A 288,358-nucleotide genomic window follows, 5' to 3' on the forward strand; every position below is an offset into this window, starting at 1 on the left:
AAACATGTAGCCAGTTTTAACACTTACATTTTTAAAAGCAAAAGAAATGCCTACAAAAACATAAAGCTTTCCTGTGTTGGGAGTGGGCAACCTTGCTAGTTTTCGACCTTTTCAAAATACTCGTAGGAGTGCTCTCATTCATGAGTGATACAATGTGGAAAACTTGCTTTAAAAAAGTTCACATAATAGCACACATGTGTGGAAGGAATTAGCATCACATGATGCATGTTTTAGCACATGGATGAGTGCAGAAGTCATAAAGCCACATTCAATGCAGCATTCACAATAGCCGTGGAGAGAAGGGAAATAATAATGGAAATAATAATAATAATAATAATAATAATAATAATAATAATAATAAAATATATTATTTATACCCCGCCCATCTGGCTGGGTTTCCCCAGCCACTCTGGGCGGCTTCCAACAGAAATATTAAAATACAATAATTTATTAAACATTAAAAATAGCATTTCCCAAACCACAACTACAAAACATTGTGAAAACAGCAGCACAACCAGTCCTTTGAGGAAAGTTCTTTGGGGTCTTGGAAACAGATGAGCAACTGCTGTACATTTCATAGAATCAAAGAATTAAAGAGCTGGAGGGAACCCCGAGCATCATCTAGTCCAGGCATCCCCAAACTGCGGCCCTCCAGATGTTATGGCCTACAACTCCCATGATCCCTAGCTAACAGGACCAGTGGTCAGGGATGATGGGAATTGTAGTCCAAAACATCTGGAGGGCCAAAGTTTGGGGATGCCTGATCTAGTCCAACCCCTGCAATGCAGGAATCACATGGGTGGCGAAGAACAGTGTGGAAATCATTCTAAACTGCTGGATCCCTAGTCTGGGGATTCCTACCCCCTTATGATTGCATATGCTATTCACGGTCTCCAATACTTTGTACACTTCCTCCTTCATTAGCATCTTTCTTGGATTTGTACAGCCCCAACCTCCCAGGCCAGGTGGGAAAAGGCCTGCAAGGCACAGAGCAGGTATTCCAGGACTTGCAGCCAAGATGGCATAGGGGCATAGAAAATAAGACTGATAAATTTTCCAAGAATGAATATAAGGGCTGTTTTCCCCGCCCCCATTTTAAACTTTTTACCTGATTGGTGAAAGGTAGACAATCAGTGCTAATTTGTACATGATACTCCACAGCAAAAACTGCTGACATTATGACGATCATAATCTGCATAAATTCGTTATCTACATGTTTTAGTACAGTGCCATTGCTAAATGTAAAATTAATATGATATGCATGGAAATAAAAGCGTATGAAGGGAAACATTGTTAATTGTCTTTATGAAATGCTAAGAAATTGGGGGGGGGAATTACATAGCAATAAAACCGATAAAGGAAAGAAAAAATACAATTTTTAAAGGCATTTTTGACTGCAATCAAGCTAGGTGTAGGGAGCGCCACACGTACAGGGGGCTTCACATCTCTCACTGATGTGTAAAGAAAACTCTGCACTTGTAATGTGTGTGTGGGGATGTTACTTACTTACTTATTTATTTATTGCATGTATATCCCCGCTTTTTCTCCAAAGAGTTCAAAATGGTGCACATGGTTCTCTCCTACCTCATTTAATCCCTGCGACAACCATGCAAGGTAGGTTAGGCTGAGAGATAGTGACTGGCCTAAAGTCACCCAGTGATATTCATGGCTGAGTGCGGATTTGAACCCTAGTCTCCCAGCACCCTGTCTAACACTTAACACCAAACTGGTATGCAATGTCTTTGCTACATACTTTCAGCTACTTTACCACTAAATGCTGCCTTAGAATTCCTTTCACGATTCCTTTCTGGCATTTAAATAGCTACTGATTATTATTTTTAATTAAAAAAATGTACATTTATGAGGGACAACAGCACATGAAATCTGATATAAGGATAGGACTAGCCAAATGAAACAAATGGAAAAGATGCAGAGTTGGGAAGTGCAAGGCCCAGGTTCGAATCCCTGCCTAGCCTCTGGGTGACTCTGGGCCGTCAGTCTACTTCTTTCTCCCTTAGGATCAACTTGTTTTCTTCAAGTGACATTGTTTTTAACCAAAAGCAGCTGTGCAGAACTGCAATCGAGATCGGAAGTTGAGGAGTGTGGGGAGAGGAACTTATCTCTTCCTTTACAGGTCATTTTTCTCTCAGAATAGCCCTCTCTAAGTTTAGCCCTGCCACACTGGGTATTTCTTATCCAGACTGTCAAACCTTGTTTTGGTTAAAGCAAGCTTTGTTTTATTTTTAATTTTTATCCCTCATAAGAAATATTCACAGAGTATACACAACATTTTATTTTAAAATCATCAGGGACAGAATATTTTGTGTGTCCCACCCCCCATATAGTTCACGTACAATCTAGTTCTATTGCATATCCCCACCCCCACCCCCTGCGGAAAAGGACTTCTTGGGAACATTGCTGACTGATTCTGCATTCTGCATTACCCCATGGTGTGTCCATTTGAAAACAGAAGAAAAACAGAAGCCTGAGCAATGGGTGTGTTTGTATCCACACCTGCCCAAGGACATTGTAAGAGGGCGTAGCATCCTTGTAAATACCCTTAAAGTACTCCTGGTTTTGCATCTGTTGGTTATTGAACAAAGTGAGATTCAGAAATGAGATAAGAACTAGATAAGAGGCTCCTATGGAGAAACCGCCACTGTTACAGGGGATAAGGAGCAAAGGACGCTTTGTGTTTGTCCTGCCTTTATTTTTTTTAGTGTGAGTTGTCTGATAGGGAGTTTGTGCAGTTAGTTTACGCTTTGAAACTCTCCTGCAGATGAGAACTTTTTATTTTGGTCGTGCTCAGCAGCACCCGCCCCGTTTATGATTAAGATCCAGCCTCCTGGCGACGGTTGACAAATCTGAAAGCTTGCTCACTTCTTTGTGACCTTTCAGTTGATTCCAACAGCACCACACTACTGTTACTAATGATTCCCCATCCCCTCAATGGACCAACACAGCTACTTGCAATTTTTCTCCGCTTGAAGTGCAATGCAAAATCAACCATGATTTAGTCTTAAGTGTGAGAGAGAAATCGATCAGGCAGGCAGGAGGGGTTGGGGAGCAGCCTAAATGTGCAAGCCCGTTTAAAGAAAAAAAATCCTTAGAATTCCTTTAGATTTGGCCTGATTCCTACTGACTGAGGAGCTGGCTGCTGTCTCCTTTTCTCTTTGATTTAATGACGGAAGTATCCAGGAGGCTTCCAAAGCCAAAGACCCCATATGTTTGACATTCTTTTTCTTCTGGGAAACTGGAAATGACCTCGGACCTCAATGCTTATACTCAGCCAATTTGTGTGTTTACTGAACTGTTGTTACTATCCCTCCTACCCCAAGGGAATATAAAGGGAATATACTTTTGCCTGAGATGGAATTTTGAAACTCCAAAAATAACTTTTTTGGCTCCTTTGTAATACTTTCTGTGAGTGCTGTTGAGCTTCCCTTTTTTATTCTTTGACCTTTTCACTCTTGCAATCTCTTTCTTGACCTCTTGGCTTGTCTGCTGATTCTGGTGAGGCTATTGGCTCATTGGCTCTGATGTCATGGTGACCCTGTGTGAGAATGAGAGGCGACAGGGTCTCTTGTGCATCTTTTGCTTAGCTGAATGCTAATGGGAAGTGCAGAATCTGAATTCTAAGACTGGTCACATGAAACCTCTGGTACATTAAAGCACATGCATATTGCCTATAAGACTTGAGTATTTGAATGATTGAATTCCTCATGCAAATGGAGTTATTCTAGAGCCTTATAATGCCCTTACAAGTCATAGGCAATTGACACTTGGAATGCATCAGAACTGTGTGCAGTAAAATATGCACAGTATTATGAGAAGAAGAATTGCTTACTTGGAATTTTGTATCTTTATAACAGTACTTCTAAATTAGTATGTTTAGGATTACAAAGTAAGGCTATTATCATGTGTCACTTAAAAAGCACTCTGTGTCTGATACTGGACTAAACCTACCGTACCTACCGTATATTGACTAATGTGATTTTTAAAAGTAGACTTCTGCTGCTGCCTGCTGCCTGGTGTATGAACATCAACCACACATATGCACAAAATCCCCTTCATGGATCAATGCCTTGTCGTGGCGAAGGGGCTTGAATAACTCAGAGAAGCTATGAGCTATGCCATGCAGGGCCACCCAAGATGGACAGGTCATAGTGGAGAGTTTTGACTAAACGTGATCCACCTGGAGAAGGAACTGGCAAGCCACTCCAGTATCCCTGCCAAGAAAACTCCATGGACAAAGACAACAGGCATATAAAAGTTATGACGCTGGAAGATGAGCCCCTCAGGTCGGAAGGCGTCCAACATGCTACTGAGGAAGAGCGGAGGACAAGTACAAGTAGATTCAGAGCTGATGAAGCGGCTGGGCCAAAGCCGAAAGGACGCTCAGTTGCGGATATGCCTGGAAGCGAAAGGAAAGTCCGATGCTGTAAAGAAAAATATTGCATAGGAACCTGGAATGTAAGAACCATGAATAGAGGTAAGCTGGATGTGGTCAAAAATGAGATGACAAGAATAAATATCGACATCCTGGGCATCAGTGAACTAAAATGGAAGGGAATGGGTGAATTCAGTTCGGGTGACTATCATATCTACTACTGTGGGCAAGAATCCTGTAGAAGAAATGGAGTGGCCCTCATAGTCAACAAAAGAGTGGCAAAAGCTGTAATGGGATGCAATCTCAAAAATGACAGAATGATCTCGATACGAATCCAAGGCAGACCTTTTAACATCACAGTAATCCAAGTTTATGCACCAACTACCGGTGCTGAAGAAAGTGAAATTGACCAATTCTATGAAGACCTACAACACCTTCTAGAAATGACACCAAAGAAGGATGTTCTTCTCATTACAGGGGATTGGAATGCTAAAGTAGGGAATCAAGAGATAAAAGGAACAACTGGCAAGTTTGGCCTTGGAGTTCAAAACGAAGCAGGGCAAAGGCTAATAGAGTTCTGTCAAGAGAACAAGCTGGTCATCACAAACACTCTTTTCCAACAACACAAGAGACGACTCTACACATGGATATCACCAAATGGGCAGCATCGAAATCAGATTGATTATATTCTCTGCAGCCAAAGATGGAGAAGCTCTATACAGTCAGCAAAAACAAGACCTGGAGCTGACTGTAACTCAGATCATCAGCTTCTTATAGCAAAATTCCAGCTTAAACTGAAGAAAGTAGGAAAAACCACTGGGCCAGTAAGATACAATCTGAATCAAATCCCTTATGAATACACAGTGGAAGTGAGGAACAGGTTTAAGGATTTAGATTTGGTGGACAGAGTGCCTGAAGAACTATGGATGGAGGCTCGTAACATTATACAGGAGGCAGCAACGAAAACCATCCCAAGGAAAAGGAAATGCAAGAAGGCAAAATGGCTGTCCAACGAGGCCTTACGAATAGCGGAGGAGAGGAGGCAAGCAAAATGCAAGGGAGATAGGGAAAGATACAGGAAACTGAATGCAGATTTCCAAAAAACAGCAAGGAGAGATAAGAGGGTCTTCTTAAATGAGCAATGCAAAGAAATAGAGGAAAACAATAGAATGGGGAAAACCAGAGATCTGTTCAAGAAAATTGGAGATATGAAAGGAACATTTCGTACAAAGATTACCATAATCAAGGACAAAAGTGGTAAGGACCTAACAGAAGCAGAAGACATCAAGAAGAGGTGGCAAGAATACACAGAGGAATTATACCAGAAAGATATGGAGGTCTCGTACACCCCAGGTAGTGTGGTTGCTGACCTTGAGCCAGACATCTTGGAGAGTGAAGTCAAATGGGCCTTAGAAAGCACTGCTAATAACAAAGCCAGTGGAAGTGATGATATTCCAGCTGAACTATTTAAAATTTTAAAAGATGATGCTGTTAAGGTGCTACACCCAATATGCCAGCAAGTTTGGAAAACTCAGCAATGGCCAGAGGATTGGAGAAGATCAGTCTACATCCCAATTCCAAAGAAGGGCAGTGCCAAAGAATGCTCCAACTACCGTACAATTGCGCTCATTTCACACGCTAGCAAGGTTATGCTTAAAATTCTACAAGGCAGGCTTAGGCAGTATGTGGACCGAGAACTCCCAGAAGTGCAAGCTGGATTTCGAAAGGGCAGAGGAACCAGAGACCAAATAGCAAACATGCGCTGGATTATGGAGAAAGCTAGAGAGTTCCAGAAAAACGTCTACTTCTGCTTCATTGACTATGCAAAAGCCTTTGACTGTGTCGACCACAGCAAACTATGGCAAGTTCTTAAAGAAATGGGAGTGCCTGATCACCTCATCTGTCTCCTGAGAAATCTCTATGTGGGACAAGAAGCTACAGTTAGAACTGGATATGGAACAACTGATTGGTTCAAAATTGGGAAAGGAGTACGACAAGGTTGTATATTGTCTCCCTGCTTATTTAACTTATATGCAGAATTCATCATGCGAAAGGCTGGACTAGATGAATCCCAAGCAGGAATTAAGATTGCCGGAAGAAATATCAACAACCTCAGATATGCAGATGACACAACCTTGATGGCAGAAAGTGAGGAGGAATTAAAGAACCTTTTAATGAGGGTGAAAGAGGAGAGCGCAAAATATGAAGCTCAACATCAAAAAAGCTCAACATCAAAAAAACCAAGATCATGGCCACTGGTCCCATCACCTCCTGGCAAATAGAAGGGGAAGAAATGGAGGCAGTGAGAGATTTTACTTTCTTGGGCTCCTTGATCACTGCAGATGGTGACAGCAGTCACGAAATTAAAAGACGCCTGCTTCTTGGGAGAAAAGCAATGACAAACCTAGACAGCATCTTAAAAAGCAGAGACATCACCTTGCCGACAAAGGTCCGTATAGTTAAAGCTATGGTTTTCCCAGTAGTGATGTATGGAAGTGAGAGCTGGACCATAAAGAAGGCTGATCGCCGAAGAATTGATGCTTTTGAATTATGGTGCTGGAGGAGACTCTTGAGAGTCCCATGGACTGCTAGAAGATCAAACCTATCAATTCTTAAGGAAATCAGCCCTGAGTGCTCCCTGGAAGGACAGATCGTGAAGCTGAGGCTCCAATACTTTGGCCACCTCATGAGAAGAGAAGAATCCTTGGAAAAGACCCTGATGTTGGGAAAGATTGAGGGCACTAGGAGAAGGGGACGACAGAGGACAAGATGGTTGGACAGTGTTCTCGAAGCTACGAACATGAGTTTGACCAAACTACGGGAGGCAGTGCAAGACAGGAGTGCCTGGCGTGCTATGGTCCATGGGGTCACGAAGAGTCGGACACGACTAAACGACTAAACAACAACAACAACATGCACAAAATAGTACATGAAGAGCCAATTATAGTGTCATGAAAGAACAGCCAACTTTTGTAGTTCTCCAAGAGACAATTCTATATCCTGTCCAATTTATTACAGTGCCATATGTAATTTTATGCAGCCCTTTATCTGAGACACCACATTTACTGACATTAAATCTGATTAATGTTGCAAGGTTTAAATTCTGTAGCCTTTATCACAAATGCACTTCCTGAATCAAATTATTCTTCATTGAAGCTTTTGTACTGCTTTCTTCCACTATATTTGTAATATGACTTTTTTCATCTGACATGATTTGATTGTTAAGAAACCATTGTTTTTCTGTGAACCTCATGCTGGCAAAATCTCTTATGCACTCATTTGGTCCACTATAAATCATAATATTCACAAGTTATTTTTTAAACATTTGTCCTTTACTTATTTGCCTTCACTCACAGCATGCAGTTGGCTTGACTCACTTTCTTAAGCTATCTTTCTTCAGCCATTTGTTGTCCAGGTACCTTTTTGGGATGCAGCTGCTCTGAGTTTGCAGCGTTTTTACTGCCCGTGAGACCTTGTCTTAGATAAGGAGTTCAAGTCATGTACAAATGATGTGTTTATGGAGCAAGATTTTGAATTTTAACTCAGTAAATATGTCCTATTACCTCATATGTATAATTTACTTAAATATAAACCAGGCTGATCTGTCTGAGGAAGGAGTTCACTCCTGCTTCTGGGTTTCAGCTAAGGCCATCAGCAATTCTTGAGTGCAGATTCACAAGGAATTCAAGCAACTCTTCTGTCACTGTGATTTGAATGAGGTTAGGATCTAGCTCATTATCGTTGACACAAAGGACTGGAGGCAGAAAAATCTCAATCTCTTGGCGTGGGGGATGGTACCCATTGGTCAATGTGTCAGAAGATAGCTTTCCTGCTTTTAAAACAAGGATATTAATATACTTTTAACAGCAAAAGCCTAGGCAAAAGTCAAAGGTTACAATGTAAATGTATAAAAGATACGATTGAAGAAACTTGATTGACTCAATTATCTTCATCTTATTTTTAGAAGTTGCATTATGGCCAATTGTTAGAAATTGGTTTGAATGAAACTTAAACCTAGGAAAATAAATGACTGAGCTGGACTTAGTAATTATGCCACTTGAAAAGTCAGCTATGAGGTTTAATTTAGCCATTTTTAAAATCAATTATGCTGAATCCTGACCCCCCCATCACATTTGTTGCTCTGTTATATTTACACCCATCCTCACCCCACCCCGTTTTGCTTTATCTTGTGATGACCTATAGTTTTAGGCAGCGCTATTTTTCTAGAAAAAGAGGTGCCAAAACTCACCATGAACACCTCCCTCGCTCTCTTAGAATGGCAATGGCGCCCACTTGAGAGGGGCCAGAACTGATTTCCAGTGAGTTGTGGCTGCAAAACATCCCTGGTTTTAGGCAATAAATTTGAGCTGGTTGATTGCATATACTCAGATGCTTACATTAGCAGTGGAGAACCTCCAGCCCAAGTGCCTAATTTGGCTTGGCACCCCCAATTTGGCCCATAAGGCCAATTGCCGCAAGATAAAGCTGACATATTGCTCCAGGACAGCAAAATGAACCTCTGTGCCTTCAGGGCAAGAAGAAAGTGACAACAAAGTTAACAACAGAATACAAGCATGAAGAAAGTGGGTACGACACAAGGGCTGCAGTTTTACAATTAACTAAATATGAAATAGTTTTTTTTAAAAAATAAATAAAATATGCATGATTAAGATCTTTCCAGTATAGTTCATGTAACAATGCACAGAGAACAAAAAACACAAATCCTGTGCAACTTGCAAACTCAAACCTCAGTTTCTTCTCCTGCCAACCCCATCCCTTCATGCTTACTCAAGTTTAGACTTATCATTTTATTAACTGCATTAATTTGCAACTTTCTACTAAAAGGTCTCAAAGCAACTTAATAATAAACAAAAGGCTAAAAATACAATAAAAACCAGATACAAAGAAAACAGATGGCAAAAAACAGAATATTTAATGTGCATGTCCCAGAAACCCTATCCCATCCCGCTAAAAGATGAACACCACCAGAGAAGCCAGAATCAAAGCAGATGGTCCAAATTCACAACCAGAAGCTTGGACACACAGGAATGACTTAGCCTGGCACCTAAAAGCTGACAATGATGGTTGCTGTCCCGTTACTCATTTTTTACTTAGTTATAATTTAGTATGATCCAACAAAATAGCATTTGGGTGCATTTTTATTAATGCTATAAAAAGAACCACACTATCTCCAAGGTGTGAAGATTTAAGAATTTTATTGGCTTGCACTACGGTAGGATCATATCATATATCTAAAGGCTTTGATACATTGCCAAGGATAGTAAGTGATTCATATACCGCATGAGAGCAAATGCACTGTAGCTCTTCACTCAATACTGGGTTTGTATCTCCTTGAACGACTTAATGTTGTCTTGAAAGAGCTCTTTCATATACTCATTAGCTATTGTGCACGGAAGGGGTATTTATACCAGTGGGAGCATTTTTACACAATGCTCAGATTGTGCCAGACACGTTAGCATCATATTCAATTCAAAATCACTGCAGTATTGAGCCACTCAATGCTACTGTTCAGAGCAGCCGCTATTAAAAATACCAGACTCTTTGTCATTTTAATTGTTCAGTACTTTCAGTACTTTCACTGAGCACATTGTTTGAGCTAAATAAAAGGTTAAATATGAATATTAACAGTATAGTTTTTATAGAGCAGAGTCGTGAAATTGAGAGAAATTGAATGCATTTTTTATTTTATTTGAATTGTCTAGCTGTTGCATGTTTTCTCATTTCTGTGTGAATGCTGCCTAAAAGGTGTGCATTACTGGTGCACAACTCTAATTTTTGCCAAAGGTAAAATTAGTATCTGGTCTGTTGACCACAGGGCAGGAAGAGAAGAATGCAATCATTTGTGTTTCAAACAGATGAGTGTACAGGCAGATCGACTTGTGCACAACCGCATATATGCGCAGCACTGGGAAATAAATAATTCATACCCAGAAATGTTGGGAGAGAGGTGTACTGTATTTCAAAGCTGTATTTCTAAAGATGCCTGTTTTTCTAAAGGTACGAAAACATTAATGGCTGAGCATACCTGATGCAAATAACTTACACTGATAAAAAACCCCCAACAATCTTTAACTATACATTACATGCAAACATGTCACAAAAGCCAAGACAGTGCAGAACATGGTGACTAGGTTGCTTGGGAAGGCAAAATACCACCAGCATATAACACTTTGCTTGTGGGATTTCCACTAGCTACCAATCTGCTATTGGGCCAAGTTCAAGTTTTTGGTATTAACACATAAGGCTATACAGCTCAGGACCAGGTTACTTGAGAGTCTGCCTCATTCCTTATCCATCCAGTAGGCATATATACCTCCGCTGTAGGCTGCATGAGAGATTCTTCTGCAAGTAACAAGGATACTGACTGCTTCACATTAACTCAGAGCAGGGCTTTCACTGTAGCTGCCCCTGTTCTGTTGGACAGCATTCCTGTCAAAATGCCACAGGCATCCACTATCTGAATTTCCCCGAAACAATTTATTATAGCATTAAGTCTCCTAAATGTATTATGCTGTACAATACTGCAAATACCTTGCTGTTTTGTTGCAACACACTAAACGTGCAAACCTATGCACGTCTACTCAAAAGTGAATCCCACAGAATTCAACGACACCTTTCACTCTCATTCTCTGAGATCACCCATTTTTCTAGCAAATTACTTTGGCTAGTGAAGTGTAAGTGAACATGCTCAAAAACAAGAATTTCTGAAATCGATATAGCTTAAAACTTTCCCATAGACATCCTCACTAGGACTGGATATTTGTGACTTTCTGAGTCAAAGAGCTACCGTAGCTATTGTGTGCCATCTAGTGTTAAGCATGGGAAAGAGAGGGTGCCAAAATAATGTCTGATACAGTATAAAATATTGCAAACATTTATTAGGACCAACTAAAATGTATTAGGCTCATAAAGGCATTACCTTACTATTACTTTGAAGTTGTTTCCTCATGGACCAACACAAAGGCTTGCAAATTTGGTGTAAAGCCAACCAGTTACTTACTGTGCAATCCTACTGTATATATAGAAGTAAGTCCACTTGACAATTATTCCCAGTTAAGTTGGTATGTGTCTGCAGTCACAAAATAAATTTTTAAAACTAGCATGTCAGGAATTAAAATAAGCTAAATAAAAATAAAAGTTGCCAGGGTTCAAATAATTCTTTGATGGCCAAGGTAAGTTTTAGCCAACCATGTGAAACTCAGTAGGCTACTTCATTGTCCCTTCAGAGAGCTCTGAAGTGGCTATTTCCACAAGAAAAAAATGCTATTTGTAGAGGCAGCCAACTTGCAGACATGATGAAGGGGATCATTTCACAGAACTGTATAATGTAATGGAACACACACCGAGAGAAGAAAAGTTTGCTTTTAGAGTATATTTCTGCTGTTTTTAATAATTTTACACTGGCCCAGGTTTTTCTGTGAGTACTTTTCTGTATACATTTTTTACAGCTCTCAATAATATTTTTATTTGTTCTGCAAAGATTTTAATTTTCCCTTATCAGAACTGTTCCTTGTGATTATTACACAGAAGTGAGTTTTTCTTGAGCTTCGGTCTATGGGCAGTTTTGATAAGATTTAATATTTTATAGATTATTCTGTTCACAGAGGTTCAGACTTCACAATTTTATTTATAAACTTTTCTCCCATTTTTATCTGGACTAATTTCCTGTTTGAATTTTGCTATATTTTAGATCTGCCACAGTTGGTAGGGTGGGGCTGCTTACCTGATCTCCATCTCCCATTTCACATTTGTGCTGGGCTGACTTACTGCTGCCTCCCCATCCCTGTCTGATATGGTACAGTGAGTGAATGAATGAATAAAAGTGGTGGCACATGAAGCTGCACATGAAGCTTCTCCAATTGGAAGCATATAGATGTGAGAATGAGCTCCCTAAGTTTTACTGGTCTGGAACCAGTTTAGGAATTTAAAGATAAAAACTAGCTTATTACAAAGCAAAACACCTGCTTATTAACCGAGAATGAAGGTTATTAGTGCTGTCAGTTCCTGACAGAAGCCAAGATGCCATACTCTTAACCAGTTTTCAACGGTAACCCTACAGATAGTAAGATTGGGAGGTTACCAGGAAAATCTACTAAGCATATCCTATTTTGCAGGGTTGACTTTTTCCCATGTTTGGCCACTGTGTGGCCCCCTCCACCTACAAATGTGGATATGTTTATTCTCTGCTTTATTTACGTAGCTAGAAAATATTTGAGTGTTGGTTTTTTCAATTTAAAAAGGAAGAAAAAAGGAGAGAGAGCTGAATATGTAAAATACAATTTATAGAAATATATAGAGTATCATTCCCTTAAGGCATTGTGTGTGTGTGTGTGTGTGTGTGTGTGTGTGTGTGTGTGTGTGTGTAAAACACACTAAATACCCTTTAAGCTCTTTTAAAGCCATCCCATATGGGTGGCCATCATTGCCTCCACTGTGGGAGCAAGTTTTATAACTTAATTATGCACTGCGTGAAGAAGTACTTTCCATTAATTGTCCTGAATCCATGATCTACACTCTGCAGCCCTAAATTAACCCAATTTTTCTGCATAATTGGGAAGACAGACCCAGGATGAATCCAGCGGTGGCTAACCCATGGGCCTCCAGTTATTGCTGGAATTCAAGTCCCATTTATCCATTTACTTACTTACTTACTTACTTACTTACTTACGGTACTTACTTACTTACACACAGATGTTTAGCCTCTCCTTCATCAGATACAATATCAGAGGGATACAATAAAATGTTAAAAACATTCCCATCAACACAGGGAAAAGGAGAAAATAAAATCATAACCCATTTGCTACGCTGGCTGGGGCTGATGGGAGTTGTAGTCCAATATCATCTGTATGACCACAGGTAGGTAGGTTAATTAGTTATGCTTTTAATTATGTTTATGTATTTTTATTCCTGTATTCATTTTTTAAAAATAGCTTTGGAACTTTTTGTAGTGAGAAGTGATGCTTAGGTGAACTAATAGTTGTTGGGTTTACTGTATCCCTTTTTATTGCCATCTTAAGATAACTTAATAGTTGTTGGGTTTAATGAATTCCTTTTTATGGCCATCTTAAGATATCTGTGTTTGCTAACATTGATGCACAATATGTGAAATGCCCATACATATAGGGAAAAGACTGGACTTCCAGAAGTAAATTCTACAGGTTTCAGTGCATTTTACTTCACCTACTATTCAAATGGTGAAAAGCTTGTTGAGACCTGAATGGTGGTGATGGAACAGCCACATTTCTCATTTCCATATCTGTCCCATTCACGTTAAGGTAGACACCGAGGTCTACTTTTAATATCCAAAGAACCACATGAGTGAATGAGCCGAATCACACCTTACCTCCTTTCTTCATCTTCTTATCTCCATTCATTCTCCTCCCAGTTTCATCTTTTTCCAACAAGGCAAGCTGGGGAGAAAATCACCTGGAGGAGGAGGAGGAGGAGGGAGAATGTGAATACTAGGTTAAGTGACAGTTGTTCAGCTCCACTCACCTGTTTAGTCACCCTCACTCACCCTTCAAAATTAAAAATAATATATATATTTTTACTTAGAATATGAAATAGCTTACACAAGATGTTACCCTATATAGATATCTCTTGCCTTAAGATATTCTAAAAGAGACCAGATAGTAAAAAATGGTTGATAGTAAAAAATGTAGAATTGGGTTGGGATCATAGAGATGATCCCTGGAGAGCAGAATGAGGAAGCTGGTCCATTTTTCTTATTTTCGGTTTTGTCTTCTGACTTCACAGTATTGGCAAGATTATAAATGTCCCACAAAGATTGAAGGAGCAGCAAAATCACTTAGTGCTACTGCAAAGACATACAGTATACAAGACTTAGGGCCTAGTTACACTTACCTTTTGCCCCACTCTTTCCAGCTAGAGACCTGTGCTTTAATGCTCTGTTGTCAGAGTGGCCCTTCCCCCCCCCCCCCCACAAAAACCAGCTCTTTAAAGCTGAATCAGAGCAAACGTCAATTTGAGTTTTCTGCAGATTGACGTTTGGTCTGTTTGAGATTTAAAGAGCGGGTTTTCACTGGGAAAGCTCTGGAGCAATAACACCCCCCCCCAAAAAAACCCGGCGCTTGGACAGGAAGCTTTAAATCATGAACCATGCCTGGAAAGAGCAAAGAAAAGTGTGAATAAACCCCCAAACTAGTCAGATACCCATTCTTTTTCTTTCCCGGCCCAAAACTGATTCCCCCCAATGCAACCATTTCTAAAAACCTTTAGTTCCTACTCACATTACACGAGGAGCCTGACTGACTAAAGTTGCTTCAGCAGAAAATGTTGTTGTCATAACTGCTAATTCATTCAAATGCTATGTTAATGCTTGTCCTAGTATAGTGAACGTGGAATTATATGCTTTCAGAAGTGGGAGTAGTAGCAGCAAAGTTTTTGTCTCCAGAGGCCTACAGGAAATCTAGGTAGCAGAACCAATGCAAATATCATAAAATACAGTGTTTAAGATATGTTTATGTGGTTGCCACCTAGTGACCAAAGGGCAAAACTGCACACACTCAAGGCCTGCCCCCCCCCACCGGAATGGTTCCAAGATGGATGCCAGACTGATAGTGGTATAGTACCTCAGAAGCCAAGAAATAAAACCGGTTATTGTTCATTTTTAGTGTATTTGTTCATCTTCATGTATTTAGTGTAGCCTAAATACATTACAGTACAAATAGTCAAAAGAACCAAAAAGCACTAATACAGAACTTCAAATGCATTGGCATTTAAAGGAGCAGCAGTAAGGGTGTGGGAGAGAAATAAATATAAAGGCCACTGAAAGAATTGCCTTCAGTTTCTGGCGAGAGGCACTGAAGATGGTGACTGATGGATCTTGATCAGGAGGAAATGGAGGGGTTAAATCTTTCCCTTGACAAATACGAACACCCTGTACTTACAGGAATGCACACCCCATTCTTTAAATTCTGATAAAATTAAATCTCATTCCTCACACTTTACACACAGATACAGGTGCAAACAGGCACCAGGCCCAATACATTTTTATTCACTACGGCCTTCGGTAACTTAGCTGGCCTCTGTAAAATAATGCCCACCATTTTCTGGGGTAGGGACTTGCGATTATGGAACATTTTTGGGATTTTGTATCATTATTATTAAACTTCTCAGCTGTTGTATTTTGTCTTGTCATTTTGAGGCCTTTTCATTTTGTAAAAAGTGATGATGATGATCATCCCGTCACATTTAGTTTTTGATTGACAGAGTTGTGTCCTAGAACAGGTATCATCAATGTTTTTGGACCCAGGACCCACTTTTAACCCAAACCATACATTTGGGAACTGTTTCTTAATCTTTTGCCATATATTTGTGTGGTGGTAGTACTCCTGTTGCAACCTATCTTGGATCAGGCCACAACCCAGTAGTTGGTCTTGACTTACCAGTCGGTGACCTAAAAGCATATTTTCTAGCCTTTGACATGTGAGATGTATGGTTGCAGTGTTATACGGTGTTTCAAGACTCCACACACATAGACCAGATGACCACAAAAGTCCAGGCAGTAGTTTCAGAGTTCTAAGAACTATTTATTGGTTTTGTCGACAAAATCAATATGGCGTTGCAGGAGAATAAGGCTTCTCTATCTGCACACCCAAATGTGTATATTCAGAGTATAAATACAATATCATACAATAAAGATCTGCCCCTTAACCCACCCTATGCAGTACCTCCCCAGCCAATTAGAAATGGTGTCAAAACTCTTTGCCTACTCCACTAGGTGGTGCTGTAATAGCTAATCATTGCATCTATTCCTACTCAAATGCACCTGGGACATCACTTTGCATATCTCCCAAAGTTAGACCTTCTTGTGGTCAAGCCAGTTTCAAACCGGCCGAGGGAAATCCCCAAACATCAGCACAACAGGTGTCTAGCTGAGCAGCATATTCTAAAAATTGCATTTACAGACAAGATGAGAGATGCCTCAGACAAAATGGAGTTTTACAATTTAAGATGTAGCTTGACCAAAACTTTGGTCAAGCCTAGCACTTGGTCAGTGTGGCTCGATGCCACAGCAGGGCCCACCATATTCCCAACAATTGCACTCTGTTTTTAACTCTGTATTTTAAATTGTTGTGACCCACCCTGGGGCCTGCTGGTGAAGGGCAGGCCATATTTTTAAAACAGCAACAATAATCTCCAATACTTCCTTGGGTTGTTGCTATTACTGATGCTTTATTTGATGTACTCCCAATAGGTTTTTGAGAAACACAAGGGTTCTCCAGAATACAGTCAAATGTTACTCTACTAAGAGATTTCAGTGAGATGTCCAATTATAATCTCCCTGTGTTTCTCCATATCAGAAGACTAAGCGATGGGAACCTCAGACTTGTAGAATGTGGCCTCCGAATGAAGGACTTCATAAATCTGCCAACTGAAAGTGCTTAAAAGTTTTTTAATAACAATTGAACCATAATCCTAAGGAATAACATGCGATCTGGTATAGATTTTACCATAATTGCATGTATAATTCAGAACAGATGACATTCAAGATCAGGTTGCTTCTTGCATATGTGACATATAAAAAAATATTTCATGGGGATTTGAGCGGTTACAGAAGTCAGTTTTCCACTGTCCAGTTCTCACTCATTCCAAACGTGTGATATCAATTATGTATTTATTTGATTAAGATTATTCCTTCAACAAAATCTTCATAATTCCATTAAATATGAGTATATGGCATGAAAAGGCATGCAGGGTGTTTATTTTTGCTGCAATGCACGAGTGGAATATGTCAGCATGTGAACTTGGATTTGCAGTATAGCTCCCTGCCATAGTTCTCAGCCTTACTTTTAATGAAAAAGAAAGAAAGAAAAGGAAATAGTTTTGGTGTAGGGAGCTGCTGTGTGAGAAACTGAAGAGGCCAGATGTCGAAGTGGGTTTTCTGAGTGTTCACACTCGGCTCCTCTGTATTATTGCCCATTTCCCCCCATATATTACTAGTTCCATTTGGGAAGAATGATCCTCAGCCCCTGATTGGATATATAGGAATGGAGGAAGCTGTCTTTGCAAAACAAATACTCCATCACTGAGCTATGGCCCTTTCTCAAAATGTAATGTGATTCTCGCCACTCGGTATCTCTGCCTATTTTGGCCTTCCTAGCCCTTTCATCTGCCCTCTTCCATCAGCTTCTATGTGGCATACCTGGCGGCTTGCTTGCTGTAACAGGTGAGGGAAGAGAAGGGACAGATGACAGGGGCCAGGTCAGCAGCCATGGCGGCCACATCTCATGTTTCTTTGAGAACTTTAAATCAATTGCTCAGTGACAGAGCATATGTTTAGCAAGCACAAGCTCCAGGGTGTATTAATTTAAAAGATTTGTATAATACTGTTCATAAAATGTCACAGCAGTTTGAAGAATAAAAACGACATCCAATAAAAGAGCACAAATCGTTGTTGTTGTTGTTTTGCCAATCACAAGACAATTTCAATAAAACAGCAATGGTAGTAAAACAGCAGTAAAGGCAGTTCAGTCAATGGAACAAGAGCAAGAAGCAAACAGAACAAAAAAGAATGCTCCTCCACTCTGAAAAAAAACAGAATGAACCTCTCTTGAAAGGAAGTGCCAGAGTATTAAAGGCCACCACAGAGAAGGCCTTGCTCCTTATAGAGACTGCTCTGGTCTCTACATAAAATGAAACCTTGGGCAGGGCCACCTCAAGGGATTTAGGGCCAGGATCAAAACCCAAGATACTGAGCGGGTTTAAAGATCAAAACAGCAGTTTTGGACCAGTTGCTGGGAAGCATAGAGAGTGTGCTTTGTACTCATTTCCTGCTTGTGGACTTCTTGTAGGCACCTGGTTGGTTGCTATGGAAAGGCCAGGTGGGCATTCAGTCCTGTCCAGTAGGGCTCTTCTTATGGCCCAGAAGTGCAGCTGCTTCAAGAGAAGCAAGATATGAGAATGTAGAGTCTGCTGGATCAGGCCAATTGCTCTTCTAGTCCAGCATTCCGTTCTCACAGTGACCAACCAGATGCCTGTGGGAAATTGACAAGCAGGACCTGAGCACAAGAGCATTCTCCCCTCCTGTGGTTTCCAGCAACTGGCATTCAGAAGCATCTTGTCTCCAATCATGGCTGGTATACATTGATATGAATATGTCTGTTCATCCAACCTGGTTGCCACCACTGCCTCCTTCTTTGAGAGCCAATTCCATAGCTTTATGTGTGGAAAATCCATTTGGACAAATCAACACGTGGGTTACCGCCTTTGGCACTAGATAAAGCTTCTCAACCATTTTCAACAGCTGCCCAACACAGAGAGCTTGTGCACTGGTCTGGATGTCACCAAAGCATGAATAAGCCACCCCTGGATATCTAGTTAAAGGATCTGAGTAGAATTGGGGTGAGGGGAGTCCTCTGGCTGAGACACTGAAAGCTATAGACCAGGCATCCCCAAACTTCGGCCCTCCAGATGTTTTGGACTACAATTCCCATCATCCCTGACCACTGGTCCTGTTAGCTAGGGATCATGGGAGTTGTAGGCCAAAACATCTGGAGGGCCGCAGTTTGGGGATGCCTGCTATAGACCAATGCAGACAGTCCTAGGCTAGTTGGACGAGTAATTTGACTCAGTTAAGACAACGTTATACTGTATGTTAAGGCAGAACATGAAAATTGAGGTTGTGACTCTGTCCTACCTATCTTGCATCAAATTATTCCATTTAAGAGGCTGCCTCCAGCTTAAATTCAGGGTGACAGAGATGGTAGCTTGTTCAGTGAGGTGGATTGTTCATAGGAAAATGTTTTATACTGAGTCAGATCATTGGTCTATCTAGCCCAATATTGCCAACACTGACTGGCAGCAAATTTCCAGTATTTCAGAGCAATTTCGGACAGCAGACATTCTCAGCCCTATCGGGAGGCCCTGGGGATTGAACCCGGGACATTCTGCGTGCAAGACAGATGCACTATCACTGAGCTACAGTCTTCCTTATGGATTCCTCTAGCCCTGGCACCCCACATTCTTGTCTCTTTCCTGCCTTCCCATGGATATTTAATTGTGTGTGAATATTTTAGCAAGGAAGGTAGCATATGCTAAACTAGGTCAAAAGGAAGATTTATGATGCTGTCTTGTGTAGCTTACGGGGCGGGGGAGAAAAACCTTATGCTTCGGGCATCAGTTCACATTTTTCCTGCCACTGTTCTTGAAGTGTGTTTTCTGCTTTTGTTTTATTCAGCACATTTATGGAATATGTTTATTTATTAATGAAAAAAACAAAAACAAATTAAAAGCAAACATCACTGATATATTCGTCTCTCCCCCCCCTTTTCTTTTTAATAAACCCTTACAGAAAGTATGTCTCTTAAGCCTTTTGGGTGTTTGGGTTTATAAATTGGTATTTGAAGAGATTGGCTAGTTAGCAGAACACTGTCACACCTTCTGGGTTCTTATAAATAAATTAATTGAGGCTGAGATATTTCAAACCATTTCAGCTCCGAATGGAATCAGGTTTGCATACCTAACTCCCTTATTAAGCAGCATTTGAAAGTCTCACCCTAAAGCAATGTTCCGCAGAGGTGACAAAAAAGGGATGAGGACCGTGGAAGTGTTTATTCTTTTCATATTCATCTGGGCTTGCTTTCCCCTCTGTTCTGAGAAAAGCAGTGTGTCCTTGCACGGGCTTGCTTAGGGTGATATCAGCAGCACTTTACAATTCCAGGAAGACAGAGGCAAGGGAGCTCTAATGAATATGTTGGCATGAAATTTATACTTGCAGCCACCTGCTATCCAGTCAGCTGTGTTAATGCCTGGCACAACCTCAATCCCAGAGAGACTTCCTGTCTCTTCGCCCCCTGCAGAAGTCAAGTCACTTTCTCTAATGCATTTTGAGCCACCTGTAGACCTGTCCAGCTGTGTAAATTGCGTTGCAATAAACCTTCTAAGGCAGCCTGAAAAGAAGTCGCTTCCAAATATATTCCCCCCCTTCACCGAGATTAAAAAGACAGGTTTTTTTTTAGTTTGCCCCAAATTGTAAACAAGGGTGATTCAGTCGTCTAGCTTGTTGTTTAGTACCTTACAAAGGTTACAAGGAATACCAGACTGAATTAAAATAAACCACAGCCAGATTCTAAATTTATTCAGTAGTACATAGTTAAGGTCAGTGCGGAGCAATTCTGACCTTGTTCACACAAAACTCCCCAGTGAGTTACCCCATAGGTGGATTGAGGGCAGCGTGATTGGTTCCACTGCACTGGGTGCTGACCCTAGGGGGCGCCACAGGGCATTACAACTAGGAATTAGTGAATTGAGCAGAATAGAAGGCGGTGTGGGTGGGTGGGTGTATGCATAGCTGCCAAGTTTTCCCTTTTCTTGCGAGGAAGCCTATTCAGCATAAGGGAAAATCCCTTAAAAAAAGGGATAACTTGGCAGCTATGGGTGTATGCGCGCACAAAATTTCAGCCTTGCACAGGGTGCTGCTGAAATTTGAAAAACCAAAGTCCACCTCTTGCAATCCTAACTCAGAAGTAAGTCCTAGTAAATTCAGTGGTGCTTATTCCCAGGTAATTTAATTAATACCAGCCATAAAGGTAAAAGTAAAGGGACCCCTGAGCATTAGGTCCAGTCGCGGACAACTCTGGGGTTGCGGCGCTCATCTTGCTTTACTGGCCAAGGGAGCCAGCATACAGCTTCCGGGTCATGTGGCCAGCATAACTAAGCCACTTCTGGCGAACCAGAGCAGTGCACGGAAACGCCGTTTACCTTCCCTATTTATCTACTTGCATTTCGTGCTTTCAAACTGCTAGGTTGGCAGGAGGAGGGACTGAGAAACGGGAGCTCACTCCATCGCGGGGATTCAAACCACCGATCTTCTGATTGGCAAGCCCTAGGCTCTGTGGTTTAATTCACAGCACCCCCCATGTCCCTCCTAATACCAGCCATGGTGGAGCCCAATTGGATCAGGACTGCAGTGTTCCTCAGAGAGGGGGGTCTGACTCTTTCCTCTGCACAATTTCCCACTGAACATTACTCCACGCTCCCATTTGCCTTTGAAACAGCAGTGTGTGCCATGGTCCCAGTCCCAGGTTCCCCCTTCCACAACTTCTTTTACACACACATGCTAGGGGATAAGCAGGTTGTGACTGAATAGACTACTAATATTTATTAACTGAATTACTTCAGTTCAATAGATGCACAGTTAAACTATGAAATAGATGAAGGTATTGTTAAACAGATTTGAAGATGAGTATGATATTACGCTACATTAATCTATGTATAAAGCACTTGCAAGTCTCACAATCAGAATTCACTCCAAAAGATGTAGAACATCTAGCTGAGAATTTAAAAATTAATAATCAGACAAAATAAATAAAAGACTATATTTAACCACAGACTGGCTATTAGCATGAGATTAGTAAACCAAGTGAGATAAAATTTATAATTTAATCTATTATTGAAATATAGCAAAGCAGTCTGGATGACTTGAGCAACTCTTTTCTCTAAAGTTCACTGCCTTTTTTCCTTTCCCCTTTCAGCGCGAATTCAGTAAGTTGCAGAATGATGAATGGAAGCATCCCATGGAGAAATATTTAAATTGTCACATTAGAAAAGTCATAAAGTAAGTAGTAAAATGCAGATGAAAAACAGCCAAGTAAAAGGGAGTAAATTGAAAATGGCTTGCTTGATGGTGCAATTGAAAGACATTGCCAAATCACTGTTTATTTGTAACATGTTTTGTTCAGCAATTGGAACCACCTTTGGTTACAAACAAGAACGTTTTCAGTGATTTAATATTCCAGTCCTATTTAGTATGAATATTTCTCCACTTCGAACAAGAGTTATTAGTGCTTTTGCATCTGGTTAAGTCTTTAGTTGTGCGGCTTTCTACTGCATACAGTATATTTTGTTTTGCTCATCTATGTATCCAGTCCACAACTTCAGGATAGAACAGGCTGCACATTAAGTTAAATTCTAAGAAATGGGGGGGGGGGACGGGGGACCCTCTTATTTTTTTCCCCACAAGCTTGTGTTTCAGCGTATTTAACTACTTACTAACTATCCTTAGGCAATAACCATGCCCCCTGAAGAGTTTCTCATATGCAAGTTCTTTAGAAACGAAGGGGAGATGTTTAAAAGCACAGCTGTTCTCTCTGGTTTATTACAACAGAGCCCAGGCAGAAATTCCAGCTACAGTACATTGCATCTGGTACCTGTCAAGCAGGTACTGTGGCATGTGGAAGCAGGAGCTGAAAAGAGGCTGGCACTGGCAGGGGGGCAAGTATGTGTTGTGCAACCCACACATTGCTTTGGAATTTCCTTTGTTCTAGCAGACCCTCCAAGTGTCTCTATTTTCCAGGGACATCCCTGATTTAGAGAAGTCATCCTGGTTTCTGATTTGATCCCAGAATGTCCCACTTTTCCTTAGGCTGTCCCTATTTTAATTGGGAAAATGTTGGAGGGTATGGAGTTATCCAACCCCTGAACCATCTGAAGGCAATCCTGTATAGGGAAGTTTTTTTAAAAAAAATGTTTACTGTTTTTTTTATGTTTTATATATGTTAGAAGATGCCTAGAGTGGCTGGGGCAACCCAGTAATATGTGTGGGGTATAAATGGTAAAATTATCATTATGGAATGTGATGTTCCCATTTTCATCAGAGAAATGTTGGAAGGTATGTTCTAGTCCTTTCCCCATGGTAAGCAGGGCCAGCCCAATACATTTTGGCACCTGAGGTGGATCTCCAAATGGCAACCCTCCTCACCTTGCCACATGGGTGGGCCAGCCCTGCAGATAAGGCTTATACTGTATGATGGACTGTCAGTTAAAGGGACTTAGGAGGTCACAATTCATTCTGAGAGGGAAGTGGACAGGGGAGAAGGATAAGTCAAGTAAGGGACTGCCTTGCCCCTCACAATGTGCTGTTTTTCAATAGCTACCATAGAACATAGGGGACATGTGTGTGTATGTGAGAGTGAGCCACCTATATCTTTCGTTGCTTGTGACCTGCACACGATGGAAAATCATGGCTCATTATTGCTCAAGGATATGTCATTGGGGCAAGCTGGAGCACATGCTGCAAGCACATCTAGGGCTAAGCTTGCTTCATGTTTTGTACCAGCGGCATTGAATTGGACAAACGGACAAGAGTTTCGGAGGTAGTGTCATTTAAAGCACATACAATGCACCATATAGATAGAACCCATTGCAGCGGTGCAGTTTTATCAGTTTTATTGGTTGAAAGATCATGGCCACTGGTCCCATCACCTCCTGGCAAATAGAAGGGGAAGAAATGGAGGCAGTGAGAGATTTTACTTTCTTGGGCTCCATGATCACTGCAGATGGTGATAGCAGTCACAAAATTGAACGACACCTGTTTCTTGGGAGAAAAGCAATGACAAACCTAGACAGCATCTTAAAAAGCAGAGACATCACCTTGTCAACAAAGGTCCGTATAGTTAAAGCTATGGTTTTCCCAGTAGTGATGTATGGAAGTGAGAGCTGGACCATAAAGAAGGCTGATCGCCGAAGAATTAATGCTTTTGAATTATGGTGTTGGAGGAAACTCTTGAGAGTCCCATGGACTGCAAGAAGATCAAACCTATCAATTCTGAAGGAAATCAGCCGTGAGTGCTCACTGGAAGGACAGATCCTGAAGCTGAGGCTCCAATGCTTTGGCCACCTCATGAGAAGAGAAGACTCCCTGGAAAAGACCCTGATGTTGGGAAAGATGGAGGGTACAAGGAGAAGGGGATGATAGAGGATGAGATGGTTGGACAGTGTTCTCAAAGCTAGGAACATGAGTTTGACCAAACTACGGGAGGCAGTAGAGGACAGGAGTGCCTGGTGTGCTCTGGTCCATGGGGTCACGAAGAGTTGGACACGACTAAACAACAACAACAACATATTGGTTTAAGAGAGGCATGCACTTATAGGGAGCTTGTGGCCCTCCAGGCTGGCTTTCAAGGTTCAACAGCTAATACAATAATTCCCTAACTATCTTAGCTACTGCCCTTCCTGTGACCTTTGTGTGACCCACTTACGCTCTGCTGCAAAGTCTTTGGTTTCTTTTGCCAGTTGGTAGCCAGAAGCAGGAAACGGGTCACTGTATGAGTTAGGCCTTCCTGTAGAAATGCCTTTGATGCTCCTATGTAGGTTTGCTGATTGTTCCCTGATGACAAAACATGAAAAGGTGATGGCGTGCAAGTTGTAGTAAAAATACAACTGACAGTAAAGGATGGCCTCCTAGGCAGGAGAGTCGGGAAGGAAGGAAGACAAACAAATCTAAAATTAGTATCAAAGAGAGTGTGGTGTTTCTGCACCTTCCTGTGCTTATGCTCAAATTAGCGTAGATTTATATAGCCAATTGAGGCTCTCTCTCTAACTATGAAGCCCTGCAGATGTAAGCTTTGGGAGAGCATAAAAATGTCACACAAACATCCGTTTGTGAAACGATACATGTGAAACTTTTATCATTTAAATGTTCTGGCGAGCAAGGAAGATATGAGTTAAGGGAATATATTCCAGGCAAAAACAAAAATTAGGAGGATTGTGTTTTGCTGGAGGGAAAACTGCATTATTATTTTTTTTAAAGAAGCTGGATGGAAAAGAAGGATGTGCTCTTGCACTTTTAACAGTTGGGTAAAAGAGGGAGTTTAAGCAAGTGTCATGGAAGCTGCACCTGCTGAAATTCTTCTCTCCTATTAAAGACACAACAGGTTCTTGATATTTTCCATCTGGCCACCTCACCTCACTTGCATAGCATACTGTTTTAACATGAAATACTGTTACCTTACTTTCCATGTGGATGTATAGGAAGGACTGGGGATGGTATGAGCATTTTCTGACAAGAGGAGCTGGATTGATATGGGTTAGGCAAATGCCGGAGAGGAGTGGCCTTAGAAACATAGCCAAAAATGGAGGAAAATATGGCGGTATTACCAGCAAGAGCCCCTGACATGCCAGCAACTGTGATCCTGTTAGTGGCCCATGTATTTCAAAGCTGTGTTGAATCTCGCACATTAAGGTTAACTTGAAAGTAGCAGGGAGCTGTTGAGTAAAAGAAGCTAATCTTGATTCTTGAAATTCAGTTCTCATATCTGAGTCTTTCATTTGACCTTTCTTTAAAAAAATAAAAATAAAAATGTATCAGCCCAGGAGAGAAGTTGCTTTTTAAGAAGCCTAAGAAAGAATGGCCACAACTGGTGATTGGATGAACACAATGAGAATGAAGATAAAGAACTGGAAGTCTGATCTTTTCTTTTGCCCTCATAAAGAAGCTCAGAACACCACAGTGGTGCGTGAACTTATAAATAAAGCACAAAAGAGACTTGAACCTTGGTCTTCAACTGTGCAAGGTAAAATGTCATTTCATGAGATATTTTTACATGATTGGATATTGCAAATGTCTAACCAGCTCCCCCCCCCCTTTAAAGGTTTCACTCTTGGACACTTAGGGAATTTGGATTTTCCTTATGCAGAGTTTCTCCAGCTGCACCTTGAGTGACTCGTTTTTATATCACTTTTTCAAAAAAAGGAGATTATAATCCCGATAAATAGTTTTTGTCACAAGTGCAAGAGGGCTTCCTTTGTAAAGGAATACAAAGAAATACGTTTGCTCAAATCTGAGATCTAAGGAGCACAATAAAATATATCTAATTGTAGAAAGATGCCTGACAAGCATTAGAATGTGTTTGTATAACTGTATAAATAAGTGTTGTATAAAGACTAAACAGTATTTTCCAATCAGGCATAAATTACTTTTAATTACAAAGTTGTTTACATGCCTTGTTCACTCTTACAACACTGGTGTGTGTGTGTGTGTGTGTGTGAGAGAGAGAGAGAGAGAGATGAGATCAATTTTTGCATTTTGTAGGTCAAAACAGCCCATGAGTCCTGACTGAATTGGGATGTGAACTCTGCTTTGTGTGCTGCAGTTATAGTTGTATCAAACTGCTGCCGTGTGCTTTTGGGGGGAAAGAACATAATCACTGAATCGGAAAAATTGCAATTTAAAGATTTAATCAGGCAAAGAATTACACCTGAATAGAACAAATTTAACAGTAAACGTTTAGTAGGTATGGCTTTTAATTTAACAGATCTATTTGGAGGCTGCAGGTGGGTGGGCGATTTATCTCTTTGAATTCTACCGCCATGTAAAAACTCAGGCAACCACTCTGCATGTAGTAAGTAGCACACCAGGGAGAAGGTTTTAGCATAGTTTCCCTTGCTCCAATGTTTACTCCATGCAGTTTACCCTATGCAGGGAGCTTTAGTTTTAAGATGAAGAGCATTCGAAAGGACAACTTTGTGTTCCTGCAATCTGACATGGCATATTTCACAATGGGATCACTTCAGTCTACTGCTTCACTGGTGGACTTCTTCACATCCATCAGTCACCCACCATTCAAGAAACCAAGTGATGCTGTGCCTTAGGAGGGATCAACCCTAGAAGAGTTTGTCAAGGTTCCTCAAAGGCTTGCAAGCATGAGGGATGCTAAATCAATGAGCCCAAAGCTTGGGGGTGGGAAATAAAAACAAATTCTTAGAACAGTGATGTGGAGTCATTGACCTTCCAGGTGACCCATGGGCCATGCTGGCTGGGGTTGATGCAAGTGGAGTCCAACATCTGGAGATCCACAGGTTCCCCATCCCTGGAGATGCAACTCAAACAGTGGATTCTTTGCAGATCTCAGAAGAAACAAACAGAGGTTTGGAAATCTGTGTTGCACACAGATTTCTTACATCCATATTTTGGTTTAATGTGGCTTGTGAGCCCCTTGTGCCTCCTTTAATTTCCCCTTGTTCCTGCAGCATTGTCTGCCAACTACTGCTGTCCCATAAGTCTGCTCACCTTCCCTGGTGGGCGGTGTTGCGGCCGGGCATCCGGGACCTCTCAGTGATCCAGCTGGGAGGCGGAGGGATTTCACCCTCATTGGACTAACTCCCGGCCGAATCACATGCCCAGCTGTCCAATTGTCATGGCCGGGAGCATGGTCATGGACTGTTTAAACCATGCCATGCCCGGGGGGTGGCTTCCTCCTTTCGTCTCCTTGCCAGCCCACCTGCCCCCTTTTTATGCGTTGCTATAACAGCTATGGACAAATGCTGGCCGCCGTATTAGTGGCGCTGGGTAGGAGTTTTTCCACTTGGCAGATTGGCACCAGCCATTTGGTTTTTGCCTACCTTGTAGCAATCATCACAACTTTGTAAGGTTAGGCTTTGGGTAAGCCTTTGTTTAAGGGAGGGGAGGTTGTAGTCTCCACTGGTGGCTCCTCATTAAGGGTATCCTGTTAAAGGGATCTGGGGGTGTTGATCCTGTCCAAAGCCTGGACATAGGCTAGGGCCATGCCACGGCCCCAACAGAGACCCCCACAGGGTGCCCCATTTTGACATATGTCATAGGGCTCCCCCTACTGGTGGTTTACCTTTAGTGAGACTCCATGCAGACGGGCAGGAGTCAGGATATAGCCTGGTTCCTAAGCCAAACCGCTCACATCTATAACCAATCAAGTTGTGGCCTAATTTATCCCATAAACCTAAATATTCATACAAAATAGCCCTACAAAAGAGGCTCCTCATGACGCCCCAGGAACATCGCCCGCCATTGTTTTATTGATTTAATATGCTGTAAACCGCTTTGAGGTTTTTATTTAAAATATAAAGCGGTATAGAAATTTTTAAAAATTAAAAAATAACTTTTTTTTGTCTCTGTGTTTAGTATCTAAGGGAACTGTGGGGCTCAGGGCCTTGGGACACAATTTCTCTTCCCTAAATCTGGAGATTTCCTATGTAACCAATGTAATTTTCTTATTCAAACTGTCAAAACATGGGGAACCTATGGGGAATTAAAGGAGGTGCAAATGATTCACAATCCACATTAAGATGGGGTATGGACAGGCTCTTAGGGTTATGGCCAATGCTAGATCTACTCAGAGTAGACTCATTGAAATTAATGGGCATGACTAACTCAGGGTCATTGATATCCAGAGGTTTAGGACTTAGTTGCCTTAAAATCTGAAGGCTGAGTTAAAGATTTGATGTAAACTGTTCTTTAACAGCACTCTGATGCAGTTGCTTGCATTCATATGCATATTTTTCAGATCTGTGGCATGGCATGGGGTTAATTTTTTGCAGGTGAATCAATGGCTTAAAGCAGGGGTTCCCAACAAAATTTTCTCGAGGACCCCTCATCGAGCCGCTATTGTGACAAGGACCCCCATTAATTGACTTACTTGCTTGAACATCAAATGCATTATCTTCCTCTTCATCTGTAGGCCTTTGTCGTTTTAACAAACCACTTTTTAACCAACGGTCCATTTTTAACTACGCAAACTGTAGCTTCCGCGAAAAACAACGCTTTGTTTACAAACACGACTGTTTCACAAAGAGGCAGCGCGCGCCAGGGAGGAGGGAGGGGAATGGAGAAGACAGGGTACCTGCGCAGTAGCGCACAAATGAAGCCGACGCGCACAAAGCATCTTGGGGAGGTGAGCGTTTAGAATGCGCGCGCAGACAACCGCGGCTAGGACATTGTTAGCCCAAAAATGGAAATTACAGGAATTACCAACAATTGATGAGTGGCAGATAAAAATGATGGACTATGCTGAACTTGCTAGACTGACTTGCAAGATCCGTGACCAAGGTGAGACGAGGTTTCAAAAGGACTGGAGTAAATATGTGGACTACATGGAGAAAAACTGTAGATCTTTAAAAACACTTGCAGGATTGAAATAAATCCTACGAATTGACTAAAAAGTCAAAAAGGAACTGCAAAAAAACGGAGTTAACAAGAAACCCGCATGAAGGGAGGGGGGGAAGTCATAGCTCGGCAGAGCAAGATGTAAGAGGAAAATATAAGATGTTTTGTATAAAAGATTGTTTTTTTATTTTAATTTGATAAATTGGAAAATGGAATAAATTTATTTGGAAAAAAAATAGAATGCGCGCGCTGCCTCTTTGCAAAACAGTAGTGTTTGTAAAGCGCCACCTAACGGCATACAGCAGAACTACTGCCTCTATCTAATTCTAGTTTTGCGCTAGGCTCTGCTCATGTAGGAAGCGGCCAAAACAAAAAATCTGTTATCATACGAAATATATTTAATATATTTTTTATTCTAATAGCATCTTGCGGACCCCTCTGGCATAGCTCGCGGACCCCTGGGGGTCCGCGGACCACCTGTTGGGAACCACTGGCTTAAAGAGTCTTAGAAGCCCTTTCAGCATCTAACATCAGGAACAGAGCTGTATACTTTCAAATGACAACAGTGCTTGATTGCCTTTTTTCCTGGGAAAAAAGGGGGCAATTGTGTTCTTCTTGTTAATACAACTGCTTACAGCTTTCTTTTGGGCTGTCTGGCTGACGACAAAAAGAGACGGATTGTGCTGCCAGGTCTGATGCTTTTGTGCTGTTAAATAGATTTGTGAAGCTTTTTTTTTAGCATCAGGGGAGGTCAGGAAATTAAAATTAGCAGGGTTAAACTGGAAAATAGCTTCTTGGAGAAATGTAGAAGAGGAGAGGATGGCATAAGATTAGGAAGTTCCAGATAAGAGCTCGTTTTGATCTGTGGTAGCAAAAGAAAAGTACTGCAACAGCTTAGAGATTCACAGGCTGGACTTGGGAGTTCACACAATTATAATTGCTTGAAGAATCCCTGGTTGTGCCCCCTGTGCTGCATCCTCATCATCTGGTCTCAACACCTTTCATGTGTTGGAAGAAGAGGAGGAGGATGTGAAGCTGGGAACCTGCTGTATATGTGCAGCCTTCCTGCATGATTTAGACCTCCGTGTGATGTTGGAACCCTGTGTGGTCAGGGTTCAAAATCAAACAGTGTGCCTTTGTGAATGGAGTAGGCGTCCCTCTTTAGAAGAACTTCTGCCCCCGTGAGTGGATGAGTTAATGAGCTTGCAAAGGGAGAGGCTGACTCCACACTCCCATGATTCTTGTTGTATATGAATGCCTGAACAGAGCAGCTTGATGAATGCATGTTTGTTGCTCATTGATATTGTGACACCCAATAGTTACTCTTCAAATGTGAGTTAACCCCCACAGATTAATCACCATAGACTGAACACAATGACAAAGACCTTTCTATTTCACCCGGCATCTTAAGGAAGTTGTACTATGTATGGAACTTAGATTTTTTTTTTTTTTGAACACCATACCAATTTATGGTTTTATTGGTCTGGCCTATGGGCAAAATTTGATCTGTTTCAGACGCCAATTTGGCCTGCAAAACTATTTTCTCCACGTGACACACTCCTGTGCCACACCTGTTGTCATATGGAGAACTCAATCATGCAGCTGATCCCTGCAGAAAGTCTGGGAAGGAAGAAGGAAGGAAGGAAGGAAGGAAGGAAGGAGCGAGAAAACGAACAAGCAAGCAAGCAAGCAAACATTGATTAATCCCACCTCAGGCTCAGATTATTATTACATTTTAAAATCCTACTTCTCTTCTAAGTTGTGCAAGGTGGTGTGCATAACTTCACAATAACTCTGTGAGGTAAATTGGGCTAGCAGATGTCAAATTGGTTTCAAGGGCATCTAATGTGCTTCATGGTTGGGTGGGGATTTGAACCTGGCTCTGTTTGGTTTAGCTGTGGTATACCACAGTAGCCCAGAAAGAGACAATTTCATTCATGGCAGGATCTTTTGTAGGCAAAAATATGCTTTGTCACATACATGAGGTGATGGGTATATACACACATACACATTTGGATCATGACACACAGGAAGAGAGGCAAACTTAGCACGCTGAAACATAAAGATAACAACAAAGTCTACAATCTGAGGCGGGTGTGCTAAGCAGGATTGCAGTGTGCAACAAAAAAAGTCAGATGGTGCTCTCTGTCTCATTTCTAAAATCATCAGCAACCCTCAAGTTCCATCTGGAAGTATTACCCGAAGGCAGTCAGATAACCACGACAGAGGAACACTGCCCGCTTGACAACAGATAATGCGAACACTGACGATTATGCATTACTGTTATTGATCGGCCACTGAAAGGCAGGGGCTGCGCCTTGGGTTTGGATAATCAGCTCCACAGCGGCTTTTATCTCTGAAGACACCATGTGGTCTGTCGATCCTTGGAGCTTGTGTTCCTAACAGCTGTCTGGTGGCTTGAAGCAACAGGAGTTGACAAGGCAGGAGACGAGGGGCTCGTTCTTGCAACCAAGGTTCCCAGTTATTTCAGAGTTGTTATTCCCAGGGTTCTTATCTGGAGATAACCCGTAGGCACCCACTGAAAGTATTCCAGGATGTTTCCGTCACACTGCTGACTATCGTGGCTCCTATACTGGGCACTTGGAATGGATACAGATGGGCTATTGCATCACACATTGAATTTTTCATTTATTTCTGGAATGTGAGCTGCCTTCCTAATGCAAGTTGCTCAAAGCTGTTTACAGCAATACCCTCCATGAATAGCAACGTTTTTCTTACTACTTAGCACCCAAGTTAGGGAGCCTGTGTCCCTCCAGATGATGCCAGACTCCACCTCTGATTATTCATGACCATTGGCCATGGTTGCTGAGGCTTATGGGAGCTGGAACCCAACAAAAATCTGGAGGGGCACAGGTTCCCCACAACTGACTTAGCAGGATGTTACATAGAACCCGTATGGATGGCTAAATGTACCTGGCAGGTAGTTTCCTGACCCCAGGGTAGCTATGTGGCAAACCAGTAAACCTGCTGGGAACCATATTTACTGCACTTCTGCACCTGATATGTGTTGAAATTCTTGACTGTGCTGGACAGCATTAATTTTGTAAGTGGTTATCTGACTCCATCTTCTTTCTCTTTCTTTCTTTTTACAGAACAGATCCACTAATGATCAGAGATTAGAGAGAAATTCAATTCAGTTTGCATTTAACAATGAGTTTAGCTAATCTACATTTTATGAAACACAGCTATCCTTTGACATTCACACTTTTCTGAATTTTGCAATGCAATTCTACAGTCAAGTATTCTGTGCAGAAATGCCTATAACAGAGTAAAGTGTGCCTGTAGATGCGTATATTAGGGAGAAGAATATACAAAAATACATTGTGTTAGGAGAAATTGCTTTAAGAAATATGTGCATTAGCAGAATGTGTACCGTATATATCAGGATAAATTTGCACTGAATTGCTGATGACTTTTCATGAGGACTTTTTTAAAAAATGGAAATGTGGAAAAGTGAGAAACTGAAAGAAATAAAAACGGACATTTTCAACTATCCCTAAATATGAGAGAGAATATTTATGGTAATATTTACACAACTTCATATCCCAGGATGAAAAAGAGACAAACTGGAAGACTTTGGTGTTGCTGTGATTTTGCTGATATTCTTTTAACACTTTTGAACTTCTGATTCACTTCTTACTCTGTAAGTAAATAAAGGAGTTATCCCAACAGAGCCAATGGTATTAAGCTACTCCACTTAAGACTTCCACTTGGTGGTGGTGTTTCTTCTGCCTCATAGTATAGTGAAGCTGCTTTTTAGCTGCGTTCCACTTGCTATTTAATGACTATCCTATTTCCATAACAGCAGTTATCAGGGCATAGTAGCAAATAGGAACAAAACAATATTGATGTTTGGATTGTACTTTTCAAGAAAATTTTGTAGCAAATGCTCGCATTCCTTGAAGATGCTTGTCAAGTTCGAACGCATCTTGTCAAGCAGGTGTGAAAAGCACAAGATTTAACAACAAAAGAACATATGCCCAACTCTTCCTCCCGCCCACCTCACTCTTCCAGAGCTTAAAAATAAACTCATCTGCACAATGTTTCTCTTCTTACCTGTGAAAGAATGAAATAGGCTGCCACTTACAGGTGTTCTTGTTTGTATCTCTCAAATCACTGGACTGAAAGCCTAGGTTATTTGTTTGGAGCGTTCTTATGAGAGGGAAACATTTGCCTGATGCCGGGGTCGGCAAAGGGGTAGCTGGGTTGGGTTGTGGTGGGTGCTTGCTTGTGGTTGTGATACTCACGTCAGTTTCTCCAGTTTGCGAAAGTGCCCCCTTTTTTATTACCAAGCTAGCTGATGACCATTCGCAATGCAATACCTGGAGAAGGAACTGGCAAGCCACTCCAGTATCCCTGCCAAGAAAACTCCATGGACAAAGACAATAGGCAATACAAAAATAAGATAATATAAATCAGATAAAATACAGAATAAACCAAAGCAAGTCACGACAAAATACAAAGAAATTTAAAACACCAGAGAGCAACGTAATATTTTTGAAAAACGACAAAACCAAACCAGAGACAAATAAATGAATAAATGAATACGTTCCCTCCACCAATCTAAAAGCAGGCAGGAAAGGTGTGCTTTTCTTGGGAGGCTATTCCAAATCTTGGGAACTACAGCCCAAAACAGCCTCTCCTGGGTACCCATCTTATTCGGAATGGTGTAGTGGCGTGAAGGCTATGTTCTCCCTTCACTGTTTGGTGAAGTCTGCCTCTGAATAGTAGCCCTCAGGCGAAAAAACACACGTTTCTTACTACTTCTACCTACTGGGGAACTTGTGACCCTCCAGAGCTTGTACTCCATTTCCCATCATCCTTGACCTTTGTCCATGCTGGCTGAGGCTGATGGGAGTTGGAGTCCAGCAACCCCTGGAGGCACTCCATCCCTAAGGCCATGGGCAGAGCCTCTGGGACTGAACCTGGAAACCCTGCTCATTTGTGCTCTGCAGACTGCTTCTTGAAATGTCAAATGACAATAAGCTCTTCATACAGTGACCTTATCAATGTAATCCATTCAACACTTCTGACCTGCAGCTGATGTCTATCGCAGCGAGAACGACGCAGTCATTACTGTGCAGTGTCTTCCTCGGAGTGTGTCAGGGCTAATTCAAAACGAATGCTCAGATGAGATTCCTAATTCTCATGCATGGAAGGCAAGTGAGACAAAATAGAGGCGAAGGCCATTTGCGGGTAACACCTGCCTTTGGATTCATCACAGTGGAAGGTTTAGGATCTTAACTCTGACCATTCAATCTTAATTTTTGTGATGGTACAGAGGCAAGTTGCAATGCAGTTTTCACAAGGAATGCATTTCCCACGCCTATAAAATCTCCTTACTTTGGCAAACAGCTCTGTCCCACACATATCTAAGAAGTAAATCCTATGCAGTTCAGTGGGACTTATTCCCAGAGAAGTGATAGTTTTTTTTGGGGGGGGGGGCAGTTGAAAGTGTACAGTCAATGTGAAAATGATTCTTTTCCACTCACTATTTCTCATGAGGAACTGATGCAGCCCTTAGCATCAGATGGCATTCTTAGCATCTCTTGGTGGGGGGGGGGAGCCTAATATGACCCAGGTCCCAAACTGCAGACTACGTTATTGATCCATCGTAACCCTAGCAATTACACCTGAAAGCAGCAGTACTACACCCCAACACCTGCTCCACAGAACACTGCTTTTTCTGTAACTAAGCAATTGCAAACTTTGCAGTCTTAAAAGATTCCAGACTCCTTCAGTGGGCCTGTCTGGCATGGGTGGTACGCAGAACCATTAACACCTAAATATATGTGAATGTGAATACATACATTCTTTATTTCGGTCCCAAGACCCACAAAAGCATTCTCGAAAGCAAAATAAAACAGAAATGCAGGGAAAGGATTCCAAGGCAGTCACTATGTTTTATCCAGAGCATGTAGGTTTCTATTTCTTATTACTTCCGAGAGGAACTTAGCCACAGCCAGGATAGTATCATTTGACATATCTCCAAGGAGGTACTTAAAGTAGAAGGTTTCGGATTTTCCAGTAAAGTTTACCAATAGGGGTTTAATTAATTGATCCCGGGCTTGTTTGAACTGCTCACAGCGTAGTAGGATACGCTTCATAGAGTCGACACCCTGGGAACATAAGCAGAGCCTGTTCTGATAGGGTATGCCAGACAACCTGCCGTTTAGTACTTCTGATGGAAATACATTTAGTCTGGCTTTGGTGAATAATCGGCCATAGGTACAGGCAGATTCATAAAATATGACGGTAACTGAAAATCAAGGCCATAGTGGATTCCGGGTCCACATGTTACATAAGATCTAGAGTGAAGATCGCTGTATGAAATATCCCATAACCTCTGCCTCGGGGGATTTGAGGGTAATATTGCAGCCCACATGATGTAAAAATTTGCAGTGCAGGGACAGCAATCCTTTGCAGACATGATTTCCAGACAGGGCTGTCACCATTCTTGGAGAGGGCAGACATCCTGTCCTTTTAAGCTGCTGCATAGCAGACAGCACTCTGACATGTGTTTTTACAACCTTGGAGCAAAAGCGTCACCTGTTGATTGCCCACCTGCACTGTACCTGTCATCAGCAGAAGAGCCCAGCCAGGGCAAAGGTGGCAACCCTATTAATACAAGGGTTGAGGGTTTTTTTTGCCATCTCCCCCCCTCCTTTCAGTACATTGTCTTAGTTTGGATCCATTCAGCATCCCTCTGTTTCCTCTAATGCCCAGTGACATGTTTTATTATGTAATGCCCTGCGGTTGGCACTTCTGCTCAGTAGCCGAATGAGATTTCAGCCCTCACAAAGCAGGGCAGTAATGTATGCATGGACTGTGCCAGCGCAGAGACTATCTGTTGGAAAAATGGCTTTGATACCTTCTAAGCGGAGTTAGCTGCCAAAAAACCCTGTAACAATGAAATATCATTTCAAAGCTGCCAGGCCCTTCCATCCCCCCCCCCCGCGCACCCAGCTCTCCATTCCCCAAAGCTCTGTAAGTACAAGGAGCCCTTAATGAGGAACTGAAGATCATTATGTATGCAGGTGCAAAATGACAATGACAAGGATTTTAAATCAATCTCTCCCCATTATGCAGTCACCTGCCAGCAGTGAATGTTTCACCCCTTTTATTTCAAGCTGCCAAATGTCATGGGGGGTCAGACCTGTTAGCACAGCATTGGGGGGGGCATTTCCTAATCAACCTTTCACATAAATTATGACCTCTTTTGTTTCCCCCGCTGACTGAGGCACTTTAGCTGTCACACACTCTTTTGTAAAAGCTCTGTTCTTCCATTACACTCGTGTGTGTGTGTATATTTCTCTTATTAACATTAAAGGGAGCTGCTAGCAATGTGTGCTTTAAAAGAAGTCAGGCAAGCATCCAGAGATCCTGTCCTTAGGACAGCGATTTTCAAAATGCACCCGGGAGAACTCTGGGATTCCGTGGAAGAAGATCAGGAATGACAGGCTGGCACCAGGGCATTGCTGCAGACATATCGTGGCATCTCTTTCCCCTCTTCTCTGGCTGCCAGTGCATTTCCAGGCCCAGGTGTCTGGCCTAAAGGCTCCCTTTCCCAATTATTAAATGGGAATTCTGGAAGCTCTGTTATTTCTCCACTGTGCAGTAGGAAGAGCCTGCTTACCATCTGCCTTTGTGTGTAAGAGCAAGTGGATCCTGGAACGTTTGGGATGAAAAGTAGCTCTGAGAATTCCTCCTTCTAATCTTCGGCAAAGCCTTTCCCCATGAAGTTTTGCAGGGATGCATAAACTCTCGCCGAAGGATATTGTTACGCTCACCCTGCATCTTTCAGCTGCTGGATTCTGGCAAGTCCCAGAAGCATAAAAATTGATTACATTTTAAAATGGCCACAGGTGACATTCTTTTTTATTTGGGCTCATGCTTCATTTCACGTTGAGAATAACCGTCCTCGGAGTAATTGTGCATCTCCTGCCAGCCAGTGGGAAATGAGTTTCATAATGCTCTGGCATTATGCAGGCTGAGGCTTGAAAAACACATGGCGCAGTTCTGAAAAGATGAATCATTCCGGTGTGCCTTGGACCTTAAAGCGAGGACTCCGTCCGTGTCCATCCTCACCTAGTCAAACTGCTCTGGCAATAGCTGTAAACCTGTTGGAGGCCTAAATTGATGGGGGAGCTCTGGAATAGCTGGAAATATTGCCCTCCTCCCTTCCCAGAGCCCCCAAGGATGATGGATGCAAACCACATTCTCAAAGATATTAAATGATACCTTGAAATCGGCTACTCTCCAGAGTAGGGGAGAGAGTAGTGGCAGCGGAGGGAAAAAGGAGCTTAGAGCTGCACGTTGCTACATATCGACTTTTCCATTGCATACATACACACCACACATTTAAAACACATTATTCCACCCCAACAAAAAATCATGGAATCTGTAGAGTGTTGGGAATTGTATTGGGTAAACTGTAGTTCACAGAATTCTGGTTAGGGGGGATGTCATTTTTTAAATTATTCTACCTTTCTCCCAGTGTAGGACCCTAGGCAGCTCACAACACCAATTAAAAAGAGATGCAGCTAAAACAGCAGCAGCAGCAACAACAACCAGTTATTAGTATAAACCCCCCAAAATATTAAAAATAGCACTGAATCAAAACCAAACCATATAAAAGTACAACAAAGTAGCAAGGAAATATTCAACAGCCACCGTTAAAAGACTTGCTGCAACAGCCACTTAGTGGCCAAAGGCCTCTCTAAGCAAAGAAAAGAAGTATTTGCCTGCCAATGAAAGCAAAGGCAGAGAGGGGACCAGCCTAGTCTCCTGTGGAAGGGAGTTCCACAATCTGGGAGCCCTGCTCCTGAGACATGGTGCTCTTTAAGCGTGCTGAGGGCACGCAGCCTCAAGACTACATCTAAGTCAACTTTGCTAGGGCACAAGTCGGGGGCCCTGCCGCTGGGGGTGGAGCATAGTGGTAGTCACCGTGATGTCTTTTGTTTCCTTAAAAAAACTATTTACAGAAATTGGACTTGCTGTGTAGCAAAACTTCAGTTGCGTCTTCCGCCTTCACTTCCCCAGGGGGTGGTGGGTGGCTCCTTTCCAGCACAGGTGCTGCACCCCCAAAGATGAAGGGCAACATTTGCACAGGAAGGCACCATGTCATTGGTCCTGCTGATGTGGTTCTTCCTACACACGTTGCTGGATCAGTGATAGAAGCAGAGTTCCTAGACTCAGATGCCTCTCATGATTCTGAGAGATTCTCTCTCTCTTCCCTCCCTCCCTCCCTCTCATGCCTTTTCATTTAGTGTGTGGCTATCTTTCTTAAGTCACCCAGGGCTGTTATTCCTTTTTGCAATGCACTGCTATACTGTACAGTGGTACCTCTGGTTAAGAACTTAATTCGTTCCGGAGGTCCATTCTTAACCTGAAATTGTTCTCAACCTGAGGCACCACTTTAGCTAATAGGGCCTCCCACTGCCGCCGCGCTGCCGGAGCACAATTTCTGTTCTCATCCTGAAGCAAAGTTCTTAACCTGAGGTACTATTTCTGGGTTAGCGGAGTCTGTAACCTGAAGCGTTTGTAACCTGAAGTGTTTGTAACCTGAGGTACCACTCTGACTTACAAGGGGTGCATTTAGTGAATGAATGGCCCTAGCTCACTCAACAGGGTTAGACTAGACGGCCTTTGGTTCCCTTCTAAATGCAGAGTTTCACAATTTGTGATCTCCAGCCCCATCTGCCCTCTGCATCCCCGCTTTTTCCAATCTCCTCTGTGTTCAACAACCTTTGTTGCTGCCAGCCCTTTTATGTAGTCTCCATCTGTCTCACACAGGCATTAGTACCATGCGGAGTTAATTCTGCTCCAACTTCTAGGCATGTAACTTTGCTGTATCTTGACTGTGGATCTGGTCTGGATGTTTCTGTTATCTCTTTGCTGTGGAGCCCAGACAGCCCTCCTTTTATTTTCTCCGCAGAGCCTGTCATACCTGTATCATTGCTCGAGTCATTCCATTGTTCTCAGGCTCAGAAACTACCAGTAATATATCCTTTAGATTTCTGTGGTCAAGTCGTGGGGAGTCAGGAATGCTTGATCTACCCAGCTAGTCAAGATTTCCAATATTTCCCCAACAGCTATTATTAACTGCATGATTTTAAGAGTCTGGAGGTTAAAAAGAGAAAACAGATGAGGAAGAAAAGAGCCAGAAGATACAGACATGAGTTGGCAGAAAAGGGGAAATTAATAAAATTGAGGGCCGAGGCCCCTGGTAAAGCACTTTCTTTAAACGGCGCAGATTTCTTTGCAATATAAACTGAATGCGCATATGGCAAACCATTTGTGGGAATCTTCCTCCACAAGCTCAGTGCACACATGGATATACTCCAAGGATGTTCCCTTAAAGTTCAGGACATGCATCACACTAGGGATTGGGGCTCATTGTGGCCACCAGTTTTAGTGTGAATAAAAGGATGGCTGCTTGCAATTCTATGGTTATATGTACTCCAAAGCGCTTGTGCAACTCACAACTGAGGAAAATTCTCATATGGTAGGTTCAGACACATTGCCATGGCTTTTGTCGAATTGCAGGCCTTCTAGAGTTATTTTTCTGTCTAATGCAGCAAGCAGCAAATAGCACGCACACTTGCACGCACGCACGCACGCGTGCACCCCCCCCCCCGAGTCAAGCTGCATTGAGCTCAAGACTGACCATGTTGTTTTGCTACCTGAGAGGAAGAATGCCACGAGCATTTTCATGACACCTGAGATCAGGTGCCTGAGGCGACCGCCTCATTTTGTCTAATGATAGGGCTGGCTCTGCCTTCCAGGAACTGGACTGGAGCTCTCATCCATGCACCAGTGCATCTCTTGGGGGAAATCATGGGTCTCCTTAGGCCCTAGTTGTTTGATTGGCTCCATGCCCTTCCTCACTCCGTCTCAACTTTTATTGGCCACTCTCCTCTCCTTTCCCTCTCTAAATGTGTCTTCCCTACTTCTCACAAACACCAGATGAGATGCTCAACTTGTGTCTGGGCTGTCCATGATAAGACTGCATCATTGGGGTTAGCATGCCACGGGAAAGGCTAGGCTAGAATCCTCCTTAACATCTAACATTTCAGTGCAGGGATTGTGTGTGTGTGTGTGTGTGTGTGTGTGTGAGAGAGAGAGAGAAAGAGAGAGAGAGAGAGAGAGAGAGAGAGAGAGAGAGAGAGAGCGCATTCTATTACACAAGCCCCCACTGCAGTCTTAAAAGCACAGCCCAAACATAGCTTTGCCACCTTATTGGCTCTTTGTAAGAACCAGGTCTTTTTACAGTACAACAGCTCAGCACCTTTGCCCCTCATTCTGTACTTGCCTGTTCCTATAAGCCTTCCCCTGGTTCTTTTGCCTGCTTTGCTCTCTGCCTACCTGGCCTGCCTTTGGGGAGCTGATCTCATCTCACCTTTCCTACCTCTGACCTTCCTTCGCCTGTTCCTTAGGTTAACTCCACAGGCAGGCCAACTGACTGTAAAAGACTCAAGCTTACAACCCAGAGCCTTCTTCCCTCTTGCTGAGAGGCCCTGACTTGTCAGTTGTATGATGATCTCATTGTGACAAGCCAGCTCCTACCAACTCCAGATTAAAAGATTACTGCCACCTTTCATTTTTTGATGGCACGGGCCAGAGTATTTGAGCAAACTCTGCAGAAACATCAACAACAAAATGGATGCGTCTCTGACATCAAATCAAAAGTAATGAATTGCAAAGTTTAATTTGGATTTCTAGCAACTGCATAGAGTTTAATTAGTGTGTGACTGAAGGGGAATTTAAAGAGACAAGGGCTGTCAAAAGCTATTCCTGTCAAGCCAGGTCTACATCGTAACATAGCGTAATTTTGTTGTCTGTGCCATATTGACTTCACGCCAAGTCATACAGATGTGCTTCAAATTCTTGCCTTGTTTATGTTTCTGTATGTGGTGTGGAAGTTCTCTGGTTAGGACCTTTGGATGAAGTCCATGTGCACATTAACAAATTGCTGCTGGCCTCAGATCTTCCAGGAAAATTATAAGCTGGTGACCTTTTCTGAAGCTCTGTCAAGTTTTTCCAAGAATTATTTTCCAAAGTATCGTTGACCCAGAAGTCACTGCTCTGATCCTTCAGAGGCGTGCTCTGGACTGTCGTATCTTCCACTGAAACCGAGAGAATTAACTTTCAAGGAAATTGCTCAGGATGCTTGATGAGCCAGTAAAAATAATTTGCATAAATGTTGGATGGTGCCAGCTGTTGTCTCCAATTGGACCTCCAATTGGAATCCAGCTCATTCTTCTTTTAGATATTTTGTGAGTATCAGTAACTCATAGAAAGGACAGTTGTTCTCCAGAGATCCTGGTACATTGTTGACACAAAATGTTAAACACTAGTAGCACTAGCAAAAGCAGCAGCAATGCCTGGGGCTTTACACAATCCTAAACTTAGTGCCACAATCCTAAATTAGAGACCAGAAGTTGGGTTGCCATGACACATGGCCCCCAAAAGAGGAAATGCATCAGCACAAAATAAGATATAGATTAGCATTAAATTTGCACACACTGATTTATATGTATAGATTCATATTCAGAAATGATCTGCTTCTTCCATACAGACCTGCCCCACCCTCCCAGGTGTTAAGATCAGCAGAAGGGGCTCTCTTGATCATTCTACCTTCCTCTGAAGTTATGGGTGTATTTGTGGCCTGGGAGAGTGCCTTCTCTGTGGCAGCCCCTAAGTTGTGGATCTCCCTTCTCATAGAGGCTTCTTCTGTATAGTGGCTTCTTCACTGTATATACAGCTTTTGGTAACTTCTGAAGAACAGCTCAGGATGGCAATACCTCAAGGACCACCTCTTTCCATATAAACCTACCCTGACCCTGAGATCATCATCTGAGGCCCTTCTTTGTGTGCCACCTCGTCGAGCGGTCCAGAGGGTGGCAACATGAGAATGGGCCTTCTCTGCAGTGGCTCCCTGTCTGTGGTATGCTCTCCCCAGGGAAGTTTGCCTGGTGCCTTCATTGCACACCTTTAGGCACCAGGAAAAAATGTTCCTTTTTAACCAGGCCTTTGGTTGATCTGTTTGACATCCTATACCCTTTTAAAATGTGGCTCTTTTCTGGGGTGGGTGGGTGTTATTGGGTTGTTGTTTTTATTCTGATTATATATGTTGTGATCTTTTCTGTGAACCACCCTGGTCATGTTGTGCGGATGCCTGATGATCGTCTTCCAAAGCAACTACTCTATTCTGAACTTAAAAATGGAAAGCGTAATGCTGGTGGTCAACAAAAGAGGTTTAAAGACTGTCTCAAGGCCAATCTTAAAAAATGTAGTATAAACACTGACAACTGGGAAACACTGACCTGCGAGCACTCCAGTTGGAGAACAGCCTTTACCAAAGATGTCATCGGCTTTGAAGGAACTCGATCTCAGGACGCAACGGAGAAACGTGCTAAGAGGAAGGCACATTTGGCAAATCCACACCGTGATCAACTCCCGCCTGGAAACCAATGTCCCCACTGTAAAGGACATGTGGATTCAGAATTGGCCTCCACAGTCACTTACGGACCCATTGTTAAAATCGTGTTTATGGAAGACAATCTTACTCGGATACGAGTGATCGCCGAAGAAGAAAAAGAAGATTGCTGTGATTGCAATCTGCTTTTTACTGTCTTGAATTCTGAATTGTTGTAACCTGAGACTTACTGGTGAAGAACAGGTAATACATTTAGTGCTGGTGATGATGGTCATTGCTATGGGATCCAAGGAAAAGACATAAACCCATAAGAGAGAAGCACTGTTTTCATCACATCAGTTCACATATATTGTTAGGGAAAAAAATGCTAAAAAATGATCTAACAAACCATAGCTTAACTCTTTAACAATGGGAGCGAAGCCAGCAAAGCTTCAGTTGTGCCTCTGGTTCTTTCCCATCCACATTTCTGCTTTGGTTCCTCCTACTCCATTACCTCAAATATGACACCAAGGTTTATCTCATACCTAGTTTAATATAGCTTCAGTTTTGTCATAGTCTGGGAAAGAAGGTATGTATCTCTGTCGCTGCATGTGCTATTTTAAATCTGATCCTTGTCTGCCTTTCATTATTCATAATTGCTCCACTTGGCTTTTTTCTTTTTTCTTAAAAAAAAAACCACACACACACACCAAATGGTTATGCAGTTTTAGTTTCCCTGGAGTTACAATTTCTAAACTTGGTTTTGACTGTCAGATAAGTGTTAAATTTAGTAACATGAATGGTACTTGATCCCAGCAGTCCAGCTAATTCATATTACAGCTCATAATTACTGTATCCTGCTCTTTGTGCCTACTAGCGTGTCGACTCGCAGAGCAATGATTTGTTAAAGCATTAATTTCTTCCTCTCCGCTGTATCTCATGCCTCTGGTTACCCTCAACCACATTTTTTTTAAATAAAAAAGAATCTTTAGCATTAGTTATATTATAATGGAATATATCTTTTCAGTTATCTGCCTCTAGAGGATCGGACAGAAATCTCCATTTTTCTTAGTTGTCTTGCTGTAGCTGATCATTTCACAGTGGCCCTTTCTCACATACATAGGAACTCCTCAATGAGCAGCAGACATTTGCATCCCCTTCAGTGGCAAAAACTCTTGGTGGATATGAAACAGAAGGCACACATGTGTAGGGATTGTGGCTGCCATCTTTCTCTCATTCCTTGGACTATGTTGCCTAGATCAGCCAATGGCTGATCTAGCCCAGCATCTTGTTCTCAAGGTGGCCAGCCAGGTGCCAATGGGAAGCCTGCAAGCAGGCCAAATGCCTCTCCACCTGGCCCTCAGAACTCTCTCCAGGCAACTTCCTCATTGCCCCTGCTTTGCACCCTCCCCGAGTGCTTTTGCCTGTCTGGAATATGTCTGATAAGATCTCTTGGAAAGAAAAGAGAAAGGGGTGTGTGAGTGCAATTTTAAAAAGTAAAATTAACAGCTTGGGGTTTGCACCAGAACATGCCCTCCACCCCCTTGGTAGTGTTTGCATTTGTAGGCTCCACACTCCCAAGCCTAATGGACTAAATGTGTGTGAGTGACTTGACCATGATAGTCCCAAACCTCTTATTTCAATTTCCTGTGCTAGGGCAGGGCATGTGAGAGGCATGGAGCAGGTTTCTTATTGCAGTGGTAAAGTGCAGGCGGTCTTGAACTGGGGATTGAAGTTCTGTTTTTTTACGGGACAAAATTTAAGCAAACCGTATGACAGCTTGTCATGTGAAGGAGTTGCCATCGTGGGTTTCTGCTATACTTCAGCACTGCTGTTCTGAATGGCCAGGGAGTTCTGTTGGACTTAGCACCTTAGCAGTGACTCACAGGCCCAGAAAGGTCCCACCTGATCAAGTGGTGGATGGGCGACCATTGGAAATGATGAGGTGGAAGGCAAGGAGCCCGACAGCAGCTGGAACCAGAGCCAATGTCAGGCTTGGAGTAAACTCATTCTACTTGTGTGCTCATCCTTCTCCTTACAAAGTTCTACAAGGGCAACACAGAGACTATGGAGCAGGGAGATGACAGGCAGCGCCACCTCCCTGGGCTGGTTGTGAGAAATCAGGCAGTTGGGCACTACTTGAGGTTGATGGGGCAGTGCCTCAATTTTCCTAATGGACCAGCACCCACTGTCTGACCCTGTCTCTTATAAAGGAGGAGTCCGTTTTCTGTTTGGGCAAGTTCTCATAGCCACTTGCTTGCTTGCCTGCCTGCCCAGCATCCCTATGGGACTGATCAGCTAGGACCTCCATGGCACCAACCTTCCTTGGAGGTTTTTAAGCAGAGGTTGGATGGCCATCTGTCATGGATGCTTTAGCTAAGATTCCTACATTGGACTAGATGACCCTTGGGGTCCCTTCCAACTCTACGATTCTATGAAATGGGAAGTTCTGGCAGTGGTCTGCTTTTCTCCCATTCAGTTGGCTTTTGCAAATGGCTCATCCATGCACAGGAAAAAAAAAGTTTCAATGCAAAGATTGTGTTGTCTGGGGTATCTGTGGCAAGCTCACTCAGTGCGTGAGTTTCGGTGAGGAACTTTGAGCTGAAGAGTTGATAGCTAATGCCGGTCGTCATAATGTGATGTTGGACATTCCAGAGGTGGATTTTGAACATGGAATTGCCTTCAGTGCTGCCTTGTTTTAGTCTGTTTTCAGGCACGTTTTCAGACTAGCTGGTGAGAATCTTAACATCTGTGCTTGTTAAAAGATGCTTTTAAAAGGCAAGCTGTTTTTTTAAAAAACCAGTACAGCTGTAAGCATAATAAAAGTCATGAAGGTATGGGGTATTTTATGAAAATGTTTAATTCAACTGTTTCTTTGGAATGTAGTAGTCATTGTTTGGAAATTTTAAATTACAATTCAATCCTATGTGTTCCCCCCCCCAACCCTTTTTTAAATGCTACTCAGTGTCCGAGAATACAAACGTCATTTAAAGTTAAGGCTTTGCTGTTCATTTTGAAATAACAATTTAAAAGTGTCATATTGTCATAGAAAATAAAAAATTTCTGTAAAAAAATTCGCACAAAATTTTATGATGGTACAAAACATGAAGCAATAATATACCAGTAAAATGAATTCATTTTACTACAGAAGATTTTTATAAGTTTTTTTTTTGATAAAGAAAAAAATATGTTATTTTACACTTTCAAAATTATGAAACAATCTAAAACAATATAAACTGAACATTTCGTAACACTGCCTTTACAAATTAATAACTTTATAAACATATATTTTTTAAATATATTTATCAGTGCAAGATACTTTCTTTTCCATCTAAAGTTGCAGTATCGTTTTTCCTTTGCTTGAAAGGGCAGTTTTCATTCAATTCCTGTTTGAAGAAATCATATCCCTTGTTCTTCCGTTCTAGCATTAAACAGCCACAGCATTGGGGTTTCCTTATTCCGTTCATACAAATTTGCACTCTGGCTCACCAGCTCTCCAAAGGTCTGTGCTGACATATCTGCCCCATGCTGGAATAATATTCATGGAACTCCCCCTTCCCTATTATTCTGGGATGTGACAGTGGCGCAGCAGCCAATGCTCCCCATCACAGGCATTGAGTTGCTGGCACGGGAAGTTTTAGATGAAGCCATAGGAAAAAGGGTGCAATGCACCAAGCACTACTTTTGTAGACCTTGATCTGTTTCCGTGGAGTTGGCACACACTGAAACAAATGGAGGATGCACACTGGCAGTGCCTGGTGGATTGCAGCCAAAAGCTTTGCTGTTCCAACTAGAACAAAACAAATAGCTCACCCCGCATCCATTTAAACAAATTGAAATGTTTTTTTTTGGAATGAATTTACTTGGGCTTCCCCCTCCCCTCTGTGATAGTCATGAGTCTATATTCATGCTCACATGTTCCATGTTGCTCCCGGAGAGAGGCTTGTGATACTGCTCTCTTCACATGAGCAACTTAAGATCCATACAACGTCACTGAAAAGGTTTTAAGCGGTCCTCTGGAGCAGAGAACATGCTGCTTCTGGGTTTGGTTCTGCACTAAATAACATTTGGTATAGTAGAGGTTGTACTCTACTGGGGTTGGTTCACACATGCATGTTTATGATGTGTTTTGTAGTGCTATCCAGTGATTATCCACACGTGTGAATGATGTATCAAAGTTTTTTTGTTTTTTAAAAAACCACATTAGTGTATCTAGCACCAGCTCAAAACACAATATTCTTCTGTGGAGATAGTTCACAGAATTAACTGAGAATCACCCCAAGCTGAATAATGAAGTGATGAGATAAAGTGATAAGGAAATGCCATTGTTCAGTGGTACAGCGCATGCCCAGGTCAATCTCCAGCACACTTAGATTTAAAAGCTTATCATACAGCAGACTTAGGAAAGACCCTTCTTTACTTGAAACTTCGGGGAGGTCGCTATAGTCAATATCAGGCTAGATGGACCAATGATGTGACTCAGTGGAAGGCAGTTTTTTCATTTGTATGTTCATGCATGTGTGAACCAGTTTTTCTCAATGACGACACATGAGCTTGGCTCATTGCTTACAAGTTCTGCCAAGTGCATGTCTTTGCAAGTAAACCCACCTACCTTAAACGATGTTTGCATGTATTTAGGTCGCGGATCTTAAGATGCTCATGTGACGAAAGAAGAGTCAATAATTACATAACACAACTAAATATTACATGAAACAAGTGCAGTCAAAAATTATTTGAGCTTGCTCTTCCCTTTGGGATAATTAGTTGGCAAGGTGAGCCAATTTCACTATAGGTTGGATATCTAAAAGCTGATTCACATGCTACGTTTTGTTAAGGTGATTTTTCTCAGGGTAAATATTGAGCCTGAAATACAGCCTTGTGTGGGCGATATTCCCGGAGCAAAGCATAGTTTCCAAAGGTTTGCTCTGCTACAGTAAATGCCAGCTCCCACCATGTCAAGGTGCATTTGAACAAAGTATTTGCCATACGCACAGCACTGAGGTGGCAAAATCACCTTGTGGTGACTCTTCTGGTCATTTAAGACCTTATTTCAGAAAATCATTTAATTCCTAAATGCATTGCATCAGTTATCAATTACATTGTATAGACATTACTTTCAACATTAAGTCAGCTGTTCCTGAAAGGGGGGGGGGAAGTGGACCTACAAATAATTTGTATACACAGTGCTCTTAGAAGAGTAATTTGCAACAAAATCCCCATGTGGTTTGGTACATTCTCCATTTGAATGTTGTGTCCTCATTTAGGATTAATATGTTACGTACTGAATTTTGTTTAGCAAGCAACTTGTTGATCAAGCCAACATAAGCACCATCTATTTGTAGCAGCATCAGTGTAACCCTAATTAGCACAAATCAATCCAACACCGAGACGACCCCCTTTAAATTGGATAGCAGGGCTAAGAGATGGCAAGAATGGTGTTTACTTTGCAGGAAAAATTATTCATTGCCGTCTATTAATATGAATGCATGGCTTACTAAAGGGGGGGAAAACAGATACTGTCACTTTATGCTGTTAACAAGAAAACCCAAAGTTCAACTTTGGAGGGTAGAGTTAAGAAATTTCCCTTACTTTAGAAAAACAAAACAAAACACAACACAAAAGTCTAATAAAATTATTTTTGCCATTACCAGCAAATTAAAGCTGCATTTCCCTTTCCTTGACAATGGCAAATGCTTATGCAACAATCTACGTAGAGACAAAGAGGAGGAGAGAGCAAGAGAGAGATCGCTTATATTTGAAAATACATTCTATATGAAAGAACCGTAAAAGGAGGAGGAAGGCAGGAAACATTGCAGCTTTGTACAAAAATGGTCCAGAGACATGAAACTGAAATACAAGGAGGTGGAAGAATCAAGCCACCAGGTTGTCCCGTTTCCTTAAGCCCTTGCCTTCCCAAGGTTTACTTACACTAAAGTATACTTTCTCGTTAGTCATTGAGCCCTTAGGGTATGTAACAAGGACAAGGACTTTTAACTGGAGAAAGAGCGAGAGCGAGGGAGACAAAGCTGGAGTTGATGATAACACAATGAGAAGCAGTACAAACAAAAAGGCACTTGAGAGGACACACACTAGCCAGTGCCAAGGACTTTTGCTTTGTTTTTGTTACAGTGTTAGGCAGTACACTTGGTTCGCCGGTTGTTTCTGGGTGATGGCACATGTTTCTTGTATGGAATTCACAAGCACAAAGTTTAGCACAACACTGAGAAACATCAATAAAATTCTGACTGTATTGCTTGGTAAACAGAGCTGACACACTAGACCAGTACTGATGCTACCAGTACTTTTGTTTTGTTTCAAAAACACCCCTAACCCTCCTTTGCCTATGCACAACACAAGCAATTATACACAAATACAGGTTCAGGAAACCACCAAGTTGCCGTTACTCCCAAATGTTTTAGTCTTCTTCTGGGCACTGAGCTACAGAGAGCGTGTCCATCTAAAGGACCCCCACCGGAATACACTTTGTGACAGCATCTTGGATTTTTGCACAGTAAAAAGTAAAACTTGCTCATCAAAAGTTGCAGAGGGGGCTGGAAGGAGGAAGGAAACAAACCAAGAGGGAGGCGGGGAGGGAAGGCAAAACGAAAGCAAAACGAAACATCCCTTCTTAAGTCAATCATACTTGGTCTCAACACCAGCATTTGATTATTTCAAATTAAAACAGAAACAGAAGTAGACTGTACATGATTCAGATTGTTTAACACAGATTGTTGTCCAAGTTTTAGGATATCTGTTACACTCACTGAAGCTCCTGAGAAAAGCTTGGCTCAGCGTCCTCAACGCAGTTTCCAGGCTGTACAGTAATAGAAGATCCACAGTTCCCCAGCCTTAAGCTGGTTACATGTTCTTCTGCCTCAATTCTCTAAAACTTCTTCAGCTGCTCCTACATCTTCATGCCTCTGAGTAAGTATTCTGTGCATTCAGTTTGTCTTTTTTCAATTTCACACCATCCACCAGTTCGAAGTTGTAGTTCTCCAGGGCAGACAAGTTCCTGTCTGACATCCCATTGTGCCAACAGGCGCAGTACAGAATGACGCCGCAGATCGCCCCCAAAAGCACGCCCAGTGCACTCATGGCTATGATGGTGATTAGAATGGGGTCAAGAGTCTTCAGCACGTTTCCTGGCTTTCTGGAGATGTTGTCGTTGAAAGTCTCCCCATTCTCACTGTAATCGGGAGTAAAGCCTGCAGGGGAACAAAGAGCAACAGTGAGGATGTGACTTGGGCATCTAAAGCTGAGGGAGTGAATGAATGAAAGGCAGGCGTGAGGATCTGAATGGTGTGTGTTAAGTGACAGAAGATGGAGCTTGATACATTTGAGATGGGGGTCCTTTTGTTCCCTTTTAATGGATGGGTGTGTTCAATGTGTTTTAACTTAATTCTGGCCCCAGTTCTTAGCTGCCAAGTATCCCGTTTTCCGCGGGAAACCCCCGGATTTTAATCCATTTCCTGCTATTCTCCCAAATGGAGAAAAATCCCGGAAATCCCCCGGATTTCCTACCTGCCAGGGAGCCTCCATTTTGGGTGCCGCTCTTCCCATGTGTGGGTACCGGAAATCAGGCAGAGCGGCACTGGAAGTTGCTTCTACGCATGCCCGGGGGACCATCTTGGTGGTGGCCACATGGTGGCAGCCGTCACCAAGATGGCCATTGCCATGCGGCTACCACCAAGATGGCCACCGGGCATGTGTAGAAGTGACTTCCAGTGCCGCTCTGCCCAGTTTCCGGTGCCCACACATGGGAAGAGCCACCCCGGAAGTTGCTTCTATGCAACTTCCGGTGCCGTGCCGCTGCTGATCCCACATTTTTCAGCGGGAGACTTGACAGGTATGGCCCAGTTCTATTGCTGGTTTTGAAACAGTTTTGGATTCGGATATCTAAAGGACTATCAGGTTGTGTATGAGCCTGTTATGTACTGAGCTTGGATCCTAGAACAATAGGCAGGTAGGATCCTAGAGGTTTTGGGGGAAAGCACTCACTCACTGTTTACCATGAGCTGAAATAAAGAGCATGAAATCAACACAACTCTTGAGTATATTTCAGATGACTTCTGCCCATACCAGTTGCTGGGATGGGAGAGTGATCTTGTCCTTGGATCCTGTTGGGGTTTCCCCCCAGGCATCTCGGTGGTGGCTGTGAAAACAGGATCCGGAACCAAATAGGCCATTGGCTCTTATGTTGTATTTTTATATGAACCAGCCTACATGCTTTGTTTCACTGCCATCTGAAGGATGCCTGGCAGGAATGTGTGGCAGGAGTAGGGAAGATTAATCTGTCAGTTTTGCTATCTTAAGTTCAGTTCTCCCCAATTCCACATCAGTTTGTGATTCTCCTCCTTCTCCTTCTCCTTCTCCTTCTCCTTCTCCTTCTCCTTCTCCTTCTCCTTCTCCTTCTCCTCCTCCTCCTCCTCCTCCTCCTCCTTCTTCTTCACCTCATGGGAGTTTGTTGGTATTTCTGTGTGCATTTTACCAAATCTACATATCATTTGCACACAGTTTTGTTTAATATACATATTGGTGCAAGCGGTTTCCCCCCTAATATAATGCATTTTTAAAACTTTATTTTCAGTAATATAAGTATTTGTTGTGCACACTTTTCCTCTGATATATGCTTTTTTGTACACATCTTTTGGTCAAAGAAACACATGACAAAAGTGCAAATTTCAAACACAGCTGCGTTCCAGTCTGCATATTGCCGCATTTCCAGGCAAGGCCTTCTTGATGGTGGTGCCCAAACAGCAGAAGTCCCTGCCACAGAAGAGGCAGCTGGCTGCTTCTCTCTGTGCTTTTAGGCATCACCTAAAAACAACACTGTTTAGACACGCTTTTCAGAAAAGCAGCCTGGGCATACTTGAGTATCTACCATATTTATTATGCCTCTTTTTATGTTATTTTGCTGATTACTGCCATCATGATGATTGTTAGCTCCTAGAGTACTGGCAACGATCCCTTTCACACCACCTGTCATATCCTGAAAAACAACAACAGTTTCCAACTCTACAGTTATAGGATTCTATTTTAAACAGAGGTTGTAAGGCCATCTGTCAGGGATTCTTTAACCGCGATCCCTGCATCGTAGGGGGTTGGACTAGATGACCCTTGAGTACACTTCTAACTCCTCTACATTTCTCTGATTCTGTAAACAACTATTGTCTGCTACTGTCTGTCCCAGGCTTAACAGCTTTCAAGGGGATTTTATACATTTTAAAAACCCATGTAAAAATGAAACATGGGCTGTACACAGTCAAACCCTGCACATATACACAGAAGAGATCTTACTAGAATGGCGATTAAAATCAGTTAATATGCTGCCAAGATTCACATGGCAATAAAATCATTATTTTAAACACTGTACCTGTTTGATTAATATCTGGCTCTACTTTGGCTTTCTTGCTCCCTGCGTCGTTTGACTCTGGCAAAGGAAAGAGAATTGGCATTGATTATTAGGGTGACAAATACTGATTGGCTATCATGCTGGCAATAATGGTATTGAGGATTTTCCTCCTGCCTTAGAGCATGATTATGTCAGCTTGACAGAGCTGTTCATTACACTGGTCTCCCAAAATTAGCTAAGGGGGGGAGGTTAAAAATAAAATCCTCCCACTGCCCCAACTTGGCACAGTTTGAGAGTTATCAGCAGGGGGCTTCTGTCTCTGGAAAATGAAAATCAGTAGGCAAAATTAGCATGTTTCATTCATTGTATTTATAATTTTGGAGCCCGGTGCTGTAAAACACTTAATCATATACAAGCAGCCCTTAGTGTCAAGAAAGAGTTTGGCTAGCTGCAGAGCGCAAGCAAGGGATTTGGGATGTGTTGTATGAACTATGAAATATGAACCCTTCGACCACAATCCCATCTAGGAATAACCCACCTAAATGACAAGGAGCATGTGAGGTTAAATAGGAAGTCAGCTTCTAGACTGCTAGGGAGCAACTCTCTTATAAATAACCAGCTTCTTCATGTGAGTGGTTATTGTTATGCATTCTGAAGATCACCCACCAAGGGGTGAACTAGATTGGAGTCTACAGCTGTAATAGCTATAAATGGAGGATGGGGATGATTTCAAGCAGAAAAATAGCAGATGGGAGGGGTGCTAAACCCTTCACTTGCCAACCGCTTCCCTGCTGCATTCCCTTCCCCAGGCTATTTCCCCCCTCTAACAAGCTTATTTCTGGTCTTGGAGCTGGAAAGTGATGGGAGGGAATGGATTATGTTGCTGGTGGGAAGCAGCACTCTCCTCCCACCTGCTACTTTTCTGGGGGAAATATCCTCCCCAAGCACTGCTTTTCATCACAAGCCCCATTTGAAGCCATGAGGCGGCTGCCGTCAAATCTCCTTCTGATATGCCTTCAAGAACCTATTACAAAACGATGTATTACCAGTAGCAGCCTGTGCGTTGGGGAGGAGCCAGCCTCCTGACATGAGCGTCACTGCAGTTTACCTGGACTGGGGTGCAAGGAGACAGCAATGTTGAGGGTGCATGGATGCTCATGCCCATGTGTAGTCATAGCCCCAACAGCTGCCCCTCTGGCCCACTCTTGTCCTGCCCAGGTAAGCTGCAGCAACACTGGGGTCAGAAAAATAATGATAAAGAATTTACTACATAGAGGCAGGATCCTGTATCTATTTACACAGCCGCCATCATCAGAATTAATAGTGCTCTGAATGAGTTATCTGGTAGCTCTTGTCAGATGATACTTACTTCGGCATTCCTCAGGTGCTATGTGGTTGTCAAAGTTAATGTCATCCACTGCAATTCCTCCATTTCCTTTTCCAATTTCTCCTTCTACCATCACCTGGAAAAATTAAATGACTTGTTTGTTTGTTTGTTTAGAGTTAATAGCCAGAAGCAGAATCCTTAACTAGTCCTTAGGCCAGGCATCCCCAAACTTCGGCCCTCCAGATGTTTTGGACTACAATCCCCATTATCCCTGATCGCTGGTCCTGTTAGCTAGGGTTCATGGGAGTTGTAGGCCAAAACATCTGGAGGGCCGCAGTTTGGGGATGCCTGCCTTAGGCCAACATGCCACTGAAGAGTAGAGAGACATATGATCTGTGTGTCTACCTATCAAGGCTGAAGATATATCATAGGTTTCTCAGCTTTTCTGGAGGTAGTGAAGGAGTTGTGGAATTCACTCTCTCGGGAGGTTTGGCTGGTACAAGCTTTGCTACCCTTTTAGTGCCAGGGAAAGAATCTATTTTTTAAAAAATTTCCACACTTTCAAAGTTTAATAGTTGTTCTAGCTGCAGCAGCTTTGTATTGTCTTTCTATTTGTATTGTTATTCTGTTTGTGTACTTTCATCCTGTTTTAAAATATGGAAGCGTGGCTGAAAGGTGGTTATGTAACATTTTAAGATAACGAAACTGAGAAGTTGGAGTGAGAAACAACCCTTGTTCCAGAAGAAAAAAGGTGACATTTTAAAAGTTTGACATCACAATTGCACTCAACTGCGTATAGGGTCCGCCACGGGATACAGACTGCAAAATCTGAATGCCCATAATAGCTGGGCCCTGGCATGATGAACATGTGAACCTGTCCTATACTGAGTCAGACCAGCACGGTCTGCTCTGACTGCAATGGCTCTTCAAGGTCTTCTGCTGAGAGAAGTCTTTCCCATTTTGAGATCATTTTAAATCAGGTGTGGGGAACTCAAATCATGGGCTCTCCTGGACTTTCTCTGTGGCTCTCAGGACTCACCCCAGGCTACATTGCCTCCCCAGCCACACCCACTATCCTCAAGCCAAAAGTTTGGGACATTTGTGCCCATATCCATTTGCCGACCTGATAATGCTTTGCAGACTTATGGAGCAGGACCCGGCCTTCTTTCCAGCTGTTCCCCTGATTTCCAGTCAGCATCCACAAGACCTGATCATACTCTCTGTGCGTCTGGTACCGCAGCTTGATCCTCAGTGTGCCAACGTGTTCGCCCAGCATATGATACCAGAACGTCATGCAGACTGCAGAGTTCTGCGGGTTGATGATGGGGCTGATGAGCCGTGCAACTTTGCCTTTCTGGTTTTCATCAGCTTGTGAGTAAATGAAATTGCCATCTCCTGCTGTGACAAACATACTGCATTAGAAATAATGGCCCGCTTTTGGTTCCCTTAAGCCTGATGAACCGCAAGTATTCCAAAACTAATCTAGCCTTTTTAGAAAAATAGATTGCAATGAAGGGCGTCTTGCAGGTTACCCTGTGCTCTCTCTGGCTGCATCGATTCCTTTCAAGTAAGTCAGGGTTGTTCCTTCATCTATATTCCTGTCCCATAAAAGAGAACATGTGGCACTGTGGATTATTCAGGTGATGGTGTGGACCAGCCTTCCCCAACTTGTTGCCCTTTGGACTACAACTCTCATCAGTTCCTGGTCAATGTGGACAATGGCCCAGGGATGATGGGAGTTGCAGTCCAACCTGTTTTGAAAAGCTGGTGTTGGCAGAAAGGACGAGAGTCTCGATGGGACACCAGGCATAAATAGGCAGGATAAGCTGAAGGGACCATGGCACCACAGAAGGAGGCCGTGAGTTTGCTTAGCAAAACAAGCCCCAGTTGAGAGGAACTTATTTATTATTTCATTTTATACACTGCCTGTCTGCTGTGGATTCCTACTTGGTGCAGCTAGGGAGGGACAAAGACAGGCAGGACGAGAGAAGGAATTGGTGGGAGGAGGTGGTATAATTTCTAGTTTGTAAAGAGAGACCCTGTGTGGTGTGGGGGTTAGAGTGTCAGACTAGGACCATAGGAGGCTACACTTTTCACATCTCTCCTCAGCCATCAAATACACTGAGAAATCTTGGGCTGGTCACCAACTCTCAGCATAACCTACCTCACAGGGTTGTTGTGAAGATGTAATGGGGGTGAGGAAGATTATGTACAGTGCCTTGAAATCACTGGAGGAATGGCAGGGTATAAATTAAACAAACAAAAGAAAACAAAATGGCAACCTTAGCAACTTGTTCATGCACATTTTGGCCCGGTTATACTTAACGGAAGCAAGATGGCAGAAAAACATATGTGAAACATGGATTTTACGAAGGTATTCAAGACATCTTGTACCCTGATCCCAAACACTTGTGCCACTCAGCATTCCTGCTTACAGTTCTGGAATCATTCCCTACAGTGATCTTGCAGTTAATTTATTAGATTAATTTTTTCTCTCAATGCATTGATAGCTCCGCTTCTCTGTGTAAAATATAGAAAGCAGCTGTGGTGTGTGGCATAGAGCCTTTTACAAACTGGCAAGACAAGCCCAAGTGTTTTGCAGAAAAAAAAGAAACCAGAACTTGTGATGTTTCTGTGGAAATGTTTCCAGATTACAGCATTGGAATGTAAAAGGCACCTGAAACTCAAAAGTCTGATGATAACAAAACCACATTTAAGGAGTATCATTTTTTTCTACAACCTTTCAATGAGAGGACAAGTTGTGCTTGCCTCCAGACACTGATGGCAAAGTTCAAATATTTTTCATTTCAAGAATATTATTGCAGCTCTGGGTCAGGAACTCTGCCTACTTTGTCTTAATTAGTGCTCAACTTATGCATGCCTTTTAGATTTTGTCAGTCCATGGCTAACATGGCTTTTAACCTCCCTTCAATGTCAGATCTCACTAAGTCATTTCATTTTACTTTGCATCAATTTCCCCCCATTATTGCAGCCTTCGTTTCAGATAACTGCCTTTTGCTTAATTTGATGCCATTTATTTGTACAGTACCATTTATAGTCAAAGTATTATAAGTTTCCCCCCTTCTACCCCATAAAACTAAATGTACTTGTCTTAAGATTCAATTGAAAGCATCTCTAAATTTAAGGAGCCCAATTTTGTCTAATTTCCTTGTCATTCTCATTAAGTAAAAAGAGGGAGGGAGAGGGGCTGCAAAAAGTGGAGATGGGAGGAGGGGGGGGTCACAGCCAGCACATTTGACATTTGCATAGATGAAAAGGAGACCAATAATTGAGGCACACGTGGGTCACAAAATGCCCCATTGCTTATTACACTTTGAAGGTAACAAGAATCAAGCATGAGATGGCTTGAAGTGCTGCTAAGGGACTTCTAGATATATCTGTAACATATATAGCATGATCCAGGTATTATTGAAAGGCATACAGGAGACAAAAGGCTCTGGAATAGCTGTAGCACATTCAGTTCAATTTGACCATAATCCTAGGAAGGATCGTAAAACAGTTCTTTTTTTGTTGTTGTCAGCGTGGAATTCAGTAACATGAAATACTGTTCCCTGGAAGACCTTTTGATTTTGAACCCAGTGCTCTCTTTCTCCCGCCACTGCTAGTTCAGCTGTGAACCCTACTTTACCTGTGTGGTCCTGAATGGGTCCTGGTTTGCTGGTGACCACTGCCCACCTCAGGTCCAGTTGGCTGTCATGCTCCCAACGGCAGATTGTCTTCTGAGAACTGTAGCCAAAACCACAGTTGAAACCATATGCTGGGAGTTCTTCAGCAATGGAGGGAGGAATGGGAGGAAGAGAGAGAGAGAGAGAGAGAGAGAGAGATACAATAATAAGTTAATAACATCACATTTTTCTCTTACGCCCCTCTCTCCCCCCAAATAGAACACCCATCCCTAATGCCCTGTCAATGTCTGCTCAACATTTTCAGGCAACATTCATCTGGCTCTTGCACCATTTGCTGAAAATGGTTAGAGGATGGATGGTTTGGTTCAGACATAACACCAAACCATGGTGTTATGCTATGTGAGCAAGGGTGGAATGCAGCTCAAATCGTGATTGGCAACCCTCATTGTAGGGCAAGCACAAGCTACAGTTTTCTGCTTTAGATGCAACAGCAAAGTATGGCTTGGAAGAAACCAGAAAATAAAGGACGGTGAATAAAGGACGCCACCGGACAGTGGCGGACAGTGGCAGCAGGAGCATTGTCACAGTCTGCAGTAGCCATCTCTAAGCTGCCCGCCATTTTGAAGTTCCCACAATGTTCCAAACTAGTAGCAGTCCAGGCCACTGTGGGAACACAAAAGTGGTGGGTTGCCAACTGCCTGTTGCTACTACTTGGTAAGCCTATAGCCAGGGACACAGGTAAGCAACGATATCATGATATCATCAATAGATCTGCCAATGTCCATAATAAATTAATTCACGAATGGACAACAAAGCACATCACTTATAAATTGGAGTTTAACACACAGTGTCCAAATGGAGAGCCCCCCCCCATGTTTAACAAATGTCACATCCTTTTCAAATTCATTCTGTTGTTTCAATTTGCCAATGGGAGCTCCATTGTGCATAGAGAGATTTGCATAAGAGCAATCTTGTCCAGTTTCTTCCAATAACAGGGAATGCTCCACATGTGAAAACACTATTAAGAGAATTTCTTGATGGACTTCATATCCTATTTGCGCCACAGAAAGGTATCCACAATGCATCAATTCCTGCTCTGCATTTAAATAATCTGTTTCCTCCATCTGCTTCCTGAGCATGTGCTTCAAGAGTTTCTCAGCATTCCAGAAAGACTATTCTCAGTGTTAGAAGAATGATTTATGTTTTGATTTCAGAATGCTTTTTTTGTACCTCAACAAAGATAAGAAGATACATGCATGCCAGATTCTAGATTTGCATCCAGATGTGCACCTAAATGCAGATGTGATCTGTAGCCATCTTCAAGCATTGTAATAAGGTGTCAAGGAAGTATGTGAAGGTGGCAGCAAGGACAAGTGTGCTGGCACCACCACTGCCTTGCCATTTCAGATGTCCCTGAACTTGTGGTTGGTGACTGTCTGCAATGGGGAGAGTCCTGCACTCATAGGGGTTCTCTACATAGCTGCCAAGTCTCCCGTTTTTCATGGGAAACCCCCAGATTTTAATCCGTTTTGTGCTGTTATAGAATCATAGAATCATAGAGTTGGAAGAGACCACAAGGGTCATCCAGTCCAACTCCCTGCCAAGCAGGAAACACCATCAAAGCATTCCTGACAGATGGCTGTCAAGCCTCTTTTTAAAGACCTCCAAAGAAGGAGACTCCACCACACTCCTTGGCAGCAAATTCCACTGTCGGAACAGCTCTTACTGTCAGGAAGTTCTTCCTAATGTTTAGGTGGAATCTTCTTTCTTGTAGTTTGAATCCATTGCTCCATGTCCGCTTCTCTGGAGCAGCAGAAAACAACCTTTCTCCCTCCTCTATATGGCATCCTTTAATATATTTGAACATGGCTATCATATTACCCCTTAACCTTCTCTTCTCCAGGCTAAACATACCCTGCTCCCTAAGCCGTTCCTCATAAGGCATCGTTTCCAGGCCTTTGACCATTTTGGTTGCCCTCCTCTGGACACGTTCCAGTTGTCAGTATCCTCCTTGAACTGTGGTGCCCAGAACTGGACACAGTACTCCAGGTGAGGTCTGACCAGAGCAGAATACAGTGGTACTATTACTTCCTTTGATCTAGATGCTATACTCCTATTGATGCAACCCAGAATTGCATTGGCTTTTTTAGCTGCTACATCACACTGTTGACTCATCTCAAGTTTGTGGTCTACCAAGACTCCTAGATCCTTTTCACTTGTGCTGCTCTCAAGCCAGGTGTCTCCCATCCTGTATTTGTGCCTTTCATCCCCCCCCCAAGTGCAGTACTTTACATTTCTCCCTGTTAAAATTCATCTTGTTTGCTTTGGCCCAGTTCTCTAATCTGTTAAGGTCATTTTCAAGTGTGATCCTGTCCTCTGGGGTATTAGCCACCCCTCCCAATTTGGTGTAATCTGAAACTTGATCAGGATGTCCAGACATGCGTAGAAGCTGATCCCGCATTTTTCAGTGGGAGACTTGGCAGCTATGGTTCTCTGTGTGTTTTAGAATCCTGGAAAATTAGGATTCTAAAATGTGTGGGGAACTTTCACAAGTATGGGTGTCTCTTTGTTGTTAGGAGAGGTTTTTGAAGGTTGTTAATGGCCTAGTTGCTGCTGATTTTACTACTGGATTGTTTAAGAGGCCATGCATTTGGGTACCCCCTAGTTTGTTTTGTAATTCTTGTGTTGATATGGGTTTGTTATTTTTGTAGAAGTCTGCTAGGCAGTATAAGCTTCTGGCGGTTTTGTGCTGCGTGGTGGAATAGTGGGTGGTGTGCCAGGGGAATTAGTAGGGATGCTGCTTATTTTCTACTTTTGCAAATCATACACTATATTGTAGATGGTAACAATGATCGTAAGTAAAGAAATCAATTTTTTTTTGCATGTACTTTAATTGGCCCACAAGATGGCAGCATTTAAATGAATACATTTGGAAAGGACGAGAGACAAATGTGGCCCACAGCCAACTAAATACAAAATAGGCTTCAAAAGAAGCTCCCAGTAAAACAAGGGAAGTCTGGTATTATGTAGCTTATTTTGGCCTGGATGAGATCATATCTTGTTTCCAGATTTTGTCTAGTTGTGCCTAGTAGTCTTACATGAAATAGTTCATTATCTTTCAATGGAGCCTGAAATTTTAATGTAAAAACAAATTCCACTCAATTGAACCCTTTTGTGTTTTTTTGGATTTTCAGAAAAAAAGTTTCAAAATAGGTAATATACTTTCATTGTTGGGAGAAAATGCCCACTTGACAATGGACAACTTCTAAATTAATAACCCTCCTCTGTTTCTCAACCAGGTAACATTAAGAAGGTCAATATCTAAAGACATTGTCCACCTTTAAAAAAAACCCTATCCCTAATTAACAAAAGAATGAAAAGAAACTCCCATAATCTCAAACATGAACTCATGTTTGAAATATTGTCTCGCTGTCGTGACGGATGATGCTTCAAGCTCAACTAGGAAGATTGATAGTGCAACAATTCAATTCTCTTTCACCAGGAATGAGGTAATGCAGGGCAACCCTACACCACCAGCATTCCTGTGATAATGAAAACATACTGCACCAGATTTCAGCTGATGGACTGTGACCCACACCTGGTAGGTTGCATCAATTGCATTTAATTTTTTTGAAATGAGAAAGAGGAAAAAAAATCCACATACATGGCAAATTGCAGAAATGGGTTAAATATGGGCCCTCGTGGGCCTGAAAAATATTGCACACTAACATTACAGAATAGGTGTGGGTCAGGTGTACAATATGAAGGAATTCATGCCAGCTAAATTTTCCAGCCTGTTGAATTGCACAATAATTCAAATATTCCATTGGAACTCAGGTTGTTGTTGTTGTTGTTTAGTCGTTTAGTCGTGTCCGACTCTTCGTGACCCCATGGACCATAGCACGCCAGGCACTCCTGTCTTGCACTGCCTCCCGTAGTTTGGTCAAACTCATGTTCGTAGCTTCAAGAACACTGTCCAACCATCTTGTCCTCTGTCGTCCCCTTCTCCTAGTGCCCTCAATCTTTCCCAACATCAGGGTCTTTTCCAAGGATTCTTCTCTTCTCATGAGGTGGCCAAAGTATTGGAGCCTCAGCTTCACGATCTGTCCTTCCAGGGAGCACTCAGGGCTGATTTCCTTAAGAATGGATAGGTTTGATCTTCTAGCAGTCCATGGGACTCTCAAGAGTCTCCTCCAGCACCATAATTCAAAAGCATCAATTCTTCGGCGATCAGCCTTCTTTATGGTCCAGCTCTTTATGGAACTCAGGTAGCTGTCATCATTGCTCACAAACCTTAACTGATGAACTTAACCCGTATCTTAACTTAACTTAACCTGTATCTGATGAAGTGTGCATGCACACGAAAGCTCATACAAAAATAAAAACTTAGTTGGTCTTTAAGGTGCTAGTGAAGGAATTTTTTAATTTTGTTTCGACTCAGACCAACACGGCTACCTACCTATAACTAAACCTTAACTGAACATACTATTTCAATTAATTGATGCTAATTTACAATTGCCCATTTGTGATTTTAGTGCAGATGTTTTTATTTGTGATTTTAGTGCAGATGTTTGGTTTTTTTTTTTAAAAAAAAAACACACACAGCAGATGTCTAAAATACCCAGTTAGGCAATTTAAAAGATGGCCAAGTGATGAGACAAATATATTGCAGGGAAATGCCAATTCAAGTAAGTACAAGCTTGCTGGTTTGCAATATTCCAAATTATTCCATTATATGTAGAGCACTTGAAACAAGCCCCTGAATGTCTTGGCTGGGCTTTCAGGGCTGGCATCTGAAAATGACTTAGCAGTCGAGCTACTGCCTTGAGTCAACAGAACCAGAAGTGCAGGTTTGCTCAGAAAACCCCCCACAAATTCCTACATTTTCAGTTTGCCAGAGAATACGGCAGCACTAGTTGCCTAACAAGCTGTTTGAATTAGAGTTAATGGGTGATGTGTAGCAAAATCTCCATATGACTCTTTAACAAGCATAGAGGTACATGGCATTATGTAATTAAAGCAAATCTGGCCTGTGAGAGTAGCCAACAGCTGTGTTTCTTGGCCACATCTTGCTCTCGGCTGGAATCATTAATACTCCACATGAACAAGCAGTTGGACAAATTCTGTGCAATACCATTTGTCTATCTTGGTCTACAAAGGGTCCCCTCCCATGTTGTATTTTTTGCACACATCTGTTTTAAGCAAGAAGGGATGGGATGCCACCAATCAAATTTCCACTTTGGAGACACAAAGGGATGTATCGAATGAAGCACTACTCAGAGCAGAACCACTGAAATCAATGGGCCTGTTAGCCATGTTCATTAATTTCAGTGTGCCTTCTCTGGGCAAGACCAACGCTGGCTATAACCCAATGCCATTTTCAAGAAGGTGAACATTTGAAGAAGACTAATTTCGAAACACTCTATGCAACTTTTAATTTGAGTGTGGACTTTTAGCAGTAGGGAACTCTTGACAAAAGGGTGGCTTGCACATTAAGGACCCTCACATGGAGGCCACTAACGGTCACCAATTGTCACCAACTGTCGGCGGCAGCAGCAGCAGCTCAATGCCTTGACAGGGCAATTTTATCTGTGCCCCTGCAAATGTTACTTTTAGAATGTTTACAGTAGTGTGAAGAACATTGATTAGAGCAAGGAGCTGTTGCAGGGTGATAACGGACATCTGGAAAAATATATGCAGTGTCCTTAGAAGGTTTACAGCTGCACTCCTAATGTTTGCTTAATTGGGAGTAAGCCTGATTGACCTCAGTGAGCCTCACTTCTCAGGGTACACATGCAAAAGCATCAGAACAACATTTCTGCCCAAGCACTTTGTAAGTGTACATGTTCCATGTTGCTTTTGCAGGTTCCTGAAGGAATTCAGTTCATTCTTGCAGCCCACACTTCCCAAGCTTCTGTCACTTTGATGTACCAGTGGTACATCCCACTGGTCTCAATGTCATGTAATTTGCTGAATCACAAGAAAGAAAGATTGAATTGGGGAGCTTGGACCTGGCAGTTTACAATTCTTGCATGAATGGAAGCTTGAATGGAGTGTAGCTCTGGCATCTCCCCCACAGTGCTGAACAGGCCCATGACTTCTTGCAAGGGGTGGCATTCAGCTAATGCTTGTAGGATGTGCTTCATTGCCTTGACATTTTTCCTTTCTTCAAAAACGGGTCTTGAATGAGACTCCCATTGGTGCCCATTCATACCCCCTGAGCAGACATTTTGAGACAAATGGAAATTGAGCTAAATGGGGGACCATTCAGTTTGGTTTTCCATTTGTCCCCGAATGCAAGCACTGCACACTGCATGCATTCCCTAGTAATGAATTAGTTTTGCAACTTTAGTTCTTGCTTCCTTAAACTGCACAGGGAAGGTGGTAGTGGGATCATTTAGGAAATAAAATGAGACCTAGGAAATGTGAGAAAGCTCACCTTTTTGTTTAAATTGGAAGCTTATATAAAAGATACTTAACTATAAATGTCAGAATGCACACGTACTTGAAAGTAATCAAACAATCTAGTAATGTAACTGCCAATATAATGTCTGTAACATCAATACAATGTCTGCAAAAGCACAGATACAAATGTGTTTGTCTCAAGAAATAAGAGGGCAGGATGTTGCTCACAATAGCCTATGCTGACTGAACAATCTTGAGAGGAAGAAAACAGTTTTGAGCTGGGGAAAGTGTTCACCTTCACGACATGGAAATCCAAAGGTTAAGAGACACAACTTTGCAATTAACCACCTTCTCTTTTGGCTAATCAGGCTTGAAACACAGTTGTCTTTAAGGAAGCGTGAATGCTGTTAATACATTTATGTTTTGCTTGTAGCAATGCCTCCAGTGTCATGTTGTAGCGGAAATACTTATACACACATACACACCCTGCTAATAAATTACTTTGGAGACTGTGCCTGATTGCAGTTTAATAAAGGAAATGTGAGTAACCGAGGAGTGACCAGTTCCCCTCTTTACAATTATTAACAACAACAAAATTAACATTGGTGCTGATCACTGTTGGAGAACTTTGGGGAAATGCTCTTTCTTTCTTTCATTCTGTCTTTCTTTCCTTTCAAGCCATACAGGATATTAAAAATGGCCAGAACTCCTACTATGAATCCCCATGTAACTGCAAATTAAGAGCTTTTCAAAAAGCTATTAGCTATTGTATTGATTGAGGGGGAGAAAGGACCAGCTGCCACTAACAGCTTCTCTCCTCTCTGCCCAAGTTTATCGTAGCACTTTGCACAACTCTTTTCAAGGATTCTTGCTAGAAAAGAATATTGTAAAACTGCCAACTCCGTGGTGGAGGGGAAAACCGAACACACACTGCTTTTTTGGGTCGGGTTTTGCAGAATGGTGGAAGCTAAAAATAGGATGGCCTCCTCCTCGGTTATTTATGGCCTTTGTTCCTTTTTAGTTTGCAAACACATATTCTGTCACAGAAGAGATACAAATTATTTATTCACACACACACACACCCCACCTCAGAAAGTGCAGTGTGTGATTTGGCCTGTGAATTTTTGGGTAGTATTGTCACCATTTGGCATGCAACGACACAGACGGGAAGCTAGTTCTGTGCTGCACATACATGTGGATGGAAGGAGTAAAATATTTACTGTACTGAGCTTGGAGACCAGATGCTACTTTATACTTCAGAGAGTTTGAAGGGATGGAAAGCCAGAGAGTCCTGCAATTCATTATATCTGTCTTTGGCGCAAGATAACTATTGTGAAATGCACTCTATTTTAACTGGAAACACTTTTTAAAAAGAAAAGCATCATACCTGGCTGTACTGTAGTGTCAGCTGCTGTTGGGTTTTCTGTTTTCACGGCTGTGGTACTGCCTGAAAAGGAATTGCATATGATATGTCACATAGAACAGAAAAAGTAGATATGTAAATAACTTAGAAAAGTTCCTTGCTTATGCATCTAGCTATGTGAGCATTCGTGCATAAATTAACCCCAAATTCAAAACGCTCAAGATTTGGTTTTCTAGGCACTGTGTGTGGAGGTCCTTGGCTGCCCAGATGACAAGATCCCTCCCTCTCTCAGCTTCGCTGATGTGGTCCAAAGGAAGGCAGAGCAATACTTTCATTTGGACCTGCTTGGCTGCAGGAATTACTGGAAGGAGGCGTACAAGGTGTCATCCAGATTGCACTGTGCATATAAACATTTGCAAAATAAAATATGTGTCATGTCATGCCTGGCCCCAACAGCAGCCCACTGAGGAACCTCTCGCAGCAAGGGCATTGCAGGGGGTTGGACTAGATGACCCTTGGGTACCTTCCAACTCTAAGATTCTGATTCTAAGAGCAGAGGATGACTAGGCAGGCAGGGGCTTCAGGGTGAAACAAACTGGGCAAAGAAAACATGTTGCTCACACTAAAGGCTGCCACTTCTATTTCCGGGAGAGAGAGGGGAAAGGGCCCCCTTACATGATTTATCTCAAGAAACATTTGCCTTTCACCTTTTCCTTTCCTGCCTCCTCTACTTGCACGGGCAATTTTTATTTTTAACACTGCTGTTCTCTCCTAGAACAGTTCTAAAAAGATCTATTTTAAAAATAATTTAAAAAATCAGATGGCACTGAGCAAAATGTCCACACTTGGGTAACCTGTGGATATATATTGGCTTTATTACCCTAATGCCATTATCCCTGGATCAGGAAGGCCCAAATTTAATGAGGAGAAAGTGTGAGCTGCCTGTTGGTTGAGAAGGATGCCACAGAAAAAACAAGTCCCAAGCAAATTCAGCATCATATTAACTTCCTGGATGGATAAGCCCAAATAGCCAATGCCTTTGAACAGCTTCATGGGTGTGTTTGTGGGGCATGAAAAGTCTTAGGAAGGTAATATGTCCCACTCTTCCCTTAGCAACAGATCACAACAGAAGACAAATGACTGGTGCAGTTGTGAGTGATGGTCTTGCAAGGTGGACATTTCACATGCAATAGATATTTACATGATTCCACATGGGTCAATTAGAGAGTGGTCCATGGTTGTTGCTGTGTATTCTAACTCAGTTCTTCCAAAAATAAGTGTTCAGGGGACAATTAGATAATTTACCAGTATCCTATCACTAGAACGTGTTCGTATAATTAACCATCCTAGTGAAATTCTTGAAGTCCATGATTACTTTATCATGTAAGAAATGTATTTCTTCTTCTTCTAAGCATATAGATAAAGGCTTTGAAAAAAAGGGGGAGAAAAGTCATGACCAAATGTATCAAGCAATAAGCCACTGATTACGATCAACCAAGCCTTCCTCCTATCGCTGCAGGGAAACATTTAAAGTGCTATAATGATTATGATGAGGTTTAATGAAGCTATAATACTTTCATGCCAAGGAAAGAGCAATACAGAGTGAGTGGTGAAGGTGCAAGTCAGACATGCAAGATATATATAGGATAAAATATGCATGCATTACAAATGTTTGCCTTTATTAACTGAAAATTTTTATCGGCCTGGTAAAAGTAGCAATTAGCTTAAAGTGCAGTTGCAATTATACAACTTAGGCAAGTTTATTTTGATGCACTTGGGCAATTAGGCTTTCTGGGTTGTGTGCAATTAATAGAACCCTAAGAGCATAATTCGTAAACTCTCCATATTAAAGAAATAAAAAAGCAAGAGGAGCACTCTTTGTTGGTCCCAAACCCTTTGTAGGCAGCAAAATGTACAAAGATACTCAACTGCCCTAGAGTAATACTGTTTTAAAGCTTGCACCTGTATTCTATCACATAAATTCATCTACTTCTATTGCACTACACACAGATTTATTTATCAATGTAATGATTAGGTTACTATCAATCAATCAGTTTACTAGATTTAATAATGCAATGATTTGTTTACTTTTCCTTGTAGGTTTCTAATAATAGTAACCGAAGTAATAATAATAAAAATATCAATTTAATAGTAACGTGAAATACTATTGACTTTATTATCCTGGTTTTAAAATATGATGGACCATTAGTCACAAAGTATTGAGCTATGAGCTATGAGTTTTGATCTCCCTTCCATATACACCATTAGGTCTGATGGGTACAGAACACGAAAGTGCCTGGGAGTGGAAGCAAGCAGCAGCAGCAGCAGCAGAGCAGCTGTACAACGGCTCTGATGGCAGCAGGGGTCAAAGCACTGGCGGCAGTGGGGTCGGCAGGATCACTGATGGGCCCATCTGATCCCTAGGCCCATGACAGGGAGCTAACCATGCTGCCCCCAGACACTGACCCAGGTTCTGCTGCTTGGAGGCTCTCCCCCCAGCTGTTTCACTGGGTGGGAGGGGGCAGATAAAAGCAGCAGAATGTAGAAGTGTAAGGTGAGGGGCACTCCTGTCTGTGGCCCACTCCATTTAGGGATAAAAGTAGACCTCTTCATTCCACTTCTTTATAGTCAAACCAGTGAGCAAACACACGTCTGCTTCGGTCCTGAGAGGCAGAGGGGTCAGGTGGGGAGTGATTGCATTCCTCTGCAAAGAGGAAAATACCAGATACGGAATAAGTTGGTTGGCTGGGGGGGGGGGAGAGGGATGTTGAACCAGCCCAGTGTTTTTTCCGGTCTCTTAATGCCTTGAAACCAGATGGAAAGCAACTCAATGAAGTGGAATAACAGAAAGGCAAGATCAATGGGAAGTTTGGAAACCAGCTTGTTCATACATTTTTTCCCCCCATTGGTTTGTCTTAGTGGCAAATCTGGATTTGGGTTGAATGGATAAGAGATGTGGCTTTGGGATGTGGCAGTATTACCCATGGGGTGGGGTATATGTGGTCCTTTATCTTAAGAGTCTCCTATGGAATACTATTCAAAGACTATGCCGTAATTTCCATCTCATAGCACTGAAGCTGTGTGCAGGCTTCTGTAGTTAGAAAGGCCAGGCCAGAGGCAAGGGGGCGTTTTTCAATGCTGAGAGCTTGCTGAACTTCTAAGCAATTTTGCAGCTTTTTTGAAGGGTATTTTGTTACATTTGACTTACATAAGAAGAAGCAAAGGCAGCCTGAGAAATTGTAATGTGAAAAGCATGCACTAGTATTGCACTACAACCGTGCAGGGTATGTGTATAATATATAGAAAGACTACACTGTTTTTAGTAATTATTTCCAGGGGAAATGTGAGGTTCGGAATGAGGCAAACACCTAAATAATGAGTGTATTTGCTTTTGTAGGCATTTTTTTCATTAGCTTTAGTAGGGTCCCTCCCACCATTTAATTGCTGACTGAAGGGGAAACTAAAACCCATCCCAAGTCCCTAAACAACTGTTTGCTACCTGGCTAAGGTTATCTAAAGTCCTCCGAGTATGCACTGCCAGATTTTAACTGTCTTGGAAACGGAGCTATGCAAGCTGCATTGCTATGTAGGAAACAATAAATGTTTAGCTCTCCAGCTCATAAGGGAGCGATCATGCAGTAACTTGTAGAAGGAGGGAAATGAGGCCACTTATTTGTAGGTATCTAGCTCTGGCTAACATAGGCCCTATCCAGCAGATCAGACATATAGCCTTATGGGAGAAGAGAGTTCCAAACAGCTACATAAACCAGCCTAATTATGGTATATAAAAGAAACAGATACACTCTGGTCTTCATAAAAGTGAACCCATGGGAGACTTTTGCTCTCTACAGCTTCTTTTTCCTTGCTAGCGCTTAACAGTACTGTGCAGACTTAGGTGCGACTTTGAAGAAGTAAGAAGGGTAGACCACCACTGAGTTTCAGTTTAGGCAAAATTGTGTATGCTAATGATATAGAAGAAGACTTTCCTTGCCCCTAGTCCTAAATGACCTCATTGCTAAATGGAAACTGACAGAAATCTCCCCAGGTTGTAATGAAACTCTATCTTAAGACAAGATGCACCTTAGCTCTAAGATTATACTTACCTATCCAACAACTCTTTGGAAAAGGACAGTTAAATGATAACTGATTAGTCTACATCTGTGTTAAAATATCACCTGGTGGAAATCATACTTTAAATAAACAAATACATTTAAAAGACCCTAGATTTTCATTAGGCTTGCAAGCTGTAATTGGTTAAATTGGTAGATTAATCAACTAAAAGTTTAGTTGATTAAGCCATGGAAGTCAATTTTAACTCTCTTAACTAACTTTTAACTTGGGTTTTCTTTGGAAGCTATTTCTGCGATGGTTTAAAGGTAGCTTTTTCGTTCCTATTTTCATTTTGTTTTTAACTTGTATGCCACCTTTATACATTGCTGTACTTAAGGTCACATACAACCCAGAAATGAGTGTTAGATTTTATTTACTGAACCATATGTTTATTAGATACATACTTCATTATCTCAAAAAGGAAGAAAGATTTAAACCTTGGAAAACAGATCTGAATTGGATCAATTAATTAATGGTTTCATTGGTTAAAAGACTAGTGACTGATCCACTCCAGGTTCCTTAAATGGTCATGCACATTAAAAATGAATATATGTAAGTTGTGGCAATGCTTGCCCAACAAAAAAAGTCATGGACGTGTCATGCTTTCTTATTGTGAGTGATAGAGGCAAAGCAAACATTGCAACTGGGATTGGACTGAACAAAAAATGGCGTTGCAATGGAATGTGGATGGTTTCTGCACCTGTCAACTGGAAGTCATCACCTGTTCCGCTGTGGCAGTTTGCTTGATCATCATCACACTCATCCACAAGGTTGCCGTCAGGAGTGGTTGGGACAGAGGTAGGTACTGAAATAAATAAGCCAACATGGCTTGGTTAAAACATACTCTGAGACTTGTTAGCATTTCAGCCCACAAGCATGAGATTCTGTGATGAACAAAGACCATTCATTTCATACAGAAAACATCTCTTTATTTATCATTTTCCCATATCCTGCCCTTAACACGGTCTGTAGTGTACTGTCTAACTGAAGGCCAAGAATAATATTGTCAAGTCAAATAATATGCTTTCAAGATGCAGATTTGGAAGCAACTGACCCCCACCTGAAACTGAACTCACTTGGGGGTGGAAGGTGGGGTGTGTTGTACCTACAGAATTCTCTGTGTGAAAGAGGTTTTCTATTCTCCAGTAGATGGCATTTTATGTAGCCCCACTATTTACATGAAACTCTGAATTAATGGGTGGAGAAGAAATGCCATGTGACCAACAGAAGGCCCCTATCTACACAGGGACCTTCAGAATTAGGCCTCTGATAGTGTGTACACAAGCTGTTTGCTCTTAGATGGTCCTCCTGGTCCTCCTGTTGATTATTCATACATATTGGTCAGTATATAAAGAGCTAGTGAGGGTCATGCAAAAGGATTTTTTTTTTTAAAAAAAAAAGCATTTTCCCCTTCGAAAAGCAGTTCTTCGTGTCACATTAAACTGCTTTTTTAAAGTTCTGCTCTCCTTAGTTTCCCAAGTGAGTTGTCATGGCAAAGACATTTCTATAACCTATATGTATAATGAGAAAAGATTGATACTGTTTTCAAATAAAGCAAAATACCTTGAACTAGAGGAAGATATGGAGGATCTGCATGAGTTTTGGCCTTTTGTGGACTGTGCATCATGTGCAAAATGATCTATTAATTCATTCCCTTGGGGGATTCTGTTGGGTACCACATGCTGGTGATAGTCAGGGTAGAAGCAGGTGATGGGTGCAGCCAGAGACAAATGAGTTCTGGACTAGCTAATCTGGAATAAAGGCTGCCCTGCTTCAATTTGCACCAAGGCTGCTTCACATTAGAACTGCCAGTTCCTGAGAAGTTTGCTCAGAAATAAGCCCCAGTGGATTTGAACAAAAAGGATGAAATAAATTATTTGTCCCCCTTGTTTTGCTGTTGCGATCTTCAGCGTTACATCTTCTCTAACAAAGATTATAAGGATGCTAAGGTAGGGTAGGGAATTAAAAGCCTAACTACCGTTGCAAAGCACAATATTACCTTTGGATACGTACCTGATCCATTCTGGGATGCCATCTGCACCCCAAAAAGTACATATCCAGAGCAGCGATAGAGCACATGTGCGAAGTGCCAATAGAGCGCTTCTGTGCATGTATGAAGCGCGCAGAACGCTTCTGCGCAGAACGCTTCTGTGCGTGGCAGAACCCGGAAGTAAACACTTCTGGGTTCTCCAAGTACTTAACTCGAAAGTACTCAACCAGCAGCAAACGGAAAACGAGGTATGACTGTATTAACATTAACAGCTAATGAAGAATATAAAAAAAATTCTTTCCAGTACCACCTTAGAGACCAACTAAGTTTGTCATAGGTATGAGCTTTCGTGTGCTCATGCCTATGTATACCTATGTATGTATTGGTGTATTTCGTGTGCTCATACACCAATGCACACGAAAGCTCATACCTATGACAAACTTAGTTGGTCTCTAAGGTGCTACTGGAAGGAATTTTATTTTATTTTTTGTTTCGACTACGTCAGACCAACACAGCTACCTACCTGTAACTAGCTAATGGAGAAGAAAGAGAAAAAAAGAAAAGAAAGAGATCAAACATTTCTCACTCCGCAGTAGCATAAGCAGGACTGTATGCGGGAAAAAAGAATAATTAATGCAACATATTAATCTTAGGCTGTGCAATTACCTTCAATTTCGCAGCCCAATAGTTCCATCCTCAGCCCCAATCCACCGTGGGTGGCTCTTTCAGGGTAGACACGGATGAATCTGGTTGTTATAGGCTCAAAGGTACGGAGTTCAGGGGTGTCATAGTTTGTGTTGCCTTCAAAAACCTACACACAAAACCACACAGGAATACCGTTTAATAATCACAAGAGAAATTTCATTTTTAGCCAGCTGAGATTTTTCATGCTTCTAGCATTTGAGAAAGTCAAAAGGTAGCCCAAATCCTAAACATTTTTTCAAGTGGCTGACTCTGCATTCAAAAATGGGAAGGGGTAGAAGTGAAAGTGTTCCCAGAAATCAATCTGTCAGGATTAGCACATCAGAAGATTTTTTTTAAATGAGACTCACACCTGAAATTTACATAGATGACTTCGGAGGAGGGGGATTCACTCTGGTTTATGTTCTGGGACTGTGTAGCTATGATAAGACACCTCTTCAACAGAGAAACTTCAACTGCGCTTTTCTCCACTTGCCCAGAGGCTCACAAATTATAGTTATATTGTAAGTGTACAAATTAAACTTTAGAAGCAGTGCCTACGAGGCAGATTACTTTAAAACTAATTAGGGCCGTCTCTGGCGCTTCGCCGTGCAGCGCCCCCCCTGCCAGCCCGGCACCCCGCGCCACCAGGACTGCACCTAAAGCCGGGCCTGGAACTAATCCTAGGAAAGGCTAATGGCTGACATGCTTGCTAACTTAGATGTGGTAGACATCATGAGGATGTATGAGAAACTGGATAAAGAGTTTATTTGGACACCAGTGAGTTCTGTTATACTGTATCAATAATACAGATCTTGACAGAACAGAAGTTGTCTAAAGCCACACTTAATTTGTGCAATAACTCTTCAAAAAGTTCATTTAAAATCAATGAACTTGTGGATGCAAGTGCTCTTGTTACTGTGAAGACAGAAAGAATTCCAAAGGTGAATGTTACAGATTGCTAATCATTGTTTTTGTTATAGAGAAGAAAAGCTCATGGGCTTTCCTTCATCAGATGTGAGGTCTCCCACAACAGAACACTGTAGTGGATAATATAACCGAGAAAATATTAACATTTGGCTTTGTACAATGTTGCTTTTGTGTGCAATGTAATTTGGAGAGAGGTGGAAAATGAAAGGAGTCTTTTATATGAGTCGGTGAAAATGTCATAATTAGGAAGTCAACCGTATTTTCTTGTTTCAATCGTCTAGCCTGTTTTTAACCTTGCTGTATTTCTACCTTGATCACTTCTGTCTACTGCATATATTGTGGCAGCCACATGGAGGCCACTTTACCAGAAATGCTTCTGTCTGGAGGTGTTTTCCATGGGAACGCTTATCTATGGATTGGCTTGATGCTGTATGGGCTCCACAGTCCAGTGCTACATGTTTCTGGCAGTGGTTGGAGTGGAGTGTCTTCACTCAATAAATCTGGTCCATGTGCTGATTTACTTACCGTATTGTTCACTCCATAAGACGCACTTGGCCAGGTGCGTCTTATGGAGCGAAAAATGCAGCATGTGCGTTATAATCCTGACACAACGGTATCCAAGTGGCTGGCTTATGGCACTATTTAGCACGCTACTTTTTCCAACATGAAGATGAATCTCCAAATAGGAACCAGCATGAATGGACAGTGCAAGTTAATCTTCCAGCATAAGTACACAAATTTGGTGGCTGCTTGTACTGTGTACCCACAGCAGAAATGACCACGCCGCTTTCCATACATTACAAAATATATACAAGTTGGAAAATGTAACTTATATCTGACCCATAAACCTAATGTTGGGGATCTTCTTAAAATTATTGTCCTAATCCTGAAAGCATTATGCCGAATTCCAAATTCTGGTCCTGTAAAAACCACGGGTTCCTTAGAAGGAAAAGATGCACGGAGACACAGAGAAAAGAGCACAATTACAATTACACTCTCGTTTGGAATCCAGTGTGAAGATTATAGTGGCGTTTTAGGGAATTCCCAGCCTTTAGTCTTCCTTCTTCCCCACCATATTTTGATAACAAGCTGTCAAGATACTAAATTCTTTTAGGGAGGAAAACAGCACTCAAAATAGAGCAGGACATTCCTCCTAGATGACCCAGAAGCTGATAAAACAGAGGAGCCCAGAAAGTAGTGTATGTGTGAGGTGGGGGGGGGGGAGATCACCCAAACCCTGTTCTTTCTTCACATCCTGGATAATAGGAATATACAGGAAAAGGAATCAACAAGTGGGACCTGCGACAAAATGTGTGTAGTCCTTTTGTCCTGGATTCCAGCCAATCAGTTGTGCCTTCTTCCAGGAAAATTCCTTTCATTCCCCCCCTCATCTTCAGTTTTCTGTGTTTTGCCCTCCCCAAAAGATGGCATTCTGTGACCACCACTGACTATATACTCAGACCGCATTGGGACAGTTTGGGGTCCTTTATCCCATTGTCATTTTTCCATACCACATTCCCCCCCCCCCCGGTGCTTCTGCAAATCTTGCAATTCCCCTGAGAACTCTTTTTGTGTGTGTGGATGGTGCCATTAAGGCTACATAAGGAGTAGCATTCAAAAAGCTGACTTTGCTATTATCTGATAAGTACATAGTTCACTGTTATTATATATGACTAGTGTACTCAGAGCAGTCAGTAAATACATCTCATTAAAGAGGATTGGGAGGGTGTGGCAATTTATATCTAATTAATTCATAGTTATTAGGATTTATTTTACGGTTGCATTTTGTTTCAAGCATCATAAAAGCACCGAGCTAAATGAGAGGGTCTATGTTATTTACAGTGCATGCACATGCAGTTTTAGCTATGGGATCCAGCCTTAATTGTCGTTTAAATAGCAATATATAATAATGGAAACTTTCTATAAAAGGTTTCAGAACAATGTACTGACACACAGGCATAGAATTCAATAGACATTTAATGGTCCCTTGAATCCTAATTATACTGAATCATTGTCTTGTGTCATATGTGTAGTCTAGACCTATCTGTGATTTAATTATGACTGTTCATTCACATGCACAAGTCTTTTCAGAATGGGGTGAAGAGAGGAAAGATACTATTATTTCATCTACTACCAGGTTTATTGGGTTGCTTCAGGGAAACAGAAATGCATTTTCAACAGGAAAAAGGAAAGTGCACAGTGATACTCAGACCATTAGTCCAATGTAGTCCAGGATTGTCTACTCCAGCTATCCAGATATTCTGGACAACCACTTCCACCGCCCCCCCCATCAGCATGGCCAAAGGTCAGGGATGAAAGGAACTGTAGTCCGAAACATCTGGAGGGCACTAGGTTGGTCTATTTTGAGTGGTAGTGGCCATGGGACATTCTGAGTGCAAGAGGTGTTCTACCACTGAGCTACAGCTCTTCCCCAATAAAATGTGGGTTCCTGAGATGCCCTCCAAAAGAAGATTTTTAAGGTAGTTCCAGATTATCAGAAATGGGATGGTTGAGACATTTGTACCAATAGTGGCAATCTCCTCCTCCCTCCCTCCCCTTGCTAATACTCCCCGCTGAAGTATTATCATCAACACCAGCAGGCTCTGTTCCGAGTCTGCCACTGTCAGGTGTTTGGCCTGCCTCTCCTATAAGAGATGTCGTTCCCCCCTTAGATTGCAGATTGGTGCCCTCCCAGGGGTAGCAGCCTGTTTGGCTTGATCCTTGCTGGTTTTCTGGAGGTCTGTTTAAGACCCACTTTTTGCAACAGGAGCTTTGTGGCTGATTGAATGCTGTACAGTATATAGAATTTGGTTTGTTGAGTATATTTTTATGCAGGCATACAAATTGTTGATTATTTTATGTTACAATATGCTTGTTTCTTTGGCTGTTTTATACTGCATTGTTGTTATCTTGCCTCATCTGAATATCTTCTATAGGAAAGTGGGATAAAAGAATTATTGAATAATTTGTGCAGCGCAGTTTCTTGGTGCTGCAAAATGTGTTGGCCCCCCACTCTAGCATACAATGCTTCCTTCTTCCAACAGGGCAGTGATTAAACTGTGTTTCATTTCAAGAAACAGAGCTGCTTTTAATTTATTGCTTTTAATCAGTGGTTACTATTGCATACAGTCAAGCTTGATTAACGTTTTCAAAACACCTTGGTCCTGTTTGAAAATCCACCAGCCTCCTAAATCCTAGGAATTTATCAAATTCCTATATAATACATTTTTTCCATCATGAAAGAAACATTATTAAATGTGTTGAATATTTTAGTAGGATTATGCATGTTGTACAACATGGGCTTTTTTTTTTTTTTAAGGAAGTGCTAATCTCTGAAGCTTATTTACTGTATGAAATGAAAACTCTAGGTGGACTTAATGTGTTTGCCAGCATTCATTTTTGTCAAAGGCTGCCGGTTTTGACAGTTATGGCAACTACCTTGAATTTAGAACCAGGAGGTTGTGCAGCATAAGGTATGTCACATCAAAAACATATGCTGCTCTATTTTCTTCCCCAAGGGTTTGTAAGAATATGTGAAAACAACATGTGTTTTTTAAAAACAAAAATAAGTGGTTAGATCTCATTGTTGGGATTCATTTACTCTTCATACTTGCAGTATCAAGGCCATTTGGAAACAGGCTCACTTTTGCACTCATTCGCAAGAGAAATGGGGAAGAAAATAGCTGCACCTGTTTATAACAGCCATTGTGGTGTAGTGGTTAGGGTATTGGCCTGGGGCCTGGGAGATCAGGGTTCAAATCCACCCTTAGCCATGTAGCTCATTGGGCAACCATGGGTCTGTCATCCAGGCAGGGTGGTTGGCTGTAAAAGTGGACAGCTTAATAGAATCTCTGACTTTACAAATATGGGATGAATCTGTACATGCAGGCCCATGTACAAGTGGCTGACATTCATATTCATTTAAGCTTGACAAATATAGCAGCAAGTCCTTTTCACTGGAACCAGCTATTTATTGTCTAATATCCCTATATTTTTGTTTGGAAAACCATTTGTTTTTTGAGTGTGTATACTGTTATTACTTACTATAACATTTTACATGCAATTTTGTCTAATATACACATTTTTTGAAAGACTCTCCTTTAATTTCAAAATCTGGAAAACTGCAATTTTTGAGAAACTGCTGTGTTTCAGTTTTTATGAAGTGTGAATTAGGTAAGTCTGCCTTTAAATGTGAACTGAATTTAATTTCATAGAGTCCTAGAACCACAATATTAATCTAGTCCAACTCACTGCAGTTCAGGAATCTTTTGCAGAATGTGGGGCTTGAACCCATGAACCTGAGAGTCTCATGCTCTACCAACTGAACTATCCCAATTTACTCTGAATCCCTCCTCAGGAGCTAGTTCTGTTGATGGGCTTATTTCAGGAAAGTGGAATTAGGACTGGACCCTTGGGTTTGTACCATTACCTGCTACCTGATATGTTTTAATGGGAGAAGCTAGGGTTTGAACTGGGGACCTTCAGCATTCAAAGAGTGTGCTCAACCACCGAGCTACACATTACTCTTCCTTGCCACATGTTGATTATAACCTCACCTTGGCCTTCCTCTTGCTGGCATCCATAATCCATTTCCAGTCCGATCCATTGTTGCTGTATCCAATCTTGAACTTTCTCATGAAGACCTTGTTTTCTCTGTGTTTGCCTCCCTGGACAATTATGCCTCGCACTATCTTCTCTTCACTGAGGTCTATTTGAAGCCACTCCTTTGAGTATGTGTGAGAGGCGGGTGGTGGTAGTGCCCACCCAACGCGGCTCGTTATAAGACGCACATTTTCTGGGATCCAGTTTCGCTCAAATTCATTTGATGCAGTAATCTGAGAGTCAGTGATGAGTCCAGACACCATACCCAGCATGCCGGAGCAAGGATAATCTTAATAATAATAATAATAATAATAATGATAATAACAATAATGTATACATATACATACAGGACTTATAAATGGTAAATGAACCAGTATTATTGCCCTTGTATTATGGACAAACTGGGATTTTGATGGATCAGACTCTTTACTACATTTTATTAAATTTTCACTCCACTCACCACATCTGAAGGATATACAGTATGTACTTCACAAGATACTCTATATGTACTGTTTCAGTGCAGGGTTCATTCTGGACAGCCCTCTGAATATTCTATCCATTTTATAATACCTCAAATGCATGTAATTTAATTCTCTGACCAATCAAAGTTTTACTTCCTTAAAAAAAATATGCAGAGAAAAATGAAGAAAAAATACCATGAAGAAATTCTTCCCTGCAGGAAACCACAAAAATCCATGAAGAGCCTTTTCTTTTCCAGAGATATATCTAATTTCTGAATGGAAAAAGTAACTTCTAATTGTGAACTTTTCAGTATTCTTAAATGTATCCATTAATATAGCCGTTGTGCAGTTCATTAGAATAGGAATGATAAAGAATATCATTATGGTTGTTTTAAATCGATTTTTGCCACCTCTAGCCATCTCTCTCTCTCTCTCTCTCTCTCTCTCTCTCTCTCTCTCTCTCTCTCTCTCTCTCTCTCTCCTTCTGTTTTTCCTCATAAATGATGTTTCATTTGGTATCATAAAAATCAAGTCAGAAAAATGTGCTTGTCTTGAAACACAGAATGGTGTTGAAACATAGGAATCTATATACAGTATATTTAATTAAAAAGAGATTGCTTATTATTATGTATTTATTCCCCCCCCCCCGCCTTTTCCCCTGACAGGGACTCAAGGAAGCTTACAGATAAAATTGGGACAGCTAAAAACACCGGGGGGCGGGGGGCGGGGAAACAATCCTTAAAAACCAATTAAACATGAATACAATTAAAACTATATATAAATATAAGAGATCTATTAAAATCATAAAGGTAAAGGGACCCCTGACCATTAGGTCCAGTCGTGACTGACTCTGGGGTTGCGGCGCTCATCTCGCATTATTGGCCGAGGGAGCCGGCGTACAGCTTCCAGGTCATGCGGCCAGCGTGACAAAGCTGCTTCTGGCGAACCAGAAGTGTCGGGGGAGGCAGGCGGGAGGCGGCGGTGGGAGAAGCGCGCACAGCCGGCACAGAGCACAACTTCGGAGGTCTCCGAAGTTGCGCTCCGTGTCGGGGGAGGCAGGCAAGAGCTTCTCCCCCCACCGCCTTGCACACAGCTGGCATCGGACGGGGCTTCGGAGACCTTCTCTGAAGCCCCGTTGCATGCCGCCGCCAGTCCCCCAGAGCCTATAGGAACGCATTGATTAAGTTTCAATGCATTCCTATGGGAAACTGGGACTCGCTAGATGAAAAATTCGTTACACGAATTGCCCCGAGGAACGAATTAATTCCGTCTAGCGAGGCACCACTGTACTTATATCCTCGTCTGCAGATATTTGTAAAACAGAAATAGTTAATGCCAAATTCTGCTCTCTCTCTCTCTTTTTAAAGAAGATAAAACACAAAAAATTAACCCTTACCTGTAATTTTACAGCCATATACTTCAAATCTTAGTGATATCCCGGTTTCCCAGCTTGCAGGTTTGATGCGAACAAAACGAGTCAGGATTGGCTTGGGAAATGGTCTGTAAGCAACATCAGTGGGGTTGGTGTTCCCTATGAACACCTACAGAAGGAGACAAAGAAATGTGATTTCTCTTAAACATGTTCAAAACTTTGTCTTCTTTGCCCATAAATAAAGTGATTGATAACAATAAGGGCAGCATTCACAGAGTCTGAAAGGGATAGAGGAATAAAGGAAGACTTTCTCTGACTCGCTGTTTACCTAGATAAAAATCAAAGCCATAATTGAGTATGGGCTGTTTAAACCCAATGAGTTTAAGTATGCTTATTAGAGGGGAGCCACTGAGTTCAACATCACATACTTCCTTCCAATAGTGCAGCTTTCAAGTTATACAAGTTATAAAGGAACCATTTTCTCTTATGGATAATTCCATTTTGCATAATTGTTTAAGTAGTCTGAAATATATATATATATTTAAAAAAAACTTTCATGAATTGCTCTAGATTTGTTTGCCACCACTACATGTTCATTCTACTCTCCCTTGACACTCTCATCCAGCTAGACAAACAATACCACCATATAAATATATAATACATCTGTTGCAGCCATTTGGGAAAACCATACCATAGGAAAGACAAATTATCCAGAGACATAGCTCAAGGAAGGTGACTAATTTCCTCATTTCATTAAACAATGCAAACCTCCACTCTACAGATCTTAGGCAGTTCTCCTTTTATGGACAGTAATTTCTTACACCTTCCCCCAACTTTCCTGTTTTTTCCTTTGCTCAGAGCAGACTATAACAAAGGAAGTTGACTATCTCATCAAAAACCTCCAGGTCATCAACCTGTGTGCTTTTCTTGCTCTCCATCTCCATCATGGAACAAATCACATTTAAACCTTTCTCTTCTTGGACAATTAGGACCATAACACACTGAATATTGCCCACGTAGCATCTTTTATGTCTCATCTGTTTCTTTCATTATACGGTAGTCTTGCTAAGAAATGCTCTTCCTTTTTTTAATGGGAAGGAAATGGCCATGGAAGAAGATCAGCAGGAATGTCTTGCAAACATTGACTATATTTACTACCAACCATCTGTTTAACTTATTAATATTAATTGCACAGGAAAGCTAGGCCAAGGCCTGTGGTAGAGTTTGGCTCCCTTTCAGTATGAGACGTCAAATAGGAAAAAACAATTAGGCTCTTATCTGTTATGCCTGATAAGGAAGAATAGAAGAATAGAAGAGGCACAAGACCTTCAGGAATGTTATAAGCACAAATAGCAACAGGGAGGGATATTTTGGGCTTTGACTCATGAGCCTTGCAGAATATGTCATGGTACCTACATCATATCTAGTAAAGAATATTCATTTGGCACAATGGTGCAATGCTGGAGTTCTTTTTTCAAGGTATAAAATAAGGTGTTACAACTTTCAGAATATTTAAAAGTTTTGAGATTTGATTAGGAACAGATTCCATTAAACTCAAGCACCTTGATTCCCCCCCCCCCGCCCCCTGAAAGAAAACAAACTTTGCTTGTGAAAGTTATGTCCTTGAACTGATAACATACAGGCGAGCTGCCAGGATGACCGAGAACCCATAGCTTAGCAGTTTTTAGCATTTCCATCTCAAAGGTGCACCATTAATCCTGAATTGCAATATGGGAGCCACCTCACTCTTTTAACCATATACACCCATTTTTGGCATTATTTATTAGGACAACCAAATGCAAAGGAAGTTGAGGGACCCATATTTGTAATAGTTGTATGCAAACAGGAAGGTTTTTGCAGGTACACCTTGTCATACATGGGTGAGAAGCCAGACCTAACGGAATATATTTTTCTGTTCTACACAGCTATTAAAATGAAATGAGCTCTATCTCGTGTTGTATCTGGTCACCCCTTTTTCTCTCTTTCTAAAAAGAAACCAAAACTTCAATAGAAAAGAAAATAGTGTTGGAGTCACAGGTACAACCCACCTTAGGTCAAGGCCATTGGTGCAACTAGGTAATTTTAGATCCTGGACTTAATGATCTTATGAGGGTTCCCCTTTAGATGGGCATGTGTATTACTTCAGTTGTGAAACACACAATTAACATTTCTCTTCTCCCCTCTCCCCTAAGTTGTAAGTCCATCCACTATGTTGTAAGTCCATGCCTTACAATTGCTTCCACATTTCTGACAATATAAAACCAGCAGTAAAATTGGTTAGTAAGACTTCGTTGAGACCAGCAACCATCACTTCGTTCTCCCTGCTAAAACTGAGCAGCTGAGGCAGTTTCCACATTTAAGTTTCCACACTGAAGCACAGATTCCCTGTGTCCTCTTGAGGCCTTTCCCCAGCACCCACAGAGTCTCTGAGTCCCCCGCCCTGCCTTTTTTTGTATGTTGTGGTGAGGGTAGTTAACGTTTCCCCCCTTGAAAAGCATATGGAGCTGAAGGAGGAAATAGGAAGAGTGAATCTCTTTTCCTACTTCCTCTTCCAGCTTCCATGTGCTTCTCAAGACTCTGATTAATTCTACTGGATCCTATTTTCACTCAGGTTTCTTTGAACAGCAAAGTGTGTATGCAAACACGTTTGTTCTGTCTCTTGGTGGTGGTGGTGGGGGACTGATTCAAGGGAAGTCGGTGGCGGGGGGTGCCCACAGCAGTCACTCTCAAAAATCCAAAAGTGCCCTAAAAATGTTGGTCAGCCATTTCTTAAATGTTAAACAGCATTACTTGAAGTGATGGGTGGTGAAAGCTAGAAAGTGGGCCCAAGTGGTTATTGGGAAGGACAAGGAATATTGCTGTGGCATGAATTTTAGTGGCAACTGACATTTCTGAGCAACAACAAAACTGGGAAAGTCTAAAAACATTGGGTACAGCAATCCAGACAAAACACAGCAACTTCTATCAACTTCAGTGAGATATTTAGGCATGCATGTAGTCAATTGGGTCTTAAAGTGCTTCACTTTGGCCAAATAATATCCAGTGGATTTTCCTGTTTTTTATGTTACAGCAACAGAACTTTTTTACTAACTGGATTAAAATGTGCCTATTGTCTATCCATGTGTGATACATCAGGAATAAAAAAGGACAAACTATTGTGAGGAAGGGGAATTCTGAAATTAGAATGCAAAAGAAACCTTGGATGTTTCACTATGCTGTCATTCCAACCCTTTCGTAGCTTAAGAGTTTCTCTCTGTTTTTGATTAATTACTAAAAAGAGCAATATGGGTAGCATTGTCTGACTCCAAGCATTGTATATGTTATTTAAGCAGCAGCAACAACATACGGTAAATACAATCTGGTTACGAACTTAATTCGTTCCGGACGTCTGTTCTTAAGTTGAAACTGTTCGCTAATGGGGCCTCTGGCGTGCATTTTCTGTTCACATCCTGGGGCAAAGTTTGCAACCAGGAGCAGCTACTTCTGGGTTAGTGGAGCTCGTAACCTGAAGCGTTCGTAACCAGAAGCGTTCGTAACCAAAGGTACCACTGTAACTGCAACTAATAAGCACTCTAGAAATTCACAAGCAGTTGAGGGTGTTGTGAAGATGAAAACCTTACCAAAGGTTTATTATTTCCATCTTTGACTGAAATCCAGTCTTCTCCATTGGAGCTGGTATCTACTCGGTATGTTTTCAAAAAGTATTCTTTCCTTGTTTCTTTTGAGATGGCTCCCTGGGTCCCGATGGCAGAAACAAAGCGGAGAAGGCCCAAGTCCACCTGCAGAATAATAATATAGATTGTTATGTTTTACACCCGATCCAACAATTTCTTTCCATGCGTGGTATGGCAGAACACTAGGGTGAAAGTGGAAAAAGGTGCTCTCTGCATGTGGGGGAAATGGTCAAATTTGCTTATGTTCCTTTTGTGTGGAAACTAACATGGGGTCCTTCTGTATGTCGACAACAACAAGAGCACCCCCCCTGCTTTGCTTTCATATAAGCAAGACTTTTGTATGTGTAAGCGAATGCAACACTTATTACTTATTTCAGCACTGCACAGATGCAAGCAAACACTCCATCTTTGCTCTGAGTGCCTGATGGCTTCACATGCATGTAAACAGGAACTTCAAGGAAGAATTAGAAAGCACAGTTGCTGTTTTCTTTCTGTGCTTTACAGCCTCTTCTTTCCCTCAACTGCTGTGAACATCAAAGGACCTTCCGAAAACAGAAAGTCCTGCATCATGTTTGCATGAAAACACTTTGTACTAATGTAAGGGTCTCTTCGCATCCCAGCTTCTGCATGTATTGTCTTCATCATACAGAACTAATAGTTATGCACCAACCTCACTAGAACAGGGGTCAAATAAGTTGCTACGTTATGCTTTGGTTTATTTGCACACTGTTTTTTGGCCCAAAGGCAGTCGCTTGAGAGAGAGAGAAAGCCACACTATTATTGCATCACCAAGTATGGTACTTATCTCTATATACCAAAGTACATGATAACATTTGCTTGAGCTGTCACAAGGGTTTTACACTTAAGTAATGGAATTTCTAAAGAACCATTTCCACACAAAATCAAGTATTTTCCTTCCCCTTAAAATGGCATTTGAGGACTTGCTACTTGTTCCCGACGAAGCTCTTTTTAATAGGTTTCTGTCCAAATGCTAGCCAGACATTCATTGGGGTGCTTTGATTCTGCTTCTGCTAAATGCCTCTTGTACATCAGAGACTTTTTAATTATTTTTGAAACATGCAGGATACAGATTGTATCTCTCTAGTGTCCCACAAGCATCCTTTTTCCTGGAAGTATGTCATATATCCAAAAGCAAGGGTGGGGTGGAATGGGTGGGTTAAATCAACATACCCTGCATTTGCTTAGGGAAAATGTGAAGGAAGGCCTGTTGAAGACAGAAGGGCTGATATTTAGATAGGCACAACTAATATAATCCGCTTAGAAGGTGGAAGTCCCAAGACACAGAAAACAGTATATTTGGAAGGTGGGGGGAAACTGTGATATGCAGGTTGACTTGTGCGAAGTTATGGAGTGAAAACTCTTACTCTTAAAATAGGGTGGTGGAACAGATATCCTCCACTTGTTTGGGTTTTTTAAAGTGAAAAGCTTTCCTCCACCAATTACTTTTTCACCCATAGGGAAAAGACACAGACTCCCACAAATTTATGCAAATATGTATGCAAATATGCCATACATCCCAAAGTACAGTAAAGGTAGGACAGCTGGGTAGAGGAGAAATTAAAAGTAAGAAACAGTTCATCACCCCTCCCCTCTACTGCTATTCTACTCCCTGTTAAAGCCTCAAAGAATATTAAGGGAGGGGGAGGGAGAACCATGTCACAGAGTGTCACGTGTTGTTTGGTCCAAAGAACAATCTGAGGGTTAATGGGGAGAATGTCGGCATTATGGTGCAGAGCAATCGCAACTTAAGTTGAAATGCTCTCCAAATTGTACGCTGCTGATTGTGAAGAGCGCTGCACTTTTGAGTCACGTCCAGTTATGACATTCAATTCCAAGATGAAGGACTCTCAAGAATCCAGAAGGCCAAGGGAATGTAGCGCTGAGTTACTTAAATGAAATCCTTTTCTCAGAAAATTCAAACAGCTCTTCAGTTTTCAAATGATTAGGGTCCCAAGCTCATACTGTTCAAAGTTGATTTGAATTGCCTCTAAATGGGATTTTCATGTGGCTGCTTTTTCCTCCTCTCCCTTTTTTATCTTTCTCTCCCCCTTCTCTCTCTCTTTAAATAATCAGCAAGTGCTTCATTTTGAGTGAAGTCAAGCGATGGTCCATTATGAGAGTTCTACAGATTAAAACCTATGTTAAAATTTAGGCTTTGAGAAATGGGAGGGGAAATGGCTGATTGTACAGGATCCAATTGTCTGACATACTACCACAATGTAACAATAATTAAGAATCTGCATTACTGAAGCAGATGATTTAGACCACCATAAAAAAATGACAAAATAAAACACCTTGGAAGAGGTGGTTCTCCATTGACTGGCATTTATTTCCCCTATATATGCTTTTGTTAACAATATGGAAAGTCTTTTCCTAAGCATATACTATCACACCCCACCATCCTGATGACTATACCTTATTGTAACTAAGGGCCCCTCCAGATGTCTGCCTTATTGGTGGCCAGAATGCTACTGAGGTGGTCACAATATTCCATACTTAATTCTGAGCGTGGTCCTGTGAACTGCCCTGAGATTTTGTGATGAAGGATGGCATATAAATCTAATGAATAAAAAATAAATAAAATAAAATATTGTTTGCACTTGCAAAAGTTTTGCACAGTGCTACACTTCCAATCAGTGAATATCCCGCAACTTTTTATACCACAAATGTTCTTTTTGTGTGTGTCCTACTTTTGTTATCATCCCGACAGCCGTTATGTGGTAGCATTAGGAAAGCATTGCAGAGCAAACTAAAGTGTAATAAATCCAACCACGAATGTGCTATTGGTGTGTCAAGAACATGCTGCAGAACATGCCCGTAATAACACACCAGTTTGGAGGGGCCTAAAGCAAGCCTTCCTCAACCGTAGATGGTGGACTACAATTTCCACCATCCCTGATCATTGGCCATACTGGTCGTGGAGTTATAGCCCAAGAATATCTATGCTGGAAAAAGGCTGAATTAAACCAAAATACATGGGATTGATCAAGGGACGCGGGTGGCCTAGGGCTTGCTGATCAGAAGGTCGGCGGTTCGAATCCCTGCGAGGGGGTGAGCTCCCGTTGCTCGGTCCCAACTCCTGCCAACCTAGCAGTTTGAAAGCACGTCAAGTGCAAGTAGATAAATAGATACCGCTCTGGCGGGAAGGTAAACAGCATTCCCATGTGCTGCTCTGGTTCGCCAGAAGCGGCTTAGTCAAGCTGGCCACATGACCCGGAAGTTGTATGCCGGCTTCCTTGGCCAGTAAAGCGAGATGAGCGCTGCAACCCCAGAGTCGGTCACAACTGGACCTAATGGTCCCATTTCCCCATTTCCTGCTTTCCTCTGTTGTGTCTCTGTCTACTTTAGATTGTAATCCCCTTGGACATTCCTTGTAAAGCACTATGTACATAGATGGCACTCTGTAAATACGTAAATGATAACATTTGCTGCAGAAAGTCCCAATGAACTCAGTAGGTCTTACTCCTGAGTAAACGTTTTAGGACTCTGATGCAAGGTACTCAAGCAATGCATTTTTCTTTCTTTCTACCGTTACAAATCCTTGATGTGGCTATAGACAAAGAAGAGTGTTATGACTGTTTGGGGATTGCTGTTGTTTGTTTGGAGTGTGTAGGTTTTGTGTGAGTATACCGAACCAAACTGGTGGGTGGATATATCAAGAGTATAACTATCAAGAGTATAAGCTAACTCACTGCGGGAGGCAGTGGAAGACAGGAGTGCCTGGCGTGCTCTGGTCCATGGGGTCACAAAGAGTCGAACATGACTAAACGACTAAACAACAACAACATAACTCTGGTCATCAGACACAGTTTCTTACTGAAATAATTTCTGGAACTATCACCTTTAAGGACTATGCCATCATTCTATTAGATGCTGACCTATTTCTTTAGGGTAACGATTCTGCCTCGACTTCACCTGTGACCATCAGCATGTGCTCACCTTTCATCAGAAAGGAAATGTGGTGGATCAGGTTTCTCCCTGCCCGTTGTCAGGCACTGGGAGCCCATCTACAGTTGTGACAGTAATATGACTACTTGACAGCTGTTTCCTCCTTCTCTGCCCTTAGAGCCCTTCTAATCCCCCCTTGCACTTTCTTCTACAGACCATGCTACACTTTGGTTGGGAGAACTTCTGTTTTGCATTAAGATGAACAATGGAAGAATGTGGTGATGAAAGACTGTATATCTGAAGCTGAACATCAAATACCCTAGCCCCTTCCCCCCGCAAAAGCATTATTTAAGCATTTTCATCCTTGCTGTGTCTCTGTGTTATATTTTATAGTAATATTTTTATACATATTTTTCCATACTGTTTTAGAAAATATTTAGCATTCCTCTGTGGCTATTACCTGGACTAGTAACTATAACTGCCAGCAAAGTTCAAATGTCTTAATTCTTCATTTCCAAGTTTAAGAGTTTATTTCCCAAGTTTATTTCCTTGAATGTTTTCTCTCTTTTCCATAGCACCGGATTCAAAATTTAAGTGAGCACCAACCCACAGATCCTTAACACGACGTTTCAAGAAACCTTGAGTATGTTACCTTTAAAACGACCTTCGCTAATAAGTACTGCCAGGACTTACAATAAATAAATAAATAAATGGACCAATAACAGTGAGAACTACAAGCACAAGTTAGTACTAGAAGTACTAAAACTACCAACTGTGTACAGGACTGGAAATAAAACAAACATCTGCAGCATGTATTCCCTGCTCCCGGGTAAAAGATGGAAATGAAAGACAAAAGAATTGCTCCTGCTTTTTCCATCAGGCTTCCTACAGGGGCCTAGTGAAAGCAAACTGGATGGTGATGGCTCTTTATTCAAAAGAACTATTGTATCTCCATTTTCCACAGTGATGCCTGGCATCTGGTAAAAATATATCTTTGCAGCTAAGCTTTTGTCTTAAATTCTGCAAGCAGAATGACATTGGACTAGGCCTGCATTCTCACCAGGCCAAAGAAAGTCCATCAGCCATGCAAGGGGCTCAGTAAGCTCCCTGTCTCCACCCCCACCTTCTACCTGGCAGGGACTGGGAAGCTGGGGCAAAGAATCACTGATCACCTGGCAGGCTACCATGCATGTCCAGTGGGGCATGCTCTGCTTGGTGGGTCACTAAGTTGTGCAGGTCTGGTGTTCATATTTCATTTGCAATAATTTCAGCAGGAGAACAAAGTAGCATGTTTAGCTACTGTGTAGTAAATCAAGTAGCAAACAGAACGAAAACAGCTGGTTAAAGAGCTGTGTGCGACGCACAGGCCATGAAATGAATCTTGCTGCTTCCTATAAACATACAAACATAACTAAGCCCATAACTGCAAAGGACTCATTTCAGAAATGAAAATCTGTCATGCACAATAAAACATAGTCCACTGAGACTGCTGTGGCAAGGGAGCGGTTGTTGTTACCAACCATTTTTAACACCCTCGCTGTAGGTCTGTCTGTTCTGTTGCCTGAGAAAACAGAAGATGAAGGGCTGGAGTTTGATTAACAGGAAGCTTTTTGTTTGTGAGCATGTCTTGTGACTTGGAAAGCTGCTGAGTCTGTCATTTGACCCCCTATTTGTTGAAAAGTCAATGTTTTTAGAGAATTGTGTCATTTCCTTAGATAGCAAGCACTGGTCTGTGTCTAATCAACCACTATGCTACATTATTATCCTGATGGCCATTATAATTCTTCTCCTGCTTGTGGTCAGCTAGCATTTTTTCTCATCAAGGTATCACCTTTTCCATGTAGCGATGAGTTCTATTCAAGGGTGCTCACATCCCACCATGTGCCATGCCCCCCTCAAGATCCTGAAGAGGGAAGTTACTGATGAAGAACGTCTACCAGTGCCTTTTTTTCTGGCCCTGACCTGCCCATCATGAGTCTCCCCAGCAAGGCAACCAGGGCGCACATGGACAGCAGCAGAGTGCAGTGTATGGCAGGGGAAAACCCACCCAATCTCACACACCTCGGGGAGAGGGACTTGTGCTCTGCGGCCAGCTCGTGGGGGGGGGGGTAGCAACGGCTGGAACCTTGCCGGGCTTTGCTCATGCCACGTCTCCCCATGAGACTGAGCGTCTCGGGGTGTGTGTGTGCCGGTATGGTGTACCGGTGAGTACCACCACCAAAAAAAAGCACTGGCTTTCACCATCAAAATGTTAAAAATACATTCCTCAAATCAGAAAGTGGCAACAAAGAGACAGTGGTTTTGTAGTGACGGGTACCTGACAACAGGAGTTATCCCTGGCAGAGAACAAAGTGGAAAATGTCATTTACCCGAGGCAAAGGAAATAAAATACCCAGGGATAAAAGAGCCTCTCAGGCAAAAAGTAGAAAATAATACAGTGGTACCTTGGGTTACAAATGCTTCAGGTTACAAACACTTCAGGTTACAAACTCCGCTAACCCAGAAATTGTATCTCAGGTTAAGAACTTTGCTTCATGATGAGAACAAAAATCGTGCTCCGGAGGCGCAGCAGCAGCATGGGGGCCCCATTAGCTAAAGTGGTGCTTCAGGTTAAGAACAGTTTCAGGTTAAGAACGGACCTCTGGAACAAATTAAGTTCTTAACCAGAGGTACCACTGTATCTGAAAGCAAGCAAGAGCCCCCAGGGATATTGATTTCTTACATTTATATTCCGCCTTTCTTCTGTCATGGAACCCAAGGCAGCATACATGTGCTTCCTGCTAGTCAGTTGCAAGAGCCAGACCTGCTTATCCACAGCAAGCTGGTAGCCACATATGTCTTCAGACCATACCCTGGGGCAGTTTCTATGAGAAACTGCCGACATTGCACTCAAAGAGCCAATGTGAGGGAAGGTGGTGGGGGTGGGCTTCCACATTTTGCTTCTCAGCTTCCCTTTCAGAGCAGGTGGAAAGGGGGGGGGGTATTGCATGGTTTTCTTGCTCTTAACCGTGTGCCAATCTGCCAGCTGCTGTGTAAATCATTTTCCCTTGCTGCATGGAAATTGCTTGCTTATCAGAGCTTCCACAACATGATTTTGTCATGGGGGTGAAACCTCTGTAGAAGGGAAATTGTGTAGGAAGAAGCTGTTAACAGTGTTTCTTCAGTAGAGCTGTTCCTTCTCAGCTTTGGGACCCTCTTCTGAAAAAATGGAAATCATAGTGGCCTACCTCACAGAGCTGTTGGGGAGCCCAAAGAAGTAGAAATTATGAAGCAGAACATGCTGCAGAAATGACTGATAACAGCAAAAAAGGAGTAATGTGCGCTATTTTCAAATGAAATGTTTTATTTTATCTTTCTTTAAAATTTAAAATTGTTGGCACTGCAGAGGGAAGGCAGAATGGGCCTTTGACACTTGTCACGGCTCTGCTTGCAAGCTTTGTCACCCCTCCCACCCCCCAAAATAAGGTGGTGGTGGGGAGAAAGATCTATCTTTTTGACAGAGAAAAGATAATGTGTGTGTGGGCTGCGTCACATCTGGATTCATGGCACATTCTCCTACTCTTATGTTAATTTTCCCCCGCATAAATCAGAAGCAACTAATTAAAAGAGAAATATTTAATTCTGACATGTTCTTTGAACTGGCATTCCATCTGGTTCTGTTTTTGAATAGTAAAAAAAATCTGCTGTAGCTGTAAAAATTGGCAAGCGGTACTCTGGTAAGGGGAGACAAAAGCGACTCAGTACAGCAGGTTCATATACTAGCGTTTCAAGCTTGAGACATTTCCAGAATTCAGCATACCAAACGGCTCCGGCATGGAAACTATGAAAATTAAATGTGAAAGCAGCGCGCAGGGTAAGGTACAGGGAGGAATGCTATTCCCATCCAGGGAGAGGACAGGGACACTAGTATACATCAGTTCTGTGTGGTATTCTTAAGTGTAAGGCAGTCTTTGATGAAGTGATTGGTTGAGAAGTTGTGCAGAAAACAATACATCCCATTGAAACCAGCTAAGTGTGCTTTACAGCGTGTTTTTACTGGCCATGCAAAGAAAGGAGAAATGTGCTTTCAGGCGCATGCCAGTAAGCTATGCTCCATCTGCACAACTTTTCAAAATAGATTTCAAGGTATATTATTTTCAGAGGAGTCAGAGAACATATCCCTTTTTCCCAATTCACCTCTTGCTTGGCAACACCAAAAAATCTGGACGTGAAGGCACAGTGCATTCCTACGAGAGAGAGAAAAAAGACTGTATGCTTCAAACCAAAGCAATCAACTTCTTATGTAATTGGAAACTTTTCTGTGGCAGGACAGAGGCTGATTAACTCCTGGCACCTTCGAAAAAGATTGCTTTCTGTCTACAAGGAGCATGGCTTATTGTAAAATATTACTTCTCTGAAGCCAAAAGCTTTGCTTTAGCATCACATTAGCCTGCAAATGTACACCTAAGACATTTCGCAATCACTGGGTCAACAAAAGAAATAGATGTGAATGGGCTCTCCCATCCCCCTCATCCCTTAGAAACCCCTGCTAAGCTATAAATTATTCAGAAACTTAATACTTTTAATTAACATTTTGAAATACTTTTTGTGATTTAGATTTAATTTTAAACCGTAGCTTAATCCCGCAGTTTGGAACACAGACAAGTATTTAGTGGACCAGCATTCAAACCAGTGAAGTTTCTTATTGAATTGCACTTTCAAAACAAGACACACTTATAGAGCTTCGAAAATTCTCAGAAGCAAGCTACAAGTGTCCTGCGGTCTCTGTGTGGATTCCTTCCACTGGAAATGGTTCTTGCATCTCTTCCAGCGGTCACTCTCATTCCAGACAAGTCTAGCTTGTAGGTACAAAAAATGAGTATTGAAAGCAGGCAGGATTTACTGCCTTCTCAAATGGTGTCACAATAATTTCAGCTCCATATTATTCACCTTATAACCTTGGATGCAGCTACACAGAGCCAAGCAACAGACACCCTTTGGTCTTGGATTATATAAACCCTTTTCAGAGGACAAAATTCATGCAAGGGAATACACATGGAGAGGGAATAGGATCATTGTGGCAAGGCCCGTCCCTTACATGCATTTGTCTGAAGACCTACTCTAATATATTCTAATATTTTTGGCACCACCAAAATAAGGTAAAGCATTTTAGTGACTTCTCTCTGATTGGCCAGATATTGCCTGTGATCCTGGCAGAACAGATATGATCTCAGTGACAGCTTCTCATAGTTCTGCAGCTTAACTCCAGCTCATACTTTACAATGTACAATGCAACAGAGTGTGTCCTAGGAACACAGGGTTGTGGCCAACTAACTTTTACTCACAGCATACCCATTGGAATTAATGGATCTAAGTCAATTATGTCCAGTCATTGCAATGGGTATCTTCTGAGTATTAGCTATGTTGAGTATAATCCACTGGAAGTTTCCTTATTCCAAATTAGACCCTTGGTCCATCTAGCTTTGTAGGGTCTACAGTGACCAGTGCGGGCTCTTCTGCATGCAAGGCTGATGCTCTACCACCGAACAAAGCGACCCTTCCACATCTTGAGAGTAGCTCTTCGACAAAAAGAATAAATGGCATCTGGTGGATTCAGCACAGGAGGCCACACAGGAGAGAAACAACAGTCTGCATAGATACCAGCTGCTTCTCAGTTGTTAAGTTTAAACATCCAGTCTGAAACACAGCCTGGTCAATAGACAAAAAAGAGGGGCTTCAGTTTGTTTAATCTATGTGGACTCTTAAAAAAAAGAAAAAAGGAAGAAGCTGTTGCTGAATGAAACATTTGTTCATTGACAGATGCAAAGGCTAGAGCAAGGCCTTTTAGAACTGCGTTTTAAAACAAGGGAATACACAATAGTTTCAGGTTCGCACAAGCTCTCCTGTGACGGCAGGAAGTGATGGTGACAACAAAAAGAAAATCAGGGTTGCGTGAGCCCAGGCAATGGAATGCACCGATTCTGGTAAGACAGATAGTTAACTCAGTGAAGCAAAGATCCTTTGACCTGCAATCCCCCCACCACTATGAGAGAGTGTTGTAAAGAGGGCAAAGTTCAGTGGAAGCATAAAGGAAGGCTGGGAAACACATGGGTGCAGGCAGTGAATGACCAGGCAGCAAGAGACTTAAAGGGACAATGAGCTGAATAAGACCAACATGGCCTCTTAATTGCTCCAACTTATATCAGAGCACAGATGTGGAAACTAGTCCAGGCAAAGATACGTAACTGAGCCTAAAAGTGATGGCAAGGTGCTGTGTAATTAAATCTGCAGAGTAGCAGATGCTGTGCTATCAGCTCTTTCTTGGATCCCTGCAGTGTCTTCACATCCTCTTCTGCTCCTACAAACGACCCACTATCACTTTTCTGTTCCTCCTCAAGTTTGAACAGCTTCTCAGACTGCGAATGTTTCTTCCCTCTTTTATCTTTTGGGCCCCAGCAGTGCTTGAAAAACTAACTGCTCACCACTTGAACTTGTCAAGGCTGCCAACACTCGGATCTTCTAGGGCTGCAGTCTCTACCTTTAAGAGCTGCAGAACATTTATCATTTTATCTCCAAGTTGGAAAGAAGTTACACCTGTTGAATTTCTACTATTGTTCAATACACAAGAGCCCTGCTGGACCATTTTGCCTGTGAGTCCTGGAAGACCTGCTCCTTGGCTAGCAGGCCTTTTCCCACCTGGCCTGGGAGGGCAGGGCCCTGACAGACTCCAACTACAAAAGCTGAGGCTGCTGAACAGAATCTTGGGTTGAGCATTGTTCAGGGATTTTTGTCGAGGCGCAGCTGTTTATGTTATTCTTTTGCATGTTTATTTTGGATGTTATGTTATGTGGAAACTCTTCAGTTTGGTTGTGTGCTTTTTGATATTGTTTAGGACTACTTTTGTTACATTTGTAGTTATACAATTTTTTATATGTTGCAAGCCACCTTGAGCATGGTTTTAATTTTGAAAAGGAGGCATACAAATAAAATGATTGACTGAAAAACCCAATATGAATGAGGCTTTATGATAACAACTTTTGTGGTGAACCAGGAGTATGTCCAAATCTGTTTGTTTAATGCTTGTTTATTGAAAATAATTTCTAAAAACACCAAAGATTCAGTGATACTCAGTTCTGAGTAAATGTATTTTGGAGGACTGGGTTGGACGTTCTATACCAGGGCCAGGGAACCATTGGGCCAAGGGCAAATGTGGCCCTCTGGCCCTCTGTATTGCCCCCCGCCCACCAGCGTGTGGACCCTGGAAGGTTGTCCATGAATAAATGTGTCCTCCCTACCCCCGTTCTAGTCTCTCAGTGCTGCACATTGGAGAGAGAACATAGTTTGCATGCAGAAGGTATCAGGTTAGATCGCTAGCATCTTCAGTTAAAAAGAACTGGATAACAAAGAAAAGAGCCCTGATTGATAACCCAAAGAGTAGCACTGCCAGTCAGAGCTGACAACTCTGAACTGGATGCACAATAAATTCTGAGCTGGAATAAGGCCCCTTCCTGGAAATAAATACCCTAATCCGTTGTTTTGCTCTTGAACAGGTAAAGATGGAAAACCAGCTTCGTGATGTTATCCTCTCAACTGAACAGCCAGTGCCGCTTGTTATAATTTTCTGGAGTGGCATTACGAAATGTGAAATGACACAAGCTGAATAGATAACTTGTGCTTGTGAAAAGGGGAGAGAGGGGAGGAGGAAATGAATTGACAGTAACCTGGCTTTCATGTCAGTGCCCTCCCTAACGATGAGTAAGCCTGACAATGACGACTGTGAACTTCTGCTCTCAGGCAGCCTTTCAAAGCCAAGGAAGACTCGAAAGCAGAGCTGTTTCTAGGATTCATCTTATCACAAGCAGTTGTTGTATGATACATTTGGGTACTGTGCGTGCTCAAAAGAAGTGGGGGAGGGAAAGCAAGAAGAAAAGCCAGACACTGCAGGTTTCCTATGCGCCCCCCAGACTCTCATGCAAAGCATTTAGACCCCCCCAGTAAAGCCAATCTAAGCAACTGCCTGAAAGAGGAAGAAACTTTCTCAAACACACACACACACACACACACACACACACACACACACACACACACACACACTATGTGTATATGCGAGGCATGAAGACAGAATATTGTACGGATGTTAATGTGGGATGCCATAAGATGAACTATTTTTCGGCCTGCTGCTGGAATACTTCCCTTTTGTATCCGTGTTATAACAGTTCCTCTCCACACGGCAGTCACAAAGTTATAAATATTAAAGGAATATGGATTGCTTAATCATCTGAATGGGAAAAGGAAGGAGACTCCATTTGGAGGCAGCTTTCGTTCAGAGGAAGTATTCTATACTAATAAATGCTTTAAACGCAATCAATATTTTTTTTTTCTTGAACAAGGGGGAGAAATGCACAGCATTTTTGATGTTTTAATCAATGCAGATTGTTGGAGGAATTAATATTATCTAACCTATTTGTCTTGGTATATCTTTCAAGTCTTGAAAGGGGGGCAAAAGAAAGAGAAATTAGGTTCCTCCCAAGCACTGTGAAGTTTCTGTCTCCAAATCAGCTATTTGACCTTTGGCGGAAGTATAGCTAAGAAGGCTACTGTCTGTACAGTAGAAGTTTTAATATTCACAGTTCATAAAGCAGCAGCCCACCTTCTGACTGATGGCAGGTGTGAGTCACCAGGCCACAGGTCCCTCCTCTAACACCCCTAAGAGTAGCTGGGGGCTTAAGGATGCGTGATGTGTGTGACCTCAGTTGTTTGTTTTTAAAGCTCAAATTATGCATTTATATTAACTTTATGCCTTGCCCCTACTCTCAAGGAACCCAATACCATTAAAAAGCAGTTGCATGGAACTATATACCTGTTCAGGAAAGTGGCACTGGGGTGAGGATCATAGAATTGTAGAGTTGGACGAGACCACGAGAATCATCGAGTCCAACCCCCTGCAATGTAAGAGATCTTTTTGCCCAATATGGGGCTCGAACCCATGATCCTGAGATCAAGAGTCTCATGTTCTACTGACTGAGCTACGTATCTGTTCAGGGAAGTGGTACTGCGGTGAGGATGTTCAACCCCTTCTCACCATTCTGCTTCCCTGGCCTAACACACCTTCCACAATTTGCTATACAGGCACCTTACAAACACCTGTGTGCTTCCCCCAAATATCATGGATCTCCTAAGCTGCATTTAGTTTGTCCAGGAGAGTACTTTTCTTGAATCAGGCACTCATGCACTCAGTGTAGATATTAAAGGCATGTAAAATAGTATTCTGGCTAAGCTTCTCGGAGCTGGGGAATGGTCTTTCTCTGCAGACTTGCCAGTGCTAAACCTTGGACATCCTTCAGAAGTACTGGGAGACCTATTTATTTGGATTGGATTAGCTTTTGGCATCTGAGGATAAGTTAGTCCAGACCTACGTGGAAGCTGAAATTAATAATAATATCCTCATGCTGATGTTGCTCCCAGCTGTGGCTCTGAACAGATGTCACAATTTTTTCATGTGAAATTTGACAAAATATAACATGAAAATGAAAATGATCTGTATCTTGATACCCAGCATGTTTGCTATCTCTGTGTAAGATGCCTTGGGGGGAAAATATATCTGAAGGGTGGGAAATAAGCAAACAAAACTCTCTACCTTGTCATTATAGGGCAATTCCCAGGGTATGAATCTGAAAGATGTGGTGATTTGTGTACACTGTATGCAGAAGAGAGATTGCAATGGACATTTCTATTTGGAGAACAAAAAAAACAATGCTGATTTCATACACCCATAAGAATTTGACAACAGAACTAAATCTTCTGTACTCTTGAGTGGGTTCCATTCAACACTGCCTGCAACTCAAACTACACACACAAACTATATATTTAAAGCACATCCCTCCAAATAAACATTGGAACTGTAGTTTGCACCTCACAGAGCTACAGTTCAAAGCACCCTTAATAAACAACAGTTCCCATGATCCTTTTTTTGGTGGGGTGGAGGTGCTTTAAATGTATGGTGTGTCTGCAGCCTAAGTCATAGTGTAGGCCCACTGAAATCAATGTACTTATATTAGTCAAGTCTATCCATTTCAATGGGTCTACTCTGTGTATGGCTTAGCTGGACATACCACCCAAGGTCTCACAATTTGTTAAATCTCCCTGCTTATATAAACTCACTGTAAATGTCCTGGTGATATTTTTTCAGACTCTCTTCCTCCTTGTTTGCAGTAACAAGGGTTAGAGAAGGCACCTGGCTGGGATTTACTAAAGAAGGCAACACAGGACAACCCAAAACACAAAAGATGTAAGGTGCTAATTGTGTTTACAAACACAGGTTTCACTCAAGGGCTTTTAAGCATACCACAAAAGTTATTTAAGCGCAATGATTTTATGTGTGCTGCTTAAATGTAACTGTTGGTCCTAACTGTGGATGTTGAATGTACTCTGTAAAAACACAATTACTGCTGCCAGGGCAGAAATCTGCCATCCGTTTAAAAGGAATGTACTGAAAGTGCAATCATAAAACCCTTGCATGTTATGGATTTGATTAAGATTTTACTCCCTTAGGATTCCCAATTGCACAATAACAGGAGTTCCTCAGATTTTAAATACCACAGACAGGAACAGATTTCACTAAAAACAGATGTGGAACCCTTGGGTTGGCATTCTTACTAGTTTTGAGAGCTAAAACTTTGCTGGTAATTGATAGCTATTAACATGTTTGTTGTTTAGGTTACCAACGTGGAAATACCACCCCCCCCCCAGTGAAAGGATATGTTAATGAGGGAAGCTCGGAAATATACTTCAACTTCTGTTCCTTTTTCTGGATTAAATGAAAGCATTGTTGTGGAGCGGGGTGGGGGGTGGGGTGGAATATCAATGATGCTATTTCACTATGTAAAAAGAACTGAAGAAGAAGCAGAAGATTAAAAAAAAATCAAACAGGTTTTGGTCAAGGGAGTGGAATAGAACAGCATTTATTGCATTAAGGAAGTAAATAATGCTGCTTTTGCATTTTGCCCCTAAAGGAAATGCCTTTTGGGGTCCTCCCTCCAAATGGGCCAACATGGTTACTTGTGGCTTTTGGATGTAACAGAAACAAGATTTATTTTTTTGAGCCCTTCACACATGCTATTCTGCATATCTTTATCTCCCCTTCTCCGCACTGTTAAGATGGGGAACATATGCTGGATTCAGTCTGCCATACTGCCAGTACACCACCCACACATAGGAAGATCCCAAGAGATCAGGGCCTTGTTTTTCATTCCCCCATGGCATGCCAATATGGGCACTTAGGTCAATGTACACTTACTGCCAAGTAAACATGCTCTCCATGTGCCACATCCTGCCCCTTCCCTCAGTGCCCTGTTTTAAGGATCAATGCAACCTGCTGGTAATAAGCATATGTGGTTTTTTTTTTTTTTGCTAAGGAGACTAGAACACAACCAGCTGCCTCTATTTTTCTGCTCTTTCCACTTTTCGCTTCCCTAGTTGCTTCCAGAAGTCTACGTTTCATTTCTGCACCCACAAGAAGCGATTCTGCTGCTGCCGTTACCACCGGTATCTCAGGCAGTCTGGGCTGCCTTTGACTGTACCCAAAACCATCCAACCAACTATGCTATCATTGGAGGAATGCTGCCTGGACAATCGTGGACATGGTTATCAGATATGAATGGGATTCCTCGATACTCATCTCTGAGGACTCCCGAGGCAGTTAAGGAAATATAAGCACACCTTAAGTACAGCATCTGATTTGGACTTTGATGCTCTTGTGTATATTTGCTTCACTCAAAATTGCACTCTAATCTAGGTACTATATTCTGCATTTCCCAATATACAGCATTACTGATTTTGGCAGTACAAAGAAGAGACCTCAGGAACTTACTGCAGATTTTTGTAAGCCCCACTCAATACAGTATTACACTCCCTTAAACTCCTGCCTGAGGTACTGGACTTCCTCAGCCTCGTAATGAGGCTACCCTTGAAATACATTTCCATTCATTTTGTAATGAACTTTTTGCATATTTGCTACCTCCAGTCTTCTCTTCCTTGAGATTAACTTTCAAAATTATTAACTTTCCTGCTGCCATCGGGTTTTTTCCCCCTGCCATGTGAACCTCTTGACTTCATCTAAATGCTTGCTTAGAGCAAGCTACAGGGGGAAATTACAACTTACAAGTTAGATTTCTGTCTCTCTTTTACTAAATTGTGGAGCGGGGAATATGGAAGTGGATTTTCTTTTAAAAAGAAGTGGGGATAAAAATATGGAATGCAATTTTTATGTTTGCTACACTTCTGTGAAGATAAGTGACAGCAATTAACGCCAACGTCATTTGATTTATAGTCAAGGTTTGCTTAATTTCCCTGCTACTTATTCCTTGGGAGTTAGAATCAACTGATTTCTGTTTGCTACAGTGAAGTGTGATTAAGTTTATCATTTACAATTAACTGGTTTTCAGCAGCTCAGGATGTGCTGAGGCCTCATAAGCTGGACACCTGAGAGTCCCGTTGTGTACCAAAGGATCAGGAATGAAAGATTTCCCCTGACTTTCTTCCCCTGGCTGATTACCACTCAACATGTTTTTAAGCTTTCTTGCAGACAGCAAACCTCAGAGGAAACACTGATGCGAACGCTCTTATTGATGGTTAATGATGCATTATTCTTATATGTCAGCTCGATATTTCGTATGAAAAACAATAAAAGCCCGAAGCATGCCCCAGTTATTTAAACTACTGGAAGCTTTCAATACTGCAATATTAATCTAACAAATGTGAACATTTCTCTCCTGGCTCCTGCTGTCATCAACTGCATTTAGACCACAATTAAAGAGGAAAGCAGAGATTCTAATTAAATAGTAGGGGGGGAGGGATGTTCTGATATTTATGATAACTGAGTCTTTGAATTCTTAACAGACTCCCTTTTGTAAAACAAAAAATAACAATCGAATAACCCAGCAGCATTCATTGGGTTGAATTCTCTAACAAATAATTTTAATGTGGCCATAAATGATAGCGAAATGGTAGGTCTGGTTGCACAACAGTGCAAGGAAATTACTCAGGTAGAGAGGTGTTTACTGCCCACTTGAACAAAATGGATCAAGCATAAAACAAGTTATTTCAAAGGTGCAGGAGTGGAGTAAGGTGGTGAAGAGGAAGAGGAGGCACTAACTCTTGTAAATATCTCCTCTACCCCACTCTGCAGAAATAAGAACACCAATTCCCATGCTGTGTGTGTGGGAAACAAAAATATATGCATAAATATTTCTGCATTCATTTTTTAACAATAGCTGTATGGCATCAGAAACTGACTCTCAAAACCAGGATGGGTCATAAGTATATTCAGATACAGCTTCTGACATTGTACAAAGAACCTGCTCTTTGGTGGAGAGGAATGGGGGAAAGAGTTAAGAAAATTCACACCCTGACACATGGTTCTGAACTGGGGCCAAAATGTAGCTTTCTTCTCAGCATCTTAATCAGAATTTTCTGCATATGAGTAGAAATATGTTTTGATTTTTCTAAAAAGGTACATATGACATATGGTTCGATGGGTGAATACTGACAATTGCTTACCACATACTACATGTAACCATTAGATAAATTGGTTTTCTGTACCATGCTGCCAAATGGAATGGGAAATATCACTGCACAACAGGCACACTTAAATAGCCTTAACTTTATTTATTGCACCTTGGCCCTTATATTTTCTATTCTGTGTTCAGGATTTCATACTCCTTCATTTCAGAACTTCTTTTTTACACTTAACAAAGGCAACTGCAGTTTTTGCCTTATACTCTCTGGGCGGTATTCAACTTAGTTTTACTCAGGGCAGAGCCACTGAAATTAATAGTCCTAACCTTAGCTGCCAAGTACCCTGTTTTCCGCGGGAAACCCCCAGATTTTAATCCGTTTCCCGCTGTTCTCCCGAATGCAGAAAAATTCCAGAAATCCCTTGGATTTTCTACCTGCCAGTGAGCCTCCATTTTGGGTGCTGCTTTGCCCATGTGGGGGCACCGGAAATAGGGCAGAGCGGCACCGGAAGTCGCTTCTACGCATGCCCAGCGGCCATCTTGGTGGCGGCCGTCACCAAGATGGCCGCCGGGCATGCGCAAAAGCGACTCCTGGTGCCGCTCTGCCGTATTTCCGGTGCCCCCACATGGTCAGAGTGGCCCCGGAAGTTGCTTCTAGGCAACGTCCGGTGCTGTGCCACCACTGATCCCACATTTTTCAGTGGGAGACTTGGCAGGTATGGTCCTAACTTAGTCATGTTCATTAGTTTCAATGGGTCTACTCTGCAGTAAAATTTGAATGCCACTTCCTGGTTCCACACTGTCTTAGTGGTCTGCCTATGGGTCTAATGTTCTGATGTACAGAAAACAATAGGCTTATCTCATTTTTACTTTACATTTTTGTGAAAGACCCAGACCTTCCAAGGTGAAATTCTCACTCATCTCCTCATGGCACCAAGTAGCTATTGAGTACTGTTCTTGTGAAAGCTACCACAGGCTGCTCAGCAGACCATTTCACTTTAAGTGCTCGTTAAACTAATATTGACTTTTCCGACTAAACCAAAATCTCTGTTATTTGTGCCCAGAAAATGAAGAGGGGAAAGACCACGCAGGAAGTGAAAGAATGCATCTTCTTGACCTTTCCTTTCCTTTCCCTCCCTCCACCTCATACCTTTGAAAGTCAGTCTATTTGTAGTAAACATCTAACAGGGGGAGTTGAAATATTCATGCCTAGGACTCTGTGTTATGCAGGATTTCCCCCCCACTCTATACACTGGTGCATTTACCTTTAAAATGACTTTCTTTGAATGCTTCAAAGAAAATGCTTTCTTTGAAACACCTCACCAGAGTTGTAACTTTTACAGATGTGGGTTGGTTGTCTTTCATACCTGTATCCATTCTCTGTTGGAATCTTCTCCAGGCGTCCACCCATTTTCAGGGTAATTTAATCTAGACCTTTCAGAAGACCAGTTGGTGCTATACTGGGAAGAGGCACTGATTTGGTCAGAATGTATTTCACCAGATTCCATACCAAGAGGTTCAGCACACTGGAAATCTGAAAATAACAATGTTGTCAGTAGCACAATGTTGTCAGTTCACAATATCCAAAATAGCTATGACAAGAAGCAGTGGCTGCAATCCATATCCCAATGAAGACAACGGCAAAACAACACAGAAGTTAACGCCTCAGTATTTCACCCTTTTCTGCTTTGAAGGGGATGCCCAAGTACTGGGATGTGTGACTTTATCAAATGAGGCCATAGCAGTTCTTCTACTGCTGATAATTGTGGTCAAGTTTTTGAAGGCACCCAAACACAGTGGAAGGCACAAACCGATGCAAGAACTACTCATCTTGTCTCTATGTGTCTAGCCTCCTTGGTTGTGTGTTTGTAGAAATATAGGGCTATAAATATCAGAAATAATAATAATAAAGACATGGGGGGGGGCTTTGCTGGAAGCTCTTCATGTTCTTTATGACAGACTTATGTCATAAATCACTCTGATATTACAAAATTTCTGAAATGCTGGCAAGTTTTGAAATAACCAAGGTATATAACCATAGTAGCCCAGCATGTACAATTTCCACTGCAAGAAAAAAAGGGGGTGAATAGTCTGAGAGAGAGGATAATGGACTGAATTACCCCACCTTTCCTTCAAAAAACTCAAGGTGGTGAACACATGCTGCTCCCCATTTAATCCTCACAACAACCAAATGAGGCATATTAGTGTTAGATATGGTGATTGGCCCAAGGGCACCCAGTAAGCTTGTGGCTTAAGCATGGATTTGAACCAGACCTCCCTGTCAAAAGTCCAGCTCTCTACCATGCTGCCTCCATATTTTACTTATAAACGTCAGCTTTAAAAGCTGTTCCTCTAGTCTTCACATACTCCCTCTACATGGGATATAAAACAGGCCTGTCTGTATGATGAGCATTAAATTCAGACCAAAAAATGAATTAAATGTTAAAAAGAGAGGTGGAATAAAATGTTTGAAAAATCAGAAAGCGCCCGTGATGTGACAGGGGTATGATTAACCTTGTTAATTTTAATTCTATTTGAAGGTTTAAAAGCACACACATGACCAAAAATGAGATCTAGTCGATCAGCATTTTCCCTGAGGGAAACAATTCTGTGAAATCAAACAGAAAAATTACAACTGGCTTTTAAGATACATTATTAAGAGGCAAGTCAGACTTTGGTATGCTGCAGAATCTCCATTTGAAATGTTGAATCATACTACTTGAATTTTGTACAGATGTCAGCTATTGTTTTGATCAAAGACAACACAAGATGCTCTGTGGATGTGGTATTAAAAGTTTGGCTGCTGCAATTCTACCATGCAGTTAGGATCTGCTGGACCAGAGTCAAGAGCTCCTGCATAGTTCACTACTACATTTATTATTTATAATTGCATTTATATCCCACTTCTCCAAGGAGCTCAATGTGGCATTCATGGTTCTACCTTCTCTCCAGCTGGTTTTACAATAACTCTGCGAAGTAGCTTAGCCTGAGAGACAGCGGCGAACCCAAATGTGCTTCATGGCTGAGTCAGGATTTGAACTCTGGTTTCCCAAGTCCTAGTCCAACTCACTAATCACTACATCACTCTAGTTCTGGGTGGGAATTCATCCCTGGAGAGTTGACAGATTGTCAGTTACTGGAGCAGCTCCCCCTGTTACATCAACATTTCCTTCAATGGATTTTGACCCTCAGACCTTTGTTCTTGCCTTTGCAGAAATGAGGTGCCAAACACAGACTGAAATCTGCTTAGACAAAATGTTGTGTACAGTAAATTGGTATTTTATATCATGGCTGTATACATGTGGTAGTTTGAAGTGGATGAACGCCATCCACATAACGTTGTAGTCATCCAAGTAGCATCCTGCATCTCCCAACCATTTAACCAGGATTTTCCAGATACTCAGATAACGTGATAAGGAGCAGAATTCTATAAAAAATATCATATGCTATCCAGCTGTGGACATACTTCTAGACTTCTTGGTCTGGATGTTATTGTTTAGATCTACTCCTCTACATTTCTACAGGGAAGGGAGAATGTCTCCACAACACCGTGACTTTTTAGACAAAGAAATTTGAGCAGAAATGTCTTCTCCTGCCCTTGGGTAGTTGCTTTAAAAACAGATGCACAAAGGGCTCTTATTTATCTAAGGCTTCTTTCAATATTTCATGCAGCACCCAGCAGGTGAGGAGACAGGACAGACAGTATTCAGCACACAGCTCTGTAGGATGGATAAACACTGACCTTCTGACACACTGTTCTGCAGGACAGTGTAGTTTGCAGAGAAGCCTTCTTTTGCTATTGCGCTGTCGGTGTAGAAAACCATGGAAAGAATGCCGGTTGAAGAGCGGACACGGCCTGGGGTGTTTTGCCCACAGTATCGGCCTATGTGAGGACCAACTGAAAGGAAACAAGAACACAATGGTGAAGTCTCCACAACAATAGAAGATGGGATTCTAGGCATACCCAAAGAGAAAATAGGAAATGCCCTGAATTTGGCATCTCTTGCCCTCCTCCAGATGTTGTTATTGTGTATTCATGATGATTTCTGCTCGTGGTGCTTTTGGAGCAATCATATGTGATCCTACATTCAAAACTGTTTGTGCCTGCAGACACATACCATCCAACACCGGAATGAGGAAATTGGGACATGACCTCGATGGAGGCTGTGCCCTTTGGCCCTGCCCACGCCCCCTCTCAGCTCCCTCGCACCTTCACCCTCCTCCCTCCACTGCAGCCACCACCAGTGTACTTTTGGAAGCCAGCACTGGGGCGACTTCTGTAAATCTGGGATGCCCTGCTTAAAATGGGACAGTTGCAAGGTATGCAAACATTATTATTATTATTTTTTTGTGTGTGTCATACTGCTTCATTCCCCATCAGTGCATGCCCTGCAGCTTCTTGCTGAAATCCTGTAACATTTTATACCATGAAAGTTTGGATTTAATTTTGTCCCACCCTTGGTTTCCCTATAGACCGGCTGAACAATGTGGTAGCACTGAGGAAGCACCTCAAAACAACTAATAAATTCAAACCAGCCCATCACTAATGCACTGTTACTGTGTCAAGGACATGTTGCAGAATATATCCAGCTATTAACCAAAACAATTTATAGTTCCATCCTACCACAAACCCTCGCTCCTACAGTATTTACTTATTTATAAAAAATATTTACAGACTGCTATATATATCAGAATGGTGCACAAGAATACCTATGTAAAATAAAAGCCACATAAAAATACATGACCATCATGGAAATTCTCTTAATTGACTGCATAAGTTTGGGGATCTGGAAATGATTTCAGCAGGCATTTAAAGGTTAAAACAGAAGGCACCAACCAACAGTATGGGGGAAGGGACATAGCTCCGTGGTGGAGCATCTGCTTTGCATGCAGAAGGTCCCAGGTTCAATCCCCAGCATCTCCAGGTAGGACTGGGAGAGAATCCGGTCAGAAACCCTGGAGAGCTGCTTCCAATCAGCATAGACCTTACTGAGGTAGAGGGATCAATGGCTAGACTCGGTATAAGACAGCATTCTATACTCCAGCACAAAAATCCAGGGAGAAATGGCAACATACATTTATAGGGGAAATGTTATTATGATCGCGATTGTTAGTAACGAGGCACAAAGTTAAAAGCACAAAGGAACCTTTGCCAACAAAACAAAGGAGTCCAGCTGGTCCAGCTTGCACAACGAGTTCCGTGAAATAAAGCTCACCATCCGTACATGAGAAATGAGAACACAGTCAAGACTCAGTGAACAAGGCAATGGGAAGGAAAGGTGAATTGCACTGAAACAAACAGAAACTCATGCGTACACAGGACATAAACACAGATTGAACAGAAGGGCAACCTCTTAAATTGGATCACAAGAATGCATTGAACATAACCTTGCAGTAAAGCAACATCAGAACATTATGGTTGCGTGCATATGGTAAAGTAGCACCACAGCTTCAATATAAACACTAATTCGTGACATGGCAAATGAAAAAGTTGCAAACTGTCATTTCCAATGTCACTAATCAGTGCTTATATATAATGATGTGACATCTCTTTATGGTATGCAGCCTCCTTGTTTGCTTTGGGGTGTCTAGGTGACATCTTGATGCCAGTTTATCACACTGGTATGTTGCATACATTCTGGTTTCAAGAGGTTGCCCTTCTGTTGTTCTGCTTGTGCCTCTGCAGGATATGGTATACTTGAGCCTCTATGCTCATTCATTAGTATGTTCACAGGGCAAGCTGTCATGGATTGTTCAGTAAATTCAGAGAAATGCCTAAGTGATTACAATTGCCCAGTAATCAATGGCTCCCGCCTTCCCTTGCACTGTCCATTCCTATTTGTGCTTTCAACAGCTTCCAGCTTGAAGCATTCCCTCTCTGCTCATATTGTGGCCTGTGCCACCAAGAAAATAATTCACTTTGAGTATGAAATATTTCCTTTCCATTATGGTAATATCCCTCAGAGGCATTCATTCACCAAAGATATATGCCAGTGAAATCACCTCTGGAAGTTTAAGAACAACAAATCTTTTGCTAGTAAAAATAAAATAAAATCTATAACAAGAATGGCTGAACTTCCTAAGCCTAAGAGCCTCTTACCACAATTTCCATATGGCTGAGAGCCAAAAAGCAAACATTCTGTTCCTTCCCAGGCATTTGCTTCTCTGCTCGCAAGAACAAAATCAGCACTCATTGCCTCTTCTCCTGCAGTAGCTTTCCCGTAAGTCCCCAAGTCCTACCACAGCTTCTGTACAAGCTGTTCCAGTCGTGCTTTTCATAGTCCCCTCACATCCACCCTTCTCTCCCTGCCTCACCTCCTTCAGCCAAAGTGTTTCTGCTTCCCCCTTTCTCTCAATTCCATGGGCTCCCTGCAAATTTCAGATACCACTGAAAACAGTGGGTGGCCAGAATTTAAACACACCACACATTCAAAGCACATGGCTTGCCCCAGAGAATCCTGTGAACTGCAGTCTCCTCCACACAGATGTATAGTTCTCAGTACCCTTAACAAACAATTGTTCCCAGGATTCTTTTGAGGAAGTATTGTGCTTTAAATGTATGGTGCACAGACAGACAGCCAAGTTTTCCAGCCTGGTACCCTACTGATGCAACTTCCATCATGCATGATCCTTGGCCGTGCTGGCCAGACCTGATGGGAATAGCAACCCAAAATATCTGGAGGGCACCAGTTTGCATAAAACCACTATATGTGATTCCTCTGTTGCATACTAATGCATAGCTGTCAAGGTCTCCCCTTTTTTAAAGGGAAATTCCCTTATGCTGAATAGGCTTCCTCGCGAGAAAAGGGAAAACTTGACAGCTATGTTAATGGGAACTCTTTATCTGTAAGACAGAACCCCCACCCCCCAAGGATATGTAAGGTATGGTTATGATACCTACAATAAGGTGAGATCACAAGTAACTGCTGCTCGTCCTCACAGCAGAAGAGGGGAAATCCCCATAAGAAAACTGCTAGGACATAGAAAAGGCAATAGATTTAGTGGCTGTTAGAGTATGTGAAGAAGCGATGAGGAAAAGGATGAAGAGAAAGACAGAGCCAACAGTTTAACCAGGAGTGATAAGGAGATTCAAAAAGACTTAATAGTCTGTTTAAAATTTGGCAGTGCCCACATGTGTGCCCACAGTTTCTAAGCACTGAGCTATGGCACTGAGGCAGACTGCTGCTGCTGCTGTTACTCTGGTCTGTGATGGCCTGGAAATAAAAGGCATGCGCAGAACTACACCGATAGCCTCTGCACTGATTTTGCATGTTTTTGTTTTCTTTTTAATTAAGTTTACTAGGATCTCTGATGTTTGTCGTTATGATACCCATACATAACAGAAAGGTTTGGAGAACCAAGGAAGGGAAGCTGCTTTGTAATTTAGGGAGGCGTATGGCACTGTGACGCAGCTTAACATGCGCCACCCCAAGGCACTGCTAGTGTCTGACAACTTTTGCTGGAGCCAAGGAAGCCATTTCGTTTGTGGCTCCCGCTTCTTTAATCTCCCACGAAAAGGACTCTGGGGTCTTGTGTGTTTTATCTTGAATCTGACTAATCAGCATCTGGCCTTTTCCTCTCATTGTTTCACCTCCTTCTGTCCAATGGGCAAACATCTGTGACTTTGCTCCTTTTCCATTAGGCCCTTTGATCACTGCAGCCATTGACCTTAATGAGGAGGAGAAACGAAGCCACTATAATTCCATACCCTGGTACTTATTCTGAGCCACCCTCTTCACCCCCCACCCCATTTCCTGCAAGGATGCTTCCTTTGAAATAGCAAACAGAAGGGAACTTGTTTCAAAGCAGATTCACACTTTTAAGACTCAGCATGACTCATGGGTTCATACTTTCTTTAAGATACATACATGGTAATTTAAAATTTTATTTGTCTGAATACTGCCACTAGATATCATGGCTGCGGGCTCGTTATCTAGCTGTGTAAATATAGCAGCCGAAAGCTTTGCAGACTATGATATAAAGGGGTATTGAATTTTCTTACACAACATGTAAGACTTTGCCTACTGAGTTAATGCAATATTGATCTGACCTGAACTGGATAAGATAGAGGTTTTTAGTCTTCCTGTATAAATACAGGGCATTCTTAAACATCTCCCTCTCTTTTCCAATTTCAAGCTTTCAAACTGGCGAATGACAATAAATTACTTAATAATGTGCAAAAGGCGACCACACTAAATGGTTCACTGTGGAGAAAACATCTTGACCAATAATTCATGAGATTATATCACTACCTGCTTAGCTAGAATGTGTCAGTCTTTCTTGAAGGCTCCTATTAATCTTTCCTTGCCTTGTAATTTGTGAGCGAAGGGTCAAATGGATTCCAGCACAACAAATCTACTTGTAGCTGTTTAAATTGGAATTATAGAGTGTCTGAGACCCATTTGAAGCTGCTTCTAGAAATTATTTTATTTTGAGATGTTTGGTCCTATTCTGGTAGCATCAGTCCTGGAGCTGTGTGTTTATGAGATTCCGAACTTTCATGTATGGAAATGTCATTTGTTCATTATTATTAATTTGATCTAAGATATTATAATCATGTCAAGAACAATTACACTGCATAAAAACAGAATATTTGCAATTTTTCAACATTTTCATTGAGAGAATGTGTTAGCTAGCCACCTTTCGTGAATGTGAAAAGCAGAGTGCAATGCGATTAAAGCTCCACTGACTTACATGGGCAATTAGACACATACTTATCAGTGGAGTTTAGACTTTCTTATGGCAGGAGTGGAGAACTCCTGTGCCCTGTAGATGTTGCTGTATTACAACTTCCATTATCCTGACCAAGGTTATACTGACTGAAGTTGATAGGAGTTGGGAGTCCAACGTGTTCTAAATCCTAGTCATATGGACTAATTGCACCAATGCAAGCATGCAGTTCTGCATTAGCAAAGGCTATCCATTTCCCTCCAAGAGCAAAAAGGCACCCCATAATGCAGGGAAGCCCTTATGTGAGTAAAGAGTCTTTCTCTCCATAGAATAATATAAAGAACTCCTTTATGAGCAGGGCTTTAGAGAACATCCATGCTGTTCAAAAGGTGAAGCAGCGGGAATATTGTCAGAGCAATCTTATATGTGTCCACTACTGAGTTTACTCCTAGCTAAGTGTGTATAGGATTGCAGGATTCCAGCACCCTACTTGACATGGATCAGCCAGAGCCAGTGGGGGCAGATGGTCAACCAGACAAAGCTTCAGGATCCCTACACATACAAGATCCCTCTCCTTTCAGGAGCAGGGAGCTAGGAACACAGCAGTGAGAGTGTTATGCAGAGCCAGCAATATAGATACATGTAGCCCGAGTGTCCTATGTCTGCTCCGATGTTAAAATAGGGCTTCTGTGATCCATTAAGAACAGCCACCAAAAATGGCTCTTCCCCTTTCTGTGGTGCATGTGATGGAATGGTTTCGCCTATAATTTTGTTTCTGCCATTGATATTGAGATTAATCCCAAGGGTACCCCCTAGACATTTTCTTGACTGAGCTCCACTCCCCCCCAATCCCAACACATTTTGCTGTCTGAGCACCCCCTCCCCCCCAAAAAAAATACACGCACAGAAGCTGGTTGGATCAGCAGTTGAATCTTCAACACTGGTGATGGGATCATCCTCCACCACACTGGAGACAGCAGGCTAGATTAGGGGGACCACAAAAGGTTGTGGGGCTACAAAGGAGAATGGGGGAAATTCAAGAGGAACAGGTGTGGGTTGCTGTTTTGCTCCAAAATCTGCCCCCTTAGGCAGTTGCTTCACTCTTCCCAATGGTTGGGTCAGCCCTGTCTTAACCCCTTGAAAGCAGAGGCTTGACTCTACAGTGTAAGGCTGAGTCTTCCAGCAATTGTCCACATTGGCTCCTTTCTCTGTGAGATGCACCATTTTCCAGTACCCCTGACACAGTCCTGGTGACAAAACTGGAATACAGTTTTGCCCAATTGCTTTAATCTAGGCAACCATCTCCTACTGTCAATGTATATGACACACTTTCTCCACCAGCACCATTTTGGCAGGAAGAATGTGTTCCACTTCATGTCTTTTAATACAAAATATTAAACAATGACTAATGTTGCAAGCTGACATTTCATATACCTACACATGCTAAATCATGCACATTTTCAGAGTGCTCCCCTTCTGGGAGAGAGATGCCAGCTAAGTAAGTAGTTATAGAAATATATGTTTTAAATGTCACAATCCTGATTTCTATAGTTTAAACAAAACACACTTTTAATCCAAAGATACATTGGGATGATTATAATACTTGCTCATAATGATTCCAATTCATTCATTTTCTAGAACCAGAAAATTACTACTTCAGCGGTAATAACTTTGACACTAATCTCTTTGAAAATATTTCAAATAATTTGGCTGATTGGTCTTTTTCTCCACATATCATCTGAAATTGAAATTTCCACCGGAGAGCTTTTTGCTATTTTTTTAAAAACCCTATTATTACATTTCAAGGCACAGTTATAATACTGCCTTGAACTGCCACCAGACTGTTCTAATGGACAGGTTAAATATTAGAAAGGCCTCCAGTAATTATTTTGCTTCCTCCATTACTTCAGGAGTAATCATCCTCCATTTGTGTAGGATCATGTTGGAGACAGCAGGACCAAGTATGCTAAGCCCCACCTTCCCTGTCTCATGCATGAGTTCAAGGTAGAATTTTGAAACCAGGAAGACTTCATGACCACTGGAGCCTCCATGCTTCAGAAATTCACCCTCCAACTTGGGGAGGGGAATGAGGACGGCAATACAGGTACATCTTAAAACAGCAGTCACCATGTCCCTGCCACCATCAGGGGTGACACTGGCCTCCTCCAGTAAAAAGAGCAGCTGTGGCCAGTCAAGGCAGTGTGCTAAGTGAAACTGCTAGCTCCTGTGGCATGGTGAAGAGAGGGAGGGAGAGAGGTCCCTCTCTGACCTGGAAGCACTACAGTCAGCATGTGAATGGTGAACATGGGTTCAAGTTGCCTTGGCCAGGCTTCGCCTGACCCCATTGCTCAAATAATTTGCATGCTGCCTCATACTGGGTTAATGCTGGGTAGTGGGCTGTAGTGGGTGCCTCACGGTTTTCAGTTTCTGCTGTCACTTTTTCTGCACAGGGATTTTATTTCAAGTTAGGGAACGGGGCAACCAAAATATTTCCCCCCTCCGCTGTTCATTCCCACATGCGCACAAAAAGTTTGCAGAAGTTATCAAGGGCAGTTTGCTTGCACATCACTGCATGTACGACTCCCTTGGCTTAGGGACATCCTAAGAGGAAGTGCTCAACCTAAGAGAACCGTAACGTTAAACTCCACTGAACTTGTAATAGCTGTAGCAAACCACGGGATAATGCCATAAAACCCCTTACATCCTCTCTCCATTAGTGCTAACAACATACAAACTAATTCTCCAGAGCCTGCATCAGCAAGAGATTACCGTAAACGAACCAACTGCAGCTTTGCTGAAATCAAAGGAGAGAGAGAGAGTGTGTGTGTATCATTTGGCACAAGGGCAATTTCTAGAGCAGAAAAAGCATGCTATCAAAAACACAGGGCTGTCACTGGAAATAGTGGCTCTGTGTTAATTCCTTTTCCCCTCCATAATATGTGGTTCAATGGACCTCCTGTTCTAATGGGTCATCATGCTGTGAGTTTTTCCAGTTCCGTGTCACTGACTACTGCTGGTGGGAGCAGGGAAATGTTCAATATAATGACATCGAGATACAAGGTATGTCATATTATGGAGGGTATGGGAACTCTATATGGGATAGCTGTTTTGGGTGACAAGATATGTGATAGATGTTAGAAGTCAACATGCCTTCTATAGCATGCTGTGGGATTACAACCCTGTGGCAGGTAGCTCATTTTAGATACGTATCTTACCTTCGGGGAATCCATCCCAGATTTCTAAGCGGTCATAGCGGCAGAACACTCCTGCTGGAGGATTCGAATCTGGTTCCAGTTCAAAGCTTTCAAATTCCAATATAATCTCTGACATCTTTGGTGCAAAAACAATATAAGTGCATTCAAGGCTATTGGGATATTTTTCAGGGAATCCTGGTGATTTGATCACCCCACTCGTAGACGTGAAGTTTCTGGAGCATTCTGGTCCTGCAGAACCAAAGAAACAAATATAAACACAATGTGCTGACTTTGTGCTATTCTGGTTCACTAGAAAACAAATTAGACCATTTTATCTTTCTAAACAGCAGAGTGGCTTTTTGGTGAAACACCTCACTTTAATCACCATATTAATCATCCAGCTAACTTGTTCCTGTTATTGATAATTGGTATTAAAATGTAATTCACATTTATTGCATGAACTCCAATTTTCAATTTGTAGCAGGGTGATAATGGGAAAAAAGAAAAAGAAAACTTGTGCCAGCTCCAAAGAAAGGTGTGTGTGTGTGCGCGCACGCAAATTATGACAAAGTCATGTGGGAACAATGAAAGTGTAAGCTGCAGAAATCTCGACAACCCTAGGGAAATAATTATAGCCCCTTCAAGCTTAAATCTTAAGGTTGACAGCCTTTTATTGGTAAAATAGAAAATTTTGCAAGAGAAGGGGAGTGGATTCGGTAGATGGAGCAGAGGTTTCAGATTCCTAAAGCAGTGACTCAGTAACTCTGCCAGATGTGACCTATGCCTCCTTGACAAACTAGATGTGAAAGGTAATTCGTACTCGTACCAAGGGTGACTTGACTCATTCTGAGCGGTGTTGACACAGGTGCACCAGTAAAGTGTTGCTGTTAGTGAACGCATGATAAACTGTGTGATTACAGGTCGTGTTGCTGGAATCCAACTAATATCAATGTTGACACCCTAACCTTACCCATAACATCAGCTGTGGTGTTAGCCTTTAGCGTGCTCCACAAAATACCCTCATGCAGCAACACTGGGCACTGCCCACATAGCTCATCCTGCTGCTTTTACACCAGAGAATTCTCAGTCTCACAAAACTTTATCCTACGGTACTCCCAACTCTTTCGCATTAGCTTGATTTAAATTCCATTTTAGAAAATCACTTCTCAGAAAGTGCTTTATAAATGGCGTTTCCATGCGCTCTGGCTTCCGTCACGGTGTTCCGTTGCAGCAGAAGCGGTTTAGCCATGCTGGCCACGTGACCTGGAAAGCTGTCTGCGAACAAACGCCGGCTCCCTCAGCCTGAAGCGAGATGAGCGCCACAACCCCATAGCCGCCTTTGACTGGACTTAAGGGGTCATTTACCCTTTTTACCTATGCTCCTTATCTTCACCTTGATGCCGTAAAGTAAAAATAAAAAATAAAAATCCATGCAGGATCACAGCAAGATCCATCTTCATCTGCATCCTTTTCCCAAGAGCATCAAGCCAGAAACAACTGGGCCATGAGCAGGGCTTGGTAGTGAAGCTGAGAGACATGGACTTGCAAAAGTCCACATAGCGAGCTCCTAAAATGAGCAGCTCTGCCTGGAACTCCCAAATCCAAAATCCTGCCCGCCTTATCATGCTAGGTAACCTGTACTGATTTATGTGGTGTGTGAATTGAGCATGGCTGTACTGGGGAGGCAACATTCCATTGGCCCATAAGGAAATTCCTCATTTCCCACGGGATTCTCTTGCATTCCTTTTGGCCCTTCCAGCACCAACTTTACAAACACTTCATTGTTAGATGTGGCGTTTCATTTCCCAGTGCGAAGAGCATCCAGAGGGAATGAGGCAAAACTTTTATGTGCTCCTTAGGACCCGCACTAGAACATAGGAACATAGGAAGCTGGCTTAGGCAGAGTATGACCATGGGTCTACCTAACTCAGATTGCCAGTGGCTCTCTGGGATTTCAGACAAGGTTCTCTCCCAATTCTACCTGGGGATTGAACTTCTACAGGCAAGAGAGATGCTCTAGAGTTGAGCCATGGCTCTTCTCTTGGCCTCTCAGCTCTACCACCCGACATTCCTTTGCCTGGAGATGCTAGGAATTGGAGATGTCAGCACCAACACTGTTAACTTCTGTACACAAAGCATGTGCTGGAACTATGACATCACCCATCCTTTCAATATTAGGTCAGGTCTGTGGAGCCTACAACTGAGGCTGGAACCGGTGGGCCTCTTAAAGAGATGTATACGTACACTGAAATCTTAACAAATTTGTGATGATAAATCTCCAGTATAGGTCCACATAAGGAGATTGTATCCTCTTTGGAAATGATGGCAGGAAGCACAGAGAATATTTAGAAAATATCCAGCCATCCAATACATGCAGTTTCCCCAAGAGAAGACTAGTCTGTTAGATGCATACGTATATAAATAATGGCACACCGTAGGAAATGGATTCCTTCTGAAATGATATAAACCACGCTACCTCTTGCTGCTTTGGCTACCATCCAGGCAGAGCGGATGTTCAGGAGCCAATTGAGAAGAATGTGATCTCAGTTCTGAAACAGCACCTGAAGTGCACGAGATGGCAAATCCAGGCCCTAACAAAGTAGTAGTGCATTCTGGCAAAAATGAATCATTGCAGGCTCTCCGGTCAAATTCTAATTTGGGAGGTCATACTACAAATGAACTGAATTATAGATAAAGGCCTAATCTAGCCCTTCCACTAAATGTGAGATTGGGGACATACAGTGCTTTTGTAAATGCAGCTCTCCAAATATGGGAGGGTTGCTGATGGATAAGGATAGTTGTTAGTACTAGAGATGATAGTTGTTAGTACTAGAGATGTCCTATGTATAGAGTGGTGAGTTGAAGAAGAGCAGGGAAGGATGTAGCGAGGAAGTAATTGTGTTGTAAGTATTCATCTTTTCTAACTAGTGTAAAAACTCGGGCTACCTCAGTAAAACAGGACTGAACCAAAATAGGAAGTATGTGTGATACCTTTCATAAGTGAAATGCAACAGCCTTTTTGATATTTTTCTTTTCTTTTCTGGGGGATAGGATGAGATCAGGGCCGTCTTGAGCAGATCGCGCGCCCTGGTGCTGAGGGGCAGAGATCGCCCCGCCGCCCGCCCCGCCGCCCGCCCCGCCCCGCCCCGCCGCCCCGCCGCCCGCCCGCCCCGCCCCGCCGCCCGCCCCGCCGCCCCACCCTCACAGGGTACAATTGGTTTGCCAGGCCGACGCCCAGCTTACCAGCCACGCGCCATGGTGCACTGCCCCACTGGGGGGCTATGAAGAGCCCGCCCTGGATGAGATGATGTTGAGGCAGGAAGGGATGGAAAGCAGGATGGTCGATGAGACTTGGAACGGCATCAAGTCAGACCTTAGCTCCTCCCTGCTTCTCCTGCACTATGCAGCTGCCACCTCCATGGAGAATTAGACTAAAGGCAAAACTATCTCACACACCTAAACTGACCCTCATTGCCCGTGGTCTGGGGAGCCAACAGAGCTGGGCTGATTACACACAGAACATCTTTATAGCCAAAATCTGGGTGGTGCTGCAGACCAGGAAGGATCAGGCAAATAGTTTCCACTGCCGGTGTAATTATGGTGGAACAGAGAATAAGGTACCGTACTTCTGCTGCTAGAATTCTCTATTCAAGCCACCTGGTGTCTGGACAGGCAGTGACGGTCAAGCCTGACTTTATAACATACCCAATACAATAATTTAATAGATAAACACTAGATAGAGATTTTTCATTCAGTAAATTTATTAATTCACCATTAATTTGGATGCATTAAAATGTTTAGACGAAAAGTAAACGTGAACTCTGTGTTTCAGGGTAACTGTAACTCTTAGACCACAAATGCATGCGCAACCTTTTCCAGCTCTGTACATGACAATATCGTTTCCACTTTGATATACCGCGGCATAAACCTGAGTTAGAATTACTTTGGGACCTATAACTTTGAATATTCTGACTTTTGTGTGTGCGAATTCTCATTTATAATGTTGCCTTAATGTAATGAATGCCTTTCAGAAGGAGATTTAAAGGATCATACAAGGAAATAAATGCATGAAACTGCTGAGTTGTCACTGAAATGTCAAGGGGAAAGGGCCCCATTGAAAATGCTCACTTTTGCAAATGGCTTGTGTAGAGGCTCTTTCAGGAGTTTTACCAGTGCATACCAACCTTAAAGGTCCACTGCTTAATTGGCAAGGCGCTGGAATTGCGGTCTCTAAGAATCTAGATGCTTTTGTTGCGGAAGGAAAACCTTTGTTCCAATAAAAGTTAAGACCCTCAGGGTTTACTTTATTCATTAATTATCTAGTTTTGGTTGGAGGACTCTCTCGGCTTCTGAATGTGTGATTCATTAGTCTGCTTCCAAGTACAGCCAAAGCTTGTGCCAAAAAATGATCTCACTGCTACTCAGCGGCCAGTCAATAAAGATTTGACCAAAGAGTAGGGAGACTAGGGACCATTTGCCAGTCCTTCTAATAGTGGAAAACCTTCCTGCTACCCTCAGGGTTGCATTCTAGTAGCACAGCATTCACTCACAGCATGCTAGGTTCCGGTAGGTAGCCGTGTTGGTCTGATGCAGTTGAAATAAATAAAAAATTGTCCAGTACCGCCTTAGAGACCAACTAAGTTTGTTCTGGGTATAAGCTTTCATGTGCATGCACACTTCTTCAGATACACTGAAACAAAAGTTACCAGACACTGAAAACTATGGAGAGACCTGGTCTGAATAGACATATTGGATTCTTGTCTCATTACATACTGTATGCTAAAGCTATTTTTGTTCATCTGCATACTATCCCTTGCTTTTTCCTGTAAGACTAATTGCAGTCGTTAACAGTCGTCAACAGGTCTACCATACCCATTGAGCCAACCACCCATCTCCTACTACCCTTCTGAGAAAAACCCCACCTCACCCTTCCACTATATATTAGGGTCTGGTGACTTCTGTTTCAGTGTATCTGAAGAAGTGTGCATGCAAACAAAAGCTTATACCCAGAGCATGCTAGGTGTGAGGTGTTGCTTGAAAACCTGTGTTAAGTACCACCCACCACCCACTTCTTTAGCAGAAAAGCTCTGATGGTGTTCTTCGTTATCTGCTCCCTTTGTTTTCTGTGGGAATCCTGAGTGGACAGACTAACTTATCCACTGCAAAGCTTACCACATTAATAAAAACTGAAATGTTTTATTGTATTTATTATTTCATTTATGTTCCACCTTTCCTCTAAAGAGTTTAAGGTGGCATACATGGTTGTCCACCTCTCTGTTTTATTCTCACAACCACCCTAGGATATAGGTTATAAACCACATAGCAAACAGCCACTATTATAAAAAAGGAGTCAAAACAAAAGTTTGTGTGTGTGTGTTTGCTTTAAAAATATCAACAGCATAGTGTATAAAATTGCTGTTGGACTCCATAGTTTTGTTATTAGGAATAGTGGATGAGGTGACACCAAATGAATTTAAGAAAATAGTGTGCAATGTTAATTGCTGTGAGAATATTGCTGGATGCTATCAGTATTACAGTACTATGAGTAGTACAGTAGCACAGAATCCTAATAGTAGGAAGGATGTGAAAATGCAAAACTAATTAACTAAATAAACCAGTGGATTATTTTTTTATAAATTTATTCAATAATGGAACAAAAGAGCTAATTGCCAGTATACTGGAAGAGAGGTCTTGGAACTAAACTTAACAAATCCAATAATAGCAGAATGGATTTTAATTACACATTTAATTAAACATTCAAACATATGATGTAATTTAAATTAAGATGCATCATTATATTTTTTTCTCAGCCAACACCTCCCCCTTTAGGTACATGAACTTTTTCCTCTTTATTTAATGAAAATGTAAGAATGTCGCCACACAGCTCCCATTTGGAGGATTTGCAGTGCCACAGCACAAACCTGGATTGCAGGGCTGGGTTGAGGAGCAAAACTAAAGGCAAGTTGCACAACAGCAGTGGGTATGGCATGGGAGTAAGAAAGGGAAGACACTGAGAGGGGGGAAAGTTATGGTTTCAAACAACCTCAGAAGTTTGAATAAAGCAGGGATGGAGGGAAATGAGAGGAAATTGGCAGTTTTAGACAACAGCAGAGGTCTAAGAAAGTATAATGTGAACAAGCAGTTTGCTGGTGCACAAGTTCAATCCTGGCACACTGTTCTTGGCTTGTTTGGATGAAGCCTGATTTTAGAATTTAGATGAAACAGCAAACCAAAGCTTATGATTTCTTGCTCCTGGAGCAGTATGGTCAACAAAGCTGCTCGTTTGTGTTAAACCATACTTCAGCTTCAATTATGGTTTAATATAACATGTGAACAAGGACATAGTGATTTAAGCATGTCTTATCATAAGCAGCAAAATGATTATTTCTGTTAGGGTTAAGGGAACAGAGCAAGTGTGGGCAACCTGTGATCCTTCGGAGGTCTTTAGACTTTAACACCCATCAGCAAAGGCAACATGGTCAACGGTCAGTGGTGGTGTGAGTTATAGTCCAACAATATCTGGAGGGTCACCGGTTCCCCCCCTCCAATAAAGGAAGTTTATAACCATCATGACTTTCTCATATGATTTCCATCAAAACACTACTGAAAACAGAATGCTAGAAGATATGAATGTTAAATATGTTTTCATCAAGATAGGCTAAGAGATAGCAACTTAACTACAGTTACTCTCTGAGCTCCATGGGTGAGTAGACATTTGAACCCAGGATTCCCATTAATACAACACTCTTGCCACTGATCCGTTATAAATTGCTATTTTAATTACCCCTATCCCCAATGCTAGGCCTCTTCAGTTTGAACAATCCCTATTGTTAATATTTTAGAATTCAAATAAATAGCGTGACAGAACAACCTTAAACTATTTTTGCTCACCTTTTTTGAAAACTTCATAGCGAATGGAAAAGCCTGCTCCATGAGTTTCATAATCAGAGACAAACTTGATTAAGAGGTATGGTCCTGTAGATATCACAGGAGGAGGGGCGATCTTGCCGCAAAACTTTCCCCATACTCGGCCATTTGCGTTGTCTCCATCAATCACTTCAACATAATCGTACCTGGTAGATAAATTGAAGAAATAAACTTTTAACTTCCAGGAAAGAAAAGAAGCTAATTAATTTAGGAACCATAGCCATGCAGCATACATAATGAAGAAAAATGCTAGCCTGTTTGGAAGCTGCGTTATTCTGAGAGATGTAAGCAAAATGCAATAATTAAAATGGACTACATCATGTCTGTAGACATCATCTGGCAACATGGAACTATTAGGAAGAATGGTGCCCATTATGCTTACAGACAATGTCAGCTAAAGTAACCAATTAACAAGAAAAAGGAAATCTCATGAGCACAATTCTGTATTATTAAATTGCATCCTTTGTCTATAGCGGCATTGTTATCAATACATAATACACAGCACGCTTTTCAAATGGCGAAGTTCTCGCCTGAATTCTAAAATTCATTTTCAGCTTTAATTTCTGTATAATACTTTAATTTCTGTATGTAGCTCTCTAAACATAGGTCCAGAGAATAATTTATGAAGCTCTAAATATTTAACGCTCTTTACTACTCCACTGTGTTCTTTATTGCTGTATATCTTAGCACATATCCTTTTTGCATCACATCACTTGAAATATCTTTATAACGTTAGATCTGTTGCACACACACACACACACACACACACACACACACACACACACACAAAGAACATGGCTTTAAGTTTTATTTTGAAATGTCTAATCTAAGTGACTGGATTGATTATATTCATACAGAACACAATAATGATAATTTATATCCTACTGTTTCATCTGTATGGGCATGTTAAAATAAACTTCTGTATAATAAACTCCAAATGAAAGGATAAGAGATGAATATTGCATTGATTGAAAATGCATATCTGCCTTATACAAACTCAGCCATTACTCTATCTAGCTTAAAGCGGCTCACTCTGACTCAAGGCAGGTCTTCAGTGCCGTAGAGCAAGACTTCACCACCAGAGAACCTTTCAACCATAGAAACTGAGGACTGAACTCAGAACCTTTTCAATGCAAGACATAGATTCTGCTAAGGAGTTATGCCCCCTCCCTTATTGATATTGGAAGTTTACCTAAGTATAAGAGTGAAATCAGCAGCTAAAAAACTTATGGGTCAAGAATCACATAACTGGTTCTACACACCAAGGAAAGCTATGGGCTTGTTATTTCTCGAATTTCCCAATGTGCTATTGCAGTAATCCTCAAGTATTATTATTATTATTATTATTATTATTATTATTATTATTATTATTATTGATGCATTTGCTGTCCTGAGTTCCTTCAGGAGGAAGGGCAGGATATATGCCCAGTTGATCACTGTGGTCTGAGGGCAAGTTCCAAACATCATAGAAGCTCAATCCACAGCAACTTGGAGCAGGGCTTTTGGTGTGACTGTCCCTGTTCTGTGGAATAGAATTCCTGTCGAGATACATTTGATGCCTGCTATATGCACTTTCTGGAAACAAGTGAAGACATTTTTTTTGTGCCAACAGGGTTTCCCAGGGGGATAAATGTGTCTTTACCATTAGTGCCCACTTGTTAGCGTTTTAGTCTTGTTTTAAGTGTATTTGTTGTTTTTGTGTTCACACTGGCAATGTTCATGTTCTAACAGCACGAGAAGAGCCTGTTGGATCAGGCCGATGGCCCATCCAGTCCAGCATCACATTCTCACAGTGGCCAACCAGATGCCTGAGTACAAGAGCATTCTCTTCCCGTCCCGTTTCCTTCAATTGATATTCACAAGCATTACAACATTGGTGACCACATGTTTGTGGTGGTAGACAATTAGGTCTACCTGGGTTCCACCATAACCAACAATCTCTCAACTTTCTTACTTTTCTCCAAGCAAAAGTTCTTAATTATTTAATCCATTTGTATAATGCCATGCTGTATAACAAGTTAAGTGGCAATTGTCCAAAACGGTTCTGCTCTACCTTGGCAGTGTAAAATGAGATTTTATAAGATTCCAAGCATGTGCACTCAGCATTCAGCAGACCAGATGTCCAAATTGTTTACTATGAACTATGGGACCAGATCACCCAACCAAACCATCATTTATCAGATGAGTGTCTTCTCGGTCTAGGTCCATTCTCCCATCTGCTTATTTTTGCAAATGTTCTGTGTAGTTTACATCCAGATCAAAAACTTTCACTTCTTTCCAAGCATGCTTACTTTCAGAAGGGGGATAGTTGAATCTCCAAGTAACTCTGCCACAGCTGGTTCTGGGAACTATAATTCTCAAACCCACACAAAGAAATCTTGTATTTTTGGAACTGAGGAAAGACTGCCTGCCACTGGTTTATACTTCATTAAATAATTATAGCTCTTCCAACAATTAGCTGGACAGATGTCTTGTCATTTTCCTCTTCCTGTTCATGTCCCCCTTCCTGGCCATTGTTTTGCCTACTGCTCCCTCATTACTACAGATCTCCTGTTTTGCTTTCGTACAAAGAAACCCATACATCGTAATGACCACCATAATTTTTAGTTACAGGTAGGTAGCCGTGTTGGTCTGACGTAGTTGAAACAGAATAAAAAAAATTCTTCCAATAGCACCTTAGAGACCAACTAAGTTTGTCATAGGTACGAGCTTTCGTGTGCATGCACACTTCTTCAGATACACTGAAACAGAAGTCACCAGACCCTTATATATAGTGAGAGGGTGGGGAGGGGTATTATTCAGAAGGGGGGTGGGAATGGGTGATTGGCTGATAGGTGTGGTAAACGTATCATACACCCGGATAACACCATTACTGGCCCCAACAACATCAAACATACCATCTCAGGACTATTTAATTGCTCATCTTCTAACATTGTGTATGCCATCAAATGCCAACAGTGCCCTTCAGCTCTCTATATTGGAGAAACAGGCCAAACCCTTCGCCAAAGGATAACATAAATCTGACATCAGGAATCACAAATCAGAGAAACCAGTAGGTCAACACTTCAATCTCCCAGGACATTCTATACAAGATCTCAAAGTAGCTGTCTTATTACAAAAGAATTCCAGAAATAGACTGGAAAGAGAAGTTGCTGAATTGCAACTTATTACCAAACTTAAAACCATGGAGAGACCTGGTCTGAATGGAGACATTGGATTCTTATCTCATTATACATGATAAAGCTATTTTTAGCCATCTCACCCCTTGCTTTTTCCTGTAAGACCAATTGCAGTCGTTAACAGTCATCCACAGGTTTACCACACCAATCAGCCAATCACCCATTTTCACCACCCTTCTGAGTAATACCCTTCCCCACCCTCTCACTATACATAAGGGTCTGGTGACTTCTGTTTCAGTGTATCTGAAGAAGTGTGCATGCACACGAAAGCTCATACCAATGACAAACTTAGTTGGTCTCAAAAGTGCTACATCAAAAAAAACCAAGATCATGGCCACTGGTCCCATCACCTCCTGGCAAATATGCGGACACGGGCAGCCCGGCACCGGAAGTCGGTTCTGCACATGTCTGGACATGCGCAGAAGTGACTTCCGCTGCTGCGCCGCTGCTGATCCCTTATTTTCCAATCCGGAAGTTGACAGCTATGATTAGGTTGTGTAATGTATTTAGGTGGACAGATCCAATGACGTAAATTCGAACTTTTTTTTTAACCCTGCAAGACAGCACTACAACCTACACTGCATCTACAAATATAATTAGTTTTTAAAAACTGATCTCAAATATCAATGCAAAACAGGGAAAAGATGGGTACTCCTAGGATGATCCTAGGAGTGAAGGATTGGAACTAGGCTGTAAGAAGGATGCTGGAAAGTCATGAAATGGCATGTCCACATGTTGATTTGAGCCCCATTCTAATACCTAGAAACGGACCAGTATGACAAATCTTTTATTTCTTTCTGCTCCATTATGTCGGCTTTTAAAATCCACCAACTAGCTTCCCTCCCACCCCACAATCTCATTTTCTTTTCATTATCCTACTATAACCGACATTAATCTGTTGCATTAATTTGTTCTGGCCATTTTGCCCCATTTGCTATGCACACTGAAATGGCCCAAATTATATCAATGTATGGAGGATTTTTTTTTTTTGTAATGGCAGTAATGTAAACTATATCTGACAATTCTGAAGTGAGCTGAGGGGTGGGGGTGGGGGTGGATGTCTTTACAATGACCAATGCCACTTTTAACAATGCAGTTCCAAACTGTCTGTGGCCCATTACTTATGTTTACATGAGATCTCAGGAGACAACTGCAAAGATGATATCACTAGTTAAAGTGGACAGCTAAAGGCTCTCTAAATTAAAAATGGCATTACATCACTGGCTAAAACTGTATGCCAGCTTTGGTATATATCAAACAGAAAATAAGACTGACCCTGATGGCACTGTAAACATTAACATATGTGAAATATTGTTCTAACAGCATTTCCTCTTATACATTGGATGCTTTAGTAGCCATTGATCAGCATATTAGCTTCGCTGTCCTTTTTCAAAGGCAAGGAAACAAAAAGAGGAAATGTTCACTCTGAGACGGTTTTGCAGATGTTTCATGTGGTTAAGATGGCACACAAAAAGATCAGAAAGACCGATTTACAATCGCCCTGCCTTTAAAAAAAAAAGAATCAAGGTTTTGCACATGTGTGTCTTATAGCATAACTGTTTGCTGCAGGCTTTTAGATTAGAGCAACAGTATTTCTCGTGGGTCAGGGTGATACTTTGGGGTTCTTGCACCTCCTGGGATTGCTCATGAGCGCTTACTGTTTACATAGATAGTCCTTTTCCCAATTTGTGAAATATTTATTGAAAAGTTAACTGAAAGAAAGAAGGCACACAAAGCTGCCAGCTGCTTTCTAAATTTAGCTGATCAGCTGCTTGATACACAGCCCAGCTGAAGCTGAAACACTAGGATTTAAGCTGTTTAAAAAGAACCAGTTAAAAACCTGATATTCTGAGAATATGGGTTGTGAGGATCAACACAGAACTTAGCGTAGGACAAAGTGGTTCATGGGATGGATCAAGCACACACCTGACTCCTGCAGCTCAGCTCACATTCATGACACTATTGCTCACTACAGTGGTACCTCGGTTTATGAACACAATTGGTTCCGGAAGTCTGTTCACAAACTGAAGCGTTCATAAACTGAAGCAAACTTTCCCATTGAAAGTAATGGAAAGTGAATTAATCCGTTCCAGACGGTCCGCGGAGTAAGCGTTCATAAACTGAAGCAAACTTTCCCATTGAAAGTAATGGAAAGTGGATTAATCCGTTCCAGACGGGTCCGCGGAGTACTTAAACTGAAGCGTTCATAAACTGAAGCATGGGTGTAATTGGTTCCGGAAGTCTGTTCATAAACTGAAGCGTTCATAAACTGAAGCAAACTTTCCCATTGAAAGTAATGGAAAATGAATTAATCCGTTCCAGATGGGTCCGTGGCGTTCATAAACCGAAAATTCATAAACCGAGGTGTTCATAAACCGAGGTTCCACTGTACTTTTTTCCAAAAGCTTTGCTGCAAAGTCATACCGGTAGGTGTATGATGAACTGTGCATGTGCTTGAGCCAATTCTAAGATTGTTAAGAAGGGCCCTTATAAAACCATAAGAAGACCAACATAATCAAGCATCCTGTTCTCACAGTGATCAAGTGGGTGGGAAGCCACTTCAAGCATGTGTGCCACATTCAGATTTGGGAAAGGAGTGCCATTATGTGACAGACTGCACACTTTGAATTCAGGAGGTCTCAGTTCCTAGCCTCTCCAGTTCAAAAGGAATCAGAGGTAACACTGGGAGGCAATGTGAAATGCTCTCTGCCTGAAAGCCAGGAGAGATGCAACCAATCAGAATAGAAAATACTGGCCTAGGTGGACAAATGATTTGACCTTGGTGTGAGCCAGAATCTAGGTTTCAATGGGTCCACCAATCCCCTTAATTAACTAATCTCTACAGTAATAAATTCCCTAACATCTAAGTACAGTGGTGCCTCGCTAGATGAATTTAATTCGTTCCACGGGTCTTTTCTTATAACGAAAAATTCGTCTAGCGAATCCCATAGGAATGCATTGAAATTTTTTTTGCCCATAGGAACTCATTAATTGAATTTCAATGCATTCCTATGGGAAACCGCGATTCGCTAGACGAATTTTTCATAAAACGAATTCGTCTAGCGAGGCAACCTCTGCTCGAAAAATCCTTTCATTAAGCGGAAATTTCGTTAAGCAGGGCATTCGTTAAGCGAGGCACCACTGTACTTTTTCTAACTAGCGTCTGCAAGACTCTCTAGTCTGTGAAGACTCACAGCTGTCCATGGAGGCACAGGTCAACTCCGTGTCCAGGGCAGCTGTTTATCAGCTCCATCTGGTACGCAGGCTGAGTCCCTACCTGCCCACTGACTGTCTCTCCAGAGTGGTGCATGCTCTAGTTATCTCTCGCTTGGACTACTGCAATGCGCTCTACGTGGGGCTACCTTTGAAGGTGACCCGGAAACTACAACTAATCCAGAATGCAGCAGCTAGACTGGTGACTGGGAGTGGCCGCCGAGATCACATTACACCGGTCCTAAAAGACCTACATTGGCTCCCAGTACGTTTCCGAGCACAATTCAAAGTGTTGGTGTTGACCTTTAAAGCCCTAAACGGCCTCGGTCCGGTATACCTGAAGGAGCGTCTCCACCCCCATCGTTCTGCCCAGACACTGAGGTCCAGCTCCGAGGGCCTTCTGGCGGTTCCCTCATTACGAGAAGCCAAGTTACAGGGAACCAGGCAGAGGGCCTTCTCGGTAGTGGCACCCACCCTGTGGAATGCCCTCCCACTAGAGGTCAAAGAGAACAATTACCAGACCTTTAGAAGGCATCTCAAGGCAGCCCTGTTTAGGGAAGCTTTTAATGTCTGATGGATTTCTGTATTTTAGAATTTCTGTTTTTTTGGAAGCCGCCCAGAGTGGCTGGGGGAACCCGGCCAGATGGGCGGGGTATAAATAATAAATTATTATTATTATTATTATTATTATTATTATTATTATTACTATTATTATTATTATTATAGGAGATTTTAAGCAGTTCCATTCAAATAAATGGGACTGAACTGCCTTGCATCTAGTTCAATATGTGAGGACCTGGTAACAACTTGGTAGCAGGGTTATCCACTTTCTGTGCACCAGCAATCCTTTTAAAGCACAGAACAGGCACTCTAGCAGCAATTTAGGCCAACTGACCATGAATGAGAGGTTGGCTCTTCAGTATAGCAATTCCTGCCATATGAGGTTTAAGCTACACATGATGTTTTCTTTCCTTATGTAAAGGTTGGGCTTCAGTGTGAGGTCAACATGAATGCGTTAGTGGAAGGGAATCATAACTCTATTTATGTGCTCCAGCTTTCCATTTCCAAAGCTGATGCTTTCAGATATGCAAAAACTGGTACCCTCCACATCTATTCTATTTAAGGCCAAAAGCAGCTGGGAAAGGGAGCAGAAGGGGACATCATTGTTCCTATTCCCATTCTGGTCTCTTGTTGGAGACTGCAACCTCAGCTGATGATTTGGGCAAGAAGGAAGGAAGGAAGGAAGGAAGGAAGGAAGGAAGGAAGGAAGGAAGGAAGGAAGGAAGGAAGGAAGGAACTACATTGGCTCCCAGTACGTTTCTGAGCACAATTCAAAGTGTTGCATAGCTGCCAAGTTTTCCCTTTTCTCGCGAGGAAGCCTATTCAGCATAAGGGAAAATCCCTTTAAAAAAGGGATAACTTGGCAGCTATGAAGTGTTGGTGCTGACCTTTAAAGCCCTAAACAGCCTTGGCTCAGTATACCAGAAGGAGTCTCACATCCCCATCGTTCTGCCCAGACACTGAGGTCCAGCGCCGAGGGCCTTCTGGCGGTTCCCTCACTGCGAGAAGCCAAGTTACAGGGAACCAGGCAGAGGGCCTTCTCGATAGTGGCACCCGCCCTGTGGAACGCCCTCCCACCAGATGTCAAAGAGAACAACAACTACCAGACTTTTAGAAGACATCTGAAGGCAGCCCTGTTTAGGGAAGCGTTTAATGTTTAATAGATTATTGTATTTTAATATTCTGTTGGAAGCTGCCCAGAGTGGCTGGGGAAACCCAGCCAGATGGGCGGGGTATAAGTAATAAATTTATTATTATTATTATTATTATTATTATTATTATTATTATTATTATTATTATTACATCTGATTAATATATGTAGCTAAAATAACTTTGACCAACACAGATTATCAGGACTAGGGAGGACCTGCATCTGCATGTAATGGGAAACAATTATTTTGCTGCTGAGGTCTCTACATTTAATTGCTTTTCAGAATAAACACCTTCCAGAATCCCACAGATTTTAGAGCCAGAAGGATCCCTGTGATGCTTGCCAATTCCACTGTAACCACAAAAGAAACTAAGATGGAAACCCCCCCCCAATTCTTCTGCAGAAATATTCAAATGGCTTTCACAGATGTATTAAGATCGCAAAGAATGTAATCCAGCCTCCAACAAATTCTGCATCTAGTCTGACACAATTATTGCTTCATAAATTCTGTGACATCCACATGGCAAGATTAGCAGTGAGTATATAGATGGGAAAAGAGAAAGTGAAAACAGCCAGTGTTCTGTGAACATCCCATCCTAGCAATAAATAAAATTATTCAGTCCTAGAAGTTACATCAAGGCAATAAAGCTTATGCTCAAAGTGTCCTTAAAAATGCAATTCATGGGGATTACTAAACGAAGCACACCTGTCATTTCAACACCTATTTCAAAACGCCAGCCAAGTCCACAGTGCAATAGTTAAAAACAAAAACCTGAGAATGTACATTCACAACTTGAAAACAGCATTGTTACTGAAGAAGCTAGGGAAAGCAGCTTGTATCTCCCTCTGGAGTTGGTACCAGTTCCACTCCATAAGTTTGTCATTAGAAAATGCTGTGCCAGGGATGCAAGTTGGCACACTGGCATGCCTCTAAGGAGACTAAATGTGTCACTTCAGCAGCATACCCAGACAGGATTGGCACACATCCCAGGATGCTGAGCTTGCATTTGTGGCTCTCCCAGCCAGCAGAATCATTGCTCTGTTATTGCTATCAATGGCATGGCAAATATTTTTACAACATTATAGCTCTACAGGGTCTAGAAGAGCATGGCTATCTGAATACAGACATGTAGCCAAGTACCGCTTAAAGCTTTGTGTTATAAACAGCAGTGGTATTTGGGGAAATGGGAGAAACAAAATCTGACTACTTGTGGCTTGTGTTTGGGTAGATGCCCAGATTATGGTAAATAAACATAACCATACAATCACATTTGCACTCCCTAGGTTCTCCTGAGAAATCTCATTTCCACAATCTTGGAGGCTTGAACAGAGCAGAAGCACTCCTTGTGTTTTAAGGCAGGCTGCATATGGCTCCCTGTTAAAATGGAAAGTGGCTCAAGGGCAGGGTGAGAATCTTTCTCCATTTCTTTTCCAGTTCCACAATCAGTGGCTGAACATGCTGCTGCTAGACAGTCATAATTTTATGGTTCAGTAAAAACAATGTCTGGGAAAGATTCCCGCCAGAATTGCAAACGAACACAGAATCCTCTAAGGATCCTTATGCAAGGATTGCAAAAGACTATTTTGAAAGCGTTGAGTTACAGCTTCAGGAAAAAGGGTAGGCAGCAGTTATTAAAAAACTAAAAAAAGAAAGGATGAGATCGTATTCATTGTAAACCTGCTCCAAAATATAGGTTGGGGAGAATTCCACATTCCCATCTTAAAATATTAGACAACAGTGAATTGCCCATGTCGGTTTTTTTTTTTTGTCTTCTGAAGAAGCCTGTGACCCTGTACGTGATGCATTGCAAACACTGCTGTTGGTAGTAAAGGCAATTGTATAGCATTGCTGAGTGCTGAAGTCAGCTACTGTACTAACTTACTTATTAAGTTCCTGTCCCATCCTTCTTCCTAAAGGAGTCAGGCTTGGAGAGATTTCCATGTCAATGGGCAATAGGATCTTAAAGTTTCTGCTCAGAGTTCATGCAGTATAATGCTATATGCTCAGAGCTAGAATTGTTCCCCTTGATCCTATCAATCAGCATTCGATCTACGTGTTGAATATTCTCCTCTGAGTATTGTAAGTCCTCCCCATGGGTGTTTCGCTCAAGACACCTGGTAGAGGAAATCTGGCTTTATTGGAAACAGCTTAAAATACCAGCTGTTTCCATAAACTCTGGGTATTGCATACGAGACTGAGGGCGCAAGGGGTGTGAAAAATGTTTGAAAGGTTGCATTTTCAAAACAATAGCACATGTGAGTTTCGGGTGTCTGTGTATTAACATTTATCAACAGACAGCAAAATTCAGGGCTGTTTTTAGGGGGAAACAGAAAATAGCATGAGACCCAATCACAATTAAGTAATGGATGTTCAAATCAGTTTGATGCTTGTGGAGAAAAGAGCTGCAATCATAATCTAACCCCACTTATCTGGCAGTAAGCCCCATTGAATTAAATGGGACTCACTTCTGAATAGAGATGGCTAGGATTGCAGCCAAGTTTTATTAACATTTGGGTCTGCTATTAAGTTAGGATAAGCAAAGGATATATTATGTTTGCTTACACCTGGTTGTTTTTATTTCACACACAGCTAGACTAGAGAGAGAGAAGCAAAAGCCACAAATTACTTGAAGGAAGGCTTCCAGTGCTTCAGTAGACCCATATACCAATACAGTACTGACGATAGGCTGAGACCGTGGGATTTACAGCTGTTGACATCATATTGGACAACAGACATTGGGTGACAGACATCCCAATACAAATCCCAGTTTGTTATGAAGAGACACTGAGGTCAGATATGGTGCTATCAGTTTATCTAGAAAGATAAAGCCAAAGAGATATGTAATGTACAAAACTAGCTGTTGCTTTCTCTCATTATAGCTTACACATTTGAGACTCTAAGGCAGGCATCCCCAAACTGCGGCCCTCCAGATGTTTTGGCCTACAACTCCCATGATCCCTAGCTAACAGGACCAGTGGTCAGGGAAGATGGGAATTGTAGTCCAAAACATCTGGAGGGCCGAAGTTTAGGGATGCCTGCTCTAAGGCATACTCAAAAGAATACATTTTTAAGGGATTTTTTAAAAAGAAATGTAAATATGTTAAAAAGCCTAGCTAATTTTCTGAGTTCTTTAAGTTTTGGCATTTTTGAGCAGCACTTATTTGCCCAACCCTACATTTCACACATACTTTAAGTTTCAGTCCATGCCAGTGGTTCCCAAACTTTCCCCCTTCCAATGGATCCCACAAAAATTGCTGAGGGCCTTGACAAACCACTTAATGATTTTTCTTCCTGTTGCAGCAGTTGCAATGTGCTGCGCTAGATGCTGTATTATTTTTAATTGCATTTTTGTTCCTAAAACATCAAATATTAATACAATAAAATGCAATATAAAAGAAACAATAAAAATACAATTAGAAATACACACACAGATATATAATGCAGACACACTGCGGACCACCTAAAGCTTCACATGCTTAAATGAGTGACCATGGGACATTATTTTTGGAGAAAAAGCGGTCAAATCTTGATCTGGAGCATAATCTCAATCTAAAGTATGTTCTAAAGTATGTTTTTCATCAGAAAACAGGCATGCAGCCGAATCCAGGTTGGGATCCTGCAGTTCCTTTTTCTCCAAAACAAAAACAGGAGGTTAAGCACACTTGTTTAAACATGTACCTGGCATCAGTAGTTTGCCCCTGAAAGAGACTGTCCAATTTGAATGACACTTGTAAAATACAAAGGTGCAAACAACCTCTCCAACCAGTAGATGGTGCTGTATTATTTCCTTACTGCTTAGCTGATTTTCTGCATGTTTCCTTCTTGTTCTTTTCTAAGACGTACCTGGAGGTGTTACCTGTCACTATTGTATAACCCTTCTACTATCTGTATATTATGGTGTCATGGGAGAAAAAGATATTTCCTGGTAGACTGCCTTGGTTTCTGACTGCATATAACAGAATTGAGCTGGGGGCCTTGTGGATTTGCCCTCAAAATAAAACTTCCATTTGGATGGCCACCACTGATGTTAAACCAGGTGGTGAAGTACAAGTAAACGTAAAACAAACATGAAAGAGCACCTACCTAACCCAGAAAGAGATTATAATACATAGAACTATTTGTTACACAGATCCCAGGTTGTCAGCAAAACTTTCAGACTCAAGCCCTTAACCCTGCAAGGCAGAGAGCAAGGGCATTTGAGTTTGCCACTTTTGAAAGCAACCTGTGCTCTGTGTATAGATTATATTGGTGCCCATAGCAGCGTCTTAAAATCTGGCAATGGAGAGTATACAGCTTTGAATGGCAAAGAAGCTGCTGCTCTCCTTCGAATGTGCTAGTGGGTACAGTGATCCTGTCCTTGTCTCTCAGCTGGCACCCCCTTCCCAGGCTTGTGCTGGGAAGAGCCAGCGTGGTGTAGTGGTTAAGAGCAGTGGACTCATAATCTGGTGAACCGGGTTCGCTTCCCCGCTCCTCCATATGCAGCTGCTGGGTGACCTTGGGCTAGTCACACTTCTCTGAAGTCTCTCAGCCTCACTCACCTCACAGAGTGTTTGTTGTGGGTGAGGAAGGGAAAGGAGATTGTTAGCTGCTTTGAGACTCCTTAGGGTAGTGATAAAGCGGGATATCAAATCCTAACTCTTCTTCTTTTTGTGCTCCAAGCTGGACTGCCGGAGCAAGCGTGAGAGCATGACTTCACCCAAACTTTAAGCACCCTCACCTGATGGCACGCACAAAAGCAACCTGAAACTTCTCCTTCATAAAAGTCGCTGCTGTATCAGCCTCTTCAAGTCCCTCCTGGCCCTGGGGAACAGCAAATGAGGGGATGGAGGAGATTCTATGCCCCCCCCCAATCTCAGGTGCCATCTCTTCCTCCAGTCCCGACTTCTGCTCTGCATCCTGCACCTCCTCTTCCCGTCTCCACCTGCTCAAATTCTTCCCTGGCCTCCAGCCCTGGCTCATGCCATGCGCAAAACTCCATCAATTGCTGCCTCTTGCCCTCATCCTCTGCCACCCATTCTTCAGAGCCCTGCCAGCCCCTGATAACCCACAGCATGCTCTGCTCCTCAACTGCACATCACACCCTCTCCTCTAACTAGGGGAGGTGGGGTCTGGGTTGCATTGTAACGCAAATTTATACTATTTGCCTTTCCCACACCAATAGGTGAACTTAAACACAGCAGTCCCTTGAAATTTGCACTTCCCCAAATTTTGTCATGCAGTTCTACGAAAGACAGGGGTAAGCACACACAAAAATGCTTATATTGGTGAAAATAATGGTAATTATAGTACAATGGCATTATATTAGGATAAATTAATTTCTTTATTTTTTAAAATAAAAGCTGCTGTGGCGTTCTCAATGTTGATGGATCCCAACTCCCATCAGCTCAACCGGTATCACCAGTGGTCAAGAATGATGGGTGCCATAGTCCAACAACATCTGGAGAGCCACAGGTTTTCCACTCATGCTTTAATGTGATTATTAAATTATACAACAAATGAGGACCCTTTTTAGAATAGTTTTATAATTTTGAAATGTTTCTATACCAGATGAATAATAATAATAGTAATAGTAATAGCAAATGCTATTTTTAGCCCTGGAAATAAGATTCGCCTTTTGTTAAAGAAGAAATGTTCCAAAACGCAAGAATTTCAAATTGGGTGGTGATGTGGGGAGAGAAAACACTTGGCAATTTAAAGACTTCAGATTTGATGGTGTTTTCCAGTGTCAAGCTGGTGAAGTTCAGCCTTTATAGGAAATTCACATGCCTTTAATTACTCCAGATCCAGTCCCCAAGTAAAAATGTGACATATGGAAGACATTAGAGTCATTTACAACTTGTTCGCCTCCCTACCTCACTGCAAAATGTTAGTTTCTGCCAACTTTCCACTGTTCTCTGCAAAATAAAAAACGCAGTCTGATTTTATTGGCTGTATATCTCAAAAGTCACAAGATTTATGAAATTACCAAGTCATTTTTCAATGTTCTGATTCATTGTTATTTATCCATTCTCCAGTTTCATTGCACTTTTTTGTTTTTTACAGATCATTTTGTTTCTGTAAAATACTGGGATTAGTTAACAACTTTGCTTGGCAGTGACTTTCTATGGGGCATTGAAGAAATGCATCATAGGAGGGAGAACCAATCACTAGAAGGCCATAGGAAGCTGTCTTTTACTGAACCAGACCATTGATTCATCTAGATCAGTATCATGTTAATGAGTGGCAGGAGCTCTCTGGGATTTTCTGAATGGGGTCAATGGCTCCATGCCTTCTTTTTTCTGAATTGACCTCTAAATCTTTTTTCATGAGGAGTTGATTCCATTATATAGATAGATCATTTCAATTCACATCCGCTGTCATCTTTTAAGGTCTCTCCCCAGCCCATGATTTTAATTTTACCTCTGTTTTTACGATTTTGTGACATTTTACTTGTTGGCTTTATTATGTAAACCACTTTATTATGTAAACCATAGGTAAAAACCTATGTTGCACTACAGCATTTTACAAACATTGTATATAAACGGAATAAACAAACGAATGAATGAATGAATGAATGAAGGCTCAATAAGGGCTGCCACTTAGTAAGCTTGAAATCTGGAAACTCTCAAGGGTTAAATAAAAACTATAATATGACTTAGACCAGAAGCATTAAAAATAATAATCAACCAATTAGTGCAATTTTCTGAACAGAGTGAACACAACCAATGTATCTATATAAAACAAAACAAAAAAGCTACTAAACCCATTAAGTGTTGCTTTTGATGTGCCTGACTGGTTTAATGATTTGCCTTTGGTTTGATGCTGTTTAACATGTAGTGCTGAACGCACTAATAAGGTCTCTTAATTGGTACGTATGGAATCATCAGGTCCCTTTCTTGGTATATCTAATGAGCACCGGGCATAAAGTTTGTACCATAATGAGAACGATGTCATTGTGCTCCTTTGACGGTTCCATGGAAATTTAGAGGAACCTTTTGATGATAGTAAGAACTATGAATCACATCAGCCAGAATGATTAAAAAACCTGCTTTATCAGCAATTACTAGTTATGATATGTGTGGCCGTAAGCTAAGAAACTCAGATAAGAAAAACTATTAGACTGATATTAGTTTTTCCTTTAAAAATGCATTTCAAACATTTGAAATACTTTATCTGTTGAGGTTAATCAATGACCACCACTTTGGCCAGGGCTCTTGTTTAATAAAACAGGAGGCTAAAGGAGGAACCAGGCTGTCAATGTACATTACAGCTCTATAATGCAGTTTATGGAAATTTTCCTCCAGGGTAATCAGGGAGTGATAATCTATAAATGCAGGAACATTGATAAGTATATAAATAATTCCATTCAGAAACATGAAAGACCATTAAGGCCAATGGCTAAGCACTCAAAAGGCTCCATTATTCTACACCCTTTACTTGGGCTTAGGCCCTGTAATGAACTCCATGTGAATTGACTCCAGAGTATACAAGGAATTGCTCTGAGGAATGCATCATTAGTATGGATTAATGACTTCCCCTATATGTCCATATCGCCAGTATGTCTGGCATGCACACATTTACTGCACACAATTACTGCGGGCTGCAACACTTAGATAACATTAAAATTATATATCATTGCAATTTTTTTTGAAATATATTGTCATATAAATAATGTTTAGTTCTGAAGACATTGTGATCCTCTGCAGGATCCTCTAATCTAGATTTAATTTCTATTGATTTCCAGCTAAGTGTATATAGAATTGCAGCATAAAGATTTTTCTAAAAAATGCAGTAACATTTTATTGCAACAGCAAAAGCATACAAAGAAATATATCAGACTTGGTCTAGTCCAGGCATCCCCAAACTGTGGCCCTCCAGATGTTTTGGCCTACAACTCCCATGATCCATAGCTTACAGGACCAGTGGTGGGAATTGTAGTCCAAAACATCTGGAGGGCCAAAGTTTGGGGATGCCTGGTCTAGTCTTTAGGCTAAAACTAAAATTAACCCCTTTGCTCAAAGACCCCTGAGTGGTTTATAATACCATACATAGAGTGGGTTGTCCACACACTTCTCCATCTGACCAGGGCCGGGCCAACGGCTAGGCTGGGTGGCGCAGGGCGCCAGGGCGCCCGCCCACCCGCCGCGGAGCTGCGCCCCCGGCAGCCGCGCTGTGAGCTGTGCCCGCTCGCACACCAGCCCCGCCCGGCCGCGCAGCTCTGGCTGCCTGCCGCGCTGGGAAACAGGGCGGGGGCGCCGGAGGGATCCATTGCACCACGGCGCCAGGGCACCAAATATACTTAAGACGGCCCTGCATCTGACGATTTCTCCCTGCCAGATGGATGATTAATTGCACCAAGGGCATGTCTAGAATCACTCCTTGCCCCCTCGGCCACCTACATAGGTGGCTACTACTATCAAAGTAAGCAGTTCTGGTCATCATTTTGGTACACCTCTGAGCTAGAGACGCAAGGTATATTCCACCAGCACACTGCCCATTTAAGTGCAGCTGGCATAACTTTCTGGAGACAATGGGTATTTCTGAAGGGTGCTGAAGAATTGTGTGATACAGGAATTGTTGCCTCTCTGGTTACTGTCTCTGTTTGCAGGTTCAATTGTTAATTGTAGTGCCTTAGAATACCTGAAAAAATCTGACCAGAGAGGACCGTGGGATTAAAAGAAAAAGAAAAAGTGTGTCAACACAACAGGAAATAATGTCTTACACTCTACCATGTATCCCTCCTCTCTCTTAAAGCTGCAGTCCTATATTAGCTTAAAAGGTAAAGGGACCCCTGACCATTAGGTCCAGTCGTTACAGACTCTGGGGTTGCGGCGCTCATCTCGCGTTATTGGCCAAGGGAGTCGGCATACAGCTTCCAGGTCATGTGGCGAGCATGACAAAGCCGCTTCTGGCAAACCAGAGCACCACATGGAAACGCCGTTTACCTTCCCGCTGTAGCGGTTCCTATTTATCTACTTGCACTTTGACGTGCTTTCGAACTCCCGACCTTCTAATCGGCAAGCCCTAGGCTCAGTGGTTTAACCCACAGCGCCACCTGCGTCCCATATTCGCTTACCTGGGAGTAAAACCCATTGAACTCAATGGGACTTACTTCTGAGTAGGCTTGCAAAGGATTAAACCATCAACATCATTTCCTGCTAAGCAATTCCAGCTCTCTATAATTCTCTGGCTTTGTCAGGGTTCAAGGGTGAAACATGGGTGATTTTTTTCAGGAGCTGCTCTGTGTTTGTATCTTGCTATTCTGCTCTAGGAATGTCAATTTCAAACATCTCCTACCTGAGAAATATGGAAAAAAGGAACATAAGGCTTCAAACCTATACTCCACTGACCTGGAAGTTAGTACCACTGAACTGAATAGGTATTAACTTTGGGGTAGACATGTCTAAGATTATACCATCAATCACTAAAACAACACTATCCATGTTCCTGAAAGAAAACAAAGCTCTAACATCTGTTAACAAACCAATCAACGTTTTCTCTAAACCCTCTTTAGTGCTGAATTATATTACCTTGATTTTAAACTACAGCTAGTTGTAACATGGTACCCATCATAATTTCAGTATATAAAAGTCGATCCTTTTAGTGCCATTTTTACTGTGCGTGCTGTTTAAGCTAAAATGTAAATACAGCCCCAGTTATAACTAGATTGATATTATGATAAAACATCCCATAGAAATTTAAAGCCACTAAGCCTGAGTTCAGCTTCTTTGTATCATATATCCCTGGAATGTCACAGCTTTTATGAGTTATGTGACCTTGTGATTTATATGGGCCTTGAGAAATAACTATGTGTTTAGAATGGGGGGAAATCGAGGCTAATAAAACTTCCCAGTAGCCTAAACGCAGGAACAGCTTGTTAGCTAGGGTCAGCCACATGACCCAAAGCATAGTGACAGCTCATTGTTATGGCTGCAAGATGGGCGGTTTCAGACATGGTAATAAAAAAACACACAACCCAATTCCAATGATTTTATTTTTTTAATTTTTTTTAAAGAGGAGCATATGTTCAAATGAATTAGAACTTTGAAAAAAAAAGTTTGGAATTATCATTCATGAAGTCATTCTGTCACATCCTAGGAAACCTTGGTCTTCCCAAACAGAAAGGGGAGTAAAATCCCTGTTGTTTTCAAAATACACTTTATGCATAGTTAATCTGCAAATATATTGCTATTCCTTCTAAAACAAATAGTTCATATATGATGCCCTATGAGCCTGAGTGTTCAATGGACACATGAAGTTCCACCTTCAGCAAGTATTTGTTTATATAGAGAAAAGAGATCAACATAAACATTTGTCCATGTGGACTTGCTCCTTTCATTGAAATGCACATAAATGTTTGATGTTTACACTGAAGTGCTGGAGAGACTCGAAACTGGGGTAAATATCTACAGAGCTTGAATGATTTTCTTTGAAGTCAATGAAGATTTCACTGATTTCAGTAAAAATGATAGAATATTTGGGCTGGAATGAATATGATCCCATAAATCTATTAGGAGCTATATGGAACTTGCAAGGTGCAAGTTTAAAAGACCAAAGAGATCCTCTCCTTCTTTGATTGTCTAAGAAATTTATATTTTCCTATGAATATTTCTTACGACTAGAGAACTGAATTTTATCAGCAAAACAAACATTGGTGGTTCCAGACGCCAGCTTCCAAGATAATCACAACCTGGAGAATGACCTTTGTGTTTGTTTCATAAGGCTCGGGAACGGCAAACACTAGCAGTGACTGTTTTTAATGTAGACATCATTGTAGTGGCTGACATTTTAAAAATTTCATAAATAATTGCATTCCTTGTGAACAGCTCTTCTACTTCATGCCTCACAGTATACGTATTGCTAAGTATTTCCTTTTGAAATTTTACAGCGAAACATAGCCCCATTTGTTCCATTGTAAAAATATGCAAGAGACAGAATCCCGTTCTTTATTGCATGTCTGAAACGGCAATAACCTCCTCTCTAGACACCTGCAGAAATCCCCATTTAACAAATAAAATGCATATAGTCTTCATTAGTTGTAAACTTAATTTGGTCTTTGGGGAAATATAAAGTCAGGTGGGACTAGCTTTTTCTTCCCTTCCCCTTTTCTCTTTTCCAGCAATTAAAACTTAAGAAACTTACATGTGAACATTTTAAAGTATTATTGCTCAAGTTATATAAAGAGGCAGTAGTTCTTTTTTAAATCAGGTAGGCACTTACAATTTTGATGTTTTATTGCCTGCCGAAAAGGTTTCTGTTTTGCCAAGCAGTTTTAGAATATTAATTTGATGTAGTGTTGATTATTTGTTCTGTATTTTATGATTTTATAAATGTACATTATAGTGATTGTACTGTGCACGGCCATGACATTTTCTCTCTCAACTTTCTGCACACCATGCAGAATTTTATAGACTTCTGTAATGCCACCTTTCTCTAAATGCTGCAATATTTCTCACAGAGAAGCTCTCCATTCCCTTGATCATTTTGGTCGCTGTTCTTTGAATGTTCTCCAACTTTATAATATCCGTTCTGAGGGGAGGCAACCAAAGCTGTGCACAGCATTCCAAATGCGGTTGTACCATTGATTTGTATTCATCTCCCCCCAATTCAGCCTCCCCCCAATCTGATCTGGAAGGTCCCTCAACTATTTAGAGCAAATTTGGGGAGCAGGCAGGGGGTTGCAAAATCTGTTTCACCAGTGGTGTACTGTTTTAATGCTGGATTGACACCACTGCATTTCACCCTGTAAGATTTATTTATTTTATTTAAAGTCGCATGTACAGGTCACCACCCTTCATGCAAATAGATTCCATGGCACTGTAGCATAGGCACGAATGAAATTTATTCATACCAAATACAATGTACCAGAAACATTTAGAATTCATTAACAAAATGAGAAGAGGAAATGATAAACTTATTAAACTGTGAGATAAAAAAGGCAGGACCCTCAGCATGTTGATCTGTCCTGCCTCCAGATTTCTAGAATGTAAAGTCATGTTGTAGGAGACCAAATATACCATTAAAATGGACTTGTGGTTTTTTGTTTGTATTTTTTTTTAAAAAAAGACAGCTTTCTATTCTGGACAACAGCCATATGAGAAATATGTAAAATCACCCCACAACTGGCCCTACTAAACATTTTCTAAGACAATAATGCCCACTTACATCACAAAGAACTCATAACCCACCTACCCTCAGCAGCCAGAAACACCATAAGCACACACTGGAGAGACCTGTCAGGAGTAAACATGGACCAATGGTACTAAATAGTATGGGAAACAGCATTAGTAGAAAAATTAACCAATAAACTGAAACTGACACGGGGACAAATAGAAGAAGATGCCTTCACCCCAGTAAAGGTAAAGAGTAAAGGGAGCCTGACTGTTAGGTCCAGTTGTGGACGACTCTGGGTTTGTGGTGCTCATCTCGCTTTACTGGCTGAGGGAGCCGGCATACAGCTTCCGACTAAGCCGCTTCTGGTGAACCAGAGCAGCGCACAGAAACACCGTTTACCTTCCCGTCGGAGTGGTACCTATTTATCTACTTTGACGTGCTTTCTAACTGCTAGGTTGCCAGGAGCAGGGACCGAGCAATGGGAGCTCACCCCGTTGTGGGGATTCGAACCACCAACCTTCTGATCAGTAAGCCCTAGGCTCTGTAGCCCCAGTATGGCTCCCCTTTATCACATACACAGCCCAACAAGACAACGACAAGAATCCACCAACAGCATATGAATCAATATGGCTAACCTGATCCAAAGCATCCACCCGCCTCACTCGCACATGAAAACGAAGTCCACCACAGCCAATCACAAACAAGCAACCACACCCTAGGCCAACCCCAACTTCTCTCACCTCCAAAGCAATACAAGCAAATAGCAAAGAGAACCTGCACAAACGATGCCGACACAAAACCCCCACACATACACTAAGTAAAATAGAAACATCGCCACTCGACCCCACCCCACCCACCTCCCCCCTTTCTTCCTAATGTAACACTAATGTCTCAACAAATGAAACTGACCTGTAGATAATGTAACTTGGAAAAAAGAGAGACACTGCACATACTTTTGTAAACCAATAAATCTTTAATAAAACATACATTAAAAACACACACACACAACATACTTTCAAATAGTACTGGTACAGTATTGATGGTTTGGTATAAGGTTTATCTTATGCTTAATAGCATGTTTTGTACAATGGAGCCTCTGTGTCTTAGTGTAGGCTATCTTTCCTTTCACTGAATCTGAAGAAAGGATGCTATTAAATATTCTGTCATACCTGTAATACCACTGCAAGCATCATTCTAATAAATCTCACAGACTTTGCCCCTTAAACTCTCCAACTTTTGTCACTGAAAAGAGAACAAAGAGATCTTAAACAGTACACCCAGTTTCTGGTCTGTCACTGTTGCCTGTGACATAAACTATTGTGCTGTCCTACCAATTACATCAAACCTCCCTATAATAAGCATCATTACAAGAACATCTCTTCATAACACATAAATGCTTGGGGGCACAGACTTGTCGAGATGAACAGGGACTTACGCACATAACTCCCATTAGCGTTAATAAGAGTTGGCAATGTAATTCCCAAGATATTGGAAAGAGACTATTGTGCATCCGCTGGTGCTCAAAGATAGGAGTTTTAATTATAATGAGCCTAGAGAATAAAGGCTGTAATACTGAACACTCTTAAGTCCCATTGACTTCAATGCAATGTCTCTTCAATGAGACATATTCATGAGATGGGATGGCTGCTATGGGATCATTTTCACTTCTTTCTGAGCAGGGAAATACTTTTTAGCTGGAATCACATCATTTATGTGAAGGTCAGGGTGTCTCAAGCCAGCGAGTGGCATCAGTTTCAATTTGCCTGCCCCTAAATTATTTTGGAGGAAGTTAATCTAAGTAATTTAACAATGCAGCTATCCCTCCATCTCCCAAGCTATGGCAGCCACTCACCATCTACTTCCTTTGAACATCCCTGTGGATAAAACAGGGATCCAGCCATACAGATTACATAGTCTGCAGACAGCCTTGTAAAACACTAGGGGTCCCAGGTAGCCAGACTTAGGCATCTTATTCAATGTGCCATCATGGCAGCTTATCAAGCTGTGGAGGGTCCAGGAAAAAAATTCCGGTTGAGTACAGAAGGAGCAAAGTATACTACTAGGTGGGCAAGTTAGGCCCACAACTCCAAAAGAAAAATAACAGTATGTTAATGACAGAGCCCAGCAATGGGGAGCAACTTTCTGCTGCTGGTGCAGCCTATGTATCATGGATTGGCTGGATGCAGAGGAGTGGTGGGAGGCTCTAGCTGGGAAACCCCCAGGGAAGAAGGCTCAGAGCCAGGGGACAATGATGCATGGTCAGAGGCAGAAGATGGAGCAGGTGGGAGGATGAGGTGTCAGAAGTTGAAGAGGCAACAGGGTTTAGTGAGCAGGAAGAGGCTGGGGCAGAGGGCAATCCAGAATCAGAGGCAGAAGAGGAGGGGTCGAAAATGCAGCCGTTGAAGAATCCAGGGAGTCTCCTCTTCCTGCTGTGACCAGCTCTCCTCCCCAGTGGTCTCTTAGACACTTAGAAAAATGAAGAGGGCAGCACAATGAAATACAAGGTGACGGAGCCTTAGGCTGCTGGGGAAGGAACCGTTGGAGGAGTCTGAGAGAGAGGTGGGAAGGGGGGGGCCTTCAGTCCTTGCAACAGCCTCACTGGGGCAAGACCTACTAGGAAGAGTTGCTGTGATCACTAGGCCTGTGATGTTGTGGTTTCTTTGAACAAAAAGTTAACTTCATGGACACTGGCGTTTTTACTCCTGAGCTACTCCTGAGCTACTATGTGATCAAGAGCATTTGGGTGCTTAGGTGCCACTAATGCAGTGGTCAGAGGACCATCCTGTAACTTCTAGTTCAGCAGTGTCACGAGGCTAATAGGGTTCCACTACGTCCTACAAAGTCCCAGACTCTGGCCTGGTTGCTCAGTTTGAGCACTGTATTGTTTGAGTTGCATTCAGACTCTCCATACTTATTTGCCTGTTTTTGCTTCACATCACCAGCCCTGACAATCTTGCAGCTGCCCCCCATCAGACATGAGGAGAAGCAGAACGAGATGACGAAACAGCAGCCATGCACCACAAGGATCAGCTGTACTTATCTCCAACAAAAGAGTTCTGTGGAGCATATCCTACTGATCTCTATCACTGACAAACACAAGGATAATTACTCGCAAAATGTTTTTTAGGAATGCAATTAGGATTACATTGCTAACAAATGTATAACTACAAGGAAGCTATAGCACATCTGTTGTTGCATATCCATTTAGTGCTTTAGCATATGTATGTGAATTTATAAAAATGAGTTTCTTAAAGTTGAAAAAGAATTACAGATAAGCCTCGTTATTTTTCATCGGCTCTTATCAGCATCACCTAAGGCACATTTCCAGTTCTTGTCAAATTACTCATATTTCTATCAGTGCTAAAGAGCCTACCACAAATCCTGCAGCTTGTGCAAGCTTCAAGTATCCTTGAATATTTCATTAATATTTACAAATGTATGCCCAGAGTTTCAATAGTTGCTCACATGAACTGTGAAGTGCCAATGTAGCAAAGCAGAAATCCGCTTTTGGAATAAATTGTCACGGGCCAATAAGAAAAACAAGAAAAGGAGCAGAGAGGGAGGTTGCTTCTGTGCCGTGCCATTGTTAAAAACAAGAGAGCATCTCAGCTAACAGTTTAAAACAGAGGCCCATTGCTTGACATTTAACTGTCTTTTTTGATCGCTTTTCTCTTCTGGTTCCCTGTGTTGTGCGACACTATGGGGGGCAATACACAGAAGGTTATAGATTAAATACCACACTTATTCTGCCAGTAGCACTTTTAGTGGGAGGGAAATGATGTGTGCCTTCACAAAGAGCGTACTCCCTGGGTGTCTGAAGCAAGCAACCTTTATCTACAACTTCTAAAAGCTTTCCAAGCACAAACCGATCCATAAAGCTGCCAACTTCAAATTTCCCACTATTATCAACACATTAACTTTTCAACATTCTTGTCAATTCAGTCCACATTCACAAGCACCTGAGACTTAAATAATGTAGGGTGGATGAAAATGTATTTAGCAAACACTGGCTATGAAAAACCAAACAATGCATTGTGTGCGTTTGTCTTGCAACTGGTTCACTGTAGCTACATGGTGACACTTAAAAAAAATAAATCACCTTCTACCAACCCCCAGTTTGAGGAGGAAATGTTTGATTTCAAAACTCCTTCATAATATAAAGATAACACATTTGGGACAGGGGGACTATGAAAATCATATTGTAAGGTTGGTGGATGCATCGAATATATGGACATATCTGTCTGTGGCACAAGTTTTAAAATCATGTTAATCACTCTCACAAGCTTGCAAAACACACAGTCCTATGCTATTCAGTGATATTACAGTGCACAGTCCAAGTCAAATGCTTCCCCATTAAACCCCAAACAATACAAAAACACATAAAAAAGCTGCATAACGCAAAGCAAAGCAAAGCAAAGCAAAGCAAAGCAAAGCAAAGCAAAGCAAAGCAAAGCAAAGCAAAGCAAAGCAGCAAGCAAGCAAGCAAGCAAGCAAGCAACAACAAATGAGTCAGAATAACCTGCCTGGTCAAAAATCCCAGCAGAAGATATGAACATTACATCTCTTCTGAAAGGACAAAAAGGAAGCAGAACTGCAAACCTCTAGGGGAAATAATTCCACAGCCCTGTAGCCAAAAATGTAAAGGAGCTGCTTCTGGCTTTGACATTGAATGTGTTGGCACAGACAAGCCTGGAGGTGATGGCAGTACACTTCAGCACTGGAAGATCTCTATCCAAGAAGACGCTTCTTCTTCTTCTTTGGCGATCACTTGTAGCTGAGTATTATTGTCTTCCATAAACACGGTTTTAACAATGGGTCCGTAAGTGAGACAAGCAAAGCTGAGAGGAAAATATTCCTAGCTACTGCAACACCTGGCTTATCAAAATATTGGGATGGATTAAAAAAAAAAAGCTTGGCCTGTCGCTCAACATACAAAAAACCAAAGTGCTGCACCAACAAGTACAAAATAACCCCTCTGCAGCACCACAAATCCAACTCAATGGTGTAACGTTGGAAAATGTCGATCACTTCTCCTACCTGGGCAGTTATCTTTCCACAAGGGCCGACATTGATGCCGAAATCTAGTATTGCTTGAGCTCTGCAAGTGCGGCTTTCTCCCGATAGAAGTGCAGAGTGCTTTAGGACCAGGACATTTGCAGGGAAACCAATATGCTTGTTTACAAAGCTATTGTACTACCAACCTTACTGTATGCTTGTGAAACACTTATAAACACCATCTCCAACTCCTCAAAAGATTCCATCAATGGTGACTCCGAAAATTTTTACATATCACTTGGGAAGACAGGCGAACTAATACCAGTGTACTGGAAGAAGCAAAGATTACCAGTGTTGAAGCAATGATACTTCAACATCAACTTCATTGGACTGGTCATGTTGTGCAGATGCCTGATTATCGTCTTCCAAAGCAACTACTCTATTCCGAACTTAAAAATGGGAAGCGTAATGCTGGTGGTCAACAAAAGAGGTTTAAAGACTGTCTCAAGGCAAATAATAATAATTATTTTTTTAAAAAAAGTAGTATAAACACCGACAACTGGGAAGCACTGGCCTGCGAGCGCTCCAGTTGGAGAACAGCCTTTACCAAAGGTGTCACAGGCTTTGAAGACAATCAAACTCAGAACATAATAGAGAAAGGTTCTAAGAGGAAGGGATGCTTGGCAAATTTACACCGTGATCAATTCCCACCCGGAAACCAATGTCCCCACTGTGGAAGGACGTGTGGATCCAGAATTGGCCTCCACAGTCACCTCATTGTTAAAACCGTGTTTATGGAAGACAATCTTACTCAGCTATGAGTGATCGTCAAAGAAGAAGGAGGAGGGATGGATCAAGCAAAGCTTCCACATATTGAAACTTTAATCTATCACAGGTAAATCTGCTCCCACAAAGATCAGAGGAGATCCCACAAGACTTGCTGAGAGTTCCTACAGATCTTGCAGAACTAGTCATGATGTTTTTAAGAGCTGGGATATACAGATTTCTCCCTACCCTCAGGACTAACAGCAGCTTTGGAGAATGAACACACTTTAGATCAGGAGGAAATGGTTAAAACCCCTATTTCCTGATCAAATTTCTATCATCCTGTAGGTGCGCTTTTAAGTTGTTGCAGGGGATTTTTGGTGTACTTTTTTTTAAAAGCAAGAGATCCTAATCACAGATCTCCCATGTCACATCTAATTTGGCCCTGTGCCTTCTGCTAAGATCCAACATCTGATAGCTGCTTCAACTGCTGTATGACTTTTTGAAGCTTGGTCTCTTACGGCCTCTTGTTGTATCTCACATGTTCACCTACCCTTCAATATTTTCTATTATTGTTTGCAGCTTGGCTTAAATGATCTTATGCGGACATGATCTTCTCCCCTCGTCCTGCTCCGTAGTTTCTACTTGTATTATCCTGTTCTGATTTCATCTCACCCAACAAATAAAACAGCTACACTTGCAGCCAATATATATATGGCACTATACTGACCTTTGGCTCTCTCACTTTGTCTCAGTATAGAAATTTATATAATAAACAATAATATCCTGTGCTAACAGAGACCCCTAGCTTCATTGGGCTGGATTTTATTTTATTTTTTCACAGCTTGCCCAAACTAATTAATGAGGTTCCAGTCCTGTGTCAGACGTATGACGCAGTGATCACAGTTATGGAAACAAACAAACAAACATTACTGTTTTTATACACCAGGTATTCATACTTTAGCAATTTACAGAGCAAACAGAAACTATGTTCACATAAGCACTTTCATTCCACTCCATCTCCTTTTACATTTGTACAACCTCATTGCCCTTGTGGCTGCATGGTTGTAAGCAACAACAGAAAACTATGCCAATTCCATCACGAGTGCAATTTCATTCTGACTTCCACTAGGGAGTTAATCTGGCCCATTGTGTTAAGTGTTTGCCATCTGCTAAAGCACAGAACAAACCACAGAAGAAAAAGAAAACCCAGCTAAAGCAGTCCATTCACATAATAAGGATGTGAACCTAACATAGTCATGGGAAACTATCATTTTTCACATACGCATTGTGAATCAGTTCCCAGACTTTTGTGGACAGAAGGACGAATGAAATGAGAGCCAGGATGTGTTAAGTGATCTGCAGATTAAGTGGAGGGTTTTTGTTGTTGTTGTTTGCTTATGCTATTTGAGAAGGGGGCAAAAATTATTTCTGTATACACTATTTAAAATCAATGAGAAAAATCTTTAGCACAGAGACACACTGACACAGTGCATTTTCTCAAACTCTGCATTAACGTAAAACATATCAAAAGTGGGCTACTTGGAATAACTCTTTTGGGGCATGAAAGCTTTCTGTACTCTTATAGTAATGGCTAGTTCTGCCATGAATAATAGTGAGATATATATATATATATCATGGCACAACTATATATATATATATAACCAAGGAGAATGTTCCCTATGTTCTCTTTGAAGCTCAAAAGGAAAAATAGTGTTTCAGAGCTGAAGAGACCTTGTGGATCATCTGGTCCAATATTCTGCTCAATTGCAGAACACAACTACCACATCCTTGACAGATGGCCATTTGGCCTTTGCTTAAATAACTTCAGCAAAGCAGAGCCTATCATGTCCCAAGACAGGATGTTCTACCAGCAAACAGCTCTTACCACCAGGAAGTGTTTAGTCTCGGTGTTTAGTCAAAATCTACTCCCCTGCAATTTTCATCCACTGGTGGTTCTAATCCTGCGCTCTGGAGAAGAAAGAATACATCTGCTCTATTTTCTGTGCGACAGAACTTTCAGATAGTTGAAGAAAGCTACCATGTCTCTCTTTAATACCCATCTCTTTTAACAATTCCTCATTCTTCTTCTTTGGCGATCACTCGTAGCCGAGTAAGATTGTCTTCCATAACACGGTTTTAACATTGAGTCCGTAAGTGACTATGGAGGCCAATTCTGGATCCACACGTCCTTCCAGAGTGGGGACATTGGTTTCCGGGCAGGAGTTGATCATGGTGTGGATTTGCCAAGCATGCCTTCCTCTTAGAACGTTTCTTCCTTGCGTCCTGAGTTCAAGTGTCTTCAAAGCCCATGACACCTTTGGTAAAGGCTGTTCTCCAACTGGAGTGCTCGCAGGCCAGTGTTTCCCAGTTGTCAGTGTTTATACTACATTTTTTTTTAGATTTGCCTTGAGACAGTCTTTAAACCTCTTTACAGTCTTTAAACCTCTTTGTTTGGGTTGGGTTTTTGGAAGACGCCTGTGTGTGAATTTGTTTTATGTGTATAGATCAGTGCATGCTGACCAACGGACAGTCTTCGCAGCAGGGCTCTGTTCTGATGGCATGAAGTAGTCACGACAAACCCGTAGATTCCTATCTGCTGTAGCCTTCATCCTCCTTCACAGCCATTGTAACATAGCGCTTGTTATCATCCGCCTGTTCTGGCATTGAGGGCTTCTTGGATTATTCTTTGTCTAGCTCCTTCCCTTTGACCTTACCACCTTGAGTGACCCTGCTGGGAGTACGAGATTCCCGAGATTCCCGATGGCTTCGCTCACAAGCGAAGCCACTCACAGCGACAAGGTGATGATCCAGTAAGTGGGTGATGATCCAGAGAGTTAGAACTCCTGGTGGTTCTAACTTGGATGAGCTCTACATTTTAACCCTTGCAAAACCACCCACAAAAGATATCTGCAAGCAACTTATGTTATGCAGCCATTCTTAAAATGGAATTGTAGCCGATGGGCAGGACCACAGAATGGACACACCTTACCTGCCAGACTATGGTTCCATATGCTCACAATGGTGGCTTTGATGGTGTCCACAGTCGATTTTATCCTGGATAGTAAATGACACCATGACACTAGACAAATTCATGGAGAATAAGTCTATCAGCAGCTATTCACTATGATAGCTAAATGGAAACTTCCACGTTCAGAGACAATGTACCTCCGTGAAATGCCTGGGTTAAACAACAGGAGGACCATCCCCATATCTCTTTAAACTTTTCAGAGGCATCTGCCTGACTGCTGTTAGAAATAGAAGTGGCCTATGGTCTGATCCAACAAGGTATTTCTTCAGTTCTTATATTGTGGCATTTAAGCTAACATCATAAAAATGTAATCGATGCAACAATACCTCTCAGAATTGGCTGGTGGTTTTTTTTTCTTTCTTTAACATTGAACCATCTGGGAAAGGCCATTTAATCTCTCCGTTTTCTATTTAGCAAGTGCTTATAATTGTAAAGCATGTTGCTAACTTCAGTTAGGAAACATGATCACAATTAACCTACTAGTCTGGGTTCAGTAGAAATCATGTTAAATACAAATTGCCACACATGAAGAAGTCAAGGCCAGGACATTAGTCACTGCAAATGCTGTATTCAAGTGTGGTTCAAATTTTCAGCTGGTGCAACTTAAGTGAGCCAGTGGAGTGTGCTATTGAGAACATAGTCTATGTTCAAGAAATACCTACAAAAATATAACGACGACACAATTTCTATGGAAGCATTTGAATGACTCTTGTGTAATCTGTGCATTATTAAACAAGGAAATACAGTGCGATATGCTATAAGAAAGTACTAGAAATTACAGTAAGAGTAAAGTAAGGGTATAAGTGCATTCAATGTTGTAAACGTAAATTAAATCGGGAAATGACAGGAAGTCTGTTTTTGTTTTTGTTTTTTATATGATTTGGTTTATTGGAGTTTAGTTTATTGGAATTATTATTCTGTCATATTCTTGTTTAGTTTAAAATTATAAGAAAAGAGTATGTACATAGAGAAGCATAAATTAACCTCTAATGATTTAAGTCTGTACATGTACCAAAGACTATGTATGGATCTAAACAAACAAACAAACAAACAAAAAGAGAACATAGTCTATGCTTCCATTATTTTCATTGCAATTGGCATAGCCTTGGCAACAGATAAATATATTTTTATTCATTTTCAGATTGCAACACATGGGTTAGATTTACTTTTAGATCCATGGTTGATCTTGCTTTTATAAATAGTGTAAGAAGGCACTTAAGAAACCATTTTACCCCCCAATTTCTTAAGCAAAGTGTCTTAAGCAATTTCCTCCTAGAGCAGATTGCATCCAAAACGTGATCTATTGATTATTTATGGCTGATTAAATATATATATATATCCTGAAAATTAACAACTTAAAATGTCTAATGTGTAAAACAGCAGTGGAGCATTGGAACAAGCTGGAGCTGCCTTGTCTAGCACTCTTTGTATCCATAACCTAAAACTGCAGAAAATGAAATCCTTTAGGTTTTAGTGTCTTAGGAACTGACATGAGTTATCAATAACTTGGCATAAGAAACAGAATTTAGTGCAGCACATGTGGAGGTTAATAGTGCTATTGTTGTATAGAGGCAGGAAAACAGAAGCTTTAAATTAATGATCTTTCCCCCGTAAACCTGATAAAAAAACAGGTGAGGTTTTTTCCTTCCTTTTTAAGGGGGCGGCGACACTATTATTTTCTAGATTTCCCTACCCACTATGTCCTCATGTTATATAGCTGGGGTGGGGAACCTGTGGCCTTGCAGATGTTTCTGGACTCTTATCATCACTGATCGCTGGCCGTACTAGATGGGGCTGATGGGTTCAGCAACATCTGTAAGTCCTCAGACCTCATCCCTGACATGTAACTTCAAGTTATCACCAATACAAGTTACCCTTTATCATTTTACTTTCCAAAGGCCAAGTCTACAGCAGACTAGACATTTTCAAGGCAACTTTATATCTGATAAACAGGAAAGGTCTTCTTAAGACACAGCCTTGTTTTTCTTTGATAAAAAGGAAGCTTTGGCATCCGCTATTTTTAAAATAAAACAACATTTCAATTTTTTAAAGGCGACTTCAAGCTGCAGCTTGAGTAATAGAGGGTGGCGTTGATTTTTTCCAAGCCTAACAAAAGGCAGCGTCAGCATCAGGATACAAATAACAGTCTTGGAAGCATATTAATTGCAAACAGAGGTGTGCAATCTGCATGCCTTTGTTTTATTTATGAATCTGTGTCCTGCCCTTCCATGCAAAGGAGCCCAGGATGATAAAAAGCAAGATGTTAAAACAGTTCAATTCAAAATCAACTAAAAACATATTTAAAACATCTTTAAAAAATAGTTTTAAAAAACAATTAAAAACCATTTCCAAACCGTCTAAGAACTGCCCATGCTCACACCAAAGACAGATGCCATTCATTTTGGACACATTCCATGTTCCTTGCTGAGCAGTAATTCTTAGCATGCAGAATCAGGAGTTTCAGCACTTGCAGTTAGGCCCTCCAAAAATGACAGCACTGTAGTACGATTTGCTCATCAAGTGTTTCTTTCCTGCCTTTGATCACAATACTGTATCAGACAACTGCCCTTGCTATGGCAGCAAAACAACAACAACAACAACAACAACAACAACAACAACAACAACAACAAATTATTCATTTTATTAAGTGAAACATAACATCTACCAAGTGCACTTCATTCTTTGGGTAACATGAATATCACGTAAGGTTTAAAAATAATTGTGTTGCCTCACTGAAGTCTGGAAACCAATATGAATGTGTCTGTAAATCATGGTGTTCTTCCCCACCACCTCCCAAGTGAAATTTCAGCTTCGGCTTCAGAGAAATAGGCAATAAGGTTGCCATCTGTGTCATTTTACTCAGCCCAGATCGACATTTTCACAGTGTTCCCAGACTGCTACATAGCTTAGTTATTAGCAATTACAAACATGGCTCAGTTATTAGCAATGGGATGTCTTCATCCAGTTCATATCGTCTGTGCCTCTTTTATTTATTTTGGAGGAACAATGAGTATAAAACATCTCTGCTGGACTCTGACACGGTGTTTACAAAGGCAGATGTCTGCAGCAATCAAGAGGCGGTTGGGGGAGGAGGAGAAGGAGGATGCTGTTACAGCCACGGAAAGTTGCTTTCATCAGAGTTTGACTTGTACTCAAGGGTTGCTATAACAAGGCCTTTTCAGAAAATACAAAGAGATGAGAGTGGGAAGCAAGAAAACAGCTCCAGACAGCAAAAGATTAAATGTCTTTCCCTTTCTTACGCTAGTGAGCCCAGAAGCTTTCTTAGGAGATAGCTGTGGCTCATCAGTGAACAGACACCCATATAAACATATACTTATATAAAAAACCTGCCAAAACTGTATTTTTCTCCTGCTGCTTCAGCTGTTGGAATGCAAGAGAAGCTTTGGGTCCCATGCCAGAAGAAAGAGAAACATCCCTTTGCACTAGTGCTGGAGCTGCTGACCTCATCAAGATGATCCTTTTCTAGCTTAATAAACTGAGCTAGGAAGTAACAAGCTTTGTTCCTGTGTGTACAACCCTTTTCTTCCTTCCTTCTCATTATACTGTGATAAACACAGACATCTTCAATTAACCATAATTTCTTGCTTCACGCAAACAAGGAAACTAATGTCACCCGGTTCAGAAAAAGCAAGGATTTTAAACCAACGTTAACTCTGGAAACCATAGTTTCCCAGTTTGGATGAAAGAGGAAGTTAAACTGTGGTTAATTAAAGGCTTACCAGCATATCACAGAATGCTGAGAAGGAAGGAAGGAAATGATGGCGAAAATGCAGTCTACTGCATATTAAGTCAAGATGTGATCTCCTGAACAGGGATGTTGTGTGTCCAATCTTATATGCTGCTACTTCAACTCAGCAGGTAAAATGGTAAAGGTAAAGGGCCCCTGGACAGTTAAGTCCAGTAAAAGGTGACTATGGGGTGCGGCACTCATCTCGCTTTCAGGCTGAGGGAGCTGGCATTTGTCCTCAGGCAGCTTTCTGGGTCATTTGGCCACCAGGACTAAACTGCTTCTGGCGCAACGGAACACTGTGACAGAAACCAGAGCACACGGAAATGCTGTTTACCTTTCCACTGCAGCTGTACCTATTTATCTACTTGCACTTTGACGTGCTTTCAAACTGCTAGGTTGGCAGGAGCTGGGACAGAGCAATGGGAGCTCACCCCGTTGCGGGGATTCAAACCGCCGACCTTCTGATTGGCAAGCCCAAGAGGCTCGGTGGTTTAGACCACAGCGCCACCCGCATCACTCAGAACATATAGTGGCAATGTATGTCTACTAATAGGTTGCGAAAGTATTTCTTCATCAATATGAAAAAACGAGAAGACTAAATTCAAACATTCTTTTTATAGAAAAAAGGAAGAACTGTAGATTAGTGTTTTGCATGCAGGAGTTCCCATACCCAACGCCTGGCATCTCCAGTAGAGCTGCCAAAAATCCTGGAGAGCTGCTTCTACTGAGTTTAGGCAGCACTGAGCTAGACTGACCAGTGGTCTGGCTCATTGTAAGTGAGCTGCCTATACTCCTGGTAACAAGCAGCAAACTGGAGAATGAAAGATGTAGAAGATAGCTGCTTCATCACCACAATTTCTCCTTCTTTCAGAGTCCCTTTCACTGCAACACAGAAGTCACTGACAAAAATTAATGTAGTACAAAACCAAAAAAAATCCTTTATAGGTCCTTTACAAAGAAGAGTAATTTTCTCTGACATTTAAAAAGAATTCAGATCATGAGATGCCATATGGTAAAAAGTTACAGCTGCCTGACAGAAAGACAGAACCCTAATTTTATAAAGTTCTTTCCTGTACCCTACTTAAGTAAAAACAACAGGCTGATTCATAGCTTCCCAATTATTTGCAATAGAAAGTGGGGGGAGGTTGTCTCTCTTCTTCCAGCTAAACCATAAGAAGAATCTGGGATCCCACATCCTCAGAGCTTTGCAGGAGGAACATTCCATAATCTCCCCCCTATAGTAGCCCACCCAGGCACTAATACCGACAACTCACACATGCAAAACATTTCATGTATTGTGTTCAGGATTAGGTTTACAATGCTCGCATTTGTGGCCACATTGGGGAACAGGGAATAAACTGTGATCTCTTAGGAAGAGACTGAGCAGAGACCTTTTTCCTTGAGCCTTTGGAAAGCATTGAGCCAGTATCCCCATGCAAGTTTAATGCTACTATAAGGAGAGCATCATAACTACATAGCATGCCTTATTTGAAGAAGAAGATTGCCTTATTTAAAGAAGAATAGAAATACTGTACAGTCATACCTTGGTTGTTGAATGGAATCTGTTCCGGAAGTCCGTTCGACTTCTGAAAACGTTCAAAAACCAAGGTGCGGTTACCAATTGGTAGCAGGAGCCGAGCTTCCTGCACTCAATCCAAAGTTGCATCGGATGTTTGGGTTCCAAATAACGTTTGCAACCTGGAACACTCACTTCAGAGTTTGCGGCGTTCGGGAGCCAAAACGTTTAAGGCACACGGCATTCGCGAACCAAGGTACGACTGCTATAACAGTTTTGTTACATCTATCTGAACATTTAAAGGTACAATTGGGCAGCTACTCATCACACAGGGACTGACTAGTGCCTTTAATAGTGAAGTAGAAGGGAGTTTTTCTGCACTCACACCATGAGAGAAGCACACATTCCAGGGCACACTTATATCTTGGTTTTCAACAGGGTTTGAGTGTCTATCTTGCTCCAGACACCTCTCCTACCGATTATTTTTTTAGAAGAGTAAATTTATTTTCCAACCATGGATTGGTCTTTTATCTTTCCAAAGCGCTGGTTCAGATGCAAAGATGCCAGCTTCACAAAACAGGTCCATGATGCCATGTGTTGGGTCCCCATGCTCCTCCCTGCTTCCTTCCTGCACATGCTGGCACCAGCAGTTCAGCATTTCAATCCTGATTGAAGTAATCCAGTCTCCCATGATGTATGAGATGGGAAAGTGTGGATTGATGCCTGTTTACTAACCAGGGTATGAAACCATGAACCTGTGGTTTCAGATCTTGGTTAGTAAACTAACTTAAAAGCCACATGAAGCCACAATAGCAGCCCTGTTTGCATGAGACCAAAGGCTTACTTTTCACATTTAATTTGTTCCCACAAATCTCACAAGATGGGACAGCCATAAAGATACATGCAAGTAAATTTGCATAAATACCCTCAAGCATAGGGGACCCAGGTGGCGCTGTGGGTTAAACCACAGAGTCTAGGGCTTGCCGATCAGAAGGTCGGTGGTTCGAATCCCTGCAACGGGGTGAGCTCCCGTTGCTCGGTCCCAGCTCCTGCCAACCTAGCAGTTCGAAAGCACGTCAAAGTGCAAGTAGATAAATAGGGACCGCTCCGGCGGGAATGTAAACGGCGTTTCCGTGCACTGCTCTGGTTCGCCAGAAGTAGCTTTGTCATGTTGGCCACATGACCTGGAAGCTGTCTGCGGACAAACGCCGGCTCCCTCGGCCTATAGAGCGAGATGAGCGCCGCAACCCCAGAGTCGGACACGACTGGACCTGATGGTCAGGGGCCCCTTTACCTTTACCCTCAAGCATGACATATGATCTAGTCTACAATGTGTCTTCTTGGTAACTGGCTGGCAGCCCAGGCCAGGTGTATCTTAATCTTCAGAGGTCCAGGTAAAATGTCTCTTTGCCACATCTCATGCTTGGGCACTGACTATGAGATATGCCCCTTGTGTGGACATTATGTCTTGAGCGAACATAATATCACAACTCCGTCCAGAATCTTATTAAACTCCTTTTCTCATTTAAGTTGGGTCATTCTTCCCATCAGCTGCCCCACCTCAGATAAACCTATACAACCCATTCCACAATTATCTTTACATAATGATCACTAGCCATATACTCCAGATTTCATCCAACATGTTTATCCCCTAGTCCTAATCAGCCTCAAACACAACAGCAGAACTGCTTTCAGATAGCTGCTCCTACTTATCTTGTTTTCTCATTTTCTTCACTGGCGTTTTTACTTTGAATAGAATCCTTCTGGTCAGTTTAAAGAGGCTTAAAAAGCAAGGGAAAGAAGGGTTGTTGTTTTTTTTTTTAAAAAAATAAACAAAACATTGACACAGGCAAGGGCGAAACCTACATATGACACCTTTTACAACTGCTCTGAGAAGCACCCCTCCTCTCTGCAAAAAGAAAAGGATACTAGAGGTGTGCCAAAGTTGTTCGCTTAGCAAAATAAATAAATAAAACTCTTAACACACACAAGCAAATCCACACCAAAGCAAAGCCAGACATGTCATTAAAACAAAAGAAACCGCACAGTGGAAAAGAAGCTATGTGCCAGATACTTCCAACCAGGAGCAGCCTTTGGGGGGGGGAGATAGTAATGGGTCTCTACAAGTTCAAACTGCCCAAGATGCCTTTTAAGTGATCCCAGTCCCCTCCTCACATGAGAACACAACCATTACTGTGTCATTGCTGTTAGGTTCACACAGCTCTCTGGGGGAACACTGCTAATGCAGAACGGACTAGTTCCATAAAGACAATAAGCACAGTACTTGAAATTACTTGCAAATGGATGGCACTTGCTGCTCCGTTTTCAGTTAGAACCGAGCCTTTTATACGTTCTTCTCTTAAGCAGTAACATGTCTCCTATGGATAGAATTACCACTTCATTTCTTTTGCTTTGCTTTGTTAGTTTAGATAACTTTTCCCCTCATCTTTTTTAAATCACTACACATTCCGAATTATTGGTTCCTTATGCATTAACAAAGATAAAAGGGTTTTTTTGTTGCTGCTGTCGTCCAGAAGGTGGAGAACAGCTGCAGCTGCAGTCCTTTAGAAATGCCCTAAGGTAGGCAGAAGGGGGCAACAAGAGACATGCCCCATTGTGTGGGTCTGCGGAGAGAATGACTGGTGGGCAACTTTTCCCTCTGCACAAGCAAGGAATCAACCTTTTGAGAACTATAGGAGGAGTGGCTGCTGAATACCCATCCAAGGATATTTCACCAGCTTGCATTACTTACCGTATGCAACCACCCTGAAGAGAAACAGCCACCTGACCTTACCTGCTCTGTTCTAGACTAGAGATAGAGAACCCAATCAACAGATGAATAAAAAAGGCAGCTGTCCTTCAAAATTCATGCTTCTCTCAATTTTCTAGTTATTCAGCCAAAAACATATACCTACTGGGGGAAAGTGTGCACAAAAAGGGATGGAAATGTGGAAATATGCTTTGTATTACAGAGAACTTCTTGCAAAAATGCAAGAGGAGAAATGCACACAAATAGGCATATGAATTTTGATGGAGAGTTTCTTAAAATAAAAGAGTTTGGAACCTGGTGGTACAGATATGGGGTAAACTGATTGGGGGCGTGGGGAGGGAAACGGCAATTGGCAGAGGTAGGAGGGGTGACAGATTATTCACTGTCTTGGTTCTGTGGTGATGTTTAGATGAGCGTTTATGACCTTGTGGTGGTCACTGCTTATTTGCTGATGTAACAAGCCTCTAAGCTACTGTTTAGCTTCATCAGCAAATGCATTGGTTGCTCTCTCTCTCTCTCTCTCTCTCTCTCTCTCTCTCTCTCTCTCTCTCTCTCTCTGTGTGTGTGTGTGTGTGTGTGTGTGTATCTGGCATAAAATGCAGTTGCTCATCTCCAACCACAATGCAGTGTTAAGACTTTCACTTTTGCACTTCATCTCTAGGAAATATTTAAGAGAAGTTAGGAAAGTGCTTTGACTTATAGTATTTGGCAGCCTGTTTTGTAATAGAATAGCCTGCATTGTCTATTATAAATCTATGTACAGACATTCTGGATTTGGGCCCAGATATGAATATACACATTGATAAAAGTTTGTAGGATTGTGACACAAAGTTCCCAAGGGTTTTGTGGGAATGTCAAAAAACACTCAGCAACTGGAAGATGTACCTGTTGAGAAAAGCCATCTTAGGTCTCTCTCTTAATTGTTTTCTTTTTTTTTAATGGAGATGGATTTGAATTGGGAAAGAGAGCTTTTAGCTAAAGAACTGCCTTTGCATAGCTTTTCCAGTACATAATTCCCAACTCATACCTGAGCTTAGAAGCAACAACTTCTTTGCCAGTTCAGTGTCATGAAAGGTGGTGTTTAGTGTTGTAGGTGGATACAGCTGCTCAAATGTGTGCAAATAAGTGGCAAAACGATGCAAGTAATAGGCAGGGGTGCAATCCATAAATTAGGAAAAACTTCACAACTTGTTCCAGCAATGGAACAAGCTTTCTAGATGATACTGAACATCACTTGAAGGAATCTGTTAAGGATAGGATATCCTGAGTGATCCTTTTTAGGGAATACAGTGTATATGGGAGACTTCTGGTTGCAGAGAGTGCAAGCTTCCCTAAATTGGACTGTCTGCTACAGGGACAAATCCATGTTTTTGGTGGATGAAAAACTCACTACATGATGATCCTAGCCTCCAACTTAGATTGTAGGTTCTAATAGAATCAAGGAGGTTGGGCAATGTGCCAAAGAGATGGAAAATCCATTCACAGGATCGGTCCATAGATCTTGTTATCCCTGTGACCAGATATTTCTTTTTTCTAATTGTAGCAGGAAGGCATTTGGCATTTCTGCTTGAATAATTGTTAAGAACTCACCATTACTGTGAATATAACCAAGAGCCACCAATGAGACTTTAATGAACCCATAAGCCAACAGCAGACAAAAATCACCTTGAGATTTTGAATTTCAAAACATTTGTTAAGACTTTGCCTGAGTTCAGCTCACTCGTTTGAGTAAGCTCTGAGGAATACGATATTCAAATCTTCAAATAAATAGCTTTAGAGGAACTTTTCATGTTCTTTTGAACCATTCCCATAGCTGGCAAATACATTTGGTTTGATATCATACCCCCTGGATCCTGACCTAAATACTACATCCAAGTCAACTAAAGGGGAAAATAGTATTAAAAACTTTTAAAATTCTTTTTGTCTGCCAAATTGCAGCCTCCTGCAATCAGGATTGATTACAAACAGCCAATTAAGAAGCATTTGGAACATGATCTGAACACTAATCCTCTCTCATGTTCTTTCTTATACCTAATTATCAGCCTTAAGATGGCTATTATAGCTTAATTGCGAGATTTACTTCTGGAACTCCTGAAGAAACTGATATATGTATGTGTGTATGTGCAATACACACTCCTGTTTGTAAGTCTTTGTGCATATTATTATCCCATGCTTACACACAGAGACATAAAAATAGAGAATATTGCAAAGCATATTGTATTTAAGGACTATTAACAACATCAAATAACAGATTAATTCTGTTTATCAACCAGTATTATGCAGACTGATTCCTTGTAATCATCAGCAGGCATAGATTGCAACAAGTTAACATTTTAAGCAAACAAACCACTTTTTAACATGTGGAGGAAAAGGTTGTTTAAATTAAATCAACACCAAGAAGCACAATCATATGAAAGGATTCCAATTATTACATATTTTGGTTTGGAAAGAGACCCTGACCTTTTATTCTGCCTTTTAAAAAGTGATCTTGACATCCTTGTTCACACCAGGCCTTGTGTGGTCTATATTATAAACATCAACTTAATCTTGACTTAAAGTCTTCTTCTTATACCAATTTAACACCAACCTTTCCTCCAGCTCCATTGATTATAGACAAACATAGCTGCCAAGTTATCCCTTTTTTACAGGGATTTTCCCTTATGCTGAATAGGCTTCCTCGTGAGAAAAGGGAAAACTTGACAGCTATGTAGACAAATGCACCAATATAAGCAACAGTTACAAACAGTGCAGATCCCTCTTACAGCCAGCCCAGTTGTGTTTAGGCTCTGCTGAAATCAATCAGATGATGTGAGTATGCCAGTTTAAGTGGTCAGGGAGTTATTAAATGCACTACTACTGCTATATTAAAATGTTCCTTGGCTCATTCATCTAAAACAAACGAAAGAAAATACCTGCTTAAGAAAGAGGCATTAAGGGACAGTAGTTGGCTGTAATTTGCTCAACACTTTTTTCCTTGCAGAAGTTAAATGTAGACAAGGCTACTCAGCAAAAAACCACTTAAATAGTTTGACAATGGAGGCTTTTCACAGCAGCTAAAAGCTTGGATGAGCAACAAAAGAGTGCTTATTAAAGGCAGTAATCAGGAGCACAATATAATTCCCAACATCTTTCAACTCTCTTTTACACTCAGAGCCATATGAAAATTACCCTGAACTATCTTTAGAACCTCTTGTCTTTAGAAGGCAAGCAGACAAGTATTTGCCCTATAAAACAAGGGCAAATACTTCTATAGACTTTTTAATGATCCACTAGAGTCTCCTGTTATCTGAATACCTTATGGGCTATTAATCTTTCACCGTAATATTTCAGAGTAAGAGGAAGGAATATGCCCTTAAATAGATGTTAAATGTTGGGTAAGTGAAGATGTGCATGTGCAGAGAAGCAAGATCGTGGCAGCAAGCCCTGCTCCCCATCCCATATTCATTTGAAGGTTTCATTTGAAGGTTTCATGAGGTATTATTGTACAAGACAACTCAGTGTGCACACTTGCTAAAGTATAAGACCAGGCATAGAAAGCTTGTGGTTGAACTACAACTCCTATCCTCCCTGACTACAGGCCAAGCTGACGGAGTTCGATGGAAGTTGTTGTCCAAAACTTCTAAAGGGCACCAGGTACAATACATCTAAGTCTTAAATTACCAAAGTTCTAGGCAGTACTTTATCTCTCAAATGAGAGGTGTCCGTTTGCCTTAAAAAAACATACTTTTAAGCCTGGAAGCTCTTCCTTGTAACCCAAAACAGTTCTAACTATTGCAAAGCGGTTGAAAAGACCCTGGTTCCAGCTGGATGTATTTCAAGGATTAATTAGGACATAAAGTAAGGTTTACAAATCAGTCCCCATACAAAATCCATTGAAGTTGAAAAGTGTCCCTGGATTCATTGGAAAAAATATTGTAACCTTAACATAAAGTAGGGTCTAGGGTTGAAGGTCTTACTAAGGTGGTATTTTGTCTGCTTATTTATCTGAATTTGTTACTTGCTCTTCACTGAAAGGTAGAAGGTGGGATGCATACATTCAATAAAACATATTAAACAACATGAAAGCATCATTTAAAACCATAATTAAAACACAAAGATTGCAACAATGAAGAAGGAGTAAGGGAAACAACTTGATGTAAATAATGGACCTGCTCCTGAAAGCCTGGAGAAAAAGGTGTCTTGACTAACCAATGAAAAGAGTATGACGACAGATGGAGCTCTAAGGGGAGGGAGTTCCATAACCAAGGGGCCACCGCAGAGAAGGCTTTTGCATGTGCCATTAACCCTTGGCAGCACCAAGAGCAGAATCTCTCCACCTTAACATTTGGGCCGGTCTGGACCCCTGACCATTAGGTCCAGTCGTGACCGACTCTAGGGTTGCGGCGCTCATCTCGCGTTATTGGCCGAGGGAGCTGGCATACAGGCTTCCAGGTAATGTGGCCAACATGACAAAGCCGCTTCTGGTGAACCAGAGCAGCACACGGAAACGCCGTTTACCTTCCCGCTGTAGCAGTACCTGTTTATCTACTTGCACTTTGACGTGCTTTCGAACTGCTAAGTTGGCAGGAGCTGGGACCGTGCAACGGGAGCTCATCCCATCGCGGGGATTTGAACCGCCGACCTTCTGATCGGCAAGCCCTAGGCTCTGTGGTTTAACCCACAGCGCCACCCGCGTCCCTCATAGATGGAGGGTATTTGAGGCTAAATCCTCTGGAACTTTGTACTTCCAGAACATAGAAAATGTAATTTGCTTTCAGTCGCCAAATGGGACAGCAGGCTCTGCACTTTCAAAAGGGAATACAATTTTCCGGGGACCATGAATTTGGAAAGACATTCATAACAGCAGCAAAATAAAACAAATCCAAGCATATTCATATAGTCATGATAATAATGTTTTCTCTGAGATTCCTGCATTGAACGGGGGTTACACTAGATGGCCCATCTACAATTTTATTATGATAATCCTATTTAGAATGAGATTCACATGAAATATGACTTTATGGAGTCGTATTCCATTCCACAACAGCATCAAAGCATAGCAGCTTTGAAACTGCCTTCAACAGCAGATGGTGGGACTCTTAAAAAAAACAAACTTTAAAGTACTAAACAATAGCAACATGCCATATATATATTATTGTGGACAAGTAAAAAAGATGTTACATGAACTCTGTTACTATCATCAGCCCAACTTTAATCTCATCAAATCATGAAATTGGGTTTGTTTGACAGGACCCATTTTTTAATTTTAAAAAAGTAAAGTTGACTGGCATTAATTACATTTTGTGTATGACTTATAAATTAGAGTAGTGGTAAGTAAATGGTAAGGACAGGGCAGCTAGGCTGCACAAAGCAGATTGCCTGATGAGTTGGGCCCATTCCAGCAATGTGTTGTATATAGTTAAACGTACAGCCCGGATTTAATTTGTAAAATGAGAGGTGGTGGAACTCAAGCATATCTGATATTGATGCACTCTGCCCTAGCAGTCTTGTCAGGTCCACAGGGAACAAGGTTCTTACAGGGTTATTCCTTAGAGGGTCTTATAAAGGCTCAAGCCTACTTTTGTGAATGGGGCAGCTGTCTGCTGCAAGAAGAGGTTCCAATAAAATTCTCCAAGCTCTGGCTTGGATACAAGCTTCAGGGAACTAAACAGATCACTGATAAAGAGGGCAAGACAGATAAATTATTCTCTGTCTCAGGTTTTTATTTTATTTTAAATGAGCCAGGGAAGAATTCACAGTTCCTATTTGCAAAAGTTTCTATAAACCCAACATTAACTGCATACATAAAATAAATACAAAATACATCACAGATCAGATTAATATATCTATATTGCTGGATCACCTCTCAGGGTAAGCAAGCATGAACAGCTGAGTTTAAAGTAGGTGCCTAAAATGTCAATACAGTATTGGAACCACATTCCAAAAGGAAAGTGATGCCACGCCAAAGGTCTTAGTGAACATATGGGGAACTTTGAGAACAACACTACTAAGAGTGTCCTAGCTCACCTATACCTGTCACCATATGCCGAACTCTACATGGATCCTCTTAACCCATATTCTTCAATAGCAGTTTGGCAAGGGATCTGGCCTTTAATTTGTGCCCTCCAAGTGTTCCTATTTTCCAGGGACAGGCTTGGAATCGTGAAAGCCTTCCTGGCTTCTAATTTGATCCTGGAATGTCTGCATTTCCGCGCCAGCTGAGCTTGGCAGGAGGATGAGCCAGCACGCGTCCTGAGCGATGGCAGTGGCTGAAGTGGTGGCTGTGAGGGAACATTCTATTGCCTCTCCAGGGCCATGGCTGCCGGCCTCCTCCCTTTGGCAGCTCAGAGAGCGGGTGAGAAGGAGGAGAGGTTCCTCCTGCCACCAAGGCCCAACCTTGCGTGACACACTGGCTCTGAGGTGCAGGCAGAGGGGGCAGGGCTGCCCTGGGTGGGAAGAAAGGGGGGGTGGAGAGGAGTGCAAAAAGTCTTGATTTATTTTTTTATTTTATTTTTTAAAAGTGCACCCACTTTTGTGCATCCACATCTAATCTTGCAACTTTCTAAAATTGACTTATTGGTGTGTGTTTTTCTTTTTGTAAATCTACAAAAGTATAAAATAAAACCAGGATTAAGGGTTTTTCTTAGATGGTGTAGACTGCAGGCATAGGCAAACTCCGGCCCTCCAGATGTTTGGGACTACAATTCCCATAATCCCTAACCACTGGTCCTGTTAGCTAGGGGTGATGGGAATTGTAGTCCCAAAAGTAGCTTGTGTGGTAGAAATGCTCGGGGGGGGGGGGATGACAAAAATGGGGGGGGTTGAGGAGGGTCAGTTGGTGGAGGGGGGGGGAAATGAGAAATGTCCCTATCTTCATCTGAAGCATGTTGGAGGGTTTGACAAGATAGTGAAATTACTAATGTACAACACAACTTTCTGCTTTCAAAAACCTATACCAGGACCAGAGCCAATTCCTTACTTGATGGGATTCAGACTTTTATGGATACTGGTTTACAACAGAATTATGTTATCCATATTTCTGCAGGATGGTAAATACACTGAGTGGATTTCCTGTTAATAGTTAGAACTGTAGCATCTGTTTTTGATTTTTAATCCATCTACTTCTATGTAAACAAACATATTTTGTAATAGCTTTCTCCCCTACTAAAGAACTGTAATTGATAACAATCCTTGTACAGCTCTAATCTCAGCCATGTAACTAATCCCTGTTAAAACCAATTTAAAGAACAATTAACTATCAAGATCTTCTTTCTACACTTTCAATGTTTCCAAATCCAAGTGAATTTTCTGTTTGAAATGATCTGACAACAGAACATGCACACCCAGTAATTGTCAAACAAGGATGATATTGCTCTCTGCATATCTAAATTATGGCCACTGAAACTAGAGTAATGAAAACTTCAGTGACATTATGCCTTTGCAACTCCTGTAAAAAAAATAAATGCTGTTAACTCTGGAAATAAGAGTCAATAATTTGTTAGGAAGGAAACCGCTATTTGGCTTTCTCCATTCACCCCGTCCACCTTTCCAAAACGTTGTCTTCTGAAACTTCACATTCATTTTCTTAATGTTTTTAACCTAGTGTCTGTGAAATTTTTATTGCTCCCTAGCTGACGACATCTGATCTGAATGTAACCACACACCTCTTTGCTCAGCGGCATTTGTCACAAACCATTATAAATTATCATGCTGATAGTTTGCATTGCTGGGAAACCGGAAAAGTTCCATAAATTCAAAGCACTGTGAATCAGTGGCATTCTTGTTTATTATCCAGATATAAAGTTTTACAAGATTCAGGATAACTACGTGTACGCAGTAGGACATTAACACAAACAAATGGTAGAGTATGTAGAGTTTCACCCTGAAAGCATTTTAAACTGTCAACAAACGCAGGAGGGGAAGGGAGGTAATAAGCTCATGTTTTATCTTTTCCTCCATTCATTTTTAACTATATTCCGTTCACAAACATAGACTATTAATAATAAATATGTTTGCAATTACATACAGTAATCACTAGGCACATCACATTCATCTGCTGCAAAAAGATCCCAAATTTTGGACTCATTCCACTTAAAAGCAGACATGTAATTCCAGCTATTGTTCAAAGCGGTACAGAATTACATTATCATTTTTTTTAAAAAAACTTGATTATAATATGTTACACTTAGGATTTTTATGCTTTGAGTATGTTGTTCCACACACACTATTGATTACAGAGTATTTCTTGGGTTATTCTGTCCTCGTTTTTAATAGTATGCTTAATTAATTACGATTATAGCTTTGTTCCCACAAATGATGAAAGATGACCCCCTTGCTCAAAGAAACTTGCAGCACGAGAATTATATGATGCATAATATCATGAGGTCATTGAACTCATCCTCCCTGTGGAATATATTCAATAGTTAAGGAAAGAAATGGATTTCTCATAGTAACATTTATTAATCCTGAAATGTAACCACGTCTAAAACAGTAAACAAGGCGCTCATGATCATATGTGACATAGCAGTTATAAAATATTGGGGCAAATTTTATTCACCACCTTCACCTCATACTCTTTGTTTTTAGGTTGGAATAGTTTTGGTGGTCTAATGGTTCTTTCCTGTACATGAACTGATGTGTAACCTAAGAGGCCTTAAAACCTTTTTCTTAAGTAAGGAGAAACCAAAGCCTCTTTCCCTAGCAAAAAAACCTCCGTTCAAAACTTGTACTGCTTTCCTCCATACATCTTTACATGAAACTCCATGCTGTGAGATGGACCTCAGACCAATGTTTGCCTCAAAATGCTAATGCAGGAGCAAAGAAATACATCCGTAAGGGAGAAAGCCCTTAATTATGCTTACTTATTTATTAACAGATTGTCATCAGTGCCTCATGGCTCTGCAGGCCCTGCTTTCAGCTGAACCAATTGTTTACCTGCCCCACATATAACATCAGGTGCAGGGCAGGGGGTCATAGTTTGCTCAAAATGGCCTCACAACCCAACTGGGGAGACCTGGTGCACCGACTGAAGCCTCCAAACCAGAGTTTCTGCCTGTGAATTTGTTTACATTTTGCCACTAGCCATGCGAGAGAGATGCAGTATAGTGATACCTCGGGTTACAAACGCTTTGGGTTTCAAACGCTTCAGGTTACAGGCTCTGCTAACCTGGAAGTAGTACCTCGGGTTAAGAATTTTACCTCAGGATGAGAACAAAAATCACATGGCAGTGGGAGGCCCCATTAGCTAAAGTGGTACCTCAGGTTAAGAACAGTTTCATGTTAAGAACAGACCTCCGGAACGAATTAAGTTCTTAACCAGAGGTACCACTGTAGTGCCTTCTAGGAGGCAGAATTGTAGGAACAGTGATGCCCCCCCCATATATTTCATTTGCAAAGGTAATCTGTAGATCTACTCTTGCAATCTCATCAGAAGCAGTGTGTATCCATATCAACTGCCACCACTAAGGGCTTTCATACAGTGTTCTTTCAATGTCCTTGTAACTCTTCAGTAGAGGTAAAACCTGAACGGCAGAGGCAATTGAATCCCAACAATATAACATTAATTTCCTCCAATACATTTGTATTTCTGTCAGATTTCCTCTCTCAGAAGTATTAACTTGTTACCTCTTATTTCTCCCTGCAGATAAATATTCATTTACAGCACTGCACTTTAAAAAACTAAAACAGTGATTGAATGGACTGAACTATTACACACTTGCAGCTGTGACAATAAACTGAAAATCTAGAGTTGGGAAATAAAAGTTTGCTTAACACTAAAAATCCCATGACAGACTGATTGGTACATTAATCTATTGCCTTACCCAAGATTTGGTGAAAGGAATATGAATTTCTCAAGAGAGCAAGGGACTTTGAGACCTAATACAGTTTCAAAAGTTTCCTATGAAGAAATAACTTTTCCTGAAAATATGGTCCTAAAGGGTTTGACACAAATCTCCTCACTCAGAGTTAATGGTCATAGTGTGGAAGTCAAAGCTCTGAATTTAAAAGAGAGCACAAATAACACAGGAAGCATTTAAGTCATTCAACAAAAGGTCAATTTAAACTGTTCTGTCTAGCTAGACTCTGCCCATAAAATTACCCCCATCCTTGCCTGACAACGAAACTGCCCAATTAGAGAGGGAAAGATACATTAATTAGACGGGTTTCAGAGACTTGGATTGAAGGGCACAAGTACTCTGCTGAGAGGAAGAAACACACTCTGCCCAGAGGCATAATTCACCTATGACAAGTTATAGAGGTTTTAGGTATATCAGCTCTACACAGACTGACCTAATGGTTGCAATATAATACACCACCCTCACTGCATTTATCAATATCTTGCTATATTAGTGTGTAAGTTATCTCTGAACAAACATTTTGCAAGCACTAAAGGATTAAAATATCTCCCATTCACTTCTCTGAACTTCAGAAGAGAATAATATTCAGATGCAAACACCTCTATGATTCTGTTCGTACAATCAGTTCCATCGTATATTCACAATCACAAAATCTAAAAAAAATAATGATGTGAATTTCAGAATGGGTGGCAGGAGTTTGGGTTCAGAATATGAACCTCTCTAGTTGGGAAAACTGACACATAATGATGAGGTCTGCCTCAGAATGAGGTTTACTATCCTCAGTAAACCCAGTGACCCAGCCCTCCCTTTCATTTCCGCCCGACTCAGCATTCAAGAAAACTTTTTCTTGTGAAGGTATAGGGAGACAAGTGTAGGAAGCATCTGCTGGAGACAATGAAACCTTGTAGGTGTCTCCTTAACTGACCTGGACTTTCCCGAACATGCTTAGCAGCAACACTTCTTAGTAGAGTGGATGGGACTTGGCAGTTTTCTGTGCCTCCCAATTAAATGAACAGGGGTGAGGGGCATAGCAAACATACTACATGCCCTATTATGTTAACAAGATCTGTTCTGTCTCCAGCAAGTCCATCTTGGTATCAGTGAAATATACTCCGAGTCCTGTAGTGACTTCATGCTCGTTATTGCAGCTTGTAAAACAGTGAATGAAATGTCCCCAAAACCTCAGGCTTTTATATACATTATTTACACAATGAGTCCCGTCTGATTGGCTGATTCGGCTTCCCTCCTGATTAGTCTTTTCCTGCAGGCCAATCAGTTGTTGCATTCTACGATCCTACCAGCCTAATAGGCTGATTAACTTCTTCCTGGAGCCTGATTGGTCCTCTCCTGCAAGCCAATCAGTTGTTGCATTCTAGGATCCTACATGCCTATTGTTCTAGGATCCAAGCTTAGTACATAACACAGCTCTTTCTATAACACAAGGACACATTTTGATTGAGAGCTAGGAACTGGCAGGGACAGCTAGAGCAATCCTCTTTATGCTTCTTTCTCCCAAGGCCTTGGATTGTTTGCTCATCGTTTGTAGGAACTCATTATTCATTTATTTCTATTTCTAATCCACCCTACCTAGCAATGGGTAAACTGGTTTCTAGATCTAGTCATCCAAACCCGTTTTTAAAAGATCAACAAGCTACTGCTCCAATATGAAGGAGTCGTCTTTGCATGCAGAGGATGGTGACACTTTTTTGGCACCGTTTGTTAATGTGTCCTTGGTTTTAACATCTCTGTGGCATGCAATTAGTTATCTCTGCTTATATGAAAATAAAATGAACTGAAAGCAATGATGAAATGTAATAATATTATTAAATAGTTACAACGATACTGTTCTTTTCTTTTTTTTTCTTTTTTCTTTTGTATCTCAAAATGCCAACTTGAAGAAATGGCTATTGCTTTCTCTCTAAGGGAAAGCTGTTGTCCAGCTGGAAAACAGCCACTAAGGACAACTCTTTAGGCACCCTCACTATTCATTTTTGATGCAAGAGGTTCTCTGTGGGGTTGTAGCAATCATGAAAGAAAATAGGGCAAGAGTTGAACCTTGAAATAAGCATGGTCCAAGCAGTTTCTCAAAGACGGGGTTTCTGGAATTCTTCCAGATAGAATCTCATAGCCACTTGGGGATTACCTGTGGCACCCAGAGTTGTCCACCCAAGCTCTAAAAGAGGGCAGGGCAATATCTTCCCTTCCAAATGCTGGAATCCAACACCCTTCAGCCCCAGTCAGCATGGCCAATGGGTAGTGATGATGGGAGCTGTAGTCCAACAATATCTGGAGAGCTACAAGTCCCCTGTTACTTCTGTAAGACCACAGTCTTCACAGAGAATAGCTCCCCCACCACCACCACCATGAGTAAGCCAGTGTGGCTAAGTAGCAAGTTTATACAAGCTCATATTCTGACACAAAGTCACTTGTGAAAGTCATCACTTTTCATTCCCATCTGTAAACTGGGACTATAATCTGCATATGTCGCAGAGTTGTTTTAAGCATTACAAAGGTTCGGCTGAAGGATTCACAGCTTGAGATGGTTCAGTCTTCCTGGTGTACTACTTCACATGGGGAGCTTCAAAACACCTCCACTAAAAGTTGTGTTCTACATTAGAACTTACTACCTCAGGGAGCTCTACTGATAGGCCCAGGTGCAGGGAACCCACTGCTGGCAGGACCCAAAGCATGGAAAGAGACAATAAACACACAGGTTCAAATAGACCACAACTTTATTGATTACAAATGTAAGTAGACTTTGGCATAGGCAATGGGCATGTGCCCTGAATCGTCCAGCCCAACTGCTGGTTGATTATTTTGCAAGGTTGATCCTGGTTTAAGAATCCTCTTTTAATGTACATCAAATAGGGACAATCCCTCCCTATTTGTGTGTGTGTGTGTGTGTGTGTGTGTTATGGCCCATCACACACTGTCTGGGCAACCAGACTGCATCTCCCCCTGGATCCTTTTAACAAGGTACCCTCAATTTCCTGAAGTAGGGGTGAGGTGGGCTCTCAACACCCACACGCACCTAGACTAAGAATCCAACCCAATGCCTTATCTGCCAACAAGTTGTGACACCAGACAGGCCCAATTTGTCTACAGGAAAATTCTTCCCTGGCTCCAAATATGAAAACTGAATATTTCCATAGCAAAGTCTTATGCAGGACCGGAACCTGCCTGCTCACCTTCAGGCAGGACCATGTGCTACATAGGGTGGGAGGGTGGAGAATCCAGCTCCGACTGAGCTGATTGATGAGCCTGGGTGAGGCTTCTTTATACGTCCAGTGAGCGGACCTGAGTAAAGACTAGGGACTGGAGTCTTCATTCAGCTCCACCACACAAAACACATTCCCTTGCTTGCCTGTGATAGTTCCGTTCAAATGCAGGCCCCCAGCAACCTGTGCAGCCAGAGGAGGAGAGAGCATTGTCCCACAATGATTGTGCAGGGCCATAAGATCGTCCCCAGCTCGGACTGCATTCATGCCAGACCTCAGTCACCACTCACCATCAGATGAGCGGTCCATCTCATGCCTTTCTCCCAAACAATATATTTTGACACAAGGCATGAACTTAATGTGTAGCCACTTTTATGCTCATGAAAATGGAGTTCTGTGAAAAGCCTGCACCATTATAATCAGAATTAATCACGGTAAAGCACTTTATCAGGGATAGGAGTGGGTTGAAGTGTCTCAACAGCACCTGGAGTGCCCCAGGTTCCTCATTTCTGTTCTACACAATACCTAGCAGTCTAACTTTCATAAGTTTTCTTCACACTGCCTCACCACCTCAAAATGAAAAACAACTTCTGTTAATATTAGTTAAGAAAACTGACAATTTCCCCTCGATGCCACACATGTATTATCCCCAATTATGGCACTAGCACACCAAAGCAAAGCATGTATAGTTGTTGTGCTCTTAAAATACATTATAATGCCCCATGGATGTACAGCCTCTTCCATCAAACAATACTGAATGAACTGCAACTTGATGAATTCTAAATAACTGCACGTCTTTTGCCTTAAGCATAAATGCGTTTCTAAGCAACTTCAGAACATTTAAAACAGTGCCACAATCACGAATGCAGAGGCAAATGCTTATTTCTCCCCTACTGTTCCTGCCTAGGCGTTCCGCAACCTCCAAGTCACTGAGCGGCTTAGGGAAAAGTTTCAGAGGAAATAACTGCTAATGGATCCATGTTTCCAACAAAAACGACACAGCGGGATTACAAGATTATATCTAAAACAATCTTATATAGTGCCTGACATGCAGTAAGCACTTGCTTTAATATCTTTACCACAAACATATGATCTGGTATGGATTCAAACCTCAGAGGGATTCATTTTATGCGCAGATTTTTGCACTCATCAGCTGTTTCATCTCCCTTCCCCACCCCCAACAAGAAACTGTGGAGCTTTTTGTCCAGTAGATGGTGCTATGGCTCCCTTCACAGACCATCTCACTTACTTGCACTCTCTGTCCTCCAAATCAAAGTGAGGGTTGAAGTTGATCATAATTCTCTGGTATGGTTGAGGAGCTTGAATCAGCCACTCACATTTTTGGCTTGGATGATAAGTGTTTGGATAACCAGGAGAGGTGAGATACCCAGGCTCCACGATTTTTATATTTTCACCACATTTATCTGCAATTAAGAAAACACATTTCATGTTCAGGTCAATCAAACAAAACATCTATATTTCCTACAATAGTTCAAGCCCTTGTTGAAGGACATTTTTTTCTGGTTTATGATTTAAAGAAAGTTGTTTTCTGCAGTCATTAGCTCTGGTTTTGTATCACCACCCCTGCAAAAGACAGAACAGGGGAGGTGTTTTTTTGTTTTTGTTTTTGCAAAATTTCTTAATCCAGACAGAGGTCTTTGTGATTATAACAGATTTTACATCTAATAATTAATAAGTAATGAATGGTTAATTCTTAATTATTATAGGAAACTATAGTGTCATTAAGTAATAGGCTTTAAAGGAGAGTCTGATTCAGAGAGCAATGTTATCTGATTCTTTTACTTAGCTTTCTGATAATAAGCCTGCTCTATGTCATTTGACAACAGAACTTCTCTTCCAAGACCCCTTCCTGTTTACAACAACCCCCTTTTGATTTTATCAGATCCTAAATCTAAGCAATTTGAAGCTATCTGTGATCTTCAGGTCCAGACTACCAAAGAACAAAGTAGAATTTGTTGAAGCAGCAATGATTCAATTGACCCCTTTAAGGAAGTTCCCCCCACTGCACACACACACTGCTTGGAGACCAGATAAGAGCAGCGTAACAGAAAGCAAAAAACAAACAAAAAGAAGTTTATTTCTAATTACAAAACTGTTAAGTTCCCCAGCCCTCTAAGTGCAAATCTTGAGCAAAATCTGGTTGCTCCTCTCCAAAGCCATGCTAGAGTTCTTTACAAATAAATATTGAAAGATGAAACAGAGGCAATGTAACCTAACCTCCAAGGCCACTTGTTCCATTGTTCTGTGCAGGTTTGCATTGGCACTTTGAAACTTTACTGAAATATTTTCTGCTAACGTCAGATAAGCAGACAAGCATTAACAAATGACACACTGGCAGCCCATTTTCACAGTAATGGCATATGAAACTTCTGTATCTAATAAAATTCTTGTGAATTGGAAATGGCATTCCTTGTATACTCGACATGAAGTTACAAATGTGCGGAATTTTATTATAGATAACCAGGTCAAATGGAAATGAAAGATAAAAGTGCACATCAAAAATGTATAAACTACAGCCGTTATAAGAAACATTTGCTATAAATTAGAAGGGAATGAGATGTATGCTGTGGGTTTTTGCTGTTGTTCAGCGAATTGCTATTTCTGAGTTGGTTATGAGCTACTATTTATTTCTGCCTTGACACTTTGTATAGCATGTCTCATTTCCGAGAACAAAAGATGTTGCAACAATGAGTTCAAAATCCACAGCCAATGATATTTATCTGGAAGCCTCCTGCATGTGGTTTCAGAGACAATCTTGCATGATTTGCCGCGTGCAAGCTGACTTGGAAAATGATCCCGCCTCATTAAGTCCACTCTAGCTCTATGCAAACAACATGGCAGAATCTGGCATCTGTTAAACGAGTGAAATAAACCAGCGCTGCTGCAAGTCACTTGACAAGAGTCACTCTAGGAGACATTTAGGTGGGCTCACTACCAACAGCACTTTAATCGGTAACTCCTGGGAAAGTGATAGTATAATAAGATAATGTGGGGAGCTGCTAGACTCCCTGGCTCTGTGCAATCTCTCGCACACTTGATTAAGAGGAGCAGTTTCTAATGACTCTGGACCAGTCTACCTACATAAGGTTAATGAATTAATTTAGCAGACACAAGTACTGGACAGAGGTAGATGTGGCATCCACGAGTCTGCTAAGCTGCGGAAGAGATGGATGGTCATGGTGACTCTACAGGGCTATTACATTATGCCTATAACTGCTCAGACTTAATGACAGCTTCATAGTTCCTTCCCCTCAGATCTTCCTATGGTTGGCTCAGCACTTAAGAGAATGATATTGCTCTAATAGCAAAAAGGCACGCTATACATCTCACTCCACTTTATGCCTCCAGTTCATCCCTGCTTATTTACTCATCTCCATTAATTCAACACTGCCTGCAAATCGATGCAGAAATACAGTGCGATCCTGTTATCTTTGCAAAGAAAGACTACAGGTTGAAAGATTAGGTCTAGTTAGCTACACTCTTCAAAAAGAATAGGCCAAACAGGATCTCAGGCATGATTCTCAGGGACTGAGATGCTAATACTTATTTAAAGGCTTTTTTCTTCCCTTCTCCTGGTCATGAAGGAGCAGAGGAAGAACTTGTTTCTTGCTAAATTAGCCAACCTCTTCAAAATATATTGAGAAAAGACTGATTTCCACCCTAAAGTGTGTTTTGCATCCTCCAGTAAAAAATACTCCTGTTGTGGTCTCTTATTAAAAGAATATACCATTCTAAGCGGAGAATGTTACCTTCTTTTAATTACTTTGATTGAAATCCTAGTCAGACTAAAAATAAATATTTGGTAATTAGTTAATAATAATTGCTCAGGAATTGCTCTGGGAAGGAAAAACTCCTAATAACTCCCACCCCCATGTGTGCAAGTAAGATGTCAACCATTCAGGCAGAACATCCTTAAAAACTGCATAGATTGGGGAGCTAGTATGGGTGTCATTTCATTGCTGAATGAAGGAAGCATCAATTTGAAGCAGCTCTTAAATGCTCCCTCAAAACCAGATGTGAAGTCTGTGCCATAGGATTTCTCTTACAACTGTGGTGTATGAACAGTACCTTAGATTGCTTAGCTTGAGACAATAAGTGCCCTGTGAGCCCTAATGGATAATATAGATGGATGAGGAGGATGAGGATTTGGAAATAGGTACCTATGGGGACTCATAGCTACAAAAGGTAATCAAATATATGACCGTAAACTTTCGCTTTCCCCCTGTCTCTCAATAAAACCCCCATCTTTTAAGTATTCACTGTCTGTCAGGTTTTAAAGGGGAATCTTGTGCAATTGCCAAAGGATGAAACATTAAAGTACATGTAATTGGCTATTCTGATTCTTGTGAATCAGACAAGCCCTGCATTAGGTAGCATTCAGGATGGATAGCCAAACAAAGATTGTGTGTAAGTCAAGGTAAATACCCAGTGTTTTGTGTTCAGCTTCCTTTTATCCATTATATTAGTTAGTTTCACAGTTGGCTTTACATATCAGGAGCTCAGGTAAGGGGCCCTCTGCTTGCAGCTACCTGACTTCACTTGAAAGAGATTCTGTGTCAGTCACTTACCACTCTTCAAAGCCCTGCCAAGGGTAATGGTGAGGGCAACATAGTGCAGGAAGAGTCCCCAATCCATCTTCCTTTCTCAGTACAGAAAGACTGAAGAGAATAAAATATCCGGTCTCTTCAGCGCACAATTCCTCTTAGATCTTAAATCCTCCAGTAGGGCCGGTGCAAAAAAGATCAGAAAGCTGGCTCAGTCGGCACAGCAGCGCCGGCGGCGGCGGCGGCAGCAGCAGCAAGAGTCCCGTTAGTACAAGAGACGCTTCTCTGTTTGTTGTGTATCTCCTCAAGTCTCCTGCATCCTGTCATTTAGCTCCGGCTTCCTCTGGCTTGCCCCACACTTCTTCCCTTTCCAGGCGTCACTGCCTTTGCCATTTCCAAACGGACTTTATTTGTTTTGTTTTTTTATAAAAGCATCGGTGGAAAAACTAGCAAGGAAGTCCCAACAGTGAGAAGTGGAAGGGGGGGGGGTTACAACACCCCTTGCAGCTCTCCGTCTTCTCCAAGTGGTTGCAAAACTCTCCAAGGGTTCGCCGGAATGAGATGAGCGCCTGTCTGTTACGCGGAGGAAGAAGGTAAAGCAGTGGTGAGGACAGAGGCGACTTTTTGTGGCCAACTTCAGCCTTCTCCCTCCCCGCCCTCCTGCCCTCTTCACCCCTGGATAGCGCGCCCGTCACAGGAGGAGGGGCGCAGGCGTCTTCCTCGCGAGCGATCCCTTCCTGGAAGGGCGATCTGCTCGCCAGGACTCGAGGTGCGCGCTGCCTGCTCCTCCCAGCGCTCGCTCGAGGGCTACTGACCTGGCCACTTGCGCGGTGGGCTGCGGGCTTGGTAGCCCCAAGACACCCTACGCGATGGGACGCCGCTGCCCGCGGTAATCCAGACCACTGGTGGCGGTGGAAGGAGAGGAAGGCAGCAGAAGTGCCAAGCGGTCAGGCGGCTCCTTCCTGCAGCCTGAGGAGGAGAAGCGCAACTCAGTGGCAATAAGAGCCGAGGCGCCGCCGTCTCCAAAGCCCAAAGTCCCCGCCCTCTCTCTCCCCACCTCTCTCCCACTCTCAGCCCCCTCCCCAAAGGAAGGATCAACAAACAAACAGAAGGAGCCGGAGAGCCCTGAAATTCACCCGGGGAGGTGGCTGGTTGGGTGGGTGGGAAGCGGAGAAGAAGGGGTGGAGTGGTTGGGGAAGGGAGGGGAGGGACGCGGACCGACGGACTGACAGTCGGAGGAGGGCAGGCGAAGCGTGCCGGCAAGGAGAGGAGCCGCCTCTCCTCCTCCGCGGTCTGTAGGCTCCACAAGGGGTGGGTGGGTAGGTGGGTGAATGGGCGGGGGAGGGGAGGGGGCGTCTCCGCGCGCCAGGTAAAGCGGGCAAAGCGGGACGCGCCCGCAGCCACAGCTGGTCGCCAAAGGAAAACTACCCACCGACGTCGCCCTTTGCAGACCGCTGCCCGCCCGCCCGCTGCTGCCCACAGCGCCCTCTCCTCGGGACTAAAACACCCCGAACGTGGCCAGCCGGCGTTATTCTCTCCCCTCCACTAGAATATGCTAATTCCACACCGGAGGAGACGCCTTCCTACAGATACCAAATCGGATTGATAGTCCATTTACCGCGGCTCTCAGGCAGCAGGGTCACCTGAAGATGCCTTAGACATGCCCGCCTCAGCTGTAGCCTCGCTGCCATCAGTTTACGCTTGGGAGCGTGATTATCGCGTCGCGGCCGCCTTTAAGAGTAGGCGCTCGATCGATCGCTCTCCCCTCTTTGCTCGTCCTCCACCATCCTTCTCCCCACACTTTGATCAGTGGTGCCCACCGGCGCAACCCGGTGGTTATACCCTCCCGCCGCAAGGCGCGCGCACTCACGCATCCCTGCCTCTACTTGGGGGGATTAAAAGCTCCGTGTTATCTCTCCTGCTCCCTGTTGCGCATTGTCCCCTCGCCTCCTGTCTCTCCCCTCCACCCCCGTGCAAAAGCGCCGTGTGCTGCCCAGCCGCTCTCAAGCCACTTCAGCAACACGCGCCCGCGGACTGGGCATCGGCCACCTGCTGCTGCGCGCCCCATCTCGGCAGGGCGCCCCATCCCTTGCATTCCCCTTGCTTTCCACTCCGCTCTCCCCTGAGCGCCATCTCCCTGCCTGCACGCGGTCTGCCCATCCTCGTTCCCCACCAGCCGGCAACTGGCAGCAGCCCAGATGTGTTTGCCTACTACAACTCCCTTTCACGGAGCTTGTCTTCCCTCAGCGTGTATTTATTTTCTGGTTTATGCACCTTACTCCAGCTCCATTTTTTCTCTCTTCCCTCCGTATACCCCCCATTAGTGTCTCCTGACTGACGGTTCCGGTGTGTGGCGTATCTTTCGACCCACCACAAACCCACCTCCCTCCACCGCTTGCCTAGTCACGACACTTTCCCCGCTCGCCCTCCTGCCACCGGTTTCCCGCCTCCTCCCCCTGATCATTAACGCCCTCGCTGGCGATGGAGGTGGCGGGCAGGCGCGTGAGTGGGTTTGTGTCAGCACAAATGGCAAGCCCAGGCACAAGGCGAGGCTCTCCCCGGAGCTACACCGCCGATACCCAAGCACGCCCGCACCCCCGGAGGACGCGGGCTGTCTCTTCAGAGACAAATGTCACACTTTCCCCTCAGCACGCACGCTTTCCCCTGGCTTGAATGAGGGAGATCTCCGGGGCTGCTGCTGCGAGATGCGAGGGAGAAAAGTTCTGTATTGGAGAGGAGAGAGGAAGCCTGGGCGGTTATGCACAGCGGGCGGGGAAAGGCAAGCTGCCAGCCTGCTCCCTTCCTCGGGCCTGCAAACCGGGAGGCGCTCTGAGAAGAAAAGCGGAGGAGGGTGAGGGTGTGTCCGTTTTCCGCCTTCCCTTTGGTCTCTGGAGGGAGCAGGCGGGGATGTCGATGGGCGCCAACGGGGTGGGGTGCGCCCTACAACGCGGGAAAGTACGAAAATCGAGACTCTAAGAATTGCTAACGGCCAGATCTCGTGTGTGTGTGTGTGTGCTGGAAGAAGCAAAGATCACCAGTGTCGAAGCAATGATTCTTCAACATCAACTTCGTTGGACTGGTCATGTTGTGCGGATGCCTGATGATCGTCTTCCAAAGCAACTACTCTATTGGGAACTTATGGAAAGCGTAATGCTGGTTTAAACAAAAGAGGTTTAAAGACTGTCTCAAGGCAAATCTTTAAAAAGGTAGTATAAACACTGACAACTGGGAAACACTGACCTGTGAACGCTCCAGTTGGAGAACAGCCTTTACCAAAGGTGTAATGGGCTTTGAAGACACTCGATCTCAGGACGCAAGGGAGAAAATGCGAAGAGGAAGGTACGCTTGGCAAATCTACACCATGATCAACTCCTGCCCAGAAACGTGCGGATCCAGAATTGGCCTCCACAGTTACTTACGGACTCATTGTTAAAACCGTGTTTATGGAAGATAATCTTACTTGGCTACGAGTGATCTCCAAAGAAGAAGAAGAAGTAGTGAGTGTGTGTGTGTGTCTTTTTCCTTGGCCCAGCCGAGCAGCGAATTCCCATTCCATGCAGGAAAGTGGATCGTTTTTATTTTATTTTCTCAGAGCTGAGGTGAAGGAAGTGGCGGCCGATCGCGAAGCAGAAATTGTCAGCCGCAACCCAAACTCAAACTGCCTTTGCTCCCAGGGTGGGTCCAGACCAAAGATCCTTCCCGCCCTCGACAAAGGTGTTTTCTCATCAGGACACAGCAAGACACAAATTTCTGCACGGGGAGGCCTTCAGAGGAAAACTCATCGAAGAACATGAAACAATATAAATTATTTGAATGCGTTTGCTTCTCGTAAAAAGACACAACCAGCATCTTTTGCAGATAACTGCTACTTCTGTCCTATAGGGGCACTTGGATATGTGTACATTTTATTGCCCTGAGCCATTGTGGATACTTTCAAGAAAGGCAGAGTTCTTTTTAGGTGTCTACAGTTAAGAGTATTTGTGTGATTTAGTACTGTAAACCATTGTGAGCACTTTTCAAAGCAAGAATGGCAGAAGATTTTTTTTAAAAAAGGCAAAATCTAGTGTGAGATTTCACAGGCAAGGATGCTTCTATCATAGCACCTTCAGCTCTCTGGCAAAAAAAAAAAGGAGGAGGAAGAGCTCTCCATCTCCAACAGCGTGTGACAATGAATATGGAACAAGGCGACAGATTCTCAGTGAAGTTTGGAATGAGATTGTAGATATATATGGAATGAGGGGGAACTGTATTAACATAGGTCACCAAAAAGCATACCAGGAGAGGTCTTTTTCCGCTAGGTGTTTGTATAAAAAAAGGTGAGAAAATGACTTAGATCTGAAACCTTACTTACATAAACCTTACTTACATAAACCTTACTTACATACAGACTTAGATCTGAAACTTACTTACATAAATTATTGTCCACACACAAGAGACTGTTACTGTGTTTGAAAGAATTTTCAAACAGTTGTAACAGTTGGCAGGCACAAGGCAGTGTAACTACACAAACATTTTGCATTTGTGCTTAGGAATCATATGTGGTGTAAGCTGCTGCTTTCTCCCTCCCCCCCTCTCTCTAGTCTTAAGACCACCAAAAATCAGTAACATGCTACACTAAGATCTGTTCCTTTGCCTTCTTTGATAAAATCTTTCCTGACTTTGAAGGCCAGCACCACACCTCACTCCATTGCACATTTAGGTGATAAGCAAATATTTGCATGTTGATTGGTGCACCTGAATTCTAGGTGCAAGATCAAATATTGTCCTCATTGACATTTGTTCCATTACATCCTGAGCTGCCATAGTTTGATGCCATTATCTTGCCAGTCTCTACAAATGGTATTATCAGGGATCACCCATGTTTTATTGTATATTTATTTCTACAATTTGTATGCTGCTTAATCATGCAGTCACCTTGAAGCAGTTTAAAGGTAAAGGGTAAAAGACCCTGGACAGTTAAGTCCAGTCACGAACGACTCTGGGGTTGTGGCGCTCATCTCGCTTTACTAGCCAAAGCAGTTTACAGGAGACTTACGGTAATACAATAGAAATAAAAATGCATTTAAACTGTAAAATAAAAGTGGAATTAAAAAGCCTGCTGGAATAAAAAGGTCTTCAGTAGGTGCTGGAAGTTCAACAGTGAGGGGGCCTGTTTGACCTCAACTGGAAGAGAAGCCCATAAGATTGGGCCCACAACACTGAATGCATGGCTCCCAAACACCTGGTGGGGGCTCCCAAAGACCCCAGTACCTCAGTGATAGGGCAGGAATATAAGAGATCAGGTGCTCCCTGAGGGTATCCTGGACCTGAGTTGTTAAGGTCTGTGTAAATTAATAAAAGGACCTTTAACCTGGTCAGTTAGTGTATGGGCAGCCACTGTAAGTTTTTGAGCACTTGAGTTATGTGTTGGCAGTAGTCTGTTCCCATCAACAATCTAGCTGCAATGTTTTACACTAGCTGGAGCCTCCAAACTAGGCCCAAGGGTAGCCTGACATTGGGCTTATCTACATTTACCTTTTGTCCTGGTCAGTGGTGAAGCTGCATACTCCGCTACTGGGGGCAGAGAGCAGGCGGGGGCATGGTCACATCCCGGGGGCATGGTCACACCGCCACAGGGGCATGGTGCACACCCCAAGGGTGTGGTATGCCACCTGCAAGGGCATGGCATGCCACCCGCTGGGGTGTGGTGTGCATTCTGGGGGTGTGACACACCATCTGTGGGGGCATGGCGTGTGGAGGGCGGCGCGGCGTGTGTCCGGGGTGTGTGTGTGTGCCGTGATGGCACCCTACCAGAATAGTGGTGCTGGGGGCGGTCCGCTCCCTCCGCACCCCCGTTCCTCCGCCAGTGGTCCTGGTCTTTCCAGGTACAAGTCCATGTTTAAAAGCTCTGTGTCCAGGTGGGTTTTAAAAATGTCTGTGCCAGAACTTTCCCTGCAGAAACCCACTCTTTAGTACTCAGTCAGAGCAAACATCAGTTCTGGGGTGCTGTCGATTGCTATTTGCTCAATTGAGCTTTTAAAACCAGAATTTTGCAGAGGAACCTCTGGAGGGAGAAAAAAAGAGGACACTCAGACACAGAGCTTTAAAGTGTGGACCATACCTGGAAAGAGTGGAGGAAAGAGAAGCGTGGATAAGCCCATAGAGCACATTGCAATGATCAGGTTTTGAGGTTACCAATGCATGAATCACTGTGACCAGACTATCCCTGTACAGGAACAATCATAGTCGGTGTAACAGCCATAGCTAGTAAAAGGCACTAAAGCCACCTGAGCTACCAGGGACAAAGATAGATCCAGGAGCATCCCCAAAGTTCAAAGTTGTTAAAAGTCTGCCATCCTAAAGTCAGACAAGATGGTGGGCTCAGTCCCAGTCTTGTCATATTTCCTCAGCTTAGCCAGTCTCTGAGCCCATCACAGAAGTACTTACGCATTTACTGGATAGATTGTGATGCATATTTTATAGATAGTACATCAAACTCCTCCTGTATTTTTCTTAAGTGACGTTCAAATAAGTTGGCGATGGGTTAACACAGTGCTTTGAAGATTCAGATCCAGCTGTTAAGTGAACTCTATATAATACAAATCAATGAGACGAAGCTTTCTTCATAGTTGCTAGGCTGGCAATCTCTGCATCTTATTACTGAGAAAGCATATCCAAAGTTAAGACAGCATATTGCATATTTAAAGTAGGTTCTTAAAATATGTGTGCTAAACAGCACCAGAAGCTGATTTTAGGTATGGTTTCACTTACTGAGCAGACATCTGGAGAATAAATGTGCGGTATTAAAAGTTATACCTATCATCTGAATATCATGGTTTTCTTCCACTTTTAGTTAGTTTGGTTCTTGTAGTCTCTCTGTGAGAATAAATGAATACTCAATCACAATATACAAAGCTACTTTAAACTAAAACCCATCTGGTTTTTGGCGATAGCTTTTTTTCTTGGTTTGCAGTACTATCTTCTTGTATTTCCATATAGTTCTTGTGCTTTTTATGCTTTGCTTATTCTACAAAATAGCTTTAACTATAAAGGCACTTCTGACTAATGATATGTCCACCATTTCAATCGCTTTGATCAACGACTCCATAGAACTCATTCTAATTTTGTGTCTGGTGTAATGTTTTCTAAATGTACATTATGTCTAGAGGCACTGCCACCTGTCCTTATATGGATGAGGTACCGTACTCTCTCTTTAGCCGATGGCTCCAGCTGTGCAAACACCAGTCAGTAGCTGCACACACACACACACACACACACACACACACACACACACACAGAGAGAGAGAGAGAGAGAGAGAGAGAGAGAGACAGAGAGAGAGAGAGAGAGAGAAAGGGTTCAGGCATGTGGATGACTAATAGACTTTTTAATTCAAAGAACGCAAAGATAGAGTATTCAAGGTAGGCAAAGGTGGCAACAGATTCCTAGAGTTCTACAGCAGCTGACAATTGTACTGCCACCAGACTATTCAGTGAACACTGCATTGATATCGCCATTCTTGTTGTAGGAACCTGCCCCATTATCCACAGCCCTGATAGTGCTGGACACCAGCAGTGATGAAAGTATATTACACTTCCATTATATATGCCATTGGGAATCCCATAATGCCATATCAGTAATCCAGGCTAGGTGATAAATGCAGCTGAAAGATTTTACAACTACACAAAATGTGTGAGAATTTTTGATACCGCATGCTTGCTTGTGTCTGCTTATTTGAAACATGGGACACAAGCTGGATGTCTTTGGAAGTCTCATTAATATCACTCTTTTTGATGCCATCAGATATGTACCAGTGAGGCTCTAGATCAGGCATCCCCAAACCTCAGCCCTCCAGATGTTTTGGACTACAATCCCCATCATCCCTGACCACTGGTCCTGTTAGCTAGGGATCATGGGAGTTGTAGGCCAAAACATCAGGAGGGCCGCAGTTTGGGGATGCCTGCTCTAGAAGGAAGCTGGAACTCAAAGCAGCCCCAATTCAAGGGAAGCTGGTAATTCAGTAATGCTTTGTGTTCATTCAACTCCTACCTTTGAATTCACTCAAATGCGGCACCCTTGAAGCTTAGGGTAATATGGCACCCGGTGCAGTTTATTCGTAAAGATATGTGGAAAGGCTTCTCTCTGTAATGACCCCCTGAGTCCTGTTCCCCCCCTCCCCCGTTTATTAACTGTTGCTGTCTGTGTGCCTTTCTGACTGACATTACCCAGACATTGAGTAATCTAGACCTGCCAGCTTGGTTCAAGGAAGGTGATATTTCAAACATGGGCAAATTGATGAAGATAAAGCTATTTGCACTTCACTCTAAAGTTTAAATCTTAGGTTTCCAAACCAACCACAATCATTGAGCCAAGAACAAACCTTGGTTACCATTCATAGTTTGGAGAGAAACAAACCACAAGCCTAAATTCAGATGCAACGCTGTCTCAGTTGATGGCCTGTTTCTTGGCAATGTGACAGGAGCAGGGGATGAACACCATTTCAACTATGTGTGCCAGCACATCCTTTTACATTTAAACTATAGTTCATCTTAAGTATGGTTTAAAAGTGATGTGTGAACCAGGTCAATGTGATGCTTGGTGACAGACTGACACCCAGTACTCCCAAATGGCGGACAATGAGCTAAACCTATTTTAAAGTTTTACCACTTCAGGTTACAGGGGGACACTCATATACTGTAATTGAATGCTAATGCTTCATCAGGGAAAAAAATCATATAGAAAACTGACATGTTAGGGAAAAGGCTAGATTAGAACTCTTCTCCTTGGCATGAGTTGCTTTAAGTCATGGGAAACTTCACCTGCAATCCAAAACTGACACAGAAGAGGTTTACCTGTTTGGCAGGACTAGGCTGGAGAGTATGGGACATTACATGTATGCTGGAATCCCCCACACCAATGTAAACTAATAAATAATACACTGATAGAGTATGTGCTGAGGTGCTTCCCCCCCCCTTTGCATTAAAAATGGCAATTACTTACCTGAAGTGCACATGTGTGATATATATTTCTCAGAAGGAAACTTACACAATTGGCATTGGAACATATTTCCAGCATCTATGGGGAGCGTTCCATTGAGAAGGCAGCAGCCTTGGGTGGTGGGATGCAAACAATTGTCTTGCACTTAAGGAGAGAAAGCTAAAGAAAGTGAAAGCTATTTGCTTTCATATTAGACACATTATGATAAGAAAATGTATAATTAGGCAAAATACATAATTAGTAAAATAATGTGCTGACTTCATTTTAGTCTCTACTGTATTAAAAGTGCAATAAATAGTATACCACTTCCATTCAGAACAGATGGCGGCATTAGTTAGGTATTGTTACTATGTACCCCAACTGCTTCTTAAAATATGGATTAGTGTCATGGCAGGTAGAGCAGTATGTATATATAAAAAAACATCTTCGCAAAAGGCCCACATAAAGATAAGATATTGCTGCTGTGTGAAGGTTGATGTCCTGTTTTACCACTTTTTAAAACAACCGTATATGAGCATTTCCGAATTTTGGAAAGGAAAGTGGCACAAAGCATCAAAAGTGTTTCTTTTTATCTTTTAAAATGTTTCACAAAATTGTACAAACAAGTACCATGGAGTGGAAGAGTCGTATTGTCACTAAGCATACTGCTAAAGAAAGGAAAAACTCTTAAAATCCACTGGGTGTCTATGACATTTGTTGCAGCTACAGTACTTTTCATCAGTAATGTGTTCAAGGTACAAAAGTGTGATTTGAGTGTTGTGAGGTGCAATATTCCTGAAACAGAAAAGCAGCCTTGGGTTACCACAGCTCTTGTGTGACGAATTTAGTGTGTTGAAAGAACTGTGCAGGCAGAAACTATAGTAAAATACTGGATTCCATGTAGCATTCACCAGTAGTGGCTAGTGGTATAGGCGCAGCAACAGAGCCAACTAAATACTCCCTTTTCTGTGGCCAAATCATTCCGCCTTCATGCCACCTGCCACCTCCCATTCTTGGTTACCAGCAGTGACCTCCATGTTGGGAAACCAGGTAAACAATCCCTACCCTGCTATGTTCCACTAGTCACTATTAGCACTTGCCAAGCTGGTGCCTTCCAGATGTTTTGAACTCAAACTCAACCCTATGTTGGTTCAGGCTGATGTTAGTACAAAGCATCTGGCTGTAGTGCAAAACATGTTAAGATTTCTGAAGCCAATGAGAAATACCAATTCCTAACTGGAGGAAGTTGTGAAGAACCATGCAGCATATAAAACAGCAAATGACAAGAGGAGTCCAGTGCTACTGCTTCCAGCTTCGTGAGAACAGTTCTGCCCTATATCAAGACCAGCAGCCAGCTCAGCGACATTTAAGCACAATCTGTTATAAAAGGCACGTGACCGGAAACTATGCAGATAAAAACGTGAGAGCCAGAAGGAAGAGTTGAGTAGGCAGAACATATTTAACCTTGGCACATACCTACACAATAAGCACATGTGTCTAGCTCATTCTACCTACCTATTATATTAATCTGTAACAGTATTTCTGTACCATCATATAAAAACTCAGGGTGATGAACAATGGTAAAACATCATTAAAAACTATACAAACAATCATTAAACTGACTAACAAAAAAGCAGTTGCAAAGACCTGTCAGCATAAAAGAAATCTGCAAGTAAAAAATGAGGATGCCTGCTGAATCTCTGCTGGAAGTGTTCCCTGGCATGGGGCTACTAAATGCACAACTTCTAGTTGAAGCTAGTAGTGCCTCTGTAATAGGGAATCCCATGTAGATGAACACCCAATTTCTTCAATCATTCTAAGCACGGTGGTGCTTGCAAAAGTGCAGTGCTTTTCAGCCATAGCAGATGGGCAGTGTCTGCAAACCCTGCTTTATCTGCCCCACACTATAGGGCAGGACGAAAATGGCCTTGTGGGCCAAATGTAGAGGCCTGGTGAGCCTAACTAGTCTTGGGAGCCAAAGGTTGCCCACTGTTGCTTTAATATACCACATCGCTCAAGTGTACCTCTTCCATACTCTTCCCTGTAGTATGTGGCTTTGTTTATTTGGCTCCAGTGAAGTGGAATTTCTGCGCTGTTTCTGCTCCCTGATCATAGCACAACATGTTCTCGCTTGTGTAGGTTATCTGTGGGAGGCCTTACATTTTGGGCAGCTGGTTGGACGAGCTGGTCTTCTTTTCTGTTCCAACACTGCATTTCTATGAACAATACCTTATTTTATTTTTCTGCTCTGTGTTTAGGGAATTTGTTTTGGTTCAGGTCCATCTCTAGTTTTGTCTTTGTATTTACAGTGCTCCATTGAAGAATGTTTGCACTCTGATTATAAAGCTACTTCCTGGAAACTTTATAATTCATCCTTAAAATACTGCCCTAAGCTAAATCATGTAATATAAAACTTAAAACTGCAGATGAAAAAAAATTAAGCATTTTGCCATTTAAACAATGTGTTTCAGCAACTTTGAAGTTTACCCTTTTCATGAACTTCCATAAACTCAGAAAGAAATCATTTCAGAATGAAGTTTGGCAAGTGATTAATCATGACAAGGGGCTTATTTATTTGGTGCTGTTTTGAAAGAAAAACACAATAAATTAAAACCAGCCAAGATCTTCACTTGTAGCAGAAAGATATGCAGTGTGGTGTTATATCAAATACAGTAAATCACAGCAATAGTATTGGTCCCAAACAATGATTATACATTGTGCCAATGTTCTGAACATAGGAAAGTGCTTGAAACCAAGTAAGGCCAATTGTCCATCTAGTCTGACTGGCATGTCTGCTCTGACTGGTTTTGGCCATCCAGGACCTTGGGCAGGGGTCTTTCTACCTAGGACAGGTCAAATATTGAACCTGGCAAGTTCTGCATGCAGGGCATGGGCCTCAACTTTTCTTCTAGTGCACTATTTTTAGCTGAACTGGTAGAAGGAATAGTAGCAGCAGTAGCATAGCACAGGAGACAACAGTCTGTAATGGGACCTATAATCTTCTCAAAACATCCTCTAAAATACAACCACTTAGGGATTAATTCAGTCAGTTCCATTGGTTGTATCTTGGGCTGGGTTGAAAATGCCTTCCTTTCATGGGGCCAATTGTTTCCCACAAAAGTGCATTCTTGGAAACTTTCAGGCCAGTGGGGGCAACCATCTTTCCTTTTTAAAAAACAAATAAATGAAAAGAATATCCCTAGGAATGGCACTATACTATGATAGAGCATCATTCCTATTGGGTCATGCACAATTAGGAATGTTACCAGGTTGCTTCTACTTATTGTAGTAGCTCCATTGTTCATGCAGATTTTTAGGTTTTCATCATCCTGTGGTCACCTGTAAACTTGGCTCCTCCACTGTTCACTTGATCCAGCCAACTGATGGGTTGTTTGGAACCATAGCTATTTAAAAAACTAGTCATCTGTTACCCTGTCTGGATTTCTGTGTGGCAGCTTGTTCTGGAGAGCCACAAATACAGCAATCTATGCAGCATGTCCCTTTGTTGGCGTCATACTTTCCTGAGTTGGGGCACCTGTAGTTGTTGCAGTCAGGATACACAAGTGGAAATGGGGGGGGGGGAGAGAAACCACAAAATTGCAAATTTTAAAACAGCCTTGAAAGAATGTGTTCAGAATCTAAATTGAATGGGCTCCAACTGATTTGCAGTAACCAGAGTCAAAATCCCAAGACAACTTATTTGCCAGGTATTATTATATTAACTATTATATCCTGTACTTTCTTTAGAAAGATGGCATCTTTTGGGACTCTCAGTGACCCACCTTTAAGACACATTTCTGGTTTTCACACACTTAGCATCAACAATAGTACAACATTGGGTGCTTCTAGACCATTCGTTGCATTAATATTGGAGTGTTTCTACTTATTTCAGTAGAGTTCGTTGACATTGCAATGCTGCAAGGCCTCTTTATACTCCAATGGCAAAATTGCCATTTGACTTCACAGGGAGCAAGAGCAGGCCCTAGATAATTAGATAATTAACTTAGATAATTAGCTTGTTATTATCAACTTATTTTGTGCTTGCTAAGGAAATTAAATATTAGTGTTTGTGTTTCAACAAGGCAAGCTTTATAACTTAAAGAGGCAGCTGGTCTGTTTTAAGTGTTCACCTTCCTTTGAAGATACAAAAACATAAAATATAACAATAAGTGGGGTTTTTTAAAAAACAAAAAACATAATATAAGAAGCAAAGGACTGCTCACTTTAAGTTTGACTTTCATTGGCCTGACAAGAAAATGAATGTTCCACCCATCTAATCTACCTGCTTTGTACATTTATATACTTACACTGAACCATTATTGAACATTATAACTCCTACTACCTACATTCTACATTTTACATAATAATGCTAGAAGGGATACAGCCTTATTAGGAAAATGGAAGCTATCATCATGATTCGGCATGTTTTAATGCATCCCCTTCAGCCTGAACACAGCAATCACCGTAAACAAGCGGTTGTACTGCATTTATTACAGATCATCCCCCCTTTCTCTGAGTCATATTTCATCTTCTTCAATAGGTGTTCTCCATCATAATTTTGCCTGTCACTTATTACAGTTGATGTTAAATGGCTTTTCAGCTAAATGCTTGTTTGTGTTATTTATTAACTAGAGTATGTTTGCAGCGGTATATTTTATGAAAGTCAGACAAGATGTGCAAGCCCACTTTTAAAATGCTGGGAACTGGCACCGTGAGGAGGTGAGGGGCCCACTCCTGAGGACCCACAGAACCAGAAGGATTCTGGCACATTCTGAAAGGTTGTGCACCAGCTGGCAAGGGCAGTTGTGTCGTGGCCCTGGGGAACACCTAGAGTGGGTGGTCGACTGGATGGTTGTTGGGGAACTTGTTGCTGCTGTTGCCTTTTTGTATCTTTATTTTAGATCTTGTGATTTGTGTGGAAATTGTTCAGCTTGGTTGTGTGTTTTTTTAAAAGTATTTTACTTATTGTTTGTGACTACCTTTGTCATGTTGTGGCTATGAATTCTTTTCATGTTGAAAGTCACTTGAGCATGGTTTGAGCTGGGGAAAGCCAACATACAAATAAAATTATGTATGCATGCGCACTGCAAAGTTTGGAGAAGTGCAAATTTTTGAAGAATAGTGGTGCTTTGTTTCATAGGGTCAAATTAGGCAGGTTTTGCCTTTAAATGTGAACTGAATTGAATTTCTCTGCCAGCCCTAGTGGGGGAGGACAGAATAGCTTGATTTGGTTTTCATCCTACTGCTGTATTATCAGTGTTAGGTTTCCCTTTTGTTTTTGTATGATGTACTTTATGTTTTCTAATGACTATTAGCTGCCTTGAGCAAATTTCAAAAGGTGGAGCACAAATGTTTTTAACAACAACAGCAAGAATCCCTGTAGGTTATTCTTAGAATATGTTAAGATATGATTACTTCTGAGCTTTTAAAAAATATGAGCTGGAAATTGATATGATATCTTATTTTCAATTCTTATAACTCAGTGTCTTTGCAAAATCTTGTGGCAATGACTTCTATAAATAAATTGTGTGTGTTTCATGATGGAGCATTTCTTTTTGCTTGTCCTGAGCTTACTGACGATAAATTTCACTGGACAACCATCAACTCTTGAGCTCTGAGATAAAATGAATGAAAGACAGGGGACCATTTCTCTCTACTTAGTTGTTTCTTTTTTTATATACTATCTTGTCCTTCACAGCTAAAAGAAGGTGTGGAGGTGAAAGCTCCAGTTCTCATTCCAGAGTGGAAGTTAGAGGTGGGAGGACTGGAGAAGAGGGAAGGTGGGCTTTAGCAGTGATATGCTTCTTTATATGTAATTTTCTAACCACATTTTCCCCCTGTGACAAGTCATTTGCATCCTTGGATTCATGATGTCTGGGATAATTAAGAACTGATTTCATAGGGATCGCTCAGGTTGCCATAGCAGCTGAAACTTACTCCTTTTGTGAAAATGTTACAAGCCCCTTGACTCTTGTTTACCATGTAACCAGACACATTATTAGCTTAATGAAGGAGCTCTTCAAGTGGCTCTTTCCAAATTTGTAAGTTATCTGTCCAACAAGTAGATCGCTGCTGTGTGCTGCGTTATTCACAGGGGCCATCTGGACAGCATTCGAAAAGGCTACATATCCTTTGCCAGCCAACATCTTATTTGCTGCGGGGAAAAACCACCAAATGAAAACCAATGGTTCTCTCTAAATGTGCTCTGTGATGTTGGCTTTTATATTTCAACTGCTTCCTTGGCTTTACATTGTTAAAATTCTTTTTCTAAATAAAAAATCATCTAAAGGTTTATAATTATAAATGCTGCCCTCTTTTAATGACTGAAAACTGGATAGTCATATGCCGCTGACTATTCCAGAATTCTGTTCCAGTTCTAATTATTAACTGTTGTTTGTGCATCTCAGAGCGAGCTGTAGAATCCCTGCCATTTGTGCATTGTTTTTGAGACTGCCATCTTGGCTCACTCTTCAAGGATCATGTAAACAGCTACTTGCTCCTCTGTCTTTGCATTGTATCATGCCAAAAGAAAAAGAAAAAGAAAAAGATCTGTTTGTCAGAAGACAATGTGCAAGTGAGAACATTTCTTTTAATGTAGATAGAGGGTTTGATATAGCAATTGTGGCTCACCCCCAACTTCACCCCCAAAAGCACATGTGCGGGGTGTGTGTGTTATAGTTTCGTTCCATGCAGCCAGAAGGCAGTTTGCTTTACTTTAGGCAGAAGTTACTGCATTACTATAGGGGCAGAAAAAGGACTGAATCACACTAAAGTGCTTATAATATGGTGGTGGTAATGAGTTGTATCCAGTTCATGCCCTCCTATGAGGACGAGGGCCTTTGATTTGGCAGAATCCAAATATTGCAGAAAGGATTTCTGGGGAGAGGGGTTGGGGGCTGCAGTGCAAGAAGGAATTAGCAAATATCTGCTCCCCTCCTATTCCATTAGCAAATAGGTTCCAATGGAGCAACAGCACAAGGAACGCCAGTTGGGTCTGTCCAATATACACAACAAAGTGTTATGTCTGATTCCTATGGAATCCAAGGCTGAGGCTATGGGAGAAGCAAGATCCTCTTGGGGTAATGCTGTGAACCCCTCCATCACAGGCTCGGGTTCTGAAGGAAACATGAACCTGAGTAAGTGCCTGGAACCCCTGGAATCTCAAACCTTTCAGAGACTGAGGTGGCATGCAATAATGCATTAAATTATTCCTTTTGCTGTGATAGCAATATGCAAAATGTTGATAATACTATAACAGAAAATAACCTATGAATGAATGGTTAATTTTTTATTTTTTTTTAATTTTTAAGTAGACATCACCTTGCTGACAATGGTCTGTATAGTTAAAGCTATGGTTTTCCCAGTAGTGTTCTATGGAAGTGAGAGCTGGACCATAAAGAAGGCTGATTGCCAAAGAATTGATGTTTTTGAATTATGGTGCTGGAGGAGATTCTTGAGAGTCCCATGGACTGCAAGATGTTCAAACCTATCCATTCTGAAGGAAATCAGCCCTGAGTGCTCACTGGAAGGACAGATCCTGAAGCTGAGGCTCCAATTCTTTGGCTACCTCATGAGAAGAGAAGACTCCCTGGAAAAGACCCTGATCAGGGCCGTCTTAAGCAGGTCAAGCACCCTGGCGCCGTGGTGCGCAGATCACGGCTGGTGCAGCGTGCAGCGTGGTTTCCGTGCGGCTCTGCCGTGCAGCGCCCCCTACCAACCTGGCGCCCCGCACCACCCAGCCTACCCCTAGAGGTGGCCCTGACCCTGATGTTGGGAAAGATTGAGGGCACAAGGAGAAGGGGGCGACAGAGGACGAGATGGTTAGACAGTGTTCTCGAAGCTATGAACATGAGTTTGACCAAACTGCGGGAGGCAGTGGAAGACAGGAGTGCCTGGTGTGCTCTGGTCCATGGGGTCACGAAGAGTCGGACACGACTAAACAACTAAACAACAACAACAACAACGGCTAGTAATGCTGTATAGCAGCAACGTTCTTATATCTGAATGACGATTTAGAAAACCCAGACCTGGTGGAGAATCACACATATTCTATGTGTAAAAAATGTCTTCCCTGTGGCAAAAGGAATTACAGTATTATATTATTCCCTCATATTATTGTTCTTGTCAAGCACTGCATTATACCATGTGGGTCTTTTCCTGAGTGAAGGTTCTTCAGCCATAATATTTAACCTATTGCCCTGCTGACCTCCAAATGAGAGTGCTGTCAGCCATAATCAGCTTCTCTTTGAGGAAAAAGGGCATTACAAACTTTGGCAAGAAATAGTCCCTTAGTGGGAAAAGATACGGTTTGCTTTACATTTATTTACCGAAGCAGATTTATTGATTTAGGGGGACTTTTCTCTAACTCACTCTATCATGGGCAAACAATAAAAGATTCCATCAGCTACATTTGCACAGCAACTGTACACAGACAAAAGTGTGTGAAATTGCACATGGAAGAGAAAGTGGGATTGCACCTCCTGCTTCTACCTGACCTCTGTATTTTGGAACAGCATGTATGTGCCTCCAAGCTGTACAGGTTAGGATCTGCACATGCAACCTGTCATGCACAGGCTCTGTGCAGAAGACCCCCTCCCGATAAATGCACAGAAACTGGGGGTGGTTTGCATGTTGCATCCCCTCATTTCTTGATTCAACACACATCTCTTGTGTAAACAGAGCTAGCATTTTTGAGTAACACATGGGCATTATTAGAAGCCTGGTATCCTAAGCAGGGCTGGTGCCAGACTTCAGGGGCCTCTCTTGGCAGGGTGCTGAAGACCCCCCACCCCCATAGCTGGGGCAGGATCCCTACATGCCACTGCACGCAGGAATGGTAACGTTCCCTTTCCCTGGATCACCCCACCCACAACCACCCCACCCACAATCTTTCTTCCCTGTCCCCATGCACCCTGTTCTGGGTTCTCCCTTAACCTCTGGGTTTCCCCTTAACTTCTGGGTCCCTTCCAGCTCTAAAATTCTGTGATTCTATACGGATGGACACTGAAAGTATATATAGTCACTTTAAACCACACACATCCTTGTCCATGCATGGTGCTGCATTTCTAATACCTTTCACATTTTGATTTGCAAGCTGTAGACTTGTAAACAATCCATTTAGTACCAAAGGGCAACTTATGGGTGGTTCTTTTAGTACTGTTGCAATATGGAAGACATTTTTACACGGTTGGTTAATATCTGTAGCATCCCTTGTGTACTGCAATAGGAATGTTTATATTCAGGAATCATGTGGCACAGGAAGTTGGCAGAGATACTTTCTATGAGTGGTATCCAACTAAGTTTTTGCACTGTTGAAAGATGTTTCATGGGCGGCCTCTCCAGCGAGATCATTCTGCATCTGGAGTGCCACCACTGAGAAGGCTCTGCTCAGTGCCCTTACAAAATGGATCTCTAAATGATGGGATACAAAGCACTGAATGACAGATACAGGGGGCTCTAAGAGTAGATAGTATTCTCTAAAGAACACTGGATCTGGATTCAGACCATTTAGAGATTACAGGGAAGGATTTTATGGGTAAAGGACCTAACGGGTCATAATTCTCGGTAGTGGCGCCCTCCCTGTGGAATGCCTTCTCTGAATTACACAACTTTTAGAATACATCTGAAGTCAGGCTTGTATCAGGAGGTTTTTAATGCTTTATGTTTTAATTATTATTAGTTCCTCAGTTTGTAATCTATTTTTGAGCTCGATGATTTAGACTCTACAAGAAGCTAGTTAGAATTTTATTTTAGAGGACTGTGGGCCCTGATATAGCCAGCGTTTTTGTGAGTTGCCAAGTTACACTGTTTAATGCTGGAGATATACCAGTCTAAAAGACCCAAACTAACACATTTTGATTCACACTACAGCAATTGTCCTAGTTTCCATAGTTGTTACTCTAAGTGTTGTCTCAACATAAAAAAACTAGGTTTTTCTCATGAAAGCAGGCTATCTTTCAAGACAGTTTAACATATATAAACAAAATCTGTTGCAATAACTGTGAAATCATTTGCATTCATAATTATAGTTGCTTCGCTCATAAATTGCAATCATATCCAAGAACACATTCAAAAATAGAAATACATTATTTATGCTTTATTGTTCGAAATGGGTTTCTGTTTTATGAAGCTGCAAAGATAAGGAATTAAATTTACTCAAAACAAGAAACCTGAAATATCATGATCTGGCAATGTGATGACAGATCAGAATAATTATTACCGTAGCTCTTTCTGAGAACCATAGAAGTTAGGCACCTTTGAAATCAGGTTTCACTGTGAAAGAAAAGAAGGAAAAACTCACCTAGAAATAAAACCATGCTGTATATACATTGGATGGCATTATTCCAGTCGAGGGCCTCAACTGCACCAAAACATTTGAATTTTTTATAAGGTTTTACATTTTTGATGAAAATATCTAACTGCAGAACTGTTTCTAGATTCAAAAATATGTCTGTCAGAGAAATATTCAGATCTGTGGTTTTATAAAAAGCTCTTAGAAGTGATGAAGGATATTTGGTTGATCAAAAAGTCCAAGCTGTTTTATATCACTCAGGAAAAATAAAACCAATTAAGCAAAAAGGAGACCAAAGATTTTCTTCTTCTAAAAAAAGTCCACCTTTCTGCGCCACTTCCTGTCATGTTTTCAACTATTCTTTGTACACCTTTTGTCTGCATGGAAAATGAAATATTTTCCATTTCGTATGAATATGGAATGATATCTAAGCATTATTAATCCAAGATTATTTCAGAAACACCCTGAACGTTCAGCAAGTTTGTCTCAGTTGGATGCATAATACAATGGATGGGTATTCACTTCTAGGCATAATCCCATTAGATGGTTCCCCTCCCCCATTCACTTTTACCCTCACTTAACTTGCCCCACCTGTGGTTACTTTGAAAAATGTGTGTCACCTAGGACAAATGGATTTATTCAGTATTTTTAAAAATACGAGTTACCGAATCATCATATATTTATTAGAAACAAGCACAACAAATGTTGACAACAATGTCAGAATGATGCTTTCTCTAGAAAGGGGATAAAATATAAGGCAATCCCAGAATTAAACATTTATGGTTATGAAATTCATTTGTGAAGAGGAAGGTGGGCACTATCAAGGTTACATTCACACAGCAGTTTGAGCTCTCACATGATTTAAAAGCCAAGCAGAAGTTTAGCGCTCATTTCTGTGTTATTTGTTTCCAGAGAAAAAAATGTTTGCAACACCATTAACGCAGAAAATGGGAGTAAAGTTTCAGAATCTGCTGAAGCATATTTCTGTCCTGCTGTTTCCATTGGTGAATCGTGGGGGTAGGATGGGTGGGACAGAAGTGTGGATGAGCAGTGACATTATCCAATAATGTTTGATGCTGTGTCATACCACGCCCACTGGTGTGAATGAAATGTAAGCCACAGGTCCGCAGTGCAACAAGGACTGCAGCCTGAAAATGGGGCAGAAGTCATCAGGAAAGCTAACATTGTATTAAACTAAAACTTTGCACCAATGGCCTCTTGAAAACCTGTGCCCTATTTGTGGACAGCAAAATTGGGGGAATAATTACACCAAATTTATCCAGGGGGAGGAGAAATTCTCCAACAGATTCTCAGTGGTGGGGCTCACCACAAGCACCACCAACAGCACAACTTCAGTCTTTTTTAGGGAAACTTTTAATATCTGAAGGAATTTTGTATTTTAATGTTTTGTTGGAAGCTGCCCAGAGTGGCTGAGGAAACCCAGCCAGATGGGTGGGGTATAAATAATAAATTGTTGTTATTGTTGTTGTTGTTTCCAAAAGCCCCCCCTCCTGCTGTTGAAACTGGCAGCAGCAGCAACAACTGTACTGGCAGTCTGGTCACCATTTGTATCCTCCGCAATGTCCTGGATATAGTGTGATTCCACTGCACTGTAGGGATGCGAGGAATGGTGATCACCACACATATATACAAATGATGCAGAATATATGGGGGAAATACTATTTTTCAGGGTAGGGGTGGGGAAGTGAGAACATTTAAAACCTCAGAGATTTTCTCATAAACATGCCACAGTTAAAAGGACATGGCACAGTTAGCAACTGTGTTGAGGTGGTAGACCTAACCCCCAACCACAAGATGTTGCACTGTCAAAATTACCTCATCCCTGAGGTACACGTGATGAACTGCACACACAGTCCTCATAAAGTGTGAGGTAGGTCCCTCATCTGAACCACCTGCAAATCTGCTAGTTCTTGCATTTATTATTTACTTATTAAGATTTCTTTTCCACCCTTCACCCAGTGGAAGCTGGTCTATTAGGAAAAAAACACCCTCTTCAACCTACCTGTGTTACAACCATCCAACAAGGTGGTTGTTTCTCTTCTTGCTTAGTTTCAGTTGCTTTTGTAGAACTCAGCAGGGAGGAGAATAGAGACAAAATTAGAAAGAGTTGGGTCTGCTTGTCACTGGCTCTACCTTTTTGGGGGTTGTTTTCTGCTTCACCATTCCCATTGGGCACCAGCCACCATTGCCTTCACCTTCAGGTTTCAGGGTGCATTATGACAACAGAATATAAAAATATAAAACCAGGTAAAGTCACTACTAATGGAACAGAACAACATAAATTCGGCAAAGAAGACAGGCTCCATGAAAGAAATACATTTGAGTGTCAAAAGCCAGGGTAAAGAGGTGTGTCTTCTGTCAAATACTAGACACATCTCTGTTCCACAATTTAGGGGCCACCACAGAGAAAGCCCTTCTCTAGACTGCCATTCCCTGTGCTTCCCTGAGGGAGCTGGGACTCTTAAGACATTTGGACAGCAGTCCTGTTCACGAATTGTTGCAGCCTTGTGAATGTCCTGCTATCCCCCTGTTCCTCTGCCAAGGTGGACCTTTCAGACACATCCCTGTTCCCTGTGTCTTGATAGCTTCTACGTCCACTCTGGTCCTTCTGAAAGAGAAAACAATCAGTCATTTAGCCATTGGAGCTCACTTAAATCAGACAACCAAAGCAGAACTCACCTAGGAGGAGGAACACCTCAGAGAAGACACAATATTCTAGTCCAAAAGCAAATCAGGACTAGGAGTTTTAAACTTTCCCTAATCCCTGTACAGAAAGCTAAGTCAAAGCCAGGTATGTTTCCCACAAACTGACCAAATTAACACTATCTTGGGCAAGGTCTTGGGTCTTGTTAATTCCAAACCTGTGAGCAATAGTCTGCGATAAGTGTTGGAAACAGAGTACTTGACTAGATGGACCTTTGTTCTGATCCGGTAGGATTCTTCTTACGGCCTCACAACACTCTAGCAAACAGGTTCTAATTCATTAGGGTTGCAATCTAATGTGACATGCAGACATGGCACTCCTCCAGCAGGTAAAGTAACAACCCCATATGCTTGTTCTTCCCAGGGTTGAGTAATGGTTTAGTTGGATGTGACCCAGTTCTGACAGATCACATCTCTGCTGGTAGCAACAACTCTGTGTCATGTCCTTCAGTACGGAGAACCTAATAATGCTTGTGACAGATTGCTGGCAGTACTGTAAGTGTGTGACTGAGCCATCCTGAAATCTATATATATGTTAATGTTGATTGAAAAAAGTTTGGGGCTTTTCTCACTCTGGATTTATTAATTCTAACTGTGCTTGGAGGGGAGAAAGTGGTGAAATTATTTATGAGAGAAGCTGTTCATTTGAGTTTTGTAATCAAATATATTGAAGGCCTGGATGAACACCTACTGTTTCTGTTTCTTATTTAGATACCGCTTTTAATTTGCAAAAGTGCATTAAAGGCTTTATTTGGTTTGTCCTCTAAAGTAGGTCACAATAATCCCCATTTTATAGATTGGGAACTGAGGCCAAAACACAAGAGGCTGTACTATGTGATGGTAAAGATAGGTTTTCAACCCTGGTCTCTGTTTCAAATTAAACTCTATATGTAGTGGGGCCACATCATTAGAAATGAATCATTCTCTACTTATATTAGACCCCTGGGCAGCAAAACTAGTTTGACTTTGATAATCACAGTTTCTCTAATTGGCATTGCCATGGATATACATACATAGTTTGGAAAGCAAGAATCAATTATGCTTAATGAAAAAGTGGGAGAAACACACACACACACACACACACACACACAGAGAGAGAGAGAGAGAGAGAGAGAGAGAGAGAGAGAGAGATGGAGAAGTTTGCAAGGCAATTGCATTACTATTAATGCCCTTCAGTTCTAATATTTTTTATCTATAATAGGTGGTGGACTCAAAACTACAAAATTTTGGGCTCTTAGCTGAGAAATATGGGAATTTTATTTTTGTTCCCATAAAGTCAGTGGTGGAAGCATAAGATGTTGTAAGAGTTGAGATGCTTCAGCGCTCTGGCTTTGACACACAGTACTGTTTTGGGGGCTGCAGGCTCTGTACAACAGACAACAAATTTGGATTCTGTAAAGAGTAATGGGGGGAGCCACTTGTCAAACCAAAGGTTCCTCCTACACAGCTACCATCCTCTTGTTTAATTCTGTCGTCTGTTGGTTCAAAAATTTTGTAGGCGAGATCACTTTTCTCTGGTAGCTAATATCTAACCCACTTCGAGACCTTTTGAGTCCAAATTTAGTCTTGAATCTGTGAGAAAGGGAAGTTGGAACAATATGTGTGTGTGTGTGTGGGATCCTATCCCTTCAGTAAGGCAATGCACAATTTATGAAGAAAAAAACATTTTCTTGCAATGTACTCTTGACAAGCTGCCTTTTCCAGGCAACTGAGGAACGGTAAAGAACTATTCTAAGTTCTGATGCACAGTAAGATTGCAGCTTGCCAGATACCAGAAGGTACCTTTGAAAAGCAGGCTGAATAAAATATGGCAAGTTGTGGATCTTACCATATGTTGGAACATTAAGAACTGTGGACTGACACCCCACATTATGCAGAAAAGTTCACCCCCTCCCCAGTTACACAACCATCGTTCACATGGTGACCTATTGCAGTCATGAAACTGAAAACTGATGAGCTGTTACACTGCTTACTATTTTTAATAATTTTAGTGGATTTCTCAATGCGAATCCATTGTTACATTTAGGAGTGAATCGTGAGCAAATATCTCTCCCTCTGAACAATGCCAAAAAGCTTATGGGGAGGAGAGTTAATATGGCTCAAACTACAAACAAGCAGAAAATAACATCACCAAATTACATTGCTAAGTAGCAATCCCACACATCTGCAGTCAAAATTCTTATAACCAGCCAAAGTAGTTTATAAATAAATAAATAAATAAATAAATAAATAAATAATAATATATTATTTATGCCCCGCCCATCTGGCTGGGCTTCCCCTGCCACTCTGGGCGGCTTCCAAGAAACATTAAAATACATCAAATATCACAGATTAAAAAACTTCCCTAAACAGGGCTGCCTTTAGGTATTTTCTAAATGTCAGGTTCCTGCCAACCTAGCAGTTCGAAAGCACGTCAAAATGCAAGTAGATAAATAGGAACCGCTACAGCGGGAAGGTAAATGGCGTTTCCATGTGCTGCTCTGGTTTGCCAGAAGCGGCTTTGTCATGCTGGCCACATGACCTGGAAGCTATACGCCGGCTCCCTCGGCCAATAATGCGAGATGAGCACGCAACCCCAGAGTCGGTCACGACTGGACCTAATGGTCAGGGGTCCCTTTACCTTTACCTTTAAATGTCAGGTAGTTGTTTATCTTTCTAACCTCTGATGGGAGGGTGTTCCACAGGGCGGGTGCCACTACCGAGAAGGCCCTCTGCCTGGTTCCCTGTAGCTTTGCTTCTCGCAGTGAGGGAACCGCCAGAAGGCCCTCGGTGCTGGACCTCAATGTCCAGGTAGAACGATGGGGGTGGAGACGCTCCTTCAGGTATACTGGACCGAGGCCATTTAGGGCTTTAAAGGTCAGCACCAACTCTTTGAATTGTGCTCGGAAACGTACTGGGAGCCAATGTAGGTCAATGTAGGTCTTTATGTGGTCTCGGCAGCCGCTCCCAGTCACCATTCTAGCTGCCGCATTCTGGATTAGTTGTAGTTTCTGGGTCACCTTCAAAGTTAATGTAACTCGGGTGAAATTGGGGGTTGGGAAGAAGGATGGTCTGTTGAGTCTGGCACCAAGCTATTAAATTTCCTCATATAGTAGTTTGACAAAAGTTACTTGGGTTAGGTGAGTACAACTTCACCAGCATTTTGACATCAGTCAAAAAAGATTCAAAACAGCATTCTAAATGCCTTCCTAATGTGCCAGGCCTGTAGCTGCAAATGTCTGGCCAAACTTTAAGATCGCGCTTTCAGTACATTCTGTTCCCAGAAGCTACTGAAGATCTGAAAAGAGTCCACATCACATACCTTTTGAAGAAAAAGAGCCAAATGGGGCATTTTGTCATCTTTCCTAAACGTGCTACTATCACCTCTCCCTTGACCAACTTGCTGTTATCCATGTATTCATCTTAGCAATGTCCTCATCCCACAGAGATGTTACACCATCTGGACCTGATGAAAAGAAGACACAGAGCTGCATCTCATCATGGCCCGACTGACTTGTCAGCCCAAATTGTTTCACTGCTCTGTTCTGTTTGCAAAATCTCTTTTTCTTTCTTTCTTTCTCTCTCTCTCTACTCTGCAGATTCCAATTGTTAAAAACTTTCTTCTTTGATCTCTAGGACACGAAAGAGCAGAAACTCTGCAGCACTAATATTGCTTGTCACTACCAAGAAATTCGAATATCCAAGGCTGCAGATTGACTACAGAAAATTAACTTGGACAGGGAAACTCTTGGTCTTTTGAAGTTGATGGAAAAGTTACATCTGTCTTCTGCAGTAGACAGGTTCAGCTCCTTGCTCCATGCCTTTGATAGGGAAATGCAATCAACAATCTTTATTTCATTTCAGAGCTAGCTTGCTTTTCTTTGTTGGCCATCATGTCTAGAATAGGGACAAAGCAGCCACTGAACATACCTAGGGTCAAGCACAGTACTGTACACTTTTTCCCAGACATTGCAATGGATACAGCAGAACCTAGTAGAGCATTTACTTAGAAATGTCTGCTGTGATTTTTAATTTTTGGTAGCTGCTTGCACTAGCAACACTCCTTCAGGATTGGAGCCCAATGAGGCTGCTGGGAAAAGGGGGGAGGTATTAGCATATTTGAGAAACATAAGAAGCCCCCCTAAAAACGAAAAAGCCCCCAGCCCAATCATCACCACCAGCATCATTTTATTTGTATGCTGCCTTTCCATAGTTGAAACTATGCTCAAGGCGGCTTACAACATAAGAATCACATAATTACAAACATAACAGAAGCCATAAACAATAAATAAAACACATCAAAAAGTACACAACCAAATGGAAACAAATTTCATGTATATCATAAGATCTAAAACTAAAGATACAACAACAATATCAATAACAGCAACAATACTCTAGCCCAAGAATCTACAAAAGCCTAAGTTTTTGTAGCTGGAGTCAGTCAGCACTCCACTCTCCTAAGCCAGATGGGAAAAGGCCAGCAAGGCAGGGTGCAGGGCTCCAGGGCCGGCTCTAGGTAGACCCCCGGTGGTGCTGTGTGCCAGGGCGCCGGGCCGGTAGGCCGGGCGCTGAAACCATGCTGCGCCCTGCGAGGGTGGGGGCGCCGGAGCGATCTCCGCCCCTCAGCACCAGGGCGCACGACCTGCTCGAGACTGCCCTGCAGGGCTCACAGCCAAGATGGTCTCATTTTAAACAACACAAATAAAAATTAAAAACAATTTAAAAGAGAAGCCCTCTCTGCTGAGCAGCAGCCACAGTTCTTGCAAAGCCTGTGAAGCCCCGCCCCAAGCCAAGTGGAGAGAGGCAAGGGCAATGAGGACTGATCATGCTCAATGTAGTCACGAGATGTTCAGTGTCAGCAAGAGAAAAAACTGAGGTGGTGGTGGAATGCAGCATTCAGCCAAGAGGGCATAACTGGCTGGTGGGAACCTACAACACTCCTGATAGGAGGCTGAGAATACACGGTAGATTTGTTGCAGATCACACTTGTTCCTTCACAAGCACCAATTGCTCTCTTTAAGCCAAGGGTGGGGAACTTGTCCAACAACATCAGGATAGCCACAACTCCCACAATCCCTGACAGCTGGCTACACTGGCTGAGGCTGATGGGAATTGGAGTCTAGCAACAATGGGAGAAACACAGGTTTCCCATCCTCACTTTAAATAAATGCCATTTTACACTGCTTCACAGGTATCATAATGCAATGGTGATGTAAATAGGCAGGTGTGTGCTTGAGTGTTCTGCTTCAGCTACACTGCAAAAACACTGGTATAAACACAATTGCTTCATATCACAACAATTAACTGATTTGAATACCTAGAAGGAAAGCAAAAGAGTACCCTATGTGCTAATTAACTGCTTACACTCCTCCTGCCCCAGAAATGCTAACTAAGACTGGTTTTATTCTTCTTCTAACATAAAATTTTGCTTCAGTTTCCAGAAGTTAGGGTAGTTTGGTCAGTGGTCAAAAGCTTGCCTTTTGTCAGCTGTGCAAAAAGGTAGAGAGGTCATTTGTCTGCCTTCTATTTAATTCAAGAAAATTCACTGTCAAGGATGAAGTTATCTTTGACTTCTACTGTAGGGCGATTTTTATTCCTCCTGATTTGTAGCCTGCATTCATGACCTTCAGAGTTTGTAGAGCCTGAAAAGCAGTGTTTGTTTCATGTGGCATTAAGCTCAAAGGTTATTTCATACATAAAAGAGTTGAGGAACATATAGAGAGCTAGAAACAAGGGTAAGTTGAAGGGATGGATTCTGTTGGTGCAATGTTCTAATTTCAGGCGACTCAAATCTGGGCAGCAGCTAGGGTGGACTTTTGCAAAGGATTTTGCTTGCAGATTTGCGTGAGAAATAAAATGTCTTGAATTAGGTTGCTCAAGTGGGTTCTCTCTAGTGAACCTCAAAATATGCTGCTCCCTGCTTAGATTCAACACCCCTTTCCTATGCCTTACCTCTTCCCTACTGCCAACATTTTTGATCCACCATCATATGTAGTCAGAATATTGACAGGGTTAGAAGTTCAAAAACAGCAGCAGCAGGTCGAAATCTCAGCTGGTAGCATGGCAAAGCAAAGAAGAGAAGAGCTGTACATGGAGACAAGGGAAGAAAAAAACAGCTCCCAGTCTCTTCTTCACCCCATGCAACTTAATGAGAGATTTCCGTCTCTACTAACCTGTATTCTCTGTCTGCACAGGTGCATGTGCTGGCACATTATATTTTTAAAGAAATAACGTTTCAAGCACCAGCCGCTTCTAGGGTTGGCCAGACTCAACAGAGGACAGGACTTCTGTGCCTTTAATTGCCCTGCTCTCTTTTGAGTCTGCAAACCTTAAAGAGAAACCAGCAGACCCTTTGCTTGAAAATTAAACAAAGGGTCTGCTGGTTTCTCTTTAAGGTTTCCAGACTCAAAAGAGAGCAGGGCAATTAAAGGCACAGAAGTCCTGTCCTCTATTGAGTCTGGCAACCCTAGCCACTTCCCATGTTATGCAAAACTGCAGTGGCATGTAACACAGAAGCCACATTTTCCCGGTATTCAAATCTTAACTCAAATCCATGCACCCAAAATCTCACCAATGCAATTATGCAGCTGCCTTAACACAAAGGGTCATTTTACCCAATCATATGATTACTCATTGTCTGAATAATCCATTGCAGATTTATCACCACATGAGGCTGCCACCTTGCTGCAGTTAACCAGGTCTGGGTCTGGTCAGTGCCTGGATGAGAGGCCACCTGAAAACCATATGTAATCTGCCTTGGGTTCCATGGAACAAAACATCATTATTCAGTGCAGACAGTCCACACATTGGGCAGAGTCATTAAGTAGCAACAGATCAAGTGCTATACCTGCAGGTGTGAATTATCCCATATTCGTGGTATCTTCTGATTCTATGAGTCATACAGTTTCATACAGCCTTTTTTTTTTGTTAGATCATCATATACAACCATAGCTTATTTTTTTAAAAAATCATTTTAATCCTTATTGCTTTCTGAAATCAAAATATCACAAAATCCTAAACATTGAAAATGCGCACCCCTGTGCTTTTTGTTTAGCTGTTAGGAAAAAAAAAAAGAATAGTTTAACATGATTGCCATCAATGCATAGTGATTTTAACAGAGATAAAAAGTGGCTAAGCCATGATGGGGTTTGCAGCGTAGGGATTTCAAGGTAATAATTTTAGTATTAAGCTGTAAGAAATTGGTCTGTACTAGGAGAGAGCAACAGGATTGATAGATGAATCAGGAGGAAACAGAATAAAGAACGTCTGTGACAATAGGTAGCAATTAAATAGGATAGTGACCAAGAATTGTCTGTGAAATGCATTAGCCAGTGTTCCTGTGGGGTTTTTTCCGGTTTCCTCTGCAATTTCCTCCTTTTGAAGTTTGCCTTTGTCCACCTTCTGTATCCATTTTATCTTATGCCAATTGCCGTGTCATTCCACATTTTCCATGTCCCCCTTCCATGTCACTTCATCTCGTCCTTGGCCTCCATCAATCTCTGTCTTTCAATCTCTTTCTTATTCTTACTGCTACAAACAGAATGCATCCTATTTTTGCATCCTATTTATGGCAAGTCCCACTCCTACAGGTGAGCAGGAAGGCACTTCTTCACCTGCTTCCTTTTATGGGACACAGTAATACCACCAAAATATGGTCTGAAGCTCAACATCAAAAAAACCAAGATCATGGCCACTGGTCCCATCACCTCCTGGCAAATAGAAGGGGAAGAAATGGAGGCAGTGAGAGATTTTGCTTTCTTGGGCTCCTTGATCACTGCAGATGGTGACAGCAGTCACGAAATTAAAAGACGCCTGCTTCTTGGGAGAAAAGCAATGACAAACCTAGACAGCATCTTAAAAAGCAGAGACATCACCTTGCCTACAAAGGTTCGTATAGTTAAAGCTATGGTTTTCCCAGTAGTGATGTATGGAAGTAAGAGCTGGACCATAAAGAAGGCTGATCGCCGAAGAATTGATGCTTTTGAATTATGGTGCTGGAGGAGACATTTGAGAGTCCCGTGGACTGCAAGAAGATCAAACCTATCCATTCTGAAGGAAATCAGCCCTGAGTGCTCACTGGAAGGACAGATTGTGAAGCTGAGGCTCCAATATTTTGGCCACCTCATGAGAAGAGAAGAATCCTTGGAAAAGACCCTGATGTTGGGAAAGATTGAGGGCACTAGGAGAAGGGGAGACAGAGGACGAGATGGTTGGACAGTGTTCTCGAAGCTACGAACATGAGTTTGACCAAACTGCGGGAGGCAGTGCAGGACAGGAGTGCCTGACGTGCTCTGGTCCATGGGGTCACGAAGAGTCGGACACGACTAAACGACTAAACAACAACAATACCACCACCAATAACTGCAGCAACAACCAGTTGGTACCACATCTCAAAAGCTGGGTACTCAACTATATTTAAAACATCAAACTTACCACCTAGGAATGAGGGGAGGAGTTTCCATCAGTTTTCTCCAGTACTCTCAAGCTCCCAGGAAATATCAGATGCTTTGGTCTCTCTCGTCTTACTTTTGTGTATATAGATGTGTAATGTGAGGACCTCTGATGCTAGGTGAAGAAGCCTGGCATCATCCATAGGGCCGTGAAGGAATGCTTTTGTACTTTGCAAAGAGTATTCTGAACAAATTCATCCCCAAACAGCAGTTATTAGGAGCTGAGTGACAGGGCCAGCCTGGGGCCATGGGTGGTTGTGCTACAACCCAAAAGTAATGCATGTGATGATCAGTCCAATTTTCCTAAGATCACTTGCAGGAGTTTAGAACCATGCTCATGGTATTTATACCAGGATGGACCAATCCAGAAGCTTCATACTGCCTGCCAATAGTAGAATCTCATTTAACTTTGTGTGCTCCAGTGCAGGTATTTTCCCATGTATAACACCCCCCCCTGCTTATAAAATATCCCCTAGTTTTGGAGACTCAAATTTATGAAAATGGGGGGAGATGGCCCAGAATTGTTGAGGGATTTTTTTGGGGGGGATTCCCCAGAGTTGTGGAGCTTTTTTGGGGGGGATGCAGAAAATCATTAATCTGACTGACGAACACTCAGAATCGCTCATGTCACAGAAGCCAACAAGCGTCTGCCCGTTCGCCAACAGCAGCTGGCAATCGCCCGCCCAATTGCCAAAAAGCAGCCCTTCATGCAGCAGCCAATCAAAAGCTGCCCTTGTCGCAGCTACCAATCACCCACCAAATTGCCGATGACAAACTGCAGCTTGCGGGTGCAACCAATCACCAGTCCCCCCTATGCACTATCCATGTATAAGACGACCCCCATTTTTAAACATTGTTTTAGAGGAAAAACCCCTCGTCTTATACACAGAAAAGTACGGATTTATTTAAAGATTCCCTTGAAGAACAGGGGGTGGGTAACCCCCCCCCCCTGTTAAGGCTCATGTTGATATACAAAGTCCTGAAGGACATGGGTCCAGGATACCTTAAAGACTGCCTGAGGCCTTCTATCCCAGCCTAATCATTGAGATTATCTGGAAACGTTCATTGCTCTCTATATAGTGTACATGGTCCCATGCAATGGAACACTCTTCCAGTGGAGATTTGGCAGGCAGCCTCGCTTTTGACTTTCAGGCGTCTCTTGAAGTTTTTCTTATGGCTGACAGGCCTATGCAATTGTTTAAGGGTTTCTTGTGGGCATCCAATCATTTTAATGATTGCTCTGCACTGCATTTAATTGTTTTAAATAATGTTTCTATATTGCTGCTCTGCGGTCTGACATTTTGTGAAGGTGGTATATAAATACTTTAATAGATAAATAAATAAATATGTACAAAAGGTCTTCCTTTTAATTTTGCCATCTTCTGCCGGCATTTCCGCTACTTATTTTTTATTTTTTAAACAAACCTTTGATTTGGTTGCTGTTTAATAATTCATAGTTAACACTGACTCTCTGTACGCCCCCTTTTAATGCTTCTTTTTTTGTCTTGGGTTGTGCTTAGTATACATTTGTTTTCTTTTAATGTTGGGATTCTACTTCTTGTGGGTTTTTTTTAAAGAAATAGTTCTGGGTCATTGCTAAGCAGCTTGGGTGTCTGCTTTTGGAGGTGAAAAGCAGGATATACATTTATGTATAAGCAAATAATGAATGTGCAGATGAGAACTTGGCTACCCAACATATTTTTGCACTTCTCTGAATGTGGCAGTGTAACGCAAGCAGCTTAAACATATCAAAATATAGTTTTAAGTATGTATTTAGGGAGAAAATACCAACTGAAATACATTTTTTGAGATAAAACGCACACATTTAAATAGTATTTAAATACGAGTTTCTAGAAGGTTTTTTTAAATTAGGAGATTAATGCGCAAGTGGAACAGAATTATGCACGAAACATGAAAAAGTGACATGGACTGGAAATAGGCAGATTTATCCGTCCTTATTCTTTGCACCTGTTCTCTGAAGACAACAATCCCATTTGCCAACAAGGGAACAATCTTATGCACAAGAATCTGCCGTAAAGTAAGCCAGTGTAAATCAAGATGTCACAAAGTTACGCTGGAGCCAAATCCCATTCAGCGTCAGGGCTGCTCCTCCTGCTCTGTCTAAGCCCGGCAGAGAGAAAACAAGCCTTTAAAATGGTATGTTACACCAGGTTGCCAGGTCCCATGACAGCTGAGGACCCAGTGGGTTGAGGACCCAGCCCAAGTCCCCCTTCTCTGATCCAGCCCCTGCCACATCTCCAGAATGCCACTATTTAACACCAGCCTCAGCTCAGTCAGCTTCATCTCAGCAAGGAAGAGCAAGCTATGCCAGCATATCTTCAGCTGAGCCAGGGTTGGGAACTTAACACTAGCTGAGCCAGGATCTCCCCATAGGATTGTCCCCCAAACCACTGAACTCTTCTGCACATGCCACCCACTTCCAGCCCTCTCTAAGCGAACCTATATTTCAGTCTTAAGTGCACAAATAGCAACAGACAGAATGATTTTCTTTTAATTATCATTTTCCGGCAATCAAAAATAATCTCATTTTCTGCAATGTTAGAAGATTTTAAAAGGGCATGTTAACTCATTTTAATATTGCTTTTTAATTTAAAGACAATTTCATTGCAGGCACCACTTCCCGGGCACACTAATGGTATTTAAAAAAGAATATGCACATTAACTTTTATAGTGTCATCATGACCTGTAAGTAGTCAAATGTGTCAAGACAATGTCATTACTCCCAAACTGCCTGATGCCAAATCAGTTAATAGCTCATGGATAGCAATTATGCAGTGTTTACAATTTTAGAAGTTTTTTGCCATCAATTTTTCGCTACAGATGGACTTGATGGAAGTTTTTTGAATTGGCTTTTAACTTCTACGGTTCTGACCAGCCAATTTGACACTTGCAGCCAAACATCTTGTTTGTTTAAAACTTTTTATTTGTTGCAGAGAGCTGGTGCAAACTTCATGATGTAAATGTGTTTCTGATGAATTTAGGTTAAGCCACAGAGGCTGCATTCAATACACTCGCATTAAGAATTTTGATGTCACAAAAGTTCAGAGTTCATTTTGCCTAAAGCATTTGTTCCTCTATGGAGGTTTCAGTGAAGTACGGCAAAATGTGTCCAGAATACCTAAGATGGGAACAATATTCGAGGTTATCACTAAGATAAAGAGGATTAAAATTACACTTTGAAATACAGCTCTGAATGCAGGGCATAATGTGGAAAACATTTTCAAAGAAAGAAAAAGGATTTACATGCTACCTAAGGATTAGCGAGATGCTGTTAAAAGAGGTGCTAGGAAGGTTATAGCTATACTTTCCCTAAAAGAAACCAGCAAGGAAAAAAACCCTTCCAAAGGTCAAGGAGTCTTTCACAATGCGAAAAATAGGATTTGGATATGCTGGTAATTTACATAAACCAGGCATGTAGGCCAGCATGGTGCTTCAGAATATAGTTGTGGCAATGCAGCCTTTAAATTAGGAGCAATTTCTGGCCAAGAAACATTTTAAGGAAGATTACAGATTCTGCACTCTCTTCACATTGGGCTAATGCGAGACCTGTCTGACTGGAATATGTATACTAGAAACTGAAAACATAAATGGAAAATGCTTCTGTTCTGAAATGAAGCTGTGGTTTGCTTATATTTTATTTTCATGTCTCCCAGTAATCATGCAGCGGAAAGGCACAGCAATTGTCGCTATGAATATGTAAAAGTTTGTAAAAGAAAGAAAGAATGGAAGTGTAGCATGTTCCAGAGTCTCTAGGCACAGAGTCTGGGAAGCAGCGGGGTTAGGCTTTTCGCTCAGTGATTGGGCAGAGTCTGCAAAAAGGAAAGGGGAATAGCAATACTGGGGCGAGCTCACATTCACTGGTCCCCAGAAGTCACAGTTTTCAGACGAAACAGGGAAGGTGCTGCACCTGTTAGATGCATCCCTCCAGCAGAGGTTCCTCTGAGAGGCCAGCTTGTATGTGGGCGAGTTTCCGTCTTGCCTTGCCTTGCAGGAGCTCAAGGGAGGCCCATTCGTTTCTCTGCTCTTGTCTCACCAACAGAAATACAAGGCCATTCACATAGAACGCAAGGACTGCCAACAACCCTGAGCTCCAGTGGTCTGTGAACAGTAGGTTATTCTGGGGGCCTGGAAAACATGGCCTGTTGCATCCCCTAATGCCAGCTGAGAGATGACAGTCTCTGAAACGTACCAAATCTGCTATGTTTCCTTTCCACAAAGCAAATACACCTCTGTTATCACCTATACTGCCATCAAGAAGGAGATGAGTAAGAAGTTCAAGTGCATGTCTGCACCTGGGAGTCAACATCCACCTTACCACCCAACCCAGTACCCTGATGGGGATACAAACTGCCCCCTCCCTGCTCATCAGATCAGGGAGGAAGTAATTTAAATCCCCATCAGCTATGGGGTGGTGGTTGTCTCTTTCCTGCTCATCAGATTATCCTTCTAATGTCTGCAGGAGCTGACTTGCACCCCCATCAGGACACTGGGCTGGATGGAATGTGTGTGGGGGCTACACCTGCCTTTGGCCACACCTACCACTAGAGGGTTAGCAAAGGGTGAATATTTAGCAGCCTTTGGACCAAAAAATGTTTAGCAACCCTTGCTGTGGGCCTTAAAAATACACAGCTGGACTCCAGTTTGCAGCCAAACTTTTCTATAGCTGCGTTTGTCCTTTCCCGAGTTTACAGCCACAAGACCAAAGAAGAATTAATAATGTTTTATCCTTTAGGGTATAGCGTCTATGAGGCATTTCACAAGTTGCAATTTCAAGAATTGCTATGCTGTCCTATCTGGAATATTAGCGCTACATTTGTTTTTCTCACAGAGTGGTTCAGTAAGTTAATTAACTAATTTGCTTAACACCCTAGCAAGCAGGATCCATTGCCTAGTTCAAATTGTTTTCTTAACCTGCTTTTAAAAAAGTTTAGCTGTAGCACTTTTCTAACTACTTGAATAGCTTTTCCTACTCAGCTGTTTCCCAGACAACATTTCCAGCGCTGGTTTACCTTCATGCAGGGCCTCAGACGTCCCCACAATAACTAAACAAAGAAAGCTCAACTGCATTCCGCATGAAATAATAAGGCAACTTATTTATGCACATGAACAGGTAAGAAATGAAGTGCTTGGGTAAATGATGAAAGCTTTATGCTGAAACATATTCTAGGGCTAGAACATCATGCAGAATGTCATTCCGGGTAAGTTCAATGGCCTATGTATTCAGCAGTGGCAAGACAGGTGTTCCTGGGAAATTCATAAACAGGGCATGACAGTAAGAGCTGTTCGGCAGTGGAATTTGCTACCAAGGAGTGTGGTGGAGTCTCCTTCTTTGGAGGTCTTTAAGCAGAGGCTTGACAGCCATATGTCAACAATGCTTTGATGGTGTTTCCTGCTTGGCAGGGGGTTGGACTGGATGGCCCTTGTGGTCTCTTCCAACTCTATGATTCTATGAGATGTCTGTGCCTGTTGTTTGTCCACAGAATCAGATAATCAGAGCTACACAAAGCCATTGATAAACCCACTACCCTTCTGTGGAGATGTCTCATGCATATTAAGCCACCAGGGCTGGCCTCAGACTTTTTTCCTGCCCAAGACAAAGAACAAATAGTCCCTGTTCCCCATTCTACGTACACAACTTCCAACTAGACTGGTAAGTCCATACCTTAGACCCTGGGCAGCTGCTGCCTGGCACAATACTGAGCTGTTGACAATACTGGAATGGATGGACAAATGACTTCTCCCTGTTATAAGGCAATGCTGTCATTTCACTGCCATTCGACTTCACTGGATGACTACAAGTTCCGGTATTTAACGAGAGAATAATTTATCTGTATTCATGCTCTTAACCCAGTCTGTCATGAACTGGCAGGATGATGGGGAGGAGGAAGAGGATCCCGGCAATGCGTATAGACACACGAGGGCAAGCAGGGCATGGGGAATGAAGTACTCACATGGTGATGGAGGATGATGAGGGAATGGGGGTCAGTGCCAGAGGGGCCCCTGTCTCCATAAACATGGCAGGCTCTAAGGCACAGGGAGCCGTGGGAGGGGTGCTCTGGGAAGCTGAGGCAGGCAAGGGCCCACAAGCCCAGCTATCTAGCTGACTAGGTGGAGCTCGCTAGCTCTGGGAGGTGGTGTGTGATTCCTCAGCTGGAAGAGGCTTGGAACAGGTGAGGGTCACCTGCCTTGTCAAGCCCAAATGCTGCAATCAGCAAGCAAAGTACAAAAGGAAGCAGAGTTGGGGTGCTGTGTGTGCTCAACTACCCATGCTGATGGATCTTGGCTTGGATGCTCCTGGACCTCTGGACTGTATCCTGACTGCTGGTCTTCAGACTTGGCTGTGTTTTGAGTTTGACTCTGGACTGTATCCTGACCGCTGGTCTTCAGACTTGGCTGTGTTTGGAGTTTGACTCTGGACTGTATCCTGACTGCTGGTCTTCAGACTTGGCTGTGTTTTGAGTTTGACTCTGGACTGTATCCTGACCGCTGGTCTTCAGACCTGGCTACTTGGATTGATCCTAGACTGCATTTTCTGGCCATGGCATACTGATTTGCTGCCAGGTAGCCCAGGGGTTCAGGACACAGTCTGTATTTCCATATAGATTTCTATCCTGTCTTTATTCTAGACTTCTTATATTTCAGCCCACAAGAACCACAGGTTCTCAAGCCCTGAGGTGGCTAACACACGTGAAGCACCCTTTTGAAGACTTGAGATAAGAGGAGCTGTTCATCCACTAAAGATGTGTGTCTGCCGGCTGGCTCCCACATCTGATAGGATCCCTTTGCTGCTCAATTTTTCTGGCTAATGCAAGATGTCACTGACAAAAAGGGATTACAGGAAAGGACCTCTTCCATCCTGGCAGCCCAGAGTTGTTCTAATGGTGCCTTAAGGCCATTGGCAGCCAGTGCTGAATGAAACAACCACACAAGTGATCCAACAGTCTGAGTTATGTCATGCTATAGCCAAGGACTGAAGTCAGCACGTTTATTGTCTGTATAGTAAAATCTCCTGAGTAACATAATCTAAGCCAGGTGACCTCCCTTCAGTTACTCGGGGCCCTATATATTACACATTCTTATGTGATGCCTATTCATAAAAAGAAAAAGAAAGGAAGTGCCTTTAAAAAATAACCATCCATATTTTGTGATCTAAATGATAGCCTGATTAGATTTTTCTAACTTTCACTTGCTTAACGCTTTAATCATGCTGAAAAAGCAAACAATACCTGAGACTTTATCAGAAACCAGTGTGTCTTTTCAATAATTAATAGAAAACTGGGCAAAAAGTGAATGGGAGCCTGTGCGTTCACTGCTTGCTTCTTGAACTCTTTCTTGGGGCTGATCCACATGACTCCATTTTGGAGCTTGGTCTTAAAGGTCGGCTCCATTTTGGAGCTCGCTCTTAAAGGTCGGCTCTTTTAACCCATCAGCTTTGTAGAGGTTTGCGTGTGGTGGCTGGTCATCTGCATAGGTTCACTGTAAGTCCAATCGGATGATGTGACTATGATGGGCTGCAGGCAACCCCCCCTCAAATAAAATAAAATAAAATAAAATCAGACTGCAAGAAATGTCAGTCACAAGCAAGAACATTTATGGCTACATTGTTGGTCTGCACAACCTATAAGGAGAGCCCTGACTAGGGAATAAGGAAAAGCAGATGTGTGGATGTGCATGCATGTGGACATGCGAAGCATGAACACAAACTGTTACACCATGGAAGGGCCACAGCTCAGTGGTAGAGCATTTGCTTTGTGAGCAGAAGGTCCCAGGTTCTAGCTCCTGCATCTCCAGGCAGGGCTAGGAAAGATACCCTGGATAAAAAAGGTAAAGGCATAGCTGCCAAGTTTTCCCTTTTCTCGCGAGGAAGCCTATTCAGCATAAGGGAATTTCCCTTTAAAAAAGGGATAACTTGGCAGCTATGTAAAGATAAAGAACCCCTTAAGTCCAGTCATAGACGACTCTGGGGTTGCGGCGCTCATCTTGCTTTACTGGCCGAGGGAGCTGGTGTTTGTCTGCAGACAGCTTCCGGGTCATGTGGCCAGCATGACTAAAGCGCTTCTGGAGAAACCAGAGCAGCACATGGAAACGCCATTTACCTCCCCCCAAGAGGGGTACCTATTTATCTACTTGCACTTTGACATGCTTTCGAACTGCTAGGTGGGCAGGAGCAGGGATCGAGCAACGGGAGCTCACCCTATCGTGGGGATTCGAACCACCAACCTTCTGATCGGCAACCCTAGGCTCTATGGTTTAGACCACAGCACCACCTGCGTCCTTATGGAGATGACTATAGTTTCTCGGAAACCAATTGGCAGTTCACTGAGACAAAGTGATTGACTGTTACAAGCAGCTAGTTAGCAAGACATGGCTTAGTTACTGCCATCTCCAGTTCCATATCATTTTAGGTGCTAATCCTACTGAGCAGGAAATCCTAAATATTTTACATTGGGTTTTTTAATGTGCATACACAAAGACGTGTATGTGTTTTAAGAGTTTCCAAACACAACCGTTTGGATAGTTTGGTAAATCAACAGTGACAGAAACATATCAAGATAGCAAAGCAGCTTGCAAATACAGGGTCATGGTGTTAAGATAAATTCCTTGTTTCTCTAAGTTTGGGTATTACAAGAGGTTTTTGCCATCTTCGTTTGCTGTCTTGCACTGTTTTAAAGCAGATACAATGTTTTGACCTATATAGGAAGGCTAAATTGTAACTTAAAGCCATACATGTGCTTTCCCAGAGGGAAATTCCCAGGACTTTGCCTTAGGCAATCAGAAGAAGAACAGCGTTAGAGGTAGCTTCCAACTAATAATGTTAAGCTACAAAATTCAGGAAGAGCAGACATATTGGGGACAATTCACTAGAATTTCTTCTGCATAAACTCCGTTGGGATGAATAAGAGCTGTAAAAGGAAGATTGCGCATTTGAGCAGCTACTATTCATTGCAATGGGGTTTCAGCAAGAGATCTTCCCTGTGGATCATACCTACAGCGGAATCAAATTGTTTCAATTTTCAGGTTCAAAATGGTGCTTTCAAGCATGGACTTAATGTCCCCCCCCCCAAAAAAAAAACTAAACGGTGGGAGTGGCTGCTGCTTCACTTCTCTGTTGCTGCTTTTAGCATTTTATCCTGACAGCTGTGCTTTCTTCAATTAGTCACATGGGCGATCCTGTTAAATTGGGGAACCCCTAAGGAATAATGTCCTGGCAGAGATGTGTCCAGTGAAATGCTACGAGGTCTATTTTTTTTCAATCTGTAAAGAAATTTTATTGCATGTTACAAACATTTTGAGTGCTCCAGTTCTATATAAGCTATACAGTGGTACCTCGGGTTACAGACGCTTCAGGTTACAGACGCTTCAGGTTACAGACTCCGCTAACCCAGAAATAGTATCTCGGGTTAAGAACTTTGCTTCAGGATGAAAACAGAAATCGTGCTCCGGTGGCGCAGCAGCAGCGGGAGGCCCCATTAGCTAAAGTGGTACCTCAGGTTAAGAACAGTTTCAGGTTAAGAATGGACCTCCAGAATGAATTAAGATGATCATTAGTTTTACAAATATGTAATATAAATTTTGATACATTTTTTTAAAAGACCATGTATTCTGGGCTCATGTTCAAGTTGATGTTCTCCATTGACTATCTGTCACTGAAGAAGACTCCATAGTCAAAATGCACCTGGCTCAAACATTGGCTTCAGATAACATCCATCTCGTGTAATTTGCACATTCTTTAATTCTTAACTTTCGCTCTCTATCGGCTGTTATACCATGAAATCATTTATATAAAGTTGAGATATTAAAAGATTTTGATTTTGATATTTGTTGCCTGAACTGGTTGGGATTTGGTCCTCTATGAATGGATATGGCTGTCTCTGTGAATGCGGCTTCTGTATGGTTGACATATGGTGTTAAGTTGTTGTTGTTGCTGTTGTTTAGTCGTTTAGTCGTGTCCTACCCTTCGTGACCCCATGGACCAGAGCACGCCAGACACTCCTGTCTTCCACTGCCTCCCACAGTTTATTGCTAAATGTCCGGGAAAATCTGGACGTATGGCAGCCGATGTCGGCAGTGTTGTATCTGCTGTTTTCCTTGTTAAAAATAGTTCAAAAACATAAAAACTTTCCCCCTCCAAGCTCAAAAACGTTTTTTTTCCAGATTTTCACTGTTTGAAATATGGCAACCCTATGATAAGAGCCATGCATACTGTCCTGCTCATGTCCTACTCTTATACACAGAAAAATACGGTACATTAATTGCTTCACCCATTTTTTTGCCTTGCCCATCACTGGCACGTGGCTCGAAGAAGACGACGTCGACAAAGAAGAGTTTGGATTTGATATCCTGCTTTATCACTGCCCGAAGGAGTCTCAAAGTGGCTAACATTCTCCTTTCCCTTCCTCCCCCACAACAAACACTCTGTGAGGTGAGTGGGGCTAAGAGACTTCAGAAAAGTGTGACTAGCCCAAGGTCACCCAGCAGTTGCATGTGGAGGAGCAGAGACACGAACCCAGTTCCCCAGAGTACGACTGTACTGCTTTTAACCACTACACCACACTGGCTCTAGAAGGTTGTCTAGAAAGGAATGCAGCCCTGAAGAAATGGCTAATCTGAACATCACACCGGCTGCAGAAGAGGACGTTGAAGCATTATGAGATAAGAGGCTACAATCAAGGATTTGGCTGATTATTTCAAATCAGCAACTAAGCCATGCATACACAGCTTTTCACCTTTTCCCTGTCTCTTTGGTCCTTCCTACTAATAGCACACAAACCCTATTGAATTCACACCCAACCCAAATCTATTTTCTACCACAGTAACTACAATCATTGTGATTGTTTTCAGCCAATGAGAGGGAATGGAGGAATAATGTTCTCTTTTTCTGTCTTTTAGTAGAGAGTGTTTTGTTACGGTGGTGCTTCCGTTGCGCTTCCTTTTCCTATAAAACAACTTCCCAAGCAAATGAAAATGTGAAGGCTCATTGCCAAATACGAAGCATCGCTTGCATTATGAGCTACGGTATATTGTATTTATTCACATAACTTAATGAACAAGGGCCGCTAAGTCATTCTGTATATTGAATACATTTATTAAAATAATCTGTTCCTGAACAATCTGAGGAAAAAAGGCACTTGTCAAATAAATTATTCATCCTAAGTCATTAGCCGAGCTCCACTGCCGCCCCACCCTTGTGCTGTAGATCGCACTTTCGCCATATGGAGAAATAAAATGCATTCTAATTTGTTTTCTAATAAGTACTAATTAGTTTAGGCCTCTGAGAGAGCTATGAGGAAATAGAGTGTCCTTGTAGCCTTCCAAATAAAAACCTCAAGCTGTAGCTGATAAGTCTCACACTGCTTTCCTAGTGTAGACTGTAAGAAGAAATTGAAACAATCCCTCATGTAGATGGTAGTATAGAAATTAAGCTGAGTGAGTCATACCCAATACAGGCACTTAAAGCAGGGCATTGCCTCGTTCCACTACTCTGGCTTCACACTAGACTTGAACACAAGAGCCTGTTGGATCAGGCCAATGGCCCATCTAGTCCAGCATCCTGTTTTCAAAGTGGCCAACCAGACGCCTGTGAGGAAACCTGCAAGCAGGACTACCAGCACATGCGCACTCTCCCCTCTTGTGCTTTCTAGCAGCTGGTATTCAGAAGCATTGCTGTCTCTGACCATCACAACTACTAGCCATTGATAGCCTTACCCTCCATGTATTTGTCCAATCCTCTTTTAAAGCCATCCAAGTTGGTGACTATCGCTGGCTCCCACGAGAGCAAGTTCCATAGTTTCCACTATGTGTTGCTTGAAGAAGTACATTCTTTGATCTGTCCTGACTTGAAGGGCGGATAAGGGAGACGGATGGCAATGAAGTGGAATGAACACCAGAAGTTGTGTGAAATGCTGGAGAAGCAAATGGCTAGAGGACAACATTTCTTCCATTTCATTTGTAATGTTTAATTCTGAAATGCAGGAGCACATCATGACCTATCCTACAGCTATTCCCCTTTGCTGAGTCCAAAAATGCGAACAATGGTGTTGATCCATTAAACTGAACAGGAGGCAGTCGTAGAATAGCTGTTGCACAAACACTGGGCTCTGATAAAAGCTCTTCTGCCAGGTGGTTTGAATGCAGCAGGGATGGAGGGACACAAAGGAATTGTGAGGCGGTAAAAGGGGGAGGAAGATGGTTTTGGTGAAGTGGGTGTGGGGGGTTGGCGAGCAAAGCAAACGGGTAGCAGCTGTGTGTGTGTGTGTGTGTGTGTGTGTGTGTGTGTGTGTGTGTAGTGATGGTGTCATTTATGCAACCTACTTTTGGAGAAGTTGTGACTCGCTTGTGGGTCTTGATCCACCCCACCAAAGTCCAGTGGGCCCAGGGCATTGTTTGCTCTTGGGACATCTGGGAGCACTTTGTAGGCCTCTGATATTCATGGCCCCGTGCAATGTTCTACTGCTGCCTGTTACATTTCCTCAAACCTCCTTGGCTTTTACTGCTGCTCATGTGTTGCTTCTCTACTGCTCATTTCCATAAAGGAAAAGTTCTTTCTTTGCTTTGTTGCTGCTCCCCCTGATTATATCCCACTGCGGCCTCTGTCTAATGCTGTTTCTTTTTTCACTTGAAACAGCATGCAATTGCATTTTTGAGTTAAATGAGTGAGGACTGGAAGGGAGGGAGCCAAGAGCCGACACCATTTCCTGAGCCTTTCCTACAGGTCTGGCTCAAATCTTCAACTGATTTTTCATTCTGTTAGTTTTGTTTATTACCCACCATGGTGGGATATTTTGTATGCTGCTTGGAATGTAACGAAACAGCCTGAAGTTGAATTTCTAGTGTGAGCTTCCAAAAAACCAGTCAGAGTTCAGCTCTTGTTAGTGCCAGTGAAGTCGGATTGGTTCTTTGCCATCATTAAAACAGTAAAGTATTACATCTGCTTCCCTTGCATTAAAAAGCAGCTACATAAAGCTCAATACGGGCTTTATTATCCGTTGGACTTCCTATGTCTTGCTCACAATGCCACGCTCTCCTCTCAGCTGGCATAGCCCCTTCTGCATTCGGGCTGCCTCTCACAAGCAGAAAAGGGATTTGTAGGCTGTGAATCTGCAGGTAGTAATTTTAATAGCTGCTAATGTGAATTAATAATTATAATCGCCTCATTTCTGATGCATTATCAGAGTTCTGGAGAGAAGGTTGCCATGGCTCCTATATTTTATCATTCATGTCTTTAGACCTGCATTTTTTTTTTTTTAAAAAAGCAACCTCATGAATGACTTTTCACTGACTGTGGTTCTAACAGCCCAATTCAGAATGCGCTTGTTGGACTCAGGAAATTTGCCCATGTGGGAGAATAAACCATATTATTAGCAGCTTAGAAAAGTCCCACTAGACAGAGAGAGATCTTGGATAGGCAATAGTTATCACCACTCATCATATTTATCATGATGAGTGTGCTGCCCACATGAAATTCTTCAGGAAATCCAATAGCCCAAGGAATTCCCTGAAGGGGAGTATAGTGTACATTATATACTTTTAGAATAAATCTAGTAACCTGAAAATGCAGCATATAGTTGTTTTCTGAGAGTGTTATTCCTCAGCAAGGATTTGACCTGAATGCAGATTTTCACATTTTGGTAAATTTGGCTCTGGGGACATATCTCTACACTAAAAATGTGTACACAGAGATACATTCTTTTATTTTTATATTTTTATAGAGAGCACAAAGTCAAAACTATCATGCAGAAAATACAAACTGATATCAATAAATAAATGCAAACTGACAACTGTGATGGCTTTCTCCAAAGAATTCTGGGGGTTATGTGTGGGTTTGGTGTGGGTGCTGAGAGTTTTCTTTTAAGAGATCCTTAACCATCTTACTCCCATCGCAATGCTGTAATTCCCAAACTAACTGGAATAGGTAGTAACTATTAAATCAATTTATGTCCAATCTCACATAGAAAGAAAAGACCCCAGTGAACTTCCTGACAGTAAGAGCTGTTCAACAGTGGAATTTGCTGCCAAGGAGTGTGGTGGAGTCTCCTTCTTTGGAGGTCTTTAAGCAGAGGCTTGACAGCCATATGTCAAGAATGCTTTGATGGTGTTTCCTGCTTGGCAGGGGGTTGGGCTGGATGGCCCTTGTCATCTCTTCCAACTCTAGGATTCTATAATCCTATGTGAAGTCAGTTTCTTTACTTCCAGGCAGAAGCCTCTCCCAGCTCTATTGGTAGAGCATGAGACTCATGATCTCAAGGTTGTGGGTTTGAGCCCCATGTTGGGTGAAAGATTCCTGCATTGCAGGGTGGGCTGGATGACCCCTGGAATCCCTTCCATCTCTACAATTCTATGATTCTATCTGGAGCATAGCTGCCAAGTCTCCCGTTTCTCATGGGAACCCCCCGTATTTTGTTACCGTTTCCCGCTGTTATCCCAAATGGATTTTTATCCCGCAAATCCCCCGGATTTGGAATGCAGCTCCTGCTGGTGGCCTTGTCCCGGCTTCCGGCTGTCTGCACATGTCTGGACATGCACAGAAGCAATTTCTGGTGCTCAGACATGCAGACACGGGCAGCCCAGCACCAGAAGTCGCTTCTGCGTATGTCTGGACGTGCGTAGAAGCGACTTCCAGTGCCGCGCCGCTGCTGATCCTGGATTTTTCAATTGGCAGCTATGATCTGGAGACATCAGAGATTGAAGCTTTCTGCATGCAAAGCAGCTGCTGTGAGGCTGAGCTATGGCCCTCCTCCATTACCCAAGCAGCCTATGCTAAAACTAACAACTGCATGAGTAGGACAAGGGGAAAAAAGTTACTTGAAGCATATAGCACATGTTCTTAAGCATTTTGATGGAGTGATTTTTTGTCATTGTTTCAAGCACAGAGATGGCACTATTCTTGGTGTCAGGAATGGTAGCCCTACCAGTTTTGAGGCTGCCTCTACTGAAATCACAGGCAGTCTGCCTGTGTGTCTAGACTCAACCCACTCTATTAGATAGGCCTAATGGGAAATGCTCACATCATCCTGGGTTGAAGAAGAGAATCACTGTCCTACCTTTCTTTGACACATGATGGGCCAAATATTCTTGAAAACCCAAAATGTTGCTGTTGAGATTTGTGAGCAAGGAAGATTGGGGAGGATGGCTGGTATAAGGAGAGGGATGCCCTGTTATGAAATTTAAACTGAGTAACTGCGCTGCAGAAAGCATGCTGAGGAGACTACATGTTCTGAGCACAATTAAGAGAATGCAAACTAAATCTTTCACTTGGTTTTAATTATAGAAAATAACAGAAGTTAACACCACAAAACATGAACGTCCACCCACCAAGGTACTGAGAGAGGTACACAATGCTTCTTATATACTGTACCCAATTGCTGACACAGCTTAATTTACACAAACTTAACATCACCTGCTGTATTGCCCCACATCTGCAAAACTAGGTCATGACATTTACTTCTGGCTTTTAAAGAGATACACATCTTGTGAAACAATAATGAACCTTAAAGCATTCAACATGCCCATGTTGGAGGAAAACTCCCTTACACTTTATCATGGTGGAACATTACTTGAAAATCAAAGTTCTGGAATGCTGAAGCAAACATTTTAGGATTCTTCACTCCCACCTATCCCGATTGCTGTAATGATGCACTTGAACCCATCTGCTGATGGAGGGTTAAACATCAGCCCCAAAATTAGGTGATTCAGAACATTGTTAAAATAATGGGTTGAGGAAACCCCAGAGGCAGGTAGTCTGGCAATCAGTCAGACAGAGACCATTCTGGGCAAAGGTTGCATGATGGCAAGAGGCATTGGCCGGGGAGGGGGGGGAGAGAATGGGAGAGGACGATTCACAGAGCAAGAGGAAATACAGGAATAATATTTTTAGCTTCAATTCACTTAAAATAATACCCATTAATATAGTTTAGCTATAAACAAGGAAGCTTCATTGAGAGTGCTTAACAGCTGGGCCTTGTCATATTAATTGCAATGCTGCAGTGGTTTGGCTGTCTCACTGCTAGCACTATTTCAAATAAAAATGTCAAGGAGATCATAACAAACTGTTATAAAATAGTAAACTCCGAATTTGTGAACTGTAGAGTGCAAATTTCATTCAGACCTAACTTCAGAAGTTTCAGTTCCTATCTAAATGTTATTCAGATCAGCAAAACTATATTCGTTCTTTCATTCCAGACCTTTTCTTGCGATGGTGTTTCCTAGCTCTTTTATTTATGACTACTCATCACTTCTGTTTCTGGCTTTCTTTAGTCAGGGGCTCAGTTGAGTCCTGCTGCATGTTCCTCTGCCTAAGTTATATATATATATAATCCCAGCTGTGTTGCTGAGGAAGGAAGAAGCCAAAACATTTAACTAAACATTCTTAAACCTATTTCTGTCCAATTATATGTGTGTGTGTGTGCTTAGCTAAGTTTTAAATCAATTCCTAGGCAGAAGAAGTAATCATTTCACTGTGGTCAACCCAGTCCAGTGGCAGGGTACAAATAATAAGTTATTATTACTATTATATGCCTTAAAAAGTTTTTTAGGTATACATTTAGGATTTTAACCAGAAACCATATGGTGACCATTTGCCCACAGAGGTTTTTCCTTCTTCTGTCCACAGAGTCTCTTCCTCCATTGAACTTAGGCTTGAAATAAACATTTTATTGTAGCCAATAGAATAAGTGGTAGTGTTTGTTTGGTTGCTTTGTGTGTGTGTATGCTACTCACAATTGTTTTCTCCAGTTAGCAAATGTGCCCATTGGTAGTTACAGTAGTTCACCATCAGTGGAATGCTATTCCTAGGGTGAGTGGCCCCCCATGACAACTTTAATAATAATAATTTTATTATTTGTACCCTGCCCATCTGACTGGGTTGCCCCAGCCACTCTCAGTAGTTTTTATCATATATAAACATAGTAAAACAAAGTAAAAAAATTATTGTTGTTGCCATCTCTTAGTTTTAGTTCCCAAATGTTGATTCTTTGTATTTTGTTATACTGTATTTGTATCTGATGTGAATTACTTTATTCATGCCCACTGTGCACTGCCCTGGGATCCATTTGGATATTGAGTGGTTTAGAAATATTTCAAGCAATCAGTTGACCAAGCAGCCTTGTACTTGAACCAGTGACTCCATTTGCTCTAGAGAAATCTTTGCTTTGCGTTACAAAACTCAGCTGTGGCTTTGCATGTATAGTACAATACTGCTTTCCGTTTGGTGGGAATTTTACTTGAAGAATTTTAAAAAGAAGACTTTCATGAAATCATTTGCTGAATATTTCTCAATTACAGTTATGTGCCACTGTGAACTATGGCAATCTACAGATACATTTTCCCTCTGGCATTAAGTATATAAGTGGATTAGAAGATTTTCAGATTTGGACAACTCTAATTAAATTACTTCTAACTTTTACTGGGCTCTGCAGATCAATCTGTCTTTGACCTTCACAGTCCATCAATATAAGTGAAAGCAGGGTAGGAGAGAAGCGTCTTCATATCTCTCAATTTTTGAAAGACTCTTTCCCCCCCTGTAAGAATTCAGATAGTTCAATTCACTTGCCACTTAACCTTCAACACCATAAATTAATACAAGTTTAAGAAAACAAAGTATTTCCTGCTTTGCTCTTGGTTGCTTCAATGGCACAAGAAGGGCCTGAAGAAAATTCTCAAGCTCTCTTCTAAGTGTTTGCATACATCATTTACTATCTTTCTAAAAGAGGGATTTAAAATGTGTGCTGTTGCTTTTATCATCTTGACAGTTTCAGGATAAAAAGTTCTGCCCCATGCAAGGCACAAAAATATATATTTTAAAATGTATAAAGAATATCCTTAAAATATTTAAATGTTGCAGATTATTTTGCATAATGCTGGGGGACCAGTTTACTCTAGAGTCAGGCAGTAATGTTCAAGCCTCCCCTTTTGCATTAAACTGTTAAAAGTAATCTGATAATGAATCATCCCACTTGCCTTTTTTTTTTAAAGCACCAGGCATTCCCTTTGGATAGAGAGAGTGATGGTGTGTCCTCATGAAGAGTAAATTTAAGGACTCTAAAGATTATTCCTTTTGCTTTATAGTTTGCAAGATGATAAGAGTGGTTGCCTGGGAGCATGGCAAATGTAACTTATTTGATAGTATTTTAAAGCTTTATTTGATTGTATAATGGTGAACAGAGGATGGTGAGCAGGGCTGGTGCAGTGCAAAGCCAAATACAGCGCATTTATGGTGCTGAATTCATGAATTCAAATTGGCTGTATCTCAAGATTAGAGTTGGCTACTGATTTCCTTTCAGTTGTATAAAGGTAAAGGGACCCCTGACCACTAGGTCCAGTCGTGACCGACTCTGGGGTTGCGGCGCTCATCTCACATTATTGGCCGAGGGAGCTGGCGTACAGCTTCCAGGACGTGTGGCCAGCGTGACAAAGCCGCTTCTGGTGAACCAGAGCAGCACATGGAAACGCCCTCTACCTTCCCGCTTGGAGTGGTACCTATTTATCTACTTGGACTTTGAGGTGCTTTCAAACTGCTAGGTTGGCAGGAGCTGGGACCGAGCAATGGGAATTCACTCCTTCACAGGGATTTGAACTGCCGACCTTCTGATCAGCAAGCCCTAGGCTCTGTGGTTTAACCCACAGCGCCAGTGGGCTAAATGAGGGTGGGAGGTGGATCAATTGGGGATGGTGGAAACTGGATGCAACCCAGACAGAATTAAGGCATAGGGCAGAAGGCCTTTCTTTTTAAAAAAAATATGGAGGGGCGGACCTAGATGCACCTCTCTTAACAAGCATACCTTAAAGTGACTTTCAGGGACACAATAGCAAAATATTCACTATAAATGCTAGTAGATATAGGCATGGGAAATTGGGAGGGGTTGGGTGGGCTACCATAAAATGTCCATTAGTAAATGAGAGTGGCTGATACAGTCATGTGAGCAGTTCAAGGGCACAATCTTGTTAAACAGCCTTTTTGCATACAAAGTTATTATCCTTTACTACAGCTTTCCAATAACACTGATGCTTTTCCAGTACAATTTATTAATGGTTTACTTTGGAAGGCGAAAGAGAGAGAGAAAAATCAATGCAACAAAGGTAAAAAGTAAGCTATCAATGGATATAGTTCAGGCTACTCCATACATTCAGTTTGCATTGTAATGTTGTTCCATCTGTCTCCCAATGGAATTTTCTTCTTCTGAAGTGTTCTTTCATCACTCTTCTTTATCGTTTCATATTTTTTTGGGCTGGGAAAATTAGTTGAAAGAACCCTGGCTATCAACCATAATGTTCAAATAATACGGTGTTTGGATTGCAGGCTTCACATTATTTGTAGGGAGCACAGAGCAAAGGTTGAAGAAGCACAATAATTTAACTTACTTCAGGAACAATACATTTTGTATACACATTCCTCTTCTGATCTTGTCATATTTCCCCATAGCTCCCGAGTGACCAGCACTTTGAGGTTAAGAATAACGCTTTGAACCCTCAACTCTTTGACCTTCTAAAGCTTGAAACTTTAAAAGAAAAACAGAAAAGGGAAAGCGGAGCGTTTGTTCTGCTTCCTCGGAGTCTCTCGACTCTCAGAATGGCAGAGATAAAAATATTATTGTATGAAAATCTAGTGTGTGGAATCGGAACAGATGGGCATTAATCTGTCAGTAATTTACTTGATGGAGAGAAGAATACAATTAAGAGGGGATTCAAAGAAAACATGAAGCCTGCCTTTTTCAAATGAAGCATGAGCTGGATTCAGCCCGGCCAGGATGGTTGCCACACGACAACATGCCACTGAACAAAGACAAACTGATGGGAATAAGATATGAATGTGTGTGCCTTACAAATAACAATTTAGTTTTTATTCCTCTGCATTTAGAAGAACAGAGTGAGGAGAAATGAGCCACAAGTTGTTTATCTAAAGTGGTGAATGTCATCTTCTTTGGACATGGGACACAGCTCATGAACATTTTAAAGGAAACAGACAATATACTCAGAGTATATTTGTGAAAACACATTTTTTAAGGGAACTAAGAGGGGTGGTGGGAGCATGAAATCACATTTTACAATTGAAGACACCCCCCAGGTGAAAGATAACAATGATATGGGACACTTGATTTCTGATCTAACCCATTTGGCCAGCATTTCAGTGGGAAATGAACAGACATTCACAAAGTACAGTACAGAAGAGCTCTCTCTTTTTGAACTCTATATATTACATTTTCCCCATTTTCGGCAGAGTTTTGGCTATGTTATGAAAGCTGACTCATTTGTTTTAATATTATTCTTCTCTGTTTAGTCTTATGTTATTACAGCCTTTGTTGTTTTAGACGGCTTGATAATTTTGCACAGATTGTCCCAAAGAAATGAAAATCCCCATTGCCCTCTCTCATACTTGGCCAAGTAGCCACAGTCTCAGTGATTTTCCCTTCCCAGTTTCATTGCAGCTTTGGCTGAATAAGATGCTTGGCCACATGGAGAACTGATGCCAGAAGATGTTATTGGAACCTTCCACTCAGCTTAAATTTGGTGATGGCGGCCTTGAAAATATTGCCTCCATGAACAATGTGAACAACATGTACCATTTTAATAGAGATTTGTTACACATTTTCCTCCTCTTTCTCTGCTAACCTTAGCTGTAGTTCCCAGAGAACTAGTCTCCCATACAAGCAGCTCATAGGGCCTTTAAATAATTATCTGCAAAAATCTAGGGAGAGCCAACGTGTTGTTCTGCTGACATTGTTGGTGGGCTTCAACCCCCATCAGCCGCAACCAGTATAGCCAATGGAGATATCTGGAGGCACCATATTGGCTACATCTGTCCTAGTCTTCGCTTCAGGTGAAAGATCCCTTCCCTCATCCATTGTACAGAATCTGATGGCTAGCAATTGAACTTCAACCCAGGTAATGGGACAGGTGCTGGACTGTAGCTCAGGGAAGAGCATGTGCTTTGCATGCAGAAGGTCCTAGGTTCAATCCCTGGTAGGCTTGGGAATGTCCTCTGTCTGAATCCCTGGAGAGCTGTGCCAGTCGGTGTAGAAGACAATACTGAGCTAGATGGAGTTGGCAGATTCTTATGTTACTATCCTCCACCTGAGGGGTTCAAGCTAGCCCTGGTTCTCAGTAGTATAAAGACGGTCAAATGCCCTTGTAGCTGGATAAAACCCCAAAGCAATTTTTCCAGGTCCCCTGAGCTTCCAAATGTTTTATCCTCAAGTTGTAAGAAACAAATGGAACGGACTAGGGGCCTCCTGAATAATTCTCAACACTTAGCAAGCTATTCTTTGGGAACAGTCAAGCCTATTTAAAGTGGTATGATATACTGTTTTAAATGTATAGTGGAGATGGAGCCTTACTAATATTTAGGGTAGACCCAAGACTTACTTAAGTCCCATTGATTACAATGACGTATAAGCTTCGATCCAAACCTATAGATAAATGTACAACACAATTCTGCTTAATTCTAATGCTATTCGTGAGCACTTTTGCTCCATAGCCAGTTACGCTACTACTAAATGGTGCCAACTTTGTTATGAAACTGACCACGCCCAGAATCCAGGTCTTGGATGGAACAAAGAATATCTCTGTAGGCAACAGAATGCTGGTCACTCTAGGAAAATGTATAACCACTTATGAAAGGTTGACTATTGCAGGCCTTCAGCTGAGTAGCATCTTTCCCAAACAGCTTGACTTTATGGGGGGGGGGGAAGGAAATCTCATCTGATGACTAATAGTTCGATGCAGGACTGAGGCAGCCTGGCCCCTGTCAAAGAGACCACAAATATGTTTTAAAAGAATGGGTGAAAAGAGGACATAATCTTATGATAAATAAAGACATGCACATAATTGTCCCTTAGCTAATGCCCTGAAACATTCTGAGTGGTGGAAAAATACATACTTTTTCTCTATTAGAAGCATTTTCCCACACCGCATTTGGAGGAGGAAACTGGTGTACCTCGGACAGGAAGGGCTGAACTACACACACACACACACACACACACACACACACACACAGTCAGGCCAGGGTCTAGCTCTAGCCCAAGACACTTTGTTGCCTGAGGTGCAGCACAAGATTCCCCCACCCTAATTCCACATACAGGAGCCTACCATGTTGACATTTGAATCTGACTTCAACCTTGGTGATGAGACAGACACCTGCACTGAGGGCAGCAGGCTAATCTATGGAGTTCACAGTTCTGTCCTCCAACAGAACTGCTCTCATTCTGTGTCCTTCCAGCATCTGCTGCCTGAGGCAGCTGCCTCACCCTGCCTAATGATAAGTCAAGCCCTGATCAGGTCATAGAATCATAGAGTTGGAAGAGATCACAAGGGCCATCGTCCAACCCCCTGTCAAGCAGGAAACACCATCAAAGCATTCCTGACAGATGGCTGTCAAGCCTCCACTTAAAGACCTCCAAAGAAGGAGACTCCACCACACTCCTTGGCAGCAAATTCCACTGTCGAACAGCTCTTACTGTCAGGAAGTTCTTCCTAATGTTTAGGTGGAATCTTCTTTCTTGTAGCTTGAATCCATTGCTCCGTGTCCACTTCTCTGGAGCAGCAGAAAACAACCTTCTACCCTCTTCTGTATGACATCCTTTTATATATTTGAACATGGCTATCATATCTGGCTGAGTACTTCTACACTAGTTGGCAGCGAGTCCCGAAGGTTTCAGATGAGTCTTTCCCAGCCCTACCAAGAGATAATTCGAGACTTTGCAGCTTTGGCATGCAAAGCAACCCCTCCCACAAAGCATGAGAATATATTTTTATTAGATGCTCAGTTGCAACCACAGAGCTGCTATCTGTGCATTTGTCATGCTGATTCTGACATGGCAAAGGGGATGCCGTGGGAGGATTCTGTGAAGTATTTCTGGAAGAAGAGAGCCAAAGGTCAGAGCCTTAATTAAAATGGAAAGCAGGGGGAATTTTAGCCATCACTAATACCATCAACACTTTACACTGGTATGGAAATTAATTTTAATACCTAGCATGCGTGGCTTTTTCAAGTAAGCAAAGTATTTCCTTCATCAACACCGGAATGGCTGTAATAACAACCTGATGCACCACTTTAAGAAAATTATTAACTTCGCACAAATTTCACATGCCACCAAAAGCTCTTTTGAGTCTCTCTCTCTCCCACTTCTGGTGCGCATGTGTGAATGACAGAATTGTAGATATACATGTGCTTGCAGCAGGTTTTTAAATCGATTAACGGCTATGCAGGAAGGTGGATTTACAATCACATCCCAAGCTTTTTGGACTGTGTGGGTGTGTTAACTGTCAACAGATTTCTCAAGTGCACTTTTAGTTCTTCACCCCATTCCCATTCCTTCCCCAAACCCCCAATGTTTGGAATGACTTATTTTACATTTTAGCCTCTCCTCGCAGTATGGAAGTGGTGGGAAAACTTTGTCCATTTCGCCAGTGCAGATTTCTTTCACTGTCTCGTTTCTCTGCACACTTATGGAACTAATCCGGCCAGTGAAAGAAATGGCAGCCATATGAGCAAGAAGGATACCTGGAAGAATGGACCTGAATGCAGTTTCAGTGCCATATGGACTACCATAGGGTTGGAACATGGTAGAGGGGTGTCTTCTCCTGCATTGCTGGAGTGGGTATTGGGACATTTAAAGGTGAAATATCAATTGGTACCACACGTTACCCAATATAGTAAAAGGTTTCTGAGAGTTCTGGCACCAGTGGTACTTATTTCTGGATAAGCATGCTTAGGCTCATGCTGTCCATTTCTAGATGGTGCTGAAGAACTGTGCTTGGGCTCACTAGGGCCGAGTCTTGGGATATATTTTTAATGGTGGGTCTTGGTTCTGGAACATACTGTATGTAGTAAAGAAGTGTGCAAAGTGCCCTTTTCTTCACCATTAACCATATCCTGACCCCTCCATAAGAACTGCTGGATGTTCAGATATTCAGGAAGAGGAGGGGAGACCTTTCAAATCTCACAGAAGCTTTTAATGCTTAACAGACTATTGTATTTTAATATTTTGTTGGAAGTCGCCCAGAGTGGCTGGGGAAACCCAGCCAGAGGGGTATAAATAATATATTATTATTATTATTATTATTATTATTATTAGTCAGTGGGTACACTTCAGAATGACTTGAGTCTGCCATCCTCCATTTTAGGAGGTACCAGGTAAAAAGTGGGGCAAAGAATACTGAACCCTGTTCTCGAAAGGAAAAAGTGTGACAGAGGTTGACACAGATTTTGGCAAGAGATTTATTACATCAGGATCGTATTGTTTGTTGCTGTTGCTATAATATGAAGCAGCCTTTGAGACATTCATTTCATAGGCATTTTCAAACAAACATTCTGTAATTTCCGACTTTACTGTGTGAACTCTTGTGGGTTGCAGACAGGGCCGGATTTAGGTTTGATGAGGCCTTAAGCTACTGAAGGTAATGGGGCCCTTCATATGTCCAGCTGTCCTTTGTCAACAACAAATTGTTGCTGTTATTTTGTGATGAATATATGCTATATGTTAATTTATGGACCTAATAGGTATCTAATGCCATTTGCACATAACAAAATATGTATTTTATCAAATTAATTGTTGAACTGAAATACAATTAAGAAGTAGTATATTGATAGTGAAATAAAGTTAAGAAGAAGTATATTTGGGGGTGGGGCAAGAGAGTGGGGCCCTAAACTATAGCTTGTTTAGCTTATATAGAAATCCGGAACTGGTTGCGGAGAATAACCTTGTGACCTGGGGAATCAATGGATATTCTGGACGGTACTACAGAGTTTGTAAAGCCTGCTGAACTAGAAATGCATAGCAGTACATGTACCAATAGTGCATAATAACAGAAATAAGGTAGAATTATGATGAAATATGACATGCTTCTGAATTACATTATACATTAAATCAAAAGGAGAATTTTATATATTTGAAGTTGTCTGCTAATGTGTTTTGATATTCTCATAATGATGATATAATTAGCAAACTCATCTTCTTTTTATTTCAGTCGCAATGGTATAATGCATAAAATTCATTAAATATTTTCTCCCAGATCCAGTTAAAACCCCACTGAATTTAGGCACCTGAATCCCTGAAGCCCTTCTAATACTCCAAGCCTTAGTTAACATCTGTTGTTCATAAGACATTAGGTAGGAATTTATAACAATTATCAGGACTATTAAGAAAAATTTTATTCAGATTTTTAGCACGGCACAGCAACTTGTCAATAAAAAAAATAATGGTTGCTGAATGATGGGAGCCTAGAGTTTTATAGACTCAGTCAGCATATTCCACTATACACAGTTCCCTTTGGAATCAATTAAAAAAATATTATACATATCAGTCTCATCTTAATTTAAAGGGAATATATAAACAGAAAGTTTGTGCAGAGATCCTTCCAAATTAACGATTCTGAGCCTACAATCCTAGGCACATTTACCTAGGAGCAAATTCCACTGCTTTTGATGGGATTAGCTTCTGAGTAGATATGCATAGCACTGCACCACAAATTAGCTAAAGATCTTGTAATAAATCATTAACTTCAACACCTTATGAACTTATTAAACTGGAAGCTTGTCCTGATGTGCTTAAATTATTCATATTTATGATCTAAAAATAATGTAGATGGATGTGTTAGAACATGAAATTTTGCTAGTTTCCATAATTGAGCCTTTAAAAAAATGCTTTCAAGAACCATTTCCTCCATGGAAGCTACTGTACAAAGCATTTCCCAGCCAAAAGTCCAACTTGGAAGATGATTTCAGTTGTTCTGCTCAAAAACAGTTTCTTTACTGAGCTGAAAGACTCCCATCATACCATCCCCACTGTGCTGGCTGAGGCTGATGGAAGCTTAAACATCTGGAGTCTGAAACATCTGGAGGTACCAGGTTGAGGGAGGCGTTACTACAATAAAGTTGCTAACTCAGGATTTGTTTGAAGAAGCAATCCCTTCATTTGCATCAGTTTTAGACTTATGCAAAGGATCCAGGAGGCAAAGTTGGTGGAGTAAGATTTAGGAAAAGAGCCCTTACATGATAGGAGAACTTTGCCTTTGTTGTAACCTTGCCTTAACTAGACTAACCAATAATAACAATAATAATAATTTTATTATTTATACCCCAGCCACTCTGGGTGGCTTACAACATGCCTAAAAACACCAATCCTTAAAAACTTCCCTAAACAGGGCTGCCTTCAGATGTCTTCTGAAAGTCAGATAGTTCTTTATTTCCTTGACATCTGAAGGGAGGGCATTCCACAATTAACTCTGACCAACATTTCTAGTGTAGCAGAACAAAATGACCGCTCTCCAGGTCAAACAGAGGGCACCCGTTGCATGCCCACGTGCAGCACCCCTGATCTTATGTGACTTGGGAGAGCACTCCTGGACCACCTCCCTAAGTCGCAAACCTTGAGGTTCCTGCCAAACCTCAGTTCAAAGAACCAGTTGCGACTGGGGAGGCAGAGCCAGGGGAGTGGACCAGGTAAGGGTAGGGTTCGCTCTTTAAGCATAAAAGGGGGTGGAGCCTACCTGGGAGCTCTCATTTGGCTCCAGAGCTTCAGGAGAGTGGTCATATAGGCAGCCAAAAAAATACTTTTAAATAAATAAAATAAAATAAAATAAATAAAATGTATCTGCAAAGCAGGTATGGGGAGGCTGTGACCCTCAATATGTTGTTGGACAACAGCTTCCATCATCCTTGACCACTGCCAATGCTGGCTGGGGTTGATGGGAGTTGGAGTCCAACAACATATGGAAGGTCACATGCTTTCTATCTCTGCCCTATCTTGTAACTGACCATGCCATTGGTAATACAGTTAACAGTCGCAATCTGTGCAAAATGAGGCATGCTCTAGTCCAGGCATCCCCAAACTGCGGCCCTCCAGATGTTTTGGACTACAATTCCCATCTTCCCCAACCACTGGTCCTGTTAGCTAGGGATCATGGGAGTTGTAGGCCAAAACATCTGGAGGGCCGAAATCTGGGGATGCCTGCTTTAGTCTGTTAGTTTAGTACACAGATAAGCACTGAACTCCAGTTGGTTTCAATAGGTCTTGCGTATACTTGGCTATAACGCCATGCTCCGGTCAGAGCAGGATATGCAATCCACTGTTTATAGAAGCCCCTATAAAGGACAATGGAATTCACTTCTGGGTTCACTTCTGAAGTTGTCCCATTCCTGCAAAGACTTCTGCTCATGCAGAGAACTTCCATTGCTTCTTCACTCCTTGTGTACACCCCACCCCATGTTTTGGATTTGGAGGGTTGGGAAAAACCTCAGAATATATATGGGGGTCATGTGAGTGAAAGAGTGAAAGAGATGGTGGCCAAGTTCCATTGTGCAAGTAGAAGTCTTTGTGCAAATGGAACAACTTGGTTGGACGCAACCCACTTACGTTAAGTTGTTAATTCAGATTAAAAAAAAAACCACTTTTCAATTTATAAAACCATCTTGAGTTCCCTGAATCTTATAACTGATCCAGTATTAGCGACTGGCATCGTCATGCACCTTCATGGATCCACAGACTGGCAGGGTGTCCACCTCTAAACAGAAATAAAGGAAAGCACTTCTGCATCCCATCATTACTCTTGTTCCACTTGTGTGCATGCTCAAACATGTGCACAAGACTAAGAGATACTGAATTTCATAGTTTTTCTCATCAACTTCCCATTCAACTAGACTTTGCTTCTTGTACAAACTTGAATTTCAACAAAACAACTACAACACATTTGTAATCATTGTAGGATTGCTTCTTCTGGACACAGCCCTTTCCCTGCGATAGGATCCATGGCAGAGTCTCCCAGGCCATTTTCTTAAGCCTTGGTGTAACTAGTAAAGAGTGTCTCAGCTGACCTTTGAAAAGGTGGGGGGGGGGTCACTTGCTGCAACAGTGAACCAAAAGTAAAAGTGTATTGGCTGCACTATTAAAAAGATGGATGGTTATTGCTACAATGAGCTTTTATGGAGACTTTGCTTTTAATTACTCTTCACTAATCCCAAAGTGTTTTGAAACACTAAGGTTAGCTTTGAGGTCTCAGTTAAATATATGGTTGGAATTTATCAACTTGGAAGCTCTAAATTCACAATGAAAGAGCATTTTGTCGTGGAAAGGTCTAATTATGAGTTCTATTGCTCATAAATAGGCACAACAAACATAAATCGTGTGAATTAAATACAGGGCATTGGGTGTGGGGGGAGATGAGGAAACCCACTGCTTCTTTTATGGTAGAACTATTAAGTCATCCCTATGAGACAAATCACAAATTGCATTTTAAGGTATCTACCAGATGCCTACAATCCCATGCATACTTAAGAGGAAGTAATACTGCAATCCAATGCATACTTCAGGGGCAAAAGAAGTTAAGCAGGAGGACCTGATCCTGCACAATGCTGCTTCATCACGAGTGGCTTCCCTGCATGGAAGGCAAGTTGCTGGCAAAGGAGCAGCACTGCACAGAATCAGATCCATCAGGTTGTTGGGATCTTGTGCGATATCATAGTGTGATTCCTCTCCCCCCAAATAGCTTTTTTCCCCAGGGCTGCAATCTCGCACAGTACAGTATCTCAAATTGTGCGTTTTTGGGTGCCGTGTCCCAAAAAGTGGTTGTTGTTGTTTTTTGCATGAAATCGTGCAAGATTATGGCAACCAAAATGGCTGTCATGTTCTCATGATATAAAACGGGTAGATGGTGTCCTGGGTTTTGGCTTCAAAGTGTTGGAGGGTGTGGTATTGAATGAATGGAAAGGACCAGGATATGAGCTATAAAAAAGGTAGTGCCTGACGATCACTTGTTAAAAACAGGTGGAAGGAAGTACAGAGGTTAAGTATGAGGCTCCCCCCCTTTCCGCTATCTCAGTTAAACAATTAAGTTGGAGTGTAGAAAGATCTGATCTGATCAATCTCTGCACACAGCCTAAAAGCCTGTTTTGTGAGTGTTCCTGTTTGCATGAAAATGCACTGTTCTATATGAGGGGATTCTTATGCTAAATGCATACAGATTGGCCATGCACAATATGTTTCCCCTCCATGTGTAGATAGTGTTCAAACACAACTACTGAGTAGTTTTCAAGCAGAACAAAAGTATAAAGCACCCAAAAAAATCTAAACTCAACTAAAACACACACACACACTTTCACACATCATAATTTAAAGCTTCTTCTGCCATTGTATTATAATGATATTTAGTTAAAGTTCAAACTACACATTTAGTGCTACTCTTGAAATGAGATCTCTGCTAAGGGCTGCTTAATAATGCCTGTCATGTGTTTCTTTTGTGAAAGGGATCCATACATAAATTAAGTTTTCTGAAGTGGTGGAGCCAAACAAGGGTCCTATGAAATGGGTTATTAGCCACACATGCACACACTCTCTGATGATATGTTCAATTGTTTTAATGATAAATTTTCCTCACAAAGTGGAAGAGCCTGTTGACAGACAGAAATACAAGTTAACAATGAACTATTTAGACTTGCAAATGATGGAACATTTAATTATTCCAAAATAGCATTCTACCAGTTAGGGTGCGATCATTAAATCCATCAATCTTCAGTTTATATGCATGAAACATTTATCATGTCTTCTACAAAAACAGGAGTCAGTCATCTAAATATAGATTTTTGGGGCCATCCATTTCATCAAGGCATTTCATTGAAAAGACCGGGATTTCATTTATTTTCCGTTACAGAGATAAAGTGTTTGCAAATGATGTGATAAGGTCTAAAAGTGAGGGAAAGGAAGTAAGATTCAGCTCTGGGCGAAGATGATAAATACAATACCTACTTCTAACACCAGGATTAGAGAGAGAAAGAAATGAGAAATGGAAAGTTAGCAGCTAGGGTTTTTGTTTTGGCCTGTGGGTTTTCCATTAAAGTTGTAGGCCAACAACAAATTATCTGAATAATTTCTTCTTTTAAAAATAGCCAGAGACAACAGGAAGGGGGTCCAAGGAGGATGTCCCAGACTGAGCAGGTACCCCTGGTTGCAGATAAGGCTAACTAATAAAGGAAAAGGATCTCAAACTGAAGAGCCAGCTGCTTTGTCTTGCTTGCAATGTCTTTAGAGCAGAGTTTTGATGTGGAAGGAAAAGGCAAGCTGAGCAGAGCACTAATGTATGAAGAGAAAAGGGAGAGATAGTGTAGAAGTTGAGAAGAGAAATTGACGAATCTGTCATTTCTAGTTTCTCTTTTTTCCAACCTTCAGTTCATCCAATTTGCAGTATCTGAGTTTTGTTTGCAATATGTGATTTCCCCTGATACATTTCTTTGCAAGTAAATTTCCCTAATTGCATTTTTGTACTTTGTTTTATATGCATACAGAAAAGCATACATTAGGGGAAAGTGCACAAAAAATACACATTTCAGTAGAAATAATATATTTTATATGTACTTTTTGGGTTGTACAACGGTATTTTCTGTTGTCTCCATGTGATTATTCTATGTGTATCAGCTTTTTGGCGTCTATGGCCATAATAAATCTATTTACCTCCCTCTCACAGAGAAGACCATTGCAAAATTCAGTTTTGTGAGTTTCAAAGGATAGCAGTGTTTTAGTTTGCTTACTGGTTTGGAAAGTGTGAATTAGGTAGGTTGGGAACCAAATGAATTTCTCCCTAACCCTAGCTGAGAGTGAAGAGGCCAAGCTCTGAACAGTGAGGCGGTTTTTCTACCATTCTATAATATTCATGGATTTTTTATTTGTTATTTTTTAAAAAATATTTGATTGCTTTCCCCCCTCCTTTTGAAAACACTTCCAGACTCTCTACAAATAGCTATCTCAGTGGTTATACAACAACTTGAAAAACCCTTAAAAAAAACAAAAGCCCACCAAACTCCACCACAATTACTCCTTCCCAAACTCCTTGCTCAAACTCCAACTCTCCACAGGCCTCAAAGTCTAGTGCAAAGGTTCCTGAAACTGCACTTGGAAAGGTTTGTGGGATTGCTAGATGCTATTTTCACACCACCTTTGCCGTTTTTAGGGCTGCTTTTGCCCCTTTTCATGCCACTTCTGGGTTTGCAGTGTGCCTTGATCACGTGTAACTGGGGAGTTGCCTGTAGTACGCTGCATGCCACAGATAAAATACAAACATAGCTCCACAAGTTCCAGAAATGGGCAGGGTAAGGAAAATAGAAATTAAAGAACAAAACACAGACTATTGACCAGTCCCCCATTAGTCTCTTTCTGCTTACTTTTACAAGGAATGCTGAAAAGCTAGGACCAATGACAGACAAATGACTCTCAGGAGATTTGAACTGACGGCAGCAGGGCACAACTGAGGAGTGATACCTGATGCGTCCTTCCCTTCCTATCTTGCGAAGAGGCAGGCTGCAGAGAAGTCCTCTAGGGCATCATCCTTGCATAGTCTATACTTGAGGTTATGAAAAGAATGAATGACAGTTACCAGGCTAGAATCTGAAAGAAAGTGTCAGAGCTTTCTCACAGAGATGGAGTAGCTAGGAAGTGCTCCTGGCCACTGCCGCAGTCTGGAATTTTGGACGTAATGATGGGTCCAGGAGCACCTGACGGATACGGGTCTGAATGACAACAGGAGGCCAAACCTGATCAATAATGGGCATGTCTATGCTGCTCAGGTAACAAGAACTGACAGCCATCATTATTTCTGTCTTGTCTGGGGCAGCCTTGCTAATTGCTCAGTCTTGCTGATGATCAGAGGCTGGAGGTTATCTTCCTGCCAGGAGTTGTGAAGCCAAAGGTGGTGGGGGGAAGCTACTATAAATCCTCTCGGAGTAGTATAATCTGAGTAACGCCTTCCAGCCTCCCACAGCCATTTTTACAGTCAGGGGAACTAATTCAGGTGGTGGTGGTGAAATTCTTTGGGATGGCATAGGTCAGGCATCCCCAAACTGCGGCCCTCCAGATGTTTTGGCCTACAACTCCCATGATCCCTAGCTAACAGGACCAGTGGTCAGGGATGATGGGAATTGTAGTCCAAAATATCTGGAGGGCCGAAGTTTGGGGATGCCTGGCATAGGTGGAAATCAAGATCCTGCGAAGTAACAAGGATGTTCATGGAAACATTCAGAGTTGAAGTGGGCGGGGGGCGGGGGGGGAAGCATTGATTGTGTGGCTATTTTCTTTTTTTTTTAAATAACTCATAAAGATTGTACTGTATAATAAATATATCTTAAGTGCTGTTATTTTAAAGTGTGTGCAGAAGCTTGGTTCCTCACGCCCCCACCCCCACCCCCCGGCCATTTTAACTTGTACTTTTGGCACATGCATAGCTAAAGTTTACTGTCCAAATACTTCAGATATTTCGTGTCAGTGCCGAGGTCAGGGAAAGAATCAGACCGATATCTACAAAAGAATGTTTATGTTACAAAACAGGGACAGCAAATACAAAGCTCCCATTAAAGTGTGGCATGTGCATGACTCGTAGCAAATGAGGTGAGAGGTTAGGCCGTATTTCAAACTGCGCTGTCCTTAGTTTTTGTGTGCAGATGGACAAAAATTTGCCTTTTTATTGATTGAACTGATAATAACTTTTAAATATGTTTAAATGGATATCCAAGGGTCTGGCCTATCTTTTGTCTGTACAAAATCTACTGCCAACGAAGCTAATTTGCAGCAAGTTTCATAGCAGAATGAATCTAAGTATTAAATATGTACCTGCATTTAGGTGCATGTCTGGGTTGGGATGGCTAAAACAGAAAGCTAAAGATTTGGACACTTTTAATTTAGAAAGATGACTAGGAGGAAGCCCAATAAGAGGCTTATAAAATTATGAATAGGGACAGGAGAGGGAAAACTCGCTTTCTCAAAACACTATGACACAGCTGACCGGGCATATGTATCAGAAAAGGATTGCACTATATTTGCATTTGGCGTTTCATGTTATAGGACTACTTGTGTATTCTACCATGCCCAAACAGAAACATTATTTTGATTGGCTTTGCATTTTTTTTTAAAAAAATTCCATTTATGAACTGCTTGCTATAAAGCATCTCAAAGTGGTTTGACAATACTGCAATGATTTAAAACAATTTCATATTCATGGGCACAGATGTACAATACTGCATTATTTCCATATACTGTATGTGAAAATGATCACACACCAATTTAGTTGAGTAGACTGCCCTCCTTCTCAAATTTTAGGGGATTAGAAATCGAACAATGTAGGGGTGTGTGTGTGTGTGTGTATTGCTTTGGCCCTAGTATTGCTCTTTCCTCTTAGAACTTCCTTTGTCATTAAAAGACTGATAAATAGACACTTAAGGGGAAAATCTAGGACAATTATTCATTGATTCCAGGGTGCTCAGGAAATGCTAAGCTGCTTTATACGTATTCTTTTTAGAAAAAGGACTGAAGATACTTCCATTGAAGGCACCAAGAGCAAATTGCTCCATCCATTCCATGTGCCAAAGCACTTTATAATCTAATCCATGCAATGGTTGCCTAAGTGAAGGATGAAAGGAAGAAACGAGCTCAAATGCTGCTCAACTAACTGTAATTCAGAAGCAACTAAGCATAACACCAGAGACTTTCCCAGTTAAAAAATTATGAAGAATCCCTGAGGCAATTTTTCTTCAGACCATCAACATTCAACAACATGCAAGAGAAAGAGACAGAAAGAATCTCATAGCACCACACTGGGGATATCAGCAACTGTTGTCTGTAAGTTAATTAGTTTTGGGTTTTCCAGAAAACTTTAAAGAACTAATTTGCCTCTAAACTAGCTCTACTGGCTCCATGTGAACAATACCAAACTGTATTTATATTTGAGGAGAAAGCAAACATGGATTACTGAAGTTCTATCAGCAGCTAATGATTCACATTCTCACAAAAAGAGTATCTTTCAGCGGCATTCTCCTGCTCCAGATATGAGTTCACACAATCCATCCTCCTCATGTGTCATATATACAAGCCCTACATGTCAATATTTGACCTTGAACAGGGTCTCCCTGCCAACAGTCTATCAATGTCAGCTTTGCTCAGTGGTGGAAAAAGAATGAGGTACAGTGAGGCAGGAGGACTTTGAAAGGAGCTGCCCTCTCTTAACCAAGTGCATTGAGGCCTGGCTAATGCCCTCCTGGTGGTCAGCTCAAAAAGGTCCATGAAAGCATGTCTAAACAAAAAAGAAAGAAAGAAAGCAATACCTCAATAAGTATATGTTTATATTTTGTAAAGGGCAAGAGAGAAAGAGAGAGAGAAAAGACTTGACAGCATAACAAAAGCTGATTAAAAACAAATATTCTGCTAGCTGATAAAAAGAAAGGACCCCCAAAGGAAATCAAAGAAAACGCCAGCCTTTAGATCAGTGTTTCCCAAATGTGGGTCTCCAGCTGTTTTGGATTATGATTCCCATTTTCCCTGACCAATGGTCCTGCTAGCTAGGGATGATGGGAGTTGTAGTCCAAAAACAGCTGGAGACCCAAGTTTGGGAAACACTGCTTTAGATAAAGTCACCACTTGATGTTCCACACATGACAGAGCACTCGGTACAAAGCAATCAAATACTAATTTGATTAGCAGTTAATTAATGGGGGGGGCACAGCAATTTGGAGGGACCAGCAGGGGGCCAAACCACCTCACCAATTGGTAGTAAGAATAGGCCTGCTGGATCAGGCCAAAGGCCAGCATCCTGTTCTCAGTGGCCAACCAGATGCCAACAGGAAGCCTACAAGCAGCAGCTGCGCACAAGCACACTCTCCTGTCCTGTGGCTTCCAGCAACTGGTATTCAGCAGCATAATTGTCTCCAGGTGAAAATAGGATGGCTTTGTGCCCTACTTTATAGAGGATAGTCCTCCATTTGAAGGGCTGTCTTTTTTCTTCTTCTTCTTTTTGACAGTGAACTACAGTAGTACCTCTACTTACGAATTTAATGCGTTCCGAATGTACATTCATAAGTCGGAAAAAATTGTAAGTCGAATCCCATAGGAATGCATTGGGAGAAATAAGTTGTAAGTAGAAGCAACCCTATCTAAAAATTCGTAAGTAGAAAAAAATCCTATCTAAACCGCATCCAAGATGGCGGACGGAGCTCCATTCATAAGTAGAAACATTCGTAAGTAGAGTTATTCGTAAGTAGAGGTACCACTGTATAAGAAGTCAGAGAGGGACTTTTAAGTTACTTAACAACATTTAATATCTGGGCAGCAGACCGAGGAGGCACACACATCACCTGGCTCTGCTTTTGACACTCCCTCCCAGGTGAAAATCAGACAGTCCTCTACCTTGGCTATGTTCCTGCAGAATGTTAAAGCTTACTTCTCCAGGCCCTTGAGAGATAATTGTGTGTAGGTCTCTGCACTGCACTGAAAGTATTAACTGCTTTCATTTTAAAATTTGTTGTACCGGTAAGTGTTTCTATTGTATTGTTCCATATTATTGCATGTTGTTAACTATCCTCGGCTCCCTCTGCGATTAAACTAACAAAATAAATAAAGACATACATACCATGATGAGATGTATTTCTTTTTAAAATGAGAGTAATTATTTACAAATTTGCATCCGTACATACAAATTGGCTTATGCAGATGTCATGCAAGTCTGTGTCCTCATGTGTGTTTGGGGGAATGGCATTTTCTCTCACTCTCTGGTGATGTGAAACCAGACACTCTATAAAGAAGGTGGGGGTCTTTGCACCCTGTGTGCCACTTCCTTTCCATTTTCAAGTGGAGGGGGGAAGCACGAGGGAAGGAGGGATATATTATAGGATAGCACAGGAGGAGGTGGATGCTAACCCTTCCTCCATCCCTTGCTTTTTGGATCTGAATAGCTTGAGAAGTTAAGATGGGAGGAAGAAACGGTATATTCTTCTTCATCTCTTTCTCTTGCCCTAAGCAAGGCCCAATCTATACCATTTAAAAGGCAGTATTATACCACATTAAACAGTCAGAACTTCACTCACAGAATCCTGGGAACTGTAATTGTTTAGGGTGCTGAGAGTTTTTAGGAGACCACTGTTCCCTTACAGAGCTACAATTTCTTGAGTTTCCTGGGTTGAGGGACTGTTAAACCTTTCTTAGAATTGTAGTTCTGCAAGGGGAACAGGGGTCTCACCCTTCACAAACTACACTGCCCCTTCACAAACTACACTGCCCAGGATTATATGGGGGAAGCCATGCTTTAAATGTCTAGTGCAGATAGGGCCCATGTCTCTGAATGAAGAGAACTTGGTAGCAACCAGGGAGGCAAGGGTGTCCCCTGAGGGGCTGGACAGTGCCTGAAGGCCACAGGTCACCAAGCTGTCTTGTACAGATTCATAAATTATGCTGATAAAATGGGATAAGTTATCATACTCTGTTAAGGACAAACAACAAACAGCCCCATTAACAGAGAAATGCCCTCAGAGTGTAACCCAAGCCTGTCAATAAGAGGGAGCCTTAAGAGGAAGAATTTTTGCTCTGAAGCCAAACTCTTTCCTAGTCTTGAGATTGTTCAGATGTATGGTTTTAGCCTGGGGTCATCTCTAGTGCAATGAATGAAGAGAAGTTGACAGATGTCTCCTCTAGCCAGGAGATAAAATGAAACATTAAAATATAAAAAAGTACAAAATACAAAACAGCAATTTAGGCTTGAATTGGTTCGTAATAAAATGTATGCAGTAAAAAACTGTGCTTTTATTCATCCCTCCCCCATGTCATTTGCACAAAATATTCTTTAGAGGGAACTCCTGCTTCTGCTTCAGGGTCTGCTAAGATTTTGTAGGAAGATAATCAGAGGACTACTCTCCTGTGCTGTGGAGCCTGGGGAGAAATCTTCCCATGAGACCTGAAGCAGAATCCCACTAGAACAAAGTGTAGGAGTGGTAAGGAAAACAGGCCTGAAAACATCCCTAGACTCCAACTTAATAGAAATAATTCCTGAAAGAAAGTGGTCAAATGAAAGGGAGAGAAGAAATGGAAGTCCCAGACAGTTTTGATACTTATGATGCCTGAACCCTACCTGACATATTATACCAAAAGCTGACTGGTCATGGACTGTGTGAGACTGTCTCCTTCTCCTCAGGTATGAGGCTTCAACCTAGCTTCTTGAGCAGGCACCCCCAAACTTCAGCCCTCCAGATGTTTTGGACTACAATTCCCATCATCCCTGACCACTGGTCCTGTTAGCTAAGGATCATGGGAGTTGTAGGCAAAAACATCTGGAGGGCCGCACTTTGGGGATGCCTGTTCTTGAGCTTGCCTACTCTCTGTGAAGGAAGGAACAACACATCTGTTTAAGCTGTCCAGGATTTAATACAGATTTCCAAACTAGGGGCCAGGACTTATTTATGGGAATGGCCCAAAGCGAGCACACATCCTTTCTATAAATTCTTTTTTGCCCCAATGTGTTTGACATGACAACATCCAGCAACTGAGCTGGAGGAATTTTGCAAAAAAGTGACTCTTGTGCTGGAATTTAATGAGAGTTAACTGTGTTGGAGATGGGAAAATCTCCTGGTGGCCAAGGAGTCTCCCATGGTAGTACAAGTTCAGCTCCTGTCATGTTGCATTCAAACCTCTCACAAACAGTGATTTCTGACAGAGTGGCAGGGCTCAGAATGCAAAGACATAGAATGGAATGACTCAAAACCATTTTGATGGAAACAAAATGTTCACAATGCAAAACTGAGCCAAGCATGGGTAGAAACACTTCTTGTCCTCTGACTCCTTTAGAAAAAGCAAGGAGAAAGTAGCTGGGAGAGTGGGGTAGACTGTGGGCTGTGAGCAAAAGGTCCAAGTTCCAGATTCTGAAGAAAAATTATAAATAGCCAAGAGGCATCTGACCTAGTTGGCATTTTGCTATTTGGATAGCAAAAGGCAGCTTTGGATGTATGATGGTTCCAATCAGTGGTGGAGCTAGGGGCTTTAGCACCTGGAATGTGTGTGTGTGGCACGTTGCCTGTGGGGGCGTGGCACATCACTTTTTCTGTATCCAACCTGCCTTTCGTTGGGGTGCAGAGGGCGAGACGCTCCACTGAGGTCGTCTCCACCTTTGTGTGTGTAGTGTGTAGGGGGATCTTTACACTTGGAAACCGAAAACACATGAGGGGCCCTATGAGCCTGTGCAAAGGGCATGTCCTTCACCCCGAGCAACCTAAAGGACCATCTTTCTACATAGATCCCTGCCTAAGCGTGATACTCCTGAGCGCAGTGTACTGGCTAGGCATGATTTTATTGCTTTATCTGATCTATGCAGAGGCAGCTGAAAGTTGACAATTAATTCATTGGGGACATTTCCCAACAACTAAATACCCTTAGTTTTTTTTTATTTGACAGCCATAGCAATGCATGCCTAGGAACACCCGTACAAATATTCATTAAAGGGGGATTTAAAGGGGAAACGCCCCCCCCTTTCGAGGAAAACGCTTTCCTTACTGGGGCACTGCAATCCTCAGAGGGGAAGAACTTGCCCCCCCCCATAGAGTAATGCGGGCCTCCAGGCAGGCGATGCTCCCTCCGGCAACCCCCTCCACTCCACTCTTACAAGGAACCAACATCGGTGGGTCAGAATCCCAATTTCGGCTTCCAAGGGACCCCTTCCTCCTCCAGCCTTTCGCTCCCCTTTGGGGAAACTTTACTTCGAAGGTATGTTGGGGACACGGATAAGGGAAACCGGGGCGGAGGAGGGATGTTTCAGGTGTGGCAAGGGAGCAGGCAGGGGGTGGTGCCCCCACCTCTGTCCTCGCATGGCAGGGACAGGGAGGGGAGCCCCTGGGGAGGGAGGGAAGGCCGCACAGCCATAGAAGGAGCCCCCAACCTCCGCAGGAGCAATGCACCCTCGAGGCGAAGCATCCTGGGGGTGTGGCTCGCTGCTTGCGGGCACATAGTGCCCGGTGCAGTGGGGGGCATGCGTCATGTCAGGGGGTGGCTGCAATGGTACCCCCTCCCGATGGTGCCAGGGGCAGTGCGCTCCCCATCCCCCTTTCCTCTGCCAGTGTTTCCAATGGCATAATCTAACCAAAGGGAAGCACAGGCTGATTAGTTTCAGTAGGAGAGCTTTCAGTAGAGGTGTTGTGACTACTTTATTGCTAACTAATGCATTAAAAACATGATTACTCTTACTTTCATGCATATAATTTATACAGAACCTGTTTTGTGGGGATCAAGGTGTGGTTTCATTTATCTACCTTTTGCAATGTTTTGACAGGTAGTGCTAAACTTTCATAGTCAAAGCCACACCGATCTCTCCCCAAATCAGTCCAGTAGCATATTCCCCATATTTCATTCTAGCACCAGTCTTTCCATGCTGATGTAACTTGGCCAAAATACTTACTATTCGCCTGCCTTCTTAGAATCTGCAACATGCTAGCATAGCACTGGTAAAATAGCTCCAAATGCTGATCTGTATTTACATAAGCTATTATAAATGAAAGTCATTCCATACAGGCTGTGATTATTAATCACCCAATTCAGCTACATTTTATGTGTGAGTAAACAAGAGACAGAGCAGCGACCTCTTTGTAATTGCTTATTCAGGCTAACTTGACCTTTTCAAATAAATATTATGGTGACCTTATTCGGTATAATTTATTGGTTTTAAAGATGCCTTTTGGTTAATAAAAATAACAAAGTGAAGAACTATTAATATAACGTTCTTGTCCTTTATTGTCCAAATTCTTCACAGAATTATGAGAATATTTAAGCACCATGTATCTGTTCATTTAACAGTTCATTTCATTTAACTTTATCCATCTCGTATTCTGCCATCCTGCTCCCCTTCAGGAGGAAGGGTAGGATATAAATTGAATGAATAATAATCATTGCACTTCTCTAACTTTAATTCCACTAAAGAGTTCTTCATAGCTAAAAAGAATTCCCGTTATCAACATCTAGAAAGGAAGCTGGCATGCTTGTTGCTCATAGGAAGTTGTCTATCCAGTATTATCTTCTCTAGCAGTGGTCCTCTGGAGTCTCAGGTGAGTTCTTTCTCCTCACTTGCTACCTGATCCTTCAAAAAGAAGAAGCTGAAATTGCCAGGTATCTGGGAACTTCTGCAAGCAATGGATGGGTGGTTACCTGCACCAGAATTATATACTGTAGTGTTGCCTCCCTCTGTTTCCTACTGTTGCCTTCAGCCATCTAAAAGTATTCCCCTTATCCCTCAGTCACAACAAAACACATGCTCCCACCTACTTTCTCACGCGTGGTCTCACTTTTAGCATCCTGTTTATGGCTAACTATAGTTTGCCATGGTACAAACTATAGTTTGTGTTTGTGTCCAAGTCATCACTGGAAAACATTGTTCAAACCACAATAAATCCAAATTGCCTCTTTTCCTCCCCCCCTCTTCCCACACATACACATGGTACACAGTTTTCATCCTAGCAGCCAAAGCCCTGAGTTTCTGATTATATGTATTTATTCCACCAACAATCTGATCTTGTCCAAGGGGCTCAGGAAGGCTTATGTATAGTTCCCAAGTGGTTTCTCTTCCATACACCTTTGGATGGTTTGATAGCATTTATTTAAAACATATGCCATCCAAAGCAGCTTACAAGATTTTAGAACTTCAAGGGGGGGGGGAAAGTATTACTAAGCCCAAGTATATATATTTTTTAAAAAATCAAAATTACTAAAACTAAGACTGAGCTAAGAATAAAAACAGTGTAACTGTGTACCATGTGTGTCAGATCATACTCTGTGCTCCAGGAGCAGCTGGTCATCGATCTCCACTGAGTAAGCACATCCTGCTACCAAGCTAGAAAAAAAGTCTAGAGAGAATTCTGTCTTCACTTTCCTGGACAGAATACTGTGTTTCATAATAAAACAGAGGAAGAGGAAAGGGTGTGACCTTTGATACAGAGAGGAAGTAATTCTGCAGAGCCGAGGAAGAGCCTTATAGAAGAGAAAGAGGTGTCATGACTAAATGTCCTTTCCAAAACAGAAGGAAATGTGAGAAAATAGGTGGTCTCAGTAGAGAACAGGACATAATTCAAAGTTTGGAGTAATAAAAAGGCCAAGTGAGATGGAGAGAAAAAGGAAGAATTTGCAGGTGGTTATTAGAACAGAAAACTAGATGGACAGGGGCTAATGTAGGTATAAAAGGGGAATTTTTTTAAAAAAGGAAGCTTAATATGATCATCACTGCCATTGCTGGATGATATTTAAAGAGGAAAAGGCCAGCAAAATTTACTAAACATTCCCTTCTGCATCAATGACCATGAATCTTCATTTCAGTTAATACTTTCCAAACAAGACTTATGTGTAGTTTTTCTAATATGTTTCAGTACTTCCAATATATCTGGGAATAAAAATAACGGGGAGAAAACTTCTTTGCTTCTTCTCTCTAGATGTCTATATCTGACCCCATATATGTTACCACCAAGAATATTTTTCCACCTTTAAAACTGAAAAATAAGAGAAAGAAAAAAGGATTGCCTTGAGCACCGCTAGTCATTTTCAAAGAAATGAGGTTAGGTGCCCTCTTGCTTGGATGCCAATAAACAAAAAAGTTCACATAAAATCCATGTAATCCAGGGTGGCTGGCAATTCAGCTTGGGAAAGGTTTAGGACAGGAGGAGCTGAGATATTGAATTCATCTCACCCGTCTTAGAGGGCAGTCTCCGGAGACCAACAACACGGTCATTAGCCCAGCATCTCACATAAAGGTCAGTTGCATTGCACCAGCCAAGGGGATAAAAATAGCCTCCCATAATACAAATGAAAACGGGGGTAATAAAAGTTCACTTCCCATAGCAGTCTTGAAAGTACACAGATAGTTCTCTTTCTTATCATTGGCCTAAGCATTTTTATGGCTTTCAAGTCATTAGCACTTATGCATGGGAAAAGATCCATACTGCCTTAAAAAAAGAAAAAAACTTATCATCTGCTTCATTGGCCTGTGGTCAATTTTTTTTAAGAAAAACACTAAGGCTTTATCCAATGCACATTTACCTGGGAGTAAGCTCTATTGAACTGATTGAGACTTGCTTCCAAAAAAGATGCATAGGATTGAGCTGCAAGAGCAATAAAACACAATGTCCCGTTTTTATTTGTTCTTGGCAGATAATCAAATGCTTGATTCCCAAGCTGTCATGGATAATTTTGCCCTAAAAGGGGGGGGGGGGGAGGAACGCTCATGGACAATTGCTCAGTAAAACTTTTCAAAAAGGTTGTGTAAATGCTATTATTTTCCTGCTCACGTTAATTTAAATATTTCTACATTCTACTTTTCTGGTCTCTTCTCTTAATGAAAGCTCTTTAGCTCTCTTCTGAATTTTGATCACGCATCTCTGCTATCTACCTGCAAATAAATTTGAGAAATTCCAAGAACTATTTACCGTGATTAAAAAAAATGTTTTTGTTTGAAGAGGAAAGCTTTAAGCCTAATATGATGGACTCCTTATCTACAGTACGCTGAAAAACCAAACACCACTGCAACTTACAAGGAAATAACTGTGAAGATCTGTTAAATTATGGATAAAGTAGGCACTGTTTTGTGGGCCTAATTATAAAAATAATGAGCAGAGCATCAAAGAGAGCTTGTTTTTAAATGCTAATGAAGGATTGTTCTGCCCTCATTCTCCATCTTCATTTTAAAAGATGCACAGCTGGGTGAAATATCTGATTGCATGTAGACCTGATTTTTGTGCCTACTGATCCCCTGATAATAATACAGGATGGAGCTACCAGGTTCATCATTGCACTCCAGGTGTGTTGAGGCCCTTCGATTTCCCAATTGATAACCCTAAACACACACACACACACGAACTTTGATATAGTAACATGGGATTCTTTGTGGTCTGTGAGTGGGTCACAAGTCTGTGTACCTGTTTACAAACTCCTTCAGGGATGAATGGGAAATGCGGAAGTAGTGCAGGAATGTTTTGGGAGAGGCTAACACTCCCAAAGACAGTATAGCCTTGGCTTCCTTAGGTAGACCTGACTATCACGGGTGCAACATTTCCGTCGCTGGACTTCATTGAAAACAGCTTCCCCATGCAAACCTGAAAGTGACCTCTCCAGACAACAGAATGACTCTTCTTTTCTTATTCTGTGGCTGATATTTCCTGGGTGACGCAGAAGCCGTTAGGCAGTTGAATGTGCATGCATGCTCTGTTCATTTCCCTCCCTCCCTCCCTTCCATCCCCTTCCCCTCTGCATGGCCCCGGGGCACTGGCAATCCATGCTACACCACCAAGGCTGATAGCAGTTGGAGTCCAACAACATTTGGGCCATGGCAGGTTCCCTATTTTTGCCTTAGGCAATCAGTTCAGCCTCAGCTCCTCTGACCCGCAGTATCAGGACAGTAACACTGACTTGCCTTACATGATCCGTGCAAGGAGTAAAATAAAATAGTGCACATGAACCATTACTATTATTTATTTTGTGGAAAATGCCTGTTGTTTTGACAGTTCTGCAACTTGGTGGCAAAACTGCTTGCGTGAACACTAGCTAGGCATCAGCTCATAAAAAAGATTTATTGTCACTCTCAGTATTCAACAGTTGATAATTCTGTGCTCTGCCTATAGCGAGAATCATCATGATCAGAGTATTGGATAATTGCTGTTTTCATCGGTTACAGTGGAGAAAGGAAGCTAGTCACATCAGCGTGCAGCAGAAGAAATAGCGAGTTGGTTACCAAATGATCTCACTCCCATGGATAAATTAAAAAGTGCAGTTAAAGCTTAAATAGTCCAGAATAAGGAAAATCTAGTCATGGGCTACAACAAAATGGTTTCCTGGCATAGCTGCCAAGTTCTCCCCTTTTTTAAGGGAAATTCCTTTATGCTGAATAGGCTTCCTCGCAAGAAAAGGGAAAACTTGGCAGCTATGTTTCCTGGTCACCAACAATTTCCATCTCCCTTTTTAACTGGGCAGTAGTAGTGACACAGACATACAATCTATATGTTAGGGTGGACACTTTATTCACACACACCTTTCCTCTTGGTGTCTCTCTTAAAAACGTTCATATGCTGCAACTGTGCAAAGCCAGTTTCACAAGTGTTTCTTTTAGTCATGGTTGCCTTTAAAAGCTTAAACAAAAGAGCAGCGAGAGAAATTATTCTGCAGGAGCACATGAGCCAGCACAGAATAGCAAAAGGAGTCATTATGATCTGTCAGGCAAGTACATATTTAGGGGGTTGTTGCAACCACTGATAATAGACTTACTAGAACAAAACAGCTTCTTTGGAATTGAGGGAATCTATTGTGAAAGCGTTTACATTATTTGCTGCGTAACTCCTTAAAAATACCAGTGACACTGTTAATAGAGCATAATAGCGCAGCTACCAAGCAGCTTTATGATGTAAATATGTATTTACACAGCAAATTGTGTAAAAACACACATTTTCACATTTTTGGAAACAAGATCAAATCCTATAACCCTGCCCCCTGGCATCTACATGCACAGTGCAAATGTCTATTGGAAGAAAGCTTTCATATATGCAAGCTTTATGCACAAATGCTCTCTCCCGACGGACATTTGAAATGCTTTATTTATCTGTTATATTTATAGACCTCCCTTCACCAGGAAGGTCCCAGGGCAGAAATACATAAAATTAAAACCGAAGTTCAACAGTAATACTAAAACATGCCAAAATGCCTCCCATACAGCAGTAGCAGCAATAAAAATCCAGTCCAATTATACCTCACCTTTCCCCAAAAGCTTGAGAAAAGAGTTTCATCTTCACCTATGATATGAAAAGACAGCAATGTCAAGGTGAGATGCACCTCACTGTGCGGTCGCCAGGTTGGCCATCATCAGAATGTGCAACACCTATCAATGGCTGCTAGCCACAATTGTTATGTTCTACCTCCACTGTCGAGAGACAGTATGCAGGACTAGATGAGGCTCTGGTCTGATCCTGCAGGTTCTCCTTTCATTCTTATAGGAGTGGGGATAATAAGCACAGTCTTGCTTTCCACTCATGCACTGACAGAATGTGCCAGTGGTTTGCCTGGGCAGGGCTTCTGCTACCACCATAGTAGTTGTAGTTGAGCAGTACACCCCAGAGCCCATGAGGTGAAAGAGGAAGGTCTGGTAAGAGGGCTCTAGGGAGACCCACTTAAAGGGGTGGCGTTAGGCTTCTGCTCAGACTCTGGGAGAGAATGCAGCTTCTGCAGGAAGGGCTCTGTAGTTTACACCAGGTAACAAAAATAGTGCATCCAGTCCATGCTCACTGGTCCCTAGATGTCACAGCTTGCTTGAGAAACAGGGAAGAGGCTGCACTGTTAGTGCACAACCCTTCTCAGAATATTGCCTCCCGATGGTACTCTGCAGCCTAATCTGTAGGGCATGGTTGCTTCATGCCTCTTCTGTAGTAAGAAGCCAACTGGTACCCAGTCTAGTTTGCTGGCTCGCAGCCACCACTACACTAAACCCTGCAGCAGCTTGAGCTGAGACCAGCCATTGCTCTTGTCTCACCACCCTCATGCTGCAAAGGGAGGCAAACTTTACCTTGCTGACTGGGAAGTCCCCCCCCCCTGTAATTGTGTGCATTTTCAACTACCGTAAGTATCCGGCATGTGGCCCTTTTAAGAGAAACATTTATGCCTCAGAAGGCTGGCTCCTACAGAACAGACTTAGAGAAGTTTGCTGCCGCTCTGTCCAGGTTCCCATGCCTTGTCAAGGAGCAAAGTTTGTTATACCATTAACACATAAGCAGCAGAGAACAAAATGCATAGCTGTCAAGTTTCCCCTTTTCTCTCAAGGAAGCCTGATCAGCATAAGGGAATTTCCCTTAAAAAAAGGAAGAACTTGACAGCTATGACAAAATGGTCCTATCTTGCACCTTTCCGCCCAGTCCTTGGACACAGCTGATGCTGTTTGTCCTACCGGTATGTTTGTTTGCAATTGCACAGTGATGTGTGTGCTGTATGCCAGGCTGGTTCTGTTTTATCAAGGCAGATCTAGTTTGGAGCTTCTCAGAGCCCTGCCTTTCCTCAAGAGTAGGGTATGTCTGCTTGTGAAATGTGAGGGTGGAAACAGGGTGGGGTAGGGACTGTTATCACGAGCGTCTGCACTTTAAAACCCTTCCAGTCCCCCTTGAGTTATTATTTAGCTCCCCCCTTGTTTCTTTGATTTAAAATAGTTTATCTCCATGCCTTTTTAACCCTTCTGGTAATAGTAGTGCAGAACCTACATTTGAATACCCATAATATTTTCTTTGTTGTTACTTATTTTGAAAAGATCAACAGCATTGCTTGGGAAAGTGACCTAATAGTTCACCCATTCTATCTTCCCTGTAATCTTCCTTGTTGTGCTGGCAACATTATGCTCTTCTAATCGCCTTACTGTTCCCATTTGGGAAGATGATGTCAATTAGTAAAATTTAAAGAACTCTATGAAGCCTGGAGTCAACTTAAAGAGCACCTTATCTATACACCCTGGCCTCCCTGTTCCTGATTCAGTCTGCACACTAAAAAGAAACCAGTGCCCGTCCCTAACTTTGAATGCCCTTGACAGTCTCTTAAAATACACTTCATAAAACAGAGAGACTCCAGCAATTACCCACAGATCACAGTACCCCAGCAGCAACATAAATATAACAAAAATTTAATTAACCCCACCAACAAAATCACTGGCTTCATTGCTGGCTGAATTTGAAATAGCTTGCTTACGGATGAAGAAGTCAGTGTTATGGGTAAGGTTCCCGGAGCCCTGATGTTATGAGAGCAATATTTATGGAAGAGGCAATTTATCAAATAAAGACAATAAAGACCAGGTCTAAATTCATAGGCTGAGACTGATAAAATGGTACAACAATTATTATGAGCATCTTGGCAGTGCAGTGCTGATATAGCTGTAGATATATTTACTCTGCAAGGAGGTATATATGCATATGCATCTAAAACAACAGCAATAAAATATGGAAGAAATGTGAACCAATGAGGAACTTACATAGAATACTGAGCTAAGCAGATGCCTCATATGGAAAATCTGCAGGAAATTAGCTAGAGGAGAAACATTATGAGGATTTCTTTAAATATTTTTAACCCTCATACAGTCCAAATCTGCCAATCTCAAACCAGTTACTCCAAGGGGATCTATTTAGGTTGTAATCTTATGCATACTTATTTGGGAATAAGCCCTTGAACACAGCCGGCTTCCAAATAAATATGCATAGGATTGGGCATTTGTGGGAGCAATCTAGAATTAAGGGATGATTCTCTCTTTGCATCATTTGCTTTCATCCCCATGGAGTACAAAATGCATCCACCTCTTGCTAAGTCTGGCATGAAAAAAATACCTTAAGAGAGGTGAGCACAGGGCCCATGTTTCTGAATATATTAAAAAGGCATGCAACAATTTTTCCATACATGCATTTACAAGAGCACACAATCAAAAACTGAAACTGCAGGAAGTGTTTTCGCCGAGGAATGCTTCACACCTTGCCCAAGGGACAGGTAGAAAGTGCAACCTATTGCAGAAGCAGAACCTACATGTTATAATGCTGTGGAAAATCACAAAGAAACACCAGTGGAATAGCACTAGTGGTTATATTTTCCTCCCACTCACAGCTTTTGGGATCCAGCCCAATTGTGCGCCAGTTTACATAACCACCATAGCTGTGTTTTCATGTTCAGTGCATTGTGCAATTAGAGCTGTATGATTTCCCACTGCATTCATTGGCTCCACTGCAGCCCTGTCACCAGACCTTGATTCTGTAAAAAGCAATCTCAATGGATAACAAATAGTGACGCTTATTTCTTTGACCCGAGACCAGTTGTGCTTGTGACACATACATACATAGTGGTCACCTGAATTGAGCCAGTGAGTTTGGATGCGGGTGGTTTCAATACCAAAATAGCCTAAGAAGAGAGTTAAGGGTGTGTCATCTGCTTTTGGAGGAGCTGGCCTGGGGCACTGGGTCAGGGTGAAGTGGTGTAAGGTTGAAAACGGTAGCTAAGAGCTAAAGATAAGTCGAAAGCTGTGTAGGTCAGGGGAGGTCAGAAGTCAGGAGGTTGAAGTCTGGGTCAAAGCAAAATCAATCAATGCCAAGCAAGAAACGGACAGTCCATTGTAGAAGTGGCATTCAAGCACAGGAAGAAGAGCAACACAGGTCTGGAGCAACGATGTAAAGTGGGAAACAAGTGTGCTTCCAAAGGCACACAAAGTGCTGTAATGAAGGAGTGGGGAGCCCTGGGCTCCATCTCCCATCAGCCCCAAGCAGCACAGCCAATGGTCAGGGATGATGGGAGTTGTAAATTCCCAAGCCCTGGTGAAGTGGGTTTAGGTTGTTCAAATCTTTATTTAGTAGTTGGGCTGGTCATTCTCTCTCAGCCTGCTCTACTTCAGTGTTGTAGTGAGGACAACATAGGATTAAGTGGGGTGTGTGTGAGAGAGACAATGTATGTAATGAATAAATCAACATGGCATCTTGTTTTGCCACATAAATTTTATCACGAGGGCAACATGGTGTGTCTATTAACCATTGCTTGAATGTAAGTATAAGGGTACTTTTGAAAAGTGTTTCCTACATTAACATACTCCATGCCAGAGCCAGCGTGGTGTAGTGGTTAAGAGTGGTGGACTCATAATCTGGTGAACCGGGTTCGCTTCCCCGCTCCTCCACATGCAGCTGCTGGGTAACCTTGGGCTAGTCACACTTCTCTGAAGTCTCTCAGCCTCACTCACCTCACAGAGTGTTTGTTGTGGGAGAGGAAGGGAAAGGAGATTATTAGCCACTTTGAGACTCCTTAGGGTAGTGATAAAGTGGGATATCAAATCCAAACTCTCCTCCTCCTCTTCTTTTCCTTCCATGCATGTGCTATGGAGATTTGTGGGCTTCATTTTAAAGATGCTTAAGGGGTAAATCATCATCACATTTTGCTACTTATTTATATTTACCTACTTTCTTTCTTCCCCTTTCCTCAGTAGCAGAGGCAGGGGTACTGACCTGACCTCTCAACAGGTGAGTCACTGCTTCTTTCCAGGAGACAGTGGCAGGGCCGTCTCAAGCAGGTCGGGCGCCCTGGCACTGAGGCGCAGAGATCACTCCGGTGCCCCCGCCCTTGCAGCATGGCTTCCGCGCAGCTTTGCCGCACAGCGCCCCCCCTGCCGGCCCCGCGCCATCGGGACTGCACCTAGAGCCGGGCCTGGACAGTGAAGAAGTTGCAAGCACATTAGGCAGCCCAAGCCAAGCCAAGCCAAGCCAAGTCAGTGCTTCTGCCATTGGACCTGCAGCACACCTGCCTCCCTACTCCTTCCTCTCTCCCTCCTGCTAAGCAGCAGCAACTCACCAGCCGGGATGTCAGGTAAGCACCTTGGCCTCACCAGGCCACCTGCTATTGGCAGTCATGCTATCAGGGTAGAGGGCTACACCTAGCAAAATGGACCAGAGGGCCCACCAAATGCAACTAGGCTGGCTTGGCACATTTTGAAGTAATACACGTTGCCAACTGAAGACTGGGGCAGATGGCTAAGACTATTAAGTCCAAAGTCTAAAATTGCCTAAGCGACTGCACCACTAATAATCAGGTGCCTTGGAAAACAGGGGTTCTTGGTTACAAGTGTTACAGGGGTTCTTGGTTACCTGCATAATCTCAGAAACTCTGTTTGCATTCAAGGCCAGAGAAGAATATTTCAGGGAAACACCACTTGCTGCACAATGCAGCTGAACATTAGAAGCTGGAGGATGGGGGAAGTCATATTCTAAATCAGGCAAATACAAATTACCTTAGCAGTATCTCTAGTCATTATGAAAAGCAAAGGACCTGATTTAATGGGCTGTTACATACAGCAGAATTATAGTTTCCAAATGTATCTAAAAACCAAAAGTGATAGTTGTTGTTTTTACAGAATCATTATTAATTTTCCTTTTAAGTTTTTCTTTTCTTCCCCCTCCCAGTTTCTCTTCCTCCAGTTTTTATTTGTCTTTCCTAGAACTCCTCTCCTCTCACAGCCAAAATGGGTACTAAGCTCCCATTTCATTTTTGGAAGAGATTTCTTCTCTCTTCCTTCACCTCCCATTTTTCTTTATTTACATTATATCATTTATTTTTAAAAATATTGTATGCCATGGTTTACAGTATTTGGTATTGATGACAAGTTAATAAAATATCATAAAGAAGACACTGATATACTGAAAATTAAACAAAACACAGTAGGTAAACTGAGAGAGCGAGCATGTCATTACACATGAACTAAAAGAAATGCAGCTGTTTGTTCATCAGCCAACAGGCCAACCCACGACGAAAAGGTAACAGCTTTTAAAGTCACTGTTGTAGTCCTTGTAAATGGTTTGGTAGCACAGGAGATAAAACATTGGGAGTTTGCTACACTTTCATTTCTAAATGTTTTTTTTAAGTCTTTACTTTACTCATCTTCATTCCGTTTTACAAAGTTCCTCTTCTGTTTTCCATCTTAATATTGTTTCGTTGAAAACATTGTTTCAAACATTCCTTCACTCTGTTTCAGAAATATTCTTGATTCTCTTTCTTTGCATTTTTCCTTTTGTCATCCTCTTTTCAAATTCTATTAAGTGCCATTCAGCTAAGAAAAATTCAAACAGAGTCTAATTTATTATGACAGCTTTGCTATATGTACCCACATTTGTGTTATTCTGCAGGAACAACTTTTTTTGTTTCGGTACACTTTGCTGAGTGCTTCTGATTTTTTCCTTCTCCTTTTTTTGTTAATTGTGCATTTCTCCCCCATTTGCTTTCCTTGAGTATTTCTGTGAAAAATGTCTGTATCTTAAATATCATTTTGCTGAGCATATTTACTGCTTTAACTCTTTGTCCTCATTTTATCAGCCATGTTTATTATTCATTATTCTTTCATTTATTTATTTTGGTGGGCTCTAGCAGCATCATTAAGTGAAATGAATACCTTTACTACTTTTCATCACTGCACCTCCGTTATTTTCCTGCCATTTATTGCACCATCCTATTATTAATTTTATTTTGTGAATATCTGTGGATTTCTCCCTACTTTCCCCCATTCTGAATATATACAATTTCCCCCATCTTCTTTAATTTTATTATATAAACTTTCCTTGTATTATTTCCTTTCTTTTTTGTTATGTTTCTAAAATCTTTCTACAAATGTACATATTTCTATCAACAAAAATATTTCATTTCAGAGCAGTATTGGAGGAAAGAAATCCATCTCCCTCCACATATGAATTGCATGAAGGACCTTCACACATAGAGAACAGCTTCTCAGTTCCACCTCTAGGCCAAGGTCATGTGACTCCCACCACAATCTTCAAAGTCTACAAGCCAGTCATGAGACTGCTGGGGAAATCATGTATAAATCATGACCAGGGTTCCAGCAGGCATAGAGGACACCATGCATTGGCTTTCTTCTGTTGGTGCCCATGTCTTCAGAACCATCAATGTAATCCCATATTGCATGGTTCCCTCATGAAGGCCATGTTTACTGGTTCACTGTTCACTGGTTCTGCACTAATAGTGGCCCTGCTTGACCTATTTTATATGGTGATGAAAGCAAAAGCAATTTCAACATTTGTCCAAATTTCTTGGCCTCCCTTTCTTTTTTCTGTGAATGCCACCACATTTCATTTCACTGAAATGCAGGCTTCCTCATACGTACAGAAAAGCACACTCAACTCCCCCCCCCCCCCAGTTATGAATATTTTCACAGTACTGGATCATGACATCTTGCTGCTTTAAATGAACACCAACTAGGGCAAAGGTGCCAACTTGAATAGAATATTGCGGGGCCCAGGTAAGCTCTCTATAGAGCCAGTGCCAACTCACTTTCTGCCTTATCCGGTCTCCTAATCTACTCCGGAGGTGTATGGTGTATTAGAGGAAGGGCAGCCTTTCTTGGGAGATGGCAAGTTGTGTTCTTTCTGCATGTGACAGAGGCCACAGTGAGGTCTTGCCATCTGTGCAGCTCAGGACATCCATGCACACTGCCCAGACATTTGCACCATGGAGGATCACTTTGGTGCTGCAAACACTGTGCTTTGACTTCATCCCTGGAGGCACACTCCATTGTCTCTCGAGACTGACAGATGCCAGGAACAACAAAATCTACTCCAATCAGTTGAGGCTACTCAATAACAAAGTAGGCAGCATGTCTTTTCAAGGTGTGGGATTGATTTTTGAATGAGCTGCACTTTGTTTAGATGAGTTAGGCTTTCATTTTACTCGAAAAGGAGTTGTAACCCCCAGGTGCTGCTGCACTACAACTCCCATCATTCCTGACCACTGGCCATGCTGCCGGGCGCTGATGGGAGTTGGACTCCAACAACTTCAGGAGGGGCAAAGGTTTTTAAACCCTGCCCTAGAACACTCATAATCAGAGCTGTATGCTATCCGCTAAGTGAGAATCAGGCTTTTATACTAACGAAATCATAAAAAGAAAAGGCGGCTTGGTGAGGGAAAGTTGGAGGAGCTGCAAATAAAAAAATAACAACAGGATAAAACCTTAAAGGTTAGTATAATTTATGCTCTATGTTAATATCTCTGCTTTTTATTTTATTTCCCTGGAAGAAAGGGGACGTTTAAATTTCATACAGAACCAATGCAAAACGCTGAAAAGCCATCATCAGGTTGCAATGTGCCTGGGATATATTTAAGTCCACTTCTGAAACCATAAATGTTTAAATCTGAAACCGGGTAATGCAAAATTTTATAGTTTCATCCCCAAGACTGACTGGAATTGAAATGAAATATTCAACGGGAGAACATTGCCCAAGGTTTATAGACAACGTAACCTTTTCCATCTCTCAGCCCTTATTTTTGCTCAGATGCAACCTTCACCTAATAATACCACCACTGAACTTTAATAGCAAGCATCACAGCTTACTTTTCACTTGCAGGCCGACTATATGTAAATTTATATAAATGCACATGCAAATTAAGGAAGGACCTCAGGCTCACAGCGTGATGCTGTATGAAGCATTTCATGTCACAAGGGCCAGGCTCCCTAGCTTAAAGTAATTTTTGTCAACACATTTTAAATGAGCACTGGTGCTTTAACTACTGTGCTCTACCTTATGTTACCCTAGGAAAAGTGACTTGAGCATTTCCCCTCAAAGCTATAATCAGACACATACACACACAGAAGCCAAAGCACAAAGAACCCACAATCTCTAAACTTCAGCTTTAAAAAATGTTTTTAATTCTTTTAAATAAAAGTATATTTTATGTGTTATAAAATCATATTGGGGGGGTTGCAGGACACCATTATTAATGAACAGAGAGGGGTAACCACAGCTTGACAGCTACGGCTACCCAGAGTCCTTCGCACCACCATTTCGCCGCCACAGCTTGGCTCTCCTTCCCTCCACAGACCCGCACCCCCTCCGCAGGGATTAACATATTCAAACACCTCCTAAAATCCAACATAAACTCTGCATTTCCCCTTCGCCTAAGGACAAGCATATGCAACCCTTGCCTAGACATCTGCATTTCCCCTTCGCCTAAGGACAAGCATATGCAACCCTCGCCTAGACAATTATCACAGACAATTATCATAAACTCCACCAAGTAACACAGCCCATTTTTATACAGCCTTACCATTTTATACAAACCTTATACAAACTTGCTATGAACTTTTACCTTCTCGTGATTATATGCTTGCTTCTTGTGATTATATGTCTGCTGGCCTTATGTGCCTTAAATGTGAGAAACCCCTTATATCCCTTGAAAGGCGTCCCTCCCTATATGCCTAAGAACCTAACCACAACCTCAGTATTACTCTTGATTAATTAGACTAGTGTTCCTCTGTATTAGAAAATAGGTTTGTTAGTATCTCTTTGTATTAGAAAACCACTGTTTTATATTTTAGAACTGTATACGTCAGGATGTATTAGAAATGTTTTCCATACTTATTTTCTGTGCAACCCTTCTCTGACCCCAAGCCCCCCTGAAACCTCCCCATCACCGTCCCATACCCAACGAGGGAAGACACGGACAATAGAAAGATTAGCTTGACAACTTTATTCAAATAAATTGCCATCCTCAACGTAGCCCACCCTTCCATGGCCTGGAGGAAAACACTGCCGGGCGGACTTCCACCCCATGGAAATCGCCAGGAACTGCCCCACCTCTGCACCCATCTTGACTGATTGCCCTTCCTGCCAAACAACAGGGAGCACCATCAACGACAGGAGAAGAGAGATTGACATCTCTCCATCTGAAAGGAAGAGTCATCTCCGCACCCCGTCGCCCTTGTCTCCCCCTCCCTCCTAGTCCAGAGATTTCCATGCATGAACAGGAGGGTATATAGGGGGACTTCACCATTTCCCGGGGTTCCTTCCTTCTTTCCAGAGGCAGGGACCCTACAGCTGTAGCTTTGCATTCTGCAATAAAGGGATCAGTTTGTTTTTCCTGACAGCATCGTGTGGTCTCTGTCATTTTCCCGGCGGAGCTGAACTTAGTGCAAATTTTGGAGCTTCCGACCCGCGTCTGTCCTTCTTAAAAGGCAACGCATTTTGGGGTACATTTTTCATAACAATATGGCGAGCCAGGCAGGAGACTCCGTTTAGCCGTACTCTTGGGGCGCCGTGGTTGGGGAGCCCAAGCGCACCCAGCCATTTGCAGGGGGGATCCCCTTCCCCGACTGTCCCTGGAGTTCTGGCCTAACTGGGATCCTTAGCGGGACCACACAGGGAAAACAAACAGGATCCAGACGGCCGTGGGGGTTGATTTTACAAGATTTTTCTTCTCCTGATTGTTGCGAGGTGACCAAGCTTCAGGAAAAGAAGGCAGCGCGCTGCGACGTGAGTATCAATAGGGAAATTGGCTTTTCGGGGTGGGAATTGTCACAGCAATCAAACTCTTTCCTATTTTTCATAGCCAAAAAAAACCCAAAGCCCGTCGGAGTCTGCCCAGGCTGGAAGGTTTTGCGGCTGCCCTTTTCCTCCCCAAGGCTTGTTGTCCGTCGGAGTTTTGCCCAGATAGCGAGCCTTGGCAACTCTCCCTTCTCTCGCTTAGCTATCCCGGGTGAAGACGCCCCTCTGCCATGGCGACCTTTTGTTAGGTATGACCCATGACCAGAGATTGCAAGTGCGCCCGTTCCCTTTTCCTACTTTTCATTCCTCAGGTCCGATCTGGCATTGCGTAGGCAAGCGTTCAGTAGGACCTGAGTCTAGAGAGCAAGAGGCAGGGAGATTGCTGTGGCACTATTAAATTGTGGGTGGGAATAAGAGTCCTCCTCGGAGTGTGCCCACTTTCCTAGAACGTTTTCCTAAGGAGACTTTCCAAACCCCATTTTTCCCTTAGAGAGCCCTTTAGCAAACCTTCCCAAGCCCACTTTCCTATCGGAGTCGGTCCACTTTCCTATCGGAGTCTGTCCACTTTCCTTAGACGTGCCCCAGGTTCCCAAGGAGTCCCCAGAACCCCGAGAGACCCCACAGCCCCGTCGGAGACTGCCCAGGGCTAGAACTTGCGCAAGTGCCCCTTCGGAGACTGACCAGGGCAAAAATGGGTGCACCCCTGTCCAAAGAGACAACTCTGCAGGCTTCAGGGGAGAAATAAGCCCAAGGAGAGCTTACTTCCCGTCTGAACTCTGATAAACGCCTCCAATTGTATTTAAGAAATGTTTCAGGGTCTAAAAAAAAAACAAAAGGAAAAACCAAAACAAAATGCAAGCTTGCTTAAATAATTTTTATGTAAGGGCTTGATCAACCCAAAAACATGGCAAATATTAAAAAGAGTGGAAGTAGTGTGTAAAGGTTTGTTTTAAAGAGGCTGTAGAAGGGTTTTTTTTCTCTCTCCAAAAGTATAAAGAGGTGTGTGTGTGTGTACCTACCCATTTTTCAACAGAAAAGAGGGGCAGGATGGAAGAAAATAAAGAGTTGTAACTTTGAAAATGCTTGCTCAATGCTTTGAAAAAATTTCGAAACTTGAAAATATTCACTTCATAAACTCCAGCTATAAGTGGATAAGAGATGTACTCAATGTTTAGAAATGTTGTGGGGTTGTGTTTAGATTGGCCACAACATCCATAGACTGCCTTCTTAAGTGTGCATAGTTAAAACTGCCAACTTGTTTTAAATTTCTAGTATAAAGAAACAATGTTGAACCAATCAATCTTAAACATGATAAATATGAGAATGAGGTGTGCAAATGTTGTTATTGAGAGAGGCTACAAAGGGGAGTCTTTCTCCAAGTGACTAGAGGAATATTGACTAAAGGAAAATTGAACAGCTATTCCTATAAAGGTGATTTGTTTGTCAAAAGTAGAGCTTCCATAGCCAGGAATTGTCTATCTGAGTCTAGTTTTAACTTTGATTGTGTTGGACAGAAGGGTTATTGTCGGGCTCCTGATATCAGTCTCTTAAGGAAAAAAACTCATCTGCTAAAGGGTTCTGTATAAAGTTGGTATTTTCATTCAAATCTTGTGAATCCTGTATCTTAGAGGGTTAGACTAAATGACCTCAGGGTCCCTTCTAACTTCCATTTTAGAGCTATGTGAAAGGCAATGTGTCTGATGTGGTGATGGGTTGAAATTCAGCCCAGCTCTGCTTTCTGGCAAGGAAAGATTATTGGTTTTCAGAGTTGGAACAAGAGTGTCATTGTTGTTATGGAGTGATTATATAAGTTTTTATCACTTTCTCTATTAAGGTTTAAAGTTTAAGCACATATGAAAGTCTTGAACATTTCCCAATCTTTATCCAATCTTAAGATTTGCTAAAGGCTTCTATATAACGTTGGTACTTTTAATCTTCCCCTTCCTTATTTTTCCCTTAGTACACACGTGTGCTTCCGTGATAGGGCATAGCCCGTGTTTCCTTCCCAGTCAGGCATCTGTACTCAAATGTATGTGTATCCTAAGGGCGGTGATAGTGTTGAGATCCCCATATTTCAGAAGGGGTGGACTAGATTACTCAAGCACTGAAAAGTGAGTTTAAACTCTGGTGGCTTAGTGAAATGGCCTGAATTCAGTCAAGCTTTACTCTTTGGTGGAGAAGGATGGAAAGACAGATTTTTAAAGTTTGGCATGAAGAGTTTGAGGTGCCACTTAGAAAGAGGTAGAGATGGTATATCATACATTGGAAATGAATGTCTGGTGTTTCCCCCCCCCCCCCACCATATTGTCAGCTATTTTTTAACTGCAAAACTCCACCCAACAGTTCAAGCACATACAAATTCATAATCAAGCAGAATGAGCCTTGACCATCCCTGTACATAAAGGCCAGAAGAATTAGTCTGGAAGATGGTGAGGCTGAGATGAGTGAGAATGTTGAATATCATTAAGTCTGCTCTGGCCATATTACCCATAGATAAGGGGGCAGAGAATTTAGTCTGCCATGGCTGTAATAAATTAATTAAAAACAAACGAAAACATTTGCAATTACGAATTCACCCCGAACCCTGTAGATAAAGGGGGCAAATCAAGATTTATTTTGCCTGGGGTATGAGATGTTTATATAGTACAGTAAACATGGCTAATTAGTGCCATGACTTCATTAAGGAGTTTAATTTGACCAAACTTTTATTGCAGCTTTCTTGTGAAAGTATTGGGTTGGGTTGTCTGTGAAAATATTGGGTTGTCTGGATGTTGAAGTTTTATATATTTAAAGTTTAAGATTTATAAGCCTGCTTCCTAAGCAGCAAGGAACAGGAAGTAAGAGGTGTCAGAAATATCTCAGGACACAAAAGCTATAGAAATGGATTTAAACTGACCAAAAATAATTTAATTTGACCACTTTTTGTTGCTGGTTTGGTGGAAGTGTAAATTGTTGGGTTTCTGTGTAAAATCTAACCTATTCACCCTTCCCTTCCTCTATTCAAATGGTAATTTAGCCAACACCAGCAACACTTTCAAGTGGTACAATGGATTTCTGAATCATGAACTTTGTACATGCACAGAGGCTATGCCAGCTTGAAGAGAAAAATAGAGAGAAAAAGGAGGTTAAAAACAAAACAAAACAAAAACAGCAACCAAATGCTGAAGGGCCTGTGCCATGCAGGGGAAAATTTGTTTAAATTTCCTTATGTGTCTTTGACTCCAGGGGGTCACTTGAGAAAACAAAAGGGTCAAGTGTTGGACCATCATTCCAAATCTAATATGCAAAATTCTTTCCAGAGGTAAATATCTCAGCACTCCCACTTTGAGTTCATCGCTTGAGTACTTTCATCGCTTGAGTACTTTTTGTTGCTGTTTGTTTCCCCTTTCAACAGGATACTGATTGTGATTTTAGTCAAGGGCTTAGAAAAAACTCCAGACTATGCAAACCAAGGGTCTGCTCCCCCTTTCCAATGGGTATTCAGGAAGCACCTTCAGATACTTATCTCGCATTTGCATTTCACCCCAAGCATTAACTCCTGCATAACCTCCCCCCTTGCAAAGTTCCAACCTAACATGCAAAAATTATTCTCACAGCTTTCCCAGGAAGAACATTTCTAAAGGATATGTGAACCTTTAAGAAGACTAAACTCCAGTAACAAGTGTTTATTTTTTCCTTTCTCCCACAGCAAAAAAAAAAAAAGGGGGGGGAATGAGTTACAAGGATATTTCTTTTTTTATTTTAGACTGTGCCCTCAAGACTGTGCAACTGATATATAATTATGTTTTATGTTACGTGATATTCTGCAGAAACCTTGACCTATGTCTGACAAGTATATGTTATTTCCACAAAGGGGGGGGGGCATTTTTGTGTGTAATTGCTTTCATGTTTTATGTATAGTAAGTTATTGTATAGTGTAACATTCCTTATGCACCCAATGGTGGTATTATTCCTTATACGCCCAATGGAGGACTCGCCCAATGGAGGACTCATGTTTTCTAAAAGATCAGGCTATTGCATAGTCCATTGTTGAGATTTAGATCAATTTATGACCACATTTCCTTATCTCACCTGGCACTTTGTAGTGTGCCAGCCTTCTTTTTACCAAGAAGCAGTTTCAGGATTCATGAAACCAGCAGATACAAGAAGGTGTATATGCCTTGATTTACCTGGAATGATTCCTTATAGAATTAAATTGACCAATTTGGACATGTGCCCTTTTCAGAATGGTTTTTATGGGGCTGTATAAATTATAATTGGGTCAGTTCTAATTGGGCAAGTGAATCCAAGGTGCAAGTAGCTTTCTCCCTTTAAGAGTAACTGAGCAACTCCCTACTACAGTGCAAGACCAGAGCCTATAATAAAAAATCCCATAGAAAGCCCAAGGCAAAGGCATCTCTCTCATGACATGTCCAAACCTGTGGCAGCTATGGTGAGTGCCAGGTGACATGGTCGATATGAAAGCCCTAAGGGGATTCACCAGGGATTGTTGCTGCTGTGCCATGATGGAGGTGTGAGACCAGAGGAGAGCTAGCTTTGACACCTGACAACACACAAAAAGGTAAAAACAAACAAACAAACTACGCTTTCCAGTCAATATTGGTGGATCTTCTGGTAAATGTAAAGCATAGACCACTTGTTTTTCCCATAAGTGCTAGAATACTGCTGCATACAGTGAAATGGAGAATGCGTCACTGTCGATTATATGAGGCAATGATTGGTTGTTACACAACAATATTGCCTCAGAGAGGGGACACTGTTATAAAATCATATTGGGGGGGTTGCAGGACACCATTATTAATGAACAGAGAGGGGTAACCACAGCTTGACAGCTACGGCTACCCAGAGTCCTTCGCACCACCATTTCGCCGCCACAGCTTGGCTCTCCTTCCCTCCACAGACCCGCACCCCCTCCGCAGGGATTAACATATTCAAACACCTCCTAAAATCCAACATAAACTCTGCATTTCCCCTTCGCCTAAGGACAAGCATATGCAACCCTTGCCTAGACATCTGCATTTCCCCTTCGCCTAAGGACAAGCATATGCAACCCTCGCCTAGACAATTATCACAGACAATTATCATAAACTCCACCAAGTAACACAGCCCATTTTTATACAGCCTTACCATTTTATACAAACCTTATACAAACTTGCTATGAACTTTTACCTTCTCGTGATTATATGCTTGCTTCTTGTGATTATATGTCTGCTGGCCTTATGTGCCTTAAATGTGAGAAACCCCTTATATCCCTTGAAAGGCGTCCCTCCCTATATGCCTAAGAACCTAACCACAACCTCAGTATTACTCTTGATTAATTAGACTAGTGTTCCTCTGTATTAGAAAATAGGTTTGTTAGTATCTCTTTGTATTAGAAAACCACTGTTTTATATTTTAGAACTGTATACGTCAGGATGTATTAGAAATGTTTTCCATACTTATTTTCTGTGCAACCCTTCTCTGACCCCAAGCCCCCCTGAAACCTCCCCATCACCGTCCCATACCCAACGAGGGAAGACACGGACAATAGAAAGATTAGCTTGACAACTTTATTCAAATAAATTGCCATCCTCAACGTAGCCCACCCTTCCATGGCCTGGAGGAAAACACTGCCGGGCGGACTTCCACCCCATGGAAATCGCCAGGAACTGCCCCACCTCTGCACCCATCTTGACTGATTGCCCTTCCTGCCAAACAACAGGGAGCACCATCAACGACAGGAGAAGAGAGATTGACATCTCTCCATCTGAAAGGAAGAGTCATCTCCGCACCCCGTCGCCCTTGTCTCCCCCTCCCTCCTAGTCCAGAGATTTCCATGCATGAACAGGAGGGTATATAGGGGGACTTCACCATTTCCCGGGGTTCCTTCCTTCTTTCCAGAGGCAGGGACCCTACAGCTGTAGCTTTGCATTCTGCAATAAAGGGATCAGTTTGTTTTTCCTGACAGCATCGTGTGGTCTCTGTCATTTTCCCGGCGGAGCTGAACTTAGTGCAAATTTTGGAGCTTCCGACCCGCGTCTGTCCTTCTTAAAAGGCAACGCATTTTGGGGTACATTTTTCATAACAAATGTAAACTATTAAATCCATGCCATTACTCCCTCACCCTATGGTGACCTGGAATAGATGATACATTTGCTGTGTGATTGTCCATCTTGAACCTGGTTTTATATATAGAGAGAAAGGGGGGCTATGTTTAAAGAAATAACAGCAGTATGGAGGCCTATATTGGGAGTCGCAGCATATTCTCCCAATATGCTGTTTTCTCACCCAAAATTGCCCCCCTAGATACTGTTTGCCCTCAAAGGTGACATTTGCTGTTTGACATTGGGGCAAAAGAAACTTGTGGGGGGGGGGAGGTGATTTTTGATGGGGAGACACTGTAGGGAGGCATAACATGCATAACAGTCCCAGTCACAATAGAAGCGGGATCCCTTCATTTGCTGAGCCAGCAGAAGAACCGCTTACCATATCATTGGCAGTAGCAATTGCAGCCCAGCCTGGCCATGAGGGAGGGAGGATCTTCTCCTGCACAACCAATGGTGGCATTATTGGCCTCAGCCAGTCGCAGGGTCTCCTGGGCCATCCCACCAAAATTCAAATTCAAATTCAAATTGGGCAATCGCGACCGGAGGCCTCTAAACTATATTGGGAGTTCCAGGGGCATGGTTGAGGAAGCGGACCTGAGGGACCTTCAGATCTTATATTCTGGCAGCACAGCCAGCAACAGATGTCCAACCCACTCGCAGTGTATATCTTGGTCCTGCCTGGAGTGGACAGTGCTCTTGTTTTTTTGGAAGCCGCCCAGAGTGGCTGGGGGAACCTGGCCAGATGGGCGGGGTATAAATAATAAATTATTATTATTATTATTATTATTATTATTATTATTATTATTATTATTATTATTGCTGTGGACTGTATTCGGGGGCCAGGGAAGAATTTGCCTGCAGACAAAATTGGGCCTGTCTGGAGGGGGGGGGGAGGTTTGCTTACCTCATAGCAACTGTCACTGTTAGGAAAGGCATTGGGTTGGATCCTTAGTCAAAGCTGGAAGAGTGTCAGTAAGTTTGAACTCGCTGGTGTTATTCTATGCACACTGCAGCAGCATGGAATTACACTGTGTGCAAAAGGCTCCTGTTAGCTTTATTTATTCAGCTGATAAGCTAACCACAAGCCTTCTTCATCCATCTGCCATTATAGAAGCTTGGAGGTTTGGGGCTGCAATTCTAAGCGCACTTATGAATAAATATGTCTCACTGGGACTTGCATAGGTTTGGATGCAACTGTCTTGAGTGAGGAAATAATTTATGGATAGTAACATTGTTCCTCCCAAAATTGCAGTGGTCAGCAAAGGAATTCTGCAGTTCAACTCTGTTCTGGACGTCACATAATAATTAACTTTCATTGCCTGACCTCCACATACGCCCCAAGCCTCATTGCCTGGCTTCCCATTCCACGAAAGCTTCTATATACACCAGTTATCTTGGCTTTTCTCAGCAAGTTTTGCATGTAATTTACAGCCTAATAATTCACAGGTGATAAAACTGTGGGATGAACATAACTAACAGATTTAATGGGTTCCTTGATTAATAGATTCTTATATCTCTGACAATATTTAGCAGACAGAATATAATATAGTGTTTTAAAATTAGGGACTCGGGGAAAGAGAAATTTCTTTTTCTTGCCAAGTGGCCAAGAATGTTATTTGTTTCGTATTTAGCTCTTGGGCAATCCCCCAAAGGCCCAGAGATTTCATACCATTTCCATGGGTGCATTAACATACGCTTTCTTTGTGATGGTGATGCTGGTGATAATGCCCGTTGTCTTCATTAAATTCACATGTATGTCTCATCTGCCCCATCTCAAATTGTTGGGGGCTTAGCGTTGAATGCAGTTGTTCCTGCTGACAGAAGAGACTTAGATCCAGCAGTATTGGTGATTCCAATATTGGTGATTCTCTCTGTGATCTGCTACACTCCCCAATCTGCTTCAGAGAGTTGGGGGACCTTTTGGAACTGTGCAAAGTGGCATTGTTTGCTGTTTAGGGCAGGCCTCCACCAGATCACTCACCCTAGCCTAGTGGTAGAGCATCTACTTTCCATGCAGAAGGTCCCAGGTTCAATTACTGTCATTGCCAGTAGGTCTGGGAAGTGCTCCCTGCCTGAAAAATCTGGAAACATACTTCCAGTCAGTGTAGACACCAGTGAGCTAGGTAGACAAGCGGTCTGATTCAGTGTAAAGCAGGGTCCTGTGCTCCAATGGCAGTCAGCAAAGGGATCCCATTGCATACATCCCTAGCCTTAAAAAAAGCCCTATAAAACATAATGCACATACTAAATCACACTTTTTAAAGCATCCTCACCACTCTACCAGTGTAATCCGAAGCCCCAAGAGTTTAGTTCCTGATAATGTCTTCCCATATCCTCTTGCTTGACTCCATGCCAAGACTCCATCCATGCATCTCTGAACTTCTCCCTTGACTGACAACTTTTGCTCCATTGCTTACTCTCCCACACTCTTCAGCACCCTCTGCACATGTGCTGTCAGTAGTATTATTATTTTTGCCTTGCTCCTTGTTTTGTAGTGGGGAGATGCTTTGTTCTCCTGCTCTCTGTTTTAGATAGATTTGTCTTGATTCCATAGTTGTGGTTTTGCACCATTATAATTGCATTTTAAGCCATTGCCCATTTTAGTTTTGGATGCAATGCTAACAGCACCTACCTGGAAACAAGCCCCACTGAATACAAAGGAACTGAGTAGGGATGTCAGAGAATTCTGACAAAAATGGAAAGGAGTTGAAATTGCCAATGTTTGCTTATTCACTCCATGTCTGAAACAGAAATCAACCCAGTGAATACAATGAGTATTTGCTGTTGTTACTTTGTCTACAAAGATACATGAATGATTGTGCCTCTCCCCTTTGCATCCCATTTCCTTTTCACTGAAATGAATGAAATGAAATGGGGTGAAAACACATAATGACAATGTCATTACGTAATTTATGTAATTAATTGTGTAAATTGTGTAAGTTATATAATTTCACCGTAGACAGCAAGAGAAATAACATAGTTTTTGGCAGAAGATGAACTGCAGCGGAAAGGAAACATGCCTGCATGTGGCAAAGGCAAGGTGGAATAATAAAAAGCCTTCTTACATCCTGACTTTTGAGTTCACATGGTTGGGATTGTGCTGTTTGTCAGTGTTTAAACTCGTTTTACCCTACTATTATAGGGCAGCTTATAAACTGAATGATCAAAGCTAATAGGTGCCTTTTACTTGCTGCAGGGATGTGCACAGAATAAAACTGCCAAGTTTGTGGAGGCAAATGTATGACACTCTTCCTCCCAGTGGAACTGAACCACCTGATTGGCACCCATCCTCCCAGTCGAAATACACATTTGTGAATTCCCAAAATTCAAGGAAACACAGAAAGGACAAAATTTCAACAGCCCAATTCAGCTATCACCTATGGCTTATCAATCCTAGTATTAGCCTTGTGTTCTTCTGTACCCTTTCACCCCTCACTCTCCCAGCATTAGCAGTGATAGTGCTACAAGTTTTAACAATAGTTTCGTATTATAGCCAAACGGGGAAACTCTGATTTAATCCCTGCTTTCTACCTAGGATGTGTTCTGGTTCAAAGGGGAGGAGTGTGGGAAATGTTTGTTGACACACAGATTATTCTCAGGGTGAAGATCTAGGCAGGGCCGTTTCAAGCCGGTCGGGTGCCCTGGCTTCGTCGCGCAGTGCCCTCCTGCCGGCCCTAGCGCCCTACGCCACCAAGACTACCCCTAGAGCCGGGCCTAGATCTAGGCCCAATATCTTCATTATAGATGCGTGTGCTTCTGTGCTGTTTTTGTAAGCATAGAGTACATATAGCATTGTCTACCACTAGTGACGTGCTGGTGTTGTCCTGCTCTTTTAATTTATGGAGTAAACACTTCCTAAACTTAGGAAACCCTTTCCTATGCCTTTTTCTGCTGCAACACTCCTTTGCAGAATATACTCCCAGGAAGCAAAGCATTCTCAATAGAAATTAGAATAATAATAAAATGGCAAATATAATTCTTTGTGGTATGGATTTTCTGTTCAAAACTAAACATATTTCCTACCGGGGAGCATGGAAAACGGTAGTTTCCTCTACCTCCCAATTCAGTTTCAGATCCACTGGAAAGCAACTGAAACTACAAATCATATTCTTCCTGGTAGGGAGTTAAGTTAAGGAAACCAATAAGGCCTTTCCTGTCTGTAGTGTGTCCCCTTGATTATAGGTCACAGATTTATGTTGTGATTTTTTGGGAAAGAGCTGGGCTAAACTGAGAAGGGTGGTTGACAAGTGCTAGAAGTGAACCCATTTTGAACTGGAAGGGTCTAAGTCCAGTTCAACATTGAGTGATGCTTTTTGAACGTGTGTGTGTGTGTGTTACAGGTAGGTAGTCGTGTTGGTCTGATGCAGTCGAAACAAAATTTAAAAATTCCTTCCAGCAGCACCTTAAAGACCAACTCAGTTTTTTATTTTGGTATGAGCTTTCATGTGCATGTGTGTGGTACGGTACATAGCTGTCAAGTTCTCCCTTTTTTAAGGGAAATTCCCTTATGCTGAATAGGCTTCCTTGCAAGAAAAGGGAAAACTTGACAGCTATGGTGTGGTATTTCAAAGTCACCTGATTTCTACCAGTAGTAGAATCAGAGAATCATAGAGTTGGAAGGGACCATGAGGATCATCTAGTCCAACCCCCTACAATTGCCAGATGGAATATCAGTAGCTTTCCAGGGACTTGGGGAGTGGCCCATCTCAGTCACAGAATGATAATTTTTAACTATGGCCATAATGGATTAAAACTGGAATCCTAAATACTGTTCCTTCACCACTGAACACAGTGGGACTTACTAGTTTAGAGTAAACACATAGAAAATTGCACTGCATAGCTTTTATGTTCTTCATACAATCCAAATGCTCTGCTATTGATTTGTCACCCCACTAGATGAGATTGTTGATGAATGCTGATGCACAGCTATCATTTAGAACTCTCTTAACAGCGGTGTTGCCAAAGTTCAGAATTACTTGGATTGGAATACAAATCTGCCCAGCCTCTAATGTTTGGCCCTATTATGCACCAAGTGCTGCTCTCCTCTCAAACGGTTCTCGTGTTCAAAATGTAAATTGGGAATTTGTGAGATTCTGGCCATGTGCGATCAGCAGACCAGGTATCCAAAGCAAAGTTGCTTTGCAGATTCTTGTGATTCTACCATAACGCAGAGTGAGCCTACTGTGCCATGACAGGGCAGAAAATTGTTAACTGTTAAATTTATTATTAGTCTTTTTACTGACAGGGAGGAGGCGTTCTGCCTTGGGTGCCAAAATAACTTTTGGATAATATGCACCTTGGAGGGTGGGTGTGTCATTTGCTGCTGTGTCTGGAACTTGTCAATCAATGTATAATCTGGGCTGAAACACCTGTGGTCCTCCAGAAATTGTTAGGCTACAATTCTCATCACCCCTGACCATTGGCCATGCTGATTGGGCAGGATGAATTGGAATCCAATGGCGCCTGGGCAGCCACAGGTTCCCCTATCTCTGCTGCAATCTACGTCTACCTCAAGGCTGGGTCCTTTGCGAAACTACGAAAATATTGGTTTCCCCTTATTCTACATGACACCTGTTGATAGTTGTTAACTACAACTCAAGCAAGCAATATTCTGTTTTTTTCTCTGTTTTTATTAAATCTCTGGGTTTTTGTTTGTTTGTTTGCAGATGTTTTACGCAGCTGCTGTCTGCCATCCTCATCTACACCCCTCTGATTTCAGAGGTGTGGGGGGGGTTGAATTTCTAAGCCCCTCTCTGCCATAACCAGTGCTGGGAACTATACAATAGTCAGACTGTAATACAATAAGAAACATGCTTGTGGTACCATCAAGGCACTGTACACAGTGCTTTTTTTCTGGGGGGGGGACGCAGGGGGACGCATACCCCTAAACATTTTGTGAATCTAAGTTTGGCCTCCTTGAGGGGCAGTATTTCAATATGAGCAGGAAAATGAGAGTACCCCTAAACACTTTTTAAAGAAAAAAAGCATTGACTGTCAGCACCCATAGCAAATGACAGTTCCTGGCATCCTATGGGGGAAGCCATGGCTATTTGAAGTGGTATGATACTGCTTTAAACGTATAGTGCAGATGGGGCCTGAGTTTTACAAATGCTCAGTGAGGAAGCTTGCTCTTTCCTAAGTTGATTCCAAATGAAGGTCAAGCAAGGTCATTCACCACAACTAGAAGCCAGCCATGTGAGCTATTGTGCTGGTACAGTGACTTGTAGGTGCAGGCTGTAAGATATAATTGCAAGGATGCATATGTATTTTTCCTTTTTATTAGTGCAATTTAATTTATATTACTTTGCAATCTAATTTTTGAGCTTGCATTTTAAAAGGCATTTTAAAAGAAGGACATGACAATGGGTGACCATTCCAATTTACTCTGGCTTTTTACCAAACCACCTTTGCTAATTACTATTTAAAGATTGTTGCCCACTTAGGAGCAATGGATTATGCAGGCTGGTGTTATCCCCTTTCAATAATAATTCATAGAAAAGGCCCTCATAAAATGGCAATTATTTTCTTCATGGATAAAGCACGGGGTTCCATTGTCTACCTTAAAAGTCAGGCAAAATTTACTCCCATTTTTTAATTCCCGCATAACAATGACATATTTTTCTCCCTTTTAAAGATTAAAGTTTCATTTGACCTTCTATTTTATGAAAAAGGGCCTTTAAAAATGGTACGCTCTTGATATCATTATGGCTCGAAATGTGTTGATTGATATCCACCGGGATATGCATGTGAGGCTGAAAGCTAGTTAAAATAATAAAGTGCCCCCTTATCCTTGGGTGGCAGTAGAGAAAATAGCAGGTGGTCATTGTTTACTGTGCCACTTCTATTCAAGATAGCTCATTTTGGACCCAGGCTGAGTGCTGTGCTTGAATGATTCTACTCTTAACAAAGCGGCCAAGAATATTACTTGCATTGTTTCATTTGAATGAGAACTAGCTGCTTGCGTGCCCAGGACGGGCTATTATAAAATAATTCTCCAGATGTATTTACTGGAGGCGAGCAGGCAGAGAATTTGGAGGACAGCCTCTTAATAGGACCATGCTTTTTTGCATCTAACTTTACTACCAAGAGTGAAAGTCAAGCAGGGGCTTTGATGAAAGAAGTGGGGGGGGGGAGAGACAGCTTTCTCAGTTAGCCTTCGGCAATGGTAGCCTTACTGTCTGGGATGCTCGGTTAATGTGCAGCGCAGAAACTGTAGGCCCATATATTTTCATTAGGGAAAGGGAATGCAACTGCTCTGTGTGATAGTGAAGAAATTGACAGGAGACTGTGCTTCAACACCCCCGTGTCAGCACAATCCCAATGTAAACCATGGAGATTACTACCAAAATCTTAGGCCAAGAGTAAAAACAAAATGAGGAGTGAAATATATAAGTACAGCACGTTACACCACATGCTTTTCAAAATGGTTGCCTGCAAGAACAGCAAACTTTGTTTTACCTGGAGCCAGGGCTGCACCCGCCTGCCCGCCCACCGCGGTGAGAAATGGAGTGGGGTGGCGGAGCGATCATCGCACCAGGGCGCCCTATATCCTTGAGACGGCCCTGCCTGGAGCTGTACAGAATGTCCTCCCATTTCAGTTTTTGGGTAGTATGAGGTTTTTTTAAAAAAAATTAATAATAATTAAAAAATCACAAAGTAGCGCAATCAATCATTGGGCTGCATTATGATGTCACTGAAGGTGAATGAAGGCAATCGAGAAAGAAGGGCACTGTCAACATGTCCACAAGGAACGCCAAAAATTGTGTAAAGAAGAATTCCACACTGCTGGAAAAGTTTACAAAAATCAAAGTAGCCTTGGCTCAGTTCTGCTTTCCTGGTTCAGAACCAAAGGCACATCATAATCCACAGAATATTCAGGATTAAAATAGTACTGCAGCTCAAATATATATTGTGCCATAAACCACAAATTATTTGTGCAAGCGTATTTCCAAGGAAGGATGTGGTCTAGCCTCTCAATGGAACATTCAACCATATAAAACATAAAGGTAAAGTTTACTGACAGTTAAGTCCAGTCCCAGATGACTCTGGGGTTGCAGCACTCATCTTGCTTTACAGGCCGAGGGAGCCGGTGTTTGTCCGTAGGCAGTTTTTCCGGGTCATGTGGTCAGCATGACTAAGCTGCTTCTGGTGCAACGGAACACCGAAACCAGAGCAGCACATGGAAATGCCGTTTACCTATTTATCTACTTGCACTTTTTGGCGTGCTTTTGAACAGCTAGGTTGGCAGAAAGCAGGAAATCTGGTTACAAATACTGTATAATGCCACAGACCAATTTTTCTTCCTCTCTGTGGCATCAGCAGTCCAGTTTTTACATTTCAGCAAACCAAAGTTTACAGTTTACCAAGCTGATCCAAAAACTTTGGAGTATGTGTCAGGTTGTTGCTGTTTTGTAGCTAATACTTACATATTTATATGGGAGGTCTTTTCAATATCAAAACCGGAAAGAAACCAAGAAGCAGTGCAGCCCCAGTTTGGGGACATGTTTGCCTGAACAAATCAATGTCTATATAAGAGGTCTTCTTCAACGAGATTAGAGGAGAACTGAGGTTCCTCATATGCAATTAGGTAAAGTTCACAAAGTCAAGATATATTAACTTGTTAGCTACAATGACCATATCCCATAAAAACTTTACAACCATTCCACGTAGTCATGTTCTTCCTATCTCATGTGGATAACCAAGTCCTTATGGTTAAATCTAGTGTTGTGTAGTGGTTTTAGCACTGGGCTAGGACTGAGGAGATCAAGATTCAAATCCCAACTCAGTCATGAAGCTCACTGGGTGACCTTGGGCCTGTCCCTCAGCCTAACCTACCTCATGAGGTTGCTGTAAAGATAAAATGGGGGATATAAATGTGATGTAATGATTAAACATAAAATAAAAATATGCCTGTCAGGGCTTTTGGCAACTTCTCCCTCAAATAGCACCCCCTCACCCCGTCGCATAGCACATCACTTTTGAAACTTGGGGAATTTCAAAAAGCAATTTGTGTGGCATGGGATGCTGCTCTTAAAGGAGAGCAGAAATTAACAGTCCCAGTGGGTCTTTATACATCCTCTTGTGCATAGCTAAATGTGATCTCTGGATGAAAGCCAGTATCTGATAATACAACTCTGAGATGGTAGGCACTTTTAAAATCCAGCAGTAGGGTAGATATGAAGTATTATTTACCACATAGTGGCTACTTTTAAATTTACCATGGGGTACAAGTTGCCATCTCAGGAGATGGTTGACTAACATTCAGAATTTTTGAGGAAAAAACTGTCACATTTCCACAATGAATGGGAAATGTGAGGACATGATAAAATTCACGTCGTCTTCTTCGCCTTCTTTTGCAAATTATTTCTTCAGCAGTGTATTATGCTTTTTACATGTTTTCTTACACTATAGAAAGCAAGCCTGCCTTATCAGCAAGCTGTTGGCTGCCATGTTGCAATCTCATCAATCAACAGCAGACAATGGAATCTCTGTTCTCTGTGGGAATTTTTCATCTAACATTTGTGGTAAGTTCTCCTGAATCTCACATCCCTTCTAACAGCTTAGTTAGTTCCAAAACCTATGTACCATATTCTGAACAGTTTAAGAAAAATCTCACATATTATCCCACCAAATCCCTCCATTGGCTTCTAGTTAAAACCTTCATGAGGTTGCAGAGTTTCCTGGTAAATTAGAAGTTCTGACCCCTGCTTGAGTGTCTTCAAATGTTTCTGAAATGCTGAGGTGATACACTTCACTTCTCTAAACTGCTGGCTGTTTGTTTCCTTTCCAATGAAGATAAGAAGTTGACTGCAGGATTAGAGGATTTTTTTTTTATTGCTCATGCCCTATCCTGCATCCTTCCTAAAAAGATTAGACCCGTCTGTTGGCTTTTAAGTAATAAACCAAACACTTTACCAAGGGAGGAGGGACTGTTTGTTGACTAAACATCAAGCTTAGGTACAATAAAAAAATCTCCACTCTTTATTGTTTGTTGTATTCAAACGGAACTGTTGCCTCTTCAATTTACCTTTGAAATGATACAAGCCAACCATGCCTTTAACTTCTTAGAAATTTCCTTTCCTATTCCTAGTGGAGATTTTTTCCTTTATTTCCTTACATTTACCTATGATAAACTTAACATGCATCATGGATGGGTCACATTATCAGTTTATTTTTTATACACTTGAAATTTTCTCACAGGTTAAATAAGCTGGTTGTATTAAACATACACTCACCCATCTGTTTGAACATTTTACAGTCTGGCTGCAATAACACGTTTAACTACGGAGCAAGGCCCACTGAATATGGGAAGCATCTATACAGTAGCACTTTTAAGGCTGCAATGTTATGCACAGTACTGAGAAAAATTATTATTGAGAGAAATGGAAATTACTTCTGAGTCAACATGGCTCAGGCTGCAAAGAGCTTGGAATGTTTTTGGATAATGGTTGGAGATGCCACTGAGAGTCCTTATTGACATTTATTAATTAAATGTATATCACTACCCATTTTATACAATACAGTATAGAACACACAGTAGAATAAAAATTATCAACACACACAAAAAAAATTGCAAAAATGTATTGGTACCCATTAATCATAATAAATTTGGCAGGGACTTAAAATATGTTTAAAATGTTATAAAACATATTTAAAAGATGTTTAAAATACTGAAGGAATAGAAACCTTGTTACTTACTGCATAAAATACATTAACCTTGCAAGGTGGGCTGCAATACAACTTAAAAATAGGTGTAAAGAACAATAATAAACATCATTATAAAAAAAATAAAAGAAAGCAACCACCTGCTCTGAGCCTTCAAAGACGTTGGGTAAGTAAATTAAATTAAATTGTTCTCTTATCATGCAAATTTTATCTTGCAATGTTTTAAATGCTATGTTATAAATTGGTGTTAACGTTGCCACCTGCTCTCAGCTGTCGGAGTCAGGGCAGGTTAAACATCTAAATAAAGCAAATTAAATTAAATTGTCCTACAGGAATCTCTAGCCTACTACCTGCTGTTCATTTACGGCATACTATATTTTGAGATATCCTAAATGGTATTGGAAGAAGTGTGCATGCACATGAAAACTTATACCAAGAACCAACTTAGTTGGTCTCTAAGGTGCTACTGGATAATTTTTTAAATATTTTTAAATATATTTGGATAGCTCCTATTATGCTTGCTAATCTAATAGGAATTTTTGGATGCAGCTGTTTTTTTTAACTCAATGGATTCCGGTTCCTTTTGTCTCATACTGTACCGTTCTTTGTTATGAAAGGATCTGAAGAGGAACACTTCAGTTGCAAAATTGCTTAGCCAAAGTCTTGTGACTTAATTTGCCATTTTAAAAAAAGTTTGCAGTGGGGGATATGACTGATACATTTCTTTTAGCACAAGTAGCCTTTAGGAATGCTTTAGCCTAGTAGCATTAAGATAGAAATACAGCACACTATATCTATATTTATATACTTTTGCAGTGTTTCGGAATTCTATGGTGATTTTGCCACAATGGCATCTGCTCAGCAGTTAAGCAGGTGCAATCCCATAAGGGGAAAAAAAGGAAGGAAATGGAAACTTATGTGTTTGCCATTGTTTTACAGAAGGAACCTCACATGTTCCTCTTCCTGTCCTCAGTGAAGGAGTTGGACTAGCAGAGGAGAAGAAAATCTGCATTTCATCAGTGAATTTAGGGATGTTACAGTAAGATCGACCCCTTTCACCATATACATTCTGTTAAGCAAACCCTTCTGGGTTTACTGAGTTTGCTGTATGTCTGTTGGGTTCATGGCAATCACAGCAGCTGCCAATAGTCTAATTCTCTTTTGGAATCAGCTTTTTGAGCTGACTCTGAGCCCAGACATGAAGACAAAGAAAGATGAAAGAAAGACTTCGCAAAAGTGGAACAAAAATAGCATCGTTGAGAAAGGGCTCCCCCCCCCACGCCCCGTTGATTTGACTTTAATTAGACTTTCCCTGGTTTCCAAAGCACAATGTGTTTTTACATATCAGAAAAATAAAAAAGTGTGTTGTGTGGAGGTTTCGTTTGCAAAACATATGCTCAGGAGATATAACCTCATTTTCACATCGGCCTCAGGAGACAGCAGGTGCTTTTGTGGCTTTCCACGCTTGCATCTGGTAAATTCAAATCACCAGAATAGTCCAAGTTATACTTAATCTACCAATCAAATTTCCAAGATGCTTGGATTTCACACTTTGCAGCATAGTGCATAGGACAGAGAAGGTTGCTGTGTTTTACCAGTGCCCCCAGGAAGAGTGTTATTCATTGGGCTGATTAAATTGTACTTTTATTTGCCTCCAAGGCGCTCTCTCCTCTTGTTTCCAATTGCAGGCTGCCTAATGGTCCTTCTTTACCTGACCTGGCTATAAATTAGCTAGGGGAGGTCTCTGAAGCAGTGGCAGAGTCAACTCTAAATAAACAGACAAAACTGAGCTAGATATGCCAGGGGTCTGACTAAGGCAGGCTCCTGTTCCTCTTGGTTTTCGACTGACTTTTGCCCTGACTTTCTGTGCTGTGCATCTCCAACCTTCCTACCTAGCCTGCATTAAAAATAGCTGCATCCATATTTCGGCATCCTTGGATGGCTTGACCTTGGCTTGACCTTCCTTTAGATCAGTGATGGGGAACCTGTTGGCCTGCAGATGTTGCTGGACTTCAACTCCCAGAGGCCAGCATGGCCAATGGCCAGGGATGTTGGGAGTTGTAGTTCAACATCGTCCCTTAGGGCCACAGCTTTCCAATTCCTGCTGTAGATCATGATTCTTGGATCTTCTTGTAAATTGTTCCTGGAGCTCATTTTCAATACTGGCCCGGTGGTTACTGATACTGCCAGTACATGGTCCATAACCATACCCTACAAGTGTCCCAGAAAAACTGGGACAGCCCATTTTGTTCTCCTGAGAGAACGATGGCAGTTTTGGGCCCTGTGATCTTGTGTGATTTCGTGCCATTATCCCCCCCCCCCCAAAAAACCTCTTTATTCAGGGATGCGTTCTTCCACAGCATCCCAAAGCACTGTTTTTGGTGGGAAATTGTGGCATGAAATTGCACAGGATCACAGTTCCCAAAATGGCTGTTGTGCTCCCAGGAGAAAAAAATGGAAAGATGGTGTCTGGGAAGATTTTGATGATGTGGTGTTGGAGGGTATGCCAAACCAGTTTTGACTACCCCAGCCCAGGGCTAATACATGCAAAATTGTGCTGGGCAAGGGTGTATAGAGGAACCAGCAGGGGGACGTGACATGGAGAGCTGAGCAGCGACTGAACTAGAGACCAATTTCATGTTATTTTTCTTCTGTAAACTTTAATTGTGAATTTGCAGCAAGATTGTTCTATATGCTGTGAACTTTCATTCTCTTAGAAGGAAAACAAGCCTGATTGATTTAATGAGGTTCTCAAGGCCTCTTTAATGTCTGCTCTTACAAGTTTTGCATGTTGATGTTCTTTCGATGTTGTTTGTTCATCATATATTTTATTGAATACCCCAATAAATATACACTTTTAAATGAATTGCCTACATGTGGCAAATAGTCTTGCTAAGATTCTGAACTGAAATCATATGCCACAGGATAAAAAGATGGAGGCTGATGGAGTAAAATCTATTTCAACAATGTTAATAAACAGAAAGGCAACAAACATTTCACCAAACATTTATAGTTCTACTTAGAATCATAGAATCATAGAATCATAGAGTTGGAAGAGACCACAAGGGCCATCCAGTCCAACCCCCTGCCAAGCAGGAAACACCATCAAAGCATTCCTGACAGATGGCTGTCAAGCCTCTGCTTAAAGACCTCCAAAGAAGGAGACTCCACCACACTCCTTGGCAGCAAATTCCACTGCCGAACAGCTCTTACTGTCAGGAAGTTCTTCCTAATGTTTAGGTGGAATCTTCTTTCTTGTAGTTTGAATCCGTTGCTCCGTGTCCGCTTCTCTGGAGCACCAGAAAACAACCTTTCTCCCTCCTCCATATGACATCCTTTTATATATTTGAACATGGCTATCATATCACCCCTTAACCTTCTCTTCTCCAGGCTAAACATACCCAGCTCCCTAAGCCGTTCCTCATAAGGCATCGTTTCCAGGCCTTTGACCATTTTGGTTGCCCTCTTCTGGACACGTTCCAGCTTGTCAGTATCCTTCTTGAACTGTGGTGCCCAGAACTGGACACAGTACTCCAGGTGAGGTCTGACCAGAGCAGAATACAGTGGTACTATTACTTCCCTTGATCTAGATGCTATACTCCTATTGATGCAGCCCAGAATTGCATTGGCTTTTTTAGCTGCTGCATCACACTGCTGACTCATGTCAAGTTTGTGGTCTACCAAGACTCCTAGATCCTTTTCACATGTACTGCTCTCAAGCCAGGTGTCTCCCATCCTGTATTTGTGCCTTTCATTTTTTTTTTTTTTGCCCAAGTGTAGTACTTTACATTTCTCCTTGTTAAAATTCATATTGTTTGCTTTGGCCCAGTTGTCTAATCTGTTAAGGTCATTCTGAAGTGTGATCCTGTCCTCTGGGGTGTTAGCCACCCCTCCCAATTTGGTGTCATCTGCAAACTTGCTCAGGATGCCCTCAAGCCCATCGTCCAAGTCATTGATAAAGATGTTGAACAAGACTCGGCCCAAGACAGAACCCTGTGGCACCCCACTAGTCACTACTCTCCAGGATGAGGATGAGCCATTGATGAGCACCCTTTGGGTTCGGTCAGTAAGCCAGTTACAAATCCACTGAATGGTAGCATTGTCTAGCCCACATTTTACCAGCTTCTTTACAAGAATATCATGGGGCACCTTGTCAAAGGCCTTGCTGAAATCAAGATAGGCTACATCCACAGCGTTCCCTTCATCTACCAGGCTTGTAATTCTGTCAAAAAATGAGATCAGATTAGTCTGACATGACTTATTTTTCAGAAACCCATGCTGACTTTTAGTGATCACAGAGTTTCTTTCTAGGTGCTCACAGACTGTTTGCTTAATGATCTGCTCTAGAATCTTTCCTGGTATTGATGTCAGGCTGACTGGGCGGTAATTGTTTGGGTCCTCTCTTTCCCCCTTTTTGAAAATAGGGACAACATTTGCCCTCCTCCAGTCTGCTGGAACTTCGCCTGTTCTCCAGGAATTTTCAAAGATTATTGCCAGTGGTTCTGAAATCACCTCTACCAGTTCTTTTAATACTCTTGGGTGTAGTTCATCTGGCCCTGGAGACTTGAATACATCTAAACTAGCCAAGTATTCTTGTACTACCTCCTTACTTATTCTGGGCTGTGTTTCCCCTGCTGAATCATCTGCTCCATATTCTTCAGGTCGGGCGTTGTTTACTTTCTTGGAGAAGACTGAGGCAAAGAAGGCATTGAGGAGTTCTGCCCTTTCTCTGTCCCCTGTTTGCATTTCACCATCTTCTCCTCTGAGTGACCCCACTGTTTCCTTGTTCTTCCTTTTGCTACGGACATACCCATAAAAGCCCTTTTTGTTGCTTTTAACGTCTCTGGCGAGCCTGAGTTCATTCTGTGCTTTAGCTTTTCTGACTTTGTCTCTACACGTGCTGGCTATATGTTTGAATTCCTCTCTGGAGATTTCCCCCCTTTTCCATTTTTTGTACATATCCCTTTTAAATCTTAACTCAGTCAAAAGTTCTTTAGATAGCCAGCCTGGCTTCTTTAGGCACCTTCCATGTTTCCGTCTCATTGGTATTGCCTGAAGTTGTGCTTTTAATATCTCCCTTTTAACAAACTCCCAACCATCATGAACTCCCTTCCCTTTTAGTATTACTGTCCATGGGATTTCACCCAGCTTTTCCCTTCAAGAAGTTTCAAGAATACGGTCCTATCAGTGCAGATGCCATTATTAATACCATTTCACCCTTGGTAGTAACCTTATTAGGGCAAAGAGTTAAAAAAATATTTAAATGCAGGCGTGGGAGTTACATTCTGAGGCACCACACACATCAGTGAAATCGTGTATATTTGGAACACAATTGAAAAAGCCTGCAAACATTCCATTCCATTCCATTCCGCCTCCACCCCACCCCTTTCTGCCCCCTTTTTGTAATGTTTTTGTGTTGTTCTTGAGTCACTTCTGGTTTCCACACATATGTGCAATCCCGTACATATTGAGCACATGTAAATAGGGGGTTGCCTGTATGTTCTATGCATCAGTACTGAAGATCTGGTCTGTGCACATACCATACATCTAAAGGACACATGCCCCCCCTCAAACTCCAGGAACTGTAATTTGTTAAGGGTGCTGGGAATTATAGTTCTGTGAGGGGTAAAATGCAGTTTCCATTATTCTTGGGGGGAGGGGATAATGTGCTCCCAATGTGGTTAAAATGTATGGTGTGTGTACACAGCCATAGAAAGCTGGGTGCAATCTACACTTTAGAAAAGCTCAGTTTTCTAGCCTTCATAGGACTGTTTTGCAACAAAGTAAGGGAATCACAAAATTAAATGCTCCACCAAAAAAGAAAACACTCTGTCATGGGATGCACATTCCAGTTTTCATGTGCAAAAAAGTGCAAATACTTTTTTTGGGGGGGGGGGCTTGATGGGAACTTATTTTAACCCTGGTGATAGATAGGGCAGCAGCCCCCTTAGGCCAGCAGGTGATCTTAGAGAGCAAAAGGCAGGCTGAATGATTCACACAGCCGTGTCCTCTGTGTTGCCAACTTCCCAACCCACCAGTATCTGTTGCCTGAGGCAGTTGCCTCACTTTGCCTTATGGTAGGACTGGCCCTGATTATGTGGATATATTTCCCATCTGAGCACATTATGGCTGCACCCCTAAACATACTTATGATAGAGTACGTAAGTCCCACTTAACTCAGCTTTTTTTCTCTTGTAGAAACATGCACAGGACTGTACTATTACAGAGCCAAATGACAGGATGGAATTGTCACCACAAGTGCTGCTTTCTTCAAAAGGGAGAAGTGAAAGCAACTGATGTTGATGCTTCATTCTGCCCTGGGAAGCAGAAAGTGAACTTTTTGTTATGACGATAATCCTTTAAAATTAGGTTGCTATAATAAAAGATAATTAATTGTTTCATTCTTATGATCATTGTGAAACATCTATGGGGAAATATCGGAATGAAACCATTGATGTGGTTTGTAGAAGTAGCCAAGGTTACTGTCATAAGGCTGTGACTGGAACGGTCAAACCACGTTCCATAGAAATTCCAGAATCATGAGCTTCTTTAATAATGACATATTCCCTCCTCATTTTACTTACTTACTTACACTGTTCATAAATATATATATGTATTTGGGGCAGTTTACAACAGTTTACAACAGTGCAGCTATTATGGAAATATATATTCATAATATATCTGAATATATATATGGCCACCTCATGAGAAGAGAAGACTCCCTGGAAAAGACCTTGATGCTGGGAAAGATTGAGGGCACAAGGAGAAGGGGACGACAGAGGACGAGATGGTTGGAGTGTTCTCGAAGCCACCAACATGAGTCTGACCAAACTGCGTGTGCTGGTCCAAGGGTAAACCGAGAGGCCATGTCCAGGGCCAGTCCGAAGCCTAAAGAATCCATGATAGGATTCCAATGAAGCTGAGGCAGGGTGCAGGGCAGGTGACTAGGCAAGGTCAGGAGCAGGAACACAGGCAAGAATCCAAGGCAGGTCAGGAGCAGGAACACAGGCAGGTCAGGTTCTGGAGCACAGGCAGGATCTGACAATCAGCAATGTTGCTCCCGCAACCTGGGACGGGGTCTGACCGCCTTTCATCTCTGACGAGGTAATGGCCGGTCCCGATCCCCCGATGACTCACCACCCTGCCTCGCCTGAAGACGAGCATTCCTCCTGCGAGTACTCTTTTTTTATATATATATATATAAATTTTTATTGATTTTCCAACATACAAACATACAAGAAAAAAAAAACATTATATACATCAAGATTGACAGCACGACTTCCTTCCTTCCAGTAGATGGTAAGTTATTTCAATCTCATATCGTATTATTTAATTCATTATATATGTATCATTGTGGGAGTTATGTTATTACCACTAACGTTTTCATACCTTTATAATTAATTTTTGCATATTCAACAAATTTACTCCATTGCAATTTGAGTTTTCCTTCATCCTGATCCCGGATTCTGTTGGTGAGTACGGCCATTTCCATATATTCTAGAAGTTTCGACTGCCACTCATTAATTGATGGCATTTCGTTATTTTTCCATTTCTGGGCTATTAAAATTCTCGCCGCCGTAGTGGCGTACAAAAAGAAATTTTTGTCAGTTTTTGCTATTTCTTTATCTAAAAGTCCCAACAAAAAAATCTCCGGCTTTTTGGGAAAGGTGTATCTCAGAATTTTCTTTAATTCATTGTAAACCAAATCCCAAAACTTTTTAACCTTTTTGCACTCCCACCACATGTGGTAAAATTCTCCCACCGATGTTTCGCATTTCCAGCACCACTTATTTTGATTTCTATATATTTTAGATAGTTTTACTGGTGTTAGGTACCAACGGTGTACTAACTTCATTGCATTTTCTTTAAGAGAAGTACATGCCGTAAAGTTTAGATGTTCTTTCCATAATTTGATCCAGCTATCGGTGGGTATATTGTGCCCGAAATCTCTCGCCCATTTGATCATACAATCCTTTGTCAACTCATCCAGCGTGTACCAATCCAGTAGTAAATTGTACATTTTTGATAATAATTTTTGACTATTTTCCAATAATTCGATTTGAAATTTCGACTTTTTTGCTTCGAAACCAATTTCTCTTCTATCCTTATTAAATAAATCATTAACTTGATAATATTGTAGCCAACCGGCGAATTTATCCTTAATCTGGTCATAAATTTTTAATTTAAAATCATCTTTCGTTTTTACAACAATATCCTCATACATAATTCCTTTCTTATCCATGTTCACTTTTCGTATAGCTAAAACATTTAAGGGAGCAACCCACCATGGTGTTTTCCTTTCTAATAGAGCTTTATTGCGGTTCCATACTTCCAAAATTGGACCCCTAAATACATGACTTTTAAAGCCAGTATGGATTTTGTTATAGCACAGATAGGCATGCCAGCCGAATCTATTTGTATATCCCTCAAGGTCTAACAAATCTGTATTTTGTAACATAATCCAATCCTTGATCCATACAAGGCAAGCTGCCTCATAGTATAGCTTTAACTCAGGCATGGCAAACCCTCCTCTCTCTTTTTTATCTACAAGAATTTTTTGCTTAATTCTGGGCTTCTTTCCTAGCCACACAAATTTAGATAGGGCTCTTTGCCACTCCTTAAATTGGGAAGTCCCTTTTATTATAGGAATATTTTGGAATAGGAATAAGAGCCGTGGCAGAACATTCATTTTCACCGCCGCAATCCTTCCCCAGAAAGATAATTTAAGTTTCTTCCAGCATTCCATATCTTTGTTGATTTCTTTCCAGACTGCTTTGTAATTGTCGTTGAACAGATTAATATTTTTCGCCGTTAGCCACACTCCTAAATATTTTATCTTTTTGGCACATGAAATTCCTAATTGTTCTTCTAATCTCTCACTTTCTTCTTTTTTTAGATTTTTCAGAATCATCTTGGTCTTTGTTTTATTGAGCTTGAAACCCGCCACCTTGCCGAATTCTTCCAAAATTTTCAAGACTTCCGGTAAGCTTGTGTCTGGTTGTTCTACAGTTACTGCGAGGTCATCGGCGAAAGCCTTGACTTTATATTCTTTTTTCCCTAATTTAATGCCCTTTACTTCTGTATCATTTCTCAAACGATTATTCAAGATTTCCATAACCATGATAAATAACAAGGGGGAGATAGGGCAGCCCTGTCTAGTCCCCTTAGAGATATCGAATTTTTCTGTCAAGTTGTTATTTATTATTAGCCTTGCGGTCTGCTCTGTGTAGATTGCTTCAATGCCTCTCCTAAATTGTTCTCCTATTTCCATCTTTTTTAGGTTGTACGACATAAATTGCCAAGAGACATTGTCAAACGCCTTTTCAGCGTCGACGAATAAAAGCGCCGCTTGCTTTTCGTTTCTCACCTCAAGATAATCGATTATGTTGACAATATTTCTCACATTTTCCCGCATCTGACGACCTGGAAGGAACCCCGCCTGATCTTTATGAATTATTGTGTTTAGAACTTGTTTTAATCTGTCTGCCAAAATATCTGTGAATAATTTGTAATCATTGTTAAGTAAAGAGATTGGCCGAAAATTTTTAACATTTTGTGTGTCAGTATCTTTTTTGGGGATCAGGGTAATGTGGGCTTCCTTCCAGGTATTAGGGATTATCCCTTCTTTAAGGATGTTATTCATAACTTCACAGAGTACGGGTGTGATTTCTTTTACTAGGACCTTATAGTACTTTGCGGATATACCATCTGGCCCAGGGGCCTTGCCCAGTTTCATTTTGTTAATGGCTTTCTCAATTTCCTGATTAGTAATATCTTTGTTAAGGAGGTCTTTTTGGTCTGGAGATATTTTCTGGAGGCCATATTTTTGAATGTATGTTTCAATTTTGATCTTGTCTTCTTTTCCCTTCTTATATAACTCTCGATAGTATCTTAAGAAGACCTTCCTTATCTCTTTAGGATCTTCTATTTCTAATCCTTCATCCTTAATTTTAGTGATTGTACTCTGTTTTTGCCGTGCTTTTAGCTGCCAGGCCAAAAATCTACCCGATTTGTTTGCAAATTCAAAGTTTTTTTGTCTTAGCCATTTGATTTTCCATTCGACCTCGTAGTTTACTTGTATGGAAAGCTGTGTCTGGAGTCTTTTGATAGTTTGTTTCAGAGTTTCGTCTGTCGGCATTGATGTTAACTGTTTTTCACAATCCATTATTTGTGTCAAGATTTCTTCTTTTATTTTCCCTCTTTCTTTTCTTTTGTGACTATTTTTTTGTATGAGGAACCCCCTCATGACGGCTTTGCTAGCGTCCCATACAATATGGGTTGATGTCTCCTTATGCATATTTAAATTGAAATATTCCCGAATTGTATCTTTAGCTTTCCCAATTATCTGCTTATCATAGAAGAGATTCTCATTCATTCTCCATCTAAAATTGACTTTATCTTTTAGTTTCAATTCCAAATACACTGCGTTATGATCAGAGAAAGTTCTGGGGAGGATGTCTATTTTCGCAACTCTGGGGATTAGATCATTAGAAGCCCAAATATAGTCAATTCTTCCCCAGCTATTATTGGATCCTGAGAAGAAGGTATACTGTTTAGTAGTGGGATATTTAAATCTCCATAAATCTGTAACTCCTATGTCTTCTACCAAATCGAAAAAGGATCTCGGGAGTTTGCCTTCGTTTCTATCTTTTCTTCTTTCCGATCGATCGATTTCTGGCATCACTACCCCGTTACAGTCTCCCATAAGAATAATTCTAGCATCAAGGTGGTCTAGCATAATTTCTTTTAATTTAGAATAAAATTCGGCCTTTCTTTCATTAGGTGCATAAATACCTACAAGAATTATCCTTTCCCCTTGTAAAGTAACTTGTACAATCAAAATTCTACCTTCTTCATCTTTGTAAATTAATTCAGATTCATACTTATTTTTAACATAGATAACCACTCCCCTTTTTTTACTCTGATCCGATGCTATGAATTCATTGCCCAATCTTTTGTTACTCAGAATTTTTTTATGTTTGTTTGCAATATGAGTTTCCTGTAAACAAATTACATCGAGATTTTTCTTTTTCAGAACATGTTCAATTTTATTTCTCTTGTTTTTGTCATTAAGGCCATTTACATTCCAAGATATTACTTTTAATGTCATTTCGGTAGTTGAGTTTAAAATCAATTTAAGATTGCGTTTCGGTGTTAATGTCTATGGGTGGTTCGGTTTCTTCTTCTTGCTCTCCCTCTTCTTCGTCTGTACCTTCCTTCTTTTCCTCTTCTTGGTCTTGGTCTGTTCTTGGATTCGACGATTCTGGTTTTCCAAGGAATTTATAATATTTCCTGGCAAATTTATCTACATCATTTTCATTAGTCAACGTAAATCTTTTGTTCTTGTAATAGAAGATCAGCCCTCGTGGGTACTCCCACCTATAGGAGATCCCATTTTTATTTAGCAAGCCAGCGAGTTCCTTAAACGGTTCTCTTTTTTTCAAAAATCTAGTCGGGACCTCTTTAAAAAGGATGATCGTCTTTCCCTCTATCTTAAGGTTGTTACTATAACTCTCTCGCATGATCCTGTTCTTAAAATCCATCGAGGTAAATGATACTAAGCAGTCCCCAGGTAATTTTTTGGCTTTTGCCTTAACTGATCTTACTTTTATCCTGAAGGCATTGCTTATTTTGCTATCTACTTCTTCCTCTTGCAAGCCAAGCCACATTGCTAGATTTGTCACTATTTTCGGCCGGATGTTTTCGTTGATCTCTTCTGGGATCCCCCTGAACTTCAAATTTAGTTGTTTTTGTCTCATTTCTAGCATAGCGATGCTATCCAGTATGTCTTCTTGTAGTTTACTCATATCAGACATGTCTTCCCTCATTTTTTCCGTCTCCTTCATGATTTCTTTGAAGTCTTTTTGAGTTTTTTTAATATTGTCTTCCATTGTTTTAGACCTTACTGTTAGGTCATTTACTTCTGTTACTAAGCCTTCGAGTTTTTTATCCAGTGTCTCTTGGACTTCTGATAGCTTCTTGTCAATGTAGTGTTCATTATGCTTAAATTCCTTTCTGATCTCTGCCATTAAGGTGTCATAGTCTTTAATCTCTTTGCTCTCCTTTCCATTCTCCTGTCTTGAAGAGCGTCTCTCAGTAGACCCTGCCGCTCCTTTCTTTCCCGTTCCTGACATAGCTTCAACCTGTAGAAAAGGGGGAAAAAAAGGAAGAAAAAAGAAGAAAAAAAAAAAGAAGAAGAAAGGGGAGGGAAAGACAAACCAGACAAACAAGCAAAAAGAAGGGGGGAAGGGGGTAAGGGAAAACAGGGGAAAATAATTTCACGGAGGAGTGGAAAAAAATTCAGCTTTTGTAAATTTAAATCTTTCCTTTAGGGGGGAGAAACACTTTGGGGCTGGTTAGGCACCGCAATAAACCAATGTATCAGTATATCAAAATATCAATATGTCAATGTCTATTAAGAGTCAACAATCTATGTTCTCAGGCCAAGCCTGGACCCCAACTCAAACCCCAGAGTATAAATCAAATCAGAGTTCTTCTTGCGTTTGGAAGAGTTCTTATACAGAGTCTGGTTCCCCTCTAAGATTGATACTACGTTACTTTAAAATAGGGTACTGCAGTTCATTCTTCCACCGCACGTCAGCTCCAGTCCTTTTAGAGTATACGGAAAATGAACTCTTCCAGCTTTCCTCCTTTTTGAAATGGAGTCTCAAAACTCTGCTCCTCTGCTCTGGTCTCCTCTAGGGAGACAAGACACTGGATCCCCCTGGGCGTTTAACACAGTACTTTCAAAACGTCTATGGCTCTGAGGCTACCGTTGTTAAGATCTAAAAGTCCAAAATCGTCAAGAAGTTAGTCGTTGCACTGCTGTAGCCAGCGGTGGAGAAGAAGGGGGAGGGTTTATTTTCTAATGCTGGCGAAGATAGTCACAAGCCTTTCTTCTTCTCCTCAAACGCAGAGTGTCCCAGAATATTCGAAATATCCAGAAAATATATAAAATAAAATAAAACCAGATAGAAAAGCGTTGAGAGATAGACAGTCCCAAACCTTTAGTTGCCAAGTATTGAAATCTAGGTCAGTACGTTTTCTTTTACTCAAAATGGAGGAGCGCAGCGAAAATGCAAGTCATGCCTCCCCTTCCAAAAAGAATCGCGGGCAGCACGAAGTGGAAACTCCCACCTTTCCACCAGCTAAGTCAAATAAAGTCCAACAAATAAACTCTGCCTCAGCTCTCTGCTAGAAAATTTACAAAGTAGCTGAGGTCTTTTGCGTTCTCTCGTTAGATGGATACTTTCTTACCAGCTTCTCCCTCTCACAGTGAGTCGTCATACGCCATGATCTCCCATCTGCTGGAGCGGACTCCCTTTTTGCACTCGCAGCAGTCCGAGTCTAAGGATCTTTTAACTTTAGG

General features: G+C 41.9%; 1 protein-coding gene across 2 annotated transcripts; it reads right to left on the reverse strand.

Moving 5' to 3' along the window:
• Positions 1-46,366: 46,366 nt before the first annotated feature.
• NRP1 (neuropilin 1) lies at positions 46,367-174,432 on the reverse strand. Of its 2 annotated transcripts, none has more exons than XM_035130126.2 (18): positions 174,080-174,432; positions 173,289-173,837; positions 169,949-170,123; positions 118,585-118,766; positions 111,715-111,942; positions 103,572-103,727; positions 101,197-101,363; positions 82,374-82,532; positions 78,778-78,922; positions 76,875-77,209; positions 71,374-71,518; positions 69,439-69,522; positions 64,632-64,691; positions 56,842-56,979; positions 54,316-54,587; positions 53,235-53,328; positions 51,887-51,943; positions 46,367-49,718 (listed from the first exon to the last, which is right to left on the reverse strand). In XM_035130126.2, exons 2-18 carry the CDS (start codon positions 173,353-173,355, stop codon positions 49,426-49,428), a joined length of 2,757 nt encoding a protein of 918 aa, XP_034986017.1. In that variant the 5' UTR covers positions 173,356-173,837; positions 174,080-174,432; the 3' UTR covers positions 46,367-49,425. The 2 variants fall into 2 exon arrangements, with proteins under 2 accessions (XP_034986017.1, XP_034986016.1); XM_035130125.2 differs by having other exon boundaries at positions 69,418-69,522.
• Positions 174,433-288,358: the final 113,926 nt, after the last annotated feature.

The sequence above is a fragment of the Zootoca vivipara genome, chromosome 12 (genome assembly GCF_963506605.1).
Source record: "Zootoca vivipara chromosome 12, rZooViv1.1, whole genome shotgun sequence".
Classification (NCBI taxonomy): Eukaryota; Metazoa; Chordata; class Lepidosauria; order Squamata; family Lacertidae; genus Zootoca; species Zootoca vivipara.

Excerpts from the sequence above, each read along its gene's own strand:
- NRP1 (XM_035130125.2), bottom strand. The coding sequence starts at position 173,355 with ATGGATTGGGGACTCTTCCTGCACTATGTTGCCCTCACCATTACCCTT. Across the intron at positions 111,943-118,584 it reads CTATGAAGTTTTCAAAAAAG|GACCAGAATGCTCCAGAAAC; the intron begins GTGAGCAAAAAT and ends TTGGTTCTGCAG. Across the intron at positions 82,533-101,196 it reads CCAACAGAGAATGGATACAG|GTGGACTTGGGCCTTCTCCG; the intron begins GTATGAAAGACA and ends ATTATTCTGCAG.